Source organism: Lepus europaeus, chromosome 5 (genome assembly GCF_033115175.1).
Source record: "Lepus europaeus isolate LE1 chromosome 5, mLepTim1.pri, whole genome shotgun sequence".
Lineage (NCBI taxonomy): Eukaryota > Metazoa > Chordata > Mammalia > Lagomorpha > Leporidae > Lepus > Lepus europaeus.
The window spans coordinates 88,612,648-88,901,005 of NC_084831.1; the positions used below are offsets into that span (position 1 = coordinate 88,612,648).

The following is a 288,358-nucleotide window of genomic DNA, read 5'->3' on the forward strand; positions in this document are numbered from 1 at the left end:
CCATTGTGCCACCATGCTGCCCTCCTCTGCTTATTAACCAGTATTCTCCCAGCATTCCCTCCAGTCAGATTGGTTTGTTGACTCTACCATCAAAATTACTTTCTCATTCCTGTTTCCTGCTCCTGCCTTCTATTCTCCTACCTTGCAACATCCCATCCTCCTCTCCCCACTGAAATCCCACTCACACTTAGTGTCCCAGTTCAAGCACACTTCTTCCACAAATGCTTTCTCTGGACATAGCAAGCCAAGAGTTCTTTCCCTCTTGGAAACATTGTCTTGTCCCATCTGTCCCGTTCTTTGCACATGCAGTAACATACTATCTCCTATTATCTAGCTGTTGTGTTAACTTTATTTTCTTGATTAGATTTTAATGAAGCCTGTGAAAAGTCTACTTATGTGAGGTCAGTCACTCAGTGTCTTCATGTGTTTTTCTGCTGCAATTACAGAACATCATCGACTTGGTAGCTTACAAAGAACAGACATTTCTCCCCACAGTTCTGGTAGCTGTCAAGAGCATGGCGCTGGCACCTAGGGAGGGCTTTGGTGCTTCATCGTCCCACAGTGGGAGAGCATGTAAGCATGAGCAGATGGAGAGCCAGGCAAGAGGGGGCCAAAGGCACAGCAAGCTCACTCTTCTTTCTCTCTTTCTCTCTCTCTTTCTTTCTTCCTTTCTTTCTCTCTCTCTTTCTTTCTTTCTTTCTTTCTAAGATTTATTTATTATTTTTATTTGAAAGTTAGAGTTAACACAGAAGGAGAGGCAGAGAGAGAAAGAGAGAGAGAGGTCTTCCAACCACTGGTTCACTCCCCAATTGGCTGCAATGGCTGGAGCTGCTCCAATCCAAAGTCAGGAGCCAGGAGTCTCCTCCAGGTCTCCCACGCAGGTGCAGGGGTCCAAGGACTGGGGCCATCTTCTACTGCTCTCCCAGGCCACAGCAGAGAGCTGGATCAGAAGTGGAGCAGCCGGGACTCCAACTGGTGCCCATATGGGATGCCGGCACTACAGGCAGCGGCATTATCTGCTATGCCACAGTGCCAGCCCACAGGTTCACTCTTGTGATAATCAGTCCATACTTGAGACATTGACATTAGCCTATTCTGCAGAGCAGAGCCCTCACAACCCAATCACCTCTCCTTTGGCCCCTCCCAACACTGTTGCACCAGGGATGACGTTCCTAGCACATAAGCTCTGAGGACATAGTCAAATCTACAAATTTTTTTTTTAAAGAGAGAAAACAAATTCATCCTCTGGTCCGGTGTGTGGCACAAGGGGTTAAGTCACTGCTTACGATGCTCACATCTTGTATTTCAGGCCAGTTCTGGTCCTGGCTGCTCCTCTTCTGATCCAACTCGCTGCTAATGTACTTGGAAAGGCAATGGAAGATGGCTTGGAAGACATGGATGGCGTCCCTGTGTCCTGGCTTTAGTCTGGCCCAGCCCTGGCTATTGCAATCATTTGGAGAGTGAAACAGCAGATAGATGATCTCACTCTCTGTCTCCCCCACCCCAACCCTTTGTCACTCTTTCAAGCCAACAAACAAATAAATAAATCTTTAAAAAAAAAACATGGCACTCAGGAAATTGATGGATGATGCACTGTGTCACATCAGAAGGAAAAAATTTGATGGGAACTTCTGCCAGAGAGAATTACAGTTGAGGTGCGTAAGTCTGAAAAATATACACAAGTGTGGCTGGCATTGTGGCATAGTGGGTAAAGCTGCCACCTGCAACACTGGCATCCCATATGGGTACCAGTTCATGCCCTGGCTGTTCCACTTCGGACTCAGCTCCCTGCTAATGGCCTGGGAAAACAGCAGAGGACCGTCCAAGTGTTTGGGCCCCTGCCACCCACATGGAAGATCTGGCCATTGCAGCATTTGGGGAGTGAACCAGCAGGTGGGAGATCTCTTGTCTCTTCTTCTAACTTTGACTCTTAAATAAGTAAATATATCTTTAAAAATACATACAAGAAAAGAGGGTTTGGGGCAGACAAGTGGCACATTGAGTTACACCCTCACTTCGGATGCCCGTATTCCATTTGAGTCCCTGCTCCTCTGCTTCTCAACCAGCTTCCTGCTAACGCACTCTGGAAGGGAGAAAATGACAGCTCAAGTGTTGGGCCCTTGTCACCCATAGGAGAGACCCGGGTGGAATTCTGGGCTCCTTGCTTTGACATGGTTTAACTCTAGCTGAGGAGTGTCTGTCTCTTGGTCTCTCTGCATTTCAAATAATGAAGGTAAAAGACTTGGGCCATCTTCTGCTTTCCCAGGTGCATTAGCAGAGAGGTGGATCAGAAGTGGAGCAGCTGGGACAGTGCCTATATGGGATGCTGGCATCCCAGACAGTGTCTTAACCCACTATGCCGCAGCACCAGCCCCAACATGTTCTTATGATGGATTAGGGTGGGAGTGACCAGCTTCCTTGTGTACTTGTGTGTGTGTGTGTGTTCCCTTGTCCACTTTCCAAGGACCCATCCCTGACTCCAGGCAGTCAGGGCAGGCAGGGCATGGGGAGGAATCCTATTGACTTGCAAAGAATCTTAGTGAAGGGCCAAGCTATTGTACCCCTGACCACGGGGAAGTGTAGTGCATGGACAAAGCTTGGCTGGGGTACAGATCCCTGGAGCTGCTGGAGAGGAGACCCAAGAGCCAGCTGCACAGCTCTCTGTTCCTCCCGTCCCCACCCCCAACTTGTTCTGGAAGCTTCATAGTGGCTGGAACTGTGGACCTGGAGCAAATCCTCCTTGTTCCGCAGTGCTGGAGGGACGCCCAGGTGCCAGCCCACTGGCCCCTGTCAGGCCTCAAAGAGGAGGGAGAAGGTCAGGAGGAGGCATCCCATCGGCCCCATATAGTGTGACTCCTGCGGTATTCATCAAACTGAAAAGTTTGTCTGAACCTCAGGTGTTTTTGTTGGGTTGAAACTTCAGTGACTCCTCTGGCTTGGCTGCAGTCCCAACATCCAAGTTCACCCGTCCTTAGTCCCACATTTAACTGCGATGTTTTTGAGATTTTTTTTTTTTCCCCAGCTGAATCTCAAAAGGTTGGCCTGGAGAAGCTGGAGGGGGTGGGGTTTCCCCTCTTGTCACATAAACAAGGAAGTGAAGGAGGCCTCTGTGCGCTCAGAACTCCAAGCATGAAATGATGTGAGTCTAAGCATTTAAATCACTTGGCTGGGACTGAGCATGAGGAGTTTTTGTTTGTTTGTTTGTTTTTCTCCCATACCAATTAGGCTGGGGCCTCCGCGAATGCATCTGGAGACTTGTGGTTATCCCTGGAATGACACTGGCAGGCGTGCTCTGGGCGCTTTACTGAACAACAGGAATAGCAGCTACCCTTTCTGTCCGTGCTCCTGGCCCTCATACAGGACCTCTAACAAGTCCAGTTTCTCTCGTCTTGCAGTGGAGATAACTGAGACCCAGAAAGAGGAGAAGCAACAACAACAAGGAGCCCAAATAGAAAATCCATCCAAGGGCACGCGATAGGACAGAGGCGGAGGCAGGATTCAGGCTCAGGGCTCTTGGTTTTCCAGGGCACTTTTACTCTATGCCCTATAAAAGAAAAATGACGCCCATGGACCCATGTTCTGGAGCTCCAGAGACTTCCTGGATGAGGGAATCTGGTACACCTTTCTGTAGGCCAATAGTGGAGTCTGTGTGAGCAGATTTATGGATAAGCTTAGCCTGTTGCAAGTGAGCTGTGGTGTTCCTGTTTGGGAAAGTAAAGACGCCTTAAGGATTTTAAAGAGGCCTTTGTCCGTGCTTTGGATAACCACGTGCAGGGTGTTTCTCCAAGGAGGGCAGCGCCTGCCCTCAGCTTCTGCCTGTTTATTTAATGGGCTGCCTACAAAGACAACATAAGAGTACTTGTGGCCGGTGCCGTGGCTCAACAGGCTAATCCTCCGCCTTGCGGCGCCAGCACACCGGGTTCTAGTCCCGGTCAGGGCACCGGATTCTGTCCCGGTTGCCCCTCTTCCAGGCCAGCTCTCTGCTGTGGCCCGGGAATGCAGTGGAGGATGGCCCAAGTGCTTGGGCCCTGCATCCCATGGGAGACCAGGAGAAGCACCTGGCTCCTGCCTTCGGATCAGCGCGGTGTGCCAGCCGCAGCGCACCTACCGCAGCGGCCATTGGAGGGTGAACCAATGACAAAGGAAGACCTTTCTCTCTGTCTCTGTCTCTCTCTCACTATCCACTCTGCCTGTCAAAAAAAAAAAAAAAAAAGTAAGAGTACTTGTGGCAGCAAAGTCAGTCATTTACAAAAGTTTCTTTTCTGCTTATCACAGGGATGCATCTCATTATAAAATGAAATACAAAACCCAAACATTACAAGAATATAAATTCTAACAAATTAGTTTCCTGTATTGACAGCCCAAAGCAACAACCAATTATAGATGGAAAGATTGACACCTGAAACTCGTTCTCCAGGGGTGGGCATTTGGTTTGGTGGGACACCCACATCCCCCATTGGAGTTCCTGAGTTGGACTCCTGGCTCCTGCTCCCTGTTCCAGCTCCCTTCTAATGAGCATCCTGGGAGGCAGCAGGTGATGGCTCAAGTGATTGGGTCCATACCACCCACACAGGAGACACAGATGGAAATCCTGGCTCCCGTCGTGAACCAGAGGATGTGGGCTCTCTTTCTGTCTCTCTGCCTCTTAAAAAAATAAAAAACCAAAACCTCCTCCTCTCAAGGAGAAACAGAGGATGCTGGCTACGAATTCCCCTGTCCCAGCTCAGGCAGTCCCTCCAGGTCTTGGAGATGTTTCTTGGCAGCTCCTAACCTTGGGTGATAAGAAACACGGCTGGGGGCCGGCTGTGGCGCAGTAGGCTAATCCTCTGCCTGCTCATGTTCTGGCTGCTCCTCTTCCGATCCAGCTCTCTGCTGTGGCCTGGGAAAGCAGTGGAAGATGGCTCATGTCCTTGGGCCCCTGCACCTGCGTGGGAGACCCGAAGAAGCTCCTGGCTCCTGGCTTCGGATTGATGCAGCTCCGGCTGTGCAGCCAACTGGGGAGTGAACCAGCAGATGGGAGACCTTTCTGTCTCTTCCTCTCTCTGTCTGTAATTCTACCTCTCAAATAAAATCTTAAAAAAAAAAACAAAAAAACACAGCTGAAAGTAACCATGCAACAAAACTGGCTGCAGAATCATGAAAACTTCCCCAGCTGCCCTGTTAATTTCCTTGTGAGAAGACACCAAAGCCACTGAAAATTTGGATTGTTGTAGAACATCCTAGGCCAGTGACCACCAGATGCACTGGGGGGGGGGGGCGGAATCAGGGCACACTGCAGGAGATGCTCCATGATCTTTGCTGAGTAAAGGAACAAGAGCTCTGTATGTCAATTTAGAAAATCAAAACCAAAAACCCTTGAAACACGTGATGGACTTTATAGGCTTTCAATCTACCTTCTTTTTTCTTCACACGTGGCAAAGAGAAAAAAAAAAAAAAAAAAAACCAGCCATGTGTTTCCTGGCTGAATTTTATTTTGCTTTCCGTCTCTGCCACTTGAGTTCCTGTTATCTTGCTCTGAGGTGCACTGAAGTGCAGCAAGCCCAGGGGATCCCAGCTGCTTTGAAAAGCGTCTGCCTGCCGCGCAGGCAGCAGCAGAGATTAATAATGTGATGTCAACACGGCCCGTGCTCAGGAAGCTCTTGGAAAGAGCACGAGAAGCCTGGGTCGTGGCGCTGGGCGCTTTTAGCAAAGGCTTTCGTGCCAAAGGGTGGTGAGCACTTTACAAGGGCTGTGAAGAAACCTTTCAAGTTAATAAAGCTTTTTATTGAGTGTTTACTGTGTGTTACTGTGAGCTTTACATCTCTTAACTCACTTCATCTTCAAAACAACCCTATAAAGAGGTTACAACTGTGACCCCCACCTTACAAGCCAAACAACTGAGGCACGGAGAACCTCAGTGTCTTGCCTAGGGTGACAGCTAAGACAGGCTCTGGACCCAGGCAGCCTGGCACCAGGGCCCCACTGTCAAATCCCCTTACTGTGCAGCCTCTCAGACAACAGAGAACTTTGATGAATACTGTGTTGTTGAATTCTAGGTTGTGTGCAATTTTTTTTTAACCTACACGAGTTTAACAAAATACATCTGAAATACTAAAAATAACATTTTTAAAAGTGTGCTTTGTTCTCACTAAACCTACCACTTTTTCTTTCTTTTGAGAATCACTTCTTGTTCCCTTCCTACTTGTACAGTGATGATATCTCTGTTTTAGTGTGAGAAAAACGAGGTGAATGACACATCATTTTATCCAGGAGTGTTTCCGGTGAGTTTGGCAATCACATGCATGTAAGTTTGACTCTCAGGCCCCCTACCTGGCAGCTGTGAGATTTGATGCAAATTTCCTTTCTGAGCTCAGTTTCCTTATTCAGAAATAGATGTGTCATGGTGCTGGCACTGTGGCATAGTGGGTAAAGCCACCACCTGCAATGCTGGCATCCCATATGGGCATGAGTTCAAGACCTGGCTGATCCACTTCCCATTCAGCTTCCTGCTAATGTGCTTGGGAAGGCAGCAGAGGATGCTCCAAGTGCTTGGGCCCCTGCCACCCATGTGGGAGACCTAGAGGAAGTTCCTGGCTCCTGGCTTCAGCCTGGCCCACCTCTGGCTGTTGTGGCCATTTGGGGAGTGAACCAGTGGATGAAATATCTCTTTTCATCTGTCTCTACCTGTTTTTCTCTGTAACTCTGACATTCAAATAAATAAATAAAACTTAAAATATAGAGGTAGTCACTTCTAAAAAAAAAAAAAAGAGAGAGAGAGAGAAGAAAATAAGGTGCGGTATCTGCAGAGTGTCCACCAGAGTGCCTGAAACATTACAGGTACACAGTAACAGCCGGGCACCAGGAGGCAGATGAGACAAAGACAATGCAAATGGCGACTCTCCTATGGGACAGCCCGACGCCAGCTGTGGAAAACCAGCGGGAAGTGGGATGGGGTGACTGATGCTCAGCCTCGCTGCGCTGTCAGCATGCAGTCCCTGTGGGTGCTGGAGAAGAATGGGAGGCTGGAGGCTTGGGCATGAGCTCTGCCAGCCTCCTCTGCCAGCTCCTGAGATCTGCTTCCTCAAGTACACAGGGTAAGCTGTAGGGCAGCCCAAAAGATGCCCCAAATTTCTTCATTATAAATTCGACTTTAAACAACTTGTTGGTCTCCATTCTCCCTTGGAGAAGCACAAAAGAAAACAACTGAGTTTTCCTTTTCTTTTGAATTCTGTTAACAGGCTAATCATAGAGAATAGTCAACTGCTGGTGTAGACTTGTCCATGAGACCCAGAGCTCAACAAACAAAAACCTCAGGGTGTAAGATCCTTTTTTTTTTTTCTAAGTAAAATTATACAAAATTGATGATGACCTGATCAGGGAGAAAATTCAAATACACAGAAACTCATACTCAAAAGTTAGAGCTCTTGATTTCCCTAATTTTTGTCTGTACCACAGCATACATGTAACTTCAAATGAAGATGATTTTCACGAAGTCAGCTTTAAAAATTGGCTTCTGGCCCAAGACTGGAATGTTAAAGTTTAACCCTAGCCCTGTGTTGTATTCTCACCAGCACTGATCCATTGATAGGCAGTATCTTTTTGGCTTTCACAGCTGTCAAGCCGCTATCTGAGTTCCAGGTACCATAAATGTGTTTTAACAGTGTGTTACATAACAGCATTGTACGATAACTCCAAAGTCGGTTGTTTTCTCTGCTGCTTTGAGTGAGACACAGTGGAAAGTAGGCTGTGAGCTAGGACACCTGAGCATTAACTAGCAACATCCATGTCTTGGAGTGCCCTTGGTCCTCTGTCCTCACCAAATCTTTTTACAAAGGGGGGATATTCATCTACAAACCTTCCAGCTCTAAGTTCCAGGTTTTCATGTCTGATTTATTAACTTCCCTTGATCGTACTCAAAGAAGAAGAAAAACATCCAATTGAAATGATTTTTCTTCTGCTGACTGTAAGCAGAATTAGCTCATTTGTGCTTTGGCAAACTGCTACTCCTCTGGTTCTGTCTTTTGTTGTGACCTAAAAATGGTTTATTTCATATCTCAAACTTATATTCAAATGATTACACTTGATTTACTTCTGCATGTCAGTCTAACCACAAAGCATATGTCATCACATCACTTAATTTATAACAGAACATAAATTTGCTGTGTTAGCTCCTCCAGTTAAAATAGAATCTAGTAATTTACAGTCACCCACAAAAAAATTCACAGTGAGGAATACTAAATAACAATTAACAATAGCCAAGAGACTCAGGAGAGAAATAAAAAAAAAATTCAAGACAGATTTCTGTTGAAAAAAATGATTTTGAAAGAAAAAAATAGTCCCTATTCTGTTTTCTTCTCTTTTGTCTGGCATCCTGTTGCCCTCAGAGACAGCTACACACACACATTCTCTCTCACACACACACTCACACACGTTCACACACTCACACTGCAGTTTCGAGGAGTGGGGTGATTGAATAGGGCAGGAGGAAAGGAGATAAGAAGGTTGGTTGTTTTTCCACTAAATTTCAAGCCTCTGATTGAAAAACACATTTTTAAATAAATAACTCTGTTTTTTATAAGCTTTGGAATCTTTTTGTATTTAGAGGGTTGAGGCAAAGGGGGTTCACAAAGAATCTAATGACAGTTATGGCCTATCTTTCCAAAAATGCACAGGTGGACACAAATTCCAGAAGCTGTAGGGATTTCCAAAGACTGATAGTCCCTGGTTTAGATGTTTGGAGTGAAAAGATTGAAAATGTTGACTGTGTGAGTCTTATCTGTGTTACTCGGATGTAGCTACCACTGGTGGGTCATACCCTTCGTATTCCACACTATTTAAGACATAATTTATACATAGGTAAGTTATAAAATTTACTATTTATAAAGTAGTAAATGTATGGAAAAAGTTTTAGACCAATGGACCTCTCTCCATAACAGCAGGGGGAAAGCAAGGAAATCCTTCCATTGTATAACCAACTTGTTTCCTTTTCAGAGCAAGAAATCCCCTTTTAATGTGCACTGCCTTACACTTAAATTTATACACTCAGCATTCTGTGTAAGCCAGGACTCACGTGGTAGCCCTTAGATGCTTGGATTATGTAGCCATTCACCACCTGGAACATGATGGTAGATGATGGAAGAAATAAGAAATTCATGAAAATCCTGACACCCTACATCAGAATTGTTTCGACTGATACCAAATTAGAACCTCCACAAAAATCACTGATGCTCCGGAGATGTCAACGACCGTCCAGCCAATGTAGACCCGGAGAACGTGTGGGCAGCTCGCCCAGGCACATTGCCTGTTGTTTTTAGGACAGAAATGTGAGACTTATCCTGGCTGTATGAACGCTTCCAGGAGTTCTCATTGGAGCTCCAGAGAAAGTAGTCTTTCAGGGAGTGTTGGCTTAAAAAACAGTGTGAGGGACGGGGGCTGTGGTGCTAATTTGTTATGTGGAGTACAGCAAGACAGACTGCAAGACAAAGAGCGAAGAGATTCCTCATCAGGTTTTCTTGCCCCCAAGACTTTAGGCATGCTGAGAGGCAGACCCGGGCCCTGCATCGGGAATGGAGAGCTTTCTCCATCAGAGAAAGGCTGTCTTGATTACTTTACACAGGTCAGCAAAAAGAGAAACGGTTTCTTTTCAGGATGCATTTTTTTCCCCTGCCTTCCTCTTGGCGCTTTCCTGATTCCTCCTTGGGTCTTAATCAAGACGCTCCACCAAATGGCCAGCTCCTGTTTACCCTGCATGCTCTGATGGAAAAAGCATTTGCTGGCCCAGGAGTGGGCATCTCAGCCTTGCCATTTTGTCCCCTTTGCCCCTTCTGTTCCCGCCGCGGTCAGTGGGGTTGACGGGAGGGCTGACGGGAGACTGGTGAGGGGAGAGAGGACAGACGAGAAGTGTAGGGGGCAAGAAGGCCTACAGTGTGGGATAAGTCCAGAAGCTTCTGTTGTGGTGGGAAGGGGAGCCCACTGCTGTTTCTGTACTCTGGCTCTGTGCCTCCTATCTTCAATCCAAAACGATTTCTCTTTTCAGGGCACAGTTCATCAGGCAAGTGCCTGCTTCTTTGCATTGTCTTCATTTGTATATTCCCATTTCCTCAAATAAATGGAAAACTCTTTGATGTCAGTGTAGGTGAGGCAGGACTGCAGCTGCACCTGCGCCCTGTCCCCTACTTACCTAAGCTCCTCTTGTGGTTTCTTTGGTTAATTTCTCCCCTACTCCCTAAGGCACTGATGGAGCTCTCAATCACAGTCCCCCCTGCTTTGCGGGCCGAGATGACTGGTTCAGGAGAGTGAGGCAGGGCTAGTCAGAGGTGCCCAGGTATTGTTGAATGAATGTCAAGAGGGCATTGTCTGTCCCTCACATAGGCTGAACTGGGAGGGTGTGAACCTGAGGCACATGGTCTTTCTCACTGCATAGAGAAAGCGTACACAGAATGAAGGCAGAGAGTCTCTTCAGCTCTTGAAATTGGACTTGTTAGCCTTTGTTTATGACTCAAAATTCCATTTTAAATTTGAATTAGGCTTCTATTATCTTACTACAAAGAATTTTAACATCGGGGCAGGTATCTGGTGCAGTGGTTAGGACACTGTTTGGGGTGTTCACGAACTAAACAGGAGTGCCTGTGTTCAAGGCCCGACGCCACTTCTGACTCCAGCTTCCTGCTAATGTGCACCCTGGAAGGCAGCAGGTGATGGCCCAGGTTCTTGGGTCTCTGCCATGCACGTGGGAGGTCTGGATTGAGTTCTGATTTCCTGGTTTTAACCTGGCCAAGCTCTAGATGTTGTGGGCTTTTGGGGAGTAAGCAAGGGGGATGGAAGAGCTCTCTGTGGTTATCCTTCAGATACAATTAAATAGTCCATGGACATTAAGTATTAATTGTAACATAAGTAATTTCTGGATATTTGCTTTAGTGCCTGGCAGCGGGGCTGGTGTTGCATGGATGTCATCTGTTGAGAAGAAGGGCAAAACCAGGATCAGATTCTAACACCACGTCAACACTCCCAGGGATAGCACGCTTTGGGTGAGGGCAGACTAGGACCATGGGGGACGGTGCAGGAGGCGCAGATGCTGAAATGCCCAGGGCCTCAAGTCAGGGGCACCTGGCTCTCCATCAGGGCTCGGCTACCCAGCAGCTGTACGACTTTGGGCAAATCACTGGTGTCTCTAACTTCATTTTCCTCACTGCAGAAAGGGAAATGGTAATGGTAGCCATAGTTCCCTGGCTTGTGAAGGTTAAACTTAAGGTAATTAATACAGTGCTCAGGGACACTAGGAGCGCCTAGTAAATGCTGGTTATAATTACTAGCAGTGTCTTTGAAGGAGATGCTGTTAGGAATTTAATTTCAAAGAATTATGAAATTATTTAAAAAGAGCTGGGAGGTCCTTTGAGAGCAGGAAGTCCCTTGAATTTAGATATATCACTAAAAAAATCATTAGTAATTTAAATCTCCCTCTTTTCCCCTACAGCCTGCCTTTGGCTGGATGTAAATTTAAGAGCTGGAGACCAGGGGCTGGTGTCGTGGTGCAGTAGGTTAAGCCTCTGTCTGTAGCACCGGCAACCTATATGGACACCGGACCAAGTCCCAGCTGCTCCACTTTCAGTCTAGCTCCCTGCTACTGGCCTGGGAAAGCAATGGAAGACAATGAAAGTGCTTGGGCTCCTGCACCCATGTGAGAGACCTGGAAGAATCTCCTGCCTCCTGGCTTCAGATTGGCCCAGTTCTAGTCTTTGCAGTCATCTGGGGAATGAACCAGTGGATGGAAGAGCTCTCTCTTTCTATCTCCCTGTCTCTTTCTCTCTCTATAGCTCTGCCTCCCAAATAAATAAAAAATAAATCTTCAAAAAAATCTTATTTTCTCTCACTGTAGAATACATAATCAAAATATAACTAAAAAATTAAAGAATAAATTGCATACATAATTCCTTAATGTATATATATATATATTTAAAGTTTTATTTATTTATTTGAAAGGCAGAGTTACCGAAAGGCAGAAGCAGAGAGAGAGAGAGAGAGAGAGAGAGAGAGAGTCTTCCATCCACTGGTTCACTCCCCAAAATGGCCGCAATGGCCAGAGCTGTGCCAATCTGAAGAAGAGCCTCCTTGGGGTCTCCCATGAGGGTGCAGGGGCCCAAGCACTTGGGCCATCTTCTACTGCTTTCTCAGGCCATAGCAGAGAGCTGGATCAGAAGTGGAGCAGCTGGGACTCAAACTGATGTCCAGATAGGATGCTGGCACTGCAGGCGGCAGTTTTACCCACTACGCCACAGCGTCAGCCCCGAGATAGTCATTTTTAATCATTTATATAATTTAGCCCTTTTAAACTTTGCATAGATTTTTAAATTGTGCTCATGATATACATGTGTATAATTTAAAAATGTAGCATTTTAAACATTTAAACATTTTTATTTATCTGAAAGACACACACACATACACACACACAGAAAGAGGGAGAGACAGTGCTTCTATTCACTGGTTTGCTCCCCAAATGGCCCCAACAGCCAGATCTGGGCCAGGCAGAAGCCCAGAGCCCAGAACTCAATCCAGGTCTCTCACTTGGTGGCAGGGACCCCAGTACTTGAGTCATCATCCCCTGCTGCCTCCCAGAGTATGCATTAGTATTAGCAGAAGCTGGAACTGAGAGCCAGAGCAAGGACTTGGACCCAAGCACTCCAAAACTGGGATCAGGGCATCCCAACCAGTGTCTTAACTCCTGGACCAAATGTCTACCCCTTAAGCATTTTTTTCTAGCCTATTAAATATTCTTTAAGAACTGGGACCAGCATTGTGGCATAGCTGGTTAAGCTGCCACCTGCATCACTGGCATCCCATATGTGCACCTCTTTAAGTACTGGCTGCTCCACTTCCTTTTTTAAAAATTATTTTATTTATTTGAAAGACAAAGAGAGAGAGAGAAAGATCCTCTGTTCCACTGATTCACTCCCCAAATGACCACAATGGCCAGAGCTGAGCCGATCCGAAGCCAGGAGCCAGGAGCTTCCTCTGGGTCTCCCACGTGAGTGCAGGGGCCCAAGGACTTAGGCCATATTCTACTGCTTTCCCAGGCCATAGCATAGTGCTGGATCGGAAGAGGAGCAGCAGGGACTCGAACCAGCGTCCATATGGAATGCCGGTGCTGCAGGCTGGGGCTTTAACCCACTGCACCACAGTGTCGGCCCCATGCTCCACTTCTGATCCAGCTCCCTGCTAATGTGCCTAGAAAAGCAGCAGATGACCCAAGTGCTCGGGCCCCTGCACCCATGTGGGAGACCTGGAACAAGCTCCTGGCTCCTGGCTTCCGTCTGGTTCAGCCTGGGCCATTCTGGTCATCTGGGGAGTGAGCCTGCGGGCAGAAGATCTTTCTATCTCTCCTTCTCGGTCTTTAACTCTGCCCTTCAAATACATAAATAAATCTTTTTTTAAGAGCTGATTTTTTTTTTTTGACAGGCAGAGTGGACAGTGAGAGAGAGAGAGACAGAGAGAAAGGTCTTCCTTTGCCATTGGTTCACCCTCCAATGGCCGCCGCGCTCCGGCTGGCGCACCGCGCTGATCCGAAGGCAGGAGCCAGGTGCTTCCTCCTGGTCTCCCATGGGGTGCAGGGCCCAAGCACTTGGGCCATCCTCCACTGCACTCCTGGGCCATAGCAGAGAGCTGGCCTGGAAGAGGGGCAACTGGGATAGAATCCGGTGCCCCAACCGGGACTAGAACCCGGTGTGCCGGCGCCGCAAGGCAGAGGATTAGCCTGTTGAGCCACAGTGCCAGCCCAAGAGCTGATTGTTAATAGCTGCACAATAGTCCAGTGTACAGACAGATTTATTAAATACTTTTAAATTTAGGTTGTTTCCAATTTCTATATTATAATAGGACTTAGGCAAACCTCTTTGGATATAATTTTAGTTCCAAGCTGCCTCTCCATTTCTTCATCTGTTAAGAAGCAATAGTAATACGAATGCTTCCTAGGGTAGTTGTGAAGGCTGAGTTAATAGGAGAGGGTCTTCATAAGCTTCAAGGAAAATATGTTTTGAAAGAACCATTCCTGAATTGCAAATGTTGTGCACCAAAATAAACTTTATCTTTTAATTCAATTTCTCCCTGAATGTTCTGAAGAACCTTCATATGTTTGACTGAGAATTGGGGCTAGGACATCAGTACTCAACACTGTTAGCTACTGTTATTATTACTAACTTTAGATATTTGTGGTTAGTGTCCAACGTGCAGCTAAATTGGCTACTTGGTATTAAGCACATCAAAGTATGCCTTCTAAAAATATTGTAATATTTTTATAGCTTTTTTCAGAAATTTGCTTTTCCAAATTACCTATAATTTGCTGGATGGTTCATTACAAATAAAGTTATTGAAAATATGTTTGGCTAAATTTTATTTCTGTGCCTCAGGATGTCCTTGGAGGGAAGGCAGGGGTCTTAACATATCAGAACTAATTTCCTGGTCTTAGAAGTTTAAAGGAAATAAACAAAGACCTACTTATACGATTGGCCAAACATTTGTTCAACAAGGTTAAAATCCAGGGAAGTTACCTTCTTGATATTCCACGCTTGGAGCAGCAGCTGTAGGTCAGAAGTTCAGAACAAAGAGTGAAATCCTAGGATTAACTGTCGGACTCTGGTACCAGATATTTTTCTGATGAATCAACTTCCCATGGTAAATTTTTCTGGAAGAGGCTTCGCCATTGCTGCTGTCTGCTACATCCTCAGTTGGCACCCACAACGTCGTGCCTGGTACAGAGGTCACTTAGCTGTTGGAGGACGGCTTTCCAAGACTCACTCTGTGTCTTGTGAGAGCCTCAGGTGCTTGCAGCCTTTGTGGGTTTTGTTGTGTGGCAGCACCAAAGCAAACAGCCATGGAAATGTAAGAATGTCACTCTCAGCCTAGGCTGGGCCACTACCCCGATGTGCAGCTCCGGGGAAATCACTCACGCTTTCTGTGTCCATTCTTCTTTCTCTAAGAGAGGTGGCAGCAACAGCTACCCCTGAGCAGACGCAGCCCTGGCACCTACAGGTCCCCAGGCAACCTCCCCTGCCTTCACGCCCGGCTCCGTCCTGCACTGAGCACCCAGCTGGGCGGTGTCCACGAGGCAATCTCTTCAGCTGCTAAAACAGTCTGGGGGTCAGCACCAGCGTTCCTATCCACCGGGGGTGACCTGTCAGTCAGGCTTCTGCCATGGGGCAGGAAGTGTGTCCTTGAAGAAAGGGGATCCTTTGGTGGGAGCCAGCGCCCTCCCGCCTCTGGAAAGGTCTTGTCGGGTTAATGTTGGCACACCTCAAATATTTACTGAACAAGGAGAAGCACAGCCCTTAAGTGGTTCAACAGTAACGTGACATTCTGTCCTTGATAGCTGTGTACCCAGAGGCCCCGGACACAGCGCTTCAAGCCAGAGAAACCCAGCGCGGCTCAGAAGTCAGATCTGCAGACTGCAATTTATGTTTCTAGGCGTTCAAGGCCAATACAAGTCACTTAGAAACGTCTTTTCTCATTCTCATTTTACAAGTGCAATTTGTTTGGTTTTTATCTATAATCAAGACATTCTTTGTAGAGTTTTCAGCATCGGAAAATGTCCGACATAAAACACATCTGTAGAACTCACGGTTATGGAAGTGGTGGAACACAGATGAAAGCAGCGGGCATCCACTGGGTTGCTGTGGTCTAACGACTCCCCGTGGACCCACTGCCCACCCAGTGGCTCTGCTGATCACGCATGGCCAATCCTGGTTCACCTGTGACTTCTCCTTCCTTCTCCTCCCTGAGCATGGATTTCGAATCCAACCTCAGCCTTCTAATCATTTCCTCCGTGAATGCCCTGCTGTCAGATGTTCAAGGGAACAGTGCAAGCTCCCGGTGCCTGGCCGCTCTCGCCAGCGTGTTTGACTGGGTTGTCAATGGACCGGAGCCCGGGCCCCCTTCAGATGCCTTCCATGGTTTCACATCCAGCTAACTTGGGGCAAATCAGTTTGAAAACTGAACCTCTTTTTAATTTGCCTGCCAGACTGGAAACTGAATAGGGGAACATTTGGGATACTTTTTATTCCTTGCTGAATTGCTGCCAACTCTGTATATGGGATTTCCATAAAAGTCTTGTTTTTCTTCCCTTTTCTTTGAAGAGTGAAACTCCTTTCTTGCTTCTTTGAGAGGCGAGAGGAGCCTGTCATCTCGGACTCCTTCCTCCCTCCTGCTGCGGCTGGGTTCTCACTCTAATCTGCTGCTTCCAGGAGCTGGCCATCCACACGGAGGCCCAGGGATGGGGGAGGCCCTGCTCGTGCCGTAGAAAGATGACTGCCCTTCAGTCGCTGCAGCTCAAGTGCAAACTTCGCAGAGTTCCCCTTACAGTTATGGAATCTTAAATCATTATCCTACAAAGACTGAGAGGAGGGAAAGAAAAATGATTCTAAGACGGAAAAAGAAAAAAAGAATGCGCATCTTTCTGCCAGAAACATTGTTCCTACTTTCAGTGGAGTGGTTTGGGTATTAATTAAATCTCCACACTCAGCTATCTCCTTTTCTACATTCTTGCTGCTACACGTCATACATGTGACACATGACTTCTGTTTAAATGCTCAAGTTTATTAGAGTGGAAAAAAATTCTCAGTTACACAGGAAAGGAAAAGAGATTAGGAATCAGGTCCAACCATTTGCTTATTCATCTGCATATGGTTAAAAGATTTAAAAGAATCCATTGGTTTCTGTTTCACTGTTACATGCAGGCCAAGGAGCAAGGAGGAAAAAAATCCTTTTCCTATTCACCATGCAGAAATTCGGCTCCCTTTGCCTCGGGGGCGAGAAATTGCTTCCCCTTTTAATATTAGGCCAAAGTAACCAACCTTTGCAGAAACTGGCCTCTTTTGAAAGGTTGTTTTTCTAATGACCTATTACTTGTAACAAATTTATCCCAAAACGTGTGGGAGAAAATAAGCCCAGGGACTGTGAGCAGCAGCCATTCACAGGACACAGGAGAAAGGAGGTGGGGGAGAGGCGCTGCTTTTCTCTGCTCCTCGGTGTCTGAGCCCCGGCTGGGAGCCTGAGGAGGCTCCGGGAGCCTCCAGCGCCGGCGATGCCATCATCTGCAGGCTCCTCCTGCACATGTGTAGAGCCTGGACCGAGATGACTCGGAGTCTGCGCCGTGAGGCCACTGTCAGCTGGGCCGCCCGCACGCGGCTTCTCCATGTGGCTTGTACTTCTCACAACATGGTCACTGGGTGCTGAGAGGGGTTCTGTCCAGAGAGTGAGCAAGACACCAAGTCAGAATGCCATTCCAGCTGTAGCCAGTGGTTAAGCAAGTTCATGTGTAGGCCAAGTCAGTTCAAATGGAAGGGATGAAAATCCTGCTTTACTTCTTAATGGGGAAGTGGCAAGGTCATCACTGCAGGAGTGCATTGGAAGGCTTTTAAAAAACTATTGGCGCTGTGGCTCCCTAGGCTAATCCTCTGCCTGCGGCGCCGGCACACCAGGTTCTAGTCCCAGTTGGGGCGCCGGGTTCTCTCCCGGTTGCCCCTCTTCCAGTCCAGCTCTCTGCTGTGGCCCGGGAGTGCAGTGGAGGATGGCCCAGGTCCTTGGGCCCTGCACCTGCATGGGAGTCCAGGAGGCTGCACCTGGCTCCTGCCTTTGGATTGGCGCAGCGCTGGCTGTGGCGGCCATTTGGGGGGGTGAACCATTGGAAGGAAGACTTTTCTCTCTCTCTTCTCTCTAACTCTGCCTGTCAAAAAAAAAAAAAAAATCTATTGGAGAGGCAGAGAGAGAGAGAGCAAGCAAGCGAGCTCCTATCTGTTGGTTCCCCTCCTTTAATGTCCACAATGGCTGAGGCCCCTGTAAGACAAAATGAAAAACAAAACACACCCAAATTATCTTAGCTTCTGGTGAGGGTAGGAGGGTGGCATGAGGCCTCTGGATGAGGCATCTTCATGGGGTGGTGGAGCGATTCGTTTCAGGCTGAGACCAGTTCCTACTGAGCCCTGCCCTCAGAGCCCTGCTGTGTCTGAAGCACGTTCATAGTTTTTGTCTCTGGCATTGGGCAGACATGGAATCCCAATAAATAGAAACACTCCCTGTGGTGGCTTCCTGGCTGCTGTGCCAGTTTTTGTTTTGTTTTTGTTCGTCTGTGTACTAACCCACAAATATATAGGTAGATATATTACTATTGGTGACTTTTTTTTACTGAGATAGAATTCATACACCCTAATTTCACCCAGTGTACAATTCAGTGGTTTGTAGTGTATTCACAGAGTTGCATAACCATCACGAGTGATTCCAGAACATTTTCATCACTTCAGAAAGAAATCCCATACCCACAGGGAGTCGCCCTCCCCTCCTTCCTGCTGACCCTGGCAACCACTAATGCATGCTGTTTATGGATTTGCCTGCTTTGGACATTTCGTATGAATGGAATCATACAACATGTGGTCTTTCATGACTGGCTTCTTAGCATAATGCTTTCAAGATTCATCCATACTGTTGCATATATTAGTACTTCAGTTTTTAATTTTTTTTTTATTTTTTAGAAAATGTTAACAGACATATCCAATTGTGTATATTTACGGGTGCCACATGAAGTTTTGGTATATCGTGTAATAGCCAATCAGGGTAAATACATTTATCCTTTCAAACATCGAGCATTTCTTTAACACTTCATTACTTTTTGTGATTGAATAATATTTTGTTACATGAGTAGACCACCATTTTGCTCCTCCATTCATTAACCGATGGACAGTTGGGTTGTTTCTACCCTTTGATTATGTTAATAACGCTATGATGAATTTTCATGAATGAGTGTTTGTGTGAACATTTTCCACCTCTCTGGGGCACACAGCTACAGGTGGAACTGCTGGATGATGTGTGAACTTCACGTTTGGTTTCTGAGGACCTGCCTAACTGCCCTGCTCTGCTGCTGGATCATTGTACATCCCCACAAGCAGTGTACGAGGTCTCCAGCTTCTCCAGACCTTAGCAACATGTATTTTCTACTCATTATTTTTTTTTTTTAAAATTTTAAGACAAAGAGAGAGAGAGCGAGCGAGCGAGCATGCTCTCCTCAGCTGATTCACTCCCTGCAATAGTTTGGAGCTGTCTGGGCTTGGGCTGGGAGCTGACAACTCAAGCCACGTCTCCCTTCAAGTGAGAGAAACCCAATTACCTGAGCCATCACTGCTGCCCCCTAGGGTCTGCACCAGCAGGAAGCTGGAGCTGGGAGCTAGAAGCGGCAATGAATCCAGGCACTCCAACATGGGACGAGGGTGGCCCAACCACTGGGCCAGATGCCTGCCCTTTCTGCTCCGTTTTGATTAGAGTCATCCTACAGGGCTGGAAGTTGTTGCCCTGCTTAGGTTGAGGACAGCTGTCCTTCAAGACACGTACACACCAAGGAAGCCACCACTGATGAGAGATAAGGTCACTGAGGCCTTCCTGGGTGGCAGGCTCTGTGTTAAAATGCAGATGGTTGAAAGCTCACAATAACTCTAGAAGAGGTATGCTTATTTTACAGGAAGGTTAGGTAACTTGCTTGAACAAGGATGGAGTTTGGCAAACATGAACTTCCCCAAATTAAAGAACTGGGGAATGAGAGTAGAAATTTGGTGGTGAAGGTGAGAGGTTGGATAAAAAATTTTTGTTTCCCCCAAAAGAGAAGAGCAGAAGTCTGTGATGGTCCCTAATATTGTACCTCCTGGTATCCCTGCCCTGTACAATCACTTATCCTTAGGTATAAGTGGGATCTGTGAATATCATGGGATAGCACTCACACAGTAAGTTGCATGGCAAAAGGCATGTAATCATGGGCCTAATTACTTGACTCTAGTTAATCAACAGGAAGATTATATATGCCAGGTGTGCCTGACCCAATCATACAAGTCCTTATGACCCAAATACCTCCAACTGGTCTTTTTTTAACTTTTATTTAATAAATATAAATTTCCAAAGTATAGCTTTTAGATTACAATGGCTTCCCCCCCATAACTTCCCTCCCACCCACAACCCTCCCACTCCCTCTCCCATGCCATTTGCATCAAGATTCATTTTCAATTATCTTTATATGCAGAAGGTCAATTTAGTATATATTAAGTAAAGATTTCAACAGTTTGCACCCACACAGAAACACAAAGTGTAAAGTACTGTTTGAGTACTAGTTATAGCATTAATTTACATTGTACAACACATTAAGGACAGAGATCCTACATGAGGAGTAAGTGTGCAGTGACTCCTGTTGTTGACTTAACAATTGACACTCTTGTTTATGGTGTCAGTAATTACCCTAGGCTCTTGTCATGAGTTGCCAAGGCTATGGAAGCCTTTTGAGTTCGACAACTCTGATCTTATTTAGACAAGGTCACAGTCAAAGTGGAAGTTCTCTCCTCCCTTCAGAGAAAGGTACCTCCTTCTTTGATGGCCCATTCTTTCTACTGGGATCTCACTCACAGAGATCTTTCATTTAGTTTTTTTTTCCAGAGTGTCTTGGCTTTCCATGCCTAAAATACTTTCATGGGCTCTTCAGCCTTAAGGGCTGATTCTGAGGCCAGAGTGCTATTTAGGACATCTGCCATTCTATGAGTCTGCTGTGTATCCTGCTTCCCATGTTGGATCATTCTCTCCTTTTATTTCTTTCACTTAGTATTAGCAGACACTAGTCTTGTTTATGTGATCCCTTTGACTCTTAATCCTTTCATTATGCTCAATTGTGAACTGAAAATGATCACTTTGACTAGTGAGATGGCATTGGTACATGCCACCTTGATGAGATTGAATTGGAATCCCCTGGCACGTTTCTAACTCTACCATTTGGGGCAAGTCCGATTGAGCATGTCCCAAATTGTACATCTCCTCCCTCTCTTATTCCCACTCTTACATTTAACAGAGGTCACTTTTCAGTTAAATTTCAACACCTAAGAATATTTGTGTGTTAATTACAGAGTTCAACCAATAGTATTAACTAGAACAAAAAAATACTAAAAGGGATAAAGTATTAAGTTGTTCATCGACAGTCAGGACAAGGGCTGATCAAGTCACTGTTTCTCATAGTGTCCATTTCACTTCAACAGGTTTTCTTTTTGGTGCTTGGTTAGTTGTCACTGATTAGGGAGAACAAATGATATTTGTCCCTTTGGGACTGGCTTATTTCACTCAGCATGATGTTTTCCAGATTCCTCCATTTTGTTGCATTTCTTTTTTTCTTTTTTCTTTTTTTGACAGGCAGAGTGGACAGTGAGAGACAGAGACAGAGAGAAAGGTCTTCCTTTGCCGTTGGTTCACCTTCCAATGGCCGCCGCGGCTGGCGCGCTGTGGCCAGTGCACGGCGCTGATCTGAAGCCAGGAGCCAGGTGCTTCCTCCTGGTCTCCCATGGGGTGCAGGGCCCAAGCACTTGGGCAATCCTCCACTGCACTCCCGGGCCATAGCAGAGAGCTGGCCTGGAAGAGGGGCAACCGGGACAGAATCTGGCGCCCCGACCGGGACTAGAACCTGGTGTGCCGGCGCCGCAGGCGGAGGATTAGCCTAGTGAGCCGCGGTGCTGGCCCGGATTTCATTGTTTTTTTTACCGCTATATAGTATTCTATGGAGCACATGTCCCATAATTTTTTTATCCAGTCTACTGTTGATGGGCATTTAGGTTGATTCCAGGTCTTAGCTATTGTGAATTGAGCTGCAATAAACATTACCAACTGGACTTTAGGAGAGGTTCCCATGAGTCCCACAGCTGCAGGGAAATGAACTCTGCCACGTGCACCTGAATGAGCCTGTACTGAAAGAGGATCCAGAGTTTTGGATCAGAAGTCAGCCCTGGTTGTCACCTGGATTTTAGCCTTGTGCCGTCCTGAGCCCCTGTCTGGATCTCAGACTCATGGAACTAGGAGATGATGTGCTATTTTAAGCCAGTAAGTTTGTCAGACAGCAATCAAAGGAATACAGAGATCATTGACTACAGGCTTTTAGAGGAGCTAAAATCATTGGTGTGACGCTGTGCAGTGCAGCAGCTCTCAAAATGTGGCCCAGGGGTCCCTGGGGCCCTCAAGACAGGGAGGGGTCCATGAGGTTTAAATTATTTTCCACGTAGTATTAAGGTGTGGCTTGCTTTTGCCTCTCATTCTCACGATTATATAGTTTCCCAGATCCTATAGAACGTGTGAATGGGAGCATTGCTCTGGGGCTAATGGAATATGTCCTTGTACATTTTGTTTAAAGTTTTCTCCAATTTTTAATACTGGGATAAAAAAATAACAAATATAACTCACATAAACAAATGTTCACTGGGGTCTTCAACAGTTCTAGAGACTAACGAGGTCCCAAGACCAAAAACTGTGAGAACCACATGATAACAGCACCAAAGCAGGCCTAGACAGTCTGAAGCTCTAAGAATTTATGTATTCAGTTATGCCTGTATCTTGTCCAGACCGTGATGTAAGAATTACCAGGAGTGGAACAAGGATCCAAAACTTGCATGAGGTAGAGTCCCCGAGGTAAGGCAGACAAGAAATGATTAGCAGAAGCATTCGTCGTTCCCTTCGCACAGGTGTTTCTAGGAATCAGGCTCTGCCATGTGATGGAGTGTAGCTCAGTGCTAAGCTTCTCTCCAGGGGCTCATTGAAGAAGCTGCTCAAGCTAGGCTGTGGGAGACGAGGAGGGCTTGGCGGGAGAGGTAGAAGGAGGGGGAAATGTTTAGGGTACTATCCTTCACATCCGGGCTCTCACGCACTTTTCTTAGAGAGGCATTTCCTGGCATCCCTATGCAGAGCACCAGCACCGTCCGCTCCATCACAGCTCCCTGTTCATTTCCTTTGCAGCACTTTTTAAAAACCTAACACAGCTGTTAAGGTAAGTGTAGCCTGAGCTCCAGTGCCTGGGTTCAAATTCCAGCTGCCGCTTTCTAGTTATATGATTGCTAAATAGTTACTTTGCTGCGCTTCAACTCCTCCGTACGATGTTATCATCAGACAAGGACCTTCCATGGAGAGCTGGCTTAGGTTGTGCCCATGGGACTGCGAAACAGAGGGCAGGTCAAAGCCAGAATCAACAGGTGAATTCAGACAACAAGGAGAAAAGATAGTACAAATAACCGCGTGAGAGAAGAGGAAAAAAAGACAAGGGAAAATTATGGGGGCATTTAAAAAAAAAGGCATGGGGCAGGTGTGGTGGCACAGGGGGTTAAGCTGCTCACTGGAATGCCCACATCCCATATCGAAGTTCCTGGTTCGAGTCCTGCCTATCTGCTTCTGATCTAGCATTCTGCTAATGCATCCTGGGAGGCAGCAGATGGCTCAAGTGCTTGAGCCCCTGCCACCCACGTGGGTGCCCCGGATAGAGTTTTGGGCTCCTGGCTTCAACATTTGGGAAGTGAATCAACAGATGGAAGAGCTTTCTCTCTGTCATTCTGTCTTTTAAGTAGATGAAAATAAATGAACACATACATACAAACACACACACATACACACACACGCAAATAATTATCTGGGGGTAAGGGAAGAGAATAAAAACCCAAGAATGGTTCTGAAGTTTGTTGCTTGAGAGATATGACAGGCTACTAGGGCCAGCATCAGTTTACTACTCCAGAGGGAAAAGGAGGAGCTGTGTTTACAAGGAGTTGGCAACCAGAATACAATTGTAGATGATTTAATTTTATAGCACTGGAGGCATGATCCCTAACAGAAAGAGCTTGAGGCAGACAAGATTTGGATGTCTGCTCTTGCTGTGTGCTCTTGGTGTCAGAGCTGAACTGCACAGCGGACAGCCTAATACTTGTGACAATGTTCTTAGCACTGACCCAAAGTGCTTAATACCTGGATACCTGGCTATCAGACTCCTGTGGGGGACAAGGCTTTGCAGAAAATATAAACCACTGACCCAGCCCAAGGACCTGCACAGTGAGGGGGTAAGTTTCCTAATTTTAACCTACCCTGTATCTTGGGAGGCTCAAATAAACAACGTGCTCCAAGATGCTTTTCTAAGGGGCAAGTGTGGGTTATCGCCTTCCCAGTGAGGACCTCTTGCTGTTTAATTTAAAACTGTACAACACTGCTTCTGCGGACATGATTTCATAGCACCCCTCGATCCAGGGGAAGCTTCCTGCCGTGACTTTAGGGAGTCCCATCGGAAGCAGAGGGTCTTCTGGCGTGGCAGCTGCTGAGAACTTCGAGCTGAACCGTCGATGAAAACCTCCCCGGGAAGCAGGTGCAGCTTCCCTGCCTCTCATGCGAAGGCTGATTCAGTTAATTTTTTCATGAATGGTCTCTTATGGTAAAAATTGTATTCCAGAGTGTTTTAAAGGAAATTGAAAAGGACAAGTGAGCTACTGATCTTCTGCAGTTTGGGTTGAGACAGGCGCACTATCTTTCTGGATGTCACAGAGGAGCACAGCAAGGAGGCTGGCCCTGGACTTCAACAACCTCGAACCAGCCCCCTGGACTTAAGAATGACCTTGGAGGCTTGAATCAGCCATAACAATAACACAGAGCAGGGTATGTGCTCGTTTACCAGGCCACAACATGCCCCTGGCCTGGCTCAGGATGTGTGGACGGGAGCCTGCACCGAGTGATGAGACTTCTAAGCTCTGAGTGTTGTAGCACATACAGATTCTTTCTCTGGCATTCCAGGCTAACCACTAAGTCAGGCTCTGCAAAACATCTGGGACGTATGTTTCTGGAAAAAATTATGGATTCTTTTCTAGGCCTCCTCCCCATCTGAGCGTTGTGAGCTCGGGCCCAACAGCAGCTCCTGCGGCAGGATTGCCCGTGGGGCCAGGGAGAGCTGCTCTGTGGCACAGGGCGGCACCAACTGAACTGAACGCAGTGCACTCTCCCTCACAACCGCTTACCTGGTGCTACCTGGGGACAAAATACAAAGCGGAGAAAGATTAAACAGGAATAAAACGCGGATGCTGCTGTCCCTGAGGAAATCACGTTCACTCTAGAAAGTGGAGTTCATGTCATCTCAGGCCCTGGTGGGACCGTCTAATAGGCCGTCTGATGCTCGAGGCCCGCAGGTCAGTGGGAACACAGCCAGTGCCTGAGATTTGAGGATTGCAATCAAAGCACGATGAACTCCCACTTGACTGCCCCATGGCCGCTGAATCCAGACAGCAAAGCACTCTCACGATTAGGAGACTTTGTCTGCCACCTGTATCTCCAGCCAAAACCCAGGAAAATGTCCCAGTGATAGATGTGTCTACATACCTGGTTCAGGGAAAGGTTTCCTAAAAGAACAGGAAAGGCTAGATGAGCCTCAGCGTTTTGGAAAAAAAATTATTTATTTGAAAGGCAGGAAGAAAGAGAGAGCTCCAAATGACTGCAATGGTGGGGCTGGGCCATACTGAGGCCAAGAGCTGGGAGCTCAATCTAGATCTCTTATCCAGGTGGCAGATCACCACTGTCTGCATTACCAGAAAGCTGGAGTTGGGACTCCGATGTGTGTATGAAACCCAGGTAGTTCAACTTGGGTGTCTTGAGTGGCGCCTTCAACCCTTGCCCCTCAGCACTCTAATCATATCATCTTGGGTGATCATGCTTCTTTTCAGTCAAATTCAATCTCTTCCATTAATCATGTACCATTCCTTTATTAGATTTATGTCATACTTTTGCAAACAAAAGGTTTAGGAGGAAAAACATAAACTGAAATACTACAGGAGGACTTTTCACCTTTTGCTTTGTTATAGGAGCAGAGCTTGGAGGGAAGGGAAAGAATTTTCTGACTGTAGAGGAGCTACTAGGATCAGGCACTGCACCAGGTGTTCTACTTCTATTGTAGTAGATGCGGCCCCAGTAACACAGGGTCTCATGCAGGACCAGCTCCATAATCTTGGGAGGGGGGTCTAAAATATGAGTCCCTTGATAAAATTAGTTATCAAGAAATTCAAAGGAGTGACAATATAACCTTGGAACCCTATGTAAGTGCACAGGCCATATACCCATGAAACCAGCACCACTTTCAAGCCAGGCTTGAATCCTGGCTGTGCCACTTAACAATCAAGTCATCTATAGACTGAGCATTGCAATAGTTCCTATCCCATTAAGGTCTTAAAAGAGGATTAAAAGAGATAATACGTACTTACATCCCATGTGGGATCTGTCCTTAATGTGTTGTCTAATGTGCAGTGATGCTATAACTAGTACTGAAACAGTATTTTTACACTTTGTGTTTCTGTGTGAGTACAAACTGATGAGATCTTTACTAATTATATACTGAATCGATCTTCTGTATATAAAGATAATTGGAAATGAAAAAAAAAAACAACCTGGTGTTAAATTGGAAATGGCATAGAAAATTAATTAATTAGAAAAATATTATGTAGGATCTCTGTCTTTAATGTGCTGTACACTCTTATTTAATGCTATAACTAGTACTCCAACAGTATTTTTTTCACTTTGTGTTGCTATATGGGGGCAAACTGTTGAAATCTTTACCTAATATATACTAAACTGATCTTCTGTATATAAAGAGAATTGAAAATGAATCTTGATGTGAATGGAAGGGGAGAGGGAGCGGGAAAGGGGAGGGTTGCGGGTGGGAGGGAAGTTATGGGAGGGGGGAAGCCATTGTAACCCATAAGCTGTACTTTGGAAATTTATATTCATTAAATAAAAGTTTAATAAATGAAAAAAAAAAAGGAGATAATACGGGACCGGTGCCATGGCACAGAGGGTAGGGCTGCCGTCTGCAGCACCGGCATCCCATATGGGCACTGGTTTGAGTCCAGACTGCTCCACTTCCGATCCAGTTCTCTGCTATGGCCTGGGAAAGCAGCAGAAGATGGCCCAAGTCCTTGGGTCCCTGTACCCATGTGGGAGATCCGGAAGAAATTCCTGGCTCCTGGCTTTGGATTGGTGAAGCTCTGGCTGTTGCAGCCAATTGGGGAGTGAACCAGCAGATGGAAGACCTCTCTCTCTCTCCCTCTGCCTCTCCTTCTCTCTCTGTATAACTCTGACTTTCAAATAAATAAATAAATCTTAAAAAAAAAGAGAGATAATACTTCAAAAATGCTTAAAAGAACACCTGGCATACAGCAAGCACCATATAAATGTCTAGTAAATGTATTAGGATACTTCAGAAAGTTTGTGGAAATGGGGCAGGTGTTTAGTGCAGTGGTGGGGATGCTGCCTGCGACGGCCACATCCTGTGTCAGCCTGGGCTCCAGACTCAGCTCTGCTTCCAACTCCAGCTTCCTGCCGATGTGCACTCCGGGAAGCAGCAGACAACAGCTCTAGTATTTGTGTTCCTGTCACCTGTGTGGGAGGCCTGGATTGAGTTCTAGGCTCCAGCCTTAGCTGTCGCAGGTATTTGGGAAGTGAACCCGTGGGATGGTAGAACTCTCCCTGTTTGTCTCTTTTTCTGCTTTTCAAATAAATAAAATAAACATACATTTTTAAAAAGGTTTGCAGAGAAACAAAGTAAGTTTAGAGGTGAATGTTTGGTATAACTGTTATTACCACTTTACGGGCCAGCACTGTGGTATAGCAGGTTAAGCTGGCCTGAGGCACTAGCATCCTGTATAAGCACTGGTTAAAGTCCTGGCTGCTCCACTTTCAATCCAGCTCCCTGGTAATGTGCCTAGGAAAGCACTAGAAGATGGCCCAAATGCTTGGGCCCTTGTACTTGCATGGCCATTTGGGCAGTGAACCAGCAGAAGGAAGATCTGCCTCTCTGCCCTTCAAATAAATATAAATAAATAAAAATTGGAACAAAAACAAAAAAAATGATCTTTAAAAGATGTTAATTTTGCTGCAAAAAATTTTTTCGGGTACCAGCACTGTGGCATAGTAGGCTGAGCCTCCGCCTGTGGCACTGGCACCCAAATGGGTGCTGGTCGTGTCCCAGCTGTTCCTCTTCCAATCCAGCTCTCTAGTTATAGATTGGGAAAGCAGTGGAAGATGACCCAAGTGCTTGGACCCTGCACCCACATAGGAGACCCAGAAGAAGCTCCTGGATTCTGGCTTCGGATCGGCCTAGCTCCAGCAGTTGAGGCCATTTGGTTTGTGAACCTGCAGATGGAAGACCTCTCTCTCTGTCTCTCCCTCTCTCTGTAACTCTGCCTCAAATATGTGAATAAAAAATCTTAAAAAAATTTTTTTTGGAATCCATGCAAAGTTTTCTATAATTCACTGTGTGGAGGCCCTTGGCATACACTGGCAATCCTAACCATCTCAAAATGGCAGAGATGGTCATTCACTTGAATTGCTTAATTTTGTCTTTAACAAGGGACTCACGTTCAGGATCCCTAAGATTATGGAGGTGTTCGTGCTTGAGACCGTGCTCTCACTGAGGCCACATCTGCTGCAGCAAAGCTGAGCACCTGGTGCAGTGTCTGGCCCAGGTAGCTCCTTTGCAACCACAGTCGGGACAGTGTGAATTCACTAGAATGTGCTTTTAATGTTTTGAGAGTTTGGATTCCTCACACATAGAATCATGCTTTTATTATCACCTTTTAATTTATTTTAACAATTGAACAAGAGATTTTAAAAGATAATTTTGGATTGAGGCCAATCACTCATAAAACAAGACTGAACAACAACAACAAAAAGAGACACTGGTTTATGCTCGGGTTCTGGAAGCCTGCAGAATGCAAGTTGTCATGAAGCCAATTTAATATTACTGCTTCCTTTACGCTGCAAGGGTTCACTGGGGACATCACTGCTTCCATACAGGAAATAAAGCCTGTTGTATCCAAACAAAAACGAACAAATACCTTTCTTTCCTTTTTATAAAGCAGATACTTGGGAAAAAAAAAAAAGGCTATGGGGCAGGAAATGTTACTAATCATACAAACTCTATATTTAGGTTAAGAAAAAAACCACTCTGTAAACAGAAGATAACTTGTAGTCAGTGATATTTTTTTTTCTAGAGAAGAAATCTGGTAAGAAGAGGCATAAATATTTCATGTCTACAGTGTATCATGTTTGTTTTATGAGCAGTCTCAGTGTCGTCACTGAGTTATCTGCACACTTTTTTTTTTTTTCAATCTCCTGACCATCAGTAACGCCCGGGACTTTCAGAAGCCTTCACAGTAAACATGTGGGTTCCTGCCCCACCCCCACTTAAATACCATGGTCCACGGCAAGACTGCAAACCTAGTACTATGCCCTTTGTCAAACGATTCGCCCGAGGTACACAGACTTGGGATACTTCTCCTTCAGAGTCGGCCACTGCACAACGAGGTAATCTGAGAGGTGAAGCAGAATCTTTCCCGACAGGGATAAGGTTTCCACCCGGCAGATGCTTTCCACATAGACAATGATCACTTTCTTTATGCCTAGAATCCCGAGGAGCAGGGCGGACATGCAGATAGGAACACATGTTCCCGGTCCGTTACACAGCACCTTTAAAAGAGAAAAAAAAGCTGAAGGTCAAACTGAAATACGGAACAGGCCTCCTGCATCCAGAAGTCTGATCTTGGAGGGGTTGTGTTTGTTATTCTAGTCTGTCTTCCTTTGTCAAGAGCCAGGATGTGGCGCGGGGCATGTGTACGCCTGTGCACTCAGCAGCGCTGTGTCCTGTGTCACTGTGTCCTCTGGGTGCTCCTGCTTCCAGCTGCGTGGCCTGGGGCAAATCACCCAACGTCCAGCTTTGAGCATTAGCACGGTACCTGGCACTCGGTCGGCACTCACTGGACGGCATGAGCTGTTCTCCTCTGCTTGTGGATCTCCAGTGTCACACAGATATATGAGAAACAGATGCAATCAGCTAAGATTCACCCCGTTTTCTTTCATGTACCAGCTGGCTTATTCTTGATGAAGGGCAAAATGACTAATTACCCAGAATATTTTTGTGGGACTGGAATTATTTTAGGAGTTCAGTCCAACAAGTGGGATATTCAAGAGAAGGCTACCACATGAATGAGATTTTCCCTTGAGAGGGTATAATGCATGCCTGTGCTACAAAACAATTTTAATGCTTTTGAATTCTGCTAGTTTTTACAGAAGGCTACTGGTTAAAAACAACTGTGTTGACTAATTTAAGAAGAGAAATAAACATTCAACTCACATTGCAATCCTAAATAGCTTTCTCAAGTCTTTCAAAAAATTAGAAGAAACTCCATAGACTTTTTGGTAAGAAAATTTATGACTATTTTCAGAGGAAAAAGAATTTTATACAACATCTTAATCATATGCTCATGTTGACTGAATTAGTAAAACCTAATAAAGCAGTTTATTCTGTAAGCCTTAAAACTAGATCTTTGTGGCTGTCTACTTGTGCCGAGTGGTCATGATCTGCAATGTTGCATCATCTTTCCAGCTCCAGGTCCACGTCTCTACTAGACGTCAGAGAACCTTAACAGCCAGATTGACTGTCTAACCAGGCTGCATTTCAGAAGTTTTCCAGACAGCCCCACAGGTATCCTGCCTCCATGTGAACATGGACAAGGCTGGAAAGGCTTGACCAGGGTCGCCTGGTCCAGGCCCCACCCTTCCTTCAGGCACACTCACTTGGAACATGATACACAGAGCTTTTGGAAAAGAGAATAGCCTGTTTCAAGTGAGTTTGTTATTTTAGTCCGTCTTCGTCAAGAGTTAGGATGTAGCATAGGGCATGTGTAAGCCTGTGCACTTGAGAGCTCTGTGTCCTCTTGGTTCGTTCCCTTTCTCTCTCTCTCTCTCTAAGATTTACTTATTTATTTGAAAGTTAGAATTAGAGAGAAGAGAGAGAGAAAGAAAATCTTCCATTCACTGGTTCACTCCCAAATTGGCCACAATGGCCAGGCCAAAGCCAGGAGCCAGAAGCATCATCTGGGTCTCCCAAGTAGGTGCAGAGGCCCAAACACTTGAGCCATCTTCCACTATTTTCCCAGGCCATCAGCAGGGAGCTGGATCAGAGGTGGGGCATCCAGGACTTGAACTGGCGCCTATATGCGATGCCGGTGCTGCAAAGGGTGGCTTAACCCACTATGCCACAGCACTGCCCCCAGGGGGCAGTCTTTCTTACAGCTTCCAGAAGCTTCACCTACACTCCAAACCCTTCTGCTGTCATTTATAGGAACATCCATTCAGCCTTTTTCTTCTTACCAGCAACTGAGTGCTCTAGCTCCTTTTTTAAATCTTTAAGAAAGATTTATTTGTCTGAAAGGCAGAGTGGTGGGGGTGGGGGAGATGGCAGGGAGGGAGGAAGGGAGGGAAGGAGGGAGAGAAAGAGAGAGAGAGAGAGTTGCTTTACTCCCCCTATGGCTGCACTAATTAGGTCTGGGCCAAGCCAAAGCCAGGAGCCAGGAGCTCCATCATGGTCTTCCACATGAGTGGCAGGAACCAAACCCTTGGGCCATCTTCCACTGCCTCCTCAGGTACATTAGTAGGGAGCTGGATCCGAAGCAGAGAAGTAGGGACTTGAACACAGGCACTCTGATACGGGATGTGAGTGTTGAAGTGGTGGCTTAACCTGCTTCGCTGTAACACCAGCCCCCTGTGCTCTCGAGATCATATTTCCTTATCTCCATGAAGCTCCTATGATAACCTTTCTTCATCGACCCTCAAGGTGGTACAAGACAAAGTATAGGGCTGAGAGTCAAGGGGACGGGGCAGAAAAGCAGCAAGCTAGGTGTGGTGATTCTGGGCCACAGCAGTAAGGTCAGTCCCCACCTTGGCCCTCCCCACCACTATTTATTTTATTTTGTTAAAGATTTATTTTATTTATTTGAAAGACAGATGTGGGGGAGACAGAGAGAGAGAGCTTCCATCTGCTGGTTCACTCCCAAAATGGCTGCAATGGCTGGGGCCGGGCCAGGTTGAAGGAGCTTCATCCAGGTCTCCCATGTGGATGCAGGGACCCAAGCGCCACCACTATTTATTAACAACCCACTACGGCCTGGTACTGTACGAAAAACGTGACACGTGCTACATCTTTATTCAGCCTGCCAGCAACCATTTGAGGCAAGTTTTACTGTTTGGGCAGATGAGGAAGCAGGCACAGGCAAGCTGCTTGACCACATATTTAGGGGCGAAGGATTTCTAGTGCTTCAGGTCACCTTTTTCCTATGTGACTCATTTGCCTTATCTAGAAAGTAGGGAGACTGGACTACAGGAATTTCCCTATCAGCTCCAGGAGTCTATAATCCTATGACTGTAATTTGCCTGTATCTTTATCTTAAGTCTAAATTTTGAACTTGCTCAGAACTTTTCAGGGTTTAGGGCTCTTAAAATCACTCTGGCCTCAGAATCAGCCCTTAAGGCATTTGGATCTGGCTGAAGAGCCCATGAGAGTATTGTAGCATGGAAAGCCAAGATACCATGGAAAAGATAAAAAGAAGAAGACCTAAATGAAAGATCTTTGTGAGTGAGATCCCAGTGGAAAGAACAGGGCCATCAAAGAAGGAGGTACCTTTCTCTGAAGGGAGGAGAGAACTTCCACTTTGACTATGACCCTATCGGAATAAGATCAAAGTCAGCAAACTCTAAAGGCTTCCATAGCCCTGGCAACTCATGACTAGAGCCTAAGGAGATTACTGACGCCATGAACAGGAGTGTCAAATTGTTAAGTCAGCAACAGAAGTCACTGTGTACTTACATCCCATGTGAGATCTGTCCTTAATGTGTTGTCTAATGTGCAGTGATGCTATGACTAGTACTGAAACAGTATTTTTACACTTTGTGTTTCTGCGTGGGTACAAACTGATGAGATCTTTAATAATTATATACTGAATCGATCTTCTGTACATAAAGATAATTGGAAATGAAAAAAAAAAAACAACCTGGTGTTAAATTGGAAATGGCATAGAGAATTAATTAATTAAAAAAATATTATGTAGGATCTCTGTCTTTAATGTGCTGTACACTGTTATTTAATGCTATAACTAGTACTCCAACAGTATTTTTTTCACTTTGTGTTGCTATATGGGGGCAAACTGTTGAAATCTTTACCTAATATATACTAAACTGATCTTTTGTATATAAAGAGAATTGAAAATGAATCTTGATGTGATTGGAAGGGGAGAGGGAGCGGGAAAGGGGAGGGTTGTGGGTGGGAGGGAAGTTTTGGGAGGGGGAAGCCATTGTAACCCATAAGCTGTACTTTGGAAATTTATATTCATTAAATAAAAGTTTAATTAAAAAAATCCTCTAAGTGCAAAGTGTTAGAGATAATTTGGACTAGATAATTTTTAGTTGTGGGGTCCTCTCTTGTGCACCACAAGATGTTTATCAGTGTCCCTGGCCTCTACCAATGAGATTCCAATAGCCCAATCAAGAAGAATGCCTCTGAGCATTCCAATGTTGACAATCACTGTATTAGTGGACTCCCTTATCCTCAGATCAGGGATGTTGCTTTTCTCAATATTCTCTTCAATAGTATAGAGCAAAATAAAACACAGCTAAGAAAATAATGTAAGGATTGCTTTTTGGATTTTGAATGTCATAAAAATATTATCACATTTGTTGCCTTTTAAAGGGTACATAACTGGCCGGCGCCGCGGCTCAATAGGCTAATCTTCCACCTGCGGCACACCGGGTTCTAGTCCCAGTCGGGGCGCCGGATTCTGTCCCGGTTGCCCCTCTTCCAGGCCAGCTCTCTGCTGTGGCCCAGGAGTGCAGTGGAGGATGGCCCAAGTCCTTGGGCCCTGTACCCGCATGGGAGACCAGGAGAAGCACCTGGCTCCTGGCTTCGGATCAGCGTGGTGCGCCGGCTGCAGCGGCCATTGTGGGGTGAACCAACGGTAAAGGAAGACCTTTCTGTCTGTCTCTCTCACTGTCCACTCTGCCTGTCCAAAAAAAAAAAAAAAAGTGTACATAACTACATGATCTGGTCGACCCTCTAAAGAGAAGCAATATAAAAGTCTGTGGTACAATAGAACCACAAAACCATAAAGAAAAAAAAAAAACTAATCTCATAGAAAACTTAGACTAAGGAAAGCTATTTTTAATTAAACACAGGTTTTAACTTTGAGTTTTATAGCAGCATAGGCAAAAAAGCTTTTTAAAAATGTGGATTAGGGAGTATTCCCTGTTCAAGGAAGCATACCAGAGAGACTTATTCCAAACACTGAACAAAACAGATGCACTGAGCCAGTCTGGTTAAACAAGGTGTCAATATAACACAATGGCTGAAGCTATCTTTTTAATTTTATAAAAATCACAGAAATATCCTTCACATTTCCGTTTCTTATAATATAAATCCTCAGTGAATAAAGGACCATGATCCTGCCTATCTTTCATCCTCACTGGTCTGTCAGCTCCTACGGGCAGAACCTACTTCTAGGACAATCCGTATTCTGCACTTGAAATTTAGGCACTCACTAAATTTTGCTAGAAGGAAAGAGCAAAGAGGTCAGGGAGGAGTGAAGCCTTCTTTGCCTATCCTGTGCCCCTTGTCAGACTTGACCCCACACACATACCATAAATATGTGATTGGCTATAGCTAAAGCCTTTTTTTTAAACCATCTTACATCCATTCACCTGTTTCCTGGTGAATCTCTGTATCCCTTGCTTTCAATTTAAGTTCTTGTTGACTCCACACCCAGCTTTAAGGAGAGGACAGAAGACTCCCATCCAACTGTCTGACTCAGGTCTAACAAGCCAGAATATCAGGTTCTACTCATGAAAGTTGATGGTTCAAAGAAGAGTATGTAATTGAGTGGTTGAGACACACAGGGACATGTGCTAGAGCTGCTGAGAGAGCAGTACAAAAGGATGCTAGGATGATGGGGACCTGGTGTTGTTGACATTTCTCTTGCCACCATATGGAGACGTTGAGAATGAAGCCATCACAAAGGAGAGCAGAGCTGAGAGAAGAAGCCAGACCAAGGTCCCAAAGGCAGCATTTAAGATCCATGAACCCAGCCGTGCCTGAAGGAAACCAGATCTATCCCCAGACTTGCCAGGTATGTGAGGGAATACATTCAAGTTTTGCTTAAGCCAGTTCGAATCAGGGTTTCTGTCACAAGCAATAAGAAGCACATGAATTGACACAGCCCTTTATTTTGTCTAACTCCCCGACTGGCCCCTGAGCATCTGCAGAGGCAACCAGTGGTACAATATGAGTATGTGTGTTGGATGAATTAACAAATCAATAAGCTTCCCTGAAAGCAGGAAGTTCAAGAGACAGACTAGAGACAATATAAGTTACAGGTCTAGAGAGTAGAAGGAAGCCAGGGCTAATATAAACACGAAACCAGGAGGGCCCAGGAGCCAGACCAAGGAGCAAGAATAGTTACAACAGGATTTCTCTTTCGTAGATTTGGGTCATCATAGGTCGAGCCCTGCTGGCTGAAACATTACGTCTGCATGTAGGAGAAGAGATATTTAACTTGACTAGTCTGCACTTGTCTCCTTAGCCCAAGAGGAAACCTCCATACAAAATATGGGCCAAGACCTTTGGGGTCCTGGGTTGGTTTGTAAGCCAGAGATCATGAAGTTGAGGGTGATCCATGAGAGAGCACATGAAGGTAAGGATGGAAGCCAGATAAGGAGCCCAACTAAGGCTTCAATCTTGAGAGACCGGACAGAGAAGTGGAGTCCAACTCTGGGGCTTTCTGACAGCTTCTTGGTGGGAGTGGAGGCTGGGGATAAGTCATGAACTATAGGAACACAGCTTCAGGGAAGGTTGCACTGAGCTGAGGATCATGGATAAAAACAGAAAACTAGAGCCCACTGATAAAGTTGAGCTGGCTCAGGCAGGTGACCTGGAAGTCACATGTTCTCTCAAAATCAGCACTTCCATTTACAGGAGAGCTCCACGCTGCAGACTGATAAATGAAAGAGATGAGGAAGGGAGCAAACACTGACATGCAGGTATAATCAGGAGACACAGGAAGAAGAGAAGCTTGACTGGAAGGCTTCACAGGAAGCAAGGTCAAGTAAGGCACTTTAAGAATGGTTACAGGAAAATCACAAGGCCCCTGCCTACCTTCCAGGGTGTGTCAAAGATGGTGAAGCAATCAATAATGTGTGTGTGTGTGTGTTGTGTTTGCAGCCAGCAAAGTTACAGAGACAGAGAAGAAATCTTCAGCTGTATGAGAAGAGTAATGGGTGCCTCAGAGATGGCTCTTTCAGCGAGTCACTGGCTTCAAATGCAGGGCAGGTGAAGAGACAGATGCTGTGGGAGAGTGGCCTTAGGTAGTAGCTGGAGGAAATCAACAGGGATGGAGGAGGGTCTTTTAGAACGGAATAAATGCCCTACCTGTCAAAATAAGGATCAGCGAGAGCAAAGTGATGGTGGGGGAAGAACTGGTTACACAGATGAAGGTGAGGTTTCAACACAGGGAGAGAAGAGAAAGAATTCAGAGTATTTGCTTTGTGAGGAAAATCAACTTTTCTAAGAATACAATAAAGAATAAAAATGGTGGCACAGGAAGTCTACCTTCAATGGACATTCTTTTAAATATTAAAAACTTTTCAGCTCAGTATGAAAAAAACAGGGAAGCACAAATAAGAAAATAGTGCTTCTAATAAGACCAATTTGTTAGCATTTTGGCATATTTCCTAATTGATGTCTTAAATATACATTTGTATGTTGATATAAAATGTTAATATATGCACATATATAATTGTGACCTTATATATAAAGTTCTTTTTAGTTATACTTTTGTTTATTTTTCCAGTACTTCTAAGAAACCTATTATTTTTGGCTGGCGCCGCAGCTCACTTGGCTAATCCTCTGCCTGAGGTGCCAGCACTCTGGTTTCTAGTCCCAGTTGCTCCTCTTCCAGTCCAGCTCTCTGCTGTGGCCCGGGAAGGCAGTGGAGGATGGCCCAAGTGCTTGGGGCCTGCACATGCATGGGAGACCAGGAGGAAGCACCTGGCTCCTGGCTTCGGATCGGCACAGTGCGCTGGCCATAGAGGCCATTTGAGGGGTGAACCAACGGCAAAAAGGAAGACCTTTCTCTCTGTCTGTCTCTCTCTGTCTAAATCTACCTGTCAAAAAAAAAAAAAAAAAAAGAAACCTATTATTTTTAACAGCTGAATATATTTAACCGTATGTATATAATTCTTTTAACCATTCCCTTATTAATGAAAATGTTGCTCTTTTAAAGATTTTATTTATTTATTTGAGAGATAGAGTTACAGACAGAGAGAGGGAGAGACAGAGTGAAAAGTCTTCCATCTACTTGTTCATTCCCCAAATGGCTGCAACGGCCGGAGCTGGGCCAATCCGAAGCCAGGAGCCAGGAGCTTCTTCGCGATCTCCCACATGCGTACAGGGGCCCAAGCACTTGGGCCCTTCTCCACTGCTTTCCCAGGAATATTAGCAGGGAGCTCAATTGGAAGTAGAGCAGCGGGGACTCTAACACCTTCAGTGGCGGCTTTACACTCTATGCCACAACACAGGCCCCTCTCGGCTCTTTCTGAAGAGTTGCCCATCCGGCCTGTCAGATGCACTGCCTCATTAAACTGTGCTACCTTGCTTACCGCTACTTTCTGTCTCACATCTCAAATTTTCTTCTACTGCTTTCTCAGGCCTTTAGCAGACAGCTGGATCAGAATAGGAGCAGCAGGACACGAAACAGCGCCCATATGGGATGCTGGCACTGCTGGTAGAGGCTTAACCTGCTATGCCACAGGGCTGGCTCCAAAAATTGTTATTGTTGGAAATTTACGCTTTTTTTTCCCCTATGATGTTACAAACCTCTTTGTATATAAATCTGTGATGCCTAAAGTTTTAATTTTGCATTGAACTACATTCCAGAGTTCTAGCTGAGTGAGAGGTTAGAAGAAATAGCTTCAAAGACTTAGAAAGCTGTGCAAAGTTTCATGAAACAGTTGTTAGGGATCAGGAATGGGCCATGTGGTCCTTTTGTTCGGTTTTATCCCTGCCTAGAATCCCATTGAGCGATGCTCCACTGTGAGAGCTGTGGTAGTAGGCAGCCCCATCTCTCAAGGCAGAAGTGAGCCAGCCCTTTACAACGCTCTTTACAAAGCAGCCGGCCCGTGATCTGACCAGACGTCTGCCTACAGGGGCAGGGATGCGGGGCAATCGTTTCTGGTGGCAAAGGTGCCCTGGGCGGGCTCCAGCATCCAGTGCCAGTGGTGCCGGCTGCAGTGTGTGGCCGTGGAATGTTGGCTGTGGTTCTGGCTGTGTGGCTCCCACTTTATTCCTCTGTTTTCTAAGCCTACTTTACTAACATTCCTGGTAATTCTGAGAGTTCTCAATAGCCTTTCACTAAAATTCTTCTTCTGCTTCAATAAGCCAGAGTGGATTCCTATGGCGTGTCACCAAGAACGCTAACTGGCATGGGAGGAACAAAGATGTTCTGAGAGCAGCAAACGCAGCGCTGGAGAAGGCACAGATCCTGTCAGAACAGCCACAGGATTTCCTCAGGCAGGGCTGAAAGCACTGGGCCACGCACACAGGAAGCAGACGCAGTGAACACGGAAGAGGAGTACCCAGCAGATGGAGACCAGTGAGTGCCCAGGGTATGGAAAAACAAAGCAAAAGGCGTCGACCAAGAAAGGAAGGAAGAGGGCAAGAGCAGTGGGATGAAGGCCTCAGAAAACCGTAGAAAAGCATCTGAGAGCCATCAAGGGGTGACACAGAAAATGCAGTCGGAGGGCAGGTGGTCTTTCATGCGCACAGGACCGGAAGGCTGGGGTGAAGTCTGAGGAAAGGCGGAGCCAAACGGCAGCCTTCAGTGGAGGTGGACAGCAGGAAGGAAGAGGATGTGCGACAGATGGCACTGAGTGTTCGCTTGGCTCACACCACGGTACACTGGCTCTCTTCTTTTTTAGGAATATTTAATCGTATGAGCAGTAACACTTAAATGGAAGCATCCAAATACCAAACCAACATGAAACAACCAAATAAATCCTAAACACTCGAATCTTCCATCAGTTGAGAATGTTCAAGGTCTCTCAAATTCTATAGCTTACATGGTGTTCCCAGAGTCCTTAGCATCGTGTAGATTGCTTTGTGAGGTCCACTTTTCCACAGCTGTAACGACTTCTATTCTGTGTTTCTGGACAGGTCTTAGTTGCTCTGCTGCATGAACATGCCATGTCATCCAGCCCTATTTCTCTCTCTCTTTAACCAGGCACAGTCAGAAAGGGAAGTTACAAATTGCTTTTTATTAGGCTAACATACTAAAAACAACGTTTGAAGAATACCAAATTTATTTCTGGTTCCTCAAATATCAGTTGCTTGAACTTTGCTTGGTAACAACTAGAAACAAAAAAACAAAATTGTTCTCAAGTTAATAACTGGGAAGAACAGTAAAACTTGGGCTGTGTAGGCTCCTGACCAATTGATAAGTTCCCTGTATTGACACTGGTTTACTTGGGTCTATTCAGAATGTGTCTGTTCTTTGCGTATTCATATTACCTGCCGAGAGGCTGACTAACATAGTATGTAGGGACCAGGTTTTTTTCAAGATTTATTTATTTATTCATTCCACATCTCAGTTTGCCCATTCATGAAGTCATCCACTCCAGAAATATATTTTTAAAATTTTTTTATTTATTTGAAAGAGTTATAGAAGGAAAGAGGGAGAGACAGAGAGAGAGAGAGGTCTGACATCCACTGGTTCACTCCCTAAATGGCCACAACAGATGGGGCTGAGCCAGGCTAAAGACAGGAGCCAGGAGGCTTATCCGGGTCTCCCATGTGGGTGGCAGGGTTCCAAGGACTTGGGACATTCTTCACTGCCTTCCTCAAGCCATTAGCAGGGAGCTGGATCAGAAGTGGAGCAGCTGGGACATGAATCGGTGCCTATAGGAATGCTAGCACCACAGGAGGCAGCTTTACCCTTTATGCCACAAAGCCACCACACCCCAGAAACATTTTACTGAACAAAGATAATATTCCAGGTACTGTTCTGGGCATTTGGGATGTATTCGTGAACAAAAGTTTCTGCCCTACAAAGTTTACATGCCAGGAGGTGGGCAGAAAGCAAGGCACACAGAGGAACACGTAACATAAAGCAAGGAGAGGGAATGGTGATTTGGAGATCTCTGAGGAGGTGATGTATGAACTTGTGTTGATGCAATGGAATGTTATTCCGGGCAGGAGCAGAGATGTCTGGAGTAAGAGGAAGGAGAGAGGATGCCGCAGATTTGTGGACTGTGAGCTACCAAGGGCCAGGAAGAGGCTTGAGGAGCAGGGGAGGAGTAGGAACCTGAGATAGATTTTAGTTAAACAGTGCTAAGGCCCAGTATACCTCAGGGCCTTCAACTTCCTGCACTGAGCAATACAGTGAAAGATGCAGGGCACGATGATTTTGTCCTACCAGTTCTTAGGGAAAGGTGGATTAACATCTTCTCTTCTTGGCCGGCGCCGCGGCTCACTAGACTAATCCTCCGCCTTGCGGCGCCGGCACACCAGGTTCTAGTCCCGGTCAGGGCACCGATCCTGTCCCGGCTGCCCCTCTTCCAGGCCAGCTCTCTGCTGTGGCCAGGGAGTGCAATGGAGGATGGCCCAAGTCCTTGGGCCCTGCACCCCATGGGAGACCAGGATAAGCACCTGGCTCCTGCCATCGGATCAGCGCGGTGCGCTGGCCGCAGCGCGCCTACCGCGGCGGCCATTGGAGGGTGAACCAACGGCAAAAGGAAGACCTTTCTCTCTCTCTCTCTCTCTCTCACTGTCCACTCTGCCTGTCTAAAAAAAAAAAAATAAATAAAAAAAAATAAAAATAAAAATTAAAAAAAAAATCTTCTCTTCTTAGGAGTCTGTAACCGTAAGGTAGAGAAAGCTAGAGATGGGAGTGGTAATCCAACCAGAAGCAGACAGAGGAGGGGAAAACAGCATCTCCAACAGTGTTGCTGCTGAGACTAAATGAGACATGTAAAGCATTTAACACAGTGCCTGACCAGGCAGAGCGTCAATCCAGGGTAGCCATGACGACAGAAGTCAAGTCAATGCTGATGGCAATTTCCCCGCTTTCAGAGTACCGTGTGAAACAAAGGCCTGAGTCTTATGAAAGACAAGAGATTACGTGGCTTGTTCCAGCCTTGTCCTGAAGGCCTGTTGTTCTGTCAGGGCATGGCACTGACTGAGCACATCTGTCCTTCAAGTATACCTAACAGTAACTCAACCCTTCATTTTGGTGTCTTTACCTTTCCAATGATATTGTTTGCCCTGCCTCATCCACTCCATGTTGACACTTGTAGGAAAAAAATGACAGAAGGGGCTTGATTTTTAGAGCAGTACTTTCTGGATTTTCACAGATGGTAGATGGCTGGAGGATTCTGGAGTTTGCCTGGCTCTGGATCCACAGTGCCTGGATAGTGTACTTTTCAGACTATAATCAAATGGCCTTGGAGGTCTATGGTCATAACCTGATGAACTGGCCTGCTGACAAGATGGATAACCCTGTCCTTGTTCATTTCAAGACAATTGTTGGCTATTTTTACCCTTGTCTGGGAAATAACACTTCCCAACCTACTTGTGATTACCTTGATTTTTTGGGGGAAGGGGAGAATTTGGAAATGTTGAGTTATAGGATGGAAGATACATAGGTGGCATAGACATCCAGACATTGGGCTCCAGTGGCCCTCCCACAGGTCTGGGAGGTCTGGGACACCAAACTGTGACTCTGATGCATGTTAGGAAAATCCTGCAGACCCAAGACTACACAGCTTGGACAAAAACACTCTGCTGGCTTCTACCTCACCTATAAATGCAAGGCAGGCCAAAGAGCTAAAACATTGTCAGGGCTGGTATTCCAGTTCCTTGCCTTGATGTTCCACCATAAAAGACAGATACATAAACAAAATAAAAATTTAAAATGTTTTGTCTGAGTGGTCAGGCCCTGCTGGCTTAGCACCATCACTGGAGATCCCTGGCAGGTGAACCAAACATTGTTTTCCCAGCTTTTCTGGCTCTTCCTACTTTTAGTTGAGGAAACAAAATCTTTTAGGTTTCCTGTTCTCTGAATCAAATGGTCAAGGGGACAATTTCCTGACTTCCTAGTCTTACTGGTTGTTTGCTTTGAATGTATTTTCATCCTCTGAAATGATATCCCAAGGTCTCTGAACCCTACAAATACTGTATTTCCCCTAATGAAACAGAGCTCTCAAAAGTACAGATAGGTAGAGTTGGATGCAGCCTTGGCGCATCATTTGGTTGAGTGCCCCCCCTTCAGCTAGAGGAAGAGGGGGAACATACTGATGGTTACCAGGCACCTGCTACTGGCTAGGCACAGAGCCTAGAGTGGCATTCTGCACCCTGTTAACCTTCTGTACCCCTTAGCTGTGGGACACGGGTTTCAAGACTCCTAGCGGGTGTCTGGAACTGTGGCTAGTACCGAGTCCTGTATACACTATTATAAAGTATGATTTGTAAATTAGGTACAGTTAATTTACAGTTATGTTAACATACTGTGGACCTTAGCAACTCAGTTATGGATTTTTTTTTCCTTTCCTTATTAAGTCAAGAACATTCACTTAAAGAAAACATTATATGGTTTCCTTTTGGTATATCCAAATTGCCATATAGCATCACTATTCTTGTGGCCATTATTAAGTAAAATACAGGCTACTTGAACACAGGCACTGCTGGATGGTGACCGTCGATCTGGTAATCAAGGAGGCTACCCAGTGACTAATAGGCAGGCAGGATACACAGTGCCGATATAGTGGACAGAGAGGATTTGGCAGCAGGCATCTGGCTCAGCCCATAGTCATTAAGATACAGGCGTGCCTGGATTCAAGTCCTCTTCCCATGCAGTTTCTTACTAATGGGCACTGTCGGGGGCAGCATGTGATGGCTCAAGGACTTGTCTCCTTGCCACCCATGTGGGAGACCTGGACTGAGTTCTTGATGGGCTTCAGCCTAGCCCATCCCTGGCTGCTGTGGACATTTGGGGAATGAACCAGTGAATGGAACAGCTCTCTCCTCTGTCTCTCTGCCCTTGAAATAAATAAAACTGAATGAATAAAGCTTAAAAAATAAAAGGGAGGATTCATATCCTGGGCAAGACAGAGTGATATGGTATGAAATCTCAGCACACTACTCAGAATGGTGAGCAATTTAAAACTTATGAATTGTTTAATTCCGGAATTTTCTATTTCATATTTTTAGATATTTACCTGTGGTTGACCACATGTAACTGAAAATACAGATGTGAAAATACAGACAAGGGTTGGGGTCGGGGGAAGAGCCATACCTTATTTAAACTTTACAATAGCCCTGTGGGGTAGGAGTTGCTATCCTCATTTTTCTAAAGGCACAGAGAAATTAAGTGAATTTTGTGAGATTACATAGCTATTTGGTTATTCAGCTGAGGCTCAACCAAACCCCAGTTCCTTGAAGACTTGTCTTGTGTTTTTCTTCCCAACATACTGATCTGCTTTAGGCTTGCCAATCAGATCCAGAATTACTTGGAAGTAGACTCAAGATAAGGAGGCTCCAGGGCAGATGGTGGTACAGAAAATTTAATATTCTGGCAATCGTTATGAAAATTTTATAGTTTTAATAGACCAGTTGGCAGACTGTAACACGTAACTGGACTAGGATGGATCAGGAAAGCTTTTCTGCATACAAATAGTGAAATGGTTAACATTTTCAGAAGAAAAGGGAATACCTTTTCTAAACAGGAAGAATTGGCTTGAATTCAAAGTAATTATGTACACCTGACTTCTGACAAGGTGCTCTCTGAAGTAGGTAAGTGATATTTTCCCATTGACCCTTCCCTAATTTTTGTTCATGTACCTAGGCATTACATATTACCTTGTTGAACCGAAAGAAAGGTCAGCAGTTTTCCTTAAGTATCTTACATGCAAACTATTCTTATAATATAAATAAAGTCTATCTAGTTCCTTAATTCTGATCAAAGGAATACATGAGAACACTTGCTTATGAGATTCTGCCTGCATGTGTGTGAGTGTGTGTGTGTGTGTGTGTGTGAGAGAGAGAGAGAGAGAGAGAAGCAAACAGAAAAAGACACAGATACATACATACACTTGAAGACAATGAAATAGATGCAGGATGACAGAATATGACAAATTGAGATGCATTAAGTAGCTGTACTCTTGGTGTGGTTAAAGAACATGGGTCTTTGGAGCCAAGTTTGGATTCCTTGAAGAAGCTGTCAAGGTCTGCCAAAGAAAACATGCCTCACTCTGTGCACTCAGGTTTTCAGAGGCAATTTTCCCCTTAATTGTCCACCACCTATTTTCCACAATCCTAGCAATGTTGTACCTTGACACCATCAATACCTTGCAGAAGCAGAATGATACTGCTCATCAAAATCAGGAGATTTTCTGAGGTTTTCCACTGACCTCAAGTTTAGTTTTGCTAAGAATGTTTGGCTACACTAAGAATTTCCTTCTACTATTGACCCAAAAGATAGGAGGATTGAGGGAAGCCGTGAGTTTATCCTGGTTGTTTTCAGGGAGCCCCCTCCCCCCTTGAATCTACCAAGAGAGAAACAACTTTATGCTAGTGTGTTTCTCAGGTGTCCACATCACATTCACCCAGGAATACCTCCCAAAAGTGTAGATCCTTTTGAAATCAGAATCTCTGGGGCTTCTAATTTAATTTTAATTTATGTGATAGGTGGAGAGACAGAGATAGAGCACCTCCATTCACTAGTCTGCTCTTTGAATGCCTACATCAGCCAGGACCGGGCTGGGTCAAAGCTGAGAGCTGGGAACACAGTCTGGGTCCCCCACATTGGTGGCAGGAACCTAACCACTTGAGCCATCACTACTGAATCCCATTACTACTGCTAGGTGGAATGGAAGCCAGAGCTGGATGTCAAACACATGTATGCTGACATGGGATGCGAGTATTTTAACTGCTAGGCTAGATACCCACCCCAAGAATATTTAGGTTCAAGAAACTCCCTGGGGATTCTGGTGTACACTAAGGCTTGGAAACCTTTGCTCTCCACCACAGGAAAGGGGCTGGCAATCTTGAAGCATGGCAGCTCCATTTACATTCATTCTTCAAAAGGGGTCCATACACTACAGGGAGAGCAGCAGGGGATGAGATGTGGCTACTGGTGATCCATCAAAGGCCATTCTGACTATTGTCTTGCTCCATGATTCTGGGGGCAGGCAACCCAGCTGAACTCATCTTGAGAGAGGGCCTGGCAGGGATCCTGAAGTCCCCAACAATAGGGAGAACTGTTAGATACTGGGGAAGCTCTGTCAGGATGCCCCCACCTTGTTGGACTTACTGAACATGTTAGAAAGTAAGTACTGGGGTCGACACTGTGGCACAGTGGGTTAAAGCCCCGGCCTGCAGTGCCAATATCCTATGTAGCGCTGGTTCAAGTGCCAGCTGCTCCACTTCCCATCCAATTCCCTGCTAATGTGCCTGTGATAGCAGTGGAAATGGTCCAAGTCCTTGGGACCCCGCACCCATATGGGAGACCTGGAAGAAGTTCCTGGCTCCTGGCTTCGGATCAGCGCAGCTTCGGCCATTGCAGCCATTTGGGGACTGAACCAGTGGATGGAAGACCTCTCTCTCCCAACACCCCTGCCTCTACCTCTCTCTGTAACTGTCTTTCAAATAAATAAAATATTAAAATAAAACAAAAAAAGAAAGTAAGTATTCCCAGGAGGAGTGCCATTTTAAGGACTAGAAGTTGGCTCTTTAGTCAACCGTCAATGCTTTATAAAGGAGCAGTGGACAGCATTCTGAGGGTATGGACAGGATATGGAGTGGAAAGACAGAAAGTCATCAACAGAAAGGTGGCAGGGCAGGGGCAAAACATCAGATCCCCTGCCACTCAAAGCCATCTTAGCGGCCCAGGTGTCCCATTCCACCCATGCCAAAAGAGCACGTGGGGAACAGTTTGCAGCGTACTTGGCATTACAACCCGACTGTGTGGACGGTGAGGAATGGAAACCCAGGGCTTCAGTGGTGGTGCTCAGTCTGTCAGTGGCACCAGAGTGATGGCTCTAGCAGGGCAGTCATCAGGGCAAGGGCAGAAGGTCTCAACCCAGCAAGTAATCTGGGAAACCTCTTGCCTAACCAAAAGCTGAATTTTCTTAAGGGAGAAATTACCAGCCACTTAGACGAGAAGATCAGGCCTCCAGATTTTCTTGTTCAAATACTGAGCACCCTCTTTCTTGAAGTGATAGTTCATGCCTAACTACAAATAAGGGATGTCTGAGGCACTGATGGTCCAGGAAAAGGACAGGGCTGACGGCAGGGACTCTGGAGCCAGACTGCCTGGGGCTGAATCCTGGCTCTATCACTTCCTACTGTGTGGTCTTGAGCTCATGGTGTCACCTCCCTGTGTCCCAGTTTCCTTATCTGTAGGATGGGGTTTAGTGGTGCTTCCTTCATGGGGTTGCAGTGGGGATTCAGTGAGAGGCGTTCTGCAAAACTCTTAGATCACAGCAAGTCCCACATGAGTGTCTGATGCTTTTACGATGCTCAGTTTCCCCACCAGGGCAGCCTCACAACAAAAAGCCCCGGGAACTGCAGGAGGAAAGGGAATCAGTGCATCTGTATGGCTGATGTTCTTTTGAGATCAGCAGAGGCTCTTCTGACTGAATTACACTTTTCCCTCCTCCAAATCCTGCTGAGGGCATTGCTGGGCCACAGTCCAGGCATTTTGTTTCAGGGCAGCAGGTTCTCAGGTTCTCTTTAAGGGGAAAAAGAGGTGGGGAAGGCAGAAGAATAAATCCCTTTTTTGTGTAGCTCAGCTAACAGGACAAATGCTGAACACTAAGTGATTACTGCTGGGGTTTATTTTAAAATAAAATTCTGTTAAAGAATCGAGACAGCCCATTGTAGGGTGTAAAATGGAGTAATCTTAACCTGGATTAAACGGTACTTCCTGAGTCTCACCGAGCGTTTCCAGGGAGAGTGAGTGCCACGCAGCCTTCAATGCCACTCACCCATTGTTGTTCTTGACCCTGACTGTCACCAGCTGTCTAACCCCATTCAGCCATCCCCACTGGCCCACCACGACATTAGTCCTTGAGACCTAGAGCTGGTCTGAAAACAAAACCAGGCTCACTTTTGTTGGGAGAAGTGTTGGCAGTTGGAAGGAATGTGCGAGACTTGCTAACTTTAAATCTGATGTTCACTGTAAGAGAGCATGCTAAAACAATGCCATAATTTTAATAACTAACCAGGCTGTCTCATCTGTATAACTTTATGGAGAAATTTCTTCATGAATGCAGTAGGTATGTACTAGGCAGAAGGGCAGAACAGCATCATGATTGGAGCTCTCATGTTGCTGTCTCAGGCTGTCTGGGTTTCAATCTTGTCCACCATTTAGCTGCTGGCCTTTGGGAAAAGGCAATTTTCTTTCTCATATCTCAGTTTTATTTGTCAAGTGTGGGTAAAAATTGCAGGCAACAAACCTCTTGTGTTGCTATGAAGATGAAATGAGTAAATTTGGGGATGGGGTTTGGTGCAGCAATTAAGGTGCTGTTGGGATGCCTGCATCCTGTATCAAAGTACCTCGGTTCAAGTCCTGGCTATGCTAGACATCCCAGCTTCCTGCTAATGTGCACCCTGGGAAGAAGCAGGTGACGGCCCCAGTATGTGGGCCCTTGCCACCCACATGGGAGACCTGGATTGAACTCCAGGCTCCTGGCTTTGTCCTGCCCTGGCCCTGACTGTTGTAGTCAATTGGAGAATAAACCAGAAGGTAAGAGACCTCTTTCTATCTCTGTCTGCCCTCTTTCTGTCTGTCTGTCTTTCAAATAAGTTAAAGGAATAAATTACTTCTTTTTAAAAAAGGTTCAGGGACAGGCATTTGACCTAGCAGTTAAGATGTGTGCCACCAATATCAAGGGTGCCTGAGCTTGATTTCTGAGCCTGGCTCCTGACTTCAGCTTCCTGTTTAATGTACACCCTGGAAGGCAGCAGGTAATGGCTCAAGTACTTGGGGCCCCATCATCCACATGGAAGACCCGGAACGAGTTCCTGGCTCCTGACTTTGGCCGGGTCCAGCCCTGGCTGTTGTAGAAATTTGGGAAGTAAACTAGCAGGGGGGAATGTCTCTCTGTCCATCTCTACCTGTCTGCCTTTCAAATAGATAGATAGATAGGTAGATAAGTTTAAATGAGTCAATTTGAGCAAGGTTATCTTTCGTGGCCAAGCAGCCTAGGCAGATGAGGAAGACGTAAGGGAGCTTACAATTTGGAAACGTACTTCTGCATTCAGCCTCCATCACATGCTTTACATAACAGGTGCATAGCAAAAGTCTCATGAGAAGGCTGCAGAAATTGCTTATTCACTGTTGGCTTTCTAGAGATGCTGGCCAGTTTAATATCACAAAATATCTCAGAAAAAATGATTTTATACAGTACCCCTACAAATACGAATAAAGACCTTTCATAACATGTCATTAGTTTAAAACTCCATGCTCTAATCTTGAGAATCTTTAAAAACTATGAAAAGGCTGGTAAAAGCTTTAATCTTCAGAGACAAGTGTTTCAGTGCTTTAGGTAATCACTTATACATACCTGAAGTGTGTGCTCACTGTTGACATGCTCAGTGACGCTCTGCTGTGAGAGGCAGAGCACTGAGTCCAAACAACACAAACTTTCAGACAAAATATAGAGAATGGTGAAAAGCAGCAGCCCGGAATGCCCTACGGCTGTAAAATTGCTCCCCTTTCCACCCCAGTGCACTCTGCGAGAATGAATATTCGCCAATCTGTCCTTGCTCACAGCTTTCAGATCTGTGTTTTAAAATCTGAGAGTCCTTACAACATCCTTTAAAGACAGAACACAAGGAGAAAGCCCACCTCAGGGGTCAAACTCCTTCCCTACCAGGCAATTTAAGGCAAAAGAAGAATAACACTTTAAAAGCCTAAAGAAAATAAAGATAATATAAAAAGTCTCTGGCTAAGTAACTGAGTGATTACACACCGCACTAGGTCTGTGTTTTGGAGAAGCTGAGATGGGCTTCATGTGTTTGATTTCAATGGGCGAATGCAATTATGCAGGACCCCAACATGCTGGCATTCTTCCGAGTATACGACCCCCGAATGTCCCCAACACACTGCGACTTCTTTGCCCGCCTGCTTTTCTCTCTCTCCAATCACTGAAAGACTCATCTCAGAGTTTTACCAAGCCTTGCAGCTTCAACCTGCTAAAGGGTTCTCTCTTCCGTTGCCTCCTAGGGGGACGGATTCAGCTGCTCTTACAGGCCAAGTCCGTCTTTTCTTTGGCTCCAACTGCCTTGCCCAGCCTGGATTCCCCAGGGTAACCACCTAATCCTGCTGGGGAAGCGCCTCTGGCAGCACTCTCATGTGAAATATTATTTTAACTTTAGGAACCAGCCCTCCTATCTGATACATTTTTCTCTTTCCTTTCTCATCTAAGCCCTGTGAATACTACCCTGAAAGCCTCAAATTAGGGATCTGCTCTTGATCTCCACTGCATATACCTGGGGTGGGCCAGATCCCCTCTCACCAGGGCCACCCAAGCCACCTACCTGCTTTCTCAGCCTTGCCCCCTCCCTTCTGATGCACCATCCACTGTGGCACTACATGACTTCATCCTAAAGAAAACCTGGTCACATCACCTTCAATGGCTTCTTGCTGCTTCAAAATGAAGTCCAGATACCCTGACTTAAACGTTCTTCCCTAAAACTTTCTATATTGCTGTTCTTTATCACTGTGGTTCAAGGTACACCTGACTTATCTCTATGGGAATAGACAAATTGCGTAAACACCATTCCAGATAATAGAACAATTGATGTGAGGAACTGAGAACTGTACTTCTGTTTGTAGCCATGCGTTGTACTGTGCTGACAATTCAGGTATGACCAGTTTGTAGCTCTAAAGCCAACCTAATTGTTCCAAACGTTTTCTTCATCCAAATTAATGAATTTTGTAACACATAAGCCAGGATTATCACAGATTTGGTCAATGTGAGTTAATTCAAACAATGCTTACTAAAATCAAAAGTTTACGACCAGTATAACCACATTTAAAAACCAAACAAAAAACCTGGGGTGAGGAGGGGGAAACATGACCAAACGGGGATTCAGAAAGAGAAGAGAAAGAAGGCAAGGAGGATGTGTCAGCCCTACTGACTGATCAAGTCTACCCCAGGCTGGTCTTGGACAGAGAGTGGCAGTTGATGCACACTAGTGCTCTCTGTCAAAGGTGCCTCATTTCATTTTAATTTTCACAGCCACACAATAAGGTAGCCAAGATTGTTCATATTTTTTCACATGTCAGGAAATAGACCAGCAATACTGATTTTGCTTAGCACAGTAATCACTAGTGAAGTATGTTTGGTGTTGGAGGTGAACACTCAACCTTCCTGTCTCCCTGGAGAGAAGGCAATTTCCAGGTCCCAGGGGGGAAGTGTGGAGCTCCTTCCTGCTCAGTCCCTCCCTAGGGCAAGTGGCTTGCTGACCAGTGAGTGAGCTCAAGAGAGCACCCTAACTCAGCCAGCCACCCTGTGTGTCCTCATGTTCCTTTTTTTTCAGCTTTTCTGTCTTCAACATGTGTCCATTCTCCCTGGCTGGCATGCTGAATTGGAGAATGCAGAAGACCTGCAGTCAAAATGTAGGACAGCAGCATTAGCAAACACACAGTGGCTATGTATATATACAAGCTCATCCTTCAGTCTGGCTTCCATCAGTTAAGAAAGCTAGTAATGAACGTCCTATGTCTTATTTCTCAGTTGGTTGTGAATATAAGAGGGGAACACAGAGGGCTATTCACTGGCTTCCTAGGAGCCAATGACAAACTACACATCCAGGTATTTAGTAAATTACTGTTAAATGAGTGAATTAATTTGCCCAAGGCCACTTAGCTAATAAGCAACAGAGCCTTGAATCCATATGACAGAAAAGTCTGTGGTTTTCTCAAGCTCCACTTAGTGCTTCTTGAAGGATGCTTTATTTCCAGGCTTTAAGCCACACTTCAGTGTGACTGCCAGGAAACTGGAAACGCTGGTGGATGTGGGCATGCCTGCCTAAAAAATACTCGAATGAGGAGGGGCAGGCATTCGATGCAGCACTGAAGATGCCACCTGGGACACCGGTTTGATTCCAGGCTCTACTCCGATTCCAGCTTCCTGCCAATGTGCAACCTGGGAGGCACCAGGTGATGACTTAAGTAACTGGGTCCCTGCCACTCATGGGAGAGACTTGGACTCAGTTCCAGGCTCCTGGTTTTGGCCTGGCCTAGCCCCGGATGTTGTGGGCATTTGGGGGAGCAAACTAACAAATGAGAATGTAAATAAATAAGTCATAGTCTTAAATAAACACAGCCACACCTATGCTAGGAACTGTGTTGATGATCTATTTGTTTACAACAGTGGCGAGGGAGGAGTTCTGCTTGCTCTCAGCTGTGTCCTGGCCCAAAGCTGCCTGAGCCCTCTAGGAACATGAGGAGGGACCTGGAAGATGTGGAGAGCAGGGCGGGGCCCAGCAGTCTGTAACAGATGGGGGAGGAAAGAGGGAGCCGGCCAACCGTGAAGTCCAGTGAGCCCAAAAGGGGTGGGGCAAGGGACTCAGAACGAGTGAAAGGAGGCGGAGGGCCCCAGAGGGACTCAGGGGCTTGGGGAATGGGGAAAAGCAAGGGGGAAGAAAGAACAGACAAGAAAACATCCTAGGAGGACACGAAGCTAAAGAGAATAATATTTCCAAGCAAAGAATATAAAGGAGAGAGAGATAAAAGAACAGGAATAAATCACTTGCTGTGAAATAGTCACAAACTGATTTCCTGTTTCATGTGCAAGTGGTGAAAAGTGAGAGGCAGCCTGTGTGCCAGCAGCCTTTAGAAACTGAGAAAGAATACCCTGGTGGAAAAGTTTGGGGAGGCAGAGACAAGATTCCTCGTGCAGGTAAAAGTGAATGAATTGTGGTTTCATGGTAATGACAGTGTCTACACCCCCTTCTCTAGCCCCGGTCACAAACAGGGCAGGGAGGGAGGCTGTTTGGCCAGCAACTGTGGGTGAGCTCAGCGGGTCCCTGTCCTGAGCCAATACGGTCGCTTTGTAAGCGTATCTGGGAGAGCTCAGGATTGTGTGTTCACAAACACCACATAAAAACAGCAGCGTCTTTGCCTTCCAAGCCGTGTTTTTCACTCTGTTAAAAGGCTGGGCTTGGACTTTTTTCCCCCCTCACTGGAGTGGCACACAAAGAATTCTCTGACATGCTGCACCCACTGCACATGAAAGCGCTTAAGTGTGAGTGAAAGCAACAATGTTTAGAGTGACATTTACTAGCTGAAAACAGTGAAATCAGAGCGTTCCAGTTCACGGAGATCAAATGTCAGGCTTTAAACATTTAGCACAGTATTAACTATGGAAGTTTTTAAAATTTAGGATCCAATTTTATATGGCAAACAGTACTGAAGATGTATAAAAGAAAGATCTTTTAAAGTACAGAGACCACTGAGTCCCAGTCTGAGTAGAATTTGGGCTGCAAACTATGGAACTGTAGGACAGTTGCTGTGTTGAGCTCAGCAAGACCAGCGGTGCTCACTGCTGGGCACCACCACCCCAGATCCAGGAGCAAGAGCTAATATTCCCCACACTCCAGGTTTTGGAAGACACAAGTCGAAACTGCAGATGCAGGGATTTCCAGGCTCACAACTTTCCACAGTGTGCAAAGGCTTGGAGGTCCAAGAGTTCTTACAGTATTGTTTCACAGTTAATGCCTTTTAGGGCACCAAAAGATCTGTTAGAGGGGAAAGTAGATCACTTTTTTTTTCCCATGAGTATTTTTCATAGATAAATTTATTTATAACAATCAATGGCAATTTCCAAAATAAGATCCATTATTGTGACTAAATCATAAAGTCTCGGAATCTGACAGTATGAGCAGTCCTTCCATCCTTCATTTAAAATCAACGGTAAGTACTTTCTCTATTATGCCAATGATAATGGCTGATATTTCAGGTGGGTGTAAACACTTTATAAACATTCTGTGAGGGTACTTTAAAAAGTTCATGGAAAAATGGAATTAAAAGGTAAGTTTACTTTGGCACAAAATAATTTTGAAATCCCTGTACAGTTTTTGCACAATACTCATCTTCCATGAATTTTTAGAAAACTGCAAGATTAGGTTATGTGGGATGCCAACTGTGGCCACTGGCGCCAAAGCTGGAGTAACTAACTTCCACTCAAGGAACATGCAGTCTAGCAGGGACCACAAAGACATCAGAACAAGTAAAGTTGCTACACAGATGTATGCACAGACACACTGAGCAATCCAGGTCAGGGAAGATGTCTCAAATGAAGAGACATGTAAGCCACATTGTGATACAGGAGTTCTCCATTTGGAAAAGGCCACTGAACTACGATTACTCTGGGCCTGGAGCCAGAAGTATGTACCGAAGTTTGTAGTGCTTGACATGTTCATGGGACACTCAGTGTTCAATGTACATCTGAAGGCAGGTGGTGGTGGTGGAGAGTGTGGAAGCAGGGAAGCAGTACAGTTATGAGAGCCCGGGTGGAGGTGAAAAGGAGTGGGGAATTGGAGGCAGCCAGACCCAAAGCCAGGAGCAAAATGGTCTGATGTCCCACTGTACGCCAGCCATAATGAATCCAGTTGCTAGCTTCTAAGACTACCTTCCCCGCCCCCCCTCCCCAAAGAAACCTTTTACTTAAGGAATACAAACTTCATAGGTAAAACTTCAGGAATATAGTGATGCTTCCCACTGTACCCACCTTCCCACCCACACTCCCACCCTTCTTCCTCCTCCGTCTCCCATTCCCAATTCCATTCTCCACTAAAATTCTTACTACTACTTTTAAGACAGCTATAAGGAGGGAGGAGATTGTGAGTGGGAGAAGGGAACAGCAAGAAGACATCTTACTTCAATTTTGAAAAACTGAATTTGAGATACTCCAAGGACCACTGGGCATCCTCCCTACTAAATAAACACACAATATCTCATGCACCAGTACTAAGGAAATTAAGAGAAAAACAAAGCTGGGTTCCATCCTTAGATTCTTGTACTGTGTAGTTTGATTCTCAGTGGTGGCAAAAAAATGTGTAGGGGGATTCACAGCAGCATTTCTGGTTGTTACAGTGACTGAGGGATGCTATTTCCTCTTGGTAGGTGGGTATGGACACTCTGCAGTACTTGGGACATCCAGGTCAACAAAATACCGTCCTGTATCCCTTTTGACTTTCAAATGTTCCACTGAACATCCATGTGGGTGGTAATCCACTTATAACTGAGCCTAAATTTACTGTTTTCACATAGACAATTTTTTGCATGTTTTATATATAAACTAAAGTGTCCCAAATAGAACCACCATGGAAACTGAGGAAAGACTTTTGTTAGGAACTTTAATCAGAGCTGTTCGCTATTTTAAGACTATTATGCCATGGAAGGCAAAGCTGTTGACTGTGTTTGAATTATCAACACAACGCACCTGGATTGATCTGACGTGTATCCGTACTACTCTAGGGATTCTACATTCAGAATCTATCTGCTTGATTACTTCTCTTGGGATGGTTATGCCTTGGCACTCACATGTTGCAAAACATGTCATTTGATTAAAATATTACTTTCATTTCTCCTTTTTATTACAATTAAGATAATATGCTGCATTTTTGGAATTATGTGCATAGGCATGTTAAATGAACTATGAATTTCATTTCAAGACAGGAAAGGGCATGTTATAAAAAGGACATATGAGTGTTTGAAAGGTTTAAGAACTACTAGTGAGAGACTGACATACATAAATGGAACTGAATACAGGGAACCCATGGAAGCACTTCAGAGAAATAACAAGTACAAGGGGAGAACAAGGAAGAGGCATTATTGGCCATGGGAGATGCAGGAAGGCCCATGCAGGAAGTGTGATAGGACTGGTGTACGCACAGGTGCTGACTGATACTCTGTCAGAATAACTCCAGGTATGTGGCGCTTAGTTTAGTACCCAGCTCCAACGATTTCCATTCATTTTGGCATGGCTTTGATTTGTACCAAGCTCTCTGCCATGTTCTTTCTGTATCTGCCCCACAAAAGCCCTTGTTCTGGGAAGTTCCAATGGACAGAGCATGATGAATCCCTAACCTCTGTGATGTCTATTCCAGGATTTGAAAACCGTGGTCTTTGTAATCCTTTCTGGTTAATCTTCTCTTCTGTGGGCTAAATCTCCCTACTTCCTCCAACTGTTTCACATTTAACTGGTTTCATATTCCCTCACCATCTGGGTCATTTTCCTCTGAATATGCTCCAATTTGTCAATGGCTCTTTAATAGTGTGCTGCCCAGAACCAAATGTTGTTTCCAGAGCAGAAATATTTAACTTGCATTTCGAATGCTGGGGAAAATGTTATCCTTCCATACAGTAAGATCAGGATGGAATGGGGGTGGAAGAAGAACTGTCTTAAAAACACTGTATTTCTAGTACTGAAATTTTCTTTTTTGTTTAAGCAAGTTCTACTTGAAAAAAAAATTTAATACTTGCAACTAGACTTCTAATCTTGAAGAGGTTTTTTCCTTGTTTTGAGCATTAAATGGAAAATGTGGGCCTGGTTAACATATACTAACAAATATTTGCTTTGCTAATAGCATCTATTTGCTGGCATCCTAGAGTCATTTCCTATCTGAAGACATGTTTCTCTAAAAACCTCTGTCCTGCCCATGACCAGAGTCAACTAAGACTGGCAGGAAGACCCCTCTTCCCAGGGTCTTGGTCTATAAAATGAAACTCATATTTCTGCCTTGAACTTGCATTCTGCATTTCTGTGTGTCTAGGGAACTTTGGCTTTCATACCAAAATGCAAAATTATACTCAACCTCCTGAATTTTTATCCCATTTGGTTTGAAACAGAAATCCTGCAGTTACTTAACAGGCTCTTGGCAACGTGTTTTCTACAGGGGCTAACACAGTACTAGTTCATCTCTTCATCTGAGATGCTGTAGGCCACTTAAACCAGTGACACCACCCACTGTTCTGAATCCTTTGGAAACTGCAGCAGATCTCTGCCAAAGAATGTCACTTTGGCATGAATACTAGCTTGCTGCTCACTTTGAATGCAATGACAACAGCAAGGATGGATAGCATGCCTGGGAGTCTAAATACTTTGTCATATCAGCTGGCACCCAGGCTTCAACATGCTTTTGTAGTTGAACAGACCAGCTCCAAGGCAAACTGCATAAAGACAGGTATCTGAGGGAATCTTCAAAAAGTTCATGGGAAGATAGAATTGCAAGATGATGCAAATTTTCCATGAGCTCTTTGAAAACCCTCTTATTTGTTTCATTAACTGATGTATCCCTAACCCTTAGGATAATACCTGGCACATAACAGGTGCCTAAATCACATTCACGAAATGACCTGACATGGTAGACACTGCTTTGTCTTACCCAGTATCACCTTCTTTTGAGCATTGTCCCTTCCTCATTTCCAGCTATTCTGGTGATCCTGACACTATACTAGCTAGCAAATGATGTTGTGAGTTGGGGGCAGAGTGGGGGTGGGGAGACTCATGAATATCCAAGTCCCTAAACCCTGGCCTCTCTACAATAAGCAGGTATCTGCACTCTATCCTAGAGGCAGAAGAACAGGAGTTCTCATGAATGTGGGTGCTACATTCTGCAGGTAGATCATTCAGAGGCTAAAACTGATGTGAACATCCATCACGATACCCAAGCCAAAAAGATAAAATGAACTTCTAGCGGGACGAAAGTTTACCTTTCTATCACTGACTTTCCTAACTAATCAAACATAAGGATACTTTAAAAAGTTTGTGAGAAAATGGAATCAAAAGATAAGTTTATTTTTGTGCCATAAAATTGGAAATCCATGCATAATTCTTTCATAATATGCACTTCTATGAACTTTTTGAAAGCTCTTAAGTATCAGAAATTATCTTATTCTTTTCATTTGAGATGAAATTTTTTCAAATTTCTTAGAGAGGAAAAACAAATTTCATAAGGCCACCTTTAGTGGTGGAGACCGAGACAGACAGAGAGTATTCCAATCTGCTGGTTCATTCTTTAAATGCCCACATGGCTGGGCCGGGCTGAAGCCATGACCAGGATCTCAATCCAGTTCTCCCATTATGTCAACAGGGACCCAATTACTTGAGGCATCACTTTTGTCCCCTAGGTCAACAGGGGACCTGTTTATAATGTAAGTGTGTAAGTTTAGAATGATTTTATGTAAATTTATAATGATTACAAAATAAAAAGATGTTAAGTCTCTAGACTTTGATACCTGAAATTATTAGCCCAAATATTATAAATGGCTCTACTAAATCTGAAGTAATAAGTCTAATCCTTGATTGTTCACAGAGGAAAAAATATAATATTTTTATAGTTAGTGCCTTGGATGACCAATTCTGTCCTACACCCTCATTGCCACATTGGCCCTGTATTTCTTCTTCCTAGATAGATACAGTTGGCCCTCCCATCCCCCCCAAAAAAAACCCCAATTCTTCCAACCTTATATTTTGGAATAGAGTTTACCTAGGAAGCCTCTTCCTAACATTTATCCCTTTTCAAGTAATTACCTTGTTCAACTGTTGCCAAATCAATGTTTATAGTCTAGATTGCTCTCCAATTGCTCTCCAATGACAGCATATCCAACATCCTACTGCATATCCTTACTTCTAAGAAGCAGCTGAAGTCTGACTCACTGGTGTGTACAAGTCAAAAACAGGAGACTGAGCCTGAGCCTAGCCCTGTTCTTAACCACCAACCCTCCTCTGCTCCAAAGCAGTATCTTGTGCTGTACTGTAGCATAAAAATAGAACCCATTTACTAATGTATAACATTGAAATTCAGCCATCTTTATCAGTGATAGACCCAGAGAAGTTCTCTGTCAATGAAAAAGATAAAAATTTCAGGCCGGCGCCATGGCTCAGTAGGCTAATCCTCTGCCTTGCGGCGCCAGCACACCGGGTTCTGGTCCCGGTCGGGGCACCGATCCTGTCCCGGTTGCCCCTCTTCCAGGCCAGCTCTCTGCTGTGGCCAGGGAGTGCAGTGGAGGATGGCCCAAGTGCTTGGGCCCTGCACCCCATGGGAGACCAGGAGAAGCACCTGGCTCCTGCCATCGGAACAGCGCGGTGCGCCGGCAGCAGCGCGCCTGCCGCGGCGGCCGTTGGAGGGTGAACCAACGGCAAAAAGGAAGAGCTTTCTCTCTGTCTCCCTCTACTGTCCACTCTGCCTGTCAAAAATTAAAAAAAAAAAAAAAAAGAGAAAAATTTCATATCCTGTTTTGGCCTAAATTCCAAAAAACAATGTAGAAATTGGTTTTAGATGAATTCAAGACATTTTCCATGGAGAAATGTCCTTATTTTGTATTAAAAGAGAAACAACAGTCTACTGCACTTGTGTATTTTTATTTCTATCAGCCATGTGACTACCCATGTGTATATTGTGGACTTAGAAAATACCACAGGGATGAGTTAGTGCTCACCATTCCTAAGTTCTACAAAGAAAAGAGAGTTCTTCTTGACTGGAAGCGGGGAAAAAAAACAAGATATCATTCCATATTTAGTAAAAAGTTCTACAAATCTGGAAGATAAAATTCCTATTCCAAGAGGGCCCAGCAGAAATAAAAACAAGCAAAGTTCTTCATTACATAAACAAAGATATTGAATAAAGTCAAAAGCAATGGTTCTGACTGTATATTTAGAATACTATGTGCTGACCTGGTCACACTATGATCAGAAAATCAACTCAGAAAAGAATGAGGGATGGAGGAGCATCTGGATTAGCCAAGAAAGCTGAAGATGCCAATTACTCCTGTGTGGACTGAATATTTATGTCCCCAGAATACTCACATGCTACAATTCTAACCTTCGAGGAGATGGTATTAGGAAGTAGGGCTTTTGAGATGTGATTAGATCCTAAGAGCAGGACCCTTATAAAAGACTCCAGGTGTGGGCATTTGGCCTAGGGGTTAAGACAGCAGCTGAGATGCCCACATCCCATTTTGGAGTGCCTGTGTTCAGGTCGTGCTCTATTCCTGACTCCAGCTTCCTGCCAATGTGCAGCCTGGGAGGCAGCAGGTGATGGCTCAAATGGTTCTGCCAGCTATGTGGGAGACCTAGCTGGAGTCCCCAGCTACAACTTCAGTCTGGCCCAGTCCTGGCTTTTATGAGCACATAGGGAATGAATCCGTGGATAAAAGCTCTGTTTGTCTGTCTGACTGGTTAATCTCTCTTTCTCTGTCTTAAAAAAAAAAAAAAATACTCCAGAAAGTTTCCTTGACTTTTCCACCACACGAAGTTATAGTGAGCTATGTATATACTGGGAAGCCTGCTCTTACCAGACACTAAACTGGCCAGCATCTTGATCTTAACTTCTCAGCCTCTAGAACTGTGAGAAATGAATTTCAGTTGTTTATAAGAACCCAATTTATGGTATTTTGTTACAGTGGCCTTAACAGACTAAGACATTTTCCTATAAAACAGGATTAAGGGGCAGGCATTGTGGCACAGAAGGTTAAGCTGCTATTTAGGATGCCAGCATCCCATATCAGAGTGCAGGTTTGTGTACTGGCTACTCCGTTTCCAATCCAGCTTCCTGCTAAGGCATCCTTGGAGGCAGCAAATGATGGTCCAAGTGCTTGGCCCCTGCCACCCATGTGGGAGACCCAGAGGGAATGCCATTTTCCTGGCTTCAGCCTGGTTCAGGCCTGCTAGTTACAGGCATTTCTCAGTAAACCAGCAGATGGAAGATTTGTCTCTCTTTCTGCCTTTCAAGCAGATGAAAAACAAACATGAAAAGAAAAACAGGGTTAAGATTCTTCATTAGCCTTTATTATTGAAATTCATAATGTAAATTTGACTGATAATTGCTTTAATATTCATTTTTAATGACTAAAAATGATGAAATGTGAATATTAAAAGATTTAACAAAATTTTATTGGATATTTTGGTGAATGTGACAGTAACCTATAATCTTTAGTTTAGGGAAATAATACTGATACGGTTTACCTTAAGCCAAAATTTAATATTTTGGGTTCTTGCTGTTTATTTAGATAAGAATTCTAAGCACCAGCCCATGCAAGACAGACAGCATGGTAAAGTTCAGGATTTATTTGAAAAGTGAGAGAAATACACAGAAACGTGAGGGCTTTATCAAGGGAAAATAGGTCCTAAAGAGTAAACGGGGAGTTCCATACCAGTCTTTTCCAGAGAGCAGCCCAGAGACTGTGAGAGAGAGGGCAAAGAGGGCCGGTTCAGTGGGCTCCAGCTTCTTGTCCACTTTCAAAAGGGGAGTAGTTACACAGTCTGATTGACAGGTGGGTAGATACAGGTGAGAACATGAAGAGGGCAGGCAGCTGCAGCCTCTAGCTCATGAGTCTAATTCTATCTCCTTGGTTAGTTCCATATCAATTCCATCCAACTTAGTCAGAAGTGGAGTTGGAACTAAACTTTCTCCAACTATTTTATTAGGCAAGCTATTATTTCATTATAGTGGAGCCCAGTTAAGATTTTGCTGCTCATTAAATAGTCATTTGCCACTAAGAAATACAAATGCTGCATGTGGTAGTCGCAAAGGCTATGCTGTCTGGGTGAAGGTCCTGAGGTACCCCTAATCAGGCAACCCTCTGCGGGTTAGTCACAACTACGTCAGCAAACATGGGGAACATCTATGTTTCATGGTCAACAGGGCCAGCTGCTAGGCCATCACTTTAGAATCAGTAAATCAAAGACCATTGAAGCTGCAAAGGACCTTAATGACCAACACTACTACCACCAGAAAAAGTATAATTTGATGAGATGTTATTCAACTCTTTCTTGGATTTGCTCTGTTGGTGAGAAACCAAACAACAACAACAACAATCCAAAAGAACTTTTCCCTCTCGTCACAAGTATTAGGTTGCTATGTATGTTTAAATGCAGAATGGCCTCATTTTTCCAGGGCAGGACAAATAATAGGCCATATCTGAATGTGACCAAAAGCTATCATTTATCCTCAATTTATCCTAACCCTCTACCTCTTTTTTAGCTTCCTGTTCTTTACAGTAAAAACACAGCAACTCTAGAATCTGGATATTTATAGAGTTTTGCTAACAACTAAAACAAACAACCCCTCAAATCTGCACTGGCAATGTAGAGAAAAAAAGTAAATTACTTAAACTAATTATTAGCCTAGTGAGGACTAGACTCCAGCTTGGATATTTTACTGCTCTCAGAGCCCCACTGAGATAAAACACTTCAACATATATTTTTAGTTTGGGATTATTTTTAATTTTATTAGCACTGCCTTTAAATCACTTTTCCTTAAAAAACAAAAAACCCTCCAGTACTTCCAAATTTATGACCTCCTACTGAATTACACAATTTCATTTTGAAGCAATGACCTATAGTTTATCTTTTGCCCAACTTTTATCATTTTATGTTTTAAGAACCATTCTCAGAAATACAAACTGGCGACGACTGAACAAGTTCTAATTACTCCCCAGAGACTGTGGGAGCCTGGGCTTTCAGTATTGTTCACGGTTTGGCTGTGAAACAGGCTTCCTCTTCTGGTGCCTGATCTGTTACTGGTTTAAAAGCCGACCTAAAGGGCTATTTGTTTCAGGCCCTTTGAAGTGCATTTGCTGATCCTCTTTTCTGAACTGGTCTGTCAGACATCTTGAAGCTTCAGGACATATTTTTTAAAAAGAAAATTTGAAATGTTTTATTTCTTTTATTTGAAAGGCAGAGTAGGAGGGGGTGGGCAGGGTCGGGGGTATCTTCTATCTGTTGGTTCATTCCCCAAATACCTGCAACAGCTGGGGCTAAGCTAACCCAAAGCCAGGAGGTTAAATCTCAATCTAGGACTCCAAAGTGCGTGGCAGGGACCCAACTACTTGAGCCATCACCTGCAGCATCCCAGGGTGTGCCTTAAAAGCAGGAAGCTGGAAGCAGAAATGGAGCCAGGATAAGAACCTGGTGCATCCCAAGTAGCAACATAACTTCTGCACATATTGCAGATCCCCATGCCATATCCTTTTCTCTATTGTGCAGCCTGTGATAATCGGATGATGGCACACTAACCCCTTGTCATCTTCAAAGAGGGACTGGGATTAAAAAGACATCCAAAGAATCATGCAAATGTTTCGGTCCAGAACCCTGAGGCATGCAAGTTCCATTCCTTGGCAACATCCACCAATCCTTTGCAGCCTTAGATTTGGGTCCATGCCTGTATGCCAGATTGCAAACTCTTCTGAATAAAAACCTCATCTCTGTTTTCCATGATGTCCATTGTTGGTCTCATCTTGTCTCAGTTACTCAATGCAAGAAAAAAACAAATTGGTAAATTTATTTTTATAATTGTTCACAAATTTACTTATAAATTTATCTTCTTTTCCTTATAATAAAACATCTGTAAAGTGAGAACAAATTGTGGACTAAATGACTCCAAAGGCTAGCTCTGACATTTAGGTTTTGTGATGCTAGAGAAATAGCATCTACATTTATAATTTCAGGTCATCTTAAAAATAAAAAATGAGGGTAAGTGTTTGGCACAGCAGTTAAGACTCCCCTCGGAACATCTACATCCCATATCAGAGTGCCTGAGTTTGGGTCCTGGCTCTGCTCTTATTCCAACTTCCCACTAATGCACACACTGGATAACTCAAGTACTTGGGTCCTTGCCACCCACCCGGGAGACTAGGACAGAGTTCTGGGCTCCTGACTTTGGCCTGGTGCAGTGCTAGCCTGTGTGGGCATCTGGGGAGTGAACCAGCAGATGGAAGATCTGTCTCTGTCCCTGTATTTCAAATAAATAAAAATAACTTTTAAAAAGTAATTCAACGGATGGCATTTTCTTTACGAATTAAGTGGGCGTGTAAGTAGGAAGGATGGCAGCACTGGAAGACCCGAGTTCCTAAGGCTTGGTTATACTTCCCAATCCTTTTCGACCAGAAAAGAACTTCATACACTTTCAAATTTGCCTTGTCAGTCAGAGAAAGGAAGGCCCTAGTCCCCACTCTGATAATAAAGAGGGCAAGGCCCATTCAGCTGGCAGAGAGGGAGGGAGGGGGTCCAAGTAATAAAGGCGATGTGGGAGGCAGTCTGAGGGCCCAACTCCATTTATCCCTCAGCGGGGTCCAGGAGGGACCAGAGGGCCTCAGCTGAGGAGATATTTCCTCAGAGAGAAGAATCAGCACCCGGTGTTCTTGCAGGGAGCTGACCGGAGGCTGCTAATTTCCTTCGTGACGTGTTCCAGTTCCTTACAATTCCGTCATTAATCAAAGGCCTCTCCAAACACCTGAAACATCCTCCATAGGGGATAATAATAAAGCCAGATATCTTGGGTTTTGGCCCTTAAAGTGCTCACAAGCTAATTTGGGGAGGGAGAAAATGAACAGAAATTAAATGATCAGAGAGCAATTGAATGTTAAACTAAGTTCAAGAGGAGCTCAGAGGAGGGGGAAGATTTGGCTGGAGAGACGGTATAAGATAAAGTCTCAAGAAGATGAGGATCTGAACTGTGGCACTCCGGTTGTCTGTGAACCAGGCACATTTCCATCAGCCCTTTCTCGAGATGGCCAGGATCGGCAGGATGTCCTTGAATGGCGGCCCAGCAGGAGAGAGCTGGGATTCACTGCTAAGTCCTGACACACTGCATTTAGAAGGGCTGCAGTCTGGGATGAAAACACAAGAAGGGGGCCAAAAAGAAAGAACAGAGAAGCAAATAATCCTTGGTTGTTTTCATGCCTGAAGGGGATCACTGTGGCATGAAAATCAACATGAAAACAATCAGACATACCACATCATCCAAGCTGGGCACCGTGCACACATTCCTTGGTCTAAATTTTCAAATATTTATTAACTCCTTGTTAGCCTCTCAAATTTTGGAAGAGAATATTGAACTCTTGACAAAGGAGATGGAAAGACACAGTAACTTACTGTGGAGACTCCTTATATATATATTGTTATGTTCACAAGGACTATGAAGTAGGTATTGTAGTCCCTGTACAGAAAAGGAAGGTTGTACAGAGAAAGTATCTCACTGAAGCTTGTACAAATATTAGAACAGCAGATCTAGACTTTTTAAAAAATATTTATTCAAAAGGCAGAGTGATAGAGGGACACACACACACACACATGGAGAGAGAAAGAGAGAGGTCTTCCATCTGCTGGTTCACTCCCCACATTCCCCCAATAGCCAGAGCTGGACCAGGCTGAAGCCAGGAGCCTGGAACTCAATCCAGGTTTCCTACATGGGTATCAGGGGCCTAAGCACTTGGGCCACCATCTGCTGCCTTCGCAGGTGTATCAGCAGGAAGCTGGATCAGAAATGGAGCAGCTGGGATTTGAACTGGCATTTTGATAAGAGATGCTGGAATCACAAATGGTGGCTTAACCCTGGTGCCACAATGCTAGCCCCCAGACATAGATTTTGCATGGGGGTATGCATATTGCCCAAGCCCATTTCCTCTGTTCCATGTAGAGATTACCCTTAGAGGAAAAAATAATCTATGATATCTCATTTGTGATGTGGTCTACAGCTGATCCTGGAGGTGGGATTCAGAAAGAACTGAGTTTTCATTCATATTTTACTTTAGTTCTAAGAAACTGAACAAGGGACTCGTCTCTCTTGGTTCTATTATCTAAATTCTAAAACAGAAGTTATAGGATCAGATTACTGCTAAGGTATCATCTGTATAAGTTTATGATTCTGGGTATACGAATGGAGTTTCCATAAGAGAATGATCTAATAAAGCAGGGAGGGGGATGTGAGGCACTCACTGATTTTCATATCCAGAAATCTAGCAGGATTCAAATAATCTAATAAATATTAATTTTTCTGTCACAACGGCAGTAGCAGCTCTGAGACTTTAAAGAAGAAGGGTTCAGTGACTGTGACAATAAGCCCACTGCCTTCGCTTACATGGCATACATTTAGTCCCCAGATCATGGATGAGGCCTCCAAGCCACCCCATTGTACTGCTACTGTCTAATAAGGTCCAGGGGAAGAGTCTTGAAGGCTCGACACAGCAGTGGTCTGGTCAGGGCATGAAGCAGTCATACGTAAGAGATCACAGAAAGTGAGTCACAGACAGGGTAGTCAGTACTCTGGCTGATAACTGACTGGCAGTCAGCAACCCATTCAGTTTTGCAAAAGGAGTCAGAAATCTGGGTTTCTGTGTAGTTGTGAAACCCCCTGAACTGAGGATGGACTCCAAATTCAGACCAACTATGTGACTCAGACAAAACATGTCTTCATCCACTGTTAGTTACCCAAGGTTGGTCAGTTTGTTTCAAAACTGATAAGAAAGAGAAGGCAGGAGGCCTGGTGAGTGTTGTCTTTAAGAATAAAAATAGGTTCACTGATGTAGACAAAGAAAAGGTATTGATGGAAGCCTCTGTCCAATTCACTTTGGATAAAGTCCATCCAAACTGAAATAAAGTAATCCATAAGCTCTTGTACACCTAACTCCCATAAAGCTTATAGTTTTTGTCAACACCTGTATGCTCCCTATAGTCTGCAGCAAGGAAGCCCTCAAAGAGATACTGTGCTGGCAAAACAAAAGAAAGCAAGAAAGGAAGAGGGAGGGCAGAAAAGGATTAGAATAGGGGATTCAACACAGATCGCAAGGGAGGCCACAGGTGCCAGAGAAGAGTAACCAGGGTATGAAAAGAGACAGAAGAGAGAAGGAGGCCACTCAGCATGTGTAGGGCAGGGCCGGGGAAAGGCCACCGAGTGCCTGAAGGCTCCTTAGTATGCATGTGGGTGTTAGGTGCTCCTTAGGTAAGACATGAGGAGCCCCAGCATGCCTCTGGGAGCTAAGTCACCATTATCATCCAAGCAAACGTGTTTTCTTCACACCCACACTCTCTAAGACACAATGAGCTACAATTGCTCCAAGGAGCAGACGTCATTTTGGCCGACAGTGAGCAGCAGTTTGTGGTTTTGAGTGTCAGGGAATGACCCTGCCAGAGGATGGAGGGGTCTGTTTAAAAGCAGGTGGCTCTGACCTCTCTGCCGTTTCTACTGCAGCTTCTCACGGCTCCCATTTGCTAGGGAGCAGAAACTGCGCTCAGAGATGCTAACTGATTCGCTTTGAGTTACCATGCCTAATTACGGACAAAACAGGGTAAAACCAAAATCTCCTGATTCCCAGGACGACTTTTTTCCCCGTCCTGTCAGAAATGAGGTATAACAGATGTAAAACAGAGAAAAGAAATAATTTGGAAATTAAGAGAACAAAGGTGAAATGAATACTCAGGATCAATTCTCAATGAAACCTATGTAACAAAGATAACTGGGAATTCCTCTGTGACCAGAAAGCTGGAAGCCTGCTCCCCGAAGCGTCACCTGGTCCCTACAGAGAGAGGAGGCAATTCACTCCCTACTTACTCCCATTCCTCACCCACCTCCCCCTAACCCTATCCACACTCTGTTCTCCAATAGGAGTGACTGCTGAGGTTTGTTTATTTATTTATTTATTGCCTGTGTGAATTCAGAAAGAAAACTCATGGCTCTTGAAAACTAAGAAGAGTTGGCTTAGGAATAATGAAACAGCAGACCAAGTCCCATGAGCTCTGGGCACTGCCTTCAATAGCACCACTTACCTATGAATACCTATTATGTAAGCAAACCTTTTGAAAAATAGCATCTGGAGCTTTGACGATGTGGACACAACTGTTTTAAGCCTGTGACACCTGTCCTTAGAGAAAAGTGATTATTTAGCTCCCAGAAAACAAACCTGTTTTCACAAACTGTCAGCTGTATACACATTTAAGAAACTGCTTGTGTCAAGGATTTGTTTAAGTGGCTTAAATGGGAATTCAGGAAGACCAAGAATGCAAAATGGTATTTTGCTAACAAATGGAATTTGCTGCCCTTTGCAATTCTACAGCTGATTCCACGGCAGGATTTCACTCTCTGAAACAGAATATGGAAATTTTGACATTGTAAACATATGAAACCTATAAATCTGGTACTCAACATTTCTTAAAAGGAATGATCAGTCCCACGTTCTTTCTATAATTCAAAGGTCTTATCAGCAGGGAATTTCTTGCTATTTTTAAGAGTGTGTAACACCAGTTCAAGCTCTATAACCTGTTTCTAATCAGACCCTTTCCATCCCTCTATACAATAAGGCTCCTTCTGTAAGCCACAATGAAATTGAACTCTGTAAGATGTTTGCTCACTCCTCAGTAAATTCATGGTAATCAGAGTTTCCTCATCCCTGACTGCAAGGTACTTCTGAATATTTTTTTCTTTCTCAGAAAGCTTTTATTTAATACATATAAATTTCATAGGTACAGCTTTTGGAATATAGCGATTCTTCCCCCCATAACCACCCCCTACCCCCACGCCTGTCCCACCTCCTACTCTTTTTCCCATCTCATTCTTCATTAAGATTTATTTTTAATTACCTTTATATACAGAAGATCAACTCTATACTAAGTAAAGATTTCAACAGTTTGCACCCACACACAGACACACAAAGTATAAAGTAGTTTAAAGACAAGTTTTACTGTTAATGCTCATAGTATAACTCATTAAGGACAGAGGTCCAGCCGGCGCCGTGGTTCAACAGGCTAATTCTCCGCCTTGCGGCACCGGTGCACCGGGTTCTGGTCCCGGTCGGGGCGCCGGATTCTATCCCGGTTGCCCCTCTTCCAGGCCAGCTCTCTGCTATGGCCCAGGAAGGCAGTGGAGGATGGCCCAAGTCCTTGGGCCCTGCACCCGCATGGGAGACCAGGAGAAGCACCTGGCTCCTGGCTTCGGATCAGCGAGATGCGCCGGCCACAGCGTCTATTGGAGGGTGAACCAACGGCAAAAAGGAAGACCTTTCTCTCTGTCTCTCTCTCTTTCTCACTATCCACTCTGCCTGTCCAAAAAAAAAAAAAAAAAAAAAAAAGGACAGAGGTCCTACATGGGGAGCAAGTGCAGTGACTCCTTTTGTTGATTTAACAATTGACACTCTTATTTATGACATCAATGATCACTCGGGGCTCTTGTCAAGAGCTGCCAAGGCTATGGAAGCCTTTTGAGGCCACAAACTCCGACATTATTTAGACAGGGCCATATTCAAAGTGGAAGTTCTCTCCTCCCTTCAGAGAAAGGTACTTCCTTCTTTGATGGTCCTGAAGAATATTTTTTATACTTATTTGTTCGTGTATCTCAGGGAAGGTCTGTTTACCTTTCTGGCCACATGGAATAGACTATTTAAGGTGACAGGCAGCATGGCTTACATTTCCTATAAGAGGTGGTCCTGGCATAAGAGGAGTCTCAAATCACTCGCTAACAAGTAGAGGAGTGGTAAACTTTCTATAGTGATTTGACTGCACTAAAAAGGTTACCGGTAACTTCACACTACTCAGGTTATAAAAGATAAAAAACTAATACCAGGAAGTGAAGAGAAAATAAGTTGCCAAGTAACAAACTGTCAAAGAATAAATGCTAAACTAAAAATGTATGTTTGGGGACAGGCATTGTAGCACACATCCCATATTGGAGTGCCTGCCTCGAGTCTTTGGAGCCAGCTCCCAATTAATGCACCTGAAAGGCAGTAGATGATGACCCAAGTACTTGCCACCCACTTGGAAGACCTGGATGGAACTACTGGTTGCTGGCTTTAGTCTTGCCAACTCTTGGCTGTGACAGCCATTTGAGGAGTGAACCAGTGAATGGAAGATACCCCCTCCCCCTCTCACTTGGCCTTTCAAGTATATGAAAATAAACATTTTTTTTAAAAAAAGGAACATCTGGGTTCCAAATTTTTTTTCTTAACAAACTGAAAAAAATCTGAAGTGGTTCCACTTCACTAAGACAGTAAAGCAAAGAAACTACTGATGAAAATGTTTTGGAAACTAATAGAGGTAGGGGTACATGACAGTGTGGATGTACTAAATGCCATGCAATCATACACTTTAAAATGGTTAGTACTCTCTGAGCCTCATCACAATTCAAAAATTAAAGAAGTGTATTCTGATTGAGGTGAATGAGAAACTTTACCTTTTTTTTTTTTTTTTAAAGATTTATTTATTTACTTGAAAGGCAGAGTTACAGAGAGGCAGAGGCAGAGAGAGAGAAAGAGGTCTTCCATCCGCTGGTTCACTCCCCAGAGGGCTGCTATGGCCAGAGCTGCACCCATCTGAAGCCAGGAGTCAGGAGCTTCTTCTAGGTCTCTCATGCGGGTGCTGAGGCCCAAGGACTTGGGCCATCTTTCACTGCTTTCCCAGGCCATTGCAGAGAGCTGGATCGGAAGTGGAGCAGCCGGGACCCGAACTGGCAGCCATATGGGATGCTGGCACTGTGGGCAGTGGCTTTAACCACTATGCCACAGTGTCACCCCCTCCCCCCGCCACATCTTCTTTTGATTGCTTTGACAAAGAAAAACTTAACACTTCAGAAACATGCAATAAAAAAAAGTCCTCAAATGAATTCCAGAGATTAATTCAGAGGACACGAAAGTTAACCAAGGAGCAGTTATGCAATGTTTTTTTCCTAATCTAATTTTTCCGCTCCACCTAAAAGCTATCAGCAGTCACCACTATGTTTTTGTAGCTTCTCTGACTCCTTTCATATCCTTCCTATACAACTTTTCCCCTTCAGTATTTATTGAACTCCTATAAGTATTTAATAGATGCTAGGACAGCCAAGATGAATATTACATCTTACTTTTCTGCAGTGAGTTCATGGGCTGTATTCAGATTTTTAAAACTTCCCATGCTACTTGTACATCAACTCTAGTTATACAATCTCCAAATCTTTAATGATCTCACTTACCCTGGACTGCTACAGCCCTTCTTAAATTCTCCTACTACATAATCAACTACTTGTGGTGCTTGTATCCCCCTTTCTCTTTAGATCAAAGGGAAATTTAAAAAATTCTAAACAGACATTGCTGTTGATTTTTAAATACTATACAAATAGCACCACTGCTTCATGTGTACCTTTTATAACATATACAGAAAGCCGGTAAGGCTGGAACTGGCTCTAGAAAATATTTACACATTCAAGGCTGTTTTAAAGATTCCCCTTCTCTCTAACCACTGTATGTTTTCACCTACCCACCAAAATCTCTCACCACCTTCGTCCACAAGACCAAATCTCACCAAGTTTACTGTCTCTGACCACACATCAGTCCCTTCTTTGAAAAGTTTTGTTTCCATCACACTTCCCTTATTCTTATCTACCCTCAACTGAATTCCTTTCCGTTCAGCTTTCACTTTTGTTTTCACTGCAGCCACACTGTTATCCTTAAGGAATCGCTAGCTTTCGCCTCACAAGGACGAAGTTTTGCCAGGCTCAGGTCTAACATGTGCCTATAGTGGGCTAGCGCTGGGACAACTCAGTGACAAACCAGAGGGCAAAAATCCATGGCGGCCTAGGCACAGAGGAAAAACGTAATGTTTGCCAAATGGAAAAAAGATCATTTTAGAAAGAAAGACAATTTTCGAGGCTCTGGGATTCCCCAACATGAAGAAGAATCAAAACAACTCAACGCGATCTCTCACTGGTAATACACAGCCTAATTTTGACAGAGTTTGTTCTGAGCTCACTCAAAATATGAAACAGAAGCAACACGTTTAAATTAAATACCTCATTGGTGGATGGGAACAGCTACAGGCTGTCACCCCGCCAGTGTCAGTGGCACAGCTGGTAATTCCACCATGCAGCTGGGAAAAGCAGTTTGTTGGGAGGATTTTCACATCAAATCACTTCTCACAGAGGACTCTGACCATCATCAGGCTTGCTAAACGCACACACAATATGGAGCTGGTTCTTTTCTCTCTTTGTAAAGGGTGCTAAGTTTTTGGCATGTTTATGGTACATATGCAGAGGGGAAACACAAGCTGGGAAGGGGTAATCCTGGCAACATTTTAATGCATGATGGATGACTGGGCAACAGAAGAACAGAAATGAAGAAATCTACACAAATGGCTCCTGAATATGATTTCACCAATCTTGGAAAACATGAAACAGTAGACAAATGCGATCTAATTATTTTGCATTTGACTTGGCTTGAAAAACCTCATTCTTACTTAACTGTATTTATAGATATGCATCTTGGGACAGCTGATCTTTTCTTTGTTGAGCAAAATTTCCTTTGATCACGTTATAAAGGTTCTGGATCACCAAAAAATGTAATACCAGATGAAGGTCATTGTATAAAGAGAATCAAACCAACAGCAGTTAGAGGGAAAAACAAAGTTCCTGTAAGGGTTCTGGCATATCAACAAAAAGTTAATTGACTCTTGGTAATGTTTCAAACACATGTTAATTAGTAGGCCAATAAAAAATTTATATACTATGCAAACAGTGATAATCTTATTGCTATCTAGTTTTGTGGCTCACCACAGAAAATACCTAATTATAAAAAAGAGATCACAGTATCTACTTAAGGACAATAACCTACTACTAAAGTCATCTTCTTGCTACTGCTATGAACTTAGACATTTTGTAGCTCAAACTGGATATGCAACATGGGGAAAAATGACTAAGTAAAATAATGGCCTTCCTTCATACAAAGCATGAGAGTAGATGTAATAAATACATCTAAATTTGTCATGGTGAATTAAATCAGCTTCAGCGTCAGGCAAAGGGACAGAGTATTAGCCTGAAATGGCCCATTTCTTTCCAATTTTTTGTACATAAAGAATCTAAAATTTATTTTCTATTTGATAAAAAAACTAAATTAGGTTTCATGTTCACATGTAAAACTCCTTCCTTCAGTATTTCATTTAACAACAGAAAGGCTGGAAAAAAGCCAGTAATCAAACTCTGTACACTTTGGAAACCTCCTGGTTTTGCAGAGTCTTAATAAAACCCAAAAAGAGCACCACTTTAGGGAGTGGGTGTCTTTATTTCCGTGATGACTCAAAGCATCTAGTATTCATTCATTCATTTTCTAGTCATCCCACAAATATGCAAAAGCATTTTTCAAGGAATGGACCATGGGAAATGCAAAAATACTTGGTCTCTACCTCAAGAACTTTACTGATCACCACCACCTCCCAACATAAGTAGTCCTCTTTAGTTTAACGATCAGCGACCTCACGGATCAAACTTTCTTTTCCTCTCCTTGAAACAAACTAAGTTCTCTTCAGGAGTACGTTTTCAAAAGAATATGAGATAAGACTAGTCATTCAAAGATGGAGAAACTGAAAAAGACATGAGAAGAAATCTTTGGGCTTTGAGATACAAAACAGTATACTCATATGGAATATTTAAAATTCATTTCAATGTGGAATCAGTGTATACTTCATATGAGCAGAATAATAGCACAGAAGGAATTATGAAGGGCCAAGGAGAATGGAACTATTTAGACATTGTTTAGAAGGATTAATAAAGTGTTCTATGCCCCTCTCAGCAATCACAAGGACTAGAAAATCAGCCAAGATATAGAATAACTCAACAATATTATCAACCAACAGGATCTAATAAAGAATTACAGAAAACTACACACAACAACAGCAGAATACACAATTCTATTCAGGCACCCAAGGATTACAATTCACCAAAAGAGACCATATCTGGGTTCATAAAAGAAAACTCCAATATGTTTAATAACAGAGAATGACCCTTAACCATAATGGAATCAAACCCAAAATCAGTACAGATAACAGAAAAAAAAACCAAAACAAACAAACAAACAAAAAACACAAAAAACAAAAAACTCTCAACATTTGAAAATCAAACAAAACAATAGGTCAAAGTCGAAGTATCAAAAGGTATAAGAGATACTTAGAACTGAATGAAAATGAAAGCGTAACATACCAACATTTGTAGGATGAAACCAAAGCAGTTCCAAGAGGGAAATTTATAGTGCTAGCATTAAATGCTTACATTAGAAAACAGGAGAAGGGGAAGGCATTTGGCCTAATAGTTATAATGTCAGTCAGGACAACCATATCTTACTGTGGAGTACCTGGGTCTTGTCTTCAAGAAAACACAGCATACAAATATATAATGTCTAAATTTGAGGTGCAGTGACAAAATGTTAAATAAAATGTAAGGAAGTGAAAGACTTCTACATGGAAATTACATAGCATTAATGAAAGAAATAGAAGACACCAAAAAAAGGGGAAAATCTTGCATGTTCATAGATTAGAATAACTAATATCACCAAAACGTCTGTATTACTCAAAACAATTTACAGATTCAATGTGATCCTAATCAAAATGCCAAGGACATTCTTCACAGAACTAGAAAAAACAATACTAAAATTCATATAGAAACACAAAAGACCCCCAATAGCCAAAGCAATCTTAAACAATGAAAACAATGCTGTGGCATAGTGGGTAAAGCTGCCACCTGCAGTGCCGGCATCCCATATGGGCACTGATTCAAGTTCCAGCTGCTCCACTTCCAATCCAGCTCTCTGTTATGGCCTAGGAAAGCAGTAGCAGATGGCCCAAGTGCTTGGGCTGCTGCACCCATGTGGTAGACCCGGAAGAAGCTCCTGGATCCTGGCTTGGATTGGTCCAGCTCCAGCTGTTGCAGCCATTTGGGGAGTGAACCAGCAGATGGAAGCCCTCTCTCTCTCTCTCTTTCTCTCTGCCTTTCAAATAAATAAATAAATAAATCTTTAAAAAGTTATGGCAACTCAGTTTTTTTTTTAAAGAAAAAACAGTGCTGAGGTATCATAATACCAGATCTTATGACATAAGACAGGGCTGTTACAATCAAAACAGCCTACTGTTGGTACAAAAATAAACATGTAGAACAATGGAACAGAATTGAATCCCAGAAATTAACCCACATATTTACAACCAACTAATCTTTGACAAACCAGATGAAATCATTCATTGGAACAAGGATGGTCTCTTCAACAAATGATGTTGGGAAAATTGGATTTTCATACGTAAAGTTTGAAACAAGACTCCTACTTTATACCCTACACAAATATCAAAACAAAATGGGTCAAGGATATAAACTTCAGACTTGAAAACATCACATTGCTAGAGGAAAACATTGTAAGACTTTGGCACACCGGGTTCTAGTCCCGGTCGGGGCGCCGGTTCTGTCCCGGCTGCCCCTCTTCCAGGCCAGCTCTCTGCTGTGGCCCGGGAAGGCAGTGGAGGATGGCCCAAGTTCTTGGGCCCTGCACCCCATGGGAGACCAGGATAGGCACCTGGCTCCTGCCATCGGATCAGCGCGATGCGCCGGCCGCAGTGCGCCAACCGCGGCGGCCATTGGAGGGTGAACCAACGGCAAAAAGGAAGACCTTTCTCTCTGTCTCTCTCTCTCACTGTCCACTCTGCCTGTCAAAAAAAAAAAAAAAAAAAAAAAAAAAAAAAAAAAAAAAGACTTTGGCCTAGGTAAAAACTTCTTGGATAATACCCCAGAAGCGTAGGTAATAAAAGCAAAAATAGACAATGGGATAATAACAAGCTCAATCTTCTGCACAGCAAAGGAAGCACTGAACAAAGTAGAGAGTAAACCCACAGAATAGGACAAATATTTGCAAACTATGCATCTGATAAAGGATTATGTCCAGAATATACAAGGAGCTCAAGAAACTCAACAACAAAACAATCTGGTTAAGAAATAGGCAAAGGATATGAATAGACATTTTGCAAAAGATGCAATACAAATGGCCAACAGATACATGAAAAAATGCTTAGGATCACTAGCCACCAAGGAAATGCAAACAGAAACCACAATGAGGCCCTGTCTGGCCTTTTGCCATTGCAGGCCGTGCTGCCCTGTGCTTCCTGTGCTGCCCATGCTTCCTGGCCTACATGCTCCTCCATGAGGCTGGCTCCTGGTACTCGGTATGAATCCAGATTCCTCTCTCTTTTAGACAGGGCCCTCACTCTCCTATGCATTTCTCTCACTAAATAAAAAGCTTAAAAACTTAAAAAAAAAAAAAAACCACAATGAGGTATTACCTCACTCCAACTAGAATGGCTTTCCCAAAAATTAAAAAACATAACAAATGCTGGTGAAGTTATGAAGCAAAAGGTACCATAATATCCTTGCTGGGAATGCAAATTGGTACAACCATTATGGAAAACAGTATAGAGATTCCTCAGAAAACTAAAAATAGATCTACCATATAACCTAGCTATCCACTCCTGGGAATAAGTAAAATCAGCATATGAAAGAGTTATCTGCAATTCTATGTTTATAGCAGCTCACTTCACAATAGCAAAGATAGGGAATCAACCTGGATGTCCATCGACAATAGCCCTGTCATTTGCCACAAAATTGATGCAACTGGAGATGATTATGCTAAGTGAAATAAACCAGACACAGCAAGACAAATATCAATGTCTTCTCTTTTGAGGAAGTTAACATATAAAGAGTATAAAACTGGGTAGATGTCATATCATTTGGCATTTAGTTACAAATCTTGCTTCATGTAAATTACAATAATATCTGTCTTCAATAAAAATAGCATATATGTATATAAGCCTAAATTAGAAGTGTGACAAAATGTTAAAAAAATTTTAATTTTTAAAAATGTAAAAATAGATTTTAAAAAATTAGAATATGGTACTTTCTAACAACAAGGTTTTCTTGGAATATTTGCCTCTTTTAGTAAGAAATAATGAAAGGCCTTTAGGCTTAGGTTATATTTTACCAAAATAATTTCTAGTGCTTCAAGTTATCTTTATTAAGAACTTTGTTTAGAAAAAACTGAGTCATTTGCTTATAAGAAAAAAGGGTTTGTGCTGGTGCTATGGTGTAGTAGGTTAAGCCTCCACCTGTGGTGCCGGCATCCCATATGAGTGCCAGTCCGAGTCCCAGCTGCTCTACTTCCAATCTAGCTCCCTGCTGATGGCCTAGGAAAGCATTGGAGGACGGGCCAAGTGCTTGGACCTCTGCACCCATGTAGGAGACTTGAATGAAACTCCTGGCTCCTGACTTTGGATAGGTCCAGCTCCAGCAGTTGCGGCCATTTGGGGAGTGAACCAGTGAATGGAAGACCTCTCTTTCTGTCTCTCCCTCTCTCTCTTTTCTTTCTTTCTTTCTTTCTTTCTTTCTTTCTTTCTTTCTTTCTTTCTTTCTTTCTTTCTTTTTTTTTTTAAAAAGAAGAGCAAAAGGGTATTTTCCTTCAACTGTTTTTTTCTGTATTTGTCTTTAAAATTTTTTGGCACTTTGGTTAAATAGATAATTATTGTTTCACAGTTAAAAGTAAAAAAAAATTTTTTTGAGATACAGAGATGGGGCAGGGGTGGGGGAAGACAGAGGGGTAGAGGGAGAGGGAAGGAGAGAGGGATGGAGGGGAAAGGGTGGAGAGAGAGAGAGAGAGAGAGAGAGAGACTCTTATCCATTGGTTCACTCCTCAAAGGCCTACAACAGCTGGGCTGAGCCAGGCCAAACCCAGGAACTGGAAATTCTGTCTGGGTCTCCTACATGAACGGCAGGAACTCAAGTATTTGAGCCATCACTGTTGCCTCCCAGGGTTTGCATCAGCAAGAACCTGGAGTCAGAAGCCAGAGCTGGTAATTGAACAAAAGTATGCTGATGTGGAACAAGAACATGTTAACCAATACCTTAACCACTAGTCTAAATGCCTGTACCTAAGTGGTCATTTCCTTTTGTTTCTTACTAGAAGACTGTTAGCAAGGCTTGTGGAGAAAAAGGCTCAGTATGCTATCTTAATAGTATCTATAACATTTAGTCTTATAAAACTGACTACTACTGCACTGAGATAACAGGTTCCATTAATTTCTAAAAACAATAAAATATTTTATGTGAAAGGCCAATTAGTAAAGGGGAAGTTTATTTAATGTGCATTATGTGACTCTTTTGCTCAGTTGATTTATTAATCTTCTTAGTCTGTTTTGTGTTGCAGTAACAAAATATCTGAAATTGGGTATTTTATAAAGGAGAGGGACTTATCTGACTCACGATTCTAGGACCTAGAAAGTCCAAATAGCACAGCACCACTGTCTGGCAAGAGCCCCTGATTGCATCATAGTGTGACAGAGAAGCACAGGGGAAGCAGCATTGTGCATAAGGGACCAAGGACTTAGAGTGGCACTGCTTTATAATCACCTGCACCCAAGAGAGGGTGGCTCCCCAGTTCCATTTAACACTCTTAAAGACGCCACCTCCTCAATATTGTTGCTTTTGGGAAGTAAGCATCAACATAAGCTTTGACAGGAACAAACCACATTCAGATCATAGCTTTAACCTTTCACTCTTTCTAAAAGGATCTTTTTTGGTTTACTCTAATCCACGTTTACTTAAATTTAAAGATTATCTCTACCCTGAAGTCTTACTCAACTCCCCAAGAAGACCACACTCTTAACTACTCAGCTGCCACAGGCAAGACTGTTGTCTATTGTGCTTACGTTAGGTTCTAGACAAATATTTGTCTTTTTGAGACTGGCTTATTTCAGTAAATATAATGGCTTCCTGCTGAATCCATTTTGTGGCCGGCGCCACGGCTCAATAGGCTAATCCTCCGCCTGCGGTGCCGGCACACCGGGTTCTAGTCCTGGTCGGGGTGCCAGATTCTGTCCTGGTTGCCCCTCTTCCAGGCCAGCTCTCTGCTATGGCCCGGGAAGGCAGTGGAGGATGGCCCAAGTCCTTGGGCCCTACATGGGAGACCAGGAGAAGCACCTGGCTCCTGCCTTCGGATCAGCACGATGCGCCAGCCGCAGCGGCCATTGCAGGGTGAACCAACGGCAAAAAGGAAGACCTTTCTCTCTGTCTCTCTCTCTCACTGTCCACTCTGCCTGTCAAAAAGAAAAAAAAAGAAGAAAGAAAGAATCCATTTTGTTGCAAAAGACAAGACTTCATTCTTTTTTATGTGTAGAAACACCACATTTTCTTTATCCAGTTATCAGCTGATAGACAGCAGGATTGATTTCCTATCTTAGCTACTGTGAACTGAACTGCAATAAGTATGGGGGTACAAATAACTCTTTCATATGCTGATTTTACTTTGTTTTGGTAAATTCCCAGGAGTAGGATGGCTGGGTCATATGATAGATCTATTTTCAGATTTCCACACTGTCTTTCATAATGGTTATACTAGTTTACATTCCTACCAACAGTGGGCTAGGGTACCTTATCCTCCCTATCATCACTAGCATTTATTTATTTATTTATTTTTTGATTTTTGGATGACAGCCATCCTAACTGGGGTGAGGGGATATCTCATTATAGTTTTTATTTGAATTTCGCTGATGGCTAGTGATCTTGAATATTTTTTCATGTGTCTGTTGGCCATTTGTATTTCATCCTTTGAAAATTGCCTGTTTATGTCCTTTCCCTAATTCTTAACTGAATTGTATGTTTTGTGTTATTGAGTTTCCTGAGTTCTTTATAGATCCTGGTAATTAATCCTTTATCAGTAGCATAGTTTGCAAATATTTTCTCCCATTCTACTAGTTGCCTCTTCACTTTGCTGAGTGTTTCCTTTGCAGTTCGGAAGCTTCATAGCTTGATACAGTCCCATTTCTCTATTTTTTTCTTTATTGTGTTTCTGGGATCTTTTCCAATAAGTCTTTTCCTATGCCAATGCCTTGCAGAGTTCCCCCGATGTTTTCCTCTAATAATTTGATGGTATCAGGTCATAGATTTAGATACCTGATCAATTTTGAGTTGATTTTTTTTTTTGACAGGCAGAGTGAACAGTGAGAGATGAGAGAGAGAGAAAGGTCTTCCTTTGCCGTTGGTTCACCCTCCAACGGCCGCTGCACTGTGGCCGGCGCACCACGTTGATCCGAAGCCAGGAGCCAGGTGCTTCTCCTGGTCTCCCATGGGGTGCAGGGCCCAAGCACTTGGGCCATCCTCCACTGCACTCCCAGGCCATAGCAGAAAGCTGGCCTGGAAGAGGGGCAACTGGGACAGAATCCAGAGCCCCAGCTGGGACTAGAACCCGGGGTGCAAGTGCTGCAGGCGGAGGATTAGCCTATTGAGCTGCGGCACCGGCCGTTGAGTTGATTTTTGTATAAAGTGTAAGGTAGGGGTCTTTTTTTCATATTTCTGCATGTGTAGATCCAATTTTCCCAGCACCATTTGTTGAAGAGACTGTCCTTTTCTCCAGTGATTGATTTCAGCTCATTTGTTAGATTAGTTGGTTGTAGATGAGTGGATTAATTTCTTGGGTTTCCATACTGTTTGACCATTGGTCTACATGTCTATTTTTGTGCTAGTAACAGGCTGTTTTGATTATAACTGCCCTGATATATGTCTTGAAATCTGGTATTCTGATGCCTCTGGCTTTGTTTTTGTTGTTTAAAATTAATTTAGCTATTCAGAATCTCTTACGTCTCCATATGAATTTTAGCATCATTTTTTTCTAGATCTGAGAAGAATGCTGATGGTATTTTGAGTGAGATTGCACTGAATATATAAATTGCTTTTCTGAATATGGACATTTTGATATGAACTCTTTCAATCCATGAACATGGGATATTTTTCCATTTTTTTGGTGTGTCTTCTATTTCTTTCTTTAATGTTTTGTAATTTTCATTGCAGAAGTCTTTAACATCACCAGTTAACTTATTCCAAGGTATTTAAGGATTTTGTAGCTATTACAAATAGGACTGATCTTACAAGTTCTTTCTCAGGCATGGCATTATCTGTGTATATAACTATTGATTTTTGTGTGTTGATTTTATAGCTTCTTACGAGTTCCAATAGTCTGTTAGTGGAGTCTTTTGTTACCACTTTATATAGAATCAAGTCATCTGCAAACAGGGATAATTTGACTTCTTCCTTTCCAATTTTATCCCTTTGATTTCCTTTTCTTTCCTCATGGCTCTGGCTAAAACATCCAGAACTATACTGAATAGAAATGGCGAAAGTGAGGATACTTGTTCCAGATCTTAGTAGGAATGTTTCCAACTACTTCACATTCAATATAATGCTGGCAGCGGTTTTGTCATATATTATCTTGACTGTGTTGAGGAATATTCCTTCTATACCAAATTTGTTTAAGGTTTTTATCATGAAAGGATGTTGTATTTTATCAAATGCTTTCTCTGCATCTATTGAGATAATCATGTGACTTTTATTCTTCATTTTGTTAATGTGATGTATCACATTTATTGATCTGCATATGTTGAGCCATTTCTGCATACCAGGGATAAATTCCATATTGTTCTGGTGAATGATCTTTCTGTTGTGTTGTTGGATTTGATTAGTTAGTAAAGATTTTTACTACTAAGTTCATCATGGATATTGGTTCTACAGTTCTCTTTCTCTGTTGTTGATTTTCTGACTACTTGATCTGTCTATTGGTGAAAGTGGGGTGCTGAACAGTATTCTGGGTTGACAATTCTTTTAGCACTTGGACTAAGTCTCTCCATGCTCTCTTAGCCGATAGGGTTTCCAATGAAAATCAGCTGTTAGTCTAAAGTGGGGATCCTTTTAAGGTAATCTGTTGTTTCTCTAGTGCACACTATTAAATTTTTTCTTCATGTTTTACTGTTGAAAGTTTCACTATAATGTGCTGTGGTGAAGATATTTTCTGATCATGTATATTAGGAATTCTATGTGTTCCCTGTACTTGACTGTCCCTTTCTTTCTCAAATTAGCAAGGTTTTCTGCTATTATTTCACTGAATAGGCTTTCTAAATGCATTCTCTATTTCCACACCTTCAGAAACTCCTAAGATACGTATAATTTGGTTGTTTAATGATATCCCATAAATCTCAAAACTATTTTCAGTTTTTCTAGTTTTTTTGCTTTTTTCTTTTTTCTTTTTTTTTTTTGGAGCTTTCAGAATTTTTTTTTCTTTTTTTTTCTTCTCTTTTTTTTATTTTTTAACTTTTATTTAATGAATATAAATTTCCAGTGTACAGCTTATGGATTACAATGACTTCCCCCTCCCATAACTTCCCTCCCACCCACAACCCTCCCCTCTCCCGCTCCCTCTCCCCTTCCATTCACATCAAGATTCATTTTCAATTCTCTTTATATACAGAAGATCAATTTAGTATAAAGATTTCAACAGTTTGCACCCACATAGAAACACAAAGTGAAACATACTGTTTGAGTACTAGTTATAGCATTAAATCAAAATGTACAGCACATTAAGGACAGAGATCCCACATGAGGAGCAAGTGCACAGTGGCTCTTGTTGTTGACCCAACAAATTGACACTCTAGTTTATGGCGCCAGTAACCACCCTAGGCTCTTGTCATGAGTTGCCAAGGCTATGGAAGCCTTCCAAGTTTGCCGACTCTGATCATATTTAGACAAGGTCATAAAAGACAGAGTGAGGATAGTAACCAATGATCCTAAGAGTGGCATTTACCAGGTTTGAACAGTTATACAGCATTAAGTGGGGAAGAGGACCTTCAGTACACACAGGTTGGGAGTAGAGCCATTGGTGGTAGAGTAGAGGTTATGATTACAAAGGAATGAGGCCCAAGTATGCTAGACAGGGCCTAGAACAAAGGACAGAGTCATTATTAGAGGAGCTAAGAAAGGTGCTGTCTAAGCTACAATTAAGTTTTCTGATTGAGAGGCAAATAGAACCTGATAGAAGGGGCTTGATAATAATCTGGTGGGCTTTAGGCCTTGTAAGTTAAGAGGCCCAGACCTATCTATCTCTTCACATGGGGTATATCCTAAGGGAGGTGTGAACCTCCTAGGGGAAGGCACTCTGTTGACTTACATTACTTGGCTGGCCTGGGAGGAGAGCTGGCCAGGTAAAGGCAGGGGGCATCTCTAACAAGAAATTTACAGTTCTGCCTGCAATGTTGCTGACCCTACTTGACCATACCCTCAGCTGCGGTGGTCACTTTGGAAGTTGGGCTGAGTGAAGGGCTTTTCAGCTTAGAGCCAATAAGATCTGTGGCTCTGACCTGGGCATCCTTCGACTCCAGGGCAGGTCCATTTCCAGTGATCCAACTCTTGGCAGAGCTGCCAGGGCTCTTCACAAGCTGACTTCTGCTGAAGCCCATGCTTACCACATTGAAAGCCACCGCAGTGGACTGGCCTGTTGGGTCTCCTTGAGGGCAGATCACTGTACAGATCAGCCATTAATAGGCCTGCCACCCATTGCTTCTGATGCCTAGCTTTCTTTTCCTCCTGGTTTGTGTTAAAGCAGGCCAGAGGATGCAAGTCAAGGGAGTGCCTGTATCCCATCTCTAATCTTCAGTGGCCTGAACTACAAGTCTATAGTCACAGGCATGTTCTGTAGAAGTTTTTCTAAGGTAGACAATGCCCATGAGGAAAATTATATTCTCACTTTAAAACTTTCTTTCCCTTTGGTCTGAAAGGGAGGTTTTTTCTACTTACTGTATACTTCGCTGATGGCGAAGTGAATCTAGCTATGAGATTATTATTTAAGTTCTTATTTTGGCTATGCTATTACAGAAAAATGTTAGCCATCTCTTTTATAAGGTCTAAAGATTAAATTGTGCGTCCTACAGATTCCTTCATAATAGAATTAGTTTCCTACCTTGAAGAGAATAGAGAAATGAAAGAATAAGTTGGGCTTAGAATAGAGAAATGAGGGAGCAAGTCCTAGATCGCTTGCTGACAATAGCAATGTTACCTGAATACTTAGCAAACCGTTTCAACCATTAGATTACAACTTAAGAAAACATTTACCAGAAGGTCCAATGCCTTCTATAAATTTTAAGAATCATGTATTTGAAAACACCTCTTAAATATCTAACATGGTGTAGTTTGTTTAGCCAGTAAACTTAAGCACAACCATCTAAAATGTTTTTAGTTTCTTTCTACCAACAAGTTTAAAACATATGATACACAGATTCAGGTCACACGAATTAAAATGTATCTTTGATTGATTTTAGCAGCTTAAATTTATGGACAATCTTATCTATAAGCCATTTAAAATAAAACTCTTAATAAAATTTCCTATGTGGACATACAATATGTACACACATATAACATAGCATAATAGACCAATATAGCAATTCTAATAATAGCTTTTAAAATCTTTAACTCTTTTTGTAGATTGCCAATTGATTTGAATTGCTTTTTGTTTTTAGATTACTTTAACACATTGCTTTAACAGAGCATCAGAGTTTAATTCTATGACAAAGAGAAATTTTGCTTTCTGTGATTTTTTGCTGTGAGGTTTCCTTCCTTTACCTTCTTTCATATTGGTGACCATGTTTCTGTGTTTCTGTGTGTAACACATCTTTAAGCATCTTTTGCAGGGCAGGATGAGTGGCAACAAATTCTTTCAGTTTCTGTTTGCTATGAAAAGTCTTAATTTCACCTTCATTCAGAAATGAGAGCTTTGCAGGATATAATATTCTGGGCTGGCAGTTTTTCTCTCTTAGTACCTGGGCTATATCTCGCCATTCCCTTCTAGCTTGTAGGGTTTCTGATGAGAAGTCTGCTGTGAGTCTAATTGGAGATCCTCTGAGAGTGATCTGATGTTTCTCTCTTGCACCTTTTAGAATCTTTTCTTTATGTTTCACTGTGGTGAGTTTGATTACGATGTGTCGTGGTGAGGATCTCTTTTGGTCATGTTTATTAGGGGTTCTATAAGCTTCCTGTACTAAGATGCCTCTGTCCTTCTCCAAACCTGGGAAATTTTCTGCTAGTATCTCACTGAAAATGCCTTCTAATCCTTTCTTCCTCTCCATGCCTTCAGGAACTCCTAGGACCCGAATATTAGGTTTTTTAATAGTATCCTGTAGATTCCCGACAATATTTTTTAGATTTCTAATTTCTTCTTCTTTTCTTTGGTTTGCCTGTTTCCTTTCCTGTTCTCTGTCTTCTAAGTCTGATATTCTCTCTTCTGCTTTGCCCATTCTGTTTTTAAGGCTCTCTAATGTGTTTGTCATTTGATCTATTGAGTTCTTCATTTCAGTGTGGTTTTTTGTCACTATCACAGTTTCATGTTCTACTAGTTGTTTCATTTCATTTTGATTCCTCCTTAATATTTCATTTTCATGAGAGAGATTTTCTATCTTGTCCATTAAGGATTTCTGTAGTTCAAGAATTTGTTTTTGAGAACTTCTTAATGTTCTTATCAATTTTTTGAAATCCGTATCTTGCATTTCTTCGATCTCATCATCTTCATAATCTTGAATTGGGGTGTCTTTTTCATTTGGGGGCGTCATAGTGTCTTCCTTGTTCTTGTTACCTCGGTTTTTGCGTTTGTTGTGTGGCATGTTGGAGATATTTGGTTTCTTCACTGTGGTGTTTTTTCTTGTTACACTATGGCTCTATATTAAGTGGACTGTCTGCTTTCGGTGGAGCCTTAGAGGCTTGAGATAAGTGTGGACTGAGAGCTGGGTTTGGTTCCTCAGGGTTAAGGGTGTGTCAAAGATGACACTCCCAGGTTAGGCGTGGTAAATCTCTTTCTTTTTTTTTTGCTTCAAAAGGGAAGTAATTCCACACAGCTGAATGTAATTGGAGGTAGTTAGCAGGTAAATGATATACCCACAGGAGCCAGAGATCAGAAGCTCTTTCCCAAGGACCACACAGGGAATCTCTGCTGCCCTCGTTGTGGGCTCCAATTCTCCTGCAGTCTCCCACTGGATTGCCAAGTTAGATCCTAATCTCCTGTTATTTCACCCCTCCCCCCAGAGTCAGGTTTTTCTGCTAGGCTCAGGGCTGGTGCAGACCTGAGGTTGCCCTGCTTATGACGTATGTCCAAAATGGCGCCTGCTCTTTGTCTTGCTCGCCTTTGAGGGGTGAGCGGAGAGAAACTCGTGTCCGTATCGGTTACTTTTTTTTTTTTTCCCTCTCTCTCTTCTAGTTAGCCTGGTGAACTTTTCCCCACGGAGTTTCAAGCCTCGTTCCCTCTAGTCTCCTCTTTCTGCTTGCCCGCTGGTGTCTCAGGCTATTGAGATTCGGCTCACCTCGCGTTCCAGCGCTGGTGCGTTTAGTCTGCCGCTGGTGTCCCGAACTTGGGCTCCCACGCTCTCCACGCAGGTCCACTGTGAATCACTAGTTCCGGAAGAATTTCCACTGCTGTTTCTTCCCCTACTCTTCCTTGACCCTGCAGTGTCTCCACTTTTATTAACCTGTGTGTCTTGCTGAACTATCAATGTGCTCCTTCCTATTCCGCCATCTTGCCGCTCTCTTGCTTTTTTCTTTTTGTCTAACTGAGATATTCCAAGGATTTGTCTTCTAGTTTGGATATTCTTTCTTCTGCCTCACCAGTCTGTTTTTTAGGCTTTCCACTGTATTTTCTATCTGACATACTGAATTCTTTATTTCTAATATTTCAGTTTGATTTATCTTCAATATCTCTATCTTTTGTGCAATTTTTCATTCATGTTGTGTATGGATCTTTTTATCTCATGAATTTGTTTCTCTGTGTTTGAGTAATTTTATGATCATTCTTTTGAATTCATTTTCAGGCATTTCATCAATCTCTTCATCTTCACATATAATATTGATGTGTTGTGTTCCTTTTGGGGAGTCATGTTGTCTTCTTTGTTCTTGTTTCTTGAATTTCTGGAATTCAAGTGGAAACACTTGCTGGTTTTTTTTCCTCTGATGACTTTTATCTTTGAACCATGTCTCTGTGGCTTAGTGAAGTGTCTGTTCCTTTAGTGGATATCCAGAGGCGTGTGCTGGTGGGGCCAGGGAGCTCTGGTCAGTGCTCAAGGGTGGGGTGAGAGTACAGGGTGACACTCAACTTGGGCACATTAGATCTCCACTATTGGCAGCAGAGGGGAGGGTGTTGGCATAATCACAGCCTCATCTCCTTTCTTCCAAGGTGATCAATGCCCAGGGTTATCCCACAGTGGGTATAATCTCCACCCATGCAGGCACATGAACTGCACAAAAGATCTGTGCAGTTATCAGTGTGCTCACAGAACACTCTGCAATGACCCTCCCCAGGCAATAAGGGAGCTCTGAGCTTCTGAGGCCAGACACAGTGATTTCCCAGAGACCCAACTACACCCCACACCTTTTTGTGCTCAGAATTCCCAGTCATAGCACACAAGGCTCCCACAGTCACAGGATCAGGGGATCTATTCTCAGCGCCTAAGCCTACCCTGTTCTGGCCTACCCAGAGCCAACTGTCTACAGGTGCTCTGCCTTGGCAGTTTGAGCCCCAGAGCTTGTGTTACAGTGGGGAGATGGGAGTACCTCACAGTTCTAAGTGGATTCCTAGGCCCCTGCTGACCCTCCAGGCCAGGCTCAAAGTCAGTGGATTTTTCCCTCTGATAAAATCCCCTAGACATGCGCAAGAGAGACACTGCAGCCTCTATTGGCATTAAGATAGTGTTTTCTCCCTGCTGGTCTCCCTGCACCCTTGTGGAGGAACTGGGAGAAGGAAATGTGCTTTTCTTTTCCCCGGGTTAGACGGATAACCTCCCTGCACTAGGGGCCCAGGACAGACTTAAAGTCACATGAACTACAAGGTTCTCCCTAAGGCAGTATCATCAGCGACAGGGGCTGCCAAAGTCTGCTCTCCTCTCGCTTTCCAAAGCTGGCGTGTCCTCCAGTCTCTGCCTTAGGAGTCCTGGGTGGGACTTACTGAGTCCCTGCTTGCTGCTGCATGTTTGTATTGTCCTTGCTGCTCCATGGCATCTTTACTTTCTGTAGAATTTTCACTGCAAACTTCTCTCCAACTCTCCCTGGGAATGCACTTCCTTCATTTTCCTTCTGTTATTGTCCGCTAGTCAAAATCAGCACCTATCTTCTCTATTCAGCCACATTGGAATCTCCAATATGTTTTCTTTTTATACTACCTGTTCTTCAGAGGCAGTGATGTACCAAAAAGTATTTTATTCATTGCACCTTTTTTTAAAAATTTATTTTATTTATTTGAAAGGTAGAGTTACAGAGAGACAGGGAAAGACAGAGGGAGATCCTCCATCTGCTGGTTCACTCCCCAAATGGCTTGCAATCATCAGGGCTGGGCTAGGCCAAATTCAGAAGCCAGGAGTTTCCCACATAGCTGTTAGGGGCCCAAGTACTTAGACCCTCTTTTGCTACTTTCCCAGGCCATTATCAGGGAACTAGATCAGAAGTGGAGCAGCCACGACACTCATATAGGATGCTGGCATCACAGGTGGTTACTTAACCTGCTACACCACAATGCCAGCCCCTATTCGTTGAGTCTTAATTGCTCTGGATAAATGCATACATCTTCTGTGGTGGGAGCCAGAAATGGAGGTATATAGATTAGTGGTTAATCCTTGGGCTTTGGAATCAGAAAGAGCTGGATTCTAGTTCTGGCTCTGTTTTTTTTCCTAATATTTATTTATTTGAAAGTCAGAGTTACACAGAGAGAGGAGAGGCAGAGAGAGAGAGAGAGAGAGAGAGAGAGAGAGAGAGGTCTTCCATCTGCTGGTTCACTTCCCAATTGGCTACAGCAGCTGGAGCTGTGCTGATCCAAAGCCAGGAGCTAGGAGCTTCTTCTGGGTCCTGCCGCGGGTGCAGGGGCCCAAGGACTTGGGCCATCTTCTACTGCTTTCTCGGGCTATAGCAGAGAGCTGGATTGGAAGCGGAGCAGCCAGGTCTTGAACCGGCGCCAATATGGGATGCCGGCGCTTCAGGCCAGGGCGTTAACCCACTGCACCACAGCACCAGCCCCCTGGCTCTATTTTTTATTGGTTGTACAAACTCTTCACATCTTATTGCCTCAGTTTCCGCTCCCATTAAATGCAAGTAGCATTACTATCTTTCTCATCTGACATGTATACAAAGTGCTTAGTACCAGGTCTGACGCATATCACTGCTTAATACACGTTAGCTATTAGTACCAGGCAGAATTTCAATTTCAAAACCCCAAAACATTCTATTACTCAGCAGTCATTCAGGAAATAACGAAGTGTTTTTATGTTTTGTAGATGACAAAGTGAGGGCCAGAGACAACTGAATGGATCAGCAGACTTAGGAATTCAGGCACACGGTTAAAGCTGTTTGGACAACTGTGGTAATTTTCATTTTAAAGACTGTTGCAGCTATTGTTTCTAAAAGTGGGCTTTTCCCTAGACTTTTTTTTTTTTTTAAAGAAGGAACGGTGCTCTGTGATGAAAGTCATAAAAAAGCTAACGATGACATTCTAGTCCATTTTGGTTATTGTAACAAAATATCATAAGCTGAGGGCTTGCAAACCAGATATTTATTTCTCACAGGTCTGGAGCCCAGGAAGCCCAAGTTCAAGGTGCCTGCTGATTCAGCTTCTGGTGTGGGCCTGCTTCCTCGCAGGCAGACTTCTCACTGTAACTGCACACGGTGGCAGGCGCAAGAGATCATTCCTGGACCTCCTTCAGAAAGGCACTAGCCCCACTTCTTAGGGCTCTGCCCCTGTGACCTGATCACCTTTCAAAGGTGCTACCTTCTAACACTCTCACCTGGCGGTTAGGATTGTGAGAAGGCACAAACGTTCAATGCATTGCAGATGAATACGGGAGAGATCTGCATGTTATAGTTCTCTTTTCAATACAGCAAAAATAAATAAATAAAATTAAATAAATGAAAAAGACAATCTAACTTTCTTTTCTGTAAAAGGGGAATCCACTAACTGGGAGCTCACTTGGAAATGCCAACAATACTACAGTAGCTGACTGGATAATTTTCAGGTTTCAGATAATTTTTTTAACTAACTCAGTTTAAAACAGAAATACGTATTTTACCTTTACCCCTTCCTCCTCTTGTTCCTTAGTAACATCATAATCTTTTTCCTCCTTCCACTTTTTACAAGCAAATTTATGGTGCTCATACAAGTTTAGTCTAGCTTAGAAGAAAGCTGACATGGTACCTAGTTCAATTCTTTCATTTTAAGGTGCAGAATGAGGGCCAAAAGGGAACTAAAACAAAATAAAAGCCACAGTGGGCCTGGAACAAGGATATGTCCCACATCCCACAAGGTATCTTAGTGCAAGGGGATCAGAAACTTGGGCCAGACAGTCCTCAGAGCTGCTCTGAACTCACTGTATGACACCCACCATGCACGGTTTTCTCCTGAGCATTAACAGCTCTGAGTCCTGATGAATGAGCCCTTAAGCTCACTGTTGCCAATGGAAATGGCCACACCTCTCTTGTGAGTTAGTAAATGTGAACCTAAAATTTCCAGTTTAAAATACTGAAGCCATTTTCTTCCCTTTTGCTTGTCTCTTGAGTTTTAGAAATAAATTAAGGGGCTGGTGTTGTGGTGTAGTGGGTAAAGCCATCACCTGCAGTGCTGGCATCCTATATGGGTACTGGTTAAAGTCCAAGCTGCTCCACTTCTGATCCAGCTCTCTACTCTGGCCCCGGAAAGCAGAACATGACCCAAGTCTTTGGGTCCCTGGCTTTGGATCAGCCCGCATCCAACAATTGTGGCCATCTGGGGAGTGAACCAATGAATGGAAGACTTTTCTCTCCTTCTCTGCCTCTGACTCTGTAACTCTGCCTTTCAACTAAATATATAAATAAATAAATCTTTAAAAAAAGATAAATAAATTAAGCCTTTTGGGACAATAATAATCTTTTAGGGAAATATAATTCCACTTACTAGACATGTGGTTGGAGACTGAGATAAACTCATTTTGTCAAGAATTTGAAAAGAAATATTAAAAAATTATCGTGATAGGTATAAGAACAGTGGTTATTTAAGGGCAGGGATCGATTGAGAAGAAACAGAGAAAATATTCCAGGGTGATGGAAAATGTTCTGTATCTTGAAAGGGGTGTGGTCAAACTACACACTTAAAGTCTCTGTATTTCACTGTACAAATGATATCTTTTTAAAAACAATCTCATGAGTCATGTAGAAAACTCAGCTTTTAGCTTCTAAAATTCTCATCCTAAAGAGGGACTTGCACTACAAGCTAGCTGAAGAAAGGTGATGACCAAATTCATAGAGACCTTTCCAAATCATGGCAGTTAAATGCATGTCTGTTGAACCATTCACAAGAATAACATAAACTGTGCCAGAACTTGTGTATTCACAAAGCAAGCAAAGACTTTCCTTTCAGGTTATGCCAGCTAAAGGATTCTGCCTTCTACAGGAATGGGAGTATTATTATTCACAAACTTTGTACACCCTGTGATATCCTATCCACTCACCTGAATTGTCCACTGAAATACATTTGGAATTCAATAATAGAACTTCAGGGGGCCGGTGCTGTGGCATAATGGGTAAAGCTGTCACCTGCAATGCTGGCATCCCATATAGAAGCCGGTTCAAGTCCCAGCTGCTCCACTTCCAATCCAGCTCCCTGTGATGGCCTGGAAAAGCAGTGAAAGATGGCCCAAGTCCTTGGGCCCCTGCACCCACGTGTGAGATCTGAAAGAAGCTCCCGGATCCTGGCTTCAGATCAGCTCAGCTCCAGACATTGAAGCCATCTGGGGAGTGAACCAGCAGATGAAAGATCTCTCTCTCTCTCTCTCTCTCTCTGCCTCTGCCTCTCTGTAACTGCCTTTCAAATAAAATAAGTAACTCTTAAAAAAAATTAATAATAGGAATTCATTCTAAAGACCACAGAGAACTCAAGACTTCCATAGATGAGGAAAGTAAGTTTGAACATAGAATGCACTAATGAAATTTTCACCTTTCTAACTCCCATATTCTTTTCCCATAAAACTTGAGTCTGTATGACATTCTGCCTACTGTATGCCATATCTGGCTGGTAACAGAGTTGTGACAAAAACAAAAATGGCAATTGAAAATGAGCAGGGGCCAGCGCTGCGGCTTAGCAGGTAAAGCCACTGCCTGCAGTACTGGCATCCCATATGGGCACCAGTTTGAGTCTTGGCTGTTCCACTTCCATTCCAGCTCTCTGCTCTGGTCTGGGAAAGCGGCGGAAGATGGCCCAAGTCCTTGGGTCCCTGTACCTGCGTGGGAGATCTGAAAGAAGCTCCTGGCTCCTGGCTTTGGATTGGCACAGCTCCAGTCATTGTGGCCATCTGGGGTATGAACCTCTAGATGCAAGACCTCTCTCCCTCTCTGCCTCTACCTCTCTGTAACTTTTTCAAATAAAATAAATAAATCTTAAAAAAAAAAAAAAGAAAAGGAGTAAATGACTGGCCCTTTTTGGCTTGACAAGCACGTGACGCCAGCTAGGAAACACAGGTGAATACATGTAAAAATTGGTTAAAGATATTTATATGCTAGTGGTAATCACTGGGGACAAGGAAGACTAAAGGCCAAACTTAGAGATCAAGGTATAGCTAGAAAGGGAAAGTGTATTTCTTATCTGTTATAGCAAAGTGTAATTTAATGGCTAAGTTTTTAATATTCATTAGTATAAAGGCTAGTACTCCATTGGTACACTGATAAATGGCAGCTGTTTAAGAAAACAATACATCTTGTTAACTAACGAAAGATTCCCAGGAGAGTTAAGATCCCTCTCCCTATGATGGTCTTACATACCAGATCAGGCTTCACTCGGTAGATCAGGGGGAAGGACACCCACATGGAATGCAAAGTGCTGATCACCGTGGAGAGCCAGGACTGCTGAACCTCACGGCTTCTGGGAATTCGGTGAAGGTAGTACTTGGTACGCTAGAAGGAAACAGAAATCCAAACCAACTGGGTCATTGATACCAAAGTTAAATGCAGAAGTAGGAGATGCTTTCTGGCTTATCATTTTCATTCTAGCTACTTTTCAATCAGAGTTGGGAAGTCTAATTCAATCTTCACATAACGCATCATTCAGTTATGATGAAAAAATCCAAAATATGATTCAAAAAATGTTACAGTATCAACAATAAGTTGGGGGAAATGGTCAATAAGATATTTTAGGAAAATAGCTTAATATATAAAAACACAGAATTTTTACAAATCAATATATAAGATACATAACCTAGTATTTGGGCTGGCATTGTGGTGTAGAGGGTTAAAGCCACCACCTGTGATGCTGGCATCCCATATTTGGGCCGGTTCAAGCCCCAGCTACTCTGCTTCTGATCCAGTTCCCTGCTGGTAGCCTGGGGAAGGCAGCAGAGGACAGCCCAAGTGCTTGGACCCCTGTCATCCACATGGGAGACCTGGAAGAAGCTCCTGGCTCTTGGCTTTGGCCTGGCCTGACCCTGGCCACATGGCCATCTGGGAAGTACACTGGTGATGGAGAATCTGTCTCTCCCTCTCTCTGTAACTCTGACTTTCAAATAAATAAATAAAAACCAAACCAACAAAAACACTCCTAGCATCGTGATGGGCAAAGATGGATAAATAATTCTAAACAGAATAAGTATCAATAACCAACAAACCAAAAAAGACTATCAACACAAGAACAAAAGAAAACAGTTTTCACCAACCCGCCTAGCAAAGATTGTGGATATTTTGTGTTGCTGAAGGTATAAGGAAACAGATGCATTCTCTGAGCAAATACATTGGCATACTTTTGGGGAGGGTAAGTGGGAAGTATTTTAAATATGTCAACCTTTCATCCAGTATTTCTTCTTCTGGAAATACATCCCACAGGTTTACCCATAGGTTTGTCCACTGTATTATTATCTGTACTGTTGGAAATTTGCAACAGATCAAATATTCTCCAATAATCCATACATATGCCCATGAAATATATGGGGATTTATGATGGTACTCTTCCAAATTTGTGGAAAACTGAATCTAAAGATGTTTATGTTTTTTTTTTTTTTTGACAGGCAGAGTGGATAGTGAGAGAGAGAGACAGAGAGGATGTTTATGTTGGTACAGCATTTTTATGCATACTTGTTTAACAAATGACATGAAAGATGTACAGAGATAATTGGCTTATTCAAGCTGTAGGACAGTATGCTCAATATAACCCAGTATCTTTGAACAAAGCACCAGAGACACTAACACATATTTGCATATACATACACATACTAGTATCTGCACACAGACAATCTGGAATTACATGTAATAAATTACAAAAAAGATGACATTTTAGTATATATTCATTTTCCCAATCATATATATATACACACACATACATATCTGTTTTAAATTTATAGTAAGAATATTATTATTTTCATAATCAGGAAAATCAACATATTTTCTCTGAGTCAGAGTTCCAGGTATTTTGGCTACCTATTGCTATGTAATAAATTACTCAAAATCTAGTGGCTTCAAACAAATATTATTTGCTTCTCTCAGTTACTATGGATTGGGAATCCAGGAGTGGTGCAGCTTGGTTATTCTTGCTTAGAGTATCTGATGAACTTAAAGTTGTTGCTTGGGGCTGCAATCATTTAAAGGCTTGACAGGTACCAGTGAAGTCTGGCGATTCAGTGCTGTTTGCTAGCTGATGGACTTAGTTCCTTGCAACATGGACCTTTCCATAAGGCTACTTGAACGTTGTCATTATATAGCAACTAGTTTCCCCAAAGCGCATGCTCCAGGAGAGATCGAGGCAGAAACCACAATGCCTTTTATGACCCAACCCTGCAAGTCACGCTTTATCACGTCCGCAAGATCCTGCTGGTAACACAGGTCAGCCCCATTCATTATGAAAGGGACTACCCAAGGATTGAGTACAGGAAGTAAGAATCACTAGCAGTTTTCTTGCAGCCTGGCTGCCATACAGTTAAAGTCAGAGAGTAAAAAAACCAAATATTTAATACTTCCCCCTTCACATTTGGCTGTGAGGAACAATATGCTCCTCTAGAAAAATAGTGAAGCCTTTTTCGAAACCAATAAAAAACACATAACTACTTGTCCTAAGGTTTTTTTTTTTTTTTTTTTGCACTCAGAAAAAAGGTGTGAAATTGTGTTTGCAGGCTTTGGTTATGCTCCATGAAGGCAGGAGTGTGTGTATCACACATTCAGCACAAAGTGAAAATGGAGGGCACATGCGACCACTCTGTGCCCCTGCATGAAGGTGATGGCTATGGCCTCTTCTTTCCACAGCACAATAGTGGGGCATGGAGAGCTGGGCTCTATAGGTTCTTCATTATTTTTATTTACTTATCTATTATCTGTCAAATAACTGGGTTTTTTTTTTTCCTTCCAAAGGCTTAGGGTACTAAATCTTCAACTAGAAACTAATAACGAGCTGTTCCCAAACTAATGACCATTCAGGGAACAGTAACCAAGCCGGAGACAAATTTGTTTGAGATCTGTGCTTGCCTAATTTGTGGACTTATGAACTGAAAATGAGTAACAGATTAATAAATCTGTGGAGTCTAAATCTCTTCTCAGGAATCTTCTGTGTCAGAAGTGTTGAGACAGATAATGTGGTACATCCATCAGGTATTATATATAATATCTTCCTTTGGAGTTTGGGCAAGTAATAAACATTAATGTTTCTGCAGCAAAACATGAGTATTCACATCAACTAAAATAAATAGAGTATATAAGCCTCATACCAATTCAAATAAGATTTTGCTGTTAAATAAGTTTCTGAAACACTTAAAAAAAACTCCCCCAGTTTTTATAGGGTTTCAGATAACAGACTGTACTACAAAATACATTTGAATCAAATATAAACTCAAGCTATTGTGATTATTATTGTCATAGCTTAAGTAGGGGTCTATTATAAATTTGTTTTAGATTTTGTGGCCTGATCTCAACATCTCTATATTTTCTTTAAAAAAAAAAATCAGGGTGTGTCTCATGTTCCTTTAATATTTTTTAAAGCTGTAATCACATGACTTTGTAAAGGGGCAATGAAGAGCATTCCTATTATATTCTAAGCCTAGGGACTAGAAGGGTGAGGATTTGACTCTAGCTCCTCTGATTCCATCTTGGATCCAGAGAGGCAAATACACAAGGGTATCTGGACAAGGGTATCTGGGCTGGAAAGCACTTTCCTGGACCTCAACATGGAAGAACAGACTACGTCTCACCCCGGGCAGCAGCCCAAAGCAACCTAGCAAATGGGTTTAAGAAGTGCCAGTCCACTCTCTGAAGAAGAAGAAACACTAGCAGAGGCATGTTGTGGGATGGGACCTGACGGACCTCTGGGAAGTAAACTGAAAAAGCAGGAATAAGGTACGATAATAAAATTAGTAACTAAAGTTTGATAACTTATTTTTTTTAACTTTTGGATGTGACATGCAAGTGCCAACATTTCAGCTTGCAGACCAAATGCTTAGCTGGGGAGGGGGTCTTGGTTTTCCTTGTGTGCTAGAGCTAATGGTCACCACATACCTATAGTGACCAGTCAGCCAGTTTGCAGAGGATACTCCCAGTTTACACCTGTTGTCTCGGTAGAATTATTAACAGGGACACATTCTGCTCTCAGAATGTCCCAGTTAAAACAGACAAAATGTGTGTTTAACCATAGGGTCCAGCAATGCGTCGCTTCTTCCAAGTTCAGGGAATGATATCTACTCAGGACAGCCTAGGTAGTCAGTGCGATGGCAGAATCTGCATTAAAGTCACGGATGAGGGTTTAAGTGGCAGCTAGGAAGAAAACCAAGCTTAAAGTCCTATCTGTGAGAAAAAATGACTAACGAGGAGAGTCCATACACTGCCACTTTTCTGGCCTATGACTTTATTCTAGAAAAGTTTCCACCTCCACGTCCCATCCACATTATTATTTTTTGGTAAGCTGAGGTTACTGGAAATCCTACCAGAGATTGCTCTCTAAATCCACATGCACCCCCACCATCTTGCCAGGCCAGTCCTCCTCAGAGGCACCTTTCTGACTGGCCTTTCTAAAATAACCTTCTCTCTCATCACTGCCACCCTCCAGCACCCACATGTACACATATGGTTCCCTTCCCCACCACCTAGCTTGCTGACTGTTTTAAAGCAGCATTTACTATACTAGAATATAATATATTGTTTTTTATTGTCCATCTCCTACATTAGAATATGATTTACCCAAAGAGGCCAGGAATTGTAATCACAGCAATCTCAGTACTGATATTAGTACCTGGTTATAGCTGGTGCTCAATACTTATTGGAAAATGATTCACTATGTCATTAGACATTTGTATAAATTAACTCAATCATCTTATTACCCATCTGAGATAAACTGATAATATAAAAAGGACATGAAAGAGGTAATTTGAGAGTTCTTAGTTAGGGTCTTATTTCCAAGGACCACTCAACAAATTGAACTGAAAGGAATTCCTGGGATTAAAGGAAAAGGCTTGAACAAAGTAAGGAATTAGGATTTATTATTTATTTATTTATTTATTTATTTGACAGACAGAGTGGATAGTGAGAGAGACAGAGGGAAAGGTCTTCCTTTTTGCCGTTGGTTCACCCTCCAATGGCCGCTGCGGCCGGCGCATCGCGCTGATCCGAAGCCTGGAGCCAGGTGCTTCTCCTGGTCTCCCATGCGGGTGCAGGGCCCAAGCACTTGGGCCATCCTCCACTGCCTTCCCGGGCCATAGCAGAGAGCTGGCCTGGAAGAAGGGCAACCGGGATAGAATCCGGCGCCCCAACCGGGACTAGAACCCGGTGTGCCGGCGCCGCAAGGCGGAGGATTAGCCTGTTAAGCCACGGCGCCGGCCAGGATTTATTATTTATTTAGATCTATTTTATTTATTTTAAAGAGTTACAGAAAGAGCTAGGGACAGAGAGAGAGGTCTTTAATCCACTGGTTCACTCTCCAAATGGCCCCAACAGCCAGAGCTGAGCCAATCCAAAACCAGTAGCCAGGTGTCAGTAGCTTCTTCCAGGTCTCCCACTTGGGTGCAGCACAGGCCCAAGTACTTTGGCCATCCTCTGCTGCTTTCCCAGGTGCATTAGCAGGAAGCTGGATAGGAAGTGGAGCAGCAGGGACTTGAACCGGTGCCCAAATGGGATGCTGGTACTATAGGCTGGGGTTTTAACCTGCTGTGCCACAGTGCCGGCCCCGGGAATTAGGATTTATAAACAGCCTGAGCCAGGAGGCACCAAGCCCTAGGGATGTGGGGCAAAGAAGGAAGGAAGGAGATGAAGCAAAGCCAGATGCCCCTGGCCTTAAGAAGGTGTTCTAGGCAGACAATCTAGAGCCCTCTCTGAAACTGACCACTCACAAGGGCCTCAGGGAACTTCTCTCAGCATTGGTGGGTCTTTTCTCAGATCACAGGACCATGAGATAGGAGTGCCCTGGAGCTCTGAGGTGTGGGCACAAAGAAGAAGGTGGCTTGCTAGGTTAGAGTAAGCACAGCATCCCATTCTGCACCTAGAACTGCTAGAAGTAGTCTCTTCTGAACTGATTATTATATCTGGCATGCAACCGTGCAGTCAAGCGAATGGGGATCTGGGGCCATCTTGACAGGGATCAGGCCTTCAGAATAGCCATGCTTGAATCTCGGAAGTTGGGTGCCAAGTTTTTTGGTGCCACATGCCAACTAAAGGAAACACTGAGAGCCAGTATATAGCAAAATCTTAAGAGTTATTATTTTACATAGTTTTAGAAAATTCTCAAATACATATAAAGAAGTCAATGGAGAAAAAATATCAACAGAAGGCTTGAATTAGCATCTCAGCAAAAGTTCCTTTGAAGATAAAAGAGTGGGACAGAAGTTGAGAGCCAGAGCGATAATTCGGGCCTGCCTACCAGCTTTGGCCAGGAATTCCCCAGGGGTGCAGCACCTGGAGAAATCCAAATGAAAGCATCTTCACAGACATACTGTTTTTGTTTGTCTGCGTTTTTATCTTGAGGGAACTGTCCCTCACACTCCTTTATGTCCTGTAATGTCTGCAGAGATGATGCCCTCATTTTACCACCCTAACCCCCCACTCCCAGACCCACCATTTGGTTCAGGAGTGGCCATGTGACCCAAGCAGGGCCAGTATTTTCCTGGATTCTTACAGAGACTCAGGGAAAGAAATTCTCCCTTTGAGGGACACCATGGGCTGCTAAGCTTGCTCTCAATGCATTCTAATGGCACTGGCAAACATACTTTGTGTGTGTACATGTTCCTCTATCCATTAGGCTTTTCTACAATGACTCAAAACTGAATGATTATATTCACCACTAAAACATGCTACTCCTTCTGCATTCCCAACCTATAAATCAATATATCAGTATAGTCTATCATAGATTTCCTGCATACATATGAAGACCTGCGTTGGGGCTGCCCCCAGGTTGCCTTCTTCTAATGCTTCTACACACATTCCATAGCTATCTACTTACTCCAAATGTCCCAGCTTCTCCCATGGTTCAAGACATCAACATCTCCCACCTTGACTAATATAATAGCCTCTGAACTAGTCTCTTTGCTTTTCTTGCTCTCCTACAATTTATACTCCTCAGAATCCCTAGGGTCATCTTTTTATAATATAAGCAGGTACTTTTATTCTCCTTCTTAAAAGCTTCCAAAGGTTTTCCAGTGCACCCAGGATAAAGCCCCTTTTCCCTACCACTGCTCCCAGTGTTGCATGGCATCTGGAACTGGTTTGCTTCTCCAGTCCCTCCTTGTTCACTCACTGGCCTTGTGTCTGTTCCCTGACTCTGTCAAAGGGCCTTTTCTGTTCATTTCTGCTAAGTCTGCTTCCCCCTTAGATTGTCACATAATTACCTGCTTCCTGCAAATCAGATCTCGTTTCAACATTGTCTCCTCAGAGCGGAGTCAGTTCTCCCCCAAAACATGCTCATGCTCTACCACAGTGTCTTATTTTACCATCTTCAGAGCAGTTATCAACACCTCAGACTGTTCATGTGTGTGTGTGTGTGTGTCCTGTGCCTCTCCCCTGCCATCAAAGTCCCTATGAAAGGAAAGGATTTCATTCTGGGCATGACTGTAATCCAACATATCATGGTTCCTCAGTAAACACCTGCTGAACAGATAGCTGACTAACACTACAGCTTCCAGAAATCCAGTTCATGGTCTGTCTTGGGGAATGGTGATGGGGAAGACGCTGGCTCTTAACCTCACGGTATGTCAGGATCATCCAAACTTCTCACCTCGCAGATGAGGAGTCCAGACTTTCCCAAGGTGACAGTGCCAGCACCTGAACCCAAGCCTTCCGTGAGTCCTGAAATACACTGCTGACTCACTCTTCTACAGACCCCTTCGGCCTCCATGCTTCACTGCTGAGGAGCCACCTTCCCATCCAGCACATGAGCAGCCAGACCAGCTTTCAAAAAAGTTTACTCCCTGCCTCCTAGTGCTCCTATGTATAGCCAATCACCTATCCTGCCATCTTCTTTTCATTCCTTGTTTTCAACTAACCTACTCACTACATCCACAGCCTCAAAGCATAGAGTGCCTTGTTGCTTTTGCTGGCTCTGAGAATTGAGCTCCTACCTCCACCTGTCTCTGTTCTCTGTGCTCTGTTCTACACTGCAGGCTTGGATTACTAACCCCAGCTACGATGGCTACTAATGACTCCCTTCCCCATCTCCTGAACCTTTTGGAAAATGGCCAGAATAAGAAGATAGGTCCTTAGAAATATTCAGACTTTTCTGCTGAGTGTTAGGCCCCAAGTTCCTTCTGGCATATTCTGCTGTTCTGCTCTTGCTCCTACCTGGCAGTCAACTGGGTTATGTGTTCTTAGAAAGGATGTTTCAGGGGCCAGTGCTGTGGCATAGTGGGTAAAGCTGCCACCTGCAGTGCTGGCATCCCATATGGGTGCCAGTTCGAATCCCGGCTGCTCCACTTTCAACCCAGCTCTCTGCTATGGCCTGGGAAAGCAGTACAAGATGGCTTAAGTCCTTGGGCTGCTGCACCCACGTGGGAAACCAGGAAGAAGCTCCTGGCTCCTGGCTTTGGATCAGCACAGCTCTGGCTGTTGTGGCCATGCAGGGAGTGAATCAGCAGATGGGAGACCTCTCTCTCTCTCTATTTCTCTCTCTCTCTCTGCTTCTGCTCTCTGTAACTCTGCCTTTCAAATAAATAAATAAATCTTTAAAAAAGAGGATGTTTTAGTTGAGTCTTTTCTTTCTCTGGAGTTCAGTGTGTATATCTTGCAATATGTACATATCTTACAACATGGTCTAGTCTCATACAACTGGTCAAAGAAATAAGACTTTTCTCTCTTCTTCTCACTCTAACATATAGAAAAAAAAACCTATCTTAGTTGAAAATTCCTTTTTGCTTATCTCTCTGAGCTTTCTAATTAAAGAGGGGCAGTGGCCATTTCTTCCAGTGGGCCTCCCAATGCTCTCTACACACACTTGACCAATTTATAACTAAATGTATGCTAGCAAGACAGACATGAAAAGTAGAACGCTTAAAAGTAAAAAAATAAAGTAGAGAAACAGCCTCTTTTTTTTTTTTCAGGTTTCTAGTTTGTCTGAAATTATGTGAAACACTGAGTTAAATACTAATAGTATATGACAACTTATAACTTTCAAAGTATGTTCCAGAATTACATCACTGCTAAAAACCACAAACATATCTGGCTGCAGATTTTTGAAAACTAAATAGAAGTTTATAGTGTTTTAGATGGAAATAATTCCACCAAAGAATCCAGATGGCATCATAAACCACAACAGAGCAGATCAAGTGGTCTATGAAGTCATTCTTTGCTGTTACCACACACTGAAATGTACAATGCATTTATTATTTAATGAATGCCACACTATTACAGAATCTTGGAAACAAGATAAAACTAAAATGGTAAAATTTCATTCAACCAAAAATGGTTTCAGTTTTCTTTCGTAATTTTCAAAAATAATGCAATATATATTTTTGAAAAAATGTATTTTGGATGGTTTAGCCCATCATTCTGGAATCCAGATGACCATAACTTACCACAGAAACATTTTTAATATGCATGTCCTTCAAGTTCTTGGTGGATGCTCACTTCAGGGGAGCTGATGGCGCACTATGAAGTCATGTGTAAGTGGGGGACCTAGGAGTTCCAGACTGAAGCCTGTCCCCTTAGGTGACTCAACCTCTCCAGACCTCAGTCCCCCACTGTGCAACGAGGAAGCCCGGCACAGATCAGAAATGCTCAACGGGCTCCTGTGAGCCCAGGACTGGCTCTCAGGTCTGACTTGTCAGAGACAGACCAGTCTGCCGCTCCAGCTCTACTCCAAGGCCACTCCTATCTTTCACTGAGAAGCCTGTCTTGCCTGGTGGTCTCAAGCTTAAGGGAAATAAAAGAACAGTTTGCTTCTGAAACAAATGTGGGATCCTGGCCCCACAGTTTAAAGTCATTATGAAAGAACACTTGTCTTCCTCCCAGCTTTTGCTGACCCCTTCCCTTGACAATGCTCCAGTTTTTCTTTTAGTAACTCATTCCTCTCACATTCTCAGCCGGATGGTTTCAGTGGTATTCACTCCTGTCTCATTCAGTGCCAATCCCAGCTCCAAGAGGAGGCCTGGAACTGCTTAAGCAACATGGAATAAGCCACACTCCTGGCCACAATGATTGGCTGTGAGATGGGAATGTAACCGATGTCTGCGGGGGCTTCTGGGAAAAAGAGGCTTTCTCCCTGCCCCCGCCTGCCCCTCTCCCCCAACCCAGGTGGTAGGAGGCTCTATTTTTCCTCAGTCTAATACAAAATATGAAGCTAGGAGGTGTTACAGGCTTCTGCTACCCTAATGGGAGCACTTGGAGCTGCAGGTGGCAGCACTGACACAAGCCTAATGGAGCTGCCACTGCGGAAGACTGAGCACAGAGACCCTGATCCACCTTAGTGATACCCATGGGCAGCTGCACCAGGTCTTGCAGATGTAAGACTGATTTTTCCTGTTTTGTACATTTAACAATTCTATTGTTCAAGCCAGTTTTAAGTTTGGTGTCATTTGCAATTGAAACAGCTTTCCTTTGGCTTTAGAATGTTGTGAATTTAAAACAGCTCTCCCTTTCTTAGAAAAGACAGTGGGCTGGCATTGTGGTAAAGTCACCACCTGTGACATCAGCATTCCATAAGGGCACAGGTTTATGTCCCAATTGCTCCACTTCTGACACAGCTCCCTGCTATTGGTCTGGGAAAAGCAATGAAAGGTGGCCCATGTCCTTGAGCCCCGGTACCTATGTGGGAGACCTGGATGAAACTCCTGGCTTCTGGCTTTGACCTGGCCCATCCCTGGCAGTTGTGGCCATTTGGGGAGTGAACCAGTAGATGGATTATTATTTCTTTCTGTCTCTCCCTCTCTCTGTAACTCTGACTTTCAAATAAGTAAATAAATCTTAAAAAAAAATTTTTTTTTTTTTAATTTGGAAGTCAGAGTTACAGAGAGCAGGGTCGGGGGAAATATTCCATTGGCTGGTTTACTCCCCAAGAGGTTGCAACAGCCTGGGCAGAGCCAGGCTGAAGACCAGGGCCAGGAGCTTCATCCAATCTCTCATGTGGGTAGCAGGGGCCAAAGCACCTGGACCATCTTCTGCTGCTTTTCCAGGCTGACAGCAGGGAATGGATCGGAAGCAGAGCAGATGGGACATGAACCAGCACTCCTATGGGATGCTGGCATCGAGGAAGAGGCTTTACCTACTATGCCACTGCACCAGCCCCAATAAATCTTTTTTTTTTTTAAGATATTAAAATCATGCATGAAACAACTGTTTTTGATGCTGGGTTTCAGAGCTATATTCTTCATTATGAGCATAGATTCATTCACTCATTCAACACGCAGTGAGCACCTACCTATCTACCAGGTGAGAGGAATTGGGCTATGAACACAAAAGTGACTAAGACATTCACGATAACTCACTACAGACTGACAGGTCAAAAAGCAAAGCTGATCACCACAAGCCAAGAGATAAACACAAGACCCAATTTTTAATACAATAGCATCAAGTGCGAAATGATGAAGCAGACCTGGATAGGCTAAGTTAGGCTTCACGGATCAGGATTGTGAGGGAAAGGTAATTAACCACACATTAGGGGTGGCAGGGAAGGTCTTCCAGGCAGAGCAGGCAGTACTTCGGAGCAAAGAGGCCTGGAATGGCATGTTTGGGAAACTAGATGGCGGCGTGCCGGGAGTACCAGGCAATGCAGCTGGAGGCAAGGCCTTCCAAGCCATGTGAGGGAGCACACCTCTGCATCTAAAGGCAGCAAGCAGCCACCGATGGGGATTTAACGGGGTGGGGTGGGGTGGGGGTGTGTGTGTGGGGGTGGGAGGGTGATACAGTCAGATCCGCATTCAAGAAATGCTACTGTGAGAGTGAGGCTGAAGGCCTGAAGGCCAGCTGCAGCCCCAGGTGGGGGAAGCACAGGGCAGTGGTGGGTGGAGCACTGAAGGGGGCTGCAGAATCTGGACAACTCTCAGGCTTCTAGCTGGGCTGAACAGTGCTGGCGGGGCCAAGGGAGAGAACACAATGGGGAAACAGGCTGGCGGCAGATTATTTTTCCCTGTGGTCTGGTTTTGAGCATAATTTTGTGAGTCACTAAAACATTCTATGTACAAAATGTTTCAATCTTAGGAAACATGTCCAAGGGGGTCTTCACAAAGTTCATGGAAACGTGTAGTATGAAAAAACTAAAGATTCCTAAATTTCATTGCACCAAAGTAAATTTATCTCTTAATCCCATTTTTCAATTAACTTAACCCCATTTTTCAATTATCTTATTGATGTACCCTTGTATAGGTAAATTTCAGGTTGAAATGGTGCAGACAGGGACTTGTACCTGGAACTAGCGCAATGGCATAACCTAGCAGGTAGGTGAACAGAGCAAGGCAATCGGGATCTAGGAAGACGGTATTCAGAAATCTGGATTCAAGGCAGATGCTGGCAGCCCTACAGAGCCAGCTGTTGCTAGGGCTGCAGCCTCATCAATCTCTGACAAGTCAGACTTGAGAGCCAGTCATGGGGTCATGGTGGCCAGATAAGCGTCCCTTATCTCAGCCAGGCCTCCTTGTTACACAGTGGGGACTGAGGTCTAGAGAGGTTGATTCACCCAAGGGGACAGAGCTGGCTATCAGTAGGACCCCGTCTGGAACCCAAAGCTCTCTCAGTGTGGTGGCACTTCTTTCTCAGCTCCCAGGTCATGGTCATCTAGCAAGTACCTGAAGGATGAAGTGAACAGCCCTTGGTACCAACAATTTCTCTTTTACGACCTAATCCTGACTACAACTGCAAGGGTATCACCAGTTACAGCCCTGTCTCTTACAGATGTATGCTATCCCTGGTGGGAATCCTACTACCAGGCTCCACAACTGTGTTGCAGGACCTATGGCTGAACAGGCCAAAAGCGCCTGTTAAAACATTAAGTGCTCTGTATGTTCTAATACAAATTTAATTGGCAGAGGGAAACTACATAAATTACCAGAAGGTTGAAATAACTACAATATGTTATTCACAATTATTTTAATTTCATAAATTCAGAACCTGAGTCAGAGAGTTTAACTGAATTTGCCTTAGTACTATTGACAGAGGGAGGGATGGGTAAGATCCAGGGAGAATTTTAAGAGAATATTTAAAACACTTTAGAAGCATGTATACATCTAAATGATAGAGTAGTTTAAAAATAATGATCTATACACTGAAACAGCATAGCAAGATTTCTCTTTGAAAAGAATTGTAAATATTTTCTAATTCATATATTAAATTATTTATACAGGTCTTCCTCCAAATTACCGGTATTTTTACCTTTACTTATCTCTGAAAATACTTAAGGTCCACCAGAATGAGGAAAAGTGCATGTACATATTAGTTACACTCTAAAAACAGAACTGTGTCAAACCGGAAGTTGTAATACATAGTTTACGAACTGAAACAAAATCCCACAGTTGCAATTATACAGTTTACAAACATTTCTTTCAGAACTGTTTGAGGACTATGGAAGATAGACACCAAACACTTCGAATTTACAAGTCTCAGTGCAGTGTCTGAAGTTAGCACTCCACCTCGTGGAACAAAGCAGGTGTTGGCAAGAGGAAGCACAGCATGCTAACCTTACAGGTGCTGCCTGCTACATCCTGCGACCACCAAACCCCACTGATTGATACAAACCCCCAAAAAAAGAACCAAAAGAAGTCCTCTTTGTTAAAGTAACAGCAAAACTTACATGCTTCCAAAATACAAAAACCTGGGCTCAAAATATTGGTGCCTATTGTATGTGTCTGAGTTGTTTCCTTAGAAAATACATTTTTGGCCGGCGCCGCAGCTCAATAGGCTAATCCTCTGCCTTGCGGCGCCGGCACACTGGGTTCTAGTCCCGGTCGGGGCACTGGATTCTGTCCCGGTTGCCTCTCTTCCAGGCCAGCTCTCTGCTGTGGCCAGGGAGTGCAGTGGAGGATGGCCCAAGTGCTTGGGTCCTGCACCCCATGGGAGACCAGGGTAAGCACCTGGCTCCTGCCATCGGATCGGCGCAGTGCGCCACCGCAGCGCGCCAGCCGCGGCGGCCATTGGAGGGTGAACCAATGGCAAAGGAAGACCTTTTTCTCTGTGTCTCTCTCTCACTGTCCACTCTGCCTGTCAAAAAATTAAAAAAAAAAATACATTTTTCATATTAATGTTATTTTTTTTTCCACTGGAGTTTTAAATCTCCTTTTAACTCTGTTAATAAAAAACAGTTGTTTGCTAATTGTAACCTTAGAAAACACAGGAAAATACTCAAAGACAAAAACAAAAATCAACCAATATCCACAACAGACCCAGGGCCCAGACCTGGGTCTCTCATATAGGAGGCAGGGATCCAAGCACTTGAGCCATCTCCTGCTGCCTCTCAGGCTGTGCGTTAGCAGGAGCTGGAATTGGAAGGAGAGGCAGGACTTGAACCTAGGCACTCCAACATGGGACGTGGGTGTCCCAGGCAAGCGTCAACCAGTGAACCAAGCGTCTGCCCCATAGCTTGGTCAAGCCCCTGAAGTAACTGGTCACCTCCAGTTCCTTCTTGGTGCCATCCCCATTCGAGTTCTCTGCCCCCTTGCATCACTACTGACTGGTTGTTCTCTTAGGCCCAGCTATGAGGTCTTCACACAGGGACTCCCTTCACTGCCATCCTGAGAAACGCCTTTGCTTCTGCCCTGGACTGTACCCAGGTGTCGGCACTGAGGCTCCTCCTTGGGTTCCTCTGTTGTGGTGAGGCACAGGCTCCAGGAAAGGGTATCTGGGCAGTCAGTTTAAATCCCTCCCACTGCTGTTCTGGCCCTCATTTTGATCCTCAGTGTATCTCCTTTCCTTGTTCTTTCTGGAAGCTTTTGGTATCTTCTCTTTCTCACTATTTCTGAAATTGCAGAAGATAATACCTTGTCATGGCTACAGTTGGGCTGGGGTAGGAACAGCCCTTCCAGTTTGAATGTCATGTCTTTCTAGCGCTGGGAATTTTTCTTGGGTCAGTTTTGTTTTCAAATGTCCCCGCTTCTATCCCCTTTCTGAATGGGAGACCTCCAACACCCAGTTTGGTTGTCTCATCTCCTTACTTTTTTCTAGTGTTCTTTTTCTTACACTTGATAGTAGAGATCTCCAATGTGACCCCTGAATCTTTTATTGACTAAGGCCATTCCTGCAATCTGAAATTTAGTAACCACGGGTCTTTCCAAGTTTTCTTTTTTTAAATAGATCTCATTGGTTTTCCTAAGGATACAATGTTTCTCTTTCCCTTGAAAATCACTGTTTTCTTTGAAGTTCCCCCTCTACCCTTCTCTCTCCATTGTCCTTTTCTCTGATTCCTTTGCTCGAGTTCCCTTTACTGATTGTTAGTTTGGGTTTCACTTACATTAGAGGCTTTCCTCAAACGTCTGAGAGTCTGCAGATGTTGTTAAAGGAGGGAAGGGGGCATTCCCCACCAGCCCACTTGGCAAGGTCTGGAGATACTGGGTTGCCATGACTGGTGGTGGGGCGGGGAGATGGTGGTGGTGCACGGGCATGTAGTGGATGGTGGCCAGGGTGCTGCGACACATCCCACAGCACACAGGATGTTCCCGCCCAACAGAACTTTATCTGGCCCAGAATATCCGCAGCAATGCAACTGTGAAGTCTAGGTTTATATTTAAGAACGAGGTTTAAATGGCAGACTAGAAGCTCCATATGTTACAGAGTAAACAACAGGCAAGAACTGGCCTAAGAACCTACAGTTCTTTTGTCTCAGGCAAATCAGCATCTTCAAAACTGACTTTCAGCTCCCCGTCTGGAGGACAGAAATGTAGCACTCCAGAGACTGGCCAAGAAAGAGCACTCAAGAGGGACATACTGTGGGAACGGGGCAGCTTTTCACTCTTCTACAGCCCCTGTTTCAAGGCAGTGTTTCACCACAATCCTGTTTGGTCTGGTGTTCCCCAAACTGAAACCCATTCAGTTCAGCTTCTCCAGTGGTCAGAGCTCCGGCTTACCACTGGTGTAGGGTGGTGTCTGGGAGAATAAGTGCTCTGTAGCCAGACTTCAACCACCCCACACTGCACCCCAGGCTTTTGAGCACCTGATGCTCTTCCATCTCCAACTACACCAAAAACCTGAGGCCAAGAGGCACTTCCTTTCCTTCCCTGTATTCCTCTTAAAACACAGAACAAATTTTACACACAGAAACTGCTACTCAGTTTTCATTTGCAACGATTTTACTTTCGAGGAGGCAAAGCTTCCAGTGAGCAGTTCTACATTTCAATGAATCAAATACACTAGTATTGCAACCTCAACAAGGTGTTTGTGAAATAAAGTCCTTAAACCAAAACTTTTTCTCCAGGTGGAAAGACTGTTCCAAAGCCATATAAAAGCCTTTTCACATATAAGCAAGGAAACCGCCCCTAGCAATGATACAAGGCACTCTCCCACCAGAGTGGAAGCCATCTCTCTCCCTCTACCTTCTCCCAAATTAGTCTGTTGTGTTTACTTCATCCCATCAGCCCCTCTGAAGTTCAGCCCTCTACTGAAAAGCAGTGCCAAGTCCAACAGCTCAATGTTCAGTGATGCACTGCCACCTGCTGGCGGCAGGGGGGTTGACATCAACATGGACAAGAAAGCTATATGAGGAAAGTGCTCATAGAATAATGGAAGTTTTTAATACATGTGGAGGGACTCTCCAGGACCAGTTCTGAAGCTTGAAGGACCTTTTTGGAGAGAAAAAGGGAGAGGGAGAGTGATTGAGAGAAGAGAGAGCTGGAGAGGAGGAAAATAGGTGAGGGAAAAGGAGGGGAGTGAGGGAAAAAAGTAGGCACACAGGATTACATGGTTCTGAATCAATGCAGATCTCTCTGAATCCCAAGGTTTCTAGTCTGCCCAGCCAAGGCACAGGCTGTTGATTTATTACAATGAGGCGTGAAACATTATAAAGATGCCCGGAGACAGGGCTGCTCCACTTACAGACTTCCCAGGGTCAGTGATGGCAACTCCATTCTTAAAGCTCAGACCAAAAGCTTTGAAGTCACACTTGATTCCTCCTCTCTTTTCCTCACATCCCATATCCAATTTGCCAGAAAATTCTGTTAATTCTTGTTTTAAAAGAAGTCCAGAATCAATGTTTCCCCAACTCGTACTGCCACACTACCCCTTGCTCCCACTGCTGCAACAGTCTCCTACGCAGCTTCCTTGGATTCACTTCGGTCTCTGCAGCACAGCGAGAGCGGCCTGTGTAAAACGGCAGTCGCTCTGTCTCAGAGTAAGACGGAAGTGCTGCTGAGAGTCCAAGGCCCAATCCACCTGGCCCCTGCCTGTCCTTTCATTGCCTTGCCAGTGTCTCTCTCCACTCAACCTGCTCCAGGCACCAGGACTCCCTGTAATTTCCCTGGGAATATCTCCTCCTATGGCTTTTCCAGACATTATTCCCTCTGCCTGAAACAGCTCCTCTCCCTGGCGCCCCCAACTTCAAGCAGTCATAGCTTTCCTGCCCCATCAGAATCACCCACCCTCGCACTGAACTTGGTGATAAATTTCTCTAGAAGACCTGGCAGGGCATGATATGAAGCAGTTAAAATAAAATAACAGGGGCCAGTGCTGTGGTGCAGTGGGTGAAGACATCGCCTGCAGTGCCGGCATCCTATATGGGCACCAGTTCAAGCACCAGCTGCTCCACTTCCGATCCAGCTCTCTACTATGGCCTGGGAAAGCAGTAGAAGATGGCCCAAGTCCTTGGGCCCCTGCACCCATATGGGAGACCCAGAAGAGGCTTCGGATTGGCCCAACTCTGGCCATTGCCCCCATCTGGGGAGTGAACCTGCGGATTTAAGACCTCTCTCTCTCTCTGCCTGCCTCTCTAACTCAGCCCTTCGAATGAATAAATGAATCTTTAAAAAATAGATAAATAAAAAAAAAAGAATTCCCCATGCTCCATTGCTGTGCGATGCTCCCATCACACCAAATCACTAACAATCGTTATCGTTATGATTTTCTGATTCACATTCAGTATTACTGCCTTCCCAGTCAGTTCCTGTTGAGGAAGCTGCATGATGGCAGAATGGTTTTGGTCTTTCATTCACTCATGATCCCAACAGCCTGCCATAATCACTTGCAAATGGAAAGGAAATATTTATTATTCAAAAGTGTTTTTAAAACAGAATTCTGACTGCTGTAGCATTATATATTTGGAAAAATTTATAAAGCTTTATAAACTTTTAAGCATCAGGAAAGTAATTTCTGTATTTATTTATACTATATTTAATGTCTCTCAAAAAGATTTTGCTATTGTGTATCTATTGATTATTCCTCGCATTAAAGAACCTTTGCCAGTGTTAACTACTACCGTCTGGATCCGGTTTGGACGTGGTCGGTCCCCAAGTGTTCAAGTGCTGGCAGTCTGGGCTCCACTGTGGCTATGTGAGAGCTCGTAGGACCTTTAAGAGCTGCAGCCTAGTGGTAGCTCATTGAGCACACTGCCTCTGAAAGGACTAAGGTAGCCAAAAAAATCTGAGCGGCCAGCATCGTAGTGCAGCAGGGTAAGCCGTCACCTCCCATGCTGGTGTCCTATATGGGTGCAGGTTCAAGTCCTAGCTGCTCCAGTTCCAAACCAGCTTCCTGCTATAGCGGTGGAAGATGGCCCAAGTGCCTTGGCCCCTGCACCCACACAGGAGACCCAGCTGTTCCAATTCTGATCTCCCTGCTAATGTGCTCGAGAAAGCAACAGAAGATGGCCTAAGTGCTTGGACCCCTACATCTGTGTGGGAGACCCGAAGGGAGTTTCTGGTTCCTGGCTTCAGATCAGCCCAACTTCAGCCATTGCAGCCATGTGGGGACTGAACCAGCAAATGGAAGACCTTTCTCTCCATCTCTTCCGCTGTAACATTGCCTTTCAAATAAATAACTAAAATCTTAAAAATAAATAAATAAAATTTGGAAGGAACAAGAAAGAGCAAACAAACAGAAAAATAACTACTCATAATCCCATCACAGTTAATTCTGGGACATGCCAATAAAGATGTGCTGAACTATCCACTCAGCTTAGTGTCTTGATCAGAATCTGCACTCATTTAACATTTTTAATGAACAAACAACCTTTCCTGAGAGCACATCACACGCCTGATTATACAGGGAAATCTGATAGAGTGGCCTGACAGTGAAGGTTGGCTGCAATTACTAAACCTTCAAATCCCTTTTGCGCCCCTTACACTGGTGTTTTATATGTGAAAAAATCCACTGTGTAATTTCTAAATACAGTTTTTAGAAAGTGTTTTATTTAAGTGTCACCAAATTGCTTTTTCAGTAGTCACGTGATCTAAAGGGGCCAACTCAGCGCTCTCCCAGAAGTTGCAAGGTTGTCAAAGGAGGCAGCTATGAGACACGGCTCCAATTCAGAAGAAAAATAAAAAGATGTCCCAACCCCCCCACCCAAGTGCAATGTCCTGAGCCTCATTTCCCTCGATGCCTTGCAGTGGGTGTATGCCACAGCCCAGCAACAAGTCTATTACCGCTCTCTGGGAAGAAAGAGCTCCGGCTTCACTTTCATTCCCTTCCCAGGCTCTGGTAATCGGTTCTATTTGGAAAAGCTACTACCCAATTCTTGCTGGAAGGTATTACTCTAGCTACTCTTTACTTTAGAACTAATGCCAGTGGAAATTATTTTTTTCTTGAGGAGGCTTTTCAGGCTACTTTTCCCAGTAAGTCATTTCACGCCAAATGGTGCTTTTTCCTCAGCTCCCTGCTCTTTCCCTCTGCAATCTCAGTGGCTGTTAGTCAAGGGAAGCCCGCTCCTCACGAGTAGCTGGATAACCGACTCAGAGAAAAGCTGGCTGAACCGTAGCTAGAAGGGGACCAGGAACAATTATTCCTGCAAATAGGGTGAATGATGCACCTAAAAGATTTTAAATATGCCATCAAAAAATACAGCAAATCAGGGGGACAGGTGTTGTCGTGCAGCGGGTTAAGCCGCTGCCTGGGATGCATTCTTTATCCCAGTGCCTGGTTTGAATCCTGGCTACTCTCTTCTAATCCAGCTCCTTGCTAGTGTTCCCGGGACACAGTCGGCGATGTGGCTTGAGGACCTGTGTTCCCGCCACCCACATGAGAAACCCAGAGTTCATGGCTCCTGGCTTTGGCCTGACAGGCATTTGGGGAGTGAACCACTGGAGAGAAGATAAACCACTGGATAGAAAATCTCTCTGTGTCTCTTTCTCTGTCAGTTACTCTGCCTTTCAAAGAAAAAAAGTCTTATTTGAATGAACAGGTTTCTGCAACAAAAGTAGTCCTACCTCTAATATTTCATTAACAAAATCCTATTAATTTAAAATTTAGCTTAAATTTTTGTTGTATTTTTCTATCAAGCATAAACAGGTAAATACCAATATTTAATTTTTTTTCTAAAAACTAGAATAAAGCATTTAAAAATTTACTGAGTAATTGTGTAACCGAACAAGTTACAAACCAAACAACAGAAAATCTTTGTGACTAGGGTACCTCTAACTGGTCATTTGTAGCTCTGATTTCTGGGTAGTCTTCTTTATGATCTTGGAGGAGCAAGCCTGCTCCGAAGCCCAGGTCTTGGGTGCTCACCAGACCAAGTGTGAATCGATGCGCTCTTGCTTCTGATGAGCCCCAGGCGACAGGGATGAGATGCTCAGCCCAAGCACAAAGGGCAGTTGCAGTTAAGGCTTTAAAATGGCACAGATTTTCTGGTTCATGTGAAGTCTGAAAACAACTGGATCAGGAAGAGATAACTCATGGCCTGTAGCCACACGGGTATCAGCAATAGCCTGGATGCCGTACTTGGCACAGTTATGCCAGAGAAGAACAACTGAACAACGCTGGGGGCGGGAAGGGTGCTGTTTGCGCAATTTTCAAATGATGCAGGACAGGCAGCCGCCCAGCAGGCACATTGCAACTCCAACTTCAATCAGAAATTAATCTGATCATTGGTCTGACACAATGGCAATACAGTCTAGATTGAAAACCCTCTTCCTATAAACAGATCGAAATGTGGTGAGAAATACAGCAGAATATGATTGCACCTGAACTATGAAGAAGCACAGGGAGATCCCTGCTTGCCAGAAACAAACAGGAAACAAAAAGTGAGCAGGCAGCCTGTGGGAAGAAGACATAACCATGCTGGAGAACTATGGGCGTCGTCTCAACAGACTGACAGCTGATATTCCCACGACAATGATAGCTCCCCTGCATATGGAAGTCAGAATGTCCTAAGGTACAGTTCTTAGTCCTCTTCTATTACCCATCAAATTGGGGTAGTCACACCCACTTTCTTAGGTCCTACCATCTACACAAGGATGACCCTGAAATTTATAACCCAGAGTAGACTTCCCGCTGCAGGGCTGACTCAGGTCCAGCTGTACACTCCACATGGAGACTTACATGCTTACAAACACCCTACACTTAGCCTCCCGCTCTTCCCATAATCTTCCCGCCTGAGTGAAGGCCAATGCTATCCTGGTGGCTCAGGCATAAAACCTGTGTGTCATCTCCACTCTTCTTTTCTCTCATATCCCACATCATGTCTGCCAGGGAATTCTACAAGCAGCCCTAGTAACTCTGCCCTCAAATACATCCAGATTCTGTTTTCCATCGTGTGCTCAGCTGCCACCCTGCCCTCTCATTTGGATTATTGCGATAGCTGCCAAACTCCTTTCCCGGCTTATGAATGCTCCCCTTCAGTTTATTCAGCAGCCAAAGCAATCTTGTTAAAATCTAAGTGAGGTCCTGTCACTCCTCTACCTAAATGGCTACAGGTACCCTAGTCACAGAACTAGCCTACAGATGGACGCCAAGGCTTTGAAAGATCTGACACTAACCTCCTCATCCTGACCTCGATGAACTCACGCCCCACTCAGCTCTCCCTGCTGTTGCTTCAGCCACACTGGTCTCCTCCCCATCTCACAAACACATCGGGCACAACCCCGCCTCCAGGCCACCTTTGCAGCTACTGCTCTCTCTCCTGGCACCCTGTACCCTGATGGCTGAGTAACTCAAGAAATGCCACGTTTCCCGGACACTCTACCTAAAACTGCAGCTTCCTTTTAACCTCCATAAGCCCCTTCCCCCTTTTCCTTGCTTTCTTCTTCTCCTTAACACATTTTTATGAACACATTATAAATTTTACTTAATTAAACTGGTTTGTAACTTCCCCCACCTTACTAAGTGGGCTGAGATTTTTCCATGTTTTCTTCACTACTATACTGCTCACACATTGTAGGTGTTCAATAAATATTCATTAAGTAAGTGAATTAATGCTAAATTCATAGTTATTAAGTGAAAAATTCCACTTAGAACTCTAAATGCAGAATGCAATTAAAGGAAGGGGAACAATAAGACATATTTCCAACCAAGCAAACAAACAGAAAAAAAAAAAAAAACAGGAAAAGAATGCACCACTTACAGACCTTTCATGAAGGAGCTAATGAAAGATATACTTTTGAAAGAAAAACATTGACTACAAAGGAAAGCAGGGTACAAGAAGCAATGGTAAGCAAAGAAAATGTTTGATAAATAATCATTGACTGCATAAAGCAATAATAATGATACCTAATTTGGGTGGGGTAAATAAGGTATGACCAAAATACTGAACCATAGAATGTAAGACGGAAGAGTGCCTACAGCTGAAACACTGAAAGCTGTGTTTTTAGGAGGAGGATGGAGATACTAACTTTTTCTACTGTAAGTCAGGTATCCATGTTGACAATTTAAGGATAACATCTAAATGAACAGAATAATTTCCATTCCAGGAGAAGAGAAAAGGGAGAATAAAGAAATCCCAATTAATCCAAACAGGAGACAGGTAAGGAAAAAAACAAAGATTCAAAGAAAAGAGCTTGGTTAGTAGAAGGGACAAAATAAAATGCTACAAGTAAACCTAACAATTACTAATCACAATAACTGTATATGCACCAAGCAGTCTTGTTAAAAGACAAATTACAGTTTTGAATTTTAAAGATTCTGTTATATGCCATTTATAAAAGACATAACTAAAATACAATGACACACAAAAAATGTAAAAATAGACAGAAAAAGATATACCATGCAAATACTAACAAAAGGAAGTTAACATTGCTATATTAACATCAGTTAAAACAGATTTTAGGGGTTGGCACTCTGGCAAAGAGGACTAAGCCTCCATCTGCAGTGCTGGCATATGGGCACTGGTTCAAGTCCTGGCTGCTCTACTTCTGATCCAGCTCCCTGCTAATGTGCCTGGAAAGCAGTGGAAGGTGGTGCAAGCCCTTGTGCCCCTGCACCCATATGGGAGACCAGAAGAAGCTCCTCTTTCTTTCTCTCCTTCTCTCTCTGTATCTCTGCCTTTCAAATATAACTAAGTAAATCTTAAAAAAAAAAAAAAAAACAAAAAAAAAAAAACCAGATTTTTAAGAAAAAAAGGGTCACTTAATAACGATGTTGACTTAAGTTGGTCATCCATGTTAACAAATAATAATTCACTATGAGGGATCAAATTTGAACTAGAATGCAAAAATATATACTATGTCAAAACTGACAAATATAAAGAAAAAAGACAAATTCATCATTACAATTTTTATATATTTTTCTCAGTATGTGAATAATGCAGTAAAAAAAACTAATAAGACATCTGCCATCCTATGAGTCTGCTGTGTATCCCACTTCCCATGTTGGATCTTTCTCTCCCTTTTTGATTCTATCAGTTAGTATTAGCAGATACTTGTCTTGTTTGTGTGATCTCTTTGAGTCTTAGACCTATCAGAGCTATCAATTGTGAGCTGAAATTGGTCACTTGGACTAGTGCGATGGCATTGGTACATGCCATCTTGATGGAATTGTGTTGGAATCCCCTGGCACGTTTCTAACTCCACCATTTGCGGCCAGTCCGATTGAGCATGTTCCAAATTGTTCATCTCCTCCCTCTCTTTTTCCACTCTTAGATTTAACAGGGATCACTTTTCAGTTAAAATTTAAACACCTAAGAATAATTGTGTGTTAATTACTGAGTTCAACCAATAGTACTAGAACAACAACAACAACTACACTCTGGCCTCAGAATCAGCCCTCAAGGCATTCAGATCTGGCTGAAGAGCCCATGAGAGTATAGCAGGCATGGAAAGCCAAGATATCATGGAAAAAAAAAAAAAAAGACCTAAATGAATGATCTCTGTGAGTGAGATCCCAGTGGAAAGAACAGGGCCATCAAAGAAGGAGGTACCCTTCTCCGAAGGGAGGAGAGAACCTCCACTTTGACTATGACCCTATCGGAATAAGATCAAAGTCAGCGAACTCTAAAGGCTTCCATAGCCCTGGCAACTCATGACTAGAGCCTAGGGAGATTACTGACGCCATGAACAGGAGTGTCAAATTGTTAAATCAGCAACAGGAGTCACTGTGTACTTACACCCCATGTGGGATCTGTCCCTAATGTGTCGTCTAAAGCCAAGTGATGCTATGACTGGTACTGAAACGGTATTTTTATACTTTGCGTTTCTGTGTGGGCGCAGACTGATGAGGTCTTTGCTAATTATATACTGAAGTGATCTTCTGTATATAAAGAGAATTGGAAATGAAAAAAAAAAAAACAACCTGGTGTTAAAATGGAAATGGCATAGAAAATTAATTAATTTGAAAAAAAAAATTATGTAGGATCTCTGTCTTTAATGTGCTGTACATTGCTATTTAATGCTATAATTAGTAATCCAATGGTAGTTTTTTCACTTGATGTTGCTATATGGGCAAAACGTTGAAATCTTTACCTAATATATACTAAACTGATCTTCTGTATACAAAGAGAATTGAAAATGAATCTTTACATGAATGGAAGGGGAAAGGGAGCGGGAAAGGGGAGGGTAGCGGGCGGGAGGGAAGTTATGGGAGGGGGGAAGCCATTGTAACCCATAAGCTATACTTTGGAAATTTATATTCATTAAATAAAAGTTTAATTAAAAAAAAAAAAAAATAAAAAAAAAAAAAAAAAAACTAATAAGAATATAGGAGATGACCTGAACAGCATAATAATTATAGAAATATGAAGAACTTTGTACTGAACAATAGCAAATAAACCATCCTTTCACGCACATAAGATTTATGCAAACAAACCACATCTCGATCCACACAGCAAGTTTCAACAAACGCCAACTTCTGCATTTATATGAACACATTCTGTCCACATGTCAGATCGGAATTTTGCAAAAAATCCAGCAATGTGTTACTTACAGCAGACACATCCGAAACATAAATGCATATAAAGATACCAAGTGCAAGGACACAAAGTTATGTTAGTCATAGTAATATCAAAATCTTTATATTTTTAGAAAAATCATCTTAAGGATAAAGTGAATCACTAAATACAGTAATAACAAGAAGTTCAATTGATCAGTAAGCTATAATAATTCTTAACTTTAATGCATGCAATAAAGTATACAAAAATATTGACATAACTATAAGAAGAAATTAAACCTACCATCACAGAGGGAAGCTGCACCTTACTGTTTTCAACAACACATAAACCAAGCACACAAAATTATTAGCAAAGTCACAGATCTGAACAACATGATTAATGATTCCTTTAATGGTCATATTTAGTGCACCCAACAATTAGAGAATACATATTTTTCTACAAGCTATGGAGCAATTAACCATGAGCAAGAATATTAATAGCAAATTTCAAGACCATGAAAAAATTTTGGAAGTTTATAAATACAAGTCTCATACAGGCCAATTTTCTGATTACCCTAGAATAAAATAATAAATCAATCTAAAAAGATAATTATGTTTAGAAAAATAAAAATACTTTGAAATGATTAATATGAAAAATTTATAATGAAAGCTTTTTGGCACCTAGAAATGAACAATAATAAAATGTCACATATTAAAATTTATGAAATGAAGCCAACTTAATTTTCAAGTAATTGAAATCAGGAGAAAATGGACACAAGTAGAGACTACTAAATAAGAGAATGTTATGAAAACATGTTAATATATTTACAAGTTTACATAAAATGGACACATTCCTAGAAAAATATCTTAGCAACACTAACTTAAGAGGAAACAAAGCCTGAAAGGCCCTATAGACATAACAAAAGAACATATCCCACAAGTTGGTTTTATAAAACTTAAAAAATAAATCTAATATATGAAGCTAATTAGCAAATGTTACTGAAAAGCATTAAAGGATAGCTAAATAAGGAAGACAGAGATAGGAAGATTGTATCATATGCATATTAAATACTCCCCAAACTAATATACTCAAGTCAAATAAAAATCCCAACAAGATTCTTTGTGAACTTGTCAACACTAGTTCAAAAACTTACGTAAAAAACAAAGAACAATGAAAATACTTCTGAAGAATAAGACTAGGGGAGTGTGCACTGGCTCACAGACAGACAAACGAAGCAGCCACCTGAGTAGAGAGCTATGCATACTCAGAACTTGCTGGAACAGAGGTGACAGTGAAGATCTATGGGACAGGGACTGCTCAATAAGTGGTACTGGGCTAGCACAGCTGCTTTACCAAATGGAAATTAGATCCCTTTAAATATTATCCAAAGAAAAAAAAATCATTCCAGATGGATTAAAGACTAATGTGGAAAGCAAAATGTTAGAACTTTTAGAAATTAACAGGAGTATATCTATGACCCTGCAGGACTATAGGACAATGTAAACTTTGATAATGATTTTAATTTCAAGAAATCTCTTGTTCTGAGATTGCTTCTTTTGAAAAACAAAACATGCTTATTTAGTTAATAAGATATGTCCTTGAACTACAATGACAACATAAAATTTAAAAAGATATTTTGTGTTTCTGTATTAGCTGCTTTGTCAGCAGCCTTTTGCTTCAATTCTGTTGATTCTCTTTATAATGTCTGATCATGTTTCATTTTCAGTTTATAATTATACAGCAAAGTCTAGATCAATGTCATATGGTAGAATTTTCTGCAGTGATGAAAATGTTCTATTCTGCACGGTGTCATAAAGTAGTTAACAGCCACACGTGGCTACGGAGCATTAGAAATGTAGTTGGTACAATTCATGGGGCAAATTTTAAATGTTTTAAACTTTAATTTATGTTGAAATATAAATGGTGACATGTGGGTCATAGCTACCATACTGGATAGTGTAGGTCTACATTGTTCAGTGTTTTTGGCTCACATGGGCTCTTTCAGCAAAGGTACTTATAACTATTGACTTCTTCCCAACTCTTTCTTTTCTTGGTCTGCTGAGCTCCATGGAAGGTATAAAAGCGTCAGGGGCAGGCATTTGTCTTAGTGGTAGCAGTTAGTGCACTACTTGGGACACCTGCATCTCATGTCAAGTGCCTGAGTTTGAGTTCTGACTTTCCTCCCAATTCAGTTTCCTGTTAATGCACTTCTTTGGAGGCAGCAGGTTATAGCTCAAGTAACTAAGTTCCTGCCATCCACATGGGAGACATTGATTGAGTTATTGGCTCCTGGCTTTGGCATAGCTCATCCCTGGATGTTGTGGGCATTTGGGGAATAAACCAGTGGATGGGATCTCTCTCTCTCTCTCTCTCTCTGCCTTTTAAATAAACAAAATATATAAGTAAGCAAAAAAATTCAGGGGGAAAAGATGGTGTCAGTGGCCACTGGTGCCCAGTTCCCTGAGCTGTAGTGCAAATAAATACCAGTAGGTGGACCCCTTCCTTTACTAGGGGTTGGTGGAAAGGTGTCTGTTCCTTTCCCCTCCACAGCGTGCAAGAGCCGGCGGGCACAGACAGACAGACAGACACACACACACACACAGTGAGGCACACAGAAGTGGCAAACAGAAAGGACAACAGACATGTTCATGCCACCACATAAACAAAAACTCTTCTCTGCAGGTATGCGGGACTGTTCCTGGCTTGAGATTTGTGAAGAGATCCTTTCAGGAACGGGACAGAATTGTCTCTCTAACAGTGGTTGCATGCCCCAGCAGGAAATGACTTGACAGAGGAAGGATGTTACCTAAAAATGCTCAGTCCTACACTATGCTACTTTGAGGAAATAATAACGGCACCTAAAAACCCCAATATCTTTGGCTTTCTTAACAGTGTGAACCAAACCCAACTTATTGGGTTACAAAGTGTTCTGATTCACAGTATATAACAATCTTCCAAATATTTCATTAAGGCATGACATCACTCAGCAAATGAACAACACAGAGTGAAATTGGGAGAGGTGGCATAACCAACACTGATGCTAAATTAAAATCAAAGCCTCCAGGTTGGATGCAACTTCAAGAAGAATATATACGAATAACTGAGTAAAATCAAAGACACCTCTTCCTTACACTGAAAAAGTGGTAAGAATTTTGTGACTATTTTGACCTTTATCAATGTTTAAGTGTTCTATACTGTTGGCAAATTATTCTTGTACAAAAAAAAAATCATTTTCTCCAAATCCTCCATCAGTTTTCAAATATGCTCTAAGATAAGAGATGAGGTGACATTTTGAGTCTATGATGCCTTCAGTGAGAATTTCCCAGGTATTCCTTTCTCATTAAGCTTTTAGGATTGGAGTAGAACATGTAAAAGAGGCAGAGTGACTCTTTAGGAGAAGACAGGCTTTGGAGAATATCTGTGTAGGTAAGTGACACATACCTCTGGGGGTATGCATCTGAGTCCAGACAGTTATACCTCTGAGCCCCAATTTCCTCATGTGTAAAATGAGGATACTATTATCTGCCTCACAATTATTGAAAGGACCAATCATTGGAATTTTCAACGATTTCTATATTTTCGTTTTCTTTTATGTTTTCTGAAAGGAAAAATGTTGTTTTCCTTCAAACGCCAAGTAGACATATAAGGTGTATGCATTTGCATTGGGTTGAATAGTCTCCCCCAAATTTCCTATCTACTTGGAACTTGTGGATGTGCCCTCATCTGGAAACAGGGCCTTTACAAATGGAATCAAATTAAGATGAGACCTCTTTGGATTAGCGTGGGCCCCAAATCCAAAGACGAAAAGAAGGACATATGAAAATAGACGCAGAGGATGTCATGTGATGACAGAGGCTGAGACTGAAGTGATGTAGCTGCAAGCTGAGGCATGCAAAGGATTGCTGGCAACCACTGGAGGACAGGAAGAGGCAAGGAAGATTCTTGCCTAGAGCCCTCAGAGGGAGCATGGCCCCGTGAAAACTTCCTTTCAGACTTCTAACCCCAGAGTTGTAAGAGAATACATTTCTGCTGTTTTAAGTCACTCAGTGTATGGTGTTTTGTTATAGCACCCATGGCAAACTAATACTGTATTGATTCCTAAAACAGACATGAAAGCGTTGTACTCATCTTTCACACAGAAAAAAGCTCCATACATTTTGCTGTAGCTAAATGATAGCAAGCTGATTCATACCTTAGTTTTATTTGACATGGATTTTCCAAGAATACACTTTATTTCCGTTTTTAAATCCTTTTTTATTTATCTGAGAGACACACAGAGAGGAACAGAGCTCCCATCTACTGCTTTATTCCTCAAATGACTGCAATGGCCTGGAGAAGCAGGAATGTAATCTAGATCTCCCAGGAGGGTGGCAGGGACTCAATTACCTGAGCTATTCCTGCTGCTTCCTAGAGTCTACACTGGCTGAAAGCTGGAGTCAGGAGCCAGGCTGGGAATATACCCTAATGTGCACCTGGTATCTGAATCACCAGATGGGTGCCAGCTCTCCCCCCACCCCACAAAATTGTTATCTTTGCAGGGTGTGGCCATGACGACAGACTGACCCCAATCTCTGGGTCTCCAAGTCTACAAACCTCAAAAGAAGACTTCGATGGGCCAGAGCTGGGTTCGCTGTCCACTCCTGAACTACCTGATGCAGCCCTGTGGCTGGGCAGTTCCCACAGAGAGAGGGACAGATGGAGACAGTCAACACAGGGAAGGAAAACTCCAATTTCCTTCTACAACACGTTCTTTACAAACAAAACAAAACAAAAACAAAAACAAAAACAAAAACAAAAAAATCCTCCAAATCCCGACTAAAATACTAAAAAGTGAAGTGAGCAATCACAGGTAGAGAAGCAAATCTAAAGGGAGACACAAATATGATTTGAAGAACAAGTAGTCATAGGAAAGTCAAATTATCAATAAATGCAGCAGATTGGTAAAGAAATTTAATTAGAAGCTAATAAGCAGATGAACCGAATGCTTTATATATGTAAGTATAAATAAAATAATTTTCAGGGGCCAGCATTGTGGTGTAGCAGGTAAAGCTGACGCCTGCAACACCAGCATCCCACATGAGTGCAGGTTTGTATCCCAGCTGCTCTACTTCTGATCCAGCTCCCTGCTAATGTGCCTAGGAAAGCAGCAGAAGATGGCCCAGGTGTTTGGGCTCCTGTCACACATCTGGGAGACCCAGATGAAGCTCCTGGCTCCTGGCTTCACCCTGGCCTAGCGCTGGCCGTTGCCGTCACCTGGGGAGTGAACCAGTAGATGGAAGATCTCTCTTTTTCTGTCTCTCCCTCTATCTCTGTAGCTCTGACTTTCAAAAAAATGAATAATTTTTAAAATAAATTAATTAAATAATTTTCAAAGTTTGGGGTTCAATGAAAAAGTCTTTCCTATTTAGAAGAATGAAAGAAACTAAGCAACCATTTGTTAATTTGAAGATTTGTTTGACAGAAATTCTTATCTTTTGTTAATAAAGGAAATGTGATCGCTTCTCGGCCTTTTGGCTAAGATCAAGTGTAATAAAGGAAATGTGTTCCCCTACAGGTAAGCATCTGACTGGAGTGCCATGGGGTTATCTCCAGAGACAATTAAACTCACTGTACCACTTGTAACTTTCTTAGAAATAGAAATGATCCAGCGCTGAAGGAGCCTCGGTTGGCCTCGGATAGCCGGTCCCCCGCCGTCCCCGCCGGCGGCCCCGGGAAACGGGGCGCGGCCGGAAAGGGCTGAATCTGTGTATCATATGTTTTAGACTTGTTGGTAGAAAGAAACTAAAAACATTTTAGATGGTGGTGCTTAAGTTTACTGGCTAAACAAACTACACCATGTTAGATATTTAAGAGGTGTTTTCAAATACATGATTCTTAAAATTTATAGAAGGCATTGGACCTTCTGGTAAATGTTTTCTTAAGTTGTTATCTAATGGTTGAAACGGTTTGCTAAGTATTCATGTGATATTGCTATTGTCAGCAAGCGATCTAGGACTTGCTCCCTCATTTCTCTATTCTAAGCCCAACTTGTTCTTTCATTTCTCTATTCTCTTCAAGGTAGGAAACTAATTCTATTATGAAGGAATCTGTAGGACGCACAATTTAATCTTTAGACCTTATAAAAGAGATGGCTAACATTTTTCTGGAATAGCATAGCCAAAATAAGAACTTAAAATAATAATCTCATAGCTAGATTCACTTCGCCATCAGCGAAGTATACAGTAAGTAGAAAAAACCTCCCTTTCAGACCAAAGGGAAAGAAAGTTTTAAAGTGAGAATATAATTTTCCTCATGGGCATTGTCTACCTTAGAAAAACTACTACAGAACATGCCTGTGACTATAGACTTGTAGTTCAGGCCACCGAAGATTAGAGATGGGACTTGGGCACTCCCTTGACTTGCATCCTCTGGTCTGCTTTAACACAAACCAGGAGGAAAAGAAAGCTCGGCATCAGAAGCAATGGGTGGCAGGCCTATGAATGGCTGATCTGTACAGTGATCTGCCCTCAAGCAGACCCAACAGGCCAGTCCACTGCAGTGGCTTTCAATGTGGTAAGCCTGGGCTTCAGCAGAAGTCAGCTTGTGAAGAGCCCTGGCAGCTCTGCCAAGAGTTGGATCACTGGAAATGGACCTGCCCTGGAGTCGAAGGATGCCCAGGTCAGAGCCACAGATCTTATTGGCTCTAAGCTGAAAAGCCCTTCACTCAGCCCAACTTCCAAAGTGACCACTGCAGCTGAGGGGATGGTCAAGTAGGGTCAGCAACATTGCAGGCAGAACTGTAAATTTCTTGTTAGAGATGCCACCTGCCTTTACCTGGCCAGCTCTCCTCCCAGGCCAGCCAAGTAATGAAAGTCAACAGAGTGCCTTCCCCTAGGAGGTTCACACCTCCCTTAGGATATACCCCATGGGAAGAGATAGATAGGTCTGGGCCTCTGAATTTACAAGGCCCAAAGCCCACCAGATTATTATCAAGCCCCTTCTATCAGGTTCTATTTGCCTCTCAATCAGAAAAATTACTTGTAGCTTAGACAGCACCTTTCTTAGCTCCTCTAATAATGACTCTGTCCTTTGTTCTAGACCCTGTCTAGCGTACTTGGGCCTCATTCCTTTGTAATCATAACCTCTACTCTACCACCAATGGCTCTACTCCCAACCTGTGTGTACTGATGGTCCTCTTCCCCACTTAATCCTGTATAATTGTTCAAACCTGGTAAATGCCACTCTTAGGATCATTGGTTACTATCCTCACTCTGTCTTTTATGACCTTGTCTAAATATGAGCAGAGTCGGCAAACTTGGAAGGCTTCCATAGCCTCGGCAACTCATGACAAGAGCCTAGGATGGTTACTGGTGCCATAAACTAGAGTGTCAATTTGTTGGGTCAACAACAGGAGCCACTGTGCACTTGCTCCTCATGTGGGATCTCTGTCCTTAATGTGCTGTACATTGTGATTCAATGCTATAACTAGTACTCCAACAGTATGTTTCACTTTGTGTTTCTATGTGGGTGCAAACTGTTGAAATCTTTATACTAAATTGATCTTCTGTATATAAAGAGAATTGAAAATGAATCTTGATGCAAATGGAAGGGGAGAGGGAGCGGGAGAGGGGAGGGTTGCGGGTGGGAGGGAAGTTATGGGAGGGGGAAGCCATTGTAATCCATAAGCTGTACACTGGAAATTTATATTCATTAAATAAAAGTTAAAAAAAAAAAAGAAATAGAAATGATCACTTACCATGGTACTAGAGTCTCTATTAGCTCGATCAAGTTCAAAAGAATTTATTTTTTTGGCACTCATTTCATCAGTGTCAGCAAGGATATAATGTCTAGGTGAGTAAGCACTGGACAAGCTCTCAAGCAGCCTCAGGATCTCAGTGGTATGTCCACCTGGAAAAAATATCAGAAAGCCTAAGATTAAGAAATGCACAATGATCATCCGCCTTGCGGCGCCGGCACACCGGGTTCTAGTCCCGGTCGGGGCACCGATCCTGCCCCAGTTGTCTCTCTTCCAGGCCAGCTCTCTGCTGTGGCCAGGGAGTGCAGTGTAGGCCCAAGTGCTTGGGCCCTGCACCCCATGGGAGACCAGGAGAAGCACCTGGTCCTGCCTTCGGATCAGCATGGTGTGCCGGCTGCAGCACGCCAGCCGCGGCAGCCATTGGAGGGTGAACCAACGGCAAAGGAAGACCTTTCTCTCTGTCTCTCTCTCTCTGTCTGTCCACTCTGCCTGTCAAAAAAAAAAAAAAAAAAAAAAGAAACGCACAATGAACGTACTATTTGACTATTACACTAATGTCATATCTTCAGAGGAGGGAGGACCACTGTAATTGTATATTTCTCAAAAGACACAATGAACATTTAGATATAGTAATTAAGCCCTTGTGTAAATACTACTTTTATATAGGGAAGAAGATAATAAATGCATAAAAATAAAATTGGCCCTAGTGACAGGTACTGAGGAAGGTAGAAGGAAGTGTAAGAAACAGCTCTGCTTCTCAGGAAGTCTGGTGGGGACGAGCAAGACACACACACACACACACACATGGATAAAGAAGAAGCAAGACATCAAGAAAAACTAAAATGTGAGGAAAAGGCAAATGGTTATGAAAAAGCAATGTCCTAAGAGTCAGGAAGATCCCCAGTAAAAGCTGAGATGACTTGAGAGGTGAAGGTACAGGGCAGAGGGGTGTAGGGAAGCCACTGGGTAGGGTGCAATCTTGTGGGTGTGAGATGGCAAGATCTGAGACCTGTGGTTCAAGGGGTGGTGGGATTAAAGGGAAGAAGGGTAAGGGGGAAGCAAAGTAAGGAGAGCATAAAGAGAAATGGGAAGACAGACACCAAAGGTTCTTGCACTCGGCAGTAAGGCAAGGGAGGCACCAGCCCTACCAGTAGAGCTTGGGTCTTCTGAGGGAGACTTCTGTTCATCACTGTAGCCCAGCTCCCAAGAGAGGTCTCAGCACATTGCAGGTCCTCAAATTTTACGAAACTCACCAACCAGGTCTCCACTCAGTTTCTGAAGTCTTACAATTGTCAATATCTAAATCTTTGATTTCAAAAGCACAGATTTACAAATCAACTATGTTCACTGACGTTTCCTTCATTCAAACTACAACAAAGAATATATACCTATCTACAAGCCAACCACTTAAGCAAAACAAACTCCTCACCACCTCTTTATCATTTCTCAAGTTGTGTGTCTCAGCCTGGTTGACATCTTTAACATTCTCTGCATTCATCTTACTTAAAACTTCCTGCTTGCCTTGGATCACCTTCCCCTAACTGGAAACCTTCTCCACCCTGTCTTTCTTGTTGTAAGAAACAGTTTCAATAGTGACAGGTGAACGCACACAAAGATAACCAAACAAAGTTTATGTTTCTGCCAACACATACATTTTTCTTATAGTAAAAGGGAAGGAATTCTTTTTGGATTCCAAAAGGAATCAGATATAGAAAGAAATGTGGCATAGATTTAGTGTGACTTTCAGCAGTTAGAATCATACATTAATTTTACAACTTATCACCCATCTTCTTTTAATATCTTCTTGTGATATCTCTGGTTTATACTCATTTTTGTTTGTGTGTTTGTTTGGTTTTTAGCCTTGAAAAACTGTAGTGATTTGCAAAGTAGGTGCTTGTTTTCGCAGCCAGAACAATGAAAGATAAAACCTTAAATCCACAACATCTTCTATGGCAATGAATTTCATTATCCCTGTTTTCATCTTCCCTCTTTTTTTCTTTTTTAAAGAAAGCTCACTGAATACATCAACTAAAAATTTAACCTTGTTACTGGAAAAGGTCATTAATATCATGGACTTCATCTTCCATTTTATGTTTTTTAAGATATATTTTAGAGGGAATAAAATCCTCTCAATTCTACCTGAAAATATATCTAGCATCCAATCACTTCTCACCCCCTCGTTTGCCACCAGCTGGCTCTAAGCAACTACCACTTCTCTCAGCTCCTTCCCCTTCCGTCTATTCTTAACACAGCATCCAGAGTTATCCAAATGATTTACCTCTGCTCAAAACCCTCCAGTGGCTTCTCATCTCACATGGAATAAAAGGCTTCTTATAATACTACCTCCTGGGATTCCAAGATGGCGGATAGGGAATGACATACTGTGCTAGGCTAGGGATAAATAGGAAAAAAAAAAAGTATAGGAAGTACATTCTCAGCAGGTAGTTAGGGAGAAAACTGCAGTGGAAATTCTATGGAAGGAAGAGGAACGCTGTGGACCTGTGTGGAAGGTGCAGATGTGCTATACGACACGGACACGAAACACAACTCCAGCAGCCGAGAGCAGGAGAGAGTGCTAGCTCTGGAGTCTGACGTGAGATCAGACTACAGGAACCCATGTCGTTGGTGATACAGCCAGAGGGAGAGCATGGCATGAGTCTAGCCTGGAGCCCTAAAGGGGAGAGGGTATCCACAGATGCAGTTAAAAAAAAAGAGGCACATTTCTCTCACCCCACCCCCCCACAATGGCACCTGGCAACCAGCTGAGAGAGGGAGGGCGCCATTTGGGGCATAAGTAGCAGCTGTGCCCTTGTGTGCACACACAGCAACTGGCTGAGACAAGATGCCATCTTCTCAGCAGTACTGGCGGCAGCAGCTCTGGTGCAACTAGAAGGGAGAAGGAAACATTCGGCCAGTGGTTCTTGTGTACGTGTGATCCAGAGATTCTAGCAGAGGGAAAAATCCATGCTCCCCACTGACTCTGAATCTAACTGGAAGGATTGACAGGGGGCTAAGCACCCACATAAGACTGTAAGGTGCCCCCAGCCTACCAACACACCACAGGCTCCAGGGCTCAAGCTGCCTAGGTGGAGCACCCACAGGCAGCTGGCTCTGGAAACGTCTGCCCTTCTGTGACTGGATAAGCTGGCATGGCAGAGCAGACCCTCTGCACCCTATCACTGTGGGAGCCCTTATATGCTGAGGCTGTGGGAACTTGTGGCTGTATGAGAGGGCACAGGGTGTAGCTGGGTCACTGTGTGCAGCTCCACATACTTGGAGCTCCCTGGTTGTCTAGGGTGGGTGACTGCAGTGGAATCTGTGCTTACAGTGAGGACTGTGTAGATTCTTTGTGCAGTTCAATGGTGGCACAGATAAGTGTTACACCCACAAGGGGCCTAGGCACTGATCACCTTCAAGAAGAGGAGGTGAAGGTGTGATCACACCAATAGTGTTGACCATACCCTGTCCCTCTTCTGTTAACAAGAGGAGATCTACCACACCCCAACTTGGGTGTCAGCCTGGAAAATCACCCCATCCTGCAGCACTAACCAGCACACACCTCTGGGTAGTCACTGAAAGTACAGACATTCCACTGTGCCACAGAGGCATAGTTCAAAGATAAAATCCATCAGAGGAAAAAACCAACAAGATTCTCCACAAATGCCTAAGAATAGATGCAGAAATTCAAGAAACAAGAATAAAAAAGACAACATAACTCCCCATCTCCCCCAGCAAAGGAACACAACAGCACTTCAATATTAAAATGTGAAATTGACGAAATTGACGAAATGCCTGCAACAGAATACAAAAGATTAATTTCAGTATTACTCAGAGGCAATGAGAAGCAAATCCACAAATTACAGAAACCCATATATGACATGAATGAAAATTTTTCCCGTGGAATTGAGATTTTAAAGAGAAATAAAAATGAAATATAAATGAAGAATTCAATAGATCAAACAAAAAATATGGTGGAAAGCCTTAACAACAGACTTGGTAAGGCAGAAGAAAGAATATCTGGGCTAGAAGACAAATCTTTGGAAATTTTTCAGTCAGATCAAGAAAAGAAGAAATTAAAAAAAATTAAAAACAGTGTTGGAGACTCATGGAATACTATCAAACAACCTAACATAACAGGTCTTTCTTAGGAGTTCCTAAAGGCATAGCAAGAGAATAGATTAGAAGGTCTATTTAGTGAAATAATTATAAAAAAATTCCCCAATTTGGAGAAAGAAAGGGAAGTCCAAGTACAGGAAGCACATAGAACTTCTAATAAACATGACCAGAAAAAATTTTCACCACGACACACTATAGCCAACTTTCTGCAGTAAAACATAAAGAAAATATTCTAAAATGTGTATGAGAGAAATGCCAGATTACTTTCAGAGGATCTCCAATTAGACTTATAGTTGACTTCTTACTAGAAACTTCACAGGCTAGGAGAGACATAGTCCAAGTCTTAAGAGGAAAAAACTGTCAACCCAGAATACAGTACCCTGCAAAGTTCTCATTTATGAATAAAGGTGAAATGAAGACCTTCCATAACAAACAGAAATTGAAAGAATTTGTCACTACTCATTCAGCCTTACAAAAGATGCTTAAAGATGTGCTACACACAGAAGCACAGAAAGATAGCCATCATTATGAAAGAACATGAAGGCAGAAAATTTCCCAGTAAAAAAACAAAGGAGATCCAAAGTAAACAATAGGAATATGTATGGGAAAATCGCAGGGCCAAGTCATTACTTATCAATAATAACCTAGAATGTAAATGGTCTAAACTCTCCAGCTTAAAGAATGGTTGAATGGATTAAAAAACAAGGCCCATCTATTTACTGCCTATAAGAAACACACCTCACCAACAAAGATACACACAGATTGAAAGTGAAAGGATGAAAAAAGTTGTTCTATGATACCAGAAAGCCAAAAAGGGCAAATGTAGCCATTCTATTTTCAGGTAAAATAACTTTTAACACAATAGCTGTTAAAAGAGACAAAGAAAGGTATTATGTAATGATTAAGGATCAATTCAACAGCAAGATCAAGATGTGACTATAATAAATGTACATGCACCCAATTACAGAGTACCTGGCTATTTAAAAGAAATGTTAATAGATCTAAAGGGATACATAGACTCCAATACAATAGTAACAGGGGACTTCAATACCCTACTTTCATCAATGGACAGATCAACTAGACAGAAAATCAACAAAGAAATAACAGAACTAATCAACACCAAGGACCAAATGGACCTAACTGATAGCTATAGAACTTTTCACCCCATAGTTGCAGAATACACATTCCTCTCATTAATACATGGGACTTTCTCTAGGATAGATCATATGCTTGGCCATAAGGCAAGTCTCAGCAAATTCAAAAAAGTTGAAATCATACCATGTATCTGCTGCAAATCAACAACTCAAGAATCTCTAGAACATATGTGAACACGTGGAGACTGAAAAACCTGCTCCTGAATGAACAGTTGGTCATAAAAGAAATCAACAGAGAATAAAAAAATTTCTGGAAGTGAATGAAGATGACAATGTACCATATAAAAACTTATGGGATACATCAAAGGAATATTAAGAGGGAAGCTTATAGCAACTGTTGCCTGCATAAAGAAATTGGAAAGGCATTAAATAAATGAGCTATCAGTGCATCTCAAGGATCTACAAAAACAACAACAAACCAAACCTGAAATTAGGAGGAGGAAAGAAATAATTAAAATTAGAGAAGAAATAAACAAAATTGAAACAGAAAATACCCCACAAAAGATCAGTGAAATGAAGAGCTGGTTTTTTGAAAAAGTAAACAAAATTGATAGATCATTGGCCCAACTAATAATAAAAAAGAGGGAGAAGATCCAAATCAATAAAAAAGATGAAAAAGGAGATATAACAACAGATACCACAGAAATAAAAAAAATCATCAGGAATTACTATAAAGAGCTGTATGCCAACAAATTGGGAAACCTAGAGGAAACTGATAGATACCTGGACATATACAATCTACCAAAATTGAGTCATGAGGACATAGAAATCACAAACAGACCAATATCCAAGACAGAAATTATATCAGTAATAAAGACCTTCCCATCAAAGAAAAGCCCAGGACTGCTGAATTCTATAAAATATTTAAAGAACCAATTCCAGTTCTTTTCAAGCTAATCAAAACAATTGAAAGGGAGGGAATCCTCCCAAACTCCTTCTATGTAGCCAGCATCACCTTAATTCCTAAACCAGAAAAAGATACAACAGAGAAAGAGAACTATAGACCAATATCCCTGATGAGCATACACGCAGAACTCCTCAACACAATACTAGCTAATCAAACTCAACAACACATCAGGAAATATCATTCAGCAAGACCAAGGGTGATTTATCCCTGGTATGCAGGGATGGTTCAACATTTGCAAATCAATCAGTGTGATACATCACATTAACAAATGGAAGAATAAAAACCATATGATTATCTCAATAGATGCTTAGGAAACATTTTATAAAAATACAACAAACTTTCATGATGAAAACTTTAAACAAACTGGGTATAGAAGGAATATTGCTCAACACAAACAAGGCAATATATGACAAACCCACAGCTAGCATCTTATTGAATGGGGAAAAGTTGGTAGCATTCCCAGAACTTGACAAGGATGCCCACTTTCACCATTGCTTTTCAATATAGTCCTGGAAGTTTTAGCCAGAGCCATTACGCAAGAAGAGCAAATCAAAGGGATACAAATAGAAAAGGAGGAAGTCAAACTGTCCCTGTTTCCAGATGACATAATTCTATATATATGGGGAATCCAAAAGACTCCACTGAGAGGCTATTGGAACTCATAAAAGAGTTTGGTAAAGTGGCAGGATATAAAATTAACACACAAAAATCAACAGTCTTTGTATACACAAACAATACCATGGCTGAGAAAGAACTTCTAGGATCAATCCCATTCACAATTACTACAATAAATTAAATATCTTGGAATAAATTTAACCAAGGATGTCAAAGATCTCTATGATAAAAATTGCAAAACACTAAAGAAAGAAATAGAAGAAGACAGAAAAAAATGGAAATATCTTCCATGTTCATGGAATAGAAGAATCAATATCATGAAAATGTCCATATTATCAAAAGCAATTCACAGATTCAATGTGATCCCAATCAAAATACCAAAGACATTCTTCTCAGACCCAGAAAAAAACAATGCTAAAATTGATACGGAAACACAAAAGACCCTGAATAGCTAAAGATATCTTATACAGCAAAACAAAGCCAGAGGCATCACAGTACCAGATTTCAAGACATACTATAGGGCAGTTATAATCAAAATAGCCTGGTCCTGGTACAAAAACAGATGTGTAGACTGATGGAACAGAATAGAAACTCCAGAATTCAATCCACACATCTATTACCAACTTATCTTTGACAAAGGAGCTAAAATCAATCCCTGGAAAAACTGGATCTCCATGTGCAAAAATATGATACAAGACCCCTACATTACACCTTACACAAAAATCCACTCAAAATGGATCAAAGACCTAAGTATATGAATTGATACCATCAAATTACTAGAGAACATTGGGGATACTCTGCAAAACATCGGCATAGGCAAAGACTTCTTGGAAGAGACCCCAGAAGCACAGCCAAAGACAAAATTGACAAATGGGATTACATTAAGCTGCATTGCAAAAGAAACACTCAGCAAAGTGAAATGGCAACTGACAGAATGGGAAAAATATCTGCAAACTATGCAACTGGTAAAGGATTAATATCCAGAATCCATAAAGAGATCTAGAAATTCAACAACAAAACAAACAATCTAGTTAAGAAATGGGCAAAGGACTTGAACAGGCATTTTTCAAGAGATAAATTTTCAAATGCCCAACAGACACTTGAGAAAAATGCTCAGGATTGCCAGCCATCAGGGAAATGCAAATCAAAACCAGAATGAGGTTTCATCTCACCCCATTTAGAATGGCTCTTATACAGAAATCAACAAACAACAAGTGCTGGTAAGGATGTGGAGAACAGGGTACCCTAATCCACTGTTGGTGGGAATGTAAACTGGTCCAGCCACTATGGAAGACACTATGGAGATACCTTAGAAATCTGAATATAGACCTACCATATGATCTAGCAATCCTACTCCTGGGAATTTATTCAAATGAAAAGAAAGTGGCATATGAAAGTTATCTGTACCCCCATGTTCACTGCAGCTGAATTCACAATAGCTAAGGTATGGCATCAACCCAGATGTCCATCAGCTGATGACTGGATAAAGAAATTATGGTACATATACACTATGGAATACTATTCAGCTATAAAAAAAGAAGAAAAGAAATTTGTCTTTTCAAGACAATGGATACAACTGGAAACCATTATACTTAGTGAAATAAGCCAGTCCCAAAAACTCAGATATCATATGTGTTCCCTGATCTGGGATAACTAATGGAGTACTAAATGTAATGTATTGGAGTGAAATGGACATTTTGAGATTTGATGAATGTTTACAGCTCTTATCTCTTCTTTTGAGGTTCAGTTTTTCTTCCTTCGTACTATTTGTTGGATTCTTTACTTAGTGTAGGGTTAACCTGATGAGTATTAAGTAAATTGAAAATAGACCTTTGTAAAAACTAAGAGTGGGAATAGGAAAGGAAGGAGGAAGAAGGGTTGGAGAATGGGCAGGAGGGAGGATTGGGTGGGAAGTATCACTATGTTCCTAAATTTTATATATGAAACTCATGAATCTTGTATACTTTAAATAAAATTAAATTTTGTTAAATGACCCCCAATTCTGTTACTTCTGGGCCTTCATTTCTTGCTCCTACTACCTAACTTGGGTCACTACAGTTACTAAGGCCTCTATGCCATTGGATATTTGCTATTCCTCCAGGAAAGTGTTCTCTGATAAATCTTTTTTTTCTTTTTTTTTTTACAGGCAGAGTTAGACAGTGAGAGAGAGAGAGAGAGAGAGAGAGAGAGAGAGAGAGAGAAAGGTCTTCCTTTTTCCGTTGGTTCACCCCCCAAGTGGCCACTACGGCTGGTGCATTGCGGCCAGCGCACTGCGCTGATCCGAAGCCAGGAGCCAGAGGCCATCCTCCACTGCCTTCCTGGGCCACAGCAGAGAGCTGGACTAGAAGAGGAGCAACCAGGACAGAATCCGGCGCCCCAACCGGGACTAGAATCCAGGGTGCCGGTGCTGCAGGCAGAGGATTAGGCTAGTGAGCCGTGGCACCAGCCTCTGATAATTCTTATAAAAGTGTGACTCTCCTTCCCCGTATCATAGCAGTTTTCATGATGTAATTTATTACATAGTCTATTTCTTTTCTCTTAAGATTTATTTATTTGTTTTGAGAGAGTTACAACAAAAGATCTTCCATCTACTGGTTCACTCCCCAAAGGGCTGCAATGGCCAGGGCTGAGCTAGACCAAAGCCAAGAGATGGCAGTTCCATCCGGATCTTCCAAATGGGCACAGGGGCCCAAACAGTTGGGCCATCTTCTGCTACTTTCTCAGGTACATTAGCAGGGAGCTGGATTGGAAGTGGAGCAGTTGGGACTTGAACTGGCATCCATATGAGATTCTGGCATTGTAGGCGGTGGTATTACCCCCTATGTCACAGTGTCAGCTCCATATGTAGTTTATTTCTTTCTTATTTTTTATTCTCTCCCCAGCCCTACCCAACAGGAAGGCAGGCATTGTGCTGTCGGGAGTTTTTGTTCATTTTGTTACTGCTGTTATCTCCAGTCCTTAGAAAAATAGTAGGCCCTCCTAACATTTAATGAATGAAAATTTCATATTAAATCTAAAATTTTCCTAAGGAGACTAAATCATGCTTCAAATGAAAAAGAATCATTTTGACAGATGTTCTCCAGTAGTCTTCAAAAAGTTCACGGAAAATGTGTGTTAAGAAAGAACTATGGTCAGATTTCAAAAATATTCTGCATAAAATAAACTTATCTTTTTTTTTTTTTAAAAAAAAGATTCATTTACTTATTTGAAAAGCAGAGTTACAGAGAGGTAGTGGCAGAGGCAGAGAGAGGGAGAAGTCTTCCATTTACTGGTTCACTCCCCAAATGGCCGCAATGGCCGGAACTGGACTGATCCAAAGGCAGGAGCCAGGAGCTTTATCTGGGTCTTCCACGTGGGTGCAGGGACCCAAGAACTTGGGTCATCCTCCATTGCTTTTCCAGGCACATTAGCAGGGAGCTGGATTGGAAGCAGAAAAGCCAGGACTCAAATCGGCTCCTGTATGGGATGCCAGCACTGCCAGTGGCAGCTTTACCTGCTATGCCACAGTACTGGTCCAAAAACAAACTTATCTTTTAACTTGATTTTTTGGAAACTTTTTGTAGTACATTTGTAAATAAATTTCATAGTACTCAAAAATTAAATGTTTCTCATATCTTAAAAGTAAATAGTGGTGCAGCGGATTAAGTCATGGCCTGCAGTGCTGGTATTCCATTTGGGTGTCAGTTCATATTCTGGCTGCTCCACTTTAAATCCAGCTCTCTGTTAATGCCCCTAGAAAAGCAGTGGAAGAAGGCTCAAGTTCCTGGGCCTCTGAATCTATGTGGGAGACCCAGAAGAAACTCCTGGCTCCTGATTTCAGACTGGCCCAGCCCTGACTGTTATGGCCATTTGGGGAATTAATGAGCAGATGGAAAATCTCTATCTCCCTCCCTCTAATGCTTTCAAATAAATAAATAAATATTGTTTTAAGTAAATATTGAAAAGATTCTCCCTCCTCCAAAATTTAGGGAATGAACTATTCAACTGTCTATCTAATTACATGTATTTTTTTGACTTACAGGATTCTTTGAGACCCTTGCCCCTCCCTACCATGAATAATTTGAACGACAGGTGAATTCTCAGTCTTAGTCTTGGTTTCTGGTCTACCTAACTCAATACTATCAAGCAAAAGGGTCTAATCTGCAGTCATTTGTTTTAAGTTAGAAACATGGACATCATCCTTGGTCCTTCACTCCCTCCCCCTCTACATTCAAACCTAAAATTTCCTGGGCTCATTTGAAAGCATTCACTTCTCTCCATCTCCACACTCTTCACTTCAGTCAGGCTTCCTCATCTGTCATCTGAATTATTCAAAGGGCTCCCGTGTCTTAGTCTTTATCAAGACACTCATGACAATCCAGGCTGAATAACCTTGTGCAAGTTCAGTGAAGTGACTCACTCTTCACTAAAAAGTATTTTAAAAGATTCCTTTGCTCCTAGAACTAAAAATAATTACCTTTTATTAAATGCGTACACTATGCAACACTCTGCTGAACAATCTACATACTACATGTAATCTCTCTTGGCCTTTCTTTTCATGATGGAACCAGAAGGCTCAGTGAGATACTAATTTGCCCAAGATCAACAGGGTAGCAAGTGGAAGAGATGTGTCTGAACTTTAGCAGTATGTGACACTGGAGGCCTATAACCCCTACATGATCCGGAGCTGCAGAATAGCAATGCAGCTCTATAAGGCAGGTTTAAGAACAATCTTGAAGGCCTGGACTGAGCTTACTGCACCACCTAGAACTCTGAGTAGCAGCGCCATTTCTCCATTCTTGGTGCTAAGGGCCCTTCCGAGTACTGTTACCTTCTTTTAATACACCTTTCCACCCTTCAAAGTGCCAGGCCCTCTATTCTCTGGCTAATTCTTCACCATCTTTCAAGTTTAGTTTCCTGTCTCAAGTTAAGATAAAAAAATTGCCTTCCTGAAAATTGCCACAACAGTTTGTACTTGTTATATTTTATACATACATATATATATATATGTGTATATATATATATATATATTTCATTGTGACAAGTACCCATTTTGTTTATTTTCTGTTCATTTTCCTATATTCTCCATCTCATTTATTGCTCTTTGTACCCTTCAGTGTCTGACACATAGTCAGCACTCCATAGTAAGGAATATTAATCAGTTTTGTTATTTCCAGAGCTTACCTTAGTGCCTGACCTTTTCTATGGCTCAAAATATGTAAAGTAAATAAAAGAACTATACTTGAACATAAATTTAGGAAATTTGCTCATCCTGTAAATATTATTCTATCTGGATGCAACCTCCTGGTATTTCCAAACGTACACATTTTGGATATATGTGCATGCATGGGTGCAACACAGCCATGCAAGCCCATAAGGACCTTTCAATCAACAGCAGACCACATATATAGCCATGGTCCCTTAAGATGATAATTGAGCCGCAAAGTGCCAATTGCTGGGGCATCACAGCTGTAATTTCTAGTGCAATACATTATTCATGTGTTTGTGGTGATGCTGGTGTAAACAAACCTGTGCTGCCAGTTGCATAAAACTACAGCACATGCAATTAGATACAGTATATAATACTTGATAATAAATGACTATGCTACTGGATGATGTGTTTACTACACTCCACTTGATTGTATAGAGCACACTTCTACTTATAAAACAGTTTAGTGTAAAGCAGTAGCCCTATGATGCCAACAGCAGCTTCATACCTCTCATGTTTACTGAGTCTCCTGATGGCAGCATTTTCTCTGGTGCTTAATTTAATCTCATGTTGTTTCGTTCACCATGGCCTTAGGAGCAATAAGCTATGCCATACACAAGAAGGTATTTCAACATAAGGAAAAAGGGAATTCAACTCCATGCAGTTTTTCTTTCTGTTGTTTTGTTTTTTTAAAATCGCAGTCATATTCCAAGAACTTATAGAAGACCCGTGGTGTATGGACACTGTGAAATCTACGTGTGTAGTAAGGCTATACCTTATGGGCTGGTGTAAGCGCAGTGTCTGCACAAGGACGAAATCGCCATCAGGATGCCTTTCTCACAATGTAAGCAACCCACGGCTGTCTATGCTCCTGCCCAAACTGATCACTTGACGACGTGAGCATCGTCAGAGCCTGTAGACGTGGACTCCACCACCTGACAGGCCAGCGGTCTGTTAATCATACTCTGCCACCCGGGGTGTCTTGTTCCACGGTCGGTGGATACTTATATTTCTCCTCGCGGATTCTGTAAATTTTGTAAATGTTACTATTTACGTTATTCGTGTTTCCTAAATACAAAATGACTAGATTAGTAATGCGCGGCAGCCATTGAGGGAAACTGTACGTAAGCTTCAAAAGGCTTCAGCGTTCTCTCTGTTCACTAATAATTTGCTCGGAAAAACAATGTTATCCAGAGGTTTAATTACACCCAAGCATTAAGTTTCTTAGACTTGTCATTAAAACGCGACTAGGCCGCGTCGGCAAACCAGCATTTTGCTGTGGCCGGGAGGCCGGTTCCGGTTACGCACAGAAACTACAAAACCCAGCATGCAACGCTCAAAGCAGCACTGAGGGGAGCACAGAATAGCGTCGCGGTGTACTCTGGGGTTTGTAGTGAAGGACCCGAACCCGCCCTCCACTGCCCCGATACTTACCGGATCCAGCCACTACTACGAGACTGAGAGATTCGCGGGGCGTAGCGCCCCGGGAATGAAGCACTACCCATAGTCGCAGGACTAGGAAGACCACAGCTCCTGCCGCTGCAGCTAGAATAAGAACCCACACCATGCGAAGGGAAAACGCATGCGTGCTAGACCCTGGCGCCAGCGGGTAAAGTTCACGGCTACGGGCGCCGAGGAGACTCAAACGCGGAGCGTCGCACCTCCTGTGGGCTGGGCTTGCGCGAGGGGGCGGAGTCACGGTCCGGAGGGAACGCCGACCCCTGTGCACCTCTGTGGCTGCGCTCCGCTGCGCTCCCGCTCATCCTAAACTAAGCGGAAATTCGAGAAGTCAGGAGCTGAAGTCTGAGTTCCGCCCGCGACGAGGTCAGGCCGCCTGTGCGCCCTAAAGACCCCGAAGCTCCCAAATTGGGAGATGTCCCAGCTTTTCCCCCGAGGCTAACGGCATCCGTGGCTGCTTTTTTTTCTTTCTTTCCTCATGTGGAACGATGTATTTATGTTGCACGTACAGACATGACTGAAAGTGTTTGACAGTAAAAGGTACCCCGGGGGCAGAGGGGTATTGAGACTGGAGCGCTCGTCCAAACTCTCTTTTCCCCAGCAGGCAGGTTTTTAGCGTTTGCAGGCGTTTCGCAGACCTCAGTCTATGTGACCAGAGTAGTTGGGGTGATCTCGAGTTATGCCGTCTTCCTGAGAGCAGAGGAAGCTCCTGGCTCAAGGAAGCGGATGGAGAAGGCAATAGCCCTGCAATTAACATTCCGTCCATTTTACCTCAGAGCGTTCCCAGTTTGTTCTTCCTATCCTCGGCCAGGAAGATGATTTGTCGAGCGCCGCTCAAAATCTGTGTTTTGCTGATTTTTATGTCTACTTAATCCACATTACAGCAACAGGAAAGTACTGAGAGAAGCCCCCTCGCTCCAAGTGTAATTGGCCGTCAGTCTCTGTAGACCTGTAGGTTAGGTGGGACAAGGATGCAGATGGAAAAACAGGTCCAGAAAGGTGCAGCAGCTTCGGGTGGAATAGTGGCCGATCCGGAACTGGAAATCAGAACTCCCAACTCCCGCTCACAGGAGGATTACGTAGTGTATTTCTTTCCTGAATTCAAGCTCGCCTGATGGTCCTACTTACCTGTGTCCTAGAATGTGTTTTCAAAAGTAAGGATGCCCAGAGTCCGCTAGGAAGCTACAGAATTAGTCTCCAGGGGAGGTGCCTGGGATCAGCTTGAGTGCATTCCACCAAGTGTATGGGAAAATGGAATTGAAAGATAAGTTTATTCGATGCCAAAAAAACCTTTTCTGCGTAGTGTTTTCAAAGAATACATTTTCCATGAACTTTTTAAAACCCTTCATATCACCAGCGTATCAGCTCCTATCAGCAGGCACATTTTTGGAAGACTTTGTGGGTGTATCCTTTTCTGGCTCACGGACCTCACAGCACTTTCCGTGTTTAGTCTCCTGGCAAATCTTCTTAACCCTGCGTTCTCACAGTAGTCTCCTCACACTGATGTCTGTTAGTGGTTCCAGAAATTAACATCCACACAGGGCAATCCCCAGAGCCAAAAAGGAGATTATTTCGTCATTCAGTCTTTTTCTAATATCAAGGAACCTTTTTGAGTCCCTAACTACACACTTTTTTTTTTTTAAGATTTATTTATTTATTTGAGAGGCAGAGTAACAGAGAGAGACACACACACACACACAGAGAGAGAGAGAGAGAGAGAGAGAGAGAGAGAGGTCTTCCATTGCTGGTTCACTCCCCAAATGGCTGCAATGGCCAAAGCTGGGCCAAGCTGAAGCCAGAAGCCAGGAACTTCTTCCGGGTCTCCCATGCAGGTATAGGGGCCAAGCACTTGGGCCATCTTCCACTGCTTTCCCAGGCCATTAGCAGAGAGCTGGATCAGAAGAGGAGCAGCAGGGACACGAACCAATGCCCGTGGGGGATACTGGTGCTGCAGGTGGAAGCTTAACCTACTATGCCACAGCGCCAATCCCAGCAGTTTCTTTTACTCCTTTAGTCTATATTTGTCTCAGTGTCCATGTGCAAAAGAGACCACAGAGCTGGTGGAGGGGGCAGTGGAGGATGACATGACTCTTCTGTAAAAGTATATGGCCAATGGGTGGAGGACGGGTACTGAGCAAAATAAGCATTCTCTTGGAGAGGAAGAAGTTGAACAACAAAGGATTTTTTTGTGTGGGCAAGCAATAGCATCTGGATTTCTTTTCTTTTCTTTTAAACTTTTATTTAGTAAATATAAATTTCCAAAGTTCAGTTTGTGGATTACAATGGCTTTCTCCACCCCGTAACTTCCCTCCCGCCTGCACCCCTCCCATCTCCCGCTACCTCTCCCTTTCCATTCGCATCAAGATTCATTTTTAATTATCTTTATATACAGAAGATCGATTTAGTATATATTAAGTAAAGATTTCATCAGTTTGCACCCACACAGAACATAAAGTGTACAATACTGTTTCAGTACTAGTTATAGCATTATTTCACATTGGACAACACATTAAGGACAGAGATCCCACATGAGGAGTAAGTACATAGTGACTCCTGTTGTTGACTTAACAATTTGACACTCTTGTTTATGGCGTCAATAGCATCTGGATTTCTATGATGATAATATGTCTGAAGGGGCTTTGTTAACTGACACATATGAAGTGGATGTTGAACGTATAATAATTATTTGGCTCCAGGCCCCAGCCTTTATATTGTTGTACCTGAGCGAGTGTAAACAAAGGAGCACCACACATTGATAAAATTTGATGGTCCTTTATTGCCCGCGGTGGAGAGTGGGCTCCTGCCCTAGAACTCTCGACCCTGAAGCCCAAAGCAACAGCGTTTATAAAGGCAAAAACTGCAAAATCAGGAGGGGAATTCATGGTTGCTAGGATCGGGGGGAATACATGGTTACTGGGGTCAAGGTGACCTAAAACTCATGTGAAACTAGTATCAATTATAATCTTGACAATACCAGTTACAATCTTAACAATTTCAATTATAATCTTGACATTAATCCAGGTATTGGTTTTAATCATATGTAGGACATAGACAAATTGCATTTTTATCCTTAACCCAGGTACAGCCTATCCACTTCCAAGCTTGAGCGATCATGCTAGGGGGTTTCTATGCTCTGCCAAGTGTGATGTAGTAGACTGCTATTGTTCAACTGTTTTAGATCATAGTTTCAGAGCAGAGTCTCAAGGTGGAGGGGGTACCTTCCCAGGATGGAGTCTCAGGTTCTCCAAAATGGAGTCCCTACTGTCAAGGTGTTACCTGAATATTAGGGAAGACTTAATACTGAGAAAACACCTTGGCATTTGCTATTACTGCATCACCTCAGTACTGAACTGTTATCATAGGAAAAATCAGTTTGACCCCACTTAGCATGCAGCTGGAATGAATGAGGGCATTCAAGCATTTGGGGGCTGCCCATAAGTACAGAGATTTTAAAAGGTTGAGTTAGCAGTTATTCTGAATGAAGGAAGGGTCAAACTCTTCAGTTTTTCTGTCAAGAAAGTTGAGGACTTCAGACTGGAGCTGGGTAGAAGGTAGGGACAGGAACCAAGTTGAGTAAGTGCTGCTGAGTAAGCGGACTCTTTGGCTATTGCAGACACAGAATGCAAAGATGATCAAGAGGTCAAGAAGCTGTAATGCATTAATTAGGAAAATTCAGGTCGAACCAGAAGAAGCAAAAACTAAAATTTCTCTTGGTTAGGTGAGTCATACTGATAGTGCGGATATTAAATTCATAGAAGTACATATTAATACTGTGAAAAGCATGAAAAAACATATTAATAATTGAAAAATGAATAATGGTATGTGGTCCATAACTAAGCATAAATAAAGTCTGCTGGGAGGTGATTATCTTCTTTTAATCTATTTCTCAGTTTCTATGGCAAATAGCTATTAGTCATATTTGTTGAAGTTTTTTTTTAAAATTTAGATTATTTTGCACTATTCTGTAGACTTGTGTTAATTTGGTCAACATAATTGGTGAGTATCTCTTATATGCTTGACACTTTAAGGTGCAGAGGACATCAAAATCAGTGGGACAGTAGCCCAGGTAAGAACAATGGACTAGAGAGATGACAGTGGAGTTACAAAGAGGGCAGATTTGAGATACGGCTTCCTGAACGGAGGTTTTCTGCTGTTCTCCTGGCCTTCTCCATGCATATACCTCCTTTATGGATCCCAGCTCTCCCTTCACTTGTTCCTACAGGCCCAGAGGTGGTACCAGCCCGTCACCTGTCCTAGATTCTTGCAGTACCCCTTGTGCTTTTCTTACCTTATTCACATTGTTGTAAATAGTCCCTTTATTAAGTCAGCCTCAAATTAACCGAAGTGTGCCATTTGTATCCTGTTGGGGACACTGACTGATACAGGGTGGTACAACCACATGACAAAAACTTCAAAGGAACTGGAGTTGATGGTTTGGAGAGGAAGGCCCTCCTCACCTGTTGGGGTGTGACAGCCAATTAACCTCTATTTGAGAGACCTACTAGGGAAGTAGGGGAAAACAGGGCCTCATCCTAAGCAGGGAAGTGGTAAGGACATTCAAAGAGAAGTCAAAGATAACTGGGGAGCTTGCAGGTTATATACCAGGAGGTCCAAAGGGTTTGAAGGATGGTAAGGAAGGGGGATTAGGTTAGACTAGGGGATTAGTAAGAACCATGGAGATAAGAATCAGGACGAAAACAGATGATCTGTGAGGCGTCTGGGGAGTGAAGAACGTGGGGAGGCTCTCAATTCACTTTAGTTCTGCTGACACCTATCATATGCTTCACATTAGGCAGGCCACTGAGGGTCCTGTGATAAGGGAGTAACAGTTAACACCCAAGCAGTGACTTAACAATGAGCCTAACTGTGTGAACTGCAGGCCTCTTGAAAGGGCCTGCTACAGAAAAGCCACCCAACCAATTCTTTCATGGGGCTTCCTGGGAGTGTGGGCTGCTAGGGATCCTGGCAGCTAGGACTCTTAACCACCAGAATCCAACCATCTTCAATCCTAATGAGGGTTGAAAATTACGGGTAAAGAAGACTGAAGCTTTTCTACAAAAACCAGGAGCCCACTTTAGCCGGCATTATGCTTGTCCATGACAAGGTAGGATAAAGCTGGACAAGAGTTTTAGTCTGGGTCGGAGACGAAACTAGGGCCATGCGATCACCAGGACTGATGATTGCATGCCTTACAATTAAAGCTCTTCTAGAAGGCTAGGCAGGATGGGTAACAGAAATTGCCCCAGTACAATGCAAATAACCTTCATTTATCAAATACACTGACATATGGGTATATGAGTCACAGCCTTTTCCTGAATAGAACTACTACCTAGGACTCTTTGAATCACTAACCCTTTGAAGGCTAAGGCAGCTATTTAATACTTATAATAATTGGCACTCACTGTGTGCCTACTGCATTCTAGGATTAACTAATTGAATTTTCATAATAATCCTATGAGGTGAACAGTATTATCATCCCTCTTTTACAAATAAACACACTGAGGTACAGAAAGATCATGTTATTTGCCCTGGGTCACAAAGCCAAGAATTAATAGATTCAGAACTCAGTCCTAGTCCATTGGAGTGTATAGTTCATACTTTTATCTTCTACACTATCATTAAAACTATTGTATATTTATACCTGCTACTACGCCATATATTTAACAAAGCAAGATAGAAACATGATATTATTCACTGTGTCTGACTTTTCACTTATAAAATTAAAATTAAATATGAAGAAAAGGATGTTTTAAAGTAGTTTAGAACATTTTAGTAAATAATTAATTTTTGGTTTTCTAGATTTTTCTCCAAGTTTATACAAAAGATACTGTAAATCTACATATATAATCTTAGTTTAAGACTTGTTTAATGTGAATTTACAGTGCAATTACTAAGACAACATAATTTTATTCTCACATATTCACTTTATATCCATTTATCTCAGTTCCATCTTTTCAGATATGTTTAGAAATTCTGCCGCAACCTATACATATACAATGCTTTATCATTTCTGTATTTTTAAATGTTTGTTTATTCATTTTCACTTATTTGAAAGGCAGAGCAGTAGAGAGACAGATCTTCCATCTGCTGGCTTACTTCCCAAATGCCTGAAGTAGCCGGGACTGAGGGCTGCTGAAGCCAGGAATCAGGAACTCCATCTGGGTGTCCCATGTGAGTGTAAGGGACTCAGGACTTGAGCCATCTTCTGCTGCCTCCTAGGCACATCAGCAGGAATTTGTTTCAGAAGCAGAGGCAGGACGCTACTGTGGACACTGCCAAGTGTAACTTAACCCACTGCCCCACAATGTCTGTTCCATGATTTCCATATCTAATGTATTAAAATCTTATTTAAAAATATATTCCTGGGGTGAGCATTTCGCATAGTGGTTAAGATACAACTTGAGACTCCCATATCCCGTATCAGAGTGGATGAGTTCCAAGTCTCAGCTCCATCTTGACTATAGCTTCCTAGTCATGTGCACTCTGGGAAGCAACAGGTTATGGCCCAAGTAATTGGGTTCCTGCCATCCTCATGGGAAACCCAGATTGAGTGACTGGCTCCTGGCTTCAGTCTGTCGCAGCCCCAGCTGTTGCAGGCCTTCGGGGAGTAAATCAGTGCATAGGAGATTTTTTTTTTTTCTCTCTCTCTCCCTCTCTTTCTCTGTCTCTCTGCCTTTCAGATAAAATAAATAAGTAATTTTTAAATTAAAAGAAATACAAATTCAGCATCAGACTATCATACCATATTGTACTGATTATTAATGATAGCCTTATTAATAGTAGCATTTTAAATTTCAAAAAGGCCATATTTTCTGGTTTTTGACCTATAAATAAAGTTGGAAATAATTACATTTCTGCACTAACAATTGTCTTTGGAATTCATCAAGTTAATTTTCTCCTTATATCAGTCCTTCTTCCCCTAAAACCTCTGACTGGCATCTCCATTGAGCCTTTTATCCTTTATCTTCACTGCCCTTCTGGTCTTTCTTCAATTCTCTTCTATTGCCAGAGCTCCTTGTCCTTGATAGAAACACTAGTGTCTTCACTGTTCTCGAACTATTCATTATTTCCTATCTTTCTATGAGGACAAAGTGCAGCAACTCCCCTGCCCCACTCCATTTCGTAAACAAATAATATGTGCTGTGTACCATTGAGTAAGCATGTACACCTCTCAACTACCTTTCACACCCATCCTGTGAATGTAAGCGCTGTTATTAGCGCATTTTGTAGGTGAGGAAATGGGAGACTTGGCAATGCTAAATCACACTGCTGGCTCTTTGATCTTGACTTCCTGTGGATGTACTATCACCTTCCTGGGGACTTCAGGGAGATAGTGATGTTACTTAGGGAAGGTATTTCCTGCAGAAAACATTTTACAGTAGGACGGCATAAGGTAAATGACATTTTACTTACTTAGAGGTTAGCATTATTTTTCTCTTAGAAGTTCTGTGTAAATAATCAACAACTGCACTCCACAACTGTGAATAGGTAGTAGCTGTTGCTGTGCCTGTTAGCCAGGCTTCTGCTCAGTGTCTCCATAGCTTACATAATCTCCTGTTCATCATTTATCAGCATTAGGTGGCCTATTGATTGTGAATCCTTTCTCTGTTTGTTACAAAACGGACTTGTTAATTTACTGAAAAACTTTTTTTATATAAATCTCAGGCAACAACCATTTTCCAAAGGTAAGATGGCCTTCTCCTCCACTCCAGTACTCAAGTGGGCTCTTTGCTGATATTTATTTTATATAAATGAGAAGGTAAATGAACCAAAGAAAGCCTTAACACTTTTTAATATTTGATTAATATTTGCCAGTGGAAGTTTGGAATAGCTGTGTCTTAAATTAAAGCTTAGAAGAATCTAAATTTCCTTTTCTGAAAATATATTATAAATTAAACAAAACCTTTCATGGTCAGTTTCTTCCAACAATTATCTCCTCTCTTTCCTGTGTTGAACCACTGACTCTCACTTCATCTTTACCCTTAGCTTATAAAACAAGCTCCAGTCTCTCCTATTAAAAAATAAAAGCAAAAACTATAAAAGTTCCCTCAATCAGTCTGGCTCAGCATAACTCCTTTAAACTATGAAACCCAACCACATTAAAATGGCAATTGGGTCTCTAACCACACCTTTTATCCCTCTGCCAGAGTGCTTCTCCTGGTCTATTTTAATGTTAAGGGTTGATGAATTAGGGTTTAGGTTTGATCCGATTTTGGTGTCTGAGTGTGAGTCCTTTAGGAAGTGGTTGGATTGGATTAGGTTGCTAGGTGGGTCTCCAGGATGGGATCAGGATGGTTTTATAAGGAGAGAACAGCACACAGAGGGTAGATAAACATGGGCTCCCTGTGTCTCTGCTTCCTGGCTTTCTATGCTCTTGTTCTACCATTGTCAGCCTCCACAAAACATCACATTAATGGGACCACCTAATCTTGATCACTGAGCCTCCAAAATGTAAGCTGAAATAAACCTTCTTCCTTCCTCAATAGTTCCTCTCAAGTATTTGTTACGAACTAATGAAAAACTGACCAATACAGCCTCACAAAGCACACATTCCCTTTACTCCCCTAATGGCCCCTCCCCACCCTTGCATTTCTTTCTTCCAGTCTGGTGTCTGGTGACTTGTCTCCCTCCTTCAGAAATATTAACCACTTCCCATGAAAGGAGGTTTCATCCCGTGGTTTATTCTTCCCTGACACAGGCCTCATGTTTCATCTGATTCAGTACTAAGTCATTGGGGCTTCAGCGAATAATAGGGTCAAGTCCCATGAACAATGTAGAAAGTGAATCTTCCAATGGTAGTTAAGCACACATTGCACTAAGAAGCATTTAATTTCCTCAGAGACAGCACAATATTATCTTTTCTCGTGAAATGATATTTCCTTTCCTAAAGGAATTTGGATCTTATATAAAAATAAAAGATTCCTGATTTCCTTTATACTTTGAAGAAATAGTAGCAACTCCAAGTAAAATATAGTAACTTTATGTCTCTTCTAATGGGAGTTTGGAATGGAAGTTGGTCACATTTCCACTTTAGTCTGCCAAATACCAGTCCTCAGAATTTATAAGCTTCACTATTGCTGACTTATATCCCTCTTTATTCAGATTTAGTGAGGTATTGCACCCTCTTTCCCAGTTGATAGTCTAATGAGATAGAGCTTTGCCCATGCTCCACCTATGGCTAAGGTGTTTCACTTCATCTCTACACCTTGCTTGGATTTCTTGACTTTCTGGGAAACAAATCATCCATCTCAAGTGGGAGGGCAATTACAATATGCGAGTGGGTGTCTGGAGGTCCCTGGGCCTTTTGTCTATAGGATTAAACCATCACATCCAAGAGAATTTCTAAATTTTGGAAAACTTCAACAGCCTAAGATGCAGAGGACTCTTTTGTTCAAATATACATTATATTTACTGGGTAGCTAGAAATGTGGACCACCCTGGTCTTTAAGAGTGGTTCTCCCAAATCAGCCCCTAGAAATGTTACTTACACATGCAGATGGAAACAGTTATAAGTAGTTACCATCTTTGTCAGTATTCTTAAAAAGAAAGTCTATTCTTGAAGTTTTCCTTTTCTTTGTTCGTCTTAATTTCTTAATTCATTGAAATATAGCTTTTGCCATAATTCTTCTCCAATAACCTGTGAATTTGAAAGTTCAAGCAACATGTATTATCTTGGGTCATTGGAAAAATATTTTTAAAAATTTTTATCTCATTGACTATCATTTCTCAATTTTTTTTCTGATTCTCGCTGTTGTTCTATCTTCATATCTTCTTGGATATTTATTTTGCTACATACTTTCCTTAAAACAAACAAAAAATCCCCTTTATTCCTAAAATATATTCACAATGTACTGAAAGTAATAAAATGAGCATTTGAGTATCCCACCAGTTCAATTGTGCCATGTTTTTTAAAAAAGATTTATTTATTTATTTGGAAGGCAGAATTACACAGAGAGAGGGAGATACAGACATCTTCCATCTGCTGGTTCACTCTCCAAATTGCCACAACAGCCAGGGCTGGGTGAGGCTGAAGCCAGGAGACTGGTACTCCATTTGGGTCTCCAGTGTGGGTGGGGGGGCCCAAGCACTTGGGTCTTCTGCCACAGCTTTCCCAGGCACATTAGCAGGGAGCTGGATTGGAAGTGGAGCAGTCAGGGCTTGAACTAAAATTCAGAGGAGATGCTGGCATCACAGGTGGCTTAACCCACTGCACCACAGTGCCAGCCCCATGCCATATTTTTTTTTTTTTCAGACTCATTCTCTTTCCTTCTAAGGAACAAAATTCTTATTCCCTTGTGGTTCTTGTATTTCTAAGGATTTTTATTTATTTATTTTTTAAATTTTTTGACAGGCAGAGTGGACAGTGAGAGAGAGACAGAGAGAAAGGTCTTCCTTTTGCCGTTGGTTCACCCTCCAATGGCCGCCGCTGTAGGCGTGCTGCGGCCGGCGCACCACGCTGATCCGATGGCAGGAGCCAGGTGCTTCTCCTGGTCTCCCATGGGGTGCAGGGCCCAAGCACTTGGGCCTACACTGCACTCCCTGGCCACAGCAGAGAGCTGGCCTGGAAGAGGGGCAACTGGGGCAGGATCGGTGCCCCGACCGGGACTAGAACCTGGTGTGCCGGCGCCGCAAGGCGGAGGATTAGCCTAGTGAGCCGAGGCGCCGGCTTGTATTTCTAAGGATTTTAAACTGAGTATCTTTTTACCTTTTGTGACAGAGTTAACAGTTGCCATTGCCTGCTTTATCCTTTAGGGGCATGTCTATGACTAGCTTTGACAATCTCTGTCCAGGAAGATCAGGAAGACAGTGTAGGAGAGGGAAGAACAAGACAGGAAGAACCTGGGTCCTGAGTGGCCTACTGGAACACAGTTGCCTTGTCAGTCTAGGCTCCATCGTTACATGAGAGGGGCATAAATTTCTATTTTCTTTATGTCCCTGAATTTTGGACTTTCTTTATAGTAGTAATTTAGCCCTTGTTCTAATACAAAAATTGAGGATTTCTAACAAAAATCTGAAAATATATAGCATTACCTAAGCAGTCAGACAATTGGTAATGAAGAGACAGGTCTATCATGCTGGAAAATTGGTGATCCTTATGATGCCTTGGCAAGATAGTGGGTAAGAGTTTCACCTGCTCAACATGGAAGGCTGACTCATATTGCTTCTACACCTGAAGTCTGGGAGAAGCATTTAGAAAGAGCCAGAATACAGATATATAATAATTTCTCGTGGCTGAATTTAGCAGTATTTTTGAAGAGAGAAATGAGCTCACCTAAGAAATACTGAAGTTGCAAGCAGAAATGGAAAGAAATGAAGAATGTATAGAAAAGTGGGGCTTCACCAGGCTGGCAAATCCAACTATTTCTGTAGTCCAAACAAGAGATAAAGATGTTTAAAGTCTTTCTTAAATTCCTCCCACTATGATTCTTCAGCCAAAGAAAGAGGCTAACCTTGCAGGGAGAGCAAAGTGCAAACTTTCCCTCTGAAAGTTGATAATTTAAGCCTATGAAAAAGATGTGAAATAGGTCAACAGGTAAAAGCATACCAACTGTATAAACATACGGGAGCACTGGTGCCAAACACAGAGCGCGTGACTCAAAGAAAAGCTCAGGTGGTTGAAGCTTAAATACCCCATTTATAGGGGGAGAGGGATGTGGGATATAGTACCTCCCTCTAAAATTATTTTGTTGGCAGCTGATTGCGCCTAGAAAAGCAGAAAAGGGTCTGGGACAAAATTCTTCTCAGCTCAAGATGTGATGTTCGACCTTCGGTCTTCTTGCCATGTGAGTTCACTCTTCTCTGGTGATGAAGTTTCAGCAGGAAGATTGAAAGCAGTTATGTTCCTCTGGTGGCACATCCAGTCAGCTGGATAACAGAGCTTTGGAGCAAGCCTCTCCTCGTGCTGGGAAGGGCTGGGGGAACCCTGAATCAGAGGTGGCGTCTCGAACCCCTCAGCCTGTAGAAGTGCCAGTCCATGGCATGTCATTTTCTGAGCCCCAACACAGCAAAGACCTGATTAAGGATATTGCCTACTTAAAGATTATCTGAAAGTAGTCACACTGAAATACTGGAAAGAGGAATGAGTAAAGCATAAATACTGGATACTATGCAAGTTTAAAAGGTGGTTCCAGAGAAGAACTCTGGCTGTGGATCCTGGCTTGTATAAAGATGCTGCTCCACTCACCATTGTGTTAATATCCTGATAAACCTATCATTAGATGAAAATATCCTAAGTCAAAAATGCATTTTAGACACGTGATCTACTGAATGTCATGCTCAGCAACACAGGACCCTGTAGACTCTGGGATGTTTGTCCTCATGATTGTGTGGCTGATCAGAGCTATGGCTCATTGCAGCTTCCCAGTACTGTGAGAGAGGATCATACCACACATTTCTGGCCCTGGAAAAGGTCAAAATTCAAAGTACAATTACTACTGAATGCATATCATTCTAAAACAAAAAGAAATTGTTAATTTGAATTGCTGGAAAGTCAGAGATCATCTGTAGACAAATAGCATACAATCCTATTTACTATTGTGTTGCTGAAGAAATCACAATTAAGACCCACAAGATCATTATTCATCTCCTGAAGCAGTCTTTAGGAAAGCATACTCTATCATCCACTTCAATTTTGAACTTGAAGAATAATGGGTAAAAAAGAACTTCCCAGAGGGTAAACCCAGGAACCCTGAGACTGTAGCAAAAAGTGTTCAGATGGGTTCATCAAGAAACTTCTTCCATGATTAGGGGAGAGATTTTTACTAATTGCTGAATGTTCCCCATTCTTTTAAAATGGATGCTTTTATTGTGGTTAATTCTATTCCTTTCCTACCCTTTCTCCATGAACACCTACCTCCTGTGTGGTAGATTGCAATAAATGGTCACCAAAAGGGCATTCAGTAACTTTTTTTTATTGGTTTATAGGCCTTTGGACTATAACAAGTCATATCTGACCACTACAGAAAAGGCTGCACTTCTCCATGGATAGTGGACTTTGAGCTGGTTGCAGAGTTTATGGGACAATAGATGGTCTTCCTTGGAGGAGATTGAGGTATATGGGGAGAAGAGTCCACTTTGGTTTTTGAGTGCTCTGAGGGATTGACTGTGTCTCCTTATTAGTACTGACTTTCATTTATGCTGTTTCTGGGAATTCTGATCTATCTATTCAGTAACTGATCATCTGTATGTTGACAGCTCCCAAATTTGCAGACAATATCTGCATGTTGACATCAGCCAGAATTCTTTTTTTCACTCAAGACCCATATTATCCCAGATACTCAATACCTTTTCATGGAGGTACCTCAACCACAACGTGTCCAAAGCTGAAATTACTTCCTTTCTCCATAAACACCTTCCTCCTCTGTGGTAGACTGCAGTAAGTGATTGCCAACTGAAATCATTCCCCTATACTCATATATAAATATGCCCTCTTTGCAATATGACTTTCCATTCTTCCCAGAAAGAGGTAGAATGCAAGTTTCCCTCTCCTCATTTCTGGGTTGGTCTGTGACTTGGTTTGACCAACAAAATGCAGAAGTGTTGATGTGGGAATTCTAAGCCTAGACTTTTAGACACTTTGCTTTCACACTCTCAGAAAGTTCCTATAATTATGTTAAGAAATCTGAACTGACCTCTTTGAAGATGATAGACTGTATGAAGAAAGATGTCCAACTGACATCCAGCATCAACTGCCAGAAGGACAGGCAACATAATTTGGGAAGCTCAGTGGTTTTATACTTGTACCCTAAGTATTCAGAATTTTGACATGGCAACAGAATAGCAACAAACTAAGCTCAGAGCCCTTCTAAGAGGGGGCCTAGTGCAACTGCACAGGTCATACATAGTCTCTCAAACTGGTACTGACCTGCAGGGACCATCTTGGATCTTCAAGTCCCCACCAAACTGCCAGTTGACTGTCAACATATGAGTGAGTACAGGTGAAAGCAGCTAAGTCCAGTCCAAATACTGACTGACAGAATTTGTAGCTAATAAACTATTGATGTTTAAAACCACTAAATTTTGTAATTTTGACAGGCAGCAATACACAAATGAGATATATTCCCTTGTCTTTTATCCTGGATAACTAAAGCCTAGATCATTCAACTTTACCCTATGAAGCCTGAGGAATTCTTTAGGCTATCTACTTTCCTGTGTGTTCTCTTTTTAGTCATGTATGGGTAAGAAAAGTATTGGTGTAGACTGCCTGGGTTTAAATTCTGTCTTATTATTTATACCTCTGAATGCTCCTACTTCTTCATATTTAACAGAGAGATAACCTTGTCTTTCTTATTAGAGATGAAGAGTGAATGAGAAAACTTACAGCGTTTAGCACAGGGACTGTGCTCAGTAAACAATGGTTACCAACTTTCCTGTCCATGAGATTCAGGCTGAAACTTGCAGGTATACTACAGAAGACTTCTCGAGTGATACAGGAATACTATTCAGAGACATGAAAAGCAGACATGGTCCTGAAGAAACTATAAAGTGGTATGTGGCTACAAACTGGAGCCCTGGAGGCAGACTTTCTTCCTTCACATATCAGCCCTGCCACTTGTTCTGTTTCTTTATCACTCTACTTAATTTTGTCAACTATAAATAGGAATGCAAAAGGAAATCTCTTAGTGTGATTATAGGATTGAAGACTAAATGATGAAGTCCTGAAGTCCCTGCATGTAGAATAATCCTGCTACATGATATTTAAAATGTGAATATTGGTCAGAAAGGCAAGCCAAGATCACTTTGCCAAATATAAAACATAGACTGCAAACAGGATTGACATAGGAGGTCGGGAACCAGAGAGAAGAAGAATAGGTTACATCGGGAGATCAAGGCAGGAGTAAAGCCATTCAAAACTTTGGCACTGCATTAGAAGTCTTGCAGATGTACTGTAGGATTCCAAACCCTCTCTGCAAGCCACAATGGCAAAGCAGAAAATACCTTTGGATGAGCAGGAACAGGTCGAGAAATCCCAGTTTATTTTCCACTAGTTTGTCTTTGAGAGCCCACTTCATTTTTAGATTGATTTTTGTTTTGTTCCTTATTCATGTCAGTAATCCATTTATTTGCCAATTCTTTATTAAACCATTTGGAATTCAACAGTAAGTGAAAGACCCCTCTGGTTCTCATGGAAATTCAGACTCACAGGAGATTCAGACAACTGAATTTGCAATGTCAACATCTTGTGAAAACTTAGAGAATCAAGGAAAGCTTCCTGAAGGAAGTTACCTTTCATGTGATATGGGTTGGGGAGGGGTGGTGTTAATGTGCTTGGTACTAGAGTGGCATATTCCAAGTTAAAACAAGAGCATCTGAAAATGTGTAGAATGAGAGAAATAGGAACTTCAAGAATTTAAAGTAGTTCAATATTACTTAAAATGTGACTTAGAAGACAGAAGTGGCTAGAGAGGAAGACAATGGAATTACGTATGTTTACCTAATTGAGGAATTTGAACTTTGACTTGAGGACAATGTGTCTGAAGGGAGGAGTGGCATTTAGAGTACCCTGACCACACATGGAGAACAGAAGAGGTAGGACAAAAGAGACACCACCTGCTTTAGTTAATAAAGTTTTATTGGAATACACCATACCAATACATTTAATTGTCTATAGCTGTTTCCAGGGCTTAAGTGTAGAGTTGAGTACCTGTAGCAACTGGCCCACACAAAGTCTGAGCTATTTACCCTCTGGCTCTTTAAGAAAATGTTTACCAAACCCGAGGAGACGGTAGTAACAACCTGGAATATGACAATGTGGCTAGCTATGAGGAAGGGTTGATCGAGATTTTGGAAAGGCAGACCTATGGGATGTGTCAAATTGTCCATGATTGAGGAAATGTTGATCCAGATATCAGTTAAGATCATCTGTTTTAATTTTTAACTGAATTAAGATGGAATTGAGCCCCTATCACACAACCCTTATAAAGTGCAGAACTTCCTGAAGTATTCTGTCAATTTCCCAGACATCTGATTGTAGCACTATCTAGGGTCTCCACTGCTGTTTCTTTCTTTCTTTCTTTTATTGTTTAAGATTTTACTTATTTATTTGAGAGGTGGAGTTATAGACAGAGAGAGGCAGAGACAGAAAGTCTTCCATCCACTGGTTCACTCCCCAAGTGGCCCCAGTGTCTGGAGCTTGGCCCATCTGAAGCCAGGAGCCAGGAACTTCTTCCAGGTTTCCCATGTGGGTCAGGGGCCCAAAGACTTGGGCCATATTCCACTGCTTTCTCAGGAAATAGCAGAGAACTGAATTGGAAGAGGAGCAGCTGGGACTGGAACCCACCCATTTGGGTTGCCAGAGCCGCAGGTGGAGGCTTAGCCTACTATGCCTCAGCCCTGGCCTCGTGCCTCCACTTCTACTGTTGAGTTCAGTTTATCAGCTGTTTCTGTCTCATTGGTCTGGATGTGACATTCTGTTCTTGGTTTGCATTCTTCATCTATTTGGTCCAGCAGGGCAACTTGGCCCCATTCTATGATTTCTTCACTTACCACATTACCACCTCTCCTCATGTTGTGTGTTTATTGTGGGGGTATGTTGAATTTAGGGGGAGCAGAAAGCCTATTGAAGATTCAGAGAAATTAGGAGAATTAAATACATAGGGGCAGACATTGTGGCACAGTTAACAGGGTTAAGCTTCTGTTTGGCATGGCTGCAACCCATATCAGAGTGTCTGGGATCAGATCCTGCCTCTGCTTCCAATTCAGCTTCCTACTAATGCACACTAATGCAGATGGCCCAAGTGCTTGGATTCATGCTACCCATGTGGGAGATCCAGATGGAGTTCCTGGCTCCTGGCTTTGACCTGGCTGTTGTGTTCATTTGAGGAGTGAATCATTGGATGGAAGATTTCTCTCTCTCTCTCTCTCTCTCTCTCTCTCTCTCAATTCTGTCACTCTGCCTTTCAAATAAATAAATAAATAAAATCTTTAAAAAGAAATGCCAGTAACTTAGAATAGTACACATTTTTAAAAGTATTTTGGGTATACCATGAAGTTATTCTGCTTTCTATCTCTTTTCTCTTCTCCCTGGTCTCTCTTGTTCTCAACTCCTTTCAGACCCCCAAGTTAATTTCTAATGTACAACAGTTCTTTTTGCTATCCATCTCTTATTAACCCAAGTTCCCAAGGCATACCATCTACACCTAATAATTCATCTAGATGTTTTCCTCTGAGAAGAATTCTCAGAGAATTATTTTTATTTCACTATTGCAGCAAGGTGCCTTAGAATCAGGATAGCAAACTGAAGGCAGGTTTGGAGCAGTCAAAGTGTAATCTGGTTCATCCTGCTGGAGTAGTTAGGAAAGGAGGTAGTCCAAGATGGGGATAATGAAGTAGGGAAGCCAAGAAGATTCCCACTGGAGTAATATAAATACTTAAGGGGTGAGTATGATGCTGTAAATTAGAGAGGAGGTCAGGAATCAAGAACAAAGAAAATTCACCAGAAGAACTATACTGTAGACTCTTGACTTCTAGATAATGAAAATTATAACTTAATTGTTTTGATACAAATATGTGGCTAGTTCAAAAACTTCATGGAAAGATGCAATTAAAAAATAAGTTTATTTTTGATGGAAAATTTTTGATATCCATGCATATTTTTTCATATTAGGCATTTTCGATGAATTTTTGAAGACCTGTATGTACCGTCTAATACAGAGTTAACAAACAAGAAAAAATAAGAAATATTTAACTTTTAAAAATTTTTTTTTTATTTTTGACAGGCAGAGTGGATAGTGAGAGAGAGAGACAGAGAGAAAGGTCTTCCTTTTTTGCCATTGGTTCACCCTCCAATGGCCACTGCGGCCGGCGCATCTCGCTGATCCGAAGCCAGGAGCCAGGCGCTTCTCCCAGTCTCCCATGCGGGTGCAGGGCCCAAGGACTTGGGCCAAATCCTCCACTGCCTTCCCGGGCCATAGCAGAGAGCTGGCCTGGAAGAGGGGCAACCGGGATAGAATCCGGCTCCCCAACTGGGACTAGAACCCGGTGTGCCGGCACCGCAAGGAGAAATATTTAAGAAATGGAACCCTTAACCTCACATCATTTCTGAAATCTGGTTTTCTTTATGGTTCATGGGATTATGCTGTTTTGACACAGTTCAATCAACTGTGCCTGAACCAATCAAACAGCATCGGTTTCCTTTTAAAAAAACTCAAGCATAGAAGAATTAGTAAATGTACTTAGTATGTTCTTCCAAAAAAATCAACCAGGAAAGGCTTCAATATGTTGGTATCAAAATAAAAATAGCAATAAATAACTTAATATGACCACCATCACATATTGAGTACCTACTAGATGTGAATTATAATTTCAGATGCTGGAGGGTTCTTTTACTTAAGCCTTATAATAACCCTATTATTATATTCATTTTACTGATGAAGAGGCTCTGGCTCAAAGAGGTTCTCTTTCCTGGGGTCATGATAAGTGCCAGTTTGTCTGATTTCAAAACTCAATATTCAGATCATTTGTCCATTTTCTATATTGGGTTGTTTACATTCTGTATATTAATCATTTGTCCAGTGAGTTATTTTCAAATGTTTTTTCCCATTCTATATATTGTCTCTTCACTCTGATGATTGTTTACTTTGCTGGGCAGAAGCTTCTTAGTCTCCTATAATCCCATTTGTCTATTTTTGCTTTTGTTGTCTATGTCTTTGGAGCCTTATCCAGACATTTTTTTCCCCTATACTTATGTCTCAAAGCATTTACCCTGTTTTATTCTAGCATTTCACAGTTTTAGATCTTACATTTAAGTCTTTGTTTCATTTTGAGTTCACTTTTCCACAGGGTGAGAGGTTGGCAGGAATGGTCAAATGTCAGTCTTCTGCATATATAAAAGAGCTGATTTTTGTATGTTGATTTTATACTCTGAAACTTAACTGAATTAATTTTTCAGTTCTAATAGTCTTTGCTGGAGTCTTTAGATTTTTCTATATGTATCATTATCTCAAACAAGAATAGTTTGACTTCTTCCCTTCCTTTCTGTATGCTTTTTTATTTCTTTCTTTTGCTTAATTGTTCTTGCTAAAACTTCCAGTACCATATTGAATAGCATCAAAAGAAAATGCCTCTCCTTGTGTATGCTGTCACCTGGGTGTTAGTAATAGATGGCCTTTACTATGTTGAGTTATGCTCTATATTTAATTTGTTCAGAGTTTTTATCATGAATGGATGTTGATTTTTTGCATCTACTTATAAGAGCATAAGATTTTTATCCTTCACTCTTTTGGTATGATATATTTATATAAATATACTATATTATTTAGTATGATATAATAATATTCATTATATTTAATATGATTTATTTAAAATATATTATATTTATTTGTGTTTGTCAAGCCATTCTTGCATCCCTGGGGTAAAACCAACCTGATCATGATGAATAGTCTTTTTGATGTGGTGTTGGGTTCAATATGTCAGTGCCTTGTTGATAACTTTTGCATCTATATTCATCAGGGACATTGGTCTACAGACTTTTTTGTTGTATCCTTGTCTGGTTTTGGTATCAAGGTAAAGCTGGCTTCATATGAGTTTAGAAGGGTTCCCTTCTTTTCAGTTTTTTGGAATAGTTTGAGAAGAATTGGTTTTAATTTTTCCTTAAAAGTTTGGTAGAATTTAGCATAAAGCCATCCAGTGCTGGGCTTTTTTTGTTTAGAGATGTTTTATTAGTGATTCAATTTCATTCCTTATTGGACTGATCAGGTTTCCTATGTCTTCATGGCTCAATTTTGGTAGTTACGTGTGACCAGAAATGTGTCTATTTCTTCCAGGTTTTCAATTTTGTTGGTTTATACTTGCTCATAATGGTCCCAAATGATCCACTGCATTTCTGTGGTATCAGTTCTAATATCAGGGAGAACTTTAGCATAAATTGGTATTTAGCAAACACAGCATGATTGATTAAATGGGCACATTCTTTAATAAACAAGAATTAGTCTCAAGGGACTCATAGCTAGTAATACTACACTATTAATACCGCCACTACTCCTTAGCATTTATAAATATAATTTGTTTTACTCTGCTCAAAATTCTTAAGACCCATTAGCTCATTTAATTTTCATAACAACTATATTATATCAGTGTTATCCCCATGACACTTTTTAAAATTATGAAATCTTATCACCATTTTTTAAGATAAAGTAACTGAGGGTCAGAATAGGTAATATTCTCAGACAGTAAGAGGTATTAAAGATTCATATTTCATAGGAAACTCTGCATTTCCTAGAGGACCTTCCAGGTCATTTTATTCCCACATTTCACTTTCTTTGGACCATTTTTCAACTCTGTATAAATGTGTCTTTTTCATATTCTCTTTAAAACAGGCTACAACATTTGCTTGGTTCCCCCAGTGCATGAGTTAAATACCATCTTTCACTTTTTTTTCTTTTTATCTGTGGCAGAGGCATGTTTTTAGCTTTTTCTGAGAACTGTCTTTTGACAGAGATATAACTGGAATGCAACTTCCATTCTTACTCCAAGGCCCAATTCTGCAGGCCAAATATCTCCAACTTCATGGTGCATTTTATTCTGGAGCTGGCTTTTCAAGCAGAGTTCTGGAGTCCTACCTCAAAGGACTCTGATTTAGCATAGTTTTTGTTTTATTTTTAACAAGATTCTAGTTATTCTGTTGCAGGTGACCTGAAAAGCACTGCTTTGAACAACTTTATTGCAATTCTTTCCTGATAAGAGAAATAACATACATGTATAAAGCAAGTTAAAAACTTGCTCAACTCTCAAAGGAGAAAAGAGAGAAATCCCATCTGTAGGAATCTCTGAGTTTCAGGAAGAAACACACAGTATTCAATCTAGACCTTCCTTGTCAAAGGGTTTGGCAAGGAAGATGTAAGGAAAAGATACTGTGTGTTGGCAGCATGAGCAAAGCTGTGGAGGCAGGAGAATTTTGAGGGGGTGGGGTGGAGGAATGACTAGTATTTTTATTTGGCTAGACTGAATACAGTGTATGAACCATGAGACAGGAAATGTAGATTCAAGTTAAAAGGGAAGATTTTAATGCTATGTATTTACTTAATAGGCAATAATAAGTACTATAAAGCTTTTGAAGTGAGAGGATAAAGAAGATAACCAGTAGCATGTCAAAAGAATCCTGAAGAGTTATGAAGTTAGAGAGAGAAAGAGGGAGGTTGGGAGGGAGAGAGAGAGAGAAACAGAGAGAGAGAGAGAGAGAGAGAGAGAGAGAGAGAATTGATGAATAACAAGGAGGGCAAAGATGTGAAGCCATAAGGATTTGTGAGAATTTATTTGGATTCTATTTTATGGGAAACATGTAATACTAAGCAATGGGAGAAGATACTCATTAAATTATTATCCTGGTATGATTCCAGGGAGACAAGACAACAGAAGTAAAAGATAGTGTATGGACCTACACTTGATGAGTGAAAGAGGAAGAACACAGAAGGTAAATAAATGAAAGACATTTAGGGAGTAGAATTGACAGTGTATCTGGATATATAAGGCAAAGAAAGGGGGAGGGAAATTGAGTATTCTAGGTTGGGTTATTAAAGGTGAAATGGCTCCATAAACTGAGAAAGAAAAGAATGAAGGAAAGGGAAATAATCAGTTATATATTTTATTGCATTTGATTGACCTGGGAAAATATGGTAGGATCTTTGTGATATAGATCTGGAGCTCAACAGTCTTAGATATACTGTCTGAGTGGAGTTCTGTCAACTGGATTGCGGAAAGGGGAAGGACAGGGTTAAGGCACAGCGGAGATACAGTCTAAACTGGGTGAAGTTATTACCTGCAGTAGGTGGAAATGAATTGAGCAAAGGTTAATTGCAAAATTTATAGCTAAGAATCAAAACAGAAAAACCCATACATTCTCAGGTTCAAAGAACTATCAAAACCTTGAGATGAAAAGGTCAAGTGCTAGGGGAATGCAGCAAGAGCTTCTTGAGAAATGAGATCAAAGGTGGTAGAACAAGTTGAAGAATGTTTTCTGCAGAACTTCTTTTAGGGGGAGTGTTGTGTTTGGAAGAATTTAGGTAAGCAGTGAAACTCCAACGCGTTTAAGCAACAGAAGGTACTCAGTCAACCCCTATGAAGGGAAGAAGGAATAAGTGGAGCACAGAGCAGGTGGCAGGTCTATTCCACTCCTCAACAGCCGCTTAATCTTATGCAACACTGGGGAGAACCATGGAATGCTTGGAGATGATTTTTTACAGAATCCCGAAGAAGAGCTGATTTCTGGATTCAAGGTTATGAAGCAGCAGCAGGGAGGTCGGTGAGCTGTATTTTTATATTGATTTCCTTACAGTCAAGGAATGATTGCCGTTACTGTTGTAATGGTCATTACAAACCAAGGAAGACCAAATTTACAAAGCCACATCTAAATTATTTAGAAGATTGATGGTTTTGAGCTCCAGCTCTATTTGTTTGGTCATCCCCTCCTGTCCAAATCAATATAAAAAAATGTCAAATTGAGAAAACTGGCGTTTTTAGCCATTAGTGATAGTTATTTATTTTTAAGCATTTCTTGTACGGACAGAAATAAGAACATATGCAGTGGTTTTCAGAGGTTCCCACGATGCTCTTACAGTGTTAAGTCTTTGTTGACTTAATCTGGATTAAGACAAAGTGAGCTGAAATTGAGTTTCTTTCATCTCTAGGTTGATACATTAGGAGGACGACTTTTCCTTTATGTACTAGTAGAATATTGTGTGTGTATAACAGTGTTAAAAGCCGAATTTTGATAGCTTTTCAAATGTCCCCTGGTACAAGACTTCATGTATGAACCACAGGGCTTTTCCTTTGTGGGGGTTCTAAAACGAAAGGCAAAGAGGCCTTTGCATCACTTGACTCCTCTTTATTAACTTGGGTAATTGCTCAGGATAAGAAATGAGGGCAAGCATGGCATATTTTGCTCTTCTCTTTTCCAGAATGCAGATGACCATTTAAAACTCTCTCTTAGCCATAGGACTTTGAGGTGTCATAAATGAGATCCTTGACAAGATGAGAAAAAGGGAGGATAGTACATAGATAGCACCCACTCTACAAGGTTCATTGTAAGGTGCAAAGGTGTATAAGACAGAAACTTGGTCACCAAACAACTTAAAATCCAGATGTTTTTAGAGATTTGACTCTCAGAATACAGTTGTGAGACAATTGTGCTTTGGAACCTATCTTACCATAATGTTACTGCTTACCTGGGTGTTAGGCTTTGGTCATTAGGCATTTGTCCAATAAAGCTGGACTTTGGATAAATGTATGATTTCATTTATTTCCAAATTCAGAAAATATTTATCATATTCTTATTGGTGTAGGCAATAGATATTAATGAGAAGGGATGTGTATGTGGGAACAAGACTGGAGCAAAGGGGCTAGTTTGGAGGCAGTTGCTCTAATACAGACACTGAGTGTAGAAATGAGTAAAAGGTGGCTCCCAACTTTCTATGGTGGCTTGGTAGATCTCATAGTCATGTAGATAGAGAACCACTGAGACAATTATGCATCTGAAAACTGGTTATTGCCAATACTTCAAATTCTGAAGACCTCAACTTCTATGTATAAATGTTAGGAGGTAAAGTTAATATTTCTCTGTTTTAAAATGTGTTATTAAATTTTTAATTGTAATATAATAACTATATATTTATGGGGCACAATTTGACATTTTAATATGTGTATACAATGTATAACATTTGGATCAGGGTAATTGGTATATCCATCACTATAAATGATGTTTCTTATCTATATCAAAATAAATCATTCTGACATTCATCTCTAATTCATTTGAATTAGGTATATTTGTGAAATTCTTTATTTGTCTTTAATTAGAAAAATAATCAATGGACTAAGTTTAATTTCCTGACCCTGATGTTTCCTGATCCTTTCCATCATGTTATAGTTTCTGTTATGCATAAGCAGGTCAATAGTTAAAATTTTTCCTTACTCTACAATCCATTTTCCCCTCCTTTCTGGCTATTATATTATGTTAGCATTTTAGGGTCCTAATTTTTTTGGCATGTATTTGACAAAGTATGAGGACATTATTAACAGTATTTCAAAAGTGATTTTGAAAATTTTTATTTACTTGAGAAATAGAGAAATAAAGATACAAGACATACAGAGAAAACTTATCCACTGGTTCACTTCCCAGTGTCCACTGCAGCCAGGTCTGGGTCAGGGCCACAGCCAGGAGGTTGGACACCATCCAGGATTCCCACACTGGTGGAAGGAACATAAAAATTCCTTCAGTTATCACTGACTTCCATTAGCAGGAAGCTGGAGTCAGGAGCCAAAGCCAAGAATTGAACTCAGGGACTCTGATTTGGGATGTGGGCGTCTTCTTTCTTTAAACATTTATTTATTTATTTAGAAGTCAAGTTAGAGGGAGAGACAGAGAGAGAGAAACAAAGATCGTCCGTCTGCTGGTTCACTCTCCAAATGGCCACAATGGCCAGGGCTGGGCCAGGCCGAAGCCAGCAGTCAGGAGCTTTGTCTAGGTCTCCCGTGTGGGTGGCAAGGCCCCAGACACTTGGTGCTCTTCTGCTGCTTTACCCAGGCCATTAACAGGGAGCTGGATTAGAAGTGGAGGAACAGGGACACGAACTGGGGCCCATATGCCAGTGGAGGCAGGCAGCAGCTTTTCTCAGTATACTACAGTGGCCTCCGGGAATGTGGGTTTCTTAACCATTAGTTTTGACACGTGTGCCCCAAAGTTATCTCTCATCTTGTGTTTTCTACCAAGGAAAATTTTAAAATGTTATGGTTCCTACTGGAACCATACCTTTCTTTGTAGAAAATAAATCCCTATAAGTAATACCTTTTTCACTAAAAACAGATAGTCTCCTTCAAATTAGGGCAGGCATTGTGGTGCAGCTGGTTAAGCCACTGCTTGGAAAATCCTCAATCATATCAGGGTGCTTGGGGTCAAATCCTGCTGTCATTTCCAATTCAGCTTCATGTTAATTCATGTGGGAGGAGGCAAATGATGGTCCAAATATTTGATTCCCACCACCCATGTGGGACACCTAGGTAGAGCTCTAGTTTCTTGATTTCTGCCCAGCTAGGCCCCAGCTATTGCAGGCTTTTGGGGTGTGAACCAGTAGATGAACAATCTCCTTCTCCCTGTCTCTCCCTCTCTCTCTGTCACTCTTTCAAATAAATAAATAACTCTTTAAAGATATTAGTATAGCAAAAATGTTTTGAAAAGAGATGTCCATGGGTAATTTCTCAAAACTATTACTTGCTAATGGGCAAAAATATTTTGTTTTTACTAAAATGAACAGAATACAGGCCCAAGGATCAAGAGGGAGATCTGAATACATAATATACATTTTCTATATAAATAGTAGCTATTCTTGGGGCAGGTATTTAGCCTAGCAGTTAAAATGCTGGCTAAGACGCCTGCATTCCTTGTTGGGGTACTTGGTTTCATGAGCCTGCTCTGGTTCCTGAGTCTAGCTTCCTGAAAATGCAGACCCTGAGAGGCTGCAGGTAATCTCTCAAGTAGTTGGGTCCCTGCTACCCACTTAAGACTCCTGGGCTGGGTTCCCATCTCACAATTCCTGTCTTCAGCCTGGACCAACCCTGACCACAACAGGCATTTGGGGAGTAAACCAGTGTATGTGTCTCTGTCTCTCAAATAATATTTTTAAAAAATTATTCTTGATGCTTCTGACTTCTCATATAGAGCATCTAAAGCAGGGATCTGATGATGAACATGATTCAGATGTATAGGGTGATTTATTATAGTAAGACTATTGCATGAATAGTAGCTGTAGTGACATTTTGATTGGGAAAAATAATGTATAACAGAGATAATGTCTTTGAATGGTAAAGAGATTCTGTAATAAAAATTACTCATTTTCTTTTGTTATATTTAGGATAGTACCTCGTCTATATAATTAGTGAAGTACTTAATTTATATCACTACAAAAATTGATTATTTTGGAATTGAATAAATTTAGTAGAGGATGGTGGTGAAGAAGGGGATGTTTATACTAGGGAATATTTCTAAATTATAAAATTGTGTTTATAAGCTCTATGAACATTACTTATGAATAGTTCATCTCTAATTTTATGATTTTAAAAGCATATTTGTTATTCAGAATAGGATAGGGATCATATTATTCTAATTTTTTTCATCTTTGTGCACTGTTTCTCCAAGATGTTTCAAAATGGTAAACATACATTTTACGTGTTAATAAATAACATTCCATCTAAAGTAATGTGCCTTACTAACAAAGTATTTTGGACATAGAATTTTTTTTAAAAAAGGATAGCTTTCATAAATGTCACTTTTTAAAAAAATTAGAGTGGTTAGAATAAGTCTGAAAAGACCATAGTGAGACATGAATGCCTCAGAATTAGAGAGTAGTGTAATGTGGAATAACAATCTGTTCATGGGATGAAATTGGTTGATTTTAACTTGAATGCCTTTTATGAATGAGGGTCATTTATAATGTATAAGGGTAATTTATATATTTTAAAAACTAATTAATTAATTAATTAAAAACTATTTATTTATTTGAAAGGTAAGCTTCAGAGAGGGAGGGAGAGACGGAGGGAGACACAGATCTTCTATCCGTTGGTTCACTCCCCAGATGGCTGCAACAGCCAGATCTGGTTCAGGCTGAGCCAGGAACCAGGAACTCCATCCTAGTCTCCCATGTGGGCTACAGGGGCTCAGGTACTTGGGCCAAGCTCAGCTAACCCTTCCCAGGCACATTAGTAGGAAGCTGGATCGGAGTCTGGTATCCCAAGTGGTGGCTTAACCTGATGCATGACAACATAGGCCTCCCAATGTATTTATCTGAGAACCAGAGAGAGAGAGAGAGAGAGAGAGAGAGAGAGAAAGAGAGAGAGAGAGCAAGCTCTCATCTGCTGGTTCATTCCCCAAATTCCCACAATGGCCAAGACTTGGCAGGACCAAAGCTGGGCTCTCAAATCAGGTCTCCCAGTGAACTACCACTGTTGCTTCCCGGGGTCTACATGAGCAGGAAGCTGGAGTCAGGAGCTGGAGCTGGGAACCACACCTAGATACTCCAATAAGGGATGTGAGTGTTTTAATGGACTTTTTTTTTTAACTTTTATTTAGTAGATATAATTTCCAAAGTACAGTTTATGGATTACAATGCCCCCCCCCCCCATAACTTCCCTCCCACCCGCAACCCTCCCATCTCCCGCTCCCTCTCCCATTCCATTCACATCAAGATTCATTTTTGATTATATACAGAAGATCAATTTAGTATATATTAAGTAAAGATTTCATCAGTTTGCCCCCACACAGAACACAAAGTGCCAAATACTGTTTGAGCACTAGTCATATCTTAATGGACTTCTTAACACTAGGCTAAATGCCTGCCCCATATATTTTATTCTGTGACATCTTTTAATGCTCCTATTTTCTTTTGAGTGGCTGGTCTTTTTTTACATGATTTCTAAAAGCTTCTCATATATTAAGGAGGTTAGCCTTTTATCTGTGATTTGAATATCAAATACTTTTTTCCCATTTTTAGTTTGTGCTTCTACTTTTCTTATGTTTTAGTTATATTTTGCTATGTAGTAGTTTTAAATTTTTGATTAGTAAGGTTTATTAAACTTTTATGAGTTCTAGATTTTGAGTCACAATTAGAAAGGCCTTCCCATTCCAAGGTAAGAAGAAAATTCACCCATATTTTCTTATAGTGCATTTTTGCCTTTGTATTTTATACTTAAATCTTTGACGCATTTGGAATTTATCCTAATGTACTGTATGAGATATATACTTAACTCTATTTTTTCCAGATGATATTCTTTTCTAAAAAAAATTACTTATTTATTTATTTGAAAGACAGAGATACAGAGAGAAGGAGAGAGAATGAAGCAGAGAGATAGGGCTAGATCTTCCATCTGCTGGTTCACTCCCCAAATGGCTACAATGGCTGAGGCTGGGCCAGGCTGACGCCAGGTCCCAGGAGCTTCTTCCAAGTCTCTCACATGAGTCAGGGGCCCAAGGACTTGGGCCATCTTCCACTGCTTTTCCATGTGCAATAGCAGGGAGCTGGATCAGAAGTAGAGCAGGTGGGACTCAAACCGATGCCCACATGGAATGCTGACATGGCAGGCAAGAGGCTTAACTTTCTGTACCACAGCGCTGGCCTCAATGATATTCCCTTTTTACCAAGTCCTTCTTATTCTGCTGATTTGAACTTGTGCTTATTTGGGTCTATTTCTGGACTTCCAATCCAATTCCATCATTTTATCTATTCCTATGGAAACCACAAAGTATTTCATTAGACAGGTTCTATATTATTTTTAATATATAGAAAGTTACACTTTCCTTCTTGACCTGATCGTTCTTGCTTATTTATCTTTCCATAAAATCAGCTTCTCCTATTCCAGAACATGGCCTTAGTATTTTCATTCTGGTTGCAATAAATTTAGAAATTAAAATTTAGGAAGAATTGACATACATTGACTTTATCCAAGAACAAGGTCTGGCTTTTCATTTGTTCAAGTCTACTTTTTGGTCCTGCAGGTATGTTTTAAAATTTTCCTCATTTAAGTTTTGCATATTACTTATTAAATTTATTGCTAGGCACTTTTTGTTTCAATTATAAGTGGGGTCTTTTATTTGGCAAGGAAGTATTGTGTATATACACATATATAAACATACATATAGCATATAGTTTTGGAAAATTTATTTTATATCCTGCTCTCATTCTTAATTTTCTATTTTACATATATATTTTCCCATTGGTTTTCTTTGATATATATGTGTTTATATATGTTAATTTAAAATCTATATGTTTCAGTAATTTTTCAGACATATGATCACATTACCCATAAATACTGACAGTTTTACACTCTTTTTCTAATAGTTATTTCTTCGCTTTCTCTCTTGCATCTAGTTCTCTTGACTGATAACTCCCAGTACCAGTTTAGATTAGTAGTGGAAGAATGGGCATCCCCTTTGTCAATACAATCTGCTAGTGTTTTCCTATTAAATTTGAAGCTTTGAATCTTCAAATTAATTTTTAGTAAGACATTACTATTTTGTCTGAGCTAAATAACTGATTTGGTCCAACATAAGATCTCTAAATGTTCAACAATAAAGGGTTGGTGAAGTATGTTATGGTAGATCCATTGAATAGAAAGATCAGAGTAGTTACAAAATAATATTTTCTGTTTTAACTCATTTTGTTGTTCAAAACCTCGAAGTATATGCAAGAAAGATATTAGAAAGTATTTATAAGTATGTAAACTGGTGACAGGTAACATCAACTTTTAATTAATTCATAATTTTTAAAATAAATCCATGATAACATTTTGGTACAATTAAAAAAACTTAGAAATTTATTAAAAGTAGAACTGTGTTCTTTCTTTTCTTCTTTTCTGGATCCCTTCCTGTTTTTTTTTTTTAATTCTTTTTGTAATACAAAAGTAATACTTTGCTATTTAAATATCACGAAATGATCATAATGTTTATCACTTATCCTTTCCCAAATGGCACTAAAATGATGGTGTAGAAAGGTTTGCAGGGAATGGTGCTGTGCACAGTAGTTTAAGCTACCACCTGCAATGCCGGCATTGACTTCCAATCCAGCTCCCTGTTGATATGCCTCAGAAAGCTGCAGAAGATGGCCCCTGCACCCACGTGGGGGACCTGAATGAAGCTCCTGGCTCCTGGCTTTAGTCTGGCCTAGCCTTGGCCATTGTGGTCATTTGGGGAATAAACGAGTGGATGGAAGATCTCTCTCTTTCTCTATCTCTCTTCCTCTCTGTAACTCTGCCTTCCAAATACTTAAAATAGGAGCTGTCATTGTGGTGCAGTGGGTAAAGCCACTACCTGCAACACTGGCATCTCATATGGGCACCAGTTCGAAAACTGGCTGCTCTACTTCTGATGCAGTTCCCTGCTAATACACCTGGGAAAGCTGCAGAAGATGGCCCAAACACTTGGGCCTCAGCACCCAAGTGAGAGACCTGACTTAGCCCGGCCCAGCTCAGCCATACAGGATCTCTCTCCTTCTCTCTATAAACTCTGCCTTTCAAATAAATAAATACATCTTTATTTAAAAAAAAAAAAAAGAAACATAGAGGTTTGCAAGAAAGCCACAAGGAAAATGAGTACAATTGATTCTAATTAGTGTATTAAAAATTTTGACAACTAGCAACTCATTGAGAAAATTTGCTTCATTAAACTTTTTTTTGACATTTTTTTCTTCCTTGTTTAAGTGTGCACTGTCTACAGCTTTCAATAAATTACGGAATCCAGAAATCAGATGAAGTAGTGATATTCGACTTGGCTAAGGGGCTAACTGAAGTGCTTGGATGGGAGAGGCACTTAGTGTTGCAGTGCACTGTGCAAGCTGGCGACGGGGAGTGGGTGTAAGGTTGAGCAAGGAGGATTGCCTCCAAGTTGTTCACTGACCTGTTGGACCCCTGGGTGCCCTCCCCACCACAGACAGACAACTGAACTGGTGCATTCCACTCTAATGGTGCCGTTAGTGATGCTATTTCTCTGTGAAGTTGAAAGTTACCTCTTTGGAGAAAATGTATTCTTTGATAAAGAGTTCCTATTTAAAAAAAAAAAAAAAAAAAGGAGGGGGGATTAGCCAGAAAATGGAAAAGAGCACTTGGGAATAAAAACTGTGTTTGAAATAAAAACTGAGTATAAAATTAGAAGATGAATTTAAGAAATTTTCCTGATCCAGGATTTTTTAATCTTGGCATTATTGACATTTGGAGCTGGAGATTCTTTGTTGTGGGAGGCTGTTCTGTGTGTAAGATGATTGACAGCATCCTTGGCCTCTATTCATTAGATGCCAGCGCAACCCCACTTCCCTGTAGTGAAAGCCAAAAATATCTCTAGATATTGCCACATGACCCTCGGGGCAGAGAAATCAACCCTGCCTCACCACACCCTGCTTTTTGTACCTGTATCTCAGATAACACAAAAGGTAGAAGCAGACATAATCAACAGGTAAAAAGACAATAAATTTAGAGAATGATATAGATGTTTCAGTATCCTACTAAGAAGAACTCACAAAGTATGAACAAAGAAAATGGAAGGGAGGAAATTAATAGAGAAATAATAAAAATCAATTTGCAGATAAAATCAAAAGGCCCCCTTAATGTACAGCACAATTACTAATAAAAGGACCCATTCTAAGACACATCATCATGTAATTCCAGGCTAGTAGGTATAATGAAAATATTCTGGAAAGAAAAACAGACTAGATACAGAGTGGGAGCTAAAAAGGCTTTAGAAGGATCGGCATTGTGGTGCAGTGGGTTAAGCTGCAGCCTTCGATGCTGGAATCCTGTATGGATACTAGTTCCAGTTCTGGCTAGTGCACTTCTGATCCAGCTCCCTGTTAATGTGCCTGGCAGCAGAAGATGACCTAAGTATTTAGGCCCTTGTACCCAGATGGGAGACCAGAATGGATTGTCAGGCTTCTGCCTGGCCCAGTCCTGGCCATTGCAGCCATTTGGCGAGTGAGCAGGTAGATGGAAGGTATCTGTCTCTGTGTGTCTCTCCCTCTCTCTTTCACTCTGCCTTTCAAATAAATAAATAAATCCAAAAATTTTTTTAAACGAGAAAGGCATTAAATGTTTCAATAGTAACACTGGAAGTAAAAGAGTGAAAGAATACTTTTAAAATGCTGAGGGAAAATGATTTTTCAACCACTCTAAGTTATCAAGCAGGAATATAAACAGAATAAAGACATTTTCAGATACGCAATACTCGAAAATTTTATCCCATATACACCCCTCCTGTGTAAGCTACTGGAATTTGTTTCAGCAAAATAAGAAAGCAAATTGAAAGTCATGTGTTTGAGCGTTGGAAGATAACATTGGTGGGCATCTGAAAAAAAGTCTTGATGCTTTTGGATAAATATTTTAGGTTAGATTTTTTTTTAATGTAAAAAAGCAAGACTACTGTTAACTCTAGGAACAAAAGAATGTTTTCTTCTTTCTTTCTTTTTTAATATTTATTTATTTATTTGAGAGGCAGAGTTATAGACAAAGAGAGGGAGAAACAGAGAAAGAGGTCTTCTATCCAGTGGTTCATTCCCCAGATGGCCACGACAGCTGGAGCTGGGCTGATCCAAAGCCAGGAACCAGGAGCTTCTTCTGGGTCTCCCATGTAGGTGCAGGGGCCCAAGCACTTGGGCCATCTTCCATTAGCAGGGAACTGGATCAGAAGTAGAGCAGCAGGTACTTGAACTGGCACCTACATGGAATGTCAGTGCCACAGGCAGAGGCTTAATCTACTATGCCACAGCACTGGCCCCCAGAACAGGACATTTTCAAGAAGAATGTTATCATGAGACATTACTTTATTAAAAATGCATTATATTTATGTTATCACCATGATATAAACCCTAACTACTGATCTGAGTGGCTTTGTTGGAGGAAGGATGAAGGCCAAGGGGTGGTGGCAGTGATGTGTAAAGAGCTGAATGCTGAAATGCCATGATGAGATGACAGTGAATAATGCCGACACTGAAAATCAAGGCACGTCGGTATGTCATTTAGGAAATGAAGACTCCGCAGCAGAGTTGTATATGGAACACAGGATATAGATAGGTGAGGAAAAGTGGGGGAGGGGCTGAGAAAACCCATGGGTGGTTTTTGTTATAAGCTTATAAGTACCATGTGAATGTTCACTCATGTCTATTATTGTCATTAAAAACAAAAGCACAGGCCGGCGCCATGGCTCAACAGGCTAATCCTCTGCCTTGTGGCGCCGGCACACCGGGTTCTAGTCCCGGTTGGGGTGCCGGATTCTGTCCCGGTTGCCCCTCTTCCAGGCCAGCTCTCTGCTATGGCCCGGGAAGGCAGTGGAGGATGGGCCAAGTGCTTGGGCCCTGCACCCCATGGGAGACCAGGAGAAGCACCTGGCTCCTGGCTTCGGATCAGCGTGGTGCGCTGGCCGCAGTGGCCATTGGAGGGTGAATCAACGGCAAAAGGAAGACCTTTCTCTCTGTCTCTCTCTCTCTCTCACTGTCCACTCTGCCTGTCAAAAAACAAAAACAAAAAACAAACAAAAACCAAAAGCACAAACAATAGCAATACACACACATTGCAGGAAGAGTCACAGAAAATCAGAAACGATGTCCAGAGTTTCACCCAGCAATATTAACTGTTGTTAATATTCCAAAATAGTTCTCTCCAGAAAAACTTTGAAAAAATATTAAAGTAGTTTTAAATATGACTAAAACCTTACAGAAAAAATGTTATTTTAAAAAATGTGTTTGAAAGGCAGAATGACAGAGAGATAAAGGGAGAGACCCAGAGAGAGAGAAAGAGATCTTCCTTCTATTGTTTCACTCCACATGTGGCTGCAGTGGCTGGGACTGGGCCAGGCAGAAGACAGGAGCCTGGAACTCCATCTGGGTCTCCCACATGGGTGGTAGGAACCCAATGCTGGGGTCCTACTCTGCTGTCTTCCCAGGCACATTAGCAGGGAGCTGGATTGGAAGCGGAGCAGCTGAAACTCCAACTGGGTTTCTGACAGGAATGCCAGCATCACAGGTGTGTGCCACAATGCCAGCTCCTGAAAATTTGTAATATCTTAACACTATCAACACAGGAAAAGGTATATCCTTGGGATTAATCTTTTTTGATTGAATCAACTTTTCTGATCAAAATGTTTGGCATCATTTGAGTTATATCTCCACCAACAGCATAGTTGAGAAGTAAGGCACTTTTGAAAAAACACTTTAATTATCTTATTACTTTAGAAAGAAGCAGTTCTGGGTTTTGGCTTTCAAGTAATTGGCTCTATTTAGAAATTTAAGAATTCTTGGTATTGTGATGTAATGGGTACAGCTGGTGCCTGTGACGCCGGCATCCCACATGGGAACTGGTTCGTGTCCTGGATGCTTCACTTTCCATCCAGCTCCCTGCTGATGGCCTGGGAGAGTAGTGGAAGGTGGCACAGGTCCTTGGGCCCCTGCTCCTGTGTGGGAGACCAGGAATAAGCTCCTGACTTCTGGATTCAGCCTGGCCCAGTCTTGGCTGTTGCGGCCACCTGGGGAGTGGCCCAGCAGATGGAAGATCTCTCTCTGTCTCTTTCTCTCTTTTTCTTGTCCTCTCTCTGTAACTCTGACTTTCAAACAATTAAATAAATCATTTAAAAAAAGGGAAGAATTCTGGAAACAAATTCATCAGGAACATTTGTAGTTTTTGTAGTTTTTCTCTTTTTAATTGTGGATGAATATTTCTCTGAACTTTTCTTGAACTACTTCAATGAACAAAAATATAAAAGTACAATTCAGCCTTGATACTTCACATTTAAAATGCAGATAAATTTCATAAATATAGAATTTTAAGGAAGCATTCTTAAAAAGAGAAAAAGGGGATATTGCTAAAACAAAGTTAAGAATAATTAAGGATTTAAATGTGCATAATGAAATGGATGTGCTTCAAGAAATTAAATGCCATTAAAGTTTTCAAAAATATACAGTTTATAAACCCTTTAACCTTCCAAGATCTCTGAGTGCTAATTAAGTTTCAACATTCAATTACTATTTATTGAATTCCTCTCATACCTCAGACCTTTCCTTGGAATATTCCCTTATATTCTGTTTAATTTCAGAACAATTGGGCTTACTTAGTGAGGTATTTCTAGAGAGGCCTACTACGAAGGAATGTAGTAGGACATAGGGTATGGTGGATTTCTGAGGGCTTCTTGGCCTTGGTGCTGCTGCTGGTGGTAGAGAATTATGCCTATGAAAGATAATGACAGTGCATTTATCAGGACAGAACAGAACAACTGCCAGCCACCAGACAAGCACAGGAGAGAGCCGTGGGAGGTAGTCCTGGTGCAGAGTCCTGAGGTGAGAACTGTGCTTTCTGGGCTGACCTCATGAATGTCCACACACAACCATCTGGCCCACAGAGTTATGAAACAGCTGTGTGTGTGTGGGGGAGGCAGCTATAGGGCAAAACAAAGTTTTCAGGTACCGTGCACATTATGAAGCAACTATGATGAAACAGAGTGTGGTCAAAGAGCACTGGTGTCCTGGTATGCCTGGAGAATCTTGGGGAGGAAAAGGGGAACAGCACTTGGGGCCAGTCAGACCTCCCTCCCTGCCTGCCTGCATGCAGGCTTCTGTCCCTGCTCATGGCAGGATTAGGCTTTGTCTTTTCCAGGTCGGTCTGAGGTCCTTTTGCCAGCACGCGGGTCTTCAGAGGTAATCATGAATCAGTATTTCTGTCTAATAGATGAATAAACTGCACTTCTCAGAGGCATGGAGAGCTAAAGTCGGGCTGCTCCAACACACTGACAGAATTCCAGGTTCTGATTTCAGTTCTACTACTTTCCCCTGAAAGTGGGCAGGTTGTGTGAGGGTGAGGGTTTCTGTGTGTGTATCTTGTGGTCCATATATGCAGCAGATACGTGTATATTTGTGTGCATGTTTATATAAGGTCAAATATGTTAGCCCTATGAGTATTTCTTTTTTAAAAAGATTTATTTTATTTATTTGAAGACAGAGTTAGAGAGAGAGGTATAGCCAGAGAGAGAGAGGTCTTCCATCCACTGGTTCACTCCCCAATTGGCCACAATGTTCTGAGCTGAGCTGAGCTGATCTGAAGCCAGGAACCAGGAGCTTCTTCCAGGTCTCCCACACAGGTGCTGGGGCCCAAGCACTTGGGCCAGTTTCCACTGCTTTCCCAGGCAATCAGCTGGAAGTTGGATCAGAAGTAGAGCAGTGGGGACTTGAACCCAGGCACATATGGGATGCCAGTGATACAGGCCAGGGCTTTAACCCACTGAGTTTCAGCGCTGGCTCGTGGATATTTCTTACAAATAACTGTCTTGCATTATTAATGGTGGTATTTGCAAGTTATTTATTTAGAATTCATCTCTTTACAAAAAAAAGCCTTGTGATTGCTCTTCGCGAATTATAATTGCCTAAATAAATATACCTCTTCATTATTTTTATTGCAATCAATGCAAGCTGCTCGATCCAGAACCCTTGATAGCTTTTCGAGTCTGTATGTAACAGGTCAGAAGATGTATTTCGTTTCAAACTTTATATGCTGGGCATTTTGGGACTCAGCCAGCTCCAAAAAATTTCCAAGTCCCACTTCCACACCCCGACAGCAGAGGGTGATTTTCCGGGATTCCGGACAACGCTGCTCCAGAGAGAACTCGCCTCTTTCACACACGCACCTGCAGCCCCAAACGGGAACGGGGCGGGGCTCGACTTTGGCCATGTCGGACGTGGCAGGAAAAGCAGCAGTTGCCCTTTCATCTTGTTTCTGATGATCACACCAGGCAGTGCTTCTATACAGTATTTGGGCATTTAGAGAAGAATGTAAATTCGTGATCGAAAAAGGTTTTTGGTTACGTGGCGAGCCCAGGTACGGACGGGTGCGGGGGCTGACTCTCACAGCTCTCCCCACGCGCGAGCTTGCTGCTTGCTGAAGGAAAGTCCGGGGGCCGCACGCTGTACCCCCGGAGAGGGTGATCTTCCAGGAACCCATTGCACACCACCCCGGGTGTTCGCGATTTCGAGCCCTTTCCGGAACTCAAGTTCCAGCACCCGAAGGTCGGCCCCGCAGCCCCGCCCACTTTGGCCGGGGGTCGGAGCCGCGCGGAGCCGGAGCCGGAGCCCGAGCGGCCGCGGTCCCTTTAAGGAGCCGCTCTGCGGTAACCCGAGCCCGCAGTCCGGGCGGGCGCGGCGGCCGCGGCGGTAGCTGAAGCCTCAGCCACTGCTCCTCCAAGCGGCCCGGAGCCCGCGGCTTCCCTGGCTCCCGCGAGCATCTCGTGGGGGTGGTTCTGGCCGGCGCCAGCCCTCGGGCCGGGCTGGATGACCAGGCGCCTGTAACCACCCGCCGCCCTTACCCGGCCAGGCGCAGCCGCCGCCCGGGCGCGACTCGCCCGGGGACCCTGCACAGGTGACGCCGTTTGCCCGGGGGCTTGGGGAGGAGGGCGGGCTCGCTTTGCCCCACGGTTCCCCAGCGCCTTAGAGCGCAGCCGGCTGGAAGGGGCGCCGCGGCTTCCCGCCCCCGGCCTAGCGCGGCCGAGGGCTCCGGCTCCCGGAGGCTGGGTGGGCGTCCCGCACGCGGGTGTCAGCCCGGCTCCGGGGCGGGCTCCAGCAGGTGTGTGCGGCGGGCGCAGCATCCTCCCTGCCCGGCGGGCCCCAGCGGTGCTTCCGGAGCAGGTGGTGTCCCGGGCCCGAGGCCCCCGCGTTCCACTCGCGTTTCCCGGCTACGCGATTGAGCTGTCCTGTCTGGCAGCATCTCGTGGGTCTGAGCTCAAACGGGGTGGGTGCAAGCCTTTGGGCGTCCAGGGAGCGCATTCTTGTTAAAGAGACCCGCACACGACCCGGCGCATCAAGTGGGTAAGTCCCCTTCCCCCGCGCCGCTGCCCTCTCAAACAAGTGGCTTTTATTTACCCTTGCAGTTCTCAAGTGGGTCCCATTTTTAGCCACCGAGTGCTGGAGTCTAGTGGGAAAGGGTTTGGGCGAACAGTCAGGGAGAAATCGGTTTCTATTTCCAGCTCTACCATTGTCACCCCTCGCAAGTTTATGAAACTCAGTGCCTCCGTGTACCCGGCCATGAAATGGGCTGCGTGGTGTCAGCGTTTTCCTACTGCCCCCTAAACGAGAGGACAACCTCTCTGGCAGCGCTGTGCGTTGACCAAGTTTATTTCGGAGACACTGGCTGCTCTGCATTTTCTTGATGGTACACGCTTGAGTGTTGTGGCACGTTGTGGCGCGTTATGAAATTACAGAGTGATCCTTGACTCTGTGGAAGCTAATGCAGATTCCAGTTTGGGGACGGGATGGAAGAATCTGTGTGGATGTTAAAAGACTGACGTGCCAAGTAGGAAAACAGTTGTCATTTTTGTGAAGTCTTTACAGTCACAAGTGGAGTGGAGACAAATGGCCCTTGGGTGGTGGTGGTTTCAAGCCGGAGGCTGCTGTGAGAGCACCTGGTATAAATTGGAGTGCAGCTTCACTTTACTGTAGCCAGTTACCAGATCCTTGTTCCCTTTTCAGTGTGCTGTGTATCAGGTGGAGAACTTGCCCCCCACCCCTCTCCTGTGTGTGCTTCCATCTTCCTTCAATTGTATGGGTGGCGCGGAGTTAGAAACATGTACTCCTACCATCTTGGACAATTTGAAAGAATGGCTGCAGGGACCTTGGGTTTTAGCGAATTTGTCACCCCGCTCCTGTGATTCAGAAAATAGCTTTGAGAGTGTTTTGTTTTTCCCTGCCCCTGCAACTCCAGAGTGGGGACCTTTCCTGTGTGATCTTGCGTGAGGTTTACCTGTCTTGGCTGGGTGCCTGGGATCCAGCTGCTCAGTCAGTCATTCTTGTTTACATGGTTAGCTTTCTGTTTCTGTTCATTTCCCTTTACACTCTCTTGACCCTGGTGGAAGGACTAACAGCTTTTTGCTTCTAAAGCCACGTGCTTGGTGGTGACCAGGAATGGCCGAACCTGGGTGGGGAACTCTGAGTTTGCTGAGTCTTCGCTGAGGTCTGTGGAACAGACCCTCCAGGAGCATGCAAGTCACTCTGTCACCTTCCTTTTTTTTTTGAGATCTCCATTGGAGGAAGAGTCATTTGATTAGCAGGGAAGTCTTTGGAGCTGGAGGTGAGCTGTCAGAAACCTAGCTCAGTGCTAGGCTGATTAAGAGCGTTTCCTGCAAAGGTGTGGAGAGGAGACAGTATGGGTTCTGGGAGAGGAATGGAGAGTTGGCAGGGAGGGGATGTGGGGGTCCCTTCCTGTTGCTAGATAACTAGCAAAACTGTAAGGGGAACCCTGGATCCCTGAATGGAAAAGGGAGAACAGGCTGGGTTGCAAAAAGGGAGTGGCGGGCCTATGCCACGGCTCAATAGGCTAATCCTCTGCCTGCAGTGCCGGCACACCGGGTTCTAGTCCTGGTCGGGGCGCCAGATTCTGTCCCCGTTGCCCCTCTTCCAGGCCAGCTCTCTGCTTATGGCCCGGGAGTGCAGTGGAGGATGGCCCATCCTTGGGCCCTGCACCCCATGGGAGACCAGGAGAAGCACCTGGCTCCTTCCGGATCAGTGCGGTGTGCCGGCCACAGGGGCCATTGCGGGGTGAACCAATGCAAAAGGAAGATCTTTCTCTCTGTCCCTCTCTCTCACTATCCACTCTGCCTGTCAAAAAAAAAAAAAAAAAAAAAAAAAAAAAGAGTGGCGCAGCTTCAGGGCAAATCCTGCCATGTGGTGGTGCTGGACCAAACCTTCTCTTCCTTTCTGTCTGAGTGTTCCTTGCCCCTCATGGCCAAGCACAGTTGCCTGCAGTTACCAGCTGTCTCCAGAGCTCCGTGGGCTTATCTTCCTCTCCCAAAGCTGGCCTCACCTTTGTTACAGGAAACCCTTCAGACCCCAGTCTGCCTCCCCCTCAACCTGGCTTTCCAAACAAACAGCCCATATCCTACAGATTAAGCGCTCCTGCAAGCTCCAGGAGCTCTTGGAAGGTTGAAAAGTGAGATGCTCGGTTGGCTGAGAAGAGGAGAGCCAACAGTCTACACTGAGATACAGAACACTGTAGTTTTTCTGTTGTGGAAGATAATGAATGGATTGTGTGGGGGAGGACTGTGGGCACTTGGACAAGGGAGGGCAGGCCCGAGGCTCGCGTTGTGCTGGACAGCTTGTGCCCCTGTCCTTGAGAGAGGAGAGGATGCCACCCAGGGTGTGCAGCCACCTTCTTGCACTTTCCCCCCTTCCCTTTGGCTTGTGAGGGGAAGATAGCCTGATGGAGGCGGGGCAGCCATCTGTTCTTGAGGATGGGAAACAGACTTTAACTGATAGGGATGAGCTGTATTTACCTGGCACTGGCATCAGCCTCTGGGGTGTTACAACAGAGAACGCATTTCATGAAAGTGAGGCTAATTTTGTAAGAGAATTGACTTTTGGTGGCATTTTTTTTTTCTTGTTGGGGATCAAAGATAGCACACAAAGAAATGGAGTCCCACTGTTCTGAGGCTTGTTATTCTCGGTCAGACAGTTAGATGTGCAGATCCCAAGCCTGAGAAGGCAGAGCAAGGCAGGACTAGCAAAGGGTGTTTCTTTGGGCTGTCAAAGGAGAAGGCAGTCCTCTGGATGCCTGAGGAGGAGCTTGTGAATCAGTGCAAAACACCAAGGTTTTTTTGAAAATAGCCGATGGAGAAGACAGCTGGAAGTCTGTTCAGAGCCTGAGCCTGCATGGAGGAAAGGAGTTGCTGAACAATGGGACCAGTATCTTGGGAGAGTTTGACTAGATGAACAAAAGCTTGTCTAAAGCAGTGTTTTCAAATATTTATGGGTTACAACAGGGCGAAATGCACTTTTACATTGAGACCCGGGAAATAAGTAAGTATGTGTGTATCTAAAGCAAGTTTCTATTTCTATTCTATTTCTATTTTGTATTCTGAAAAACTCTTAACCTATCAGGGGATCACAGTCTACTCTTTGGGTTTCTTTAGCTAGTGTGTGAAAAAATAGTTTGTAGAGCAGCAGGCTGCATTGGAGCTGCTCGTGGAGGAGGGAGGGGCATAGAATTAATTGTAAGCTGTCTTGGTGGGGACAGAACGGAGCTGTAAGAACTCATTTGGTGTCTGTTGGAAGACGGACTCACTAGATGAAAGACAGCTAGATGGGGCAGATGCAAAAAAGAAAAAAAAAAAGCATCTACCCACCAGTTCTATCTACTTCAAAGTGGTTTAAGCAAAGAGGAAGTGTGGAAGCTGTGAACTTGGATTTGAAGATTTCTGTGGAGCAGATTTTCCTTTGTAGTTTAAATGAGAAGACAAATGGATGCAGAATAAATTGGCTGGTGGATGTAGGTCACGTCCGCTTCCGTAGGCTGGACAAGGAGCAGAGGCTTGTGGTGCAGAATACTCATATCTCCTCTTCCAGCTTGTAGAAATTTGAGCAGAAGTGGATGAAAAATGTTCCTTTGAAACCCCATTTGCTGATCAAACTCACTAGGAAGTTGGCCACTGGCCTTGCAGAAAATTGGGAAAGTATTGGCATTCCGTTTTATAAAAGGATTAGGCTATTAAGGCTTCCTCGCCACTTCTACTTCATCATCTACCATCAAACTCTGGCTTCTTGAGGAAGCGGAGGAAACAGCAGCTTGCATGTATGAGCTAATTCCAGTTGGTGCCCTGCAGCTGATCAATGGTAGAGTCTATCTCTAGGCTTTTGTTTCCTTTTCCTAACAATTAACATCTGTCTCTAACACCTAACAAGTAAAACAAAGCCTGGAGAAAAAATACACAGGTATCAGAGTTCACCCAAGGCGTTGCTTGGTTACTGCGTGCTTCTATCATTGACATTCGACCTGGTTAGAGCCTCCCTTTGACCCATCGAGGCCTTGTCTGGTTTTGTTACTTCAGTGGATATTTTTTCCAGTATTTGACTTTACTCTTCCTCACCTGCCATGTGTTTATTTTTTAACTCTGATTTCTCTGTTATCTCAGACCTTTGATTGAGGTGAGAGATATTCCTAGGGAGCTCAATTCTGGGACTTGGAAAAATTGTCTTAGTCAAGTTAACTATTTGTTTTCATCTATTTGAGAAGCAGAAAGACAGTGATGGAGTTCTTCTGTTCTTTGGTTCACTCCCCAGATGTCTGCAACATCCAGGACTGGGAAACCAGGAGCCAGAAACTCGATCCTGGTCCCCCACATGGGTGGCAGGTACCCAAAGTACTTGAGCCATCATTTACTGCCTCCCAGTTGCTGGATCAGAAGTAGGGGTGGTACTGGAAGCCGGGCACTTCGATAAGGCATGCTGGTGTCTCAAGTGCTGCTCCAAATGTCCACCCCTATCAAGTTATTTTAACTAGTTTTATTCAAATAGGCTTTAAAAACCTTTAAAAAGTGTATTTTGAAGGCATGGAAAATTTCTTCCTATTTGACATGTATTTATTTAATGGAATGGGAGGAATAAGAAATTTTCATTGGATGAAGGATTTTGAACAAATTTGAAAGCTCCCTAAGGGGAGCCTTGCACTAAAGAAAGTCTAACATTTCAGGGACATGAATCTTTTTTTTTTTTTTTCTTTAAAGATTGATTGATTTATTTGAAAGTCAGAGTTACACAGAGAGAGGAGAGGCAGAGAGAGAGAGGTCTTCCATCCGATGGAACTGCACCGATCTGAAGCCAGGAGCCAGGAGCTTCTTCCGGGTCACCCATGCAGGTGCAGGGGCCCAAGGACTTGGGCCATCTTCTATTGCTTTCCCAGGCCATAGCAGAGAGCTGGATTGGAAGAGGAGCAGCTGGGTCTGGAACCGGTGCCCATAGGGCAGGCCAGGGTGTTAACCTGCTGCTCCACTTCTGGCCCCGGGGACAGGGGAATATTAAAACTAATCTTGGCCACTTAACATGTTTTGCTCTAATATATATAAAAATATTAGATGATTATTGAATTTAAATTAAATGCTTTATAATTTGTTCTGTGCTATTTCAAGGACTTTTTTTAAAAAAGATTTATTTATTTATTTGAAAGTCAGAATTACAGAGAGAGAGAGAAGGGGAGACAGAGAGAGAGAGAGAGAGAGAGGTCTTCCTCTCTACATCCACTGGTTCACTCCCCAGTTGGCTGCAATAGCCGGAGCTGTGCTAGTCCGGAGCCAGGAGCGTCCTCTGGAGCTTCCCGTGTTGGTGCAGGAGCCCGAGGACTTGGGCCATCTTCCACTGCCTTCCCAGGCCATAGCAGAGAGCTGGGTCGGAAGTGGAGTAGCCAGGACTTGAACCAGCACCCATGTAGGATGCCAGCACTAGAAAAAGCCAGGCGGCGGCTTTAACTGCTACGCCACAGTACCGGCCCCTCAAGGACATTTAAAAGACTACAGCTGTGTTTACATTGAGTAAGATTCCTTGCCTTTTCCTATTTTCAAACCTGCATGGGCACTACTAAACAGATCAACTTCTTACATGCTTTTCACAAAGTGAAGGAATCCAGGACTAGGCAAAGGTTCTAGTAGGGAGACCAGGAGTAGGGCCTGGAGCAGAGGCAGCCTAAATATTTTGGCCACCATCCAAGTCATGTCTCTGAACCAAGCCCTTTATGATGGTCTACATTTTGAGGGCTTGAGAATGTTTTGGAACCTCAAGTCCCTAAGTGTTTTATTTAGTGCTTTGTTTATTACCAAAGTGAAAATAGCTCATTATAAAAGACATTACAGAGAAGCAACACTCAAGAGAAAGGGGAACAAGCTTGCTTCTTCTCCATTCTGTGGATCCCCCTTGCCCATGCTTGGCTCCCAAACACAGCCCAGTACCAGTTTTTGGTATATATATATACCAATATATATATATATATATATGTACTAATATATATATATATATATATTGTGTTTCTCCACAAATGCCGAGATGTGCCCACTCATTTACTGATGAAACATGTGTCATTTTGCAGCCTGCCTTCCAGATCACTTTGTTCATTTAAATGTCTGCACTATCTGACAGTCTCCCTGTTATCAGTGTATTTAACCCTTCCCCTGTCGACAGAACCTAAGTGACTTTCGGTGCTAAAGCGTCAAACACACTTGTACGTGCATCTTTTCAGACTTGTGTTAAAGTTATGTTGAGGCTGAAAGATCAGTTCATTAGTATGCGCCTTATTTTATAAGTCAAGTAACATACTGCTCTCAAATTCTGCTGTTTAATTCCCCAAATGTTCACTCAGCAGCGAAGGCACAGCCACGGATTCCGTGGGGATTTCCCAGTGGGGCAGTGTGCAGCCCTTGTTTCCAAGAGCTTACTCTGTAGTAGGAGGATCAGGCATGCACACTGAGTATAGTATCCTTAGTTTTATTTAGACCCTTCCTTGTTCCACCAAGGATTTGGGTATCTTACCAAGATGCACACAATATCATAAGGTAGTAAACAGTATGGAACAGGAAAATGAGTTGGAAGGATGATGAGGCTACATAGCATGTTTTTGAAGTCTTACCCTCTTGTTGTTGGCAGCTGTGGCCCTAAGCTCCAGCAGCCACGTGGTGCATGACATGCATCAGGGTGTCCAGAAGAGAAACCACATCAGAGGTGCCTACCTTGTCCTAATCCCAGGAGGTGAGGATGGTTTCTTCTTTGGGTTTTTGTCATGACAAGGACCAGCATTGTCGACAACATTCCCAGCATCATACAGTAAGACCTAGTGACTTTGTGATGCCATTTCATATCATGTTCCTCAGTGCTAGCCAGGGGTGTCATACCTTGGCACTGCTCAGGGGAAGGTCAGTAGGATAGGAGGTGTAGGTTCATGGGTTTCATCCAGAAATAGCTGTAAGAGGACCTAAGAGGACATATGACCAGTGAAAACAGCAATGTGATATTGTTCCTGGACAATTTTCCCATAAGGTAGCACAGAACAGACTAATGGAATTTCTGTGAGTAAAACCCCAAGAGTACTAGCCTTTTAATTTATGAAGCCAGAAGTGGAGAGGTTTTAGATAGTATTGACTTTCTTTTCTTTTTTTTTTCTTTTGGACAGGCAGAGTGGATAGTAGAGGGAGACAGAGAGAAAGGTCTTCCTTTTTGTCATTGGTTCACCCTCCAATGGCCGCCGCGGTAGGCGCACTGTGGCCGGTGCACCGCGCTGTTCCGATGGCAGGAGCCAGGTGCTTCTCCTGGTCTCCCATGGGGTGCAGGGCCCAAGCACTTGGGCCATCCTCCACTGCACTCCCTGGCCACAGCAGAGAGCTGGCCTGGAAGAGGGGCAACCGGGACAGGATTGGTGCCCCGACCGGGACTAGAACCCTGGTGTGCCGGCGCCGCAAGGCGGAGGATTAGCCTGTTAAGCCACGGCGCCAGCCTAGATAGTATTGACTTTCTAGACTTACTACAAAGGTGGAGCAAAATATTTTTCCCAAATGCAGAATAATGAAACTCTGTACTCAGCTCATGCAGAAGTAGTGCTTGTTCACGTTGATTAAGTCCAGAAATTAGAAGAGATCACAGAGTCACCATTCCAAGTTCTGCAGTATCTTCCAGCTTAAGAGTTACAAGTTTGGGGCAGTTTGTACTTCGTGGAGCTTGGAAAGTCTCACTTCTCATGAGCCACTGGGGTTTGAGCTTCATCAAATTCTTAAGACCATTTGCCCAAGACAGTTCTTTGTTGCCAAGTCTATGTGCCAAGCTTTGATACCTTTGTGCGCCTTACCATGATTGAATTAAGCATGAGGTTTGTAGTAAGTGTTAAACCTGAAGTTTGTGATGTGATTAAGCCACGTCTGATATGTTTGGCATGGCACCTTTTGTGAAGTGGTTCAAGGAAACATTCCGTGTGTTTAGATTTTTTTTTGCCTACCTTTCAAACCAGATACTGAATCAATAGATAAATACCATGTTTATTGGGAAGTAGTGGGGTTGGCACCAGGCTTGGAAGATGGCAATCGTGTAGGAAGAGGTCATAAGAGAAAGCATCCTCAAAAGTACCTTGGGTGGAGTTCCTCAGGTGACAAGATGAAAGGCCCTTTTTAGATAATTTAGAAAAGACTTGGCTGCCTTCTCATGTTAGCCAGCACATTCTTGAGTCAGCTCGGAGGTGTAGACAAGCTGCAGGACACTGGGCCCCAGTGGGGCTTCAGATACAGAATATCATTTTCTCCTGTGGTTTGGTGCCATTGGAGAAATTGGTGTAATGCTTCTTGATTGGGAAAGGGCTAGTTTTAACAGCCATTCTTTACTGAGTGATGTTTCGACTTATGAGTGCTAATGAATAACAAGGCTGCTCTAAGCTCTAGTGACTTTAAACAGTGATTTCTTATTTCTTGTGATCCTGTGGGTTGGCTGGCAGTTGCTATTCTGGTTGCAGCCGCACTCAAGTGGATGCTTTCAGCTGGAGGGGCAGCTGGGCTGAAGATTCGGATGGCTTGCTAGCATGGATGCTGGTTGGTGTTGAGTGCTGGCTGTCTTGACAGCTGAGCGGCCTCAGTTTCCTCCTCCTCCTTTCTCCTCCTCCTCCTTCTTCCTTCTTCTAATTTTAGAGATTTATTTATTTATTTGAAAAGAAGAGTTACAGAAAGGAAGAGGCACTGAGAGAGAGAAAGAGAGAGAGAGAGAGAGAGAGAGAGAGAGAGAGAGAGAGAGGAGGATCTTCCATCCATCCACTGATTTACTCCCCAAATGGCAGCAATGGCTGCAATGGCCAGGGCTGGGCCAGTCCAAAGCCAAGAGCCAGGAGCTTCATCTGGGTCTCCCACTTGGGTAGCAGGAGCCCAAGAACTTGGGCCGTTTTCTGTTGCTTTCACAGGCCCTTAGCAGGGAGCTGGATTGGAAGTGGAACAGTCGGGACTTGAACTGGTGTCCATTTGGGGTTCTGGCGCTGCAGGCTGCAGTTTTACCCACTATGCCACAGTGCCAGCCCCTTAGTTTCCTTCTTGTAACCTCTCATCCTCCAGCAGATTTACAGGCTTCCTTATGTGGTAGTTTCAGAGAAGCATCCCAAGGGGGTGACAGGTAGTTGCTGTAGGTCTTAAAATTTTTAAAAGTAATTTTTTTTGACAGGCAGAGTTAGACAGTGAGAGAGAGACAGAGAGAAAGGTCCTCCTTCTGTTGGTTCACCCCCCAAATGGCCGCTATGGCCGGTGCGCTGTGCCGATCTGAAGCCAGGAGCCAGGTTCTTCCTCCAGGTCTCCCATGCGGGTGCAGGGCCCAAGCACTTGGGCCATCCTCCACTGCCTTCCTGGGCCATAACAGAGAGCTGGCCTGGAAGAGGGGCAACCGGGACTAGAACCTGGCGCCCAACCGGGACTAGAACCTGGGGTGCCGGTGCTGCAGGTGGAGGATTAGCCAAGTGAGCCATGGCACTGGCCTAAAAATAATTTTTAAAAATACATTTAAAAGGCAGAGCAAGAGCAGGAGAGGGAGAGAGGGAGATAGAGAGAGAGAGAGAGAGAAAGAAAAGAGATTGATTTTCCATCCTTTGGTTCACTCCCCAAATGCCCTCTACATCCAGAGATGGGCAAGGCTGAAGCCTGGAACTCTTAGCTCCATCCAGGTCTCCTACATGGGTACCAGGGACCCAAGCACTTGAGCCGTAACCAGTGTCTCCCAGAGTGAACATTAGCAGGAGACTGGACTCAGAAGTGGAGTCAGAACTCAATCCCAGGCACTCTGATATGGGATGAGGGTATCCCAAGCAACGCCTTAACTGCTCTGCCAAATGCCTGCCCCTGCCAGGACTTTTGAAGCCCATCTGTGCTGCAGATGTAGCCTCTCCTGTACTGAATTGAGTTTGTCGCCAGGGAGCAAGGTTGCCAGATTCATGGAGGTGGAGACATAGGCTGCTCTTTTGGATTGGAGGATTGGGGTGACAGTGTCCTGTTGCATAGGAATTTGGGACTGTTACATGATTTCTCACAGGTGGCTATGTGTGCCAAGCACTATGCAAGGTGCCTGTTATCTCACACGAGCCAGATAAGCTTCTTGCAATTGTTCTTATCCCTGTTCTGTAGAGCTTTCAGATCAGAGAGGTCAAATTCTTCTTGCCCAAGGCCACTTGATAAATACTGGGACCAGGATTTGATTCTAGGTCTCTAATTGAACGGAATTCACCTACAGAACCCAACAAGGAGGAGAAATTTGTTAAATTGTTCTTCAGCCTCTCTAACCCATTTCGTAGTACCTTTTATTTCTTGTTGGGAGAAGGCAAAAAATAGAATGAGAAATAAAAGGCAGGAGGCAAAGCCCTATCTTAGCTACTTCCCTACCATCCTAAGGACTTGCTCAGGGGTAATCCGGCCTTGGAGGTGAGAAGAATCTGCCTGCCTGTCTGCTCCCCCCCTCCTTTTTTTTTTTTTTTTTTAAAAAAAAGATTTATTCCTTTCTTTGAAAGGCAGAGGCAGAGTTAGACACACAGAGAGACAGATCTTCCATCTGTTGGTTCACTCCCCAAATGCTGCAATGGCCAGAGCTGGGCTGGTCCAAACCCAGGAGCCAGGAATGCCCTCTTGGGTTTCCAATACGGTACAGGGGCACAAGCACTTGGGCCATCCTCTGCTGCTTTCCCAGGCTTCTAGCAGGGAGCTGGATCGGAAGTGGAGCATCTGGGACTCCAGTGCCCATGTGGGATGCTGGCACTGCAGGTTAGAGGCTTTACCTGCTATGCCATAGTGCTGCCCCCCCCCCCCCCCCCCCCGCCTCCAGTCGCTTGTCTCCTTAAGTTCGGACTTCCTAGGCAGCTTGGCAGGTGCTCCAATGGTCCCTTTAAAAAAAAAGAGCAAAATACATTTGGAGATAATGGTTCTTTGTCCAGCTTTTCCTTGATTTCACAGTGTTGGCAGAAAGCCAAGAGATGTTGCAAGCCAAGAAGCTCCGTCTGTGCTCCCTACAGGATGGAAGAGCGCTGATAGGGAAATAGCACATTACAAGTCAGACAGAAAAGGCTGGCCCCAGAACTTCTTCCCTCTGCCGAGTCTCCCCTGGGTGACTCCATGCCACCCAGCCCAGTCCCCACAGCAGCATCAGGTCCGTTCTCTGGCTTGTGTCTAGTGTTGTATTTGAAACGTTGATTTCCTTAAGGAGGAGCCAACAGATTGCATAAGCTTCCAGACCCTGCCTTTGTATTTGGGCCCATACTTGTCAGCCTGAGCTTCCTGTGACTGCGATCTCCTGGATTAAGACGTTCTGATTTACCCCAAATGCAACAGCTGCAACAAACTCACAAGCTTACAAGGCTAAGATGTCTTTGTAAAAGTTTTCAGTGGGGTGAGGAATAGGAAGCAGCATTTATCAGGTGGATCCTCTGTGCCCTATGTACTCCAAGAGCCTCAGGCACTGGCCTAGGAGCTCCTGGATTGCCCCCAGGAAGCGGGGTGGGGTGGGGGGTTGGGGGGGTTGGGGGTGGACTTGTCCCGTGGGTTGGGAGGTGAGAACCAGGGTACGGCAGCAGGGAGAGCTCTGGAAGGGGGGCTTTTGCCTTTGCCAGCATCCTGCAGTCCCACTGCTCATTAAACATTAAAAACACAAGTCCAAGTAAGGGAGCAAGCAGGACTCAAAAGAATTTTAAATCAGACAAAAGATTTCTTAAAAAAGTTGACATGAAATAGATTAATTCTGTTATATTTTATGTATGTTAAAAGCTAGAGCATGTAAAAAGTTAAGGTAAATACACACTAGGAAAATCAGACTACAAGTTTTTGTTGAAATCCCTAAAATGGAAGGGAGTACTGATCAGATATTGTGGGAACCCAGCAGGGGGCTGGGATTATTTCTTCAAAGAGCAGGAATCCTCAAGGAGGAGCCAAGGAGACAGGCTAACTGGTATCAGACTCTCTTGGTGTGGACTCTGGGCTGTATGAAAAAAATCTACGTCATGAAACCCATTTCTTCCCACCCCCTTGAAGAACAAACTATAGAAAGGAAGACTACAAATCTTGACCAGTAGGAATAAAGAGAATATAACCTGTGGTGTGTGTGTGTGTGTGTGTGGTGGGGGCGGCTCCGATGTGAAGGACACTGAATTAGAGGGATCCGAGGAAGAATCCTAGAGGGCATTCAATATGGGATGTAGGAGGATAGGCCCATGGCAGATAAAGGGAAATCTTGGATGAAAGAGATTTGTGGCAGAGATGTGAATTCGCAGTCAGAACAGTTCTGTGAGCTGTGGCGCATGGCACAGCCAGCACACAGCCCTGGAAGCTGGCTGCCTTTTCACTGGGGTGGGTGGTGACGCTTTCAGAGCCCAGTTTGGGGAGCTGGTTTTAGTCTCCTTCCTGCTCTAGCATCCTGTGATTAAGAGTTATTACATGGAAATGTGAGGGAAACAAAGGCAAGTTAGACTTTTATGAACATTTAGCCTTAAATACTTTATTCTTTGCTGTCAAAATAATGATCCAGGGGGCTGGTGCTGTGGCTCACTTGGTTAATCCTCCGCATGCGGCGCCAGCATCCCATATGGTCACCGTGTTCTAGTCCTCTTTCAGTCCAGCTCTCTGCTGTGGCCCGGGAAGACAGTGGAGGATGGCCCAAGTGCTTGGGCCCCTGCACCTGCATGGGAGATCAGGGGGAAGCACGTGGCTCCTGGCTTTGGATCGGGTAGCTTTGGCCGTGACAGCCATTTGGGGAGTGAAACAATGGAAAGAAGACTTTTCTCTCTCTCTCTCTCACTGTCTAACTCTATCTGTCAAAAACAACCCACAATGATCCAGAATGATTTCCATGGGAAGATGTCAGTTGCAAGGGTCTGGCAGGTAGACTAGAGCAGTTTCTGTTTAACTTGAATTCTGTATGGGCTGTTAAAGGAAAAAGGGTTGAAGGATGAGGAAAGGGAGAATAAAAATATGAAAGGTACCCTTATTCAGAGTTCAGTGTCTTAACACTGAAGGAATCATAGAGAAGTTGTTTCAACAATCGTCAGCATTTTCTTGTTAAACCTGAAGGAGCATCACCTATTTCAGAAGGGGAATAAAACTTAGCGATATTCATATGGGGGTCATAGCCTCTTTGTTTAGCCTTCATTTGCTTCCCATTTGTTCAATCTCAAAAACAGTAGTGTGACTGTTAGAGGGTTTGTAGATGCTGTGTTGACTGTGTAGTTGGCTTCCTACCATTCTTCACACTAATGCTAATGGTTCTTGAACTTGATGCTCAGAAAAGCAAGAGGTGAAAGGTTTTCTGTACATAATTCTAACTTTTTCCATGTAACTCTCAAAGCACAATTAAAAAACTGCAGCTAGCTGAAACCTTTGGACTTAGATGCTAGACAGTTTTACATAAATGAAAATTTGAAAGTGAGTAGTATGATAGTTACTCCTTACTAAAAGATTGTAATATTTCTGGTCAGTTTAAACAGATCATTGCAATATATCCCATATGTGAAAATCTAAACAAAAACCAGATGGATGAGAGTGCATATTTTTTTGAAAGGACTTTTTACTTGTTTCGTTGGCTTGGCAGATAACTCATCTTCTGCAGTTATGTGTTCAATTACAAATTATTTACAGTTTACAGGCAAAGACTTTCAATGCTAAAGTATTAGGGCAGCTGGTGATGGTAAGTGATCCAGTAAATAAGTACTTATACAGTTGATACAGGTTTGAAAATACAATGTAGATCATAGTTTTATGTATATATACATATACACATGAAACTTTCAAATACATATCATATATTATAAGGAGTTTGTGATAGATAAATGTAATCAATATCATTAAGAACTCTGGTATTCTTTGCTTCTGACATTTGGAGGTGAGAGTTCTTTTGGAGTTGGTATATTTTGAGATCAATGTATTGAATTCAGTATATTTTGAAGTCAGTATATTGTGTCTTCAGTTTAGAAAATTATTTTTCCATTACACTGGCAAAATGCAGGACCTGTAACTGATGAGATTCTAGCAGAATGGAAAGCAAATGTAAGAACATGCACATTTATTGAGCACACACTGCATGGCGGGCACTGTGTTTGGCATGGGTCACAGTGGTAAGGGGAAAATGACCATGCTTACCACTCTCGTGTGCACATACTCCTGGAGGAGGGGGGCACTAGTTTATGTTGCAGCTGTAAAGGAGAGGGACATGGTGCCAGCAGTGTGATAATGGGGAAGTTGGCCTGGTAATGGAGCCCGGAGGAGGCGTCTCTGGGGAAGCGAGGATTGACCTGAGAGCGGAAGAAATATGAGAGCTGACTTGGAGTGCAGAGGCACGGAGGAGAGGAGGGGAACAGGGTGTGCAAAGGCCTTGTGGAGGGTGAGGACACAGCTCGTTTAAGGGACAGAAGGAAGGCCACATTAGCTGGAGTGCAGCAAGTGAGGACAAGTACCAGGTAAGGCTGGAGAAGGTAGGGTCCGCTTTATGAGAAACCAAGGAAGGCCCTGAGTTGAAGATAGGAGACGGGGTGACAATCATGGGAGACAGTTTTTAGAAACGAGAGCCCTGGAGCCCTCCAGTTATTCTTCACAGGAAGAAGGCCTGTTTGCAGATGATCCAGGAAAGTGCTGGTAGTAGCTTGAGAAAAAAAAATAGATCTTGTCAGGGGTGACTCCTGGGTCTCTGGCTGTCAGATCTGGATGTGTGATGAAAAAGAACCCAGGTGAGAACCAAGTTTAGTGATCAGGTCATGAGCTTGATTTTAGGTACCTTTGAGACTGTGTAGTAATGACAAGTTGCAGTTAGCTATATGCATGAGGAGCTCAGAGTAAGGATCTGGGATGGATAGTTAAACTTGAGAACTTGGGGCCAGCCCTGTGGCGTAGTGGGTGAAGCTGCTGCCTGCAATGCCGGCATCCCATGTGAGTGCCGGTTCGAGTCCTGGCTGCTCCACTTCTGGTCCAGCTCTCTGGCCTGGGAAGGCAGTGAAAGATGGCCCAGCTCCTTGGGCCCCTGCTCCCACATTGGGGACCCAGAGTAAGCTCCTGGCTCTGGGTTTTGGATTGGCCTGGCTCCGTCCATTGTGGCCACTTGGGGAGTGAACCAGTGGATGGAAGACTTTCTCTCTCTCTCTGTCTCTCTCTCTCTCTCTCTGTATCTCTCTGCCTCTGTCTCTGCTTCTCTGTGGCTTTGCCTTTCAAATAAATAAATAAATCTTAAAAAACAAACAAGGTCTTTCTGTGTATACGTGGTAATGAGGCCACAGGTATAGGTGATGTCACACTGGAAATGAATAGAAGAAGGTCTGCAGTCTTTGAGAAATCTGTTTTGTAGCTGCGTGGAGGAAGTGTGGTATGACAGAAGCACAGGCAGTGGTTCAAGGGGAGAATGGGCAGTGGTGTCTGAAGTTACCAAGTGGTCAGGCAAAGGCAACACGAAAGCCACATGTGGACGTCATTGTTGACCTTAGCATTGATGGAGTGGATAAGGAACAGAGTGGGCTGAAGAACGAGGTGAGGAGTAACGACAGAGCATAGGCAGATATTTCTAGGACATTGTTAAGGTGTAGAGAGAAGGAGGGAATGCAGGCACTGAGCAGGAGCCAAAGAGAAAACTATGTGTGAAGGAGGTAGGTTTGAAGAAGAGGTGAAACTGTTGATTTTTGTTTTTTCAGGGAATGTGAGCCTGCTTTATTTTAAAGAGATACATTATTTGAAAGGTAGAGTTAGAGAGAGAGAGAGAGAGAGAAGGAGAAAGAGAGAGAGAGAGATAGAGAGAGACAGAGACAGAGATCCAAATGGCCACAATGGCGGGGGCTGCATCAGGCTGAAGCCAGAAGCTGAGAACTTCTTCCAGTTCTCTCACAGGGGAGACAAATATTCCCCAAGAGTGTCACAAGGAATGGATCCACTGTGCACAAGTTAGGCTGGCTTAGGTGGGAGGACTGATGGGTGAGATGCAGGTCGTCAGCACAGTTGATAGTGGGATTATAAGGGTTTTCATAGGTTGGCTTCTGTTTTTATGTAGGTCAGATGAGGACTTTCTGCTGAGTGTGAGAGTGGATGGTTGGAGCTTTGAGAACAATAGGGACAACGTGAGCATTTTACTGTGGAATGGGAAAGGATTGGGAGGGTCAAGGCCACATGGTTGGCGTGCAAGGTAGACTTGAGGGCTGTTTGATCCCTCTGTAATTTCACCAACCTCAGTCTCTTCTGGTGTCTGACTTTCTCCAACAGTGCTCTGATTGTTCAGGGCTTGTCGCTGAGTAAATAGTTGGGCATATCTAGGTTTGGGGTTAAGCCAGCTCTTGGAAATAGAAAGGGATCGTAGGTTGTTAGTAAGCGTGTTAGAGAAATGACGGGCTGTAGGAGCTAAGCTGATTAAGGAAGAAAGTAAGAAAGGGCTAATGGCTTGGGAAAAATCCAAGAGGTCATTGGGCTTGAAAATGTTGCGATACTGAACAAGTTGGAAGGGACAGGGGCTCCAATCAACAGAGGGAATACCTGAATGCTATTTTGGAGGCATAAAAATGATGGATAAGGAACAGTAGAGATCTGTAGGTGGGGACAAAGTACCATATGACAAAGACAAAAGGACTGAGGTCAGGGAGGCGCTGAGCCACATACGTGGACGGGAAGTTACTGAGGGTGTTGCTGGGGCTTGAGGACATCCGTGAGCCGGGGTCAACATCTCTGAATGGAAGGAAGTGTTTGGGAGTTTAGAATATGATGCCAATGAGAAGAGGGTGAGGTTGGTATAACTGAATGGCAGGACCAATAGGGATATGGGTGATGAAAGGGGGTGGAAAAATGGTGGAATAAGGCCTGAAGGGGACCACGAGGAGCCAAGAGGATGTCCTGGCCATGGCCACCCTCTGACTCCAAGGTGTGCAAGGTGAGGCAGCCACTGCCTGAGAGGCTGCAGGAGAAAAGGTGTCCTCACAGTGCACACAGGACGGCCAAGGATACAGCACTACTTTCTGCCTGTGGAGCAGCAGTTCCAGGTGACCTGGTGGGACGGTTCAGCGAATGGAAGGGGTGAAGGGCTGGCTCAGGTGGCTGGGGAAGAACTTTGGAGCATGACAAAAATAAGCAAGTGGAGCAAAGATCTATGCAGTGGGTGCTGTCCATCTCAGTGTTGACTGATGAAAACAAGCATGAGTTAGGGGTCTAGTGGCCAGAGGATGATCTCTGTCCCTTAGCTCGAGTGACAACAGGCCTAGAGGTTGTTGGAGACAGATGACTGTGGAAGCAGAAACCAGCTGGGTATGAACCATGTGTCAAGTGTTGTTCTAAGTGCCCAAACGAGCATCTTGTCATGTATTCTGAGACAGCTGTGTCACTTGACTGCTGTTGGTATTTCCATCTTGCAGGTAAGGAAACTGAGGTTCAGTTAAGGCAAGTTAAGGGATTTGCCCAAGGTCACAGATAGCCAGTGGTGAACTGAGATTCCAATGCAAGACCTCCACTGAGCCTTCCATGTGAAAATTTGGTTTTTTAAAAATGTAAATGATAGACTGTTGAGAAGTGAATGTAATATGTAATACAAAATTGTTGTTTAGATACCAAATTAAGTTCAGTTCTAGGTCCAGAATCTTCCTTTGAGAAAGCTCTGAAGGTGGCTGGTGTCTACCCTTCTGCAGACAAAGCCTCCTTATTGTCTTTTTTTTAAGATTTATTTATTTATTTGAAAGTCATAGTTACACAGAGAGAGGAGAGGCAGAGAGAGGGGGGGGGGGGTCTTCCATCCAATGGTTCACTCCTCAATTGGCTGCAACAGCCAGAACTGCACGGATCCGAAGCCAGGAGCTTCCTCCGGGTCTCCCACATGGGGTACAGGGGCCCAAGGACTTGGGCCATCTTTCACTGCTTTCCCAGGCCATAGCAGAGAGCTGGATCGGAAGTGGAGCAGCTGGGTCTCGAACCAGCACCCATATGGGATGCCGGCGCTTCAGGCCAGGGTGTTAACCCACTGCGCCGCTGTGCCACAGTGCTGGCCCCCCTTATTGTCTTTTTAAGCTTTTCTGTGGTGGATGTTTGGACACTTCTGAATTGCTGCAAGGTTTTTCTTTAAAGTAAACTGAACTCTCCCTTCATGCTCTCACCATAATTTTTGTCCACCTGTGCCATTTTGAGTAATAGCAGAGTAAGTTCCTTCCTCCATTTTTTCCACATGTCAGTTCTTCAGATGTTTCAAGAATGCTCTTAAGTTTTTTCTAAGAAATCTTGTTCCCAAACTGACAGTACTCAACCCTTTAACTCTTCATGATATGATAGTTTCCAAAAATCATCATCTTGCTTACACTAAAGGTTCTCTGATATGGGATAAATTCAAGTACAATGGGACTGATAATTTATCTTGATCCGAAGGTTTACTTCCACCCTATCTGATTATAAATGAGCCTGAGATTTTTTTTTTTCTGGTGTGTGTTTACGATCTTCATTATACATTTGTGTGTTATTGATTTCTGTTACTTATAATGCAAAAGTGTGTGTGTGTGTGTGTGATGTTAAGTCCTGTACTTGGTGATTGCCTTTTAAAAGCTTATTTTTATCCTATGTGTTATTATTTTGCCTTCATGATTGGAATTCATTATTTCAGCTAATAAAGATAATTTTGAAATCTTTTTAAAAAAATTTTTATTTATTTGAGAGGTAGAGTTACAGACAGTGAGAGGGAGAGACAGAGAGGAAGGTCTTCCTTCCACTGGTTCACTCCCCAAATGGCCGCAATGGCTGGAGCTGTGCTGATCCGAAGCAGGGAGCCAGGAGCCAGGAGATTCTTCAAGGTCCCATGTGGGTGCAGAGGCCCAAGCACTTGGGCCATCTTCTACTGCTTTCCCAGGCCATAGCAGAGAGCTGGATTGGAAGAGGGGCAGCCTGGACTAGAACCAGTGCCCGTATGGGATGCCAGCACCGCAGGCGGAGGATTAACTTACTGCGCCACGGTGCCGGCCCCTTGAAATCTTGAATTCAATATATTAACTGTTTTTCCCAGCGTTGTGTTAAATGCAGATTAATTAAACATGGAAATACTTACTGAAATTTGAACAAGAAGAGAAAAGCTTACAAAAACCCAAGAGACAGGTCTCATGTTGACTTTGGGTCATGGGTCTACTTCTCGTTTTTTGGCTAGCACTGGGTTTACCTGGTTTTTGTTATCCTGCCACACCTGACTGTATTACTCCAAGGTTACCATGAAACACCTTCAGGCCTTTGCTGGAGTCAAGCTGTCCTTCATGTGGTATTCTCTTAATCTCCCAGGATTTGCCAGCCAGGTGTTTGTGGGAGTGAGGGGGAAGGAAGGTGTCAAGGATCATGAACTGCTCTAGGTTGGAAGATGGGGAAATGTTGAGGATGGCAGTGTCGTTCACTGGGACAGACAGCTGCAGAGGAAGGACTTATTTGGGGTTGAGTTCAGCTTGGGCCAAGCACAGCCTGCCAGAGCTTCCAGGATGCCCACGCGGAGCAATCCAGAAGTTGCTGCTCTTCTAGACTGGTGCACCAGGGGAGGGGGGTGGAGTGGCACACAACATGAGCAGTGTTGAAGGTGTAGGGTGCAGAGAAGGTGTGGGGGGTGGGGCAGGTGGTAAACAGTGCCAAGTTGAGGGAGTTCATATCTGATGGCCTTAATTTCCTTGGTGAAATAAAATAAACCTCATCTGTTATAAGCCAGGGACATTTGGTGAACTGAGAGCTGGGACTGCTTGGGCTCAAGGTAGGAAGTAGTAAAGGGATGGGAAAAGGAACGCTAAGGAGGAGTGGGATGTCCTTCTTGGCGCTCTGCTTCCTTGCTGCCCTTAAAGGCAGACACACAAACCTTTCTACCCTCTCTTTAGGGGTTTTTCCTCTTAAACACTGCAGCATGATTCTTGCTTGCAAGTGATTTCAGACTGTGTGCATGGATAAGTAGTGTTGATGACATCAGCATATTCCCTAAGGAACCCCTGTGTATAAAGGAATAAAGAACAGGGGAAATGATAGCGCTCATCTTGAGGGGAAGGTGTAGCTATTTCTAAATTTGCCTGGTAGAACGGAGTCTTTGGGCCTTTAGCCTCAAAGGGTCTTGTTGGGGTTTTAATGGAAGAGGTAGCTTCTTGATTCACCTTGAAAACCTCTGGATGGCTCCTGGTTGTTGCTGTGTTGTCTCTGCTGGGTGATTAGCCCTGGAAAAGCAGGAATGTCCCCTTAGCACCCTGACCTTCCCATTCTATATGGCGATGACTGCTTTCTTTGCTTCTCTTACTGTAAGCATTTCTCCCATTTTGCGTTGTGAGCGCCAGCACAGTGCCTGGCATAGTGGTAGGCGAGTGACAGATGTTGGATAAACACTGGTGCAGTGAACACTGCATCCGCCCTGGCTGAGCCATTTCCAGGGCCCTGTCTCCGTGAGTCCAGCTGGAAGAGAAGGGCTTTCATAGCTGATGGTTGAGAGGTGCGCTTGAGAGCTTTTCGTTGTCTTCCTACTAAGAAACCAAGTTCAACTACCATTTCTGTGAATCATGTTGGAGGAAGAGTATAGACATCGCTGAATTCAGCAGGTGTCTGGATGAGCTTCTTTGGGGCCCACAATTCCTGTGAATTAGGACTAATTATATTGTAGAGTTCATGTCTAGACACTTGGAAATTGCCCCAGAAATATTCAGCTGCTTGTTCTTTTCTAGGACAGCCAGCTTCCCAGCCTTCTGCCAGCTACTAGCCACGTGTATGCAGGGGTGTATGAAGTAGGTCTAATGGTTTCCCACTTTCACTGTGTATCCCAGGACTTAATCATCCCCAAACTTGCAAGGGCTTTTATCGGTGTTAGCAATGAGCACCATTTGGTTTTACCCATTGTTACCATTTTCTGGCCTGAGTCAAGCACGTGAAGTGAACTGGGGCAATTGCTTCCTACCAAAAGGCTTGATTTTTCTGGGGAAATTTCTAAAAAATCTGTAGCTCAGGTCCTGGATTTGGCATGACTGATTAAGCGAGCAGCTGCTTATTAAGAAGCAAAGCTGGGAGCAGAACAATTTAATTAGGTTCTGTCTGTCAAGCCCTTAATAGAAACCAAAGCTCGAATATATGGAGCTCTTTATTTAGTTTTGAATGAAACATTTTAGCAAAGGGAGACTTTGAACATCCACCCCAAAGACTAAACTGAGAACAAGCCTGTTGAAAATATAAAATATTCATCCAGCCTAACAAAGGCTTAGTAATAAACCTAGATTTGTGAGTAATAAGTTGCTTAATGGGGAACTGTTCGAGTGCTCTTTAATGTATTAGTTAAATGAACAGTTTGTCAAATGGATGATGTTGTATGACATAAATAAGTTTTATGACACTTTTCAACAAACATTCAGGGCAGAATTGCTCATCGTAGATGCTGAATTTTAACCGAAGTCTGTGAGCCTCCCATGCCCGTCCACTGCTCTGGGCCAGCAGGGAGCATTCTCACGCTCTGAGAGCCAGCTGTGCTCACATTTAGGATTGGGGTCTCACTACTTTCTGATCCCTCCCTCCATTTTCTTCAATTATCTGTCCACCTGGCCTTCACAGCCCTAGTTGCTTTCATCTTAGAAAAAACATTTTCTCCTTTACATCTCACTTAGCAAACTATAATGTTTAATTTATGTCTCAAACTGACTTGTATGTACTATTTGATTAATATTAAACCTCAAGGACACAATTTAAACTTTTTTAATACCCAATAAATACATGTTGAATTTTTTTTAAAAAAGGAAATGAGCAGTAAGGTTAATGGAGTCTCTCACAGACAAGAATTGTAATATCAATAATTTTACCAAGCACACACACTAGAAAAATAAAAGAATGAAGGGAGAATTCATTACAGACATGTGAGTTCTGTTGGAAGGGGCTGACGGGAGACTGATTCTTGTTAGGATTCCCTGGTTGGGAGGGAGTGGAGTGGAGTTATTGCTGGTCACTGGATGGCTGTTTTTTCTCAAGCAGATTAGCTTCATAGGTGACTTTGTCTCTTCCCATTAGGCAGCTGGAAATGGGTATTGATTCATTTTCTTTTCATCTGAGGATCGGCTCTGTCAAAGACAGAGCCGTAGAAAGGCTCTATTTTCTGTGTGTAAGCAAATGCTTTCATGTCTTTTTGTGGCCTGCATGTTCCAAAGATTTTTAGGGGCCCAAATGAGATAGAAGACATTTTTAGGTGTGTGTACATATAATTGTACATAATTATTGTGTGCATATTATTCTATCTAATTGTGCATAAGACCTGAAGCTCTAGTATAAAAATCATTTTTTTTTTTTTACTATTCTTTCTTTTATCTCTCTCTCTCTCTCTCTCTCTCTCTTTTTGCAAATGAGATTTAGAGCCATGGAAGCGTTATGGTCCAAGGACATGTACAATTTCTGACTTTTTTAAAAAAGTTAAATCCTAATTTCAGCAGTAACAGTGATAAGCTCTTTTATAACACTCTGTTATCCTTCTGACATTTTTAATTTCTTTAAAAAAATTTTAAGACTTTTATTTATTTACTTGAAAGTCAGAGTTACAGAGCGAGAGGTTGAGACAGAGAGGGAGATCTTTTCTCTGGTTCACTTGCTTGGTGGCTTCAACTGCCAGGACTGGACCAGGCCAAAACCAGGAGCCAGGAGCTTCTTCTAGGTCTATCATGGGGGTGGGAGGGGCTCAAGTACCTGAGTCATCTTCCACTGCTTTCCCAGGCACATTACCAGAGAGCTGAATTGGAAGTGGAGCAGCCTGGACCTGCACTAGCACCCATATGGGATGCCAGCATTGTAGGTGGCGTTAAATGTTTTTTCTATCTCTGTACAGTTTTTATTATGTAATTTTTTGTTTTGTGATTGCAGGCAGTGTTGTGCTCTGATTTTTGGCTCAGTTAAGCAACTCTTAATAGATAAAGAAGCTGAGGCATGGAGAAATCAGGTGATTTGTCTTAAATATAATTAAAAATATTTTGAGAGAATACTTTCAGTTATGGTACTTAAAATTTCCCAACAAATATCATTTGTTTTCCCTGATCGGTGACAACTGAGCACCAAAGGGGAAACCTGTTAAGTGAAATGGACACTATAAGCAACAATGAACTGATCAGCTCCTGTCCTGACTTTAGATGTACAATGTAATACTTTATCCTTTTTAGTATTTGTTGTTGTTGTTGTTGTTCTAGTACTATTGGTTGAACTCAGTAATTAACACACAATTATTCTTAGGTGTTTAAATTTTAACTGAAAAGTGATCCCTGTTAAATCTAAGAGTGGAAAAAGAGAGGGAGGAGATGTACAATTTGGAACATGCTCAATCGGACTGGCCGCAAATGGTGGAGTTAGAAATGTGCCAGGGGATTCCAACACAATCCCATCAAGATGGCATGTACCAATGCCATCGCACTAGTCCAAGTGATCAATTTCAGCTCACAATTGATAGCTCTGATAGGTCTAAGAGTCAAAGAGATCACACAAACAAGACAAGTATCTGCTAATACTAACTGATAGAATCAAAAAGGGAGAGAAAGATCCAACATGGGAAGTGGGATACACAGCAGACTCATAGGATGGCAGATGTCCTAAACAACACTCTGGCCTCAGAATCAGCCCTCAAGGCATTCAGATCTGGCTGAAGAGCCCATGAGAGTATAGCAGGCATGGAAAGCCAAGATATCATGGAAAAAAAAAAAAAAAAGACCTAAAAGAGTGATCTCTGTGAGTGAGATCCCAGTGGAAAGAACGGGGCCATCAAAGAAGGAGGTACCCTTCTCCGAAGGGAGGAGAGAACTTCCACTTTGACTATGACCCTATCGGAATAAGATCAAAGTCAGCGAACTCTAAAGGCTTCCATAGCCCTGGCAACTCATGACTAGAGCCTAGGGAGATTACTGACGCCATGAACAGGAGTGTCAAATTGTTAAATCAGCAACAGGAGTCACTGTGTACTTACACCCCATGTGGGATCTGTCCCTAATGTGTCGTCTAAAGCCAAGTGATGCTATAACTAGTACTGAAACAGTATTTTTATACTTTGCGTTTCTGTGTGGGCACAAACTGATGAGGTCTTTACTAATTATATACTGAAGTGATCTTCTGTATATAAAGAGAATTGGAAATGAAAAAAAACAACAACATGGTGTTAAAATGGAAATGGCATAGAAAATTAATTAATTTGAAAAAAAAATTATGTAGGATCTCTGTCTTTAATGTGCTGTACATTGCTATTTAATGCTATAATTAGTAATCCAATGGTAGTTTTTTCACTTTATGTTGCTATATGGGCAAAATGTTGAAATCTTTACCTAATATATACTAAACTGATCTTCTGTATACAAAGAGAATTGAAAATGAATCTTTACATGAATGGAAGGGGAAAGGGAGCGGGAAAGGGGAGGGTTGCGGGCGGGAGGGAAGTTATGGGAGGGGGGAAGCCATTGTAACCCATAAGCTATACTTTGGAAATTTATATTCATTAAATAAAAGTTAAAAAAAAAATTTCCCAACAGTAAATTCTAAGACTTAGATAATTTTTAATATCATGCTGTTAAAAAATCTTTTGAAATTTATAATATAGAACTCTTTAAGATAATAGGTTTCTTTTTTAAGTGCAAACATAAAATAAATGACAAATAGACATTAAAGGCACAGAAACACACATAGGGCTAAAATTTTTTTCTTTGAGTTACATTTGTGCTAAATTTAAAAAGTTACTAAAAATACAAGTACATTATCTTTAACATAAAAAAGCCAGGTTTATTATGGGACAGGAATTTATGGTCATTATTTTTCTGAACAGGTTGAAGAAATATGGATACCAACCACAAGTGGACCATCAGCATTATTTGCACCAGCTTTTTCGTCTTTCAGCTTCTTTTCCACTTTGTAAGTTACTGGTTTTCAGCAAAAGTTTCTCCAGGTTTTAATAGTCTCAGCTTCGAAAAGAAGATTGAATGGAACTCAAGGTAAAGCATATGAACATGTAATGGACTAATTTAAGAAAAACTTGTTTTGCCGTAAAATTATTTAGAATATTTCAAAAAGTCCTTCATTTGGACCTATCAAAACTCAAGGTCAGATGTTTGATTTGACGTTAGGAATCAAAGGAAAGACAAGTAGGTAGAACTCATACAAAAACATTTGTGGACTCAAGAGGCTTTCATAGCCTTGGCAGCTTATGACAAGAGCCTTGGGTGATCACTGACGTCATAAATAAGAGTGTCAGTTGTTAAATCAACAACAGGAGTCACTGTGCACTTGCTCCTCATGTAGGACCTCTATCCTTAACTGAATTAATGGTAAAACTAGTCTACAAACAGTACTTTATACTTTATGTGTCTGTGTGGCTGCAAACTGTTGAAATCTTTACTTAGTATAGAGTTGATCTTCTGTTTATAAAGATAATTAAAAATGAATCTTAATGAGGAATGGGATGGGAGAGGGAGTAGGAGGTGGGACAGGAGTGGGGGTGGGAGGGTGGGTATGGGGATAAGAACTGCTATAATCCAAAAGTTGTACTATTTAATAAGTTGTACTTATTTAATAAATTTATATTTATTAAATAAAAGCTTTCTGTAAAAAATAAATAAAAAAAGAAAGATACTGGGAAACATCTTTCCAGGAAAACGTGGCAAGTTAAATAGCCTTGGGCTGACTGTGGGAGAGTGCTATTTTGCACTGTTGTCTGAAATATTTCTGATAAAAGTATATCCTTTGGGAGTGATAAGAGAAGAAATGATCTTTTGGAGTTGTGTGAGTAATTTGTGTATAGTGTTGGCTGGCTTACCTAGACCAGGGCAGTTAACTTCTCACACCCGAGGGACATAGTACACAATCAGCAGTCTCCCATTAGGAGTCCTCCAGAATTGATTCTTCTGTTATATAATTCCAAAGTACAAATTGCTCTTTTTTTAAAAAAAGATTTGTTTATTTATTTGAAAGGCAGAGTTATAGAGAGGGAGAGAAGGAGAGGCAGAGAGAGAGAGAGAGAGACAGAGAGAGAGATTGGTCTTCCATCTGCTGGTTCACTCCCCAGTTGGCTACAGTGGCCGGAGCTGAGCCGATCTGAAGCCAGGAGCCAGGAGCTTCTTCCAGGTTTCCCGCACAGGTGCAGGGGCCCAAGGATTTGGGCCATCTTCTACTGCTTTCCCAGCCGTAGCAGAGAGCTGGATCGGAAGTGGAGCAGCGGGTTTGGAACCGGCACCCACTTGGGATGCTGGCACAGCAGGCAGTGGCTTTACCTGCTACACCACAGCGCCAGCCCCTACAAATTGCTCTTTAGATTTTTTTTTTTTTAACAAAAAATGAGTGGAAAAAAAATTAGATCTCTCTAGGTGTGTGCAGTTCGTTATCCTCACAGGTTTCAAACAGTGTGACTGATGACTCTGATCACTTGCTGTAGAGCATATCACGGGCCCAAACATCACCGCAGCCGTGTTCATTGTTTTTGTTGTTGTTTAGTTGAAGCTAATGCTAACTGTAGAGGACACTCAGCAAGTCTCTAAAATTGCATGCTTTTAACTGAAATCTTTTAAAATTCAAAGACTTCTGCCAGTGTCTTATTTGAGAATAGTCATTTTTTAAGAAGATGTATTCATTTATTCACTTGCAAAGCAGAGCAACAGAGGGAGAACAACAAGCAGAGGGAGTGAGAGAGATCGACATCTTCCATCCTCTGGTTCACTCCCCAAGCAGCCATAACAACAGCCAGATATGGGCCAGATCATAGACAGGAGCCAGGAACTCCATCCCTGTTTCCCACATGGGCCATCATTTGCAGCTTTTCTGGGCACATAAGCAGAAATTTGGATTCAAAGTGGGGCAGTCAGGACTTGAACTGACATTCTAATGTGGGATCCAGGCATTACAAGTAGTGGCCCTGAGAATGGTCATATTTGACCTAAAACCTGCTGTCTATCTTGGAGCCAAATTATATGGCAGCATCCATTTTTGTAATTCAGATTATGAACAAGTCTTTAGTTGTTTTCTTTTGTGCTGCTATGTTAGGTTCACAATACTACAGTTTTTTTCATCCAAAAGGCAAGAATTATTTCTCCACATTTTCAAAATATAAGAGGTAGATTCCTTTGTTTTAAAACTAGCACAAAAACATTATTCAAATGCAGTGTAAAAGAGATAGCATTATTTTTAAAAACCCTTTCTAATGTGAAGATAGATGGAATGCTGAAAGCAAAGAGGGTGGGCATTACATTCTCTGATTAAGTTTTGAGTTCTTTTTATTTCCTTTTCACTTTGGTTAGGATAGGTAAAGGCATTGAATCTTAGGTAGATGCAAGCCAGATAAAGAGTGAGATGTAAAAATAAAATGATGAAATTGAAAAATATTTCATATTATTCAGTCTTATCACTACCATTCTGTGATACAGGAAATTGCCATCTTGGAAATTGAGTTCCCATTTGAAAAAGGAGTCTGGAATTATATAAGATTTCTTTAGTTATTCAAATGCTACTTTCTCTCTTGAATGACTCGGGCTTCTGACCTCAGCTTGGTTTACACAGGATTTAAGCTTCGAGGTGGAGTGCAAAAAAGGACAAAGTTAGGCTGTTCCTGAGCCTGGAGACGTGCAAGTCAATACAGCACTCAACAGTTCTTCTAGATCAGGAATGTCTCTGAACAATGCTTCATCTAAACCATCTAGTTGGGAAAGATCAGGAGAAAAAATTACTAGAAAAATACACACATGAGAGATTATAGTTAATTATAAGTGAGAAGCTGTACTTGTTGCTTATTATGAAAGCATACATACAGGTATTGTGTATATTTTATAATTTAAAAATTGTAATTTATATCCAGTTGCTTACTAGTGGCATAGAAAGTCCTGTTGTACTGAAATAGTACTAATTGTTAAGTCTATTTCTTCAAAATTTAACTCTTTTTTGGGCAACATTCACAAACTTATGATTGATTAAATCAGTAACCTTAAATTGCTCTTCCAAAAGTACCATCTCTTCATAAACACAAACATTTCTTTTTAACCCTTAATCTTTGACAAATATTGAAATATATTTGGTAGCATTTTTCACAAATATCTACTTATTTATTTGAAAGGTAGAATGACAGAGACAGAGAGGGAGTAGGGAAAAAGAGAGTGAGAGAACGAGATCTTCCATCCACTGGTTCACTTTCCACATGCCCACAACAGCCAGGGCTTGGCCAGGCTGAAATCAGGAGCCAGGAACTCCCTCTGGGTTTTCCACTTGGTTGGCAGGGACTCAAATAGCTGAGCCATAATCACTGCTTCCCGGGCCATTAGGAAACTGGATTTGAAAGGACTAGCTGGGACTGGAACTGGCACTCCAACATGGAATGTGGGAGTTGCCAGTAGTGGCTTAACCTGCTGTGCCACAATGCCTGCCCCTTGGTAACATTTTCATATTTCCTTTTTGTGTTAAAGAACCTGCATTTTGCTTTGCCAGGAGTCTGATTTTTAAACAATAAACTGGGAAATTTTTACTAACAGGTGTCTGAAAGTATAGATTTTTATACAGAGTAGTGCAGGAGTATAGGATGTTTGCTTTTCCTGCTCATTGGAAAGGGAGCTGTTTACCTGGGCCTAGCAGCATCCAAGTTTTCTCTAAGTCTATGCCATTTCTATCATCTGAAGGCTGATAATGCTTCCCATTTACTAGTTAACATTTCAGCAGAGAAGGGAACTTGAGGCCTGAGTGTCAGGAATAAGAATTTTTTTTCCTACAGGGAACTTTATGATTTATGGCTACTAAACACTAAAACAAGTTAATGAAAGAGATTATGTTTTTTCCTTTTATAGAATTTTTGACTAGCAACAGAAATATGTGGGTCTGATTAAGATGTAGTGTTTTATTTGATATCAGGGTATTTATAATTCTAAGCTGCTATATGCTCAAATGGTATGAAATTTCCAGTTGTGTAAACCATATACTTTCAGTTAATTATTCACACCTCAGAATGATCCTTTGATCATTGACAAAGAATTCTTTGTCAATGCCTTTCATTTACTGAGTATCTCTATGCATTTACAATATGATTTGTTTTAGCACAAAGTATCAGTGTAGGAATACATCACTTGTTAGGTCAAGTAGATTGATTTTTTTATGTTACAGTGAAGTTGTCTATCAAGCTTGATGTTGGTTGATATATTTCAATTATTTTTAAGTATTTGGAGCATATCATAGAGAGAAATTTATCAAACACTAATAATTTGTAGAGAAAAAAACTGTGCTACTCCTTTTATCTTTTATCCTAACGAAGGGGAAAAAGAAGACTGGAACTTGTAAGCTTCTCAATAAAGCTGTCAGAAATTTAAAATTTTGGGGTTAAAAAAACTTCATTGTGTGGATAAATATACACCATACAGTATAGTTCTCTATTTTAAATTTTATGTATTTTTTTGAGAAGAGAGAGAGAGAGAGAGCACAAGCAAGCGAGAGCACTCCCACCTGCTGGTTCACGCCCCAAATACCTGCAACAGCTGGGATTGGGTGAGGCTGAAGCTGGGAACCAGGAACTCACTCGGGGTCTCCCATGTAGGCAGCAGGAACTAGTTGAAACCATCATAATTGCCTTCCAGTCTGTGTTAGCAGCCAGATGAGTCAGAACCAAAGCTGAGCATTAAACCCAGTTACCCTGATGTGGCAGGAGGGTGTCTTAACAGCTAGACTGAACACCCACTTGGGTATAGTTCTTTTAGTGGCATTTCATACAGGTTGAGTACTGGCCAAGGCATTACATTAGTAGGAGATATGTTCATTATGTTCATAGAAACTGGCTTTTTATCTTCTATACCTTGTGCTTTCTATAAAAGAAAACACAACATACATCTTGTGAACTTTCACTTTCACCAGTTGGGTGTTTCTTTTAAAAACAGAACTTCTGTATAAATTCGTAGTCCTTAATTTTTCTTTTTAGAAATGCTTGCTTGGCCGTTGCTGCGGCCCAATAGGCTAATCCTCCGCCTGCGGCGCCGGCACACCGGGTTCTAGTCCCGGTCGGGGTGCCGGATTCTGTCCCGGTTGCTCCTCTTCCAGGCCAGCTCTCTGCTGTGGCCCTGGAGTGCAGTGGAGGATGGCCCAAGTGCTTGGGTCCTGCACCCCATGGGAGACCAGGAGAAGCACCTGGCTCCTGGCTTCTGATCAGCGCGGTGCCCCAGCCGCAGCGCGCCGGCCGCAGGGGCCATTGTGGGGTGAACCAACAGAAAAGGAAGACCTTTCTCCCTGTCTCTCTCTCTCTCACTGTCCACTCTGCCTGTCAAAAAAAAAAAAAAAAACTTGATTAAGAATGATAAAGGGGCCAGTGCTGAGGCATAGTAGATTCAACCTCTGCGTGTGGTGCCAGCATCATGGCTACTCCACTTCCGACCCAGGACGTTGCTAATGCACCTGGGAAAGCAGTGGAGGATGGTCCAGTGCTTGAGTCCCTGCATCCTCTTAGGAGACCCAGAAAAAACTCCTGGCTCTTGGCTTCAGATTGGCCTAGCTTCTGCTGTTGCAACCATTTGTGGGGTGAACCAGCAGATGAAAGACCTCTCTGTTTCTCCCTCTCTGTAACTCTGCCTCTCAAATAAATAAATAAGTGTTTTGTTTAAAAAAAAAGAATGGTTAAAAATTAATAATTGTTACCCTTGTCACAAATCTGTTACAAGAATCAAGTGCAATAATGCATATAAATGTACACTTGAAACTGCAGTATCCAACGTAATCGTCATATCCTGATTCACTCTGATTGTTTTAAGGCTGTGGAGTTTGCTAAGGCTGGTATATTTGAATGTTGTTCCCAGCTGACTGGAGCAGGAAACCCTGCCATGATGTAGTGAGCTCAGAGCAGTGTGCAGGGTGGTGGCCTTACCGGTTGCCATCTGTCTGCCCAGAGCTCTGTCTACTGCATTGAATGCTTCTGCTTTAGAACCGCTCACCAACAAGGGGCTTGCCAGTTCTCACTGGAAGTTGCAGACCTTGACATCCTCCTTGTTATTCATTTCAAAAGTAAATTTGTGGCCTTGGCTTTCTAAATGGCAATTTTGTATTATACTCTCAGATGTATTCCAGCGCTGTATTTAAATGCTTCAAGCTATAATTTGTCCGGAATGTTAAATGTCTTACCAGAATGAGTTAAAGCTTATTGCAAAGACTCTAAAATCTTTGTATGTATTTTGCTTTATTTCAGGATAGTATCTACATGCCATTCTTTGGTGGTTGGGATTTTTGGCCTATACATTTTCTTTTTCGATGAAGCTACTCAGGCTGATCCACTTTGGTAAGCTGTCTCTTTCCAAGCTAGTCAATTTGATTTATGTTTTGCTATTAATTATTAATAAGAACATCACTTTAAAACAGAAAATGCACTGATGATGCATGCTTTATTAAAATGCTTGTGTTTAGATTTATTTAGTATTTATTTTAGCTTGTGTTCAGATTTAAAGTGCATTAAAATGATTTATTTTATATTTGAATACAAATGGTAATGACCATTTTGCCTTAGCATTGTAATTGCTATCTAAAACAAGGAGAAATCATGATGTAACATTTATACTGCATTAGTCAGTATAGCCAAGTTATTCTAACTGCTGTTCTGAGCAAAAATGAAATGGTCAACTGGAATAATATCTACTTAAGATTTTGTTTTTGAATTTGTGGTTGACCCATAGTTTGACCTCAGAGAGATGAGATGAGAATTATAGATGACCATGAAAATTTGAAGCACTAATAACAACTATATCTGGCAGAAAAATGACAATTTGTAAGACGATTCTTTTAGAAAGATTTAAAAGTCATTATAGAGGCAGAAATTTTGCAAGGTGTATTTCCTGGCATTATATGAGAAGGTTTAGTTCAGCTTAGTTGGAGAGAAGAAGTGCATTTTGAGAAAGCTCTGCATTGAGATGTTTTAGTTCTGGGCTCTGTGTGGAGGTAGAGGTTTGGTGGGGGTGGGTAGCGAAAGTTAACCATGGCTTTTGACTACTACCATCTGATTGTAAGCATATTGTTTTTCTCCATAAATAGGACATTTTTCCATTAGAGTTGTACTGATATTTATAACATTTCTGTGGGGAAGATTTTACAAAGTAAACCAATTTAGGAAATTTAATTCTTTGAGCAGATTTTTGTATCATCTACTTAAATAATTTTTAGCTTTTATTTTTTCAAAAATTCATTTTTATTTTTTAACAGGATTTTCAGCAGAAGCAGTTCTTTGCAGAAGTAAATTTTAGGAAATAGATTTGATTTATTGGTCATTTTTTGCCATATCAAACCTTAAGTAAATATGATTTTCAGTATTTTGCATTTTCTTTTATACCATGATTTATTCTATATCAATTTTCTGGTCATTATTTGCAAATCAGAATCTGTGAATCTTTCCATTTGTAGTTTAGCTGTTTTGAGTTTCATTTTGTGTTAATTTCACAGTTTACATTGTAAGTCGGATATAAAATTGATAATTTGGATTTGTTTCTTGGCACAAAGAACACTAATAGAGCAAAAGTGTAGCATCTTGATATGTCAAGGGATTGAAACAGAGTAGAACTGTCCTATTCTGAGCATTTCCTAGTTGAGTGATAATAGGCAAATCCCTCTAGTTCTCAGTAGAATGATGTTGATAATATAGATTGAGCATCTCTACTCTGAAAATCCAAAATGTAGCTTTTTGCGTGCTGACTTGATGCCACAAATGGAAAATTCTACACCATGAAATTTTGTTTCAGACATCAATTTTTTAAAAATATTATTTAGAATTCAGGCTTTCTATATAGGAAACATAAATGGATTTTGTTTGAGACTTGGGTCCTAACACCAAGATAATGTCGTTTCATATATGCAGATATTCCAAGATCTGAAAAAAATCAAAAACCTCTAACACTTCTGGTCCCAAAAATTTCCTATAGAGGATATTCAACCTGTACTATGCTTCCTCAAAATCAGAGGTGGGCTAGATGATATATTGAGGTAGTTGAGCCTGATTTAGAATAAAGAAAGCATCATCAATAACCACCACAACAAGCCAGCATCTAGAGTTCCATTAGAGTCCTCTTGTAGGCAAATGTGAGAACACATTTATAAATCTTATTATCTTTTGGTAAAGCCATTTAAGTGAAACTTTTAGATAATATGTATAAGAAACTGTTTACGTAGTTAGAAGTATTCTCATGGCCAACACAATATTCTGTGCATTGACAGTTTTAAGAGGGCTTGTGGAATTGGAGAGTGAGGCATTCCTTAGGCAACATAATCTCTTTGGAGCATCAACCACAGTGGGCCCTTAGGTGTCTTCCAAGCCCACTGTAAATGCCACTGGTTTGTGGGAGCTGCCTCCCAACATGAAACATAGCAAACCCTAGGAGGAGCCCCTGGCTCTGCAGTTCTGCAGTCTTGGGTTCAGGAAATGCATTGGGTTCTCTTGGCAGCCCTCAGGAAGTCTGTCGCTAATGTTAGGGAGGTTGACCTGGGTTGGCTTAGGGTGTTTTGGAGGATTTTAGCCTTGCTGAGAGTCCAAGAGTTGCTCATTTATCATCCAGCACACTTTGGAAACTGGCTTGGATCTCAAGTAAACTTCATGGAAGGTAGGAGCTGCCCAAGATCTCATGATGAAAACAACTCATTGTGGACAGGAGGACTAGATTGCTTTGATATGGGGGTTGGGGCTGCTGGTTCGGTTTATTCTGGGGACAGCCTATAGCTGCCAGTACCACTCCCACAGGACAGGTCTGTTCAATTGTTATTGTGTGTTTTATAGTCTAAGTTTAAAACTGATAGTGTATCATTCCAGAATTTATAGAAAGTATTTTCATCACATTTAAATTTCATTAGAAGAAAAAAGCAGTAGTCTTTTATAAGCCATGTGCTTATGAAGGTGATTTTTTTTTTTAACATTTATAGGGGTGATCCATCACTTGTGAAGGTGAATATTGCTATTGCTTCAGGCTACCTCATGTCTGGTATGTGGTATGTTATTCAGGTCTATTTTATACCCCCAATACTCATGGAATTATGCAAAGAATACATAGTCACCTGCTTTTGGTTTGTTTATTTGAAAGATAACTTTTAGGATCCATACAGATCCATAAATTACCATGATAAAGTTAGAACATGAAATATACTTTCTTGTTGCCATTCTGGTTCTTACTAAAGATCAGAGTTGCTGTGTAGGGCCTCTAACAATCAAGGCATGGACTTTTTTTAAAAAAAGATTTATTTTATTTACCTGAAAGACAGAGATTGCAGAGAGAGTGAGAGGGAGAGACAGAGAGGTCTTCCACCCACTAATTCACTCCCTAGATGGCCACAACAGCTGGAGCTGGGCCAGACCAAAGCCGGGAACAAGGAGCTTCCTCCTTATCTCCCATGTGGATGCAGGGTCTCCAGTACTTAGGTCATCTACTGCTTTCCCAGGTGCATTAGCGGGGAGCTGGATCAGAAGTAGAGCAGTTGATACTCAAACCAGTGTCCATATGGGATACCTGCTATGCTACAACACTGGCCCCGACATTTGAAAAAACAAACATTTATCTTATTTATTTGAAAGGCAGAGTAACAGAGAGAGGGGGAGACAGAGAGAGGATCTTCCATCTTTTGGTTTACTTCCCAAGTGGCTGCAACAGCCAGAGCTGGGCCAGGCCATGCTAGGGCCCCGAACTCCATCTGGGTGTCCCACTAGGGTAGCAGCAGCCCAAGCACTTGGCCATCTTCTGCTGTTTTCACAGGCATGTTAGCAGGGAGCTGGATTTGAAGTGGAGAAGCCAGAACTTGACTCCGCCTTCATATGGGATGCTGGTGTTGCAGGTCTTTGGCCTAAAGAATCTCCACTGTAGTTACTGGAAGCTAATGAAGTTGAAGCCTTAGTAATCCTCACTTACAAAGTTCCTTGAAGTGTGCTTTACTAGTTAAGTGAGATTGGAGTGGGATTGGAGCGGCCTTTTTTTTTTTTTTCATGAAGCAAAGGGAAAGCTGAGAATATTGCTATTTTAATAGCCATCGGAAGATATGTTTTTGGATTGTCTTAATAAAACAAGAGAGAAATAACAGATCCCTGATACATTTACATACGAAACCCTGTCTTTATTTTTTTTCCCTGTCTTTATTTTTAACCTTATTAAATAGATGAAAGAAAATAAAAAAAGTGATAAAATATGAAACAAAAGTCATAAAGGTAAGTGATGAACTCAGTAGAAAATTTTCTGTCATCAAGAAGTGAGGTGTAACGACAACAAAAAATGGATTCTACCAAAACACAGTAACTTATTTAGAGGAAGAGATAAACTTTGAATAGAAATAATGACTAGGCTATTGGATAATTTGATGAACCAATTAAAAGAAGGTGAATCATGAATATATTAAAGATTTGCTAATTTGACACAAAATGTCACTGACTAGGATAACAGAATTCATAACATTTTACAGGTCCTGGCTAGTGAGTATTGTCAATTCAGAGAATAGTCACTTCCCAGGAAATCTTACATTAAAAAAATCCCAAAAAGAACAAAAAAATTTGGGCCAGCGCTGTGACATAGCTGGTAAAGCCACCACCTGCAGTGACAGCATTCCATATGGGTGCTGATTCCAGTCCTGGCTGCTCCACTTCTAATTCCATCTTTCTACTATGGCCTGGGAAAGCAGTAGAAGATGGCCCAAGTACTTGAGCTCCTGCATCCACGTGGGAGACCCCGAAGAAGCTTCTGGCTTCAGATGGGCCCAGCTCCAGCTATTTGGGGAGTGAAACAGTGGACGGAATACCTCTTTCTCTCTGCCTCTGCCTCTCTGTAAATCTACCTTTCAAATAAATAAATGAATCTTAAAAAAAAAAAAAACAAAAAACATGATTAAGCTGTTTCCAAATAGATATCAATCCAAAACAATTTACCAACAAGAGTTACGAACTGAAACAAACTTTTCTAAAGCAAACTGAACGGCAAGTGAATTCTTTCTATTCTCCTGTATTGCGAAATCATTATCGTATAAATTGGGTACCAAGGATCATACAGCCAAATTATGTAGGGAGGATAAATGTCTTCGCAGAGGTGTATCAGGCAGTTAATTTCTAGTAATCACTATTAATTATATTACTTTTCTTGATTTGTGTGTTTGTGGTATTTGTTTTCTTTATAAAATATGTAATTTGATGCTTTTCTAAATATTCATCCCTAGTTTTGTAGTCATAATTTTTAGTTTTACAAAAGAAAATCCTTACATTATCTAAAGTCTGATCCCACAAAACCTGAATCTTCCTCTGATCTACCTCTGTGAAAACAATGTGTTTCTATATCACTTCTTGCATAACCATTTGGTAAAGAAAACAGTTATGTTAACATTTTGAGCAGATTTTATGTTGTTAAGATAAGCAAATTATTTTCTGAGTCATGGTGTTTAGATTTAGAGCCTTTGAAGTAAATTCATGTCTTGAGCTTTGTGCATATCTTTTTAATAATCCTAGTGCTTGGTGATTTTACTGTTTTGAATTAATGTTTAATTAAAAATTTTGATTTTAAAAATAAATTTGTTGTATTCATTTATAAATATGAGTTGATCATTTTGTACCTTTTATACCATCATCTTTTCTTGAATTATTTTAGTGACAAAAATCAGTAATTTAAGCTTATTTTAAACTTTGTTTTATTAAGTCATATTGTCGTTATCTTTAACCCTGGAAACAAGTTATTTAAACTTTCAACAGATGTTATGTTGCACACTTTATCCTGGGCTCTGATGTTATGTGACACACTTTATCCTGGGTCCTGTACTGAATTCTGAAGGTATCAAAATGCCCACAACTTGGCCCTGGTCCTGGAGAAGCCACAGCAGAGGGGATTTTCAGGGACAGAGGAGCAGGTATTTTAAGATAAAGTGAGCAATCAGACCAGCTGAGGGGTGAGCCAGGTGCTGTGGCCTCAGAGTAGACCGTGATAAATTGTCAAGAGAAAGTTAAATGCACTTGAAGAACAATGCAGCTTTCTTCTCATGTAATATGGTATTTATTTTTCCTTCTTACAGATTTGTTGATCCTCATTTTATATTGGAAAATAATTGGTGACAAATTTTTTATACTCCACCATTGTGCAGCAATTTATGCATACAGCTTTGTACTGGTGAGTCCCCAAATTTCCAGTAGCCTAACAAGCAGGCAAGGATGGGATAGTGACTTCAGGCTGAAATAAACCTAGACATTTGATTCTTAATTTATAAAGACCATCTCCAATGCATTTAGGTATCACTCTTGTGATTTCTTATTTTGTTTATTAACTAAAATAATAGCTTTCCATGTGTCTGTATTAGTGTTTTTATTAATAACCAAGAGATAGGCAGATAGCCCTAATTCCTTGAATTTCCACTTTAAATCTTTAGGATTGTGTAGCCATAGATATTAATCCATCTTATAGATGCATTTCCAATTTAATAGCCAGGGATGTGTATAGATTCTTGAATAACCAGATAAAGTATTATTTTTCCATCAATTTCCACGTGTAACTCCATGAATAATCATAATTACATTTAAGTAGGGTGGAGCAGTGGAGGAATTTTGCTTAGAGATGTCAGTTCTTGCAATAGATCTCAGGCAATAAGCACATTAAATTCCAGGTTGGGGTTCTTCAAAAAGCGTATTATGAAAAAAATAAAGAACTTAGAAAATGTTTAGACTAAATCAAATTTATTTATTTATTTATTTATATTTTTTGACAGGCAGAGTGGACAGTGAGAGAGAGACAGAGAGAAAGGTCTTCCTTTGCCATTGGTTCACCTCCAATGGCCGCCGCGGCCAGCGTGCTGCGGCTGGCGCACTGCACTGATCCGAAGGCAGGAGCCAAGTGCTTATCCCGGTCTTCCATGGAGTGCAGGACCCAAGGACTTGGGCCATCCTCCACTGCACTCCCTGGCCACAGCAGAGAGCTGGCCTGGAAGAGGGGCAACCGGGACAGAATCCGGCGCCCTGACCGGGACTAGAACCCGGTGTGCTGGCGCCACAAGGTGGAGGATTAGCCTATTGAGCCATGGCGCTGGCCTAAATTTATGTTTTAATTATATTTTCCGTGAACCTTTTGAAGTACCCTCATATATTTAAAATTATTTTTCTATATGTACATTGCCAGACTCTCAACTTTATATATCCTGTGTATTTGAGTTCTCCACAATCATTATTTTTCAACCTAGATATATCATCAACTTCCAGATAGATATTTACAGGTAACAGATGTAAGTAGACTAGAAGTTTATGAATTTTATATAATAAATATAGTATGCCATTCTATATTTTCCTTATTTTAAAACTTACATGTAAATTTCTGATTTTTTTTCTTATTTGTTGTCAATAAATTCCTTATATTACTGGATATTTGTGACTATGGGAGGATGTTTTAAAAAGTTAATACAAATGTATTGACTGGCGCCGCAGCTCACTAGGCTAATTCTCCGCCTGCGGCGCCGGCACACCGGGTTCTAGTCCCAGTCGGGGCACCGGATTCTGTCCCGGTTGCTCCTCTTCCAGTCCAGCTCTCCGCTATGGCCCGGGAGTGCAGTGGAGGATGGCCCAAGTGCTTGGGCCCTGCACCCCATGGGAGACCAGGAGGAAGCACCTGGCTCCTGCCTTCGGATCAGTGCAGCGCGCTGGCTGTAGCAGCCATTTGGGGGGTGAACCAATGGAAGGAAGACCTTTCTCCCTGTCTCTCTCTCTCTCACTGTCTAACTCTGCCTGTCAAAAAAAAATGTATTAATATTCTTCCATTTTCCTTTAGTGACTCATGCAAAGATAGCTGGTGAGTTAAGATGATTTGGCATAATTTCTGCAAGAATCAGATATATCAAAACATCTCTCCATATCACCTGTTTAAAGTCACAAATTTAAATAATTAGTATGCATATATTTAAAGCTGTGCTTCTTTTAGTGTATAAATACATGCTTATGTAACAAAAGGTACCCATAATCACTTCATTTTTCTGAAAATATAGGTCATTTGTACTGTAGTTTCCTATTGTTTCTTCCATAGTCCTTTAAAAAAACTAATAGATTATGCATAGCTATAAAACATATCTATCTGCCCTTTACAGAGCCCAGAGGTTTGACATTCAGGCAGTTTGTTGCCTAACGAAGTTAGAGCAAAGTTTCAATAGATTATAAATAATAGTTATAAAGTACAGATGTCTACTTTTTACAGATCTTCAGGCTCTTTGTTTCCTAAGCACTTTTGCTATAGGACAGCCATGCTGCCTATCGAAGGATGTTAACTTTGGGTACGCATGCGAGTTTAATAGCATACTTAGTTTTGAAGTTTATTCTTTGACCATGAGTTGCATTCGGTGCTATAAAAAGAATTTGAGCTGGTCAAAGATAACAGGTCATCTACACGCACTAAATGTGAATGTTCTGAACTGCTGCTCTCTCTCGGCCACTGGAATCACAGGTTTGGCAAATGGCAGTCGCATGGGCTGGCAGGTTGAGTAGTAGGATGAATACTGTTTTTCAATAAAATGCATACTGGCATTAAGAAATCAATGGTAGTCTTAATAAGTTGGTAAGTAAAGGAAATCAACCACAGCTCTTTCTCTAAAAATGGTTGCTTTTTTGATATGTCTTCCTATGTTTTAGTATGAAATAAATTTATTGAATTCAAGTGAATTTATTCATAGGGAAACAAAATTTTAAAAATTAGATGAAGTAGTGAATGTTTATAGATACAATTATCTGTGTTAGAGATCTTCAATTTACTTGTTGAATATAAGAAGATATTTTCTGTGCAGTGAATTCCCAGGTCATTCTGTGTGTTATTCTAAGAAGGCTAATCAATTTATTACTAATTTGTTTAATGTGAATGGTCGTGAAATTTTTATCGCTTATGTAACAAGAACTGGCATTTGGAAAGCACTTTAACTTGATAGTTAGGCAACTGTTCAAGCTATTTGTAGTTAAGCTTTTTTCTTAAATGACTTTGTTATTGGAACAAAATAAAACTTGAAGTGATGAAGAGAAGCAAAGTACCTGTAGATTTTAGATTTATTCCCTGCTGAAAGAAATAGTTGAAAAGTAAGTTTTTTTAAAATTTAAAATATTTCGGTTCTATATAGATTATAATATCTTGATCACTATTTTTGTACCTCTGCTATATTTGCTGCAGTTCTAAAATTACCTGGCAGAGTGATTTAGAGCTTAAAGATTCTTACTCCGTCTATGTAGAAGTAAAAATCCTACAGTTTCTTTTTCTTGATATTCAGCTTGTACTCCTGGGGTAGCAGGGAAATACAGCAATCTGATCTCTTATTATAAGGGAAATACCACATTTAAGCTTTAATGCCTTATTTTAAGGCTAAGCCACCATCCGTTATATACCCTTCCTGTTCTCTTTGGTAAACTTAGGTTGTATTTGTTCCTTGTGAATCACCTTCTTTTCCCAGTCAAACCTACCTTTACAAAAAGAGTTATGATGCCTTTGAAACATTTAAGCTTGAAAATCACCAAGTATGCATCCTTTCCTAACTCTTCTGCATATCACACTGTCTTGAAATCTAATCATTGTTATTCTACTGTGATTTAGGGAGAAAATTTGGTTTTCATAGGTCTTCAGGATATTATGTACAGTATGATGCCGTAAGAGTAAGAATTTGTTTCCTGCTTAATGCTTCATCCCCGTGCCTATATTTTAAAAGCATTTTGTAAGCAAATATGTATGCAGTGTTATTGAAAATGAAAGAAATGTTTTGTCAGATTCAGTAAAGTTGTGATTTATAGTATTAGAGTAGGAGACAAGAATTTGAAAATTTTGGCCTTGTGTTTAGTCTAAGGAAAAATCTGCCTGGCAGTGCCTGAAACAAATGCTGTGGTTCACCAACATTTTATTGTTAGCAGGGCTGAAACAGAAAAGCTCTCATTTTAAAAAGATTTTAATAGAATTACCTATTCTCAATCATACACAACTCCTGTATTTCCTCCTCTTCTCCCATTAGTGTAGCCTTAAAAAATTTTAGGTAACTATGGTAACTGTTATGGCTACATTTCAAGATACCAAAATTTCAGAGATTAGCTAGGAAGGCGTTAAAAATAGCCACCTAATATAGCTTACTAAAGCAAGATTCAGTAGCAGGGTCTGTGTAATTTCTTCATATTTTCCAATTTACGTTCAGTAAAACATGTTAAATATTTAATCAATGAAAAGTGTTTTTAAAACTTCAATAACATGTTAAGTAATTTTTTTCTAAGGAAATATTTTCAACTTTCTTATATAATAATGAATAAAAGACTGTCAGAGATAAGTCTTGGAGATTGTTTAATAGAATTTCTGTAGCCATTTAGGAAACTATATAGAAACACAAAGTAAGTTTATTATTCTAATTGAGGGATTGACTATAGCAAAATTAAGTGGTCAGTTTAAGAAATATGTTATACATTTTCATATACAGAAATATGTTATATGCTTGCATACACATGTATATATTTGTGTGTTTTCTACCTTGAAATTTGCAAGGACATTCACTTTTTAAATATTTACTTATTTATTTGAAAGCAGAGTTACAGAGAGACAGAGGCAGAGAGAGAGAGAGAGAGAGAGAGGTCTTCATCTGCTAGTTCACTCCCCAGATGGCTGCAGTGGCCAGAGCTGGCCGATCTGAAGCCAGGAGCTTCCTCCGGGTCCCCCATGCGGGTGCAAGGGTCCAAGAACTTGGGCCATCCTCTACTGCTTTCCCAGGCCATGACAGAGAGCTGGATTAGAAATGGGGCAGCCAGGACTCCAACCAGTGCTCATATGAGATGCCGGTAGTGCAGGTGGCAGCTTTACCTGCTACACACAGCACTGGCCTGGGAAATTCACTTTTTAATATAAAGTGTCTCATGTGACCACTCCCACAATTTGCTAACATAAATAGTGCTCCTGTGACAGTTCCTCCGTTTTGAGCGAACAGGAGTTCCAGTCCAGTCTACCTACCTTTCTTGTCCTGGGATTAGTCTTTCATGCTTGATTCTGGACGCTAAGTATAGCTCTGATTTGTGTAGTGGAGTTTCCCTGGCAGAGATGGCTCCCTTTCTTTCTTTAAGATTGCTTGATTTCTGAATTCTGTTTTCATTTCAGTGCCAACAAAGAAAACAGTTGATAGAGATTATCATATCTACTCTAGTCAATATTTTGCTCTTAATTAGATTTGTTTAAAGCAAATTTAAAATATGATACTACTTCTATAAGGCATCTAGAACAGTCAAATTCAAAGAGACAGGAAATAGGACAGTGGTTACCAAGGGCTAGGTGGAGGAGATGATAGGAAGCTATTGTTTAATACATGTTAAGAGTTTTCTTTAGGACTATGAAAAGGTTCTGGAGGTGAATAGTGATGGTGCATGACCACCAGTGTGGATGTACTTAGTGCCACTGAGATGTATATTTTTAGTTGAAAGGAAGATAAGAGAGAGAGAGCAAGAGAGGGAATGAGTGAGAGAGAAATCTTCCATCTGCTAGTTCACTCCAGATAGCTGTAACTTGCCTTAGCCAGGAGCCTGGTACTCCTTCTAGTTCTCTTGGGCCATCTTCCACTGCCTTCCCAGGCACATCAGCAGGGAGCTGGATCAGAAGTGGGACAGTGGGCCTGCATTGTGGCACAGTGGATTAAGCTACTGTCTGTAGGGCCAACATCCCGTATCGGCGTGATTTGCATCCTGGATGCTCCACTTCCCATCCAGCTCCCTGCTAAGGTGCCTGGGAAAGCAGCAGAGGATGGCCCAGGTGCTTGGGCCCCTGCCCCCATGAGGGAGACCTGGAAGAACATCCTGGCCCCTGGCTTCAGCCTGTTGTGGAAATTTGGGGAGTAAACCAGTGACTGGAAGATCCGTCTCTCTGTCTCTCTCTCTAATTGTGACTTTTTTAAAAAAAAGTGGATCGGCTGGGACTCAAACCAGTGCTCATATGGGATGCTGGCATCACAGGTGCCAGCTTAACCTGCTGTGTCACAGTGCTGGCCACGTGATCTGTATACTTAACAATTGTCAAAATAGTAAATTTTTGTTATGTGTATTTAATTATAAACTTAAAAAGCAGTACTATCAAATGACTAAAACGAAGTTATGAAGGAGAACTATATATAGTTTGGACAATGTTTTCAGTTTTTTTTAAACAACTGCATACTAGGCATATGTAACAGGCAAAACAGAAGTTAATACTGATAAATGTTAAGTTTAACCATGTGCAAGAAGGGAGAAAGCTGGAAGCAGTAGATGACAACAGTTGAGTTGCATCAGTACTGTCTCACATGCTGAAAATGAAAGCTGTTTTCAAATTGAGACTCTATTAAAGGAGGCGCAGTATCCAATTCAAACACAATTTTACTTTGCTTTGTCAAACTACACCCTAGAACATCATCCTCTGAAGCCCCTAATCTCATGTATGTTGGGGCAGAAGCCATTGGGGAGAACCACCGGACAACTGTGGAGGGGAGATTAGATTAGGCAGCTGTTGTCTTAACAGCAGGCAATTAAAGAACCCAGAGATGTCAGCCTAGAAAAGACGAGAAGTTGGACGGCATGAGGGCTTCAGAGTGTCCCTGGAAGAGTGAAAGGATGAGGTGGAAGGGGGTTGAGTTATTCTGGATTAATTCAGAAATTGGGGTGAGGACCAATGAGGGTAGTAAAGATAGGTAGGGGAGACTTCTCTTGTACAAAGGAAAGACATCCCCAATGTTTGCCATGTTCTAACAATGAAATGGTCTTTTAAACTAGCTTGTCTTCCATAAGATACCTTCAAACAGATAGATACAGCAAGTAGAGACTTTAAGTATCCTTAAAGTTCCATTCTAATTCTGAGATTCTGTGATTCAGCTGTCCTGCTGAAATGATAATTTAGTTTTTTTTTAAAGATTTATTTATTTATTTAAAAGTCAGAGTTACACAGAGAGAGGAGAGGCAGAGAGAGAGAGAGAGAGAATGAATGAATGAATGAGGCCTTCCATTTGCTTGCTCACTCCCCAATTGGCCACAACGGCGGGAGCTGTGCCAGTCTGAAGCCAGGAGCCAGGAGCTTCCTCCAGGTCTCCCAAGCGGGTGCAGGGGCCCAAGGACTTAGGCTATCTTCTACTGCATTCCCAGGCCATTGCAGAGAGCTGGATCGGAAGTGAAACAGCTGGGTGTGGAACCGGCGTGCATATGGGATGCTGGTACTGCAGGTGGTAGCTTTACCCACTACGATAATTTAGTTCTAATACTAACTAAACAATGGAAGGTAAACACTATGGTATGTTGAGTTCTTCCATAAGCCCTGGAGAAAGGGTGAAAGCAGCTGATATGCCTCTCCATTCACTTCTGGGAGAGAGAAGAGGAAATCATGAAGCCACTGACCCAGTCTCATCTCCTTGTCAATAGAACTTTTGGGTAAATGGAACACTGATATTGGTTGGAAGGAGGAAACCTGAATTCTAAAATGCCCTTAGTAGAATGTCGCTGGATGAAGACTGCCTATTTTAGAGACCCCAGGATCTATAGGCACAACTCCTTGGAGACTGTCCAGATTTCTAAGGGTATAACATGTCATTTCCAAGTTAAAACCTCCATCCTATGTAAAGAACTACTTGAACTTCACTTAGTTCTGGGCCAGGTCCTATTGTTAAACATAGCAAGGAGGGACCTGGGTTGCCAACTGCCCTTGACGGTCCTAGACTTCTCCCTGCTTCATCTGAATTAGTAATGGCTTCTATCCATGTATCATTTAGTAAAGATTAGACCCTGTTTCACATGGATCTGATTTGGCAGTCCAATCCTATGTCTTCACTCAAATCTTCAACTCTGTCTTGTGAGTGAATAATCAAAAACCTGGAATGATTAAAGTAGACAGTTACTAAATATGGACATAGATTTTTGTCCCCAAATCGCAATTCTTGATTGATGGTACTCTTAAAAGGTTTCCCATGAAAATATTCTAAGGCTCTATGTCAGTCTCTAGACTTACAAAAGGTGCCCCGTTACTGCTACTGCAGAATATAGTCACGTTTTTATCTGGGATTCCAATTCGAGATGCCAGAATTGATTTCCTGCCAGTCTACTGTCCTAGTGGAGCGTAGTGGGGAAGGGCGCCCATCAGTATCTAAGCCAATGGTGGTGGCACAGTATTTAGCACCATACTAGTAATAGTATGTACGTGCTAACATTGATTATCATTCTCCCCTGCCTTCTTTTTTTTATTAAACTTTTATTTAATGAATATAAATTTCCAAAGTACAGCTTATGGGTTACAATGGCTTCCTCCCTCCCATAACTTCCCTTCCACCTGCAGCCCTCCCCTTTCCCGCTCCCTCTCCCCTTCCATTCACATCAAGATTCATTTTCAATTCTCTTTATATACAGAAGATCAGTTTAGTATAAAGTAAAGATTTTAACAATTTGCCCCCATATAGCAACACAAAGTGAAAAAATACTGTTGGGGTACTACCTATAGCATTAAATAACAGTGTACAGTACTGCCTTCTGAACCTCTGGTCCTACCGATTCTTAGCTAGTAGACACTTAAATTTCTCCTGGTAAAAAAAGCAGATCCTTATAGTCACTTTCTGAAAAGGGAATTTTCTTTGATGCTATGGAAGGGGTCAGACAGGCCCTGCTTTGTTTTCATAGTCACGCAGAGGCTGTGGCAAGTGTGGGTTTTGCTACAGTACGTGCAAAACTCCTTAAAAGTGCTTAGGGAAGTGGAAACAGCATATCACTTTTGAATTCTGCCTTAATTTAGTAAAGTGAAGTAAAAACATTTATCATTTATTTTAAAAATTAGGGCCGATTTAAATCTAGTCTTTTAATAGCATCTATCTCACTTTTATTTCAGTAGGTTTTCTTGAATAGGAGAGAAGAGGATAAGGCAGCAAGGCATTGCACATAACCTGGAGTTTGTCTAACGGCTACCTATGCCTATGGAAGGATGTGTCACATATGCTGCTGTCTCTCGGGGTGTATTGGATTAAATGGGTTGAGAGTCACTTATGTATTGATATATGGGATAAAAGAATAAAGAAGTAAGATTACTGAAGTGTATTTCTGTACCTCAGAGTGGCTCACAGAAGTTTTGAATTAAGGGTAGAGAATAAGGATGGGGGTTAAGAATATGATAGAACATGTGGTTTCAATTAGAATTTTGCATATGAATGTACTATATGTTACAAAGATGGGATCAAAACTAAAATTTAAATTTTGTTTTGCATATTGAAGTATTATGTAACAACAGATTCACTACTGTGTTAGAACTTGTGTTAGAAAACGTAGTGGAGGAGCCGGCGTTGTGGTGTAGCAGGTAGAGCTGCTGCCTGTGGTGCCAGCATCCCATATGGGCACCTGTTCACGTTCTGGCTGCTCCACTTCTGAACCACCTTTCTGCTGATGGCCTGGTAAAGCAGTGGAAGATGGCCCCTGTTGGTTGGGCCTCTGCACCCTCATGGGAGACTTGCAGGAAGCTCCTCTTCCTGGCTTTGGATTGGCCCAGCTCCTGCCTTTGCTGTCATTTGGGGAGTGAACCAGCAGATGGAAGATCTCTCTCTTTCTCTCTCTGACTCTGCCCTTCAGATAAATAAATAGATCTTCAAAACAAAAAAGAAAACCTATTGAAGACTAATGTGATTGTGTCAGTAGGACACAAAGTGCAACACAAAGGTCTTCCTATTGACTAACAATATGACATTTTGATCATCAACTAGAATACTGGCTGGTCGATTAAAACCCATTGACTCATGAGTTGTTAATGTTATAAAACAAAATCAGGACATTAAGGTGGGAAGTTCTTGCTTGAGGTCTCATGTCCATGCTGTTAGATGGCTGTTGGGGCTGGAGTCATCTAAGGACTCAGCAGGCTTGGATGTCATAGAGGGGCTGATACACGTGGCTGGCCATTGCTGCTGGCTCTGCACTCTGAGGGTGGGATGTTGATCAGAGCATCTATCTGTGGCCCCACTGTGTAGCTTGGGCTTCGTGTGTTCTGAAAGGGAGCATTTCAAGGGGAATTATTCTAAGAGACCTAGGAGGAAGCTGCAAGGCTTCTTATAACTTCAGATGACTCAGAACACTATTTCCACTGCGTTCTGTTGATCAAATGAGTCACCAAGGGTAGCCTAGACTCGTGGGGAGAGAAAAAAGCCTTTACCTCTTGAAGTAAGGAACACGCACACAGAGTGAGAGAAGGAATTGATGAATTGATGGTGGCCATTCTTAGAGACGGTCCACATCTTGACTTGTTAATACTAAATAACATCATGCAATGAGGGGTAATAATTTAGCTCTCATGCCTCTTTTTGCCTTCCCTTGTTTAGAGGTGAATGTGGTTTTGACTTTAAAGGTGATATGTGCACCTGTGTATGCTGCTTAGCAAGCAACGTTCACCTCGGGGAACATGGGCCTGGCACTCAGCTAGGCTTTCCGGATAGAATGATGAACAAAGCCCAGGGAACACAGGTGTTTGCAAGAGGCTGTGTGCTCTTCACAAACAGCCAGTTGTGTGGAGACACTGGACCCAGCTGAGGGGAAGAGCCTTTTTAGAGGAATGTAGCAGGTTGCTGTGGGACCTGGTGAGGGTGATTGGAATCTTCACAAACCACAGCTTCAGAGAAGTAGGAGAGCTAGCTCCTCAAGCTTAGACACCCCCAGATTTCTCTAGGCTGGGACTGCAGTCCTCTCACATTAGGATTCAATAGGGTTTCTTGGTAGTGGTGGTGGTGGTGGTGGGGCTATTAAAATACAGAATTCTGGACCAATTTGAGTATGTCTGTGATGGGGCCCTGAAGTATGTGTCTCTAGCAAGTACCTGAGTGATGCTGCTACTGCTGCCACTGCTGACTAGCAATGAGAGAACCAGCCATTCTCTTTGGGGACAGGAGAGAGAAATGATGAGAAGGGCTGGATGTCATGCTCATTGTTTTTTTAAAGGCTATGTTTATTTATTTATTTGAAAGTCAGAGTTAGAGAGATCAAGATCTTCCATCTGCTGGTTTACTCCCCAGATAGCTGCAATGGTCCAGGATGGGTTAGGGCTGAAGCCAGGAGTCAGAAGCTTCATCCAGGTCTCCCACATGGGTAACAGGAGCCCAAGCACTTATATCATCGTCTGCTACTTTCCCAGACCTTTAGCAGGGAGCTGGATGGGAAGCAGAACAGCAGAACATGAACTAGTGCCTATATAGGATGCCAGTATCACAGGCAGCAGCTTTACCCGCTATGCTACAACACTGGCCCCAATACTTAATTTTTAATTTTTTTTTTACAAATTCAATACAATTATTATGATGATTATTATTTTTTTTTTACAAAGAGACAGTTTCCTCAAAGTGGAGAGTATTTGTACTTTGGCCAAAGTTGTTTAGTTGAAAGCATGTCAGATTTGCCACTTAAAGACTGATTTGATATTCTTTGGTACTTTGGTTAATAGTTACGTTTAATTCTATGTCAATATGAAAGGAGTTGGAAGAAGTAATCTTTTTAAACTTTCAAATGTCTTGGACATAGTGTATTTCATGAAAGTATTTTTGTATTTTTTAAGGATTTACTTATTTGAGAGGCAGAGTTACAGAGAGAAGTCTTCCATCGCTGGTTCACTCCCCAAATGGCCGCAATGGTTGGAGCAGGGCCTATCCAAAGCCAGGATCCAGGAGCTTCCTCTGGTTCTCCCACTTGGGTGCAGGGGCCCTAGTACTTGGGCCATCATCTACTAATTTTAGCAGGGAGCTGCATCAGAAGTGGAATAGCTGGGATTCAAACCAGTGCCCATATAGGATGCCAGTGCTGCGGGTGAAGGCTTAACCCACTGCACCACAGTGCAGGCTCCCTTATTTTTGTATTTTTAAAGTGAATATTAGCTGGAGATAAATTTTTAAAATTTTTTTAAAGTTTAAAGTTATTGCTACTGTATTTACTATCTTATATGACTTTGGGGTGTCTGAAATAATTTAGAGATCAAACAAGAAGTATTGTAGAGGTCAAACAAATTTCAGTAATGGTTCTCATTGTTGGAGAAACTATTTGAAGGATATAATAAGCAATTTATCAAGGACTTTGGCTGACATTGGGAACACATGAACTCATAATGTTTTGTAGACTCTGGTCTGTCGTATTCTCTAAACACTGGACAGAACTATACAGAGTCCACAGACTTAGAACAACTGACCAAAAGAAGACTGTTACTAAAACACAGACTGGTAGAATCACTGTCTTTTTGATTGAGGGAGAAAGGCAATGTTATCGATGAGAGAACTTATAATTAAGAAACCAGAGCGTATGTTTATTGCACATATGAATCCAATATAATGACGGATTATACTAATAAAAAGATTCTTAATATTTCTAGTGTGGCATAGGTAAGAATGTCAGTAAAATCACTCTTTTCCTCCCCCAGAGTAACAAAATAAAACTAACAACAAGAAAATAGCTTTTTGTTTCTCTAGTCTTGTTCTGCTTGTGCGTTGTTTTCAAAGTTCTCCCTTGTCCTACTTCACTTCAGGATTTAAAGGGGGAGCAAAGCAGAACATTTCAGCTTATTTTATTTGGATTATCCACAATTGAACACAATTACTTATTATTCTAATCTCTTCTTAACTCAAATATTTTGAATGAATTGTTTTGAACAAACTCACCGAAACTTGGAACAAGTCAGCAAAAAATTTCTTTTAATTACAAAAGCACATGTAGGGCAGGCATTGTGGTGCAGCAGTTTAAGCCACTGCTCAGGATGCCTGTGCCCCATATTGGTGGGCCTGGGATTGAGTCCAGTTCTGTGTCCCATCCAAGCTCCTTCTAATGCACTTCCTGGGAGGCAGCAGTGATGGCTTAAGTACTTGGGTCCTTGCCGCCTGTGGACACCCTGATTGAGTTCCTGGCTCTTAGCTTAGGCCTGGCCCAGCCCCAACTATTGCAGGCATTTGGGAAGTGAACTGGAGGATGGACGATCTCTCTCTCTCTCCTTCTCTCTCACTCTGCATTTCAGATAAATAAAAATAAATTTAAAAATTTTTTAAAAGCCAGAAAGATGGCATTAAAAAAAAATAAGTGCACAAAATATCCAGGAATTTGGAGTGTGAATAGTAATTTGTTTCCTCTTTAAAGTGCCTCTTTTATGCTGGGTGAGTTAGAGGTGTCAGATGTTTGTTATTTCCTCATCTTACTATTTCTTAGCTGCAAATATGATTTCTATTATGTATTAAAATGAATTTATAATAAAACCAATATGGGAGTGGCTTGCCTGTCCTGAGTGTGCCATTTTATAGGAAAAATCTTACACCCTAAGAAATCACTTTCCATTATGCAAAAAAAAAAAATCATGGCATCCATGATTTGTGTTTCCAGTAATAGGTCATCCATTATCAAGTATGTTATAATCATGGCCATTACAGTCCATCTAGACTTTTCCAGTTAGAAGTCATGATCTGTATTGAGACAGCTAGTTTAATCTGTAACACTGTGGGTACTTATAACTCTATTTTCTAAGAGTTCAGATAATGAAAATGGTTATGGTACTAATGCCAGAATGCCCCAGATATTATTGATACAGAAGGTTATTATTTCATATGGAGACACACATATATGTAATATTAGCATAGTATTATAGACAGATAATCTAAAGAGTGTATACTGTAAAAGGATTTGGGGTTGGACATTGTATGGGTCAAATTGTACCCCTTCCAAAATTTGTATTTGGAAGTGCTAACTCCCAGGACCTCAGAATGTGACCTTACCTGGAAATGGAGTTGTTGCAGCAGTAGTTAGTTGGGATCGTACTGGAGTAGAGTTGGCCTCGTCATCCATTATGACTGGTATACTTAACAGAAAGGGCCAATTTGGACACAGACCTGCACATAGGGTGAAAACTATGCAAAGATTGGTATGAGGCTTCCAAAAGCCAAGGAGCTGTAGGAGCTAGCATAGAGCTGTGTGACACATCCTTTCCAAGAATCTTTTGAGGGGCCATGGCCCTGTGGACACCTTGATTTTGGGTTTCCAGCCTCCAGCACTATGAGACAATAGTTTTCTGTTGTTTACACCAAGCAGTGACCACAGCCCTAGCAAACTAATGCAGGCATGGTGGAGCACCTAGTGGGACTGAATCTTGCAAATGAGGGTGCGGCAGGCAAGCACATCAAAATTCATCTGTACTTTTGCCGTTCGTCTTCTGGAAAGAAGATGTGATTCTCAGTTGAAAACAGTGAGCATTGCTTTAGCTGGGACATAGCATAGGGAAATGTACACTGTTCCCTTGATTGCTCTATGAGCTGAATGAAGTTGCATTTCCTGATTCAGAGATTGCAACTACAATATCCTGTAGCTGAAAAAAAGGGAACATTATGTTATGATATGTTGGCCTCTTAGAAAATAGCTGATTCTGTCAGATCTTACCAATGACCAGACTTTTTACAGTATATCATGTGATATGTCAAATCACAGCAACAACAAAATGTTTTCCTCATTTTTTTTCATACTTTGGTTTAAAAAATGGAGTTTCAACAGAATTTTGATCTCTATAAAAATTTTAAAGAAACCACAAAAAAACTTGTTGTTCCAGTACAAATTAGATTTTGTTAATCTATCTGCATATTTGGCAGACAGTGTAAATTTGGCAAACTCCATTCAGTCTGTAAACATCTTACCAAAGAGAATAAAAATATATATTACCTTGCATACCTTATACCCAATACTGCTAAAAAAGGGGTGTAATGTGCTTGCTTCTCATAAATACTGGGGCTTTCATAATGAAAGTTGTTGATTACTTTTCAGTTACCCTAAAAACCTACAAAAGTACTTAATCAGATTTCTTGTCTTTATGGAAACTGAGGAAGTGACCTACAGAGATGTGTGCCCACAGGATAGCTGTCACTTGTTGCTGGCCATGGAAGAGATGTTAAATGCTGTTGTGCTATAAAATGGTGTTTTTAAAGTGTGAAACATAAAGACTTTCCTTATTTAATTTGGAAATAAGTTGATGAAGAGAACGCAGGAAAGTATTATAGCAAAACAAGTATCTATGCCCTGTTTATTCAAAACTGTCTGATGATCTTTGAGGAGTATAGCAAATGGTGAGCTGTCTGTACCTGAGTTGTTTGCTGTGTGTCTGTTGTGACAAAAATTCATCCAATGAAAACAGTTACTCATTTTTGGAAAATAAGACGGCTTCAGAACTAACCAGAGAAAGGTAGCCACAGTAAACAGGACTTTCGTTACCAAAACTTATTTGGAATCTATCCAGTTTGGTTTGGAGAGTATAAAAACTATGGGAGTTGTAGACATGAATAGCCACCTTTATGATCGGTTTATATGTTCAAATGGCCTTTTAGCTGATCTAACCAACAAGCCTGTAGATAGAAAGTTCATAGACATTACTGGAGAGCTGGAAACTTCTTGTGATTCTAAAAGCCTTCTGTTGCTAGAAGTAAAATTTAAATAGTATATGCCCAAGCATCTTTGTTGGAGGAGTGTTTTGCTTGAGGTCATTATATTGGACTCACACCAGGATTCAGTGTAATGTGGGATTAAGAGCTGAGCTGCATGCCAAAGTAAATTATGTGTTTGACCATAGTCACTTTGCCACTATATTAGAAGAAAGATGTTCTAAAAGCTGCAGGCAGTTTAGAGAAGTATTATTGGAAAAAGAAATAGAGTAAAAATATCCTGCTGTATCATTTGGTAGAAATGTCATTTTAAAAATAAAATATAGAAAAAAATAAAGTATAGGCAATAACCTTACTTAGTCCTGTTATATTTACATTCTCTTTTTAAAGATGTATCACATTTATTATCTTAAAAACATGTAATAATATAGTCTACCTAATTTAAATACCTGACAGGAAAATAAAAGAGCAAAAACATAAAAACAATGATCTATTATACAACTCTTATTCATTTGATAAGTCTCAATTTCTACTAATTGCCACTGTTAACAAGCCCTATTATTTTGTTTAAATAAAAGGATTTATTGTAGAAGAACAGTAAATTGTACAGAATGACATAATTTCAAATAAATGGCTGTTCACATTCCTGTGTTGAAGTAGTAAAATGTGATGCATGCATTTCTCATACACTGTTGTTCGGGATTGGCCTGGCTGTGTGAGGCGTTGGCTGCCCTCCTGTGCACACCATACTCACCATGCTTACCGCTTTTGTCTTTTAGGCCATCACTCCCCCTCTTCTTCCTCATCACACGTTCTAGTATCACTAAGGACAATGAATTTGAGATTTACGAAGTTTTAGGTTGGCCTTGGAAAAGCTGATTTTTATAATCCAGTTCTGAATTCTAAATCCGTGAAATAATTTACATGAATAAGTCTGAAAATCATATTATTCTCACTTGAAAGGCAGCATGGTACATAACCAGAAGAAAAACAGTTTCTGAAGTTTGGCGTATATCTAATGTATCAGGGATGAGTATGTGCTTTTCTTTGGCATGTTGTCTTAATTCTGATGTAATTTAGACGCATTGGAGTGACTCCATTTACCTAGTAGGAATTTTGAAAATATATTAAAATTCTTGGCTGAGGAGAGGTTGGGTGTTGTGAACCAGTAGGAGAAGCTGCTCTTTGCAATGCCTGTATCTCATATTGGAGTGCTTATTCCAGGGCAGGCTATTTGCTTATTATCCAGATTTCTGCTGATACATCCCCGGGAGGTACCAGATGATGCCTCAAGTGCTTGGGGCCATCCTACCCATGTAGGAGACCTAGATGGGATTCTAGCCTTCACCCTGGCCCTGTCCTGCCTGTTGCCAGCATTTGGGATTGAGCTGGTAGATGGAAGATCCCTCCCTCTTCTCTCTGTTGCTGTGCCTTTCAAATAAAAAAGTAAATAAACATTAAAAAAATAAAATTCTTGGACTATTTAAAAGGGTACTTCAAAAGTTTTATGGAAAATGGCATTAAAGGATCTTTATTTTGGTATAAAGATTTTGAAATTCATGGATATCATGGGTCTTCCAACAGTTTATGGAAAATGCCTGTTATGAAAAGAAAAAAAAAAAAAACGCATGGATTTCAAGATTTTGTTGCACCAAAATAAACTTACCATTTAATTCCACTTTTCCACAAATTTTTTGCAGAACCCTTTTACTTTTGGTTTTTTGTTTATTTATTGATTTTGCTACACTTTTCATATCATGACATGGATAGAATGTACTAGAAATTGTATCTAAATTTAGAAAGGTCCTAAAGGTGTTTTTGTTCTAGGATCTTCAGTTTGACAGATTTATTTTAGACAAGGTTTGGAGTTTGTCATTTTATTTGGCAAATATGCACTTGCTCACTGGTTTATAGGAAAATACAGTTAGTAGGATAAGTATACGTTTCAGATTTTTAAGGTGCTTCTGCTTAATAGTAGTTATAGAAATGAGTTCCTAGTAGGTGTTTAGTTGCAGTAAAACCCCTCAACCTGTGAAGTTCATACAACTTTGATTTTTTTTCCTACCGTAATTTGACAATGTCATTACTAATGGTTATTTACAGAATTCATTAGTTCAGGGTGAGAGAACTGCTTGAAATCTGTTTTCCTAAGTAAACAATAGCTGTATAAATGAGCATAAATGTACAATATACTATCTTTTCAATATAGTGGAATTATAAGGACATTTCTAAATTCTCACAAAGAAGAGAATCTCCTAAGAAGCTGGGAAAGGAAAAGGTAGAAAGTCTGTTGGTATGTTTTGGTATTGATTGTCACGTTACACCGAGAAGCTATGCAGTGTTCCTTCAGAACTTGGGACCTGGGAGAACGTTGTCCTGACATGCTGCTGTTCTGTGTTGACCATCCAGAGAGACGGAGTGCTGGCCTACGTTGGGAATTTTCGCCTGCTCGCCGAGCTTTCCAGCCCTTTTGTGAATCAGCGGTAGGTGACTGACGTCATTGGTGATTTTTAAGTTGTGCCGTTTAGTTTTAGTTTGGGGAAACTTCTGTCACCATGACACAGTTCGAGGAAAGGGAGCCTTGGAAAGGGCAGAGTAACTTACCCCAGGACCCAGGCTGGGCCATGACAATGCCAGCTCTGAGCCCGGCTCTCACTGCTGCAGGAGGATGCTGTATGACACCTGGTGCCAGGGCATTCTTTCATCTTCCGAATGTGCACTGAATCTCAGAATTCTGGAGGCTTCTTGGAAAAGAACAAACACTACTCTCTTTTATGCTGGGTCCAGTTCGTGTTCCTGACACTATCTTTCTCCTGTCCCCGAATTGTGATATTGACATTATCTTAGTCTTCCTCATTTAAAAGAAAGCATCATGTTATTTCTATTTTTTTAAATTTAACAGACTAATTTTATTTCAAGTACACAGTATATAAGTAAATAAACTAAAACTACATAATATTGATTGCCAACACTGGGGGAATTTTTAAACCATCTTAAGCATTTTTAAGAATATAGTTCAGTAGTGTTAAGTGTGTTCTCATTGTTGTGCCTTAGATCTCTAGAATTATGTCATCTTGCAAAATTGAAACTCTTATATCCATTAAATACTAATTTCCCTTCTCCCAAACCTTGACACTCACTTTTCCATTTTCTGTTTTTAGGATTTTGAATATTTTAGATACTTCATATGAATGGAATCATACAGTATTTGATTTTTGGGGACTGACTTATTTTACATAGCATAATGTCTTCAACATTTTGATTGCTTGTACCTTGTGAATCATGCTACAGTGAGCCTGGATCTGCAAATTATCTAAAAGATTCTGGTTTGAATTCTTTTGGATGTGTGGGCTTCTGGAAAAATATATTTTAGAAAGTTTAAGAGATTATTTATTTATTTGAGAGGCAGACAAGTAGAGACAGCTCCCATCTGCTAGTTCACTTTCCAAATGCCTGCAGCGCCTGGGACCAGGCTGAAGCTGGGGAGCTGGGAACTCAATCTGGGTTGTCCGTGTGGGTGACAAGGACCCAACTATTTGAACCATTACATCACAGGGTAAAAATTAGGAGGGAGCTGGAGTCAGGGGCTAGAGCTAGGAATAAAGTAGTAAGTTGTTCCTCAACAGTCAGGACAAGGGCTGATCAAGTCATTATTTCTCATGGTGTCCATTTCACTTCAACAGGTTTCCTTTTAGGTGCTCAGTTACTTGTCACCGATCAGGGAGAACATATGATATTTGTTCCTTTGGGACTGGCTTAATTCACTCAACATGATGTTTTCCAGATTCCTCCATTTTGTTGAAAATGACTGGATTTCATTTTTTTTTTTTACTGCTGTATAGTATTCTATAGAGTACATGTCCCAAAATTTCTTTATCCAGTCTTCTGTTGATGGGCATTTAGGTTGATTCCATGTCTCAGCTATTATGAATTGAGCTGCAATAAGCATTAAGGTGCAGACAGCTCATTTATTCGCCAATTTAATTTCCTTTGGGTAAATTCCAAGGAGTGGGATGGCTGGGTTGTATGGTAGGGCTATATTCAGGTTCTGAGGGATCTCCAAACTGACTTCCATAGTGGCTTTACCAGTTTGCATTCCCACCAACAGTTGGTTAGTGTCCCTTTTCCCCCACATCATTGACAGCATCTGTTGTTGGTAGATTTCTGTATGTGAGCCATTCTAACCGGGGTGAGGTGAAACCTCATTGTGGTTTTGATTCGCATTTCCCTGACTGCTAGTGATCCTAAACATCTTTTCATGTGTCTGTTGGTCATTTGGATTTCCTCTTTTGAAAAATGTCTATTTAGGTCCTTGGCCCATCTCTTAAGTGGGTTGTTTGTTTTGTTGTTGTGGAGTTTCTTGATCTCTTTGTAGATTCTGGTTATTAATCATTTATCTATCAGTTGCATAATTTGCAAATATTTTTTCCCATTCTGTTGGTTGCCTTTACACTTTCCTGACTGTTTCTTTTGCCATACAGAAACTTCTCAATTTGATGTAATCCCACGTGTTAATTCTGGCCTGTGCCTCCAGGGTCTTTTCCAAGTAATCTTTGCCTGTGCCTATATTTTGCAGGGTTTCTCCGATGTTCTCTAATAATTTGATGGTGTTGGGTCATAGGTTTAGATCTTTAATTCATGTTGAGTGGATTTTTGTGTAAGGTGTAAGGTAAGGGTCTTGCTTCATGCTTCTGCATGTGAAAATCCAGTTTTTCCAGCACCATTTGTTGAATAGACTTTCCTTGCTCCAGGAATTGGTTTTAGATCCTTGATCAAATATAAGTTGGCTGTAGATGTTTGGATTGATTTCTGGTGTTTCTATTCTGTTCCATTGGTCTATCCATCTGTTTCTTTTTTTAAAAAATTTTTTTTTGACAGGCTGAGTGGACAGTGAGAGAGAGAGAGACAGAGAGAAAGGTCTTCCTTGTGCCGCTGGTTCTGTACCAGTACCATTCTGTTTTGATTATAACTGCCCTATAGTATGTCCTGAAATCTGGTATTGTGATTTCTCCAGCTTTGTTTATGTTGTACAAGATTGCTTTAGCTAGTCGAGGTCTCCTGTGCCTCCATATGAATTTCAGCATCATTTTTTCCAGATCTGAGAAGAATGTCTTTAGTATTTTGATTGGTATCGCATTGAATCTATAAATTGGTTTTGGGAGAATGGACATTTTGATGATATTGATTCTTCCAATCCATGAGCATGGAAGATTTTTCCAGTTTTTGGTATATTCTTCTATTTCTTTCTTTAACGTTTTGTAACTCTCATCATAGAGATCTTTGGCGTCCTTGGTTAAGTTTATTCCAAGGTATTTGATTGTTTTTGTAGCTATTATGAATGGGATTGATCTTAGAAGTTCTTCCTCAGCCGTGGCATTGCCTGTGTATACAAAGGCTGTTGATTTTTGTGCATTGATTTTATATCCTGCTACTTTACCAAACTCTTCTATGAGTTCCAGTAGTCTCTTAATGGAGTTATTTGGATCCTCTAAATAAAGAATCATATCATCTGCAAAGAGGGATAGTTTGACTTCTTCCTTCCCAATTTGTATCCCTTTAATTTCTTTTTCTTGCCTAATGGCTCTGGCTAAAACTTCCAGAACTATATTGAATAGCAGTGGTGAGAGTGGGCATCCCTGTCTGGTACCAGATCTCAGTGGAAATGCTTCCAACTTTTCCCCATTCAATAGGATGTTGGCCATGGGTTTTTCATAAACTGATTGTATTGAGGAATATTCCTTCTATACCCAATTTGCTTAGAGTTTTCATCATGAAAGGGTGTTGTATTTTATCGAATGCTTTCTCTGCATCTATTGAGATAATCATATGGTTTTTCTTCTCAGTTTGTTAATGTGGTGTATCACATTGGTTGATTTACGAACAGTGAACCATCCCTGCATACCAGGGATAAATCCCACTTGGTCTGGGTAGATGATCTTTCTGATATGTTGTTGCATTCTATTGGCCAGAATTTTATTGAGGATTTTTGCATCTATGTTCTTCAGGCCCTATCTTTCTTACATTCTACCTTAGTCTTCTTGTTTACACTTTCTCTCTGGCTTTTGAAGGTCTCTATGATATGCTTCATGTCTCCAGCCTTACATCTTTTGAGTCATTAGAATCTGTTTTGTGTCTTTCTGGCTCATGTACCTGTGAGTGGTTCTCACTTTTCTTCCTGTATTCATAGTTTGCATTGCCCAACCCTGTTTGAAAATTTTACCCACCTTCAAGTCTAGGTCAAAATCCAAGAGCTAGGCAAGGCTTTAGAGATGAAATGTCCACTTGGCCTCTGTATCCCTGGGTTCTGCATTTATAGATTCAAGCAACTGCAGATCAAAAATATTTGAGGTGCTAGTATTGTGGCATACCAGGTAAAGCTGCCACCTGTGACACTGGCATCCCATATGGGCACTGGTTCGAGTCCTGGCTGCTCCACTTCCAATGCAGCTCCCTGCTAATGCACCTGAGAAAGCAGTATAAGATGACTCAAGTCCTTGGGCCGCTGTACCCATGTGGGAGACCAGAAGGAAGCTCCTGGCTTCTGCCTTCAGACCAGAGACTGGCCCAGCTCCAGCCACTGCAGCCATTTAGGGAATGAACCAGCAGATGGAAGATTCTCTCTCTCTCTCTCTCTCTCTCTCTCTCTCTCTCTCTCTGTCTTTCTGTAAACTCTGCCTTTCAAATAAATCAATAAATCTTTAAAAAAAATTGAAAGAAGTTTGCATCAGTACTGAATGTGCCACAAACTTTTCTTTGTCATTATTCCCTAAGCATATGTCTTTTTTTTTGCTATTTAATCCATTATAATTAGGGACTTCTCATCTGCCATTTTTGCTTCTCCCTGGGTGAGTTCTTCCCTCTCAAGGCTTTAGCCATTTCCCTATTTATTCACCTTGGTGTAATGAACTGTGTATGCATTTTGGAATGATGTTGAGATTCAACCTCACTTCTTATTTGCTATGAACTTGAACAGGTTACTTAATATCCTTGTATTGTAGTTCCCTTCTATATATATAAAAACATTTAAAATATTAAATTACATATTTAAATATTAAATTACTTGCTTCTTCATATTATAGTGTTTTTTTTTTCCTTTACCAAATTCAACCTGTAATGCAACACATTTCCCTCTGCACTCTTTCATGCACCAAGTTACCCAGCTGTCTGCTCACAGCTGGCAGTGCATAGACACATGGGCGTCATCACTGAGTGTTCCTCACTCACCTATCTTTGGTCTACTCCAGTTCCTACCATGTCACTTTCTATCTTTCTTACCTTTGCCACCTCTTCTCCTCCACTGTCAGTGCTCTAGTCGATCATCTCTTGCCTGTAGCTCTGCACTGTCCAGTAGAGTAACCACAAGACACATACAGGTTGAGTAGTCCTTATCTCAAACACTTGGGACAAGAGGTGTTTCAGATTTTGGAATACTTACATGTAATGAGATACCTTGGGAGTGGGGAACCCAAGTCTAAGTTTTGATTTAGGTACACCTTATATAGATAGCCTGAAGATAATTTATATATTTTTAGGGTGCCTGATTTTGACTGGGACCCATCGTCTGAGGTTAGTTGTGGAATTTAACACTTGTGGCAAAATGTCAGTGTTCAAAAAGTGTTGGATTTTGGAGCATTTTGTATTTTCAGGTTAAGGATGCTTAAGCTGTATGCTTGTTTATTTTAAATTGCTTAAATAAAATTTTAAAAACAAAACATTTCAAATACTTCATAGCCCCATGTGAGTAGTAGCTGTACTGAATTGGGTAACATGCTTATAGAACATTTTCATTGTTGCAGAGAGTTCTTTGGACCATGCTGCTGTAGACCAGGGTGGCAAAACATAACTTTGTGAGCCGAACCTGCTGCCTGTTTTTGTAAATAAAGTTTTATTGGACCATGGCCATGTTCTTTTGTTTACCATAACTGCACTCACTGGTCACTGTGACAGAGAACATATGACTTCCAAAGGCTGCTGCTTTATATTCACTACCTGGCTCTTTATGGAAATGTTTACTGGTCCTGCTCTGAACCCTCTGCCTGCAGCCCTGTTCCCCTTTCTTCTCTCTTCCGTCTACTGTCTCCCACAATGAAGGTAATGTGCAGGTTGAATGCTCGGTGCCTCCTGCTGCTTACAGGATAAAATATGATCTCTTCAGTGTGACACAGAAAACTCTCCACGGAGAACTATCTTATCTCCTTCTGCCACACTGTTCCTTAAACTCTCATCTCAGGCCAGCTTGTCCATTTGCTGGCAAGGCCTCCTGTCGTCTTACTCATTATTCAAGACACAACCCTTGGATCATTTTCATCACTAAACCCCATCTCTTTCCAGGCCGTGTCGGGTGCACCTTACTTGTGCTTCCCAAAAGCAATATATGGTTATTAGTTCTAAAACCGTTTGAGGAAATACCTAGGAATATAGTTGCTGGATTATTTATATGAATATGTTTAGCTTTATAGCTGCTAAAATATCTCCTTATGGTGCTTGTGCCAGTTTTTCATTCCCCCTGGCATCCTTGTCAGTAATTGTCATTGTCAGTGTTTTGGGTTCCAACCATTTCATAGGTGTATAGCACTATCTCATTTTAATTTTTCTGCATATGATACACAGTTTGTTGAAAAACATTCTTTCTCCATTGTGCTACCTTTATGCCTTTGTCAAAAATCAGTTGAATATATTGTGTAGATCTATTTCTGAGCCTTCTGTTCCATTCCACTGATTTGTCTATTTTTCACCAAAATTATGCTGTCTTGATTTCTGTAGCTTCATAGTAAGCTTTGGAGATGGGAAGTGTGAGCTCCCTAAACTTTTTTTCAGTATTGTGTAACTGTCCTAGGCCCTTTGGCTCTCCCTGTAAATCCCGAGAATGTTTACCAGGTTTTTTTTTCCAACTTTTATTTAATAAATATAAATTTCCAAAGTACAATTTTTGAATTATAGCAGCTCCCCCCCCCCATAACCTCCCTCCCACCAGCAACCATCCCATCTCCCACTCCCTCTCCCATCTCATTCTTTTTTTTTTTTGACAGGCAGAGTTAGACAGTTAGAGAGAGACAGAGAGAAAGGTCTTCCTTCCATTGGTTCACCCCCCAAATGGGCGCCACGGCCAGCATGCTGCGCCGATCCGAAGCCAGGAGCCAGGTGCTTCCTCCTGGTCTCTCACATGGGTGCAGGGCCCCCAAGCACTTGGGCCATCCTCCACTGTACTCCCGGGCCACAGCAGAGAGCTGGACTGGAAGAGGAGCAACTGGGACAGAATCCGGCACCCCAACCGGGACTAGAACCCGGGGTGCCGATGCTGCAGGCGGAGGATTAGCCTAGTGAGCTGCGCCGCCGGCCTCCCATCCCATTCTTCATCAAGATTCATTTTCAATTATCTTTATATATAGATGATCAACTTAGTATATACTAAGTAAAGATTTCAACAGTTTGCACCCACAAAGACATACAAAGTATAGAGTACTATTTGAGTGGTAGTTTTACCATTAATTCGCATAGTACAACACATTAAGGGCAGAGATCTTACATGGAGAGCAGGTGCACAGTGACTCCTGTTGTTGATTTAACATTTGACACTCTTATTTATGATGTCAGTAATAACCCGAGGCTCTTGTCATGAGCTGCCAAGGCTATGGAAGCCTCTTGAGTTCACCAACTCCAATCTTATTTAGGCAAGGTCATATTCAAAGTGGAAGTTCTCTCCTCCCTTCAGAGAAAGGTACTTCCTTCTTTGATGGCCCTTTCTGCTGGGATCTCACTCACAGAGACCTTTTATTTAGGTCATTTTATCAGGTTTTAAAAACAGACAAGGCCAGCGCCGTGGCTCACTTGGTTAATCCTCTACCTGCAATGCCGACATCCCATATGGGCGCTGGGTTCTAGTCCCCGTTGCCCCTCTTCCAGTCCAGCTCTCTGTTGTGGCCCGGGAGGGCAGTGGAGGATGGCCCAAGTCGTTAGGCCCCTGCACCCGCTTGGGAGACCAGGAGGAAGCACCTGGCTCCTGGCTTCAGATCGGTGCAGCACGCCAGCTGTAGCAGCCGTTTGGGGAGTGAACCAGTGGAAGGAAGACCTTTCTCTCTGTCTCTCTCACTGTTTATAACTCTGTCAAAAAAACAAACAAACAAACAAACAAACCAGAACCAAGATGAAAATGTTTAATTCTCAGGCATGCAGAGTGAACATGACGTTTCTTTCACTCTTTTTCAGGTGGTTCTTTGAGGTCCTGAAGTATCCTAAGTTTTCCAAAGCTAACGTCATCAATGGAATACTCATGACTCTGGTGTTCTTCTTTGTACGCATTGCCACAATACCACCTATGTATGGCTTCATGTATTCCGTGTATGGAACAGAACCCTACGAAAGACTTGGAGCATTAACGCAGTTCTCTTGGTTCTCTACTTGTCTTGTTTTGGATATGATGAATGTCATGTGGATGATCAAAATTTCAAAAGGCTGCATCAAAGTCATCTCTCTTATCAGACAAGAGAAAGCCAGAAATAATCTTCAGAATGGAAAACTCGACTAAAGGTGTGCTTTCTCAGGCACCTTTGTTTAGATAAGCAATTCTTATTACTGCCCAGCCTTATCTCTGCTGATAGGATGAATTCTTGGCATGTTCTTAATGCTTCTTCATTAATGTAATTGTTATTCAGGGTTTCAGTGTCTTTTTTTCTTTTTTACCTTTAGAAAAGAGAAACTAACATTTAGTTTTCATTCCAAGGTAATTTTTTTCTTCTGTATTAGCATGGGTAAAACCTTAAAGGTTTAAATAAAAATTATATAGTGGTGCAGCTTTTCAGAAATCTCTTAACCCATATTGGTATTTTTCTCTGTGGAAAGATAACTTGGTGTACTTGATGTGTGTCACCAGTTTTCCTGAAAGAATGAGAATTTCTTTTAAATCTACAAATAGTGTTTAACATTTGTTTACTGCAGACTTTTGTTACTCTGGCTGTCAACACCTATAGAGGGTTAATTTTTAAATTGTTGACATGTTCTTTTCCTAGGCTATTTCAAGTGAAACATTTTTTTTTTTCATTTCAGGTATGCAATCATCCATTAGTCATGAAGTATTTTACTTGGGAATATTTCATTAGTTTAGTCATGGAAAAAACTTTCTGTGTTTTAAGATTTTTCAGATGCCTATTTCTGTTTTTAGCTTCTTAAGAAATTATTGCATTTTTTTCATTTATAAGGCTTAAGCCATCCATGGACCTCCTTAAAAGATGGATTTCTTCCTCTAAAAATGCATGCTGTTAGATGGTGATGTAGCCCAACAGGAGGAATCATTAAGAAAAAAGCTTTAACACTGCTGTCCCTATATGCTTCCCTTGCACTCTTTCTGTGAGAAGTATTTTGATTTGCAAAATCTCTCCTATGTTCAGATCTAACATCATCAGTTCCAGAGTCTTATGAAGTATGTGTTCATCATGCTCCTATGCCTCTTGGTGAGACCAAACTACAAAAAAGAAAAATCAGTGTTCATATTTTACTCAGAGTTTATACCCATTCTTGCTTGGCCTTTTGAGTACTTTGAATTTCTATCTTTCTTAAATAACAGAAATAGGTAATTTAATCCAAGTATTCTTATCAAAATTATTGTCAGTATATGAAGGTAAATAACTCCGGTTTGAGGTGTGTGTGTGTGTTTACTTTAGTTCCTGCAATCCAATAGAGAATTATATATTAAGTTATTATCACCTTTATTTATTTTTCTCAAATACTTGACCTTATTGATTGTTCTTATCTAAGAAGAAAAGAAATTTAATCGGTCACTGGTGAATACTTGAACCCAGACCAAAAGATCTGATCCATTGAGTTGCTCAGTCTGAAGGTGAGTGTTTGACTCATGTTCAGGGTTGGGTTGTGTTGTGATGATGAAGGGAAGCTAGCCAAATCTGATTGGACTTCAGAAGTTCACATAAACCCAATTAAAATATGTTCATTTTTGTGTAAACACTTTTGAAATCCAGGCATAGTTTTTTCATCCTCCACATTTTCCCTGAGTCTCTTGAAGCCCTCTCGCATGAGCAAGGCTTTGGATTTGATTTGATTGTCCAACACAGATAGAGCCTATTAAGTTTTAGAACATTTAAAGATGGGAATTAAAATCTTAGTCAATAAATGGTAAAATGAGATTGATTGATTTGCCCTAGGTACATTTATTTTTGAAGGACTTCATTAAAGTAATGCAAAGTAGAGATATTTGTCTTGAAAGCAGATAATGTTACATTGATAATTTGTTATTAAATTTAATGTTGTCCCCATCAGAAGTACTTAAATATGTATTGGTTGTCTAGAGAGGGTGGGAAAGCAAGTTATTTTATCTTGTTCTTGATCTTTTGCAAGAAAAAGGTGGATTTATAAAAAAAGCAAAACATTTATATTATAAAACTATTTTGAAAATTCACTCCTTTAGAAAGAAATAAACCTTGAAATAGATATTTTTGACTCTTTGTATATTTCTATAGTTTTGGACACAGATTTTAAACCCACCATCAATGTTATGAAAATATACAGCAGTGATAGTCTTCATATAGCAGTTCCAGAAGTTGCTGTTTCATGTTTAAAACTTCAGTTTGACTTTTATTGACATTACCTTTCATTGGCATAACTGCTATCAAGTATATTTAAAGCATCAAAGCTTTGAGCTAAGGTTTGTTATTCCCTAACTCAGCAATCCTTATGTTGGCTACATGACAGTTAATGCAACATCCAGATTTGTATCCAAAATTAGATTCTATGTACTTCCTTATACAACAGACATGAAGTGCAAACGCCAGTGTGACCTGCCATGCTTCTTGAATTCAGATCTTTGAAGGAGCTATGCTTTGGTGTTCTGTGATTATCTCCTCCTAACTAAAATACAAATGAACACATGACATATCATTATTAAATGATGAATTTTTCATTTATTAAATGACAAACTTTTTGCTAGACATTTTCGAGATTAAGTATTTTGACTACATGGATTGATTTAAATGATTCTATTAGGCATTCTGATACTTAGCTCTATCAAAATATTTATAGAAAACAAAAGCAAATTGATATAAATTTTTAAGCAATTCTATTTTTATAGAAAAGATTAGTGACAACCTGTAATTATAAAAATGTTCTTTGAATGTGTAGTATTCTAGAAAAATAAAATTTCTTAGGAAATTTAAAAATTGATTGAAAACCAGGCATGCAAGATCACAGATCCTGCTTTAAATATTGTGTGAGAATTTAAAAATTATGGGCTCGAGCTTATAGAGTTTGCATTCTTGAGTATAGAATCTCTTATAGGATTGTTTTCATTCACTTAAAACTCAAAAAGGAGTTATACGTGAGTACAAAGAAATTAATGCCTGCCTACTTTGTTTCGATGCCTTATCGTAAGTTGGAATTAAATTTTTATTCCTACTGTTTAATTTTGTTATTTCATGGATGAGCTCTATGTTACGAGATGTTATCATCCCTGAGGGACTCAGATCTATCATAGATGGCCCAGTACGGTCTTACAGTTCTAGTTTTAGAAGCCGCCTAGTGTATAGGTGTTTGAATCAAATTCTCTTCTAAGTTCAGTGATCTGTTTGGCTGACATGTGTGCTCATGTGTCAGTTATTAAATTGTAGATTTTCTCTGAGGTGCACAGGGCATCTGGAGGAAGATTCCCTGGTGTGAAGCACTGGCTGTACTGTTGGTGGTGTCATTTGTTATGCATTTGGAGAAGTGCAGGGGAAGATGCTGTTGTACATGTTTCTTCTGTTGCGTCTTTCAGTAGACATGTTCCAAAAGATGCTATTAAAATAAATATTTGAACAAATTTCTGTTTCTAGGTTGCATTTGAATTGGCTTTCAGGGGTTTAGTCTGTTGGATGAAATTGCCATAATCCATATATTCCTTGACATATCATCAAGGATACTTCATAACAGTTTATGAGTTTTTATGTGTTTTGGAGTCCCTAAGAAACAAACTTGTGTAATTTTATCAGAAGAGTGGCCCTGTGTTTCTCAGCAGCTCCAGGCCAGCTCAGCAGTGAGACTCCTGTCTTGAGAGCTCCAGTGTGCATGCATCGCCCCAGCATAACCACAGCTGGCTGACAGCAAGCTCACTTGGCTAACGCAAGTGAACTCTGATGCAAAACACGTGTGAGGGGTGTAGGCGCAAGAAAAGCCAGCAGAACCTGGAGTTGGAGAAGACACGGAGACTGCTTTCCCCTTAAAAGCCATGATTGTTCTCCCTCGATCTCGAAATCTTCTTTCTGAATCCTTCCAGCCCTTCCACCCATCCCCTGGTACCCCGGAGGCTTCATCAGCTCCGCCCCCCTCACTTTTGCCAAAACTTTTCTTTGGTGACAGCTTTTGAGACCTCGCATGCATCTGTAAGTTTCCTCATCTCTTGTGCAAAGTTGAAGTTTACAAACAGGTTCTCCCATTGGAAAAAAAAGCAATGTAGTAAATTTATGTAGAGACGAGACCATAATTTATTAAGAGGCTACAGGAAGCCATTCAGGAAGCCATTTAATAATGCCCTTGCACAGCATGAAGCAAAGCTAATTATGATTTTATTAAGAAACATCTGTAACCTCTTTCTCTTAAACTGGTTTAGCAATAAGAGCTTTGTAATGTGTTTCAGCTGAGAATTTATTGTAGGCATCTACACTATGTAAATGTCCTTGGACACCTTGACCGTGGTGAGGAACTCTGGGGTGCTGGCTTGTGGCAGAGTTATTTGAGAGTCCTGATCTTTATAATAGAGCAAACTTGGTTATGGTGACACTCTTTGGAAACCAGCTTACCAGCAAATGGATTACTTGGTGTTTTCCAAAGTACAACATCCAAAGACTTGAGCCCTCCACTTTTCTAGCCCAGACTTCAAACAACCTCTACTCACTTTGATGATGAAGAACACCTTTATTGGAAGATATTTTGGATAGCAATGAAGAGTTGAAGGCAGCTGCTGACGGCTGGCTTGTTTGCTTTGAAAATGTTTACACTTGACTTTAAGCAGCAGCCGGTTTTAAGAGCAGATCCTGTACCCAAGACCAAAAACAATGAGAAATATTTCTAAATCTCAAAAGACTTACAAATACAATACCTCTGGCTGAAAACTCGTTAAACATCACCTGCATAGTTTATTTCTGTAATTAAGTGTACGTTATGGTTACTTACTCTTTAGTTAATGAGGCCTGAACATATAGATATAAATAAAAAGTACTATATATTTTCTCTTACTTGGTTTGTTTCTAGTATCATTATGTCTAATTTTTACCTAAGAAATTTTTTGTGTAGCTAATACTGGCTTGTAAGTAGGGTAAGTTATAAATTTCTTGGAATTAAAATGTGCAATAATGATATTTAGACATAGATTTTATTTGAAAAATCTACTTGAAACTTGTAGTAAACATGATAGTTATAGTGATATATACAGCTTTTTTTCTGAGGGTGTATAATATATAACAATTAATTGTCATAAAGATTTTTGGAAGTTTTTCAAAGTACGCTTAACTTTTTGAGAACATACCTTCTAATTTATTTCTTTAAGTCAGCACAACTTTTATTTACATAGTGGAAGACTAGATAATTTACAAATCAGTGTTACTGAAACTTATCAGTAATTATGTAGCTGTTTAGTATTTATTTTGGTTTCTTATGTTTTATTTGGAAGGATAATGAATGTCTTGAGGCATTTTCATTAACATTTTCAAATGTTTGAATACTTTGTGTGACATTTTAAAGCATATGCCAATTCTCAGCAATAATCCACATGTCATACCAGGTCGGCATATTTTGTCATGAGAATTTAGTATTAATTTTTAAAATATAAGCATCCTGTCAATCCACACACCCCCCCCCATGAAAACTGAAAATTTCTTGTGCCAGAACACACTGTGTGGTACAAAACTTTGCATTTTGTGAAAAAAAAAATTAATAAAATCACAATGACTTAGTGCCCAGGTGTGCAAGGTGTGTACTTGAGTGACATGAACGAATAGATTGATGGGGGCGTTGCTTCCCTCACTCTTCCAGCAGCACCTGGATCCTAAAGGTAAGTCTTTATTCCTCAGGCTGCTAGCAGAGCTTGTTTATCCCCTTTCCCACCCTGAGGGCCCAGCCATATAGCAAACCAGGAGTTGGGAACATTTTAGTCATGCTTGCTAATGGAAGGAATGGTGCTGACTGAACAATGGGCTCCTTTAGGTGAAGTAAAACTTCGGCAGTTAGGTTTCTAATCTCCTTCTCTTGGTGCCTGGGGCCTCTCATGTGGGCTCTAGTTTTCTGCCAAATGTCTTGGCTGGAATTCCCACCTTCTCAAATAGCCATGGTCCTGATCTTGCATCTTGGTTGGAGAACATTCAGTGGCTCAGGAAGCACACACCAACTGAATCGAGTACGGGAGTGGTTTGGCCTCTACAGAGTACCATGAGTCACGCTTCAGAACATGCCTAAAACGTTGTGGTGGAGGAACAGCTGAATTTCAAAATGAAAATAGCAGCCCCAGCTGTCAGGGGAGACAGGCCACAGGTGGAATAACGAGCATTCGGAACCACTTACAGCAAGTGTAGACGGGGTCTGCCTTCCCACACGTCAGGCTGTGTCAGACGTGACTCATTCCTTATTCTCTGGTGTTTGCCAAGTCTACTGACTGCATCCCCTCCCTTTGGATGGTCCTCACACATGCACAAAATTAGTGATTTGGCCAACGTGCAACTTTTCCCCGTTAGAGACAGATAATCTGACAGATGTTCCTGGTTGTGCCCCATGCTGAACTCTGTGAAGGGCTGTGCACAGCCCCTTCTGCCTGCAGAGCTGTGCTCACTGTCAGGTATGGCCAGGTACTCTGAGGTCCTCCCTGCCGTTGCTGCGTAGCCCCTTTGTCTTCTGTCCTCCTCCCCCTGAGCTCCATTAACCACATCCAGTCTTGTCATCTTATCAGATCATGGCTTATATTTCCAGCAGGAAATACCTGAGCAGAGCTTTCGAAGGGGACTCATGGGGAGAACTCAGGGTCATAGGGATGATGAGCTGTATTTCTGTTGAGGATAAAGATCAAGGTTGGATAGAGATTTGGAAAGAGGGGCCGGGGGCCTGCGCTGTGGTGTAGTGGGTAAAGCCTCTGTCTGCAGTGCCGGCATCCCATATGGGAGCCATTTCAAGTCCCAGCTGCTCCACTTACAATCCAGCTCTCTGCTATGGCCTGGAAAAGCAGTAGAAGATGGCCCAAGTCCTTGGGCCCCTGCACCCGGAGGAAGTTCCTGGTTTCTGGCTTCGGATTGGTGCAGCTCCAGCAATTGCATCCAACTGGGGAGTGAACCAGCAGATGGAAGACCGCTCTCTCTCTCTCTCTCTCTGACTCTCCTTCTCTCTATGTGTAACTCTGACTATCAAATAAGTAAATAAATCTTTAAAAAGTGGGGGGGGGGGGGAGGGCTGGTCAGCACTGTGGTGTTGCAGGTAAAGCTGCTGCCAGCAGTGCCACCATCCCATAGGGGTGCTGGTTTGAGTCCCAGCTGCTCCACTTCGGATCCAGCTCTTTGCTAATGGCCTGGGAAAGTAGTGGAGAATGGGAGATGGTCCAAGTGCTTCAGCCCCTACACCCACTGGTGAGAGACAGAGAAGAAGCTCCTGACTCCTGGCTTTGGTCTGACCCAACCCTGGCTGTTGCAGCCATTTTGGGGAATGAACCAGGAGCTGGGAGATCTCTCTCTCTGTCTCTCCGTCTCTCACGGTAACTCTGACTTTCAAATAAATAGATTAATTTTTTAAAAAAATTGGAAAGTGACACAACAGGAAGGAGGAAAGGACTTCAGGAGCAGGAAAAAAGTGACAGGACGTCATGGATCAAAGTGAACACAATAGAATTCCCAAAGATGGTATCAGTATAAAGAGTGTTATGAGTTTGCTATATTAAAATGAAATCTGAATATATTTGTGATAAAAGGATACTTCAATAGCTTCAAGGAAAATGGAATTGAAAGATAAGTTTATTTTGGTGAGTAAAAATTGAAATATAGGCATAGGTTTTTCCCCATAAAACCCACTTCTGTGAACTTTTTGAAGATTGTACCCCCACTCCCATATGCTTCTCTTTATGAACATGTATGTGTGTATGAACACGTATGTGTGTATGGACATACACATATGTACACACATTTAATCATTTGTAGCTGAACAAGAGCATATTTTACCAGTGTTTTACCCACTGCCAAATCACTGTCTCCATTCCAAGGCCAGAAGGAGAAGGCTTAGTATTGTTATCTGTAAAATAATACTGGTGGTATCTGTGTCTCTGATGTTCCAACTCTCCCATCTTTTTTTTTTTTTTTTAAGATTTATTTATTTATTTGAAAGGCATAGTTACAGAGAGGCAGAGACAGAGAGGTCTTCCATCCACTAGTTCACTCACCAAATGGTTACAACAGCTGGAGCTGGGCCGATCCGAAGCTGGGAGCCAAGAGCTTATGAGTCTCCCACATGGATGCAGGGGCCCAAGGACTTGGCCCATCTTCTACTGCTTCCTCTGGCCACAGCAGAGAGCTGGATCAGAAGTGGAGCAGCCGGGACTTAAACTGGTGTCCATATGGGATGCCGGCACTGCAGGCAGTGGCTTTACCCACTTTTCTAGAGCTCCAGCCACATAACTCTCCCATCCTATTAGAAAGCCTTTCCATTTGAAGCAAGACAATTAGGAAGGAACAAGTGTACCACTGGAGGCCTTGCCATATGATTTAAATGACATGTGAGGGAGGGTCTCAATGGCAAGTTAGATGAGTGAGAGTACAGGTAAAGGTAAGCCTGATGCTGGCCAGGAACAAGGATGATACATTAGCGGGCCAAGCCCTGTACATATTGCGGAGAGAGCCAAGGGGATTGAGAAGACCTGAGCATGACTCAGGAGTGAGGCTGTGGAGGCTCCGTCCACGTGTGGGGACAGAGGAGGTAGACAACTTGGAAGAGCAGCGTGCAGCCCACAGCAGGCTTCTGCTGGAAAGGCATTGTGTAGAATTCAGTCTGGGAGGGAGAGGAGCTCCCCCAAAGTGCCAGCCTCTTGTGGTTTTGCTTGCTTGTCTGATTTCTGACCACGGCCTTGCCTTGACTCCTTGAGTATGTGTATCCCGAGATCCTGATGGTCACTGACCCATGCTTTCCTCATAACCCTTTTGGGTGCCCCACCCTGTTCCTGTGATGTGTGGCTGCCCATAGTGTCAGTCTGACCTGGCCAAGTCAAAGAGCTTCAGCAGGTCCAGAGAGAAAAGAGGCTCAAAAATGAAGGCCCTTTCTGTGGAGTTCCGGCTGTGGGGCCAGGAGCTGCTGCTGTGGGCCAGGGAGACTCCGTCTGGAGAGTCTAGGTGAGGTGGTCTTTGGCTGGTGAGGAAGTGGCCAAGGTCACTGCTGAGTCAAGTGGAGTCTACAGGGACCTTGTCAGGTTTCTAGTTCTGGTTTATGAATTGTTAAGAGATGAAATAGATACTTTTTAAAAAATTAATGTACTTTAAAAAAAATCATTTTGGGGCTGGCACAGTGGGTTAAAGCCCCTGTCTGCAGTGCCAGCAATCCATATGAATGCTGATTCGAGTCCCAGCTGCTCCACTTCTGATCCAGCTCTCTGTTATGGCCTGGGAAAACAGCAGAAGATGGCCCAGGTCCTTGGGCCCCTGCACCCACATAGGAGACCCAGAAGAAGCTCCTGTCTCCTGGCTTTGGATCAGCGTAGTTCTGGTCATTGCGGCCATCTGGGGAGTGAACCAGAGGATGGAAGACTCCTCCCCCCCCCCCTTCTCTCTGCCTCTGCCTCTCTGTAACTTTGCCTTTCAAATAAATAAATCCTAAAAATATTTATTTTTGTTTGAAAGAAAGAGAGAGAGAAGGCACTTCCATCTGTTAATTTCACTCCTGCAACAGCCAGGGGTGGGCAGGGCCAAAGCCAGGAGCCTGGAACTAAATCCAGGTCTCCCACACGGGTGACAAGAATCTGCATAATTGGGCCATTACCTCTTGCCTCTTAGATGGTGCATCCCCTGGAAGCTGGAATTGGAGGCTGAGCCAGGACTTGAACTCAAGAACTCTGATATGATATGTGAGCATTCCAGCCAGTGCGGTTAACTGCTGTGCAAAACACCCTCCCTGACAGATGCTCTGAATGTGGCCCCTCCTTAACTACTAGCCAGTCTGTTAACTGGTATCTCCAACATGCTGTCTCCCAACCCCATTACACATGGCATTGCTGTAGCACACATCTTTAATTTTTGTCTCGGTCCTACTTGAAACTTCTACTACCACACTCCCAAGCCTAAATTTCGAAACAGAAATTTAAGGTTTTGAGAATGTAACATGACCCTAGCTACTCCACCTCGTGGTCCACCTGGAGGTTCTTCCTTATGACTTGCTCATCCAGCTCCAAGCACTTGAACTTGCTGTGCCCCAGCCTGCAGGCCTTTTCCTCTCTTACTGGTCTGTATCTGCTATCCTCAAGACCAAATATGAAGGGAAATTATTTTTTCCACTAAAAGCAGAAAAACATTCAGGTAGGGTGAACAGGAATAAAGTCATGAGATTCTTTTAACATTTCCTGAGGAGTTTCTTGTTTGTCAAGTGAGTTCTTGGGACAGCCAGGATAAATGAACTCATTCTTGATTGACAGCCTGCATTTCACAACTTCCTGTGCTAATGCTGCTGGGTTTTTTTCGGCCTAGGGGCCAAAGATGTTAGTTCACCCACTCACACGGACTAGGGCAAGCAGTGGGAGTACAACCCTCTTCAGTCTTGAGTGCAGACTCTGATATTTGGAATAACATGGTGCAGAGATTTTCCAGCTGAGAGTCTGGAAGCCTGGATTCCAGTTCTGGCTTTACCACCCATGGATAACCATTTCAAGCAAGTAAGCAAGTGCTTTTACTTGGCTGGCATTTATTTTTTCCCTCTTCAATGTGAAGAGTTGAACTGGGCAAATTAAAGGCTGCCTTCTTTCTAAAACCATCATTCTATGATTATGTAATTAAGATCAAGGCTAGGGTATAGCCCAGGGTACGGCAGGCTAGGAGCATAATCTCTATTGGACAGCACCTCCAGAGTATTGGTCTCAGTTGTGTAAGGTGGCCTCATGCCGAATTTGATCGTGACTGTGTGCCCTTGAACGAGGCCACTTGATTCTAACTCCCGCCTCCCTTGTAAGAGGAGACGGTATCACTTGCAATCGATGAATCTAGCCAAAAAGGCTAAGTGTATTTGCTGAGTGTTCCAACATTCTTAGGGGAAAGAGATAAAGCTATAATGATGTACTTTCCCACTATGCTTGCAGCCAAGTTGACTTTTTATAAATATTCTCCCTTATATTAACCTTTGGAAGATGCAAACATCTTAATCATAGTATCCAAATATGGAACCTATTTTCTTTGTTTTCCACAATAAATATAATCATCAGAAAAGAAAATAGGTGACTAATGAAAATGTAAATAGCAAATTATTTGTTCCTCTCTCACCAAAACAAAAAACAATCTGGTTTGCCAGTCTATCACTAATGGATGAATTACCTTGGTTGTCTCAGTACCAGGTAATCAAAACTTTCCATAAGATTTCTGTGTTCTTAATTGACTCTAATCTAGGCTCGGTGATTGGTGGCCTCTGTGCAGGATTGAGACTGGAATGATTTGGGATGAGTGAATTATTATGACAATGTTTATTGTCCATGACTTGGCTGGATAACACATTAATTTGTTTCCTGCAACTTGATTAGTCTTGGGCTGACTGGTGATAAAAATTATCCATAGTAAATCCACTCCAGTTTCTTTAAAATGTATATTTAACTTTACAAGAAACTAGCAGCCCGTTTCTTTCTCCCTTTCTCTCTCTTTTTTTTTTTTTTTTGTTAAGATTTATTTATTTATTTGAAAGGCAGAGTTACGGTGAGAGAGAGGGAGAAACAAAGAGAGATATCTTCCATCTGTTGGTTCACACCCCAAGTGATTTTAACAGCTAGGGCTGAGTCAGGCCAAAGCCAGAAGCCAGGAGCTTTATCCAGGCCTCCCATATAGGTGCAGTGGGCACAAGCACTTGGGCCACCTGCTGCTTTCCCAGCCCGTAGCAGAGAGCTGGATTGGAAATGGAGCAGACTCAAATTGGGATGGGATGCTGGCACTGCAGGTGGCAGCTTAACTTGCTATGCCAAAGTGCCACCCCAACTCCAGACTTTTATAGTTAGTAGATGGACTCTTTAAGACACTATATCATAAAGAAAATTAATGTAAGAAGCCAATTTGAATTTTCTAAGAAAAATGTGGATGATACTTTAGCACCATAATGAGCAAAATTAAATACTAATCAGAATTTATGTTCTAGAGAATGGAGTAAGAAAATAAGTGTGTCTTTTTTTAATGATTACTTTAAAAAATAAGAGAAAAACTTCTTATAACTTTGGGCTGTTGTTTTTTAAAGGCATCTAAGCTGTTTATTTTTATAGTGAAGCCAGAAGAAGTCTCTACTTCATCATCCAACGTGACTTCCTAACCAACTACTTCAGTTCTAAATATCCTCATCCTGGATCAAACCAAATGTTTACATATTCTGTGCTTAACCCAGGCTGCTGAGAGACCTCCTGGAAAATTATTCATCCCCATATATTGGAGCCAACACAAATTCAAGATCTTATTCACTTACTTAGAAACATTTATCCATGGCCCCATGCAAGGCAGAGACTGTAAACAGTGGGCAGACTGGCAGGATCCTTTCCCATTGGACACTTAGAGACTAGAAGGGACTAGAGGTTGCAATGGCTAGAGTGTTTGATATTAGGGGTGGGGTTTTGGGGAGAAGGTGGGGTTATGAGGATGAAGTCTTCATGAGTGGTCTCTTACAAAAGAGACCTCTGGGATTTCTCACACCCCTCCCTCATGTGAAGATGTAGTGAGATCTCCATCCATGAGAAAACAAGACTCCACCAGACAATGAGTCTGCCCGTGTTTTCATCCTGGGCTCCAGACTGTGACAAAATAAAACCCTATTCTTTGCAAAACCAGCTTATGTTACTTTGTGATAGTAGCTTGAACAGGCTAAGACAGAGGCAAGGAACAGGGGAGAGCATGTAACATGTCGAGTAAATCCAAGGCTGTTACTTTTGCCTTTGGTCTGCAGAGCCAGCCTGGTGTAGGAAGTCACACATGTTACACACCACGTGCAGGGCTCTGCTCTCTCGGAGTGCACAGTCTGGCAAACAGGGATGCGCCGTGAGCAATCTGAAAAAGAAATCAACAGACAATATAGTTTGAAATAGTAACAGGTGCCATGAAAGAAAGAGAGGGAGATTGGGGGGCATTTTAAACATTATTTATTTGAAAGGCAGTGTGACAGGTGGTGGAAGAAGAGAGAAAAAAAGAGTAAAGGAGAGAAGAGGAGAGAGGAAAGGAGAGGAGAGGAGAAAAGTGATCTTCTATCTGCTGGTTCCACTTCCCAGGGATGGTCCTTCCACATCCAAGGGATGGGCCAGGCTGAAGCCAGGAACCAGGGACTCCATCCAGGTCCCTTCTCCTTCAGATTTTATTTATTACTTTGAGAGGCAGAATTACAGACAGAGAGAGGGAGAGACAGAGAGAAAGCTCTTTTATCCACTGGTTCACTCATCAAGTGACTGCAACTGCCAGAGCTGGATCTGAAGCCAGGAGCCAGGAGATTCCTCCAGGTCTCTCTCATGGGTACAGGGGCCCAAGCATTGGGCCATGTTTCACTGCTTTCCCAGGCCATAAGCAGAGAGCTGGATTAGAAGAGAAGCAGGCGGGACATGAACTGGTGCCCACATGGGTTGCCGGCACTACATGTGGAGGCTTAGCCCACTATACCACAGTCCCGGCCCCGGAACTCAACTTCTTGAGCCATCACCTGCTGCCTCCTAGGATCACCTGAGCAGGATTCTGGATCAGAAGTGGAGTAACTGGGACTCGAATGAGGAACTCTGATATGGGATGTGGACATCCCAAGCAGTGGCTTAATCTTCTGGGCCACGATGCCCTAGGGAGAATTTTAGAAAGGCCACATCGTGGAGGTCATGCTTGCACTAAGACTGGAAGCAATCTACAAGAGCTGTGAAGAACATTCTATGCAGAGAAAACACCCAATGCAATGCCCCTATGTGGGAAATTTTGATGTATTCAACAAAAACGAGGAGTGTGATTGGAGCATGGTTACTGAGGGGCATTAGAGAGAAAAGATGTCGTCAGAGGGGTAGGCCCCAGATCATGTTGGTCTAGTAGGCCTTGGTAATGCAGTTGGCTTCTGACCATACTTAAAATGGACCATCCAGATTTTAAGCAGTCCATGTCAAACAATGATGCAGGCTTAAGTCTAGGCTTTCAACCATTTTTCATCAAAATCCATAGGAAGAGAGGTATGTTGTGTGGTGACTCAGCACATAACCATACATACATAAATAAGACCATATTATTTTTTTAAGATTTATTTTTATTTGAAAGGCAGAGCTACAGAGAGGCAGAGGGAGAAAGAGAGAGAGAGAGGTCTTCCATCCACTAGTTCACTCCCCAAATGGCCGCAACAGCCAGAGCTGATCTGATCCAAATCCAGGAGCCAGGAGCTTCTTCTGGGTCTCCCACAAGGGTGCAGGGGCCCAAGCACTTGGGCCATCTTCTACTGCTTTCCCAGACCACAGCAGAGAGCTGGATCTGAAGTGGAGCAGCCGGGACTTGAACCAGCGCCCTTATGGGATGCAGGAACTGCAGGTGGGGGCTTTGCCTGCTATACCACAGCGCTGGCCCTGAGACCATACTCAACATGACTGATGCCCTCTGAGATTTTTCTGTTCTCTTTCACCATAAGAGAAAAAAAAAACCTGCAGATTGTCATCCACTACACTGATTTCATGACTCTTCAATGGATTACAATTCACAGTTTGTAAAACATTGGTTCAGACTAAAGTGGTGACACTAGAGATTGAAAATAAATGGATTCCAGCTGTATTTTAGAGGTAAGGTTGACAATAGTTTTGGCATACTGCTTATACAAAGGTAAGGGAGAAACTGGTTTAATGATGGTTTTCTATGATTTGGATTGAACAAATGGGAGGATGGTGGTCCTGTGTCTCAAGATGGTGAAGGCCAAGAAGCAGCAGGTGTGAAGGGAGACATGGAGGGGAATTAATAAATGTTCTCTAAGTAAATTTTTCTATAGTCTTACAATGGGATGCCACCCAGTATTGAAAATGTATGAGCTACAAATACCAGCAGTAATATGGATGAATCACTTGAATTCATATTATTGTTACTGGAAAGAAACCAGATACAAAAGAGTTAACACCATGTGATTCTATTTATTTAAGGTTCAGAAATAGGCAAAATTAGTCCATGATGTTAAAAGTTACATTGGAGAGGGGTAGAAAGCTGGGGGTGTGGGTGGCACGACAGAGACTTATGGGGTTCTGGCTCTCTTTCTGGATCTCCATGCTGGTTAATGAGTACATTCACTTTGTGAAAATTCATGTGATTTGTACAAGCTTCTGCATGTCATTCAGCAATAAGATGGGTACTAGCAATTAAATTATGTGAATATGTGTGGTCCTGGTTGTTATAGTACTGTGATCTAAAGAGTATGAACTTTTAGAGGGAAGACAATGAGCATAGTCCCCTGCTAGGCCTCTCCAAGATTCATTGCCAGAAAGGAGTATCTGCAAACCTCTGTGGCTTCAGAATATCAGGTTGGAAACTTTCTAAAGCATGTTTGTGACACTTGTTCTCTGTTTTACTTACTAACCTCTCCCTCCCTCAGGACGTGATATTTCTAAGCTGGTATTTAAAAATGTTATTGGATATGGGCAAATAATCTAGGCTGGGAAGAAAGTCTTTAGTAAGGTAAAGATAAGTGATGATTGCTTATTTATGACTGTGTGGAAGAATGAGGCTTTGTGGTGTGTTTGGGATGGTGTCTACCCGGGACACTCTTCCTTTCCAGCAGGCTGCACAGGTGGGCAGCTAAGCCCCCAGTGTGACTCAGGAGACTCTTCCCACCAATGTTTGGTGGGATCAGAATCATTGTACATATCTGAGGAGCTCCTTTCTAGAAAGCAGAACAACTCATCTATTAAACAGTCTTTAGATCATATTCTTTTTAAAAAAAGATTTATTTATTTATTTATTTGAAAGTCAGAGTTAAACACAGAAAGAAGGAGAGGTCTTCCATCTGCTGGTTCACTTCTCAATTGGCTGCAATGGCCAGAGCTGTGCCGAATTGAAGCCAGGAGCCAGGAGATTCCTTCCGGGTCTTCCCACATGGGTGCAGGGGCCCAAGGACTTGAGCCATTTTCCACTGCTTTCTCAGGCCATAGCAGAGAGCTGGATTGGAAGTGGAGTACCTGGACTTGAACCGGTGTCCATATGGGATGCTGGCACTGCAGGTGGCAGCTTTACCTGGTTTGCCACAATGCCAACCCCAATCATATGGTTTAAATAGTAAACTTTAAATAGCTTATTATATATTTTAAAAGATGTATAGTTCTCATGTAACTTTGATTTCCCCTAAACAAAAAAAAAAAGTTACACTTCAAAGTTGAATATCTTGGGGAACTTTTTGCTCTTCAGCAAACATTAAAGGGAATTTCAATTAAATTTAAATAAGTCCTTTACCCTTCCAGGCTCAGGCTCTTTGTTTATCATGTTTTTGAGGTCGCTGGATTGTGAGTACTTCCAACTTCTCTTATCTTCACTGAGGAAGATAAGAACAAGGGCAGTACTGAGAATTTTCAAGGCACTCATATCAACAAGATTATTTCTGCACCAGGCTCCTTGTCAAATATTTTCGTGACCTCTAGCTTTTCTTCAAGTTTACCCAAGGATGAAGAAATTATGGAGGGTGATTATTATTTCATTTAGCAATGTTCGTAAAGAAGCAAAACTTGTGAGGTTGAATATTCACTTAGTAAAATTTAGTTTTTGACAACTCATTTCCTATCAAATCAAAATGAATGAAAGTGTTTTACTTAATACTATTGGTTGAACTCTGTAATTAACATACAATTATTCTTAGGTGTTTAAATTTAACTGAAAAGTGATCTCTGTTAAATATAAGAGTGGGAATAAGAGAGGGAGGAGATGTACAATTTGGGACATGCTCAAGCTAACTTGCCCCAAATGGTAGAGTTAGATATGTGCCAGGGGATTCCAATTCAATCCCATCAAGGTGGCATGTACCAGTGCCATCTCACTAGTCCAAGTGATCAATTTCAGTTTACAATTGATCATACTGATAGGTCTAAGAGTCAAAGGGATCACATAAACAAGACTAGTGTCTGCTAATACTAACTGATAGAATAAAAAAGGGAGAGAATGATCCAACATGGGAAACAGGATACACAGCAGACTCATAGAATGGCAGCTGTCCTAAACAGCACTCTGGTCTCAGAATCAGCCCTTAAGGCATTCAGATCTGGCTGAAGAACCCATGAGAGTATTTCAGGCATGGAAAGCCAAGACACTCTGACAAAAAACAAACAAACAAACAAAAAACCTAAATGAAAGATCTCTGCGAGTGAGATCCCAGTAGAAAGAACAGGCCATCAACGATGGAAGTACCTTTCTCTGAAGGGAGGAGTGAACCTCCACTTTGACTATGACCTTGTCTAAATATGATCAGAGTCGGCGAACTCAAAAGGCTTCCATAGCCTTGGCAACTCATGACAAGAGCCTAGGGTGATTACTGACACCATAAACAAGAGTGTTAATTTGTTAATCAACAACAGGAGTCACTGTGCATTTACTTCTCATGTAGGATCTCTGTCCTTAACGTGTTGTCCAATGTGAAGTAATGCTATAACTAGTACAGAAACAATATTTTACACTTTATGTTTCTGTGTGGGTGCAAACTGTTGAAATCTTTACTTAATATATACTAAATCGATCTTCTGTATATAAAGAGAATTGAAAATGAATCTTGATGCGAATGGAATGGGAGAGGAAGCGGGAGTAGGGAGGGTTGCGGGCAGGAGGGAAGTTATGGGGGGGAAAAAGCCATTGTAATCCATAAGCTGTACTTTGGAAATCTATATTTGCTAAATAAAAGTTAAAAATAAAATAAAATAAAATAATGAAAGAAAAAAATAAAAATAAATAAATACAAAGAAAGTAAGTGTTTAGCTGTGGTGGAAAATATTAGTAACAACAGAAACATGTTAAAAACAGAAAGAATCAAAGGAGAATAACACAGTCACCCTCTGTACCCAGGGGTCGCACTTCCACAGATTCCACTAATGTTGAAATATTAGAGGGGGAGATGCGTCTGCACTGAAAATGTGCAGACTTTTTGTCTTATTATTATCCTGAAGTAACACAATATAGTGGCTATTTACATAGCCTTTATGTTGCATTAGATATTATATGGGAGGATTGTGCAGGTCAAAGGCAAATACTACATTTTATTTAAGAGATTGAACATTTCCTGATTTTGGTGCTTATCAGGTGGGGGCGGGGGTCCTGGAACCAATTCCCCTGCAGGTAGTGAAAGATGACTTGCATAAACATGGCAGTACTGCCTGAATAACTAATACAGAAAAAATATAAATTTCCTTATTTTAGGTCAAAACTGATAGCATTTTTGCATCAAATTAATTAATAGCAAGGATGATTTCCTATACTACTATATACATATACTTAGGTTAAAAAATTAGTTGGGAGAAATTTTGTGGCAATGATATATTAGAGAATAAAGAACAAAAAGGAAAATCATGGACACCTCAAATAGTTTTCTGATCTCATTTATAAAGTTCTAAAAATATTTATTGACTAGCATAAGAACTTTCAAGATAAGGTTCCTTCCTTCCTTCCTTCCTTCCTTCCTTCCTTCCTTCCTTCCTTCCTTCCTTCCTTCCTTCCTTCCTCCTTCCCTCCCTCTCAGCCTCCCTTCCTGTCTTACTCTCCTTCAGCAGAGAAGGTGTGGTCCCAGGTGCAGGCTCACAAGGTTTCTCATTGTGCATGCAAAGCATCAGGATTGCCCTTGGATGCAGATTCGCACTCAGCAGGTCTGGGATTGACCTTGAGGAGCTGTGTTTCTACCATACTGCCCTGTGCCGCCATAGGAGATGCCAATGCTCTTGCCCTTTGGATCACACCTTGATGAGCAATGACCAGAAAGAACAGTCTCCTCAGTGTTCAGAGTCTAGTCACAGCCACTTCCATGCTATGCCTTGGATCACAGAAAGTTTGTTCCTCTGATGATGCACAGAGCCAGGTGTGACCAGGGAGTTTCTCCTGCCTTGGAAGATCTAAACAGAAATGGATCCACTCTGCCTGTCAAAAAAAAAAAAAAAATTAGAAAAAGAGATGACTAGAGAGAGGCTAACCTGTAATTGGTAAAGAGGAAACAGTCACTCAAATTAGCCAGGACAACGAGGTATTTGGTCATTTCTGTGGCTTAGACAGGGTCATGTCACGGTTGTGTTCAGATGTGATTAGGGATTGGGAATTTTGTCCTGACACACGCCAGTCAAGGAGGGGCCTTGTCTGACATTGTTCTGTGAAGCTGCTGATGTTCAGCAGATCTGAGGCCTGGCTGATGGTGCTAGGCCAGCTCCTGGATGTCAAGGGCTGCTTTGCTCTTTCTTAAGACTGTGGCCTCTCCTTACTCGTGATTTCACTTTCTACGATTTCAGTTACCCATGGTGAACTGTGGTCTAGAAACAAAGCTCAGTGCATCAAATTATTTTGAGAGAGAGACCAAATTCACATAAACTTTATTACAGTACATTGTTAAGACTGTTTTTATTATCATTAATTTCTACTGTAACTTACAAATTAAACTGTGTCCTAGGCATATTTGTAAAGAAAAAATATGGCATATACAGAATTTGTTCACAGTTTCAGATACTCACTGAGGGTCTTAGAACATATGCCATACAAATGAGGTGCAACTATTGTACATTCCCAAAGAAAATATCATGCTAGCCTTAATTTTTTTTCTTGGAGTAGAATATACTACTTGGGAAATAATACTGTGAAATATAGGAATACAAAGGATGAGTTTAAGAATTTTTTTATGTATATGAGGGGTAGATGATGAATTTTAAGTTGTAGAGTAATGTGTTATTTTCGAATTATGCATGGTCAATAGATTGAAGGGGGACAGACTGGAATGAAAGACTAAATTCTTAATCTACAACTATTCTGTGCCAGGCACTGTGCTAGACTGTGGTGCTGCAGTGGTGAATGAGATACTCTTCCTTACAGAGCATATGGTTTAACAAAGAAGAAAAACCAGATCCAGGCATGGCATAACCAGCGCTGTGGTCAGGTTAGAGAGGCCTCTAACCCAGACTTGGAAAGTGAAGAAAGCCTCCAACAGAAGCCAGATAGGATCTGGAAAAGGCTGATATAAGGAGAGGGGAAATGGAGAGCAGGTTTCTGTTAGAGGGAATGCCATGCCTAGGGACCTGGGCTTGAACAAAGGCAGTGGTGAAGGGTAGGTTAGACACAGTCATTGGTGGAATGGATGCTCGTACTTCTGTCTTAGTTAATGCCATTGTTCAGAGGAGGAGAATAGGTCTTTGTGGATGAGGGCTGTTTTTGGGGAAGAGACAATTGTTTTCATACAGGCTGGGTTTGAGGCTTCGTGGATCCGTGTGAAGTAGGAAGGCAGGTAGAGATAATGGAGTGGAGTCCAGAATTGTTCCCTGTGGACAGGTATGGGAGACACTGGATTATAGGAGCCAAGAAAGCCAGAGACTAGGTAGGAATTACCCATGAGGAGCCCCTAATATTCAAAATTAGCAGTACTTTGGAGAGTTATGTTGAGTGAGAAGAACTTGTAGAATTGGTATAACTTTCTCAAATTTGGGGAAAGTTGATTGCATCTTTTTAAAAATAAATTGACTGAGTCTGCACTTGCTGTATTAGCAAGGAGTTTCCACATGTTACTTCCTGAAACAGCTCTAAGAATGGCAAATACTGATTTAACCCAGCAGTAATTAGGTAGGCCAATCCTCCTCCAGGCAGCAAGTGGAGAGAGTGGTGGAGTCTAATGGGTCCTTGGTTTTGGTTCTTGAATCCGTGGGCTGTCAGCACTGACATGGGGTCCTGCAGTTTGAAGGATGATGATGTTGGGTTGCTCTTCTGATCTAGGCTGATAACTGTAGACCACAGTGATGCCTCAGGATGGGCCTTAGGGCAGTGGCTGCTTTTAATCCCCACTTAGCCTCAGTGATTTTTCCCAAGGTACAACTGCCACAGTCGATGGACTCAGCTCACCATCTGCCCGGGTTTGGAAGTCCTTGTGCTAACTGACACCTCTTACTGTTACCGGAGAAACTGCAGGGTTATTGTCTTCACGCAAGAAAGAATTCAGGTGTGAGACAGAGAGTAATGGGAGGTAAAATAGCAAGGTTTATTAGGGATGGGACATCCCTAAGGATGGATGGGCACCTCTCCAGACAGGACCTGAGAGAGCACCTGGTCACTTGGACTGGGGGGAAGGAGCAAGGTTACATGGTTGAGTGGAGAGATTACACCTGGGCAGGCCAGGCGGGGGGCTCAGCAGAGAGTCAGAGGGCTGAGCACGCAGTCCAGTTGAGGCCGGGGGTTTTTAAGGAGATGGGTCTTGCTTCCCCACCTCTGCTCCTCTTGGAATAAAGGGCTTTTTGGATGTAAATAGAAAAAACTTCTATCTGAGTTTTCCCCTGAAGGTATCAGACAGGAGGAAGCCTAGCTGGTGCCATCCTGAGTTTAGAGGAAGGGTGATCAGGACCCCCTAGAGAATGGGGATCCCGAGCAGGGTGTTTGAAATGCAGATACTGGGCTGCACCTGGGAGATTGTGGAAGATTTGTCAGGCAGAAGGAGCAGGGACCTCCACCTGGCAGGTTATCAGGTAGAAGGGGGCAGGGCAGGATGAGAACTCTGGGCTGCCCCTGAAACATTGTCAGGATGACTTTGAGATGCAGATGCACATGCTGGACATAGATGTCTTCTTTTTAGGCCTTTATGTCACACACACATAAGCTCATAACTGACTTGCTACCTAACGTTACCTACACTCCACTCTTGGAACCCTTGCATGTTCTCCTTGTGGCAACTCTGGTCAAGTCTCCTTGATAAACCTTTCCTGGCTTTGAAAAATCATGGTGAGTATAGTCAGGGGGTTTGATTTTTCTCTCCAAGAAGTTCCCGAGTTTCCTATCGGGACTGAGTTCCCTCCTTTTCAATGACCATCTCTGCCCTCCACGAGGAGAGACAATTATCCCAAAACAAAAGAACACTCCCTTATTCCAGGACGCTGAGTGAGAGCTCACCCTGTTTGCATTCTTAAGAGGGTGACTCAAATAACTCTTCTGCTGACAAAGAAGCTCGAGTTACATACATTTGAAAAAAGCAAAAATAAACCATGTTGAGGGCAACTTGATGTATCAGCAAAGGAGAAGAAAAATTGGAAGGAGAACAGGGAGCCTGGAGCAAGGAAATTGAGAGTTTTCAAGCAGTAAGGGAACAACCCTTTCCATCCCCATGGGGTAAAATGAGATGGAGGCTGGGAAGAGCCACCTGGATTTGGACTTGGAGGCCTTGCTTGGTAGACACAAGGCCTCAGTGGTTTGACAAGGGAATGAGAAGTGGAGACTGATCCACATTCGTCTTATGAGAACCTTGGCTGTGAATGGGAAGCTAGAGGAGAGCCAGTAAGGATGGCGTGAATGCCCGAGGCAGGCTTCCTGGGACCTGGAAAGTGTGCTACTGAGGAGTTCCAGCCTCAACCATATGACCTGCTTCTCTAGGAATTTTGAGTTAACCGAAAGCTTAATATAGCATGGTTAACAGGGACATGTCAAAATGATAAATGAATTATTTTTAAAATAAACTTTCTTTTTAGAACAATTTTAGATTTGCAGAAAAACTGCAAAGAGAGAACAGAGCTTTTCAATACACCTTGCATTAAGTTTCTATAAGTAATTATATCTCACGATTAATATGACACACTGATTGTAAGGAACTGATATGGATACATTAGTATGAGCTCTTTTCAGATTTGTTTGTTTTCCTTAGCTTTTACCTGAGGCCCTTTAATCGCTACAGGACCCCTTGCAGGGTACATAACATTTAGTCAAGGTTAAAAAAATGAATGACTGGAAACCATTAGGCTGGGATGGCTCTCATGGTCTGCGTTCCCACATGGGTATGCAACCTAAAGCCAACTCAGGGTAACTTTACCCATCAGACACTGCCAACTAATCTCCAACTAGGGACTCTAAGGCTACTGTTCCACTTTAACCAAACTCATGTTTTCTCTCTGTTGCTTCTGTGAGTATCTTATAAAAGTTTCCCCTCTGTGTGGAACCCAAACTGCTTGTGGTTTGGTGTTGCCTGATTCATGAATCACCGTTTGCCCAAATAAACGTGAATAAAAATTTAAGCTACCTAAGTTTATCTTTTCTTTTTTTTTTTTTTTTTTATTTGACAGGTAGAGTTAGACAGTGAGAGAGAGAGACAGAGAGAAAGGTCTTCCCACCATTGGTTCACCCCCCAAATGGCCTCTACAGCCGGCGCTGCGCCGATCTGAAGCCAGGAGCCAGGTGCTTCCTCCTGGTCTCCCATGTGGGTGCAGGGGCCCAAGCACTTGGGCCATCCTCCACTGCTTTCCCAGGCCACAGCAGAGAGCTGGACTGGAAGAAGAGCAATCGGGACCAGAACCCAGTGCCCATATGGGATATCGGTGCCGAAGGTGGAGGATTAACCAAGTGAGCCACGGTGCCAGCCCCCCTAAGTTTATCTTTTCACCATCTCCTCTTGGCTGTGGCAACTTCTCAGACTTTCCTTGCTTTTGGTGACCTCGACAGCTTTGGGGAGCACTGGGTCGGTAGGTGTAGCATGTGCCTTAATTGATATCTGTCTGATGTTCTCATGATTAGAGTGGGGTTACCTGTTGTGGGGAGGGAGAGCACAGAGGCAAAGTGCCATTTTAATCACATAACACGTCAAGGGTACATGTTATCAACATGACGCATCGCTGTTGGTGCTGACCTTCTCTTGTGACTCCAGCAGTATCTGTCAGGTTTCTCCACTGTGCAGTTGCTCTCCCCACCCCGCCTGCCCTCCCATACCGTGCTCCATGGGTGGGTGTCACTATGGACAGCCCATGCTTAAGGAGTGAGGGCGAAATACCTGCAGAAATTATTCACAGTTCTTCTGCACTCCAATTTTGTTTCTTCTCCCCAGGAAAAGTGAATTTTTATACCTAAAAATGATTTGATGACTTCATGCCTTGCTTACCATGATTAAACTGGTAGGAAAAATTTCATCCAGGAAGTTAGCTATTTGGTTCATATCTTTCAATTCAGATGAATGTGCTGACAGTAGCAGAAGCTGAGCGCGGTAAAGAAGAACCTCACAAAAATAATATTAAAAGTGTCTTACTCACATATTTCTTTTCCTAGTCATTTCCATAGGCCAAGTCAAAAATCATTGAGTAGAAATGACTTGTAACTGAGCCATTTGGATAACATGAAGCTGAAGTACTGGATCAATGTTTTCAGTTGTCACTTTTCATTTTCTGATTTCTGAATAGGTCACATGGCGAAGAAGATGAAAAGAGTTTAATAATAATTAGCCCTGAGAATGAAGAGAAATTACCGAAGGAAACAAAGTGCTGTGCACAGCTGCTCCCTCAGGGTGCCATCACTGACAACTGGGCGATCGAGGGCAAATCGCCCAAACTCCAACAGCCTCAGTTTTCTCATCCACAAACTGAGAGCAACAGTACTGATTTATTTATTTAAAAGACAGAGTGACAGACATAAAGGGACAGAGAGAGAGAGAGTGGTCTTCCATTGCTGGTTCACTCTCCAATGGAAATAATGGCTCCCGGCAGGCCAGGCTGAAGCCAGGAGCCAGAAATTCCATCCAGAATATCCCAAATGGATGGCAGGAAACCAAGCACTTGGGCCATCTTCCATTGCTTTCCCAGGTACTGTTGCAGGGAGCTGAGTTGGAAGTGGGACAGCCAGGACTAGAACTGGTACTCAGATATGAGGTACCGATGTCACAAGCAGTGTCTTAGCCCACTGTGCCACAATGCCAGACCTGAGTTGTTAAGTATTTTGAATATCACTGATGCTAGCTACTGGTAAGCTATACAGGGTCAGTTTTCTCGTGGCTCTCATGCATTGCTGGAATGAGCCCCATATCTGGGCCTCGCTATGTGTGAGTGATTAAGATTCCTGAGGATACAGGGATGGAGAGTCAGGGATTTGTCCTGATGGATTTTGAAAGCCAAACTTTCCTCTTGCAGATGTGCTGGCTATCTCTGAGTCAGCAAGTAGTAATGGTACAGCGCTTCACGGCATCCACACAGCCAGATGTTGTTGTCTTCACACTGATTCTGTGGATGATCATCTGCTGGTATGAATACAAGGTGGTGATTATATTTGGTGATTATAGTTTTGTTCCTTTTCTTGCTTTCCATTCGTTAACATGCTATCCAAAATAATGCATGCTTGCAGGAGATTAGGCCCCAGAATAATCTGTTGATTACGAGCCTGTTAGGCATTAGTATGAACTATCAAAAATTTACAAGCTAAGGGGTATGCATTTAGCCTTGTGGCTAAGACGCCCATGTCCTACATTGGAATACCTGGGTTTGATACCCAGCTCTGGCTCCTGATCCCAGCTCCCTGATAACGCAGACCCTGAGAGGCAGTGGCCGTCACTCATGTAATTGGGTTCTTGCTGCCCAAGTGGGAGACCAGGGGTACATTCCTGGCTCCTTGTTTGGGCCCTGACCCAGTCTCACCTGTTGGTCAGCATTTGGGGTCTAAATCAGTGGATGGTTCTTTCAGTTTCTCTGCCTCACAAATAAATAAAAATTAAAAAAATCCAAGCCATATTTATTTTTGAGTAGTAACATGACATAATCAAATAAAAAAACAACAACTAAAATTTTAATGGGATGAAAGTTTTACCAAGTGGTTTTGACACCACTTGGGAAACCTGCAATCCACGTAGGAGTGACCGAGGTCATGTCCTGGCTCCACTTACCCTTCTAGCTTTCTGCTAATGAGCATCCTGGGAGGCAGCAGGAATAACCTAAGTATCTGGGTACCTGCCGCTCATGAGGGATCCCTGGAGTGAGTTCTGAGCTGCTGGCTTTGGCCTAGCCCAGTCCTGGCTGTTGTATTTGGGGAGTAAACCAGCAAATGGAAGATCTCTGTTTCCCTGTCTTTCTCTGTCTCTCTCTCTCTGTGCATATCAGATAAACATGTTTTTAGAAAGAAAAAAATTATAATTATTTTTGAATAATGTCTCCTCAAATATAATTTAAAGCCAGTTTATTGAATCAGTTCCGCTTTTGTGAGAAATAAAGATTTAAGACTTTTGGAAGAAACAATACTATGAAAATTTTCCAATTATATTCCATGTCTTGTTTTTCCAAGTCAACATTTTGTTTGAACAGTTTAGCCTGTCATTTTAAAAATTGTGTTGGTTGGCTGAGATCGAGCACACATTTTTATAACTCTAAATCACTTATTAATGTGGTGTTTTTAAGGTATTTTTGTTTTGAGGAAAACGAGCTATATATTCTATTTTGGTATTAAAACTGAAATCAATAGTCCATAAGGAAAACAAGAACATTAAGTATCATCATTGCCTAACTTTGAAGATCTAACTTCAACTTCAAAGACGCTTGCTGTTATTCTATGCACCATTCCAAAACACGGCAATTTTCCTGTCCTCCGTCACTTCTCCTGTAGTGTGAAAACTATCATGAGAGTTATTGGAGATAAGACTTGTAACATCAATGTATTTTTGTATTTCAAGCATGGGTATTTTATAAGTTTTGAAAAAAATTGTTAGCAATGGGCCAAACTCTCTTCATTTAATTTTGCTAAGAGTACTACTTGAAAATATTAAATGATTTCTGTTAAAAAAAATATGCATGCATGAGGTTTGTAAAAGGTTCATGGAGGGCTGGGCCTTGTGACACAGTGGGTTAAGATGTCAGGAGTGCCTGCATGCAATAATAGAGTGTCTGCAGTCGAGTTCTACCTCCACTTCTGATTGCTAATGTGTGTCCGGGGTGGGGGTGGGGAAAGGTATGGCTCAAGTATTTGGGTCCCTTCCATCTCTGTGAGAGACCTGGTTGGAGCTCCTGGCTCCTGGCTTCAGCCAACCCAGCCTTTGCCACTGCAGTCACCTGGGGAGTAAGCTAGTAGATGGACAATTTTTTTCTGTCTCCCTCTCTCTTTCCTTCTCTCTCTCTCTCTGCCTTTCAAATATGCAAAAATAAGTAAATAAACTTTAAAGAAAAAAGTTCATGGAAAACACATATCGTGAAAAAACTATGCATGACTCTCAATATATTTTGCACAAAAATGAAATCACCTTTCAATTCCATTTTCCATGAACTTTTTGAAGTCCCCTTGTGTTATCAAAGAAATTGGGGGGTGAAATGGGCCATGAAATTCACTGAAGTTGCTCATGTGTAGTAACCCATGCAATGTCCAGGTGGTTTAAATTTATGCAGGAGCTAAGACCTTTAAAACCGGAAAGGCTCACAGAAATGATTTTGTCATGGAAGAAACTGAGTTCCGTGAGAGTTGTGCAATGTATGCTCAAACACAGGGCAGCTCAGAGGAGAATCGTGTGCTTGTTTTCACCGCTTCTCACCCAGTGCTGATCAGGCCATAGTTTAATCCCAGAGGGAATTAGGCACTTTCAGAGCTGCAAACTGTGACGAACCAGCCAGCTTCATTCATTGCACAGCTTCAAGAAGCAAGCCAGGGGCTCAAATCACACTGTTAGGGGTGTGCTAGAAGGAACATTTTATTATTATTAGTAAAGTGTATAAGTGTATTAAAGCTGTGAATGATTATGGTAGTGCTTACAAGAGATAAAACTCCAAATCGAACCAGCTAAGGCAATAAAAGAGGATAATTTGATGTTAGGGTCCTAGGGCATTTCACATAATTGAAGGAAGAGTGGCACCACCAAGTCAAGGGTAAAGCTGGCTTCAAGAGCAACCTGAGCAGGAATGAAATGCTGCTGGGATTCTCATTCTTTCTCTCTCTCTACCTTCTTTTTTTAAATTTTTATTTAATAAATATAAATTTCCAAAGTACAACTTTTGGATTATAGCAGCTTTCCCCCCCCCCCCATAACTACCCTCCCACCTACAACCATCCCATCTCCCACTCCCTCTCCCATCCCATTTTCATCAAGATTCATTTTCAATTATCTTTATATACAGATGATCAATTTGATATTTACTAAGTAAATATTTCAACAGTTTGCACCCATGCAGAAACACAAAGTGTAAAGTACTGTTTGAGTACTAGTTATACTGTTAATTCACATTGTACAACACATTAAGGACAGAGATCCTACATGGAGAGTAAGTGCACAGTGACTCCTGCTGTTGATTTAACATTTGACACTCTTATTTATGACGTTAGTAATCACCCAGTGCTCTTGTCATGAGCTGCCAAGGCTATGGAAGCCTCTTGAGTTCGCCAGCTCTGATCTTATTTAGACAAGGCCATAGTCAAAGTGGAAGTTCTCTCCTCCCTTCAGAGAAAGGTACCTCCTTCTTTAATGGCCCGTTCTTTCTGCTGGGATGTCACTCACAAGAGATCTTTCATTTAGGTTTTTTTTTTTTTTTTTTTGGCCAGAGTGTCTTGGCTTTCCATGCCTGAAATACTCTCATGAGATTTTTAGCCAGATCAGAATGCCTTAAGGGCTGACTCTGAGGCCACAGTGCTGTTTCTACGTTCTTTTTTCTTTTCTAATTTTTTTTTTTTTAAATTTTCATTTTTTGACAGGCGGAGTGGACAGTGAGAGAGAGAGAGAGAGAAAGGTCTTCCTTTACCATTGGTTCACCCTCCAATGGCCGCTGCGGCCGGCGCACTGCGCTGATCCGAAGCCAGAAGCCAGGTGCTTCTCCTGGTCTCCCATGGGGTGCAGGGCCCAAGGACTTGGGCCATCCTCCACTGCCTTCCCAGGCCACAGCAGAGAGCTGTCCTGGAAGAGGGGCAACCGGGACAGAATCCAGCGCCCTGACCAGGACTAGAACCTGGGGTGCTGTTGCCGCAGGCGGAGGATTAGCCTATTGAGCCACGGTGCCGCTCTCTCTCTCTCTCTATTCTTTAAATATTCACTTTTTTTTTTTTTTTTTTTTTGGACAGACAGATTTAGACAGTGAGAGAGAGAGATAGAGAGACAGAGAGAAAGGTCTTCCTTCCATTGGTTCACCTCCCAAATGGCTGCTATGGCTGGCGTGCTGTGGCCGGCGAACTGCGCTGATCCGAAGCCAGGAGCCAGGTGCTTCTCCTGGTCTCCCATGCGGGTGCAGGGCCCAAGCACTTGGGCCATCCTCCACTGCTTTCCCGGGCCACAGCAGAGAGCTGGCCTGGAAGAGGAGCAACTGGGACAGAATCCGGTGCCCCAATCAGGACTAGAACCCGGGGTGCCAGCGCCGCAGTTGGAGGATTAGCCAAGTGAGCTGTGGTGCTGGCCTAAGTATTCACTTTTAAGTACTGAGGATGTTGAATGTAGGGGCAGGAAGGAAGTTACTGTACAAGAGCTTTGGAGATCAGACTAAACAAGATTCAAGTTCAGTTTTGAAATTTACCTTGGACATGTTGTTTTAATGGCTCTGAAGGGATGAAAGTCATTTCAATAATGTCTTAGTCCATTTTTTTTGGCTGCAAAAATGCCGCAGACTGAGTCATCTATAAAGAAAGGAAATATGTGTATTTTCTCATAGTCTGGGAGCTGGGAAGTCCAAGTGCATGGTGCTGGTGTGTGGTGAGAGCCTTGCTGTGTGAAGGGGCAGCACTTGGAGAAAGATCATGGGTGTGCAGGAGGACAGGAGAAAGAGGGGGCTAGGGAAGACAAACACTTTCCTGCTAACTGATTCCTAACCACAGAGGCCTTACTCCATTATGAGGACAGTGCCCCCAGGACCTAATTATCTTTTAAAGACCTACCTCCAAGTACCTTTACATTGGCAACTAAATTTCAACACAAGTTCTGGAAGGGACATTCAAGTCATAGCAGATAACAACTCTTTCTCTTTCTCATGGTTTCTTGAGAGAACTACACGCAATAATATCTATCTATTAAGCATTCAGCCTAACAGTTTAGCCTAGAGTAACCACTCAACAAGTGGTGTTGTTTTATTATACATGTAAGATATTGTTTGATAATAAGTCTTTGACTCTCCCACCATTCCTCTGGCAAAAAACTCAACATACAAAAAGCCAGCTGACAAAAACCAGCATTCACGACTGGAGGATGAGATCAGTTGTGGGAGAGGCCATTGTTTTACCTAACACTGTAAAAGAAAATAAGCTGCTAATTATATCATGACTCACAGATCACTTGAAGGTTTTATTATACAGCTCTTGAGTAAGCTCTTAAAGTCATTTGGACATAGATGACCAAATATCACTGTTGTGCATACATAGAAAAGGAAATATAAGAAAAGTACCTCTTTAGAGTATCCAAAAACCTGTTCACATGCTGTGTTTGTTAACCACATTTCAACTGAAAGGCATTGGTGTGGGGCCGGAATTGTGGCATAGCAGGTTAAGTCTCTGCTTGTGACCTAGCTGCTCCACTTCTGTTCCAGCTCCCTGCTAGTGAGCCAGGGAAAGCAGTGGAGGATGGACCACGTCCTTGGGCCCCTGCACCAATGTCAGAGATCTATAAGAAGCTCCAGGCTCCTGGCTTTGGTCTCGCCCAGCCCTGGCCATTGCAGCCATTTGGGGAGTGAACCAGCACATGGAAGATTCTGTCTCTCTCTCCTACTTTCTCTCTTTGTCTCTCTGTAACTCTGGCTTTCAAATAAATAAAAAAACAAATCTTTAAAAAAAAGGCAAAGATGTCTGTTTTTCAGGCATATTATCCTTTCTTTCATTGAGGGTATTGGTGGCAATGTAGTTCTAAAAAATAAAATGAAACAAAAGCTCCATTAACACCTCTGGGACTTTTTCCTAAGTTGCCAGCACTCTTTCTGTGATTCTGTGAGTTTGAGGTTTGTATTTCATAATCTCACCACAATCAAGTCGTCAAGGAAAACAACCGAACTCATGCACACGCAAGTCATATCACTTATATATTTTGTCAGCTGCCAGCTAATGGCCAATGTATGATGCCATCCATGTTTTGAGGCTTTTTGATTCAGAGATGAAGGGGCATTTGACACAGTGGTTAAGACACCACTTATAACACCTTCATTTCACATTGGAGTGGCTGGTTCAACTCTCAGCTCTGTTTCAGATTCCAGCTTCCTGCTGGGAAGGCAACAGATGAAAACTCAAGTATTTGATTCCCTGACCTCTGTGGAAGACCTGGATTGAGCTCCTGGCTCCTGGCTTCACCCTGGCCTGCCCTGGATGTTGTGGGCATTTGGGGGAATGGACCAGCAGATGGAAGATCTTTCTCTAATTGCCTGTCTCCTTGCCTTTCAAATAGAAAATAAGAATAAATGTGCTCAAAAACATGAAAAATATGCTCATCTAAGAATTGGTGTACAAATGGCCCACTTCAACTTCCTCATTTTGTCAAAGATAAATAAATAAATATCATAAAGTTAATTGGAACAGTGAATTTTTTTTATTTATTTGACAGATAGAGTTAGATAGTGAGAAAGAGAGAGACAGAGAGAAAGGTCTTCCTTCCATTGGTTCACTCCCCAAATGGCCACTACAGCTGGCGCTGCGCCAGTCTAAAGTCAGGAGCCAGGTGCTTCTTCCTGGTCTCCCATGCGGGTGCAGGGGTCCAAGCACTTGGGCCATCCTCCACTGCCTTACCGAGCCACAGCAGAGAGCTGGACTGGAAGAGGAGCAACGGGGACCAGAACTTGGCGCCCATTGGGATGCCGGCACTGCAGGTGAAGGATTAACCAAGTGAGCCACAGCGCTGGCCCCCGGAACAGTGAATTTCTTTAGTGCATTAAAAATTGCTTTGATGACTGTGCTTTTGTTTGCTTATAATGAGATATATTTGAAATGATCACTTTAAGAATATATATATCTCCAGACAGTGGTGGGCTGAGCTTTCAGGCTAAAAACAATTTGCCCTGGGTGAAAGAATGGCTTTCTCTGTTTCTATCAGCAGTCCCCTCACAGAGACAAGTTGGTGCCATTTGAAGACACCCAAAACCTGCAGCTTCTTCTTGCCAAGATTTGTTGTTATACATAAAAATCCAGGAGTAGCAAGACTTAAAGATCTATGTAAAAGAATAAATGTCCTTCAGTTTTCAAGTTAAGGGCATACTCAGCTTAAATTCAGAACAAAGTGGGCATCTTATAGAAGTATTATTAACCTGCCTATCTTCTCCCCCATGATATACTTGTAAGAATTGAAGTTGTTATATACAGAAAATAGGTTGCCCACGTTCCTGTGGGCCCCTTCCAGTCAATCCTTTGCCACCTTTAACATGACCAGGTCTTTAAAAAAAAACAAAAAAGATTTATTTTATTTATTTGAAAAGCAGGTTTACAGAAAAAAAGAGATCTTCCATCTGTTACTTCGCTCTCCAAAGTGCTCTAACCAGTAGGACTGGGCCATGTAGAAGCCAGGGGCCAGAAACTCCATCCAATTCTCCCACACGAGTGGCAAGAGTCCAGGCACTTGGGCCATCTTCTACTCCCTTCCAAGGCACAATATCAGAGCATTGGATCAGAAGTAGAGCAGATGGGACTTGAACTGATGCTCTGATACGGGATGCAGGCTCTGTAGGTGGCAGCTTAACCCACTGTGCCACAATGCCAGTTTTTTAATTTGAGCCATAGGCAACATCATTTGAAACATCAGAAAAATTTAAAAAAGAAATTACTTAAGTGATCATAGGTTGTATAGCAAAAAGCCTAAGAGCCTCTTTAATTCTTAATTTTAACTCCTGTGGTTACACTATTATATATCACTATCCTATTTTCAAGTGACTTATTTTTCAAATACTATTAACCTGCATAGTAACAAAATACAATGCCCTCATCACACATTCTGGTGGAAATATGAGGTATTTCTAGCTAAGCTGGATCAGGTACTAAGTGGGTTCCCATTTCAGCTTGGGACATAAATGCCATCCCATCGCATGGATTCCTGCCTGGTAATGTCAAAGCTTTATATTATATATTCACTGTAATAATTACTTGAAAATCCATTTTCCTTGGTACATAATGTAATCAAACAAAGCAGCAACTGTGAGTAACCATTACCAAATATGCGAAGTTAATATCAACAAGATCCCCTGAGTGAAATTTTGTGGTTTTAAAGAAGTAATACACAATATCCTTTGCCTACTTGTACTTTCTTCATTACTCTGAATGTGAACCAAGTGAACATGTGGGTTGCAATCTCATTGCTTAACACTGATGTGGATCAATATGTTCAAGGGATAATGAAATCTGGTTGGAATCAGAGTGGAGGTAATATGAAAAGTGAATCAGACCTATTTACTTACACATTATAACCATGCATTCATTCATTCTACAAATACTAAATACCCATTATATGCTGGGCAGTGTGCTAAGAGTTGGAGATACAGAATTGCCTGGGAATACTCCTTGATCTCATGAAAGTCATACTGTACTGAGGCTATGGACGGATAAGCAATTACAAAAGTGGAGTCTGTGTCAATACGTTAAGTGATGGGGAAACCCGGGAGAGATCGTCCTGTCTTCAGACCTGACCCAGAAGGAGAGCTGGGATTAAGACGTGACACATCACTAAAAGTTCCCCAGGCAAAGAGGTGGGAAAGTATCGTAGGAAAAAGGAAGAATGACTTAAGAATAAAGTCTGAAGAAATATGATCCCAGTAGTAAGAATCCTGACTGTGCTTTCTCTAAAGTATAGTGCTCATTTTGAAATTAACGAAGATATCAGTGAAGAAATTCCTGGCTAATCACTATTTCAAAGGACAATAAGAATCACATACATATAGAGATTCTACCTGAAACAACAGACAAAGAATTCTAGCCCAGCCTTTCATTCTCATATAGTTGTTTTTCTTTAATCACCAAAGCAGAGAGGGAGAGAGAGCGAGCGAGCGAGCGAGCGCCCAAGGTGGTATTACCAGGTGGTAGTAGTGACACAAGTGCGTTTTTATTTTTTTTCTGACTTGATTCTTCTTCCTATGAAAACAGAAGGAAAGAAAAAAGAGAAAAGTAACAGGAAAATACAAAATCACTCCCACAAAGGGACTATTGTTTTGGTCCAGACTGTGTTAGAAAGACAGGCACAATAGGGCTTCTTTGTTCCATTGCTGGGAAACACATCACTGTCCCTGTGAAATTCCTGAAGTACTCTCATCCACTCCCATGATATCACCAGGCAGCAGGTCACCAGAGGTGTGATCCTGTGAGGTCTGTCTTCCCCACTACACTTCACCTTCTAAGAGGTCTGTGTTGCAAGCTACAGTTTCCCTAGGACCTTGTGCAATACTTGGCACATTGCTCAACAGATGAAGAAGGAAGGCACAGATCTATCTTTCCAGCCATGTTTATTTAAACTTTCCTCTTCCTCCCCTCAATCACAATGGCCACGCCAGGCCTCTGGGGTTTTCTTTTTTTTCTTTTATTTTTTTTGACAGGCAGAGTGGACAGTGAGAGAGAGACAGAGAGAAAGGTCTTCCTTTTGCCGTTGGTTCACCCTCCAATGGCCGCCGCGGTAGCGCGCTGCGTCCGGCGCACCGCGCTGATCCGATGGCAGGAGCCAGGTGCTTCTCCTGGTCTCCCATGGGGTGCAGAGCCCAAACACTTGGGCCATCCTCCACTGCACTCCCTGGCCACAGCAGAGAGCTGGCCTGAAAGAGGGGCAACCGGGACAGGATAGGTACCCCGACCGGGACTAGAACCCGGTGTACCGGCGCCGCAAGGCGGAGGATTAGCCTAGTGAGCCGCAGCGCTGGCTGACTCTGGGGTTTTCTCTGGTGCCCTTTACTCACCTGGCTGGACCTCATTCTTCCATCCCAGGAGAGGGTGATGTCCCTCCTGAGTTAGATTCCAAACTGTCTTATCCACTCACAGAAGGCCTTGAAACTTCACAGAATGAGTAGCATACAGTAGGTGGCAAACAACTCCATTGAATAAGTGATCCTATCAAGAATTTATCAACTCTGCAATGAGTCTATTTGCATCAGCAAATGTTTATCGAATCCCTTACTTGTCTGGCACTGTTTTATCTTTATTTTTTAAAAATTTTACTTAATGAACATAAATTTCCAAAGTACAGCTTATGGATTACAATAGCTTCCCCCCCATAACTTCCCTCCCACCCACAACACTCCCCTCTCCTACCCCCTCTCCTCTTCCATTCACATCAAGATTAATTTTCAATCATCTTTATATACAGAAGATCAATTTAGCATATATTAAGTAAAGATTTCAACAGTTTGCACCCACACAGAAACACAAAGTGTAAAATACTATTTGAGTACTAGTTATAGCATTAATTAAACACCTAAGAATAATTGTGTATTAATTACAGAGTTCAACCAATAGTTCTAAGTAGAACATAAAAAATACTAAAAGGGTAAAGTATTAAGTTCTTTTTTTGTTTGTTATATAATTTTTTTTATTTAATAAATGTGAATTTACAAAGTGCAACTTTTGTATTGTTGTGGTTTCCCCCCCACCAACCTCCCTCCCTCCCGTGGTCCTCCCCTCTCCCACTCCCTCTCCCATCCCGCCCTTCATCAAGTTTCATTTTCAATTACCTTCATATACTGAAGATCAACTTAGTATATACTAAGCAAGGATTTCAACAGGCTGCACTCACACAACTGCACAAGGTATAGGGTATTGTTCCACTAGTAGTGTTTTTAAGTTTCATAGTAAAACACATTAAGGACAGAGATCCTACGTGGGGAGCATGTACCCAGTGACTCCCGTTGTTGATTTAACAATTGGCACTCTTATTTGTGATGTCAGCAATCACCTGAGACTCTTGCTATGAGCTGTCTAAGCTATGGAAGCCCCTTGAGTTCACCGACTCTGAACTTGTTTAGTCAAGGCCGTGTCACAGTGGAGGTTCCTTCCTCCCTTCAGAGAAAGGTGCCTCTCTCCTTGATGGCCTGTTCCTTCTGCTGGGGTCTTGTTCACCAGGGTCTTTCATTTAGATTGTTTTTTGCCACCATGTCATGGCTTTCCATGCCTGTGAGACTCTCATGGACCTTTTAGCCAGATCCGAATGTCCCAAGGGTTGATTCTGAGGCAGGAGTGCCGTTTTGGGCATTTGCCATTCTATGAGTCTGCTGTGTGTCCTGCTTCCCCCGCAGGATCATTCTCTCCCTTTTAATTCTATCCTTCATTATTTGCTTACACTGGTCTTATTTGTGAAATCTCTTCGACACATACCCTATCTTTTTGATCAGTTGTGTACTTACACTTATCACTTTACCAAGTGCGCTGGCATTGGTACCTGCCTCCTTGGTAAGACTGAGTTGAAATCCCCTGGCACATTTCTAGTTCCACCATTGGAGGTAAGTCCGAGTGAGCATGTGCCAACCCATATATCTCCTCCCTCTCTTATTCCCACTCCTATGTTTAACAGAGATCACTTTTCTGTTAATTTTAAATGCCTAAGAATGATTGTGCATTGATTACAGAGTTCAACCAGTGGTCTTATGTAGAACAAACAGAGCAACAACAACAACAACAAAAATACTAAAAGGAATAAAATAGTAAGTTGTTCCTCAACAGTCTAGACAAGGGCTGATCCTGTCATTGTCTCTCATAGTGTCCATTTCACTTCAATGGGTATCATTTTAGATGCTTGTTTAGTTGCCATCGATCAGGGAGAACATATGATATTTGTCCCTTTTGCACTGGCTTATTTCACTTAGCATGATGTTTTCCAGCTTCCTCCATTTTGTTGTAAATGCCTGGATTTCATTGTTTTTTACTGCTGTATAATGTTCCATAGAGTACATATCCCATAGTTTCTTTATCCAGTCATCCGTTGATGGACATTTAGGTTGATTCCATGTCTTAGCTATTGTGAATTGAGCTGCAAATAATATTGAGGTGCAAATGGCTCTTTTTTTCTCCCCTTTAATTCCATTTGGGTAAATTCCAAGGAGTGGGATGGCTGGGTCCTGTGGCAGTGCTATATTCAGGTTTCTGAGGACTCTCCAAACTGTCTTCCATAGTGGCTTTACCAGTTTGCATTCCCACCAACAGTGGATTAGTGTCCCTTTTTCCCCACATCCTCGCCAGCATCTGTTGTTGGTTGATTTCTGTATATAAGCCAATCTTACCAGAGTGAGGTGAAACCTCATTGTGGTTTTGATCTGCGTTTCCCTGATGGCTAGGGATCCTGAGCATTTTTTCATGTGTCTGTTGGCCATTTGGATTTCCTCTTTTGAAAAATGTCTGTTAAGGTCCTTGGCCCATTTTTTTATTGGGTTGTTTGTTTTGATTTTGTGGTGTTTTTTGATCATTTTATAGATTCTAGTTGTTAATCCTTTATCTGTTGTGTAGTTTGCAAATAACGTCTCCCATTCTGTTGGTTGCCTCTTCACTTTCCTGACTGTTTCCTTTGCTGTAAATAAACTTTTCAATTTGAGGTAATCCCATTTGTTTATTTTATCTTTGATTACCCGTGCCTCTGGGGTCTTCTCCAGGAATTCTTCACCTGTTTCAATATCTTGAAGGGTTTCCCCTATGCTCTCAATTAGTTTCATGGTGTTGCGGCGCATCTCTAGTTCTTTGATCCATGTTGAGTGGATTTTTGTATAAGGTGTAAGGTAGGGGTCTTGCTTCATACTTCGACATGTGGACATCCAGTTTTCCCAGCACCATTTGTTGAAGAGGCTGTCCTTGTTCCAGGGGTTGGTTTTAGGTCCTTTGTCAAATATGAGTTGGTTATAGATGTTTGGATTGATCTCTGGTGTTCCTATTCTGTTCCATTGGTCTATCCATCTGTTTTTGTACCAGTACCAGGCTGTTTTGATTATAACTGCCCTGTAGTATGTCTTGAAGTCTGGAATTGTGATGTCTCCGGCCCTGTTTTTATTGTAAAGGATTGCTTTAGCTATTCTCGGTCTCCTGTTTCTCCATATGAATTTCAGCATCGTTTTTTTCCTAGGTTTTTGAAGAATGACTTTGGTATTTTGATTGGTATTTCATTGAACTTGTAGATTGCTTTTGGGAGAATGGACATTTTGATGATATTGATTCTTCCAATCCATGAGCATGGCAGGTTTTTCCATTTTTTTGTGTCATCTTCTATTTCTTTCTTCAGTGTTTTGTAATTTTCATCATAGAGGTCTTTGACATCCTTGGTTAAATTTATTCCAAGGTACTTTATTGTTTTTGTGGCTATCGTGAATAGGATTGATCTTAGAAGTTCTTCCTCGGCCCTGGCATTATCTGTGTATACGAAGGCTGTTGATTTCTGAGCATTGACTTTGTATCCTGCTACTTTACCAAACTCTTCTGAGTTCCAATAGTCTCTTATAGGAGTTTATCGGGTCCCCTATATATAGTATCATGTCATCTGCAAATAGGGATAATTTAACTTCCTCCTTTCCCATTTGTATTCCTTTAATTTCTTTTTCTTGCCTGATGGCCCTGGCTAACACTGTTTTAGATGTGGAGGATACAGAAATGAGCAAGAATGATAAGGCCCCTGGTCTCACAGAAGTTTATACTCTAATGAGAAAGACAATAAGCATGTTGAACTCCACTACCGACGTTTGACCATTGACAATTTACAATTCCTACTTTTTTTTTTTTTTTTTTTGACAGGCAGAGTGGACAGTGAGAGAGAAAGACAGAGAGAAAGGTCTTCCTTTTGCCGTTGGTTCACCCTCCAATGGCCGCCGCGGTAGCGCGCTGCGTCCGGCGCACCGCGCTGTTCCGATGGCAGGAGCCAGGTGCTTATCCTGGTCTCCCATGGGGTGCAGAGCCCAAACACTTGGGCCATCCTCCACTGCACTCCCTGGCCACGGAAGAGAGCTGGCCTGGAAGAGGGGCAACCGGGACAGGATCGGTGCCCCGACCGGGACTAGAACCCGGTGTGCCGGCGCCGCAAGGCGGAGGATTAGCCTGTTGAGCCACGGCGCCGGCCTACAATTCCTACTTTTTAGTTTCTCCTTCTGCCTCACCTCTGGGCAAGCAGGCAAGAAGACTTAGCTATCCACTCTTTTTGTATTGGTGGGGGCTGTTCAGACCATGGCAATCCCAGCAGTATGCAGAACTGCAGCCCCAGCCCCACCCACAACCACAACGAACCCAAAACTATTCACTCTCCCTTCTTTCAGGCCACTTTGAACTACTCTTTCAGAAAGCCTCAGCAGATGAGTTAACAAACTTTTCTGGATATTCTTGTGCATCACTGTGGACATCTCAACCAATTTGCTGCTGGTGGTCTAGCTATTGATCTTGCACTGGGAAGTGTCCTAATCCATTTGGTATGCTATAGAAAAATCCTTGGCCCGAGATGGATGTTGCGGTGCAGCAGGTTAAGCTGCTGCTAGGGATAGCCCAATCCTATACTGGAACGCCTACGATAAAGTCCTGCCCCCCACTTCTGATCCAGCTTCCCATTAATGCACCTGGGAGGTAGCAGATGATGGCCCAAGAAGTTGGGTTCCTATCACCCATGTGGGAGACCCCAAAGGAGTTCCAAGTGCATTGTTTTGGCCTGGCCCAGTCCTGGTTCTTGGGAAGCATTTCAGGGAGTTTCTTCGTGTCCCCTTATTTCTCTGCCATTTTGCCTTTCAAATAAATAAATAAATAAATAATACATTGGTGTGAGTAGCTGATAAATAACAGAAACCATTTCTTCCAGTTCTCAAGGCTGGGAAGCCTGGGATAAAGGCACTGGCAGTTTGGTGAAGGCCTGCTCCCTCATGGAGGAGACTTTCTCACTGTATCCTCACGTGGTGGAAGGGGGAAGCAAGCTCTCTCAGGCCTCTTCTTTTTTTTTTTTTTTTTTAAGATTTTTCATTTTTTTGAAAGGTAGAGGAGTTACAGAGAGAAAGAGAGGGGGGGGGGGGAATCTTCCATCTGCTGTTTCACTGCCCAAGTGGCTGCAACAGCCAAGGCTGAACTGGGCTAGAAGCCAGGAGCCAGGAGCTTCATCCAGGTCTTCCCCATGGGTGCAGTGGCACAAGCGCTTGGATCATCTTCCACTGCCTTCCCAGGTGCATTAGCAGGGAGCTGGATAGGAAGTGGAGCAAACAGGACTCAAACCAGTGCCCATAAAGGATGCTGGTACTGCAGGCTTGTGGCTTAGCCTGTTGTGCTACAGAGCCAGCCCCCATCTCAGGGCTCTTTTGAAAGGACACTCATCCTATTCATGAGGGCTCCATCTCATGACCGAGTCATCTCCCAAAGTCCATACCTCCCAGTGCAATCACATTGGAGATTAAGTAGCAATGTATGCATTTTGGGGGACACGCATATGACAATCACAAGACACATGTAAACAAATAAGCAAGGTGATTTAAAAAATGTATGAGAAAAGTAAATCAAGACTATGAGATGAGAGTAAGTAGTGGTGGTGATCAGGGGTTAGGGAGAGGCTGAGCTCTACAGAAACAGAGCAACTTAATCTCCCAACCCAAACTCAACTTGCTGCAGGGGGGACTGCCAGCTATCTCCCAGGGGATTGTCTCTTTATAATATGAAAAGAACAACAACAATACTTCCTTTCCTCCTCCATGTTTAGCAGGATGTTAGGCATCTCAGATTGGAAATGACTTTGTCCTGTTCCTCTTAGTACCTTCGAGCAGTCATGGAACTGACTTCTAGCAGGTGGGATGGGGCTGGCTGCCTTTATCTTGCAAAGATGTAGACTTCTGGCTGGGTTTCAGGAGCAATTCTCCCACGACAGGACTGTGTGAATCAACCCTCTGCAGAGCAGAGCCACAAAGTGGCAGGAACCAGGGTCTGGACACTGTGGAGCACCACAGCTCTGTGGCTTCCACACTCGATTTCGCAGGAGAAAAGCATTTGCATCTCGTTAAAGCCACTGCAGTGCAGTCCTATGCTTTCTTGCCTGAATTAATGTGAGTCACACAAGTATTTTTTTTTTTTTTTGACAGGCAGAGTGGACAGTGAGAGAGAGAGACAGAGAGAAAGGTCTTCCTTTTTGCCGTTGGTTCACCCTCCAATGGCCGCTGCGGCCAGCACATTGTGCTGATCCGAAGCCAGGAGCCAGGTGCTTCTCCTGGTCTCCCATGCGGGTGCAGGGCCCAAGGACTTGGGCCATCCTCCACTGCACTCCCTGGCCATAGCAGAGAGATGGACTGGAAGAGGGGCAACCGGGACAGAATCCAGCGCCCCAACCGGGACTAGAACCTGGTGTGCCGGCGCCGCAAGGTGGAGGATTAGCCTGTTAAGCCACGGCGCCGGCTACAGTATTAAATATACGGGTTTGGAACCTCTGGCTCCTCACAAGCTTTGCCAACTCTATTTAGCCCGGACTTGCTTCTTTCCTTTCTGTCCTATTTCCCCTTTATTTCTGTCCTTGTTTCTTCAACTAAGCATTATGCAAAACTCAAATTTTTATGTATTCTCTACCGACTACATTGTAAGACAGCCTTTTAAGAATAGAGCCTCTAAAACACACAAAAGCAGGGAGAATGAACTACTAAGTCCTTATGTACTCAACACTCAGCTCCACCAGTCTGGGCTCAACTTCAGCCCCACCCCTGTCCCAGCCTCTTCTCACTTCCTACATGATGTTGAATCAAATCCCAGACCTCATAACGAAATGGAATTTCAGATTTCTTTGTTCTTTAAGAAGCAGGTGAATATATTGTATCTACCCTTCTAGATACAAAGCCAAATTCCTAACATCCAATTTTCTTCTTGGTAAAAATAAATAAATAAATAAATAAATAAATAAATAAATATTTTTAAAAATCATCCTTTCCCCACCCTCTCCTGATATGTTCATCTACCTCCTTCTCCTTCCTCCTCTACCTCTTTTGTCTCTCTCTCTCTCTCCTCTTTCCCTTCCTTCCTCTTCCCTCTCTCCACTTTTTAAAGTTAATTATTCTTCTTCTGTGATCCAAACTAATTTCCCCATTCATAGTTATAGTTGCTTGATACAAATCTCTCCATTTTCAACCACAAGATTATGTTTTGTGAAAATGTCAGAACTTACCCATTTATAGTCCCTTAATGAGTTTGGAGAAAGGGATTTTTTAACAGTTCCCACAGTCCTGGACCCTACCTCAGGGAATGGAAACTGACTACATTGTAATGCACAGTGGGGAGACATAATCAATGAAAAGACTCCATTCACAGTGGTAACTGGAACTAAGTTGTGCACATTATTTTAACTGGACCAAACTCTAAAACCCAATGACATTGAAGATGTATTTTTAGACCATTGATAAGGCACTGGGCTTTTACGTCAGTGGGACCGAGTCATGGGGGTGGTTTTCCAGAAAGCAGGCTGGGATGGTTTTGAAATCGCTAGTGTGCACAGGAATTGTGCACAGGCAGAGTGCACCCAACATTCGGGAGGGAAATACAGATAACTTGGACAAAATGATATGATATCAGAGTCAGTGTCAAATTCTCATGGATTTTGTTTGTTTTTTTTCAGATATCATATTTATGACTTGTACACTGTAACAGAACAAGAAGTCCTAGACAAACAAATAGCACAGACTTGGGTACTTTGGGATGCCTACTATGTTCCTAGCATCACAAACTGATTTCTTCCCTGGGAATTTGTGGGAGGTTTGTGTACCCACCCATCTCTCCATTGCTTTCACCTATATCATGATACTGAATGTTACCCTAGCAAGGGACTGTGGTAATTCTTGTACCCTCAGCGTGGTAAAGGAACTTGTAACTGCTGAATTTTGCTGGGCTTACTTGTCTAGACCAGACTGGAGCCTTGAAAGGGAGCATTTGTTGCTTTTATTTACCTATCTCAAAACTCAGCTTGCAGGTCTGGGCCAGCAGTCAGAGAGGGTCCAAGAACACTTTGTGAAGTGAGGAAATACAGAAATCCTTTGACAGAACCAAAGCACAGCTTCTGGGAGTTCAGGTTTACTTAGGAAGTTGGCATTTAGTGCCTCTTTTGGTCTCTACTCTTGGTGGTTCTTGGAAGTATTTTTATTTGCCTGGTAGCTTTAATGTGATCATTTTCCTTATCACATCCCAATGCAGTGTCAGGGTCTTTGGCTTTTTCAACACAACAATCTTCTTTTTTTCTTTTTTAATTTATTTTTTTAAGGAATACAAACTTCATAAGTACAACTTGAGGAATATAGTTATTCTTCCCACCATACCTGCCTTCCCACTCACACTCCCCTCCCCTTTCCTAGTCTCATTCTCCATTAAGATTCATTTTCAATTAACTTTGTACACAGAAGATCAACTCTATACTAAGTAAAGATTTCAACAATTTATACACACACACACACGCACACACACAGAGCTAGTTTTACAGTTAACTTTCATAATACAATTCATTGAGGACAGAGGTCCTGCATGGGGAGTTAGTGCACAGTGACTCCTGTTGTTAATTTAACAATTAACACTGTATGATGTCAGTGACCACCTGAGGCTCTTGTCAAGAGCTGCCTAGGCTACGGAAGCCTTTTGAGTCCACAAACTCCATCAATATTTGGACAAAGCCATAAGCAAAGTAGAAGTTCTCTCCTCTCTTTAGATGGCCACTTCCTTCTGCTGGGGTCTCATTCACAGAGATCCTTCATGCAGATCATTTTTTGCCACAGTGTCTTGGCTTTGCCTGCCTGAGATGCTCTCACAGGCTTTTCAGCCAGACCAGGAAGACTTAAGGACTGATTCTGAGGTCAGAGCAACACAACAATCTCAACCTCTCCAACTGCTGTTAATGTGCTAATGTGTTCTCCTTTCTATGTTCAAGGGGGTTTTGCCTTAGAATTTCAGGCTTATAGGGCCTATGTCATGGTGCAGCAGGTTAAGCCACCATGGAAGGTGCCAACATCCCATCTGAGCACTGGTTCCAGTCCTGTATGCTCCACTTCTGATCCAGTTCCCTGTGAATACCTCCAGAAGAGCAACCACAGTGGAAACCTGGATAGAGGTCCTGGCTCCTGGCTTAGGTCTGCTCCGGCCCTGGCCATTGTGACCACGAGGGAATGAAGCAGAGGACGGAAGATCTATCTGTCTCTTTCTCTCTTCCTCCCTCCCTCCCTCTCTGTAACTCTGCCTTTCACATAAATAAATAAATCTTAAAAGAAAAACTTCAGGCTTAGTGTATTAAGTCTACTCACAACTCACGAGAAAGTGAGCAGTAGTACTGTTTGTCCACAAATATTAAAGAACAGCTCCTGGGTTTTAGTTGAAGATGTAAGGTTTCAAATGATGCAGAAAAACTCCATGTAAAGCAGTGCTCTAGGCAATTGTACCCTGCTGTGTGTGTAAGGGGGGGATGCGGGAGGAGGCCGGTGTTCACACAGCCACCCTGCCTTTCACTGTGTAGCGTGTTCAGTAGTCTGTGAGTAGCAGAAACCTTATTACATGAAGGCAGACTTTAGCGAGTTGACATGTAGCTGATATTTTCATAGTGTGAGAAATATCAAGCTGACATTATGCTGTCTCTGTGATGAGTACTGCAAATGCCAGGGTACAGGGGCTTATTCATGGGACTCCAGTGCCTCAAGATAGTGTCAATCTAAAAGACATTCACACGGACTTCTTTATTTAAACATGTTAAATGAAGTATGAAAAGCAAGTTCAGAAATCAACAGAGAAAGGAAGAACACAGAAGAGCCATATTGACATGAAAATTGTAAATACAGTAATTGTTTGCTGTAGGTTTACATCAATTTCCGGGCACCCCTGGCGGACCCTGGCTTCCGCGCCTGCCTCCCCAACACTTCCGCCAAGCTGTCACCTTGCTGTGCATAGTATTCAATATCAGTTATGTTGATTTTGGAAAATTAAAAATATTCTAAGAACTCCTCCATTAATTTGTAGCTTATATTTAATGAGTAAATCAAATAACAAAATTAATATTTTCCCACCACTTTTAAGAGTAACGTTGGACTTCAAACTAAGACCAAATAACTTAGGAATATTTTAAATTAAAAATTTATTCTTAAATAATTTATTCTTTTGTTCACTATTCTCTTAGTTAATGATGGATCTGAACAGCTGCTATTTTGGAAATAACTCAAAGGAGTTTTTTTTTTTTTTAAACAAATTGGTCACATCAGAGATAATTATGAGTTTAAATAAACCTTCTCTTTCCAATTATGTGCCCAGCAGTGCTGCTAATTACTTAGGGTCACTGAAATCCCATGGCATCCTCCTCAAACCATTCTCTCTGCAGGCCATGCTGTCAGATTTCCTTTCTATTCTCGGAAGCCCAGTATCATTTCCCTTTTCAAATCCCTCCCACCCCCCCTTTTTTTAGCCACAGTGAGAATGATGATGATGATGTAACATGGATTCGGAGTCCACAAATCAGCCAAGTTTGTTCTTCTGGCTTCCATAGGTCAAAATCAGGAGAAACTGAGTAGCCACTTGGATTTATCGCTTGAAATACTGTTTTTGATATAAACAAAATTACGGGACCTCCCTGAGCAGGGCCAGTTGCTTTTAAGGCCGCAACATTTGAAGTCGGTACTTGGGAAGAAGGAAAAAAAAAAAAAAAGAAAGAAAGAAAGGATAAGCCACGCACACCACACACACTGGGAAGCAGGAGCTCCCATCAGCTCGGGGCCCCGCCTGCACACGGTGGGTTTCCAGCTCTGTAACCCTATTAGCATGGCTCAGATCCCTCCACTCAGGTGCTGGGGTCCAGGAGGCTCATCTGCACTTTAAGCTTCAAGAGCCATAGTCACACACACTCATTGTGCTTTGCACGCGTTGAGCATGACAAACTCAAAAACTCAGAGAACGCAGCCTTTGCTCTCCAGGACACTCCCCCACAACCCCACCAGGGCCAAGGAGCCCCGCTGGCTGAACACACCTGATGAACGGGGCACGTTAGGACTCGGCACATAGCTGCCCAGGAGGCCCAGGGCTGGTCCCTTTGGCACCTGTTAAGGTTCCTGAGCCGGGACCCCCTCCAGGGCTCCAGGGTCTCCCCAACGCTTAGTGCAACCCCCAGCCGGGCAAGGGTTCACCTCATCTGCTGCTTATTTATTTTCCCGTTTGTTTTTTCTCTCCTATCCACCAAGCTCCTCTGGACCCTCGGGTCCCCAGCCCAGCAGAACCTAGGCAGAGCATGGGGCTGGAGGGTGTATTGCAAGCATGGAGCTGAGACTTTGCTGGGAGACCTCTCTCGGCCCAGGAGAGCTGCAAGCGAGCCAGGAGATCTTCGCAAAGACCCAGGCGTGGGGCTTCGGACCTCACAGAGAAAGCCCAACCCAAGGGGCTGAGGCTAGTGTCTGGAGTCCGGAGCCGAGGTCTGTGGGCGGGGCTTCTGAACGTGGCCGCCCCGCCCCCGTCGCCGGCTGCGGTGGCCAGGGGCGCCCCCCGGTGGCCGCTGGGCCGCACTGCTCCAGGCTCTCAACGGAACGGGAAGTGCCGAGCTGGCCGGGCGGCGCGGCCATGGCAGAGTCGATGCAGGAGGAGCTCTCGGCCTTGGCCGCGATCTTCTGCGGGCCCCACGAGTGGGAGGTGCTGAGCCGCTCAGGTGACTACCCTCGCGCGGGCGGGACGAGGCACCCTCCGGCCGGGGCCTCCCGCCGCCCTCGCCTCTCCACCGCTGAGCGTGGGCCCGCAGCCGGGGGCGCGGAGAGGGAAGCCCGGAGGAGGGATGCGCACCCCGCGGGCCTGCAGCGGCGTGGGAGCAGGCCGGAGGGGAGGCCCGTCTGCCTGTCCTGCGGGTCTCACCTGAGATGGAGGCCTCTGGACAGCCCCTGCCCGCCCTGAAATCCAGCACTCGCAGAAGGCTATGTGTCCTTCGTAAGCACTGTGCGTTACGCCGTGGAGACGGTTTTAACTCCACTGAGTATTTGCGTACACAGTAGAGGTTTGTTGAGTGACTATTTTGACCCACCTGGTGCTCCAGTCTAGCCTGGTCTGCTTTGCGTTACCAAGTAGATTGCCTTGTTCGTACTTGTCTGGTGGGCGGCAGCCGGGCTGCCGGTCACAGGCTTTGGGGGGCGCCTTGATCCTTAAGCTCACAGGTGTTGAATTCTCCCTCTCTACAAACCTTGACCAGCATCGCTCTTTCCTGTAAGAGCTGATGGTCCAGAAAGGTTCTTTCGATTCATTCTTTTAATATCTGTTCCCATGAGAAAGTACAGTGATGCAAATAGTTCTGAACCTTTATTTAGCTTTCTTTTGAAATTTATTTTTAATTTTTAAAAAAGACGTATTTATTTAATTGAGAGGCAGAGTTACAGAGAGCGGGAAGGACAGAGAGAGCCTCCATCCGCTTGTTCACTCCCCAGGTGGCCACAATGGCTAAGCCAGGAGCTTCCTGCGGGTCTCCCTCGTGGGTGCAGGAGCCCTAGGATGTGGACCCTCCTCCACTGCTTTCCCAGGCCATAGCAGAGAGCAGGATCGGAAGTGGAGCAGCCGGGACTCCAACCTGGCCCATATGGGATCTCCCCACTTTCAAATATACTCTGTGCATTTGGGTAGGCATGGTATGTATCTTCTCATGTTGAAACCGGTATTGAAATTGCCCTTGTGAGCATGAATTGACTGAGCTTTAAGAAGGTAGTGTGCAATGAGGTGAGCCCCTGGGACTGAGAGAGTTCCCCAGTGTCCCTGTGCCGTTACTCACTCACAGAGCAGGAGCTGGCCCCTTGTGGCGGGTTTCTTCTTGCAGTCACCGTGCAAACACATATACCGAGTACTGTTACGTCCCAGGCACAGCGACCCTAGCCCTGTTCTTTCCAGTGCCTCGCCTGGCTTAGAGTCCTTTTTAAAAAATTTTTAAAAAAAATTTTTAAAGATTTTATTTATTTATTTGAGAGGTAGAGTTACAGACAGAGAGAGGGAGAGAGAGAGAAAGGTCTTCCATCCTGGGCTGATCCAAAGCCAGGAGCCAGGAGCTTGCTCTGGGTCTCCCAGGCAGGTGCAGGGGCCTAAGGACGTGGACCATCTTCTTCTGCTTTCCCCTTGCACATTAGCAGGGAGCTGGATCAGAAGAGAAGCAGCTAGGACTCCAGCTGGTGCCCATGTGGGATGCTGGCACCATTGGTGGAGGATTACTGTACTTTGCTACAGCATCCTTAGAATCCTTGTGAAAGGATTTATTGACTTGTCACCTGCCTTGTGACTGGATGGCATTCCTAATTGCTCGGCATCCCCCCTCTGTCTCTGACACTCTTCACATTGGTAATTGCTTCTGCTGAGGCGGCTATTTGAAGACATCATGCATTCTCCAAAGTTCCTTTATGATGGCTCAGTTGGGAGCATCCTGGAACCATGGGCCTGCACTTTCCCATCACACCTTATAGAGGGTGGTGTGGTGGTGGCCTGGCTCTGGAGCACACGGACTGAGTGTGAAACTATGCTGCTGGGTCGGAGAGACCATACCAAAAAAAAAAAAAAAAAAAAAGAGCAGTTTCTTAGTATTGTGAACAGTGTGGGCCCTTTATCTGCTGCTAAATTGAGCATGGCTTTGAAGCCAGGCCTCGTAATTAATTTAATTCCGTGTTCTGGCATCAATAAGTAATTGAATTATAAAAGAATTCAGTGTAACAACTTAGGGCGTCTTGTTGCTGAAAGGTTTCTGTGCAAGGTAGAGCAATTTCAGTGGTTGGAATGGGACGATTTGATGCTCGCAACTGGGAATTAAGGGTCAGGTGAGGGTTTCTCTAACAGACTGCAGTGAGCATGTGCTCACTGTCAGTGTAGCTCGCAGGGTCACATTGAGCCCCATCTGTTCCTTCCTGCCTCCCCCAGATAAGCACTGGAGTCTGGAGACCATTTAGGCGGGATGGCACTTCTGGTGACAAGAAAGTCCAGGAAGGCTCAGGCTGCTGACGCAAGGGTCCATGGTTAAGGGTGTCTGATCAAGGAGGCTGAATAATTGGCGTCTGTTGTAATTGGATTCATGAATGCAAAGAATTTGAGGGGCTTTATCTACATTTCTGTCTTTATAGACTTAATAGTAAACGCACAGTAAGAGGCATCTTTGGTAATCACTTCTCAGTGTAGATTCTGTGAGTCCTCACACTGCTGTGTGTGACTGAGGGCTGCCTGTAGACCTCCTCAGGGCTATTCTGTCCTACCCGGTGCAGTCTGTGCAGGTGCCAGCTTCGGTGTAGCCGCTAACCATGTACCTGGTAACTGTAAATGCATCCTACTTGATGAAGCCTACTCCTGGCCCCAGTTTTCAGACCAGGTAGCTGATGCTCCAACTGGCAAATAACCAGCAGGCTTCCAGAGCACGTGGACCTTCGCCTTGCATCACGTTCCTTCGTAGAAATGGGGCTGCTGCATCAGCAAAACTCTCCTTAGGGAGCAAGGCAGCACTTGTCCAGAAAGCAAGAGCAATAACAAGTGTGCAGAGAAAAGAGGTGGCTGTACCCAAACCTGTGCTCAGAACAACTCTGAAGGGGTGTGTGAGTGTGTGTGCAAACCCAAAGGTACCTGAGGTTGATATGGTTATATGTGTGTATTTTCCTGGTGGGAGAATTGAGGGTCATGGAGAGCATCTTTCTGTAGTCACAGCTTATTGAATGCAGTTGTGTTTCTGTAAATCATCTTGCAAATCCCAAAGTTGCAAAATGGGAGGTGGTGGAGAAAACCGCGTGAGAGGTAACAGGCTTGCACAGTGATTTCAGAGTGAGTTGCGCTAATGTTGAGATGGGATTGGGCCCTCCTTCAGCATGAATTGTGGTGATCCCACGTTGGCCCCGCTGAATCTGCTCGGCTCTGTTTCTTGCTGCCGGTACTCAGCTCATCTCGGCAACACCCATTCAGCCTTGAAACTTCACTTCTACAGGAGGACACTGCCGCTTTTAGCTTCATTTAGTTTTAGTTTTTTTTTTTTTCCTTCTGTGACCACATTTTAAGAACATGTAAAATCCAGCTGACGTGTAAAACGGGCACTTATGTGTGCAGCCTTGTGGCAAGCTGCCTGGGGTGCAAGATGAAAGAAACCCCTGTCCCAAGCAGGGGGCAAGGGTGTGGGGGCTTTGGCGTGTGCTCCTGCACAATGGCTTACTTTGAGGACTGCATTTAGTATGTGGGTGACTTCTTTTTAAAGTTTTTTAACTGACAGGTTTGTACATATTTATGGAGTGCTATGTGATATTACAGTACATGCATACATTGTGTAACATCCAATCTGGGTAAACATATTGATTACCTTGAACATTTACCATTTCTCTGTGGTAAAAAACATTCAAAATTCTTTCTTCTAGCTGTTTAAAAGGAACATATGCAGTGCATTCTCATTATCGATAGTCACCTTCCTGTGCTGTAGAACATAAGGACTTCTCACTCCTCTCAAGATGTGTCTTAGTGCCTGTTAAGGAATCTTTCCTTATCCCTTCCTCTCCACTAGTCTCCTTCGCTTCTGGTAACCAACATTATAATCTCAATTTCTATGAGATGAACTCTTTCAGATTCTACCTATGAATGAGATCATGCAGCTCTTATCTTTCTGCACTTGGCTTATTTTATTTAACATGATGGCCTCAAGTTCTATCCATGTTGTTGCAAAGGACAAGATATCATCTTTTTTTTTAAATGTCTGGGTAGTATTCAACTGCATATGTGTACCACATTTTAGCCATCCTTTAGATAATGAGCACTTAGGTTGCTTCCATTTCTTGGTTATTGTGTAGTGAAAATGGGAGTGCAGATGTCTCCTCAACAGACTGATTTCATTTCCCGTCTAGGTACCCGTAGTGGCATTGATGGATCATGTGGTATTTCTAGTTCTTAGATTTTTGTGGAAACTCCATCCTGTTCTCTATGGTGGCCGTACTAATTTACATTCCCACCAGCAGTGTGTAAGAGTTCCATTTTCTCCACATCCTCACCAATTTTTTTTTTTGGTTCTTTTTTTTTAATAGCCAATCTAACTGGAATGAAAAAATATCTCATTGTGGTTTTTATTTGCATTTCTTTGATCATTAGGGATGTTAAGCAACAGGATGTACCTGTTGGCCATTGTAAATGATTTCATAATGGATTCTAAATGCATCTTGAAGAGCCCATTCTCTTATCTTTTATCTTTTTTTAGCAGCTTTTATTGTTGGAGTACATTTATTGAGTTTATTCTGTGTGTTCTAGACTGCAGTAGAATGAAATATTAAAAATGTATTAATGTGGAATTTGGGATTCAGTTCAGTTGAATTTCTGTTGTCCAGGGTGGTTAGGAACCTAATTGCTTTCCTGTATTTGAAATGAAGGATGAGATTTGAAACCAATCTGAGTTTGTGTTTTAGGTATGAAATGGATACACTTAAAAGGAAGACTGGCTTAAAAAAAAAACCACCTATGAGTATATATATGTATATACATACACACACACGCACACACACATATACACATATGGACTTCAACCAGACGGCTAAATGTACATATTTTGGTAGAGTCTTTAGAATAGATGATAATAGCCTTGCAACTCAGGACAATTTTAGTTTCCTAGGGCAAGCAGTTTTCTAGGGCATAGATGTCTATTGAGAATAATGAGTTAAACTTAATAACTTGAGTTTTGGGGGCCAGGGTGGAGCAGAGATTAACATCAGGTTTAGAGCACCATTGCTTTCCTGTTAATTGCTCTGTTTTTGAGCTGTTAATAGCTTTCAAGCAGATAGAGGCAACTTTGTTTTCCTTTTTATTAGGCAAAAAACCAAACCAAACCAAACCAAAAAACCCTAAACCAAACAAGACCAAAACCTCACCAACAGAGATCATATTTATAGTGCATGTGTTATGTGTACATTTCTAAAACCAAAGTCCGTTTCATTGCTTGTACAAATTAGGGCCAAGGAGCAATGAAGGAGTAAGATATGTCGATATTCTAGAGTTTTAGGGAGAAAATGAGTTTTTAAAAGAGGGTGTAACTTTATTACCACACTAAGTAGCAGCTGACTGATGTCTGTTGCTGGGCATCTCATTTTCTTACAGAGAGGGCATCATTTTCTGTAATTGTAGTTTGCAGCTACAGTGGGTATGTGAGAGACAGGCGTTCAC

General features: G+C 42.4%; 3 protein-coding genes across 11 annotated transcripts in view; 2 read left to right on the top strand and 1 right to left on the bottom strand.

Moving 5' to 3' along the window:
* Positions 1 to 17,213: 17,213 nt before the first annotated feature.
* Positions 17,214 to 137,043, bottom strand: ALG14 (ALG14 UDP-N-acetylglucosaminyltransferase subunit). Of its 2 annotated transcripts, none has more exons than XM_062191785.1 (4): positions 136,826 to 137,043; positions 123,412 to 123,563; positions 90,857 to 90,988; positions 17,214 to 17,689 (listed from the first exon to the last, which is right to left on the bottom strand). In XM_062191785.1, the coding sequence occupies exons 1-4, from the start codon at positions 136,956 to 136,958 to the stop codon at positions 17,408 to 17,410; spliced, it is 699 nt and encodes a 232-aa protein (XP_062047769.1). In that variant the 5' UTR covers positions 136,959 to 137,043; the 3' UTR covers positions 17,214 to 17,407. The 2 variants fall into 2 exon arrangements, with proteins under 2 accessions (XP_062047769.1, XP_062047770.1); XM_062191786.1 differs by lacking the exon at positions 17,214 to 17,689 and adding an exon at positions 28,361 to 29,280.
* An 85-nt stretch (positions 137,044 to 137,128) lies between these two features.
* On the top strand, positions 137,129 to 238,772 carry TLCD4 (TLC domain containing 4). Of its 5 annotated transcripts, XM_062191788.1 has the most exons (8): positions 173,451 to 173,704; positions 196,908 to 196,983; positions 198,841 to 199,006; positions 205,204 to 205,293; positions 207,912 to 207,970; positions 211,020 to 211,114; positions 228,741 to 228,814; positions 236,538 to 238,772. In XM_062191788.1, exons 3-8 carry the CDS (start codon positions 198,852 to 198,854, stop codon positions 236,854 to 236,856), a joined length of 792 nt encoding a protein of 263 aa, XP_062047772.1. In that variant the 5' UTR covers positions 173,451 to 173,704; positions 196,908 to 196,983; positions 198,841 to 198,851; the 3' UTR covers positions 236,857 to 238,772. The 5 variants fall into 5 exon arrangements, with proteins under 5 accessions (XP_062047776.1, XP_062047775.1, XP_062047772.1 ...); XM_062191792.1 differs by lacking the exons at positions 173,451 to 173,704; positions 196,908 to 196,983 and adding an exon at positions 137,129 to 137,215; XM_062191791.1 differs by lacking the exons at positions 173,451 to 173,704; positions 196,908 to 196,983 and adding an exon at positions 173,029 to 173,167.
* A 43,992-nt stretch (positions 238,773 to 282,764) lies between these two features.
* RWDD3 (RWD domain containing 3) overlaps positions 282,765 to 288,358 on the top strand; it is a 17,383-nt gene continuing 11,789 nt past the window's right edge. For 3 of the 4 annotated variants that reach the window (XR_009865943.1, XM_062191793.1, XM_062191796.1), the window contains exon 1: positions 282,765 to 282,881. Coding sequence is in view for 3 of the 4 variants with exons in the window: in XM_062191793.1 (XP_062047777.1) it covers positions 282,797 to 282,881 (85 nt within the window). In the remaining variant the exon portion in view is untranslated. Of the gene's footprint in view, positions 282,882 to 283,679; positions 283,843 to 288,358 lie in introns of those variants that run through there. The other variant, XM_062191795.1, reaches the window with a different exon arrangement.

Coding starts and splice junctions, on each gene's coding strand:
- ALG14 (XM_062191785.1), bottom strand. CDS start 136,958: ATGGTGTGGGTTCTTATTCTAGCTGCAGCGGCAGGAGCTGTGGTCTTC. Junction 123,564..136,825: donor CGTAGTAGTGGCTGGATCCG/GTAAGTATCGGG, acceptor TATTTTTTCCAG/GTGGACATACCACTGAGATC. Junction 17,690..90,856: donor ACCGAGTGAAGCCTGATCTG/GTATGTAAGACC, acceptor TTTTTTTGACAG/GCAGAGTTAGAGAGAAGAGA.
- TLCD4 (XM_062191792.1), top strand. CDS start 198,852: ATGGATACCAACCACAAGTGGACCATCAGCATTATTTGCACCAGCTTT. Junction 205,294..207,911: donor ACTCAGGCTGATCCACTTTG/GTAAGCTGTCTC, acceptor TAACATTTATAG/GGGTGATCCATCACTTGTGA. Junction 207,971..211,019: donor TTCAGGCTACCTCATGTCTG/GTATGTGGTATG, acceptor TCCTTCTTACAG/ATTTGTTGATCCTCATTTTA.